General features: G+C 40.5%; 2 protein-coding genes, 1 long non-coding RNA gene, 1 other non-coding gene and 1 pseudogene across 16 annotated transcripts; 2 read left to right on the top strand and 3 right to left on the bottom strand.

Annotated features, from left to right (window-relative positions):
* Positions 1-25,691: 25,691 nt before the first annotated feature.
* Positions 25,692-53,531, bottom strand: LOC122231846. 3 transcript variants are annotated; one of them, XR_006209102.1, is made up of 8 exons: positions 53,415-53,531; positions 42,396-42,518; positions 41,579-41,649; positions 27,341-27,432; positions 27,194-27,250; positions 26,909-27,042; positions 26,542-26,652; positions 25,692-25,886 (listed from the first exon to the last, which is right to left on the bottom strand). It is a non-coding gene; the product is annotated as an uncharacterized LOC122231846 (long non-coding RNA). The 3 variants fall into 3 exon arrangements; XR_006209103.1 differs by lacking the exon at positions 26,909-27,042; XR_006209104.1 differs by lacking the exon at positions 42,396-42,518.
* Positions 53,532-77,750: 24,219 nt separating this feature from the next.
* On the bottom strand, positions 77,751-150,416 carry KIF20B (kinesin family member 20B). 7 transcript variants are annotated; one of them, XM_042960888.1, is made up of 35 exons: positions 150,271-150,416; positions 148,290-148,382; positions 146,686-146,833; positions 141,977-142,063; positions 141,745-141,861; positions 140,973-141,111; positions 140,299-140,483; positions 138,570-138,606; positions 137,359-137,586; positions 136,111-136,222; positions 135,198-135,269; positions 134,955-135,101; positions 134,107-134,269; positions 133,363-133,653; positions 129,861-130,000; positions 128,739-128,877; positions 127,627-127,855; positions 126,630-126,682; positions 125,148-125,267; positions 121,088-121,241; positions 116,347-117,586; positions 115,873-116,011; positions 109,154-109,273; positions 106,898-106,958; positions 98,132-98,257; positions 97,346-97,473; positions 95,540-95,695; positions 91,567-91,743; positions 89,838-89,948; positions 87,112-87,309; positions 86,248-86,316; positions 84,707-84,808; positions 84,152-84,302; positions 79,579-79,721; positions 77,751-77,997 (listed from the first exon to the last, which is right to left on the bottom strand). In XM_042960888.1, exons 3-35 carry the CDS (start codon positions 146,830-146,832, stop codon positions 77,920-77,922), a joined length of 5,559 nt encoding a protein of 1,852 aa, XP_042816822.1. In that variant the 5' UTR covers position 146,833; positions 148,290-148,382; positions 150,271-150,416; the 3' UTR covers positions 77,751-77,919. The 7 variants fall into 7 exon arrangements, with proteins under 7 accessions (XP_042816822.1, XP_042816827.1, XP_042816824.1 ...); XM_042960893.1 differs by having other exon boundaries at positions 127,627-127,735; XM_042960890.1 differs by having other exon boundaries at positions 150,336-150,414.
* Positions 150,417-150,502: 86 nt separating this feature from the next.
* PANK1 (pantothenate kinase 1) lies at positions 150,503-251,877 on the top strand. 5 transcript variants are annotated; one of them, XM_042960896.1, is made up of 9 exons: positions 150,503-150,744; positions 155,807-155,951; positions 190,331-190,474; positions 226,987-227,339; positions 236,784-237,037; positions 241,963-242,139; positions 242,650-242,773; positions 246,803-246,928; positions 250,406-251,877. In XM_042960896.1, the coding sequence occupies exons 4-9, from the start codon at positions 227,004-227,006 to the stop codon at positions 250,463-250,465; spliced, it is 1,077 nt and encodes a 358-aa protein (XP_042816830.1). In that variant the 5' UTR covers positions 150,503-150,744; positions 155,807-155,951; positions 190,331-190,474; positions 226,987-227,003; the 3' UTR covers positions 250,466-251,877. The 5 variants fall into 5 exon arrangements, with proteins under 5 accessions (XP_042816830.1, XP_015392112.1, XP_042816829.1 ...); XM_015536626.2 differs by lacking the exon at positions 190,331-190,474; XM_042960895.1 differs by lacking the exons at positions 150,503-150,744; positions 155,807-155,951; positions 190,331-190,474 and adding an exon at positions 199,138-200,134.
* An 8,158-nt stretch (positions 251,878-260,035) lies between these two features.
* LOC102967773 lies at positions 260,036-260,881 on the bottom strand (annotated as a pseudogene).
* A 10,989-nt stretch (positions 260,882-271,870) lies between these two features.
* LOC122232187 lies at positions 271,871-271,977 on the top strand. Its single transcript, XR_006209533.1, has one exon. It is a non-coding gene; the product is annotated as a U6 spliceosomal RNA (small nuclear RNA).
* Positions 271,978-288,358: the final 16,381 nt, after the last annotated feature.

The following is a 288,358-nucleotide window of genomic DNA, read 5'->3' as shown; positions in this document are numbered from 1 at the left end:
AATCACAACGTTTGCCCAGGATACTGAGCTGAGCTAGCCTGAAGACAGAAGCTGGGCAGACTTTGTGCAAATATGCTTTCCTTCCATTCATGTTCAGAGGTACCGTGGGACTCCTCTTTGAGGGGAGATGCCCTTCTGATAAAGTTTTCTTTCAAGGACTCTTCCAGCAGCATACCTTGCTCAGGGGGATGATGTGACGATTAACTAAAGCAGCATCCACACTAAACAGACAATGAGCGGGCATTCGTTTGAAATTCCCATTGTTCCGGGTCAAGTTTGTTCACCCAGCTACACAGACGGGGCCAAACAGGGCACTCTCTTTGAGCAGACGCACCCACACGAGCAGACAGGAGAGTCATCAGCGCACGCCCGCTGCTGGATTTGAGTTCAGGCCATTTCCGCTGCCCTCTCTGAGAAACTGGGCAAGGAAAGGTCCTCTCATAGAGGTCAGCTTTAACAACCTTCATATTCACAGTGCTGGGTATGTGTCGAATTTTATTTTTATGCGTGCTATAAAGTAGGACCATTGGTTTGCAGGAGCATTCAGCCGCTAGCAAGGTGATAAAGGGATCTGGATCTCAGTCCTGACTGTCACCGAACTAGCGGCATGACTTTAGTGAGTCTGTTAATTTCTCGGAGCGGTTTCTAAAAAGGAAATAAGATGAGGCTCCTTTTAGTGCCCATGGGCTATGGTTTGCTTTTGCCCTTTGAACAGATCTGGGTAAAGGAGAAAAATTATGGGATCCTTTTTTATAATCTCAAAGCTAGTCATTTTCAGCTCAGACAGTGTTGAAATACAAAAGGTCTTTCTTAAGGAAATGTTCTGGGAGTGGTCATTCATTCAGAGAAATGTGCTCCTGGGTCCCGCTGAGGAGCCTAGGAGAAACTGTCACTCAGGTCCAGAGCACTGCTCACCTCCCCAAGCCTGGGAGAAGGGAGAGAAGTCACCCTGGTGTAGCTAGGGCAGTGTGGCTGCCCCTGCCCTCTGACTGGGATCCACACCAGCCCCCCTCAGACTCTCCCTTTGCTGAATAGGAGTGTTGCCACCATCACGCAGCTGTTCCGCAAAGATGGAGCACTAGGCAGTCCTCCCTGTCTCTATGAGAAGGCAGCACCTTCCCGTAGCCCAGGAAGGTCCCCCTGGAGAAATGTCTGTTTGAATCACTCTAGTGCGGTTTTCTTTGTGTATTGTTTTGACCCACTTTTGAGGCCCGGGCTAGAGACTGGTCACCTCCCAGATGAAGTCCATACCCCAAACACCTCTCCCGTGGGGGCTCTCATGCTTCAAGCCACTATACAACCACTCTAAGTGCCCAGGACCAGGTACCATGGGGACGGAGGAGACTGCAGGGACCATCTGGTCCAACCTTACCATGTTCCAGAGGAGAAGAGGGACGCCTCCAGGGGGGACCGGAGTTACCTTACTGCTAGGTGGGAGAGCCCAGCTGCTTTTTGCTTTGGTGAGTTTTCCTTGAAACACCTGTCTGTGGCAGAAGGGATTCAAAGTCCTCCCTGTAATCCCGGAGACAGTGCCTTGGGGAATGACTGTATTTTCAAATGCAAAAGAGCAATTCAGACTTTTGAAGAAAATGGTTGGTTTAAATCAGGTGGAAAACCCATTTATAAAACGAGTTTAATAAAAAAAAACACACACACACAAGAAAACAAAAAATACAACCTTCCAAACCTAATGTAAAGGGATCGATCTTGCCTTCCTGTTTTTTTTTTTTTTACTACATCTGAACATGTTCTTTTCCTCCTAAATGACTTTAGAATGAATGCCTAATAACGAAGGCTATTACAACGAAGGTTTTTTAGGAATTAAAATAGCTGTTTTGTTGTTTCAGATGGCTACCCTGGTTCTCTCAGTATCTTACTCTATTAGGCACTCTGGCTTTTATCTACCACAAAACAAAATAGAGAGAGGGCGTCTTTTCCTGGCTACCATATTTTTCTATCTTTCATATATTACACCACACACAATTTGAAGGAGCAGATGATTTGGGGCAGCTCAGGAAGTTGAATTTTAACAGCAACAGTTCTGAAACTTCAGACTTACCAAAGATGTGTGAACTGGCTTTAACCAAACCTTATTTGCTTAAGTTGAAAAGCTAACAGTTATCACCATTCATCAGCTGCTCTCGGCAGGGTTCCCAAACCTCTTTAAATTGGCCCATTCCGGCCTCTAAGCACAGCAATTTGCCTGGGGAAATTTCTGGAAATTCAGCCGCAGAAGGTCCACCCTCTTCAGAGCCAGGTAACCTCACAGCCTCCTCTCTTTGTATTTTCACTGCAGACTATTTGTGTCGGAAAATTAGGCTCGGAAATATGGTAATCACCATCAATGTCTTATTAGTTGCTGTTTGCCGTGCTGTTTCAACAATAAAAGAGTAACACTCGTTTGGGTTCATTAATTCCACACTTCCAAGGAGGGGTTCCTAGAATTTTAAAAACAGAATAGTAACGTGCATATTTCAACAGACATCATTTCACAGTTGAATAAAAGGGGGAAGAGATTCTGTTTGAAAGGAAAAGACTAGTTTTGTTGGTCTTCCCAGTACAGGTTTCCCCCTACTATCCAGAAGTTCGCTTCCTGCTACTTCACTTTTTTACAAAGCCCTGCATTAGTACGGTTTTCACTAACTGACAGAGATCCCAAGAGGATTTTTGCTTGTGCAAAATAGTAATTGCTTCTGGTCTAAGAGATACATGTGAGAGTGGCCCAGAATAGAAGAGCTCAAGAACAAAGATAGTTGGGGGGGGGGGTGGAGGGGTGGAGATGGGGGGGTGTCTCTGAATTGGTTGGTCTGTGTGTGCTTGCAGGCAAGTCATTTACAGCAGAGAGAGAGAGAGAGAGAGAGAGAGAGAGAGTGAGAGAGAGAGAGAGCTGGGGAGGGGCAGAGAGAGAAGGAGAGAGAGAATCCCAAGCAGGCTCCACACTCTGCGCAGAGCCTGATGTGGGACTCGATCCCACCACCGGGATCGTGACCTGATCAAGAGTCCGTCACTCAACCGACTGAGCCACACAGGCACCCGGGAATATTCTACTTTCAAATAGCAGTGGGAACCTGCACATCTCTTTTGCTCAAGCTGAAAAACCTGTCATTTATGAAATAAGGTTACACATAAGCTCATTGGTTTTCATCAGTTTATTAGCCTCAATCTTTTTAATAATCTCACCGTTCTTTCTCAGACACTGATAGCAAACTAAAGATCACTTAGAGAGATAATTGACTTTCGCACAGTAACATGGTCACATTTTGAGGAATCTCTGAGAGAAAAACCCACTCACCAGCAAACAGCACCAGGATCCTACGATATCCGTCGAGCCAGGTTATAAACACTTCCAAGTCCCTCCCTTCCTCAACGAGCTTCCTCTTCTCCACCAAACCCAAACCAGAAATCTCAGACCACGACATGAGACCTTCTTTCTCAGTGTTCCCAGCCCAAACGATGCTCCTTCAAACAAGCATAGTGGTGCAGAACATGTGGGGACTTGTTTTAATCCAGTATGAAGTGTCGTGAAGGAAGTTTATACCCACAGATCCTTAGAAACAGGAGGCATGGCATGTCACAGGTCATGATCCCACACAGGGAAGCACGGGGGTCCCTTAGGATGCAGAAAGGAGAAAACACGGGAAAGAGCCTTTATTGTGGTTCCTATAAGAAGGAATGAGTGAGGCAGATTTAGTTAGGATTGACTGGTTTAAATAATTTCAACAGGCTTTGGGGTGTGGTGCTGTCTCTAGTTGTCTCATACATGGTCCTTGTGTGATTAGAGTATGTGGACAGTGGCCCAGAGTGGAAGAGCTCAAGAACAAAGATAGTTTGGGGGGGGGGTGGAGATTGGGGTGGAGGGAGCAGTCTCTGAATTGGTTGGTCTGTGTGTGCTTGCAGGCAAGTCATTTACTATCTCTAAGAATTGGCTAGCCCTGGGAAGGACAGTCTCTCCAGTCAGCAAGGTCCCAGATATCAATGCATCAGAATAAAGAGACACACATACCGCGGATCGTCTCAACTCTTCTCAGAAGGTGATTCCCTTCTCTCTCATCAGACAAGTGCTTAGCCAACCTCCCTGCCTTTACTTGTGCAATACCTCTTATATCCAGGATGCTGTTTCCTTTCCTTACCCTTCAATTTCTTAATTCTGCTTAATTCTGCTCACCCTTCAATTTTATTCTTTCCTGAGGTATTCCATGGCCCCTCTTGTCCTCACTGATCTCCCCTACATCTGAATCTCTACAATCCACACTCAAGTATAGACATCCATTGGGGATAGCTATTGGTAGCAACGTTGACCAGACTATTTCTGTGAAAATAAGGAAAGAACAGCAGACTAATAACCAAAACATGCATAAACCTCTGAATTGGAACCAATATCCAGGCCTTTCTTTTTTCTGAACAGCACCCTGATTTTGTTTGGAGGCAGGAATTAATTACCTAGCCCCTGAGGATTAGTCATGGATGGCCATACCAATAATGGCAATCCTGTTCCTCATTTGCCCAGCTCCTTGAAATTAGACATAGACTTGTGACATAATTCTGGTCTAAGAGATAGATGTGAGAGTCGACAGATAAAAGATCATAGATACCCTGATCCTTCCCCCTTTTCCCTGATGGCTGGATCTATTGCAGCTCTTTTGCAACCATGAGGCAACAAACAGAGAAATGGAAAACTGCTTGCTAAGAATGACAGCATAGAAAGATAGGAAGTCTCTGGATCCCTGATGGCATAGTTGAGAGGGTGATCCTACACCAGTAGCTGCCTACACCTGGAATGCCAATGGGGGAGAGGTGGCGAAGGGAATCTCATAAATTCTATTGACTTAAGCTGCTAATGATGTTTCTAACTGCTATAACCTCATTCTCCCAGAAAAACACAAGAAACTTTCTTCAACTTGTTCTTCTGTTCACACGACTATGAATAAAACAAAGAAGGCATCTTGTTGTCCATATATCCTGTATTATTAAAACAAAACACACAGGATGAGGATTTTTATCGGTTTAACACATCTGCTGAAGTGTTTAATTTACTATTTTGCCAGAAAAATCTTGTAGCTGCATCCAAACTGTTTATTTGTAACATGAGCTGTTATTTGGGTGGCTGTGTATTTTATTTCCCAATTGCATTTTCTTTAATAGGTAAGATATCCATTTATAGAACCACTGCTGCTATGAAATGGTTTATTATTAAAGATCTAGATCCCTTATTTTATTCATGCATAATCCATTATGGTATATAACGTGGATGGGCTGGGGCCATAAAAATAAGTCCCTTTTAATGTAAGAGCAAAGCAAAACAGAACCAGAAAAAAAATCAATCGATTACAGAAACAGATTTGTCAGCCTTCATATTAAACTCCGCATAAACTCTGCTTTACTCACCTCAAACAAGTGAATCAAGAATGATTAGAAGATAATGAAATCATTGTGCAGCACAAAGTAGGTGCTAGACAAAGTTAATGGCTCAAAAGAATATAATTCTGACTATTCCAGGTACTAGTTTATAGCGTTTGAAGTTTCAACAAACAAGTTGAGTCCAAGCTGACTCCCAGCCTAACTCCATACCTTATATTCCATGATACATGAGTTCAGTTACCCAAAACAGACTAATGAAAGCCAAAGGAATAATAAGCACTGTATGACTATTTCACAATCTGCCTAGGTTTTTTATAAAATCTCTTACGGAATTAGTCACAAAGTTGTTGATAAACTGGTCAATTCAAGTATCCGGCTTCACCATTTCATATCAAGTGCCTCCCTTGTAGGATGATCTGGTAGGAGCAGTAAAGAAAGGCCACATAATGGCACAGACTTCAGAGACAGATAGGCCAGGTTCCCTGCCATTCTTGGCCGCTACTCACTGTGCATCCTTGGGCACGTCATTTCACATTCCTGAGCTGCAGCTTCCTCCAGTGTTGGATGGAGAGAACACCTACCTTTCAAGGTTGCTGTGAGGATTGTTTTGCAAACAGAGTGGTGGTCCCATGGCCCCATTCAACTTAACAGTAGAGGGGCGCCTGGGTGGCTCAGTCGGTTAAGTGGCTGACTTCAGATCGGGTCATGATCTCGCGGTCTGTGAGTTCCAGCCCCACTTCAGGCTCTGTGCTGACAGCCCAGAGCCTGGAGTCCATTTCAGGTTCTGTGTCTCCTTCTCTCTGACCCTCCCCCGTTCATGCTCTGTCTCTCTCTGTCTCAAAAACAAATAAATGTTAAAAAAAATTAAAAAAAAAAAACAGTAGAGCCTTTTTTTTTTAGAGAGAGAGAGAGAGAGAGCATGAGCAGGAGAAGGACAGAGAAGGAGAGAGAGAGAATCCCGAGCAGGCTCTGCCCTCGCAGCACAAAGCCCAACATGAGGCTCAAACTCACAAACTGAGAGATCGTGACCTGAACTCAAGAGTCCGACACTCAACCGACTAAGCCACCCAGGTGCCCCTAAAGCATGTTTTAAAAAGGCGGGGAGGGGGCACCTGGGTGGCTTAGTTGGCGAAGCATCGGACTCTTGATTTCAGCTCACGTCGTAATCTCAAGGGTTCGTGGGATCCAGCCCTGCATCAAGGCTCTGTGCTGTCAGGGTCCCTCTCTCTCTCTCTCTGCCCCTGCCCCGCTTTCGCTTGCTCTCTCTCAAAATAAACAAGCATTTTGTTAACAGGGTATCCTCTCCAGCAGATGACAGGAGACTATTTGCGGTACGCGCGCAATTGCAGCCGCCGTGCTGGATGAAGTATCCTAACTGGCCTGGCCTAGACCCCGGACTTTAGTATGAAGTGATTGATCTGTCACATGTACTCTTCTCAATCCCCACGGGTACAGAGACCAAAAGCAGTTTGCTTTTTTGGGGGGAGAACAGCCCTGTACATTCTCAGTCTTGCCCCAGAGCAAATCGCCTCCTCCTGTCTACTGTAATGGAGTCCAAAAGGACTTTGATCCTCTTTACTCTCTGCAGAACCTCACGCTGGCCCACAGTATTGGCAGCATATGTTAGTTGGCCCTGCTAACCAGTAGTCAACAGAACTCTCAACATGGAAGTCAGAACTGCCATCAAATGACATCCTCTTCTGCTAGAGGAAGAGCTTGGTGACCTTAGGCAGGTTTTTTGTAGCCTCATTGAGTTTCAAGGTTATTTCTCTAAAACAGAGGGAATAGTGTCTATCTCAAGGAATTAATGAAATGAGCATCTGGATGGCTCAGTTGGTTAAGCGTCCGACTTCGGCTCAGGTCAGGATCTCGAGGTTCCTGAGCTCTCTGCTGTCAGCCCGGAGCCCACTTTGGATGCTTTGTCCCGTTCTCTCTCTGCACCTCCCCGACTTGAGGGCTTTCTCCCTCAAAAATAAACATAAAAAAAAAGAAGAAGAAGAGAATGAAATGAGATAGCATACATGAATAGATTTGGTTTAATGCCTAACATATAGGAGATACAACGAAAAAAAACCTAGTTAAAAGAAATAAAAGTTTTTTATACTGATATTTTAAAAAGCCTTAAAGAGCCTTAATCCATCTCTTCCAGGGTTGTGTATTTGTGTGTGTGTGTGTGTGTGTGTGTGTGTGTGTGTGTGTGTAACCCTTCTAAGGTTTTTGTCTAAGGTTTTTAGTTCACATTTTTCTCATAGGTTTTACTAAATTAAAACCAGAATTATGTTTAAGAAAAAAGCTCAATATGATGTGACAACTGCACAACTGCAGTTGTGACCTTCAGGCATTGTTGAATGTCGATCTCTAATCATTTTTATTTAAGTTGAAACTTCGTTGAAAATCCAGTCAAGTGACTACCATAGAAGACAAACCAATGTTTTTAAATAGCGTTTGAATGTCAAAGAGATTTCTCTGCCTAGGGCACCAGCTATAGAAAATTAACAGACCCTCCTCTGACGTGTCCAAGTAGAGTAATTTTAAACCTGGATAGTTCTGGGGAGCCTGGTGGCTCAGACAGTTAAGTGTCCGGACTTAAGCTCAGGTCATGATCTCACATTCCGTGGGTTCGAGCCCCGCCTCGGGCTCTGTGCTGACGGCTCAGAGCCTGGAGCTTGCTTCAAATTCTGTGTGTGTGTGTGTGTGTGTGTGTGTGTGTGTGTGTCTCTCTCTCAAAAATAAACAAACATTAAAAAAAAAAAAAACACCTAAGTAGTCCGACATACACAGGCAAAGCTTTTAGAATATCACAAATACTAATCTTGTAGTTCAAAAATAAACGTTCACACTTAAAAACAAAAGATCCTGTTCTGTTTTCCAGAGGTGGTATTCCAACAGCACACCAGTTCTGCATAGACCTTAATCACCATTTCAAAGACTAGCGAGAACAGGTTATTTTCCGCTGTAGGAGTTATTTGCTCACTAGGCAGTCCCAGCCTAGTTGGCAACAAGGCATGACAGGAAATATAAATAATTTATATCGAATTAATACATCCATATAAGAACCTATTCAAGGATTTTTTAAATCATTTTTATTTCCAGACAGAGGAGGGAAAAAAAACAGAACAAAGTAAATATTTCAATGAATTTTTAAATGCTTAAACGATATCTACACTGGGATACTTCCAGGGGCAGGAAATAGTATTAAAATGCAAACAAATTATTTTCTTGCAACAGCTGAGGAGGCAGAGAAAAAAACCTATCTCTACTCCAAAAATGTTTTCAGGGTATGGGGATATTTGAAAAGAAGAATGTAAAATTTGAAAAAATAATATTAAGGGTATTTAAGTGGAAACAGATTTAATACTATTAATTCCCTGGATTAAAGTGTAAAATCTTCTTATAGTTTCGATATTTTTAATTATACCTTCTGGCACATGCGTCTCAACAGCATTCCTCAAATATTTTTTTCATCCCCCAAACCTAAGGTTACACTCTCAGAAGCAAGAGTAAGTCTCAAAGTGGTTGAGTCTCAATCTATTCGAGGGGAGCCTGGGTGGCTCAGTAAGTGAAGCAACCAACTCTTGGGAGAAAACTGTGGTGTGAAAAAAAGTGTGTGGTGTGAGAAAAGTGTGGTGTGGGGGCTGGGGGAAGTTGGGGGGAGGGGAGGCTAGTTATGGGGAGTTTACCAGAAAAATCATGGTAAATAAAAGTAAGGTTTGTTATGCAGATTTATGTCACTGCCTTCTTTGTGGATAAGAGTTTCTGGAGATTTAGACTCAACCTTCTCTTCTAGGTACAGAGAAGGAGACAGACACCCTTAGAGATGGAGACTTCCGTATAAGTGTAAATGTCCCTTAAGAGAGGGTTACTTGTACTCCATTTTGAAAGCTTCTCCTGTATCTCAAAATAATCTTTCTGCCAAAGAGGCATATTTGGGGATGCCATATTGCCACTCTTCATTTGTAAAGAATTAAGTGAGATAATATCAGAGAAACATCCAGCCCAAATACCTTTGGCCATTCTTCATCTGCTATAGTTTCCTGATTGCTCATTTCCTTCCCCCATTCCAGTGCTCTGACTGGGCCTCTCTTATCTTACAGTGTATCTGAGTTATGATAGGAATCACTTAACATGTTCAACAGGTAAATATAGGAGTGTCTATGGCTGATGGAGAATTTTGGGCCAGAACACTCTCATCCCGGACACAAGAGTTTGCAAACTTTTTCTATAAAACCAGATAGTAAATACTTCAGGGGTTGAGAGCAACAGTCCCTGTTGCATATATTTTTTGTTTTGTTTTTGCCTTTGCTTTTTAATAACCTGTGGCAAAGACAAACTGCACCAGACAATTAAGGTGATGGTTTTATTCAGGCTATTGGAATGGGGTTTATTAATGTTTATTAATGAGGAATGTCTCAAAGGAAGGGAAGGGGACCTGAGATACACAGGGGAATCATCTATGAGTTTTATGGAAGTCTTGCGGAAGAATGGAGATGGGTCTTGTCTCAGAATATACCAGGATTGGGGTGCCTGGGTGGCTCAGTCGGTTAAGTGTCTCACTCTTGATTTTGGTTCAGGTCATGATCTCACTGTTCGTGAGTTCAAGCCCTGCATCAAGCTCCTGCTTGGATCCTCTCTCTCTCTCTCTCTCTCTCTCTCTCCCCTCTCTCTGCGCGCGCGCTCTCTCTCTCCCTCTCTCTGCCTCTCCCCAGCTCATGTTCTCTTTCCCCCAGATAAATAAGCTTTAAAAAAAAAAAAAAAAAGAATATGCCAGGATAGAGTGGTTGGTTGTCTGCAATTAGCCTTAGGAATATTAAAAAGATGGAGAGATTTTCTAACAGTTGCTTTTTTCTAGGAGCACAGGGCTCAGGTGAACTTCATACAGCATTATCACATTTAAAAATGTAAAAACCGGGGCGCCTGGGTAGCTCAGTCGGTTATGCACTCTACTTCAGCTCAGGTCATGCTCTCGCCATTCATGAGTTCGAGCCTCACCTTGGGCTCCTCTGCTGTCGGCATGGAGCCTGCTTTGGATCCTCTGTACCCCTCTCTCTGCCCCTCCCCTGCTTGTGCGCTCTCTCTCTCTCTCTCTCCTTCTCTCAAGAATAAAATAAACATTACAAAAAAATTTTTTTATGTAAAAACCATGCTTAGATTGCAGACCAGACAAAAACAAGCTGCCAGGCAGATTTGGTTCCCAGGCATATAATTTGCCATACCGTTTCCAGAAGATTGTTACATTCATAGTGGGCCATCCTACAGTGCGTACCCTCTACCCGATCTGCCTCATCCAGGCGCTGAATACAAATCACACTACTTGACATGTGGTGGGTTTTTCCCTGTCCATCACTATGCCAAGTGCTTTATGGGCACCATCTCACTCGGTCTTCATGAAAGCTTCTGAGGTAGGTACTGTTTCAATCCTTTTTTTTTTTACAGAAAAGAAACCTGGGGTGTAAAAAGATAACATGGGGCGCTGGGGTGGTTCATTGGGTGAAGTGTCAGACTTTGGCCCAGGTCATGATCTTACCGTTTGTGAGTTTGAGCCCCGCATTGGGCTGTCTGCTGTCAGCACAGACAGCTCCTGGGTCACACTCTCTCTCTGCCCCTCCCCAGACCACGAGGACTCAGTCTCTCTCTCTCTCTCTCTCTCTCTCTCTCTCTCTCTCTCTCTCTCTCTGAAAAATAAACAAACATTTAAAGATAACAAAAATGTGCTCAAGGCCACCTGGCTGCAAAAGGGCAGAACTAGGCTCCAACCCAGAAGTCTTCAACTCCAATGCCAGGCCCTTAATCACTAAGTAGGATGTCCCCTTCTAAATTCTCACCATGATTTGACCAGCCAATTGTCTCAATTCCCTGACTATTTTTTGCTATGTAGACTCAGCCCAAATATGGCTTGGTTGTTTTCCTTTTTTTTTTTTTTCCCTTTTTCAATTTAACAGCTGCAAAACCTTAAAATGACTTCAATTTGAAAACATAGTTCTTTATTTCTTTAAACAAGCAAGAATTTGGTACATAACGCATTCACTCAGTTACTAAATTCAGAGAGCAGCATGTGATAAAAGTCCCAAAATGCTCTGTACTTCTTGCCAAAAACATCTTGGGTTCAGAGATAGACTTACAGAAAATTTAAGATATTTATGAGCATTATTTGTAGGAAAACATTGCCCTCAGCACGTTATAAAATGTTATCAGTGTTCCTGATTCTAATCATAAGTTTCTTTGAAGGATTGAATCTATCAGAGCTGAACTGCTATGCTTGGCACAATACCAAATCCAAGCGGCTCTGGTTCAGAAGGGAACTGGATGTAATTATTCCTCAGCTTTTTTTCTGATACCTCCCAAGGAAGCAAGCCGCCCTGTGAGTCACGGCCAAAGTATAGCTGTCCGGAGTCACCACTGAGCTAATTGAACATCACCCGTGGAAAGCTTCTATTAAAAATGGCATACCCGAGCTGAGCATGGAAAGAGAACTATATTTGCGGGGGGTACAGGCAAGAAGAGGCTACGTGTAGATGTATGTTTTGACAGAAATCTAGTGTGTTATGTATTTTACTTAGATTCTTCTATTGCAAATAGCAAACACCAACTCAAGCTAGCCAGGAAAAAAAAAAAGAGAGAGAGAGAGAGGTAGGAATTTCTACGAGAGATACAGAGAATCCCATAGAATCCAATAGCAGGAATATAGCTGGGTCTGAAGAACAAACCGGATGAAGGGACAGGAAGGACATTGGGACTTTTTCCATTTTTCACACTCATCTGTGAACAACCTCCATGCCCCTCTCCACTCACTGCCGTTCTTTGCTTCTCAAATGAACGTGGTAGGAAGTATGCTTCCAAGTGTATATGTTAAAGGTCCAGCCACGTGAACAGCCTCAATTTTAAATTCCCAGGAGAAGAAAAGCCAAATTTTCCTCTATGAAGTTTCTGCCCTTTGTCCAGCCAAGCAAGACCAGGAGACCAAGGGTCACATAGGACCAGAGTTGCAGCTTGGAAACCAGTCTCTATGAATCGTGGGAGAGAGGGCTAGTTGTCAGGAAAGATATGGCTATTCGTTCCTCAACTAAACAAGTCCAAAAGTTCTATACACCAGCCACCTCCGACACAGGTTAATTCAGAACGTACCAGGGTCTCAAAATGGTAGAGCATTTGGTGAGCCTTTCCTCAATTATTTTACTGACGTGACTAACTCCTCACCAAGCATTGCACATCTGCCAGTTTCTCCACCAGTGCACCTGTCAGCTCACACGTCGTCGTTGAGCCTACACTGTGAAAATTGTAAAACTTTTATTCCACCTGTTATGGACGAAACATTTTTCTCCCCGTCATCTCACTTGTCGAGTCCTGCTGAGTCTACCTCCTAAACATTTCTTGAGTCCATCACTTCCCTCCAAGCCCACCCTCATAATCCAAACTGCCATTCCTTCTCGCCTAGATGCCACAAAAGCCTTTATGCCTCTCTCCTATCTGTCCCCATCTCTAGTCTTGCTCCCTTCAATCCTCTTTCCACTCTGCAGCCATAAGGAACGTTCTAAAAAACACATCTCTGATTAGATCATTCTCCTGCTTGAAGTTGTGCAGAGGTGCCCGCTGCATTTAAATTAAAAACCAAATTCTTTCCTATGACTTAGTGGTTCTCCAGAATCTGACTTCCTCAGCCTCTCCAAGTTTACTCTCTGCCTCCCTCTCTTACCCTCCAGCCATGCTAAACTTCTTTCAGATGCCTGAACACGCCCTCCTGTCTCTCACCTCCAGACCTTCGTATGTGCTAGTCCCTCTGCCTTAAACACTCTTCAGGATTGCCTGTTTACTTCGTGTTCTCCTCCAAAGGGCCAGAAGCCCCATGACAACAGTAACATTTTCTGTGCCATTCAGAGTTATCTCCGGAGAGTCTGTGACAGACTGGGTCCTGAAGTGGTGATTATGGCATGAACAGCCTGAAATCTACCTGCACATTTCTATTTCTCTTGGGATGCAATCTTACTAGAGTCTTTTACCTCCCTTCCCCACAAAGAAGCACCCTGCTTCTCACTGTCTTCTGGGTATCTCGTCCACACACACTGACCATATGGGTCAACACCAACATCAACATGGTCAGCTGAAATGGCCCCACCACAGCTAGAGGGCAGCTGATGGGAGACACGTTTCATCTGCCGTATGCTTCTGTCCTAATCCTCCTCGGCTGCCCCCATCCCTAAGGCTAGATGTTCCATGAAGCACCCTAGGTATCCCTGAATGAAAACAGTTCTCCTGAGAACACCAAAAATCTCTGACTTTGTAAACATCCCTAATGTCTTTTAAAGGCCCCTCAATATCTTAGAAATGGATTTGGGAAAACAATTTGTACACACACGTAGGCTTAGAGCTAAAAAATGTCTTTGATGGCACCCAATTCAGCTCTTATATTTTCTAGTCGAGGAAACCAAGGCAACACAGGAAAAAGATGTGTCTTGTGTCTTGTCCCAGGTCATAAACTGTCAAAATAAAAAAAACTTGGGGAGGCTCAAGACTAGAATTCATGACTTCTTTCTCTTGTGACTAGTGTAGGACTTTCCTAAGAAGAAAGCATGTTAACGTGAACCTTCCACACAAAGTACTCCCTGAAAATCCCAGCCCCCCCATTTCTACGTGAGGTTCTCTCTCTTCCGTGATATGGGATACAAGTCCCTCCTGTCCTCCTGTTCAAAGAACTCAGTTCTCCTTGGCCGCAGCTTTGCAAGCAGATTATTTTTAAAACATTCTCTGATTGACAGAAACATTTTGCTGAAAAGTAATACAATTAGGGTACACCCTGGAAACCAATTTAAGGCGGATTCTGCCAAATTAACCTTTCTGAACAAATTGGCAGGTCACTTCAGGAAAATCACCAGTTAATCTTTTTTTTTTTTTTTAACTGAATTCTCAAAGATAGAATTGGCTGCGTCTTTCACCAAATCTCTTTTGTTTTAATATCATATTGGTTTACTGTCAGTAAAAATGAAGCATTTTATTTCCCAAATCCTCATCTTATATTCCAGTGGGTAACATTCTCACTTTCTGAGATTTTTGAGGAGTTTATATGGCTTGTATCATTGTGCTAGGGATTTTTGTCTCCTTTAGAGTTGAAGGAGAAGTGAATTGGATTGACCAGTAATAGATTAAGTATTTCTGAAGTTTGATCAAGTTTGCACACAGTACTTGCCATTTAATCTTGAGGATCCAAATAATTCAGCTGTGAACAAAAATATGTAAATACATCTGCCTACACATATAGGCAAGTAAACTTCAACCAAGAATTTAACATGGCATATGGGTATTCGTGTATGCGTTCATTCAAAAAACATTTTATTGAGCATCAAATATGTATCCAGTGGCCCTGTGCTAGTGATACAAATAGATGAATACCATCCAATGCCTGTCCTCAAGTAGCTCACAATCTAGAGGCAAAAAGACGGTCAGACAGCAAACAGTTCCAGTAGGGAGGACACAGAAGAGCAATTTCTCCGTGCTTCACTCTAGTGATCTTTTATTGCACATTTGTCCAGAGTAGGGTGACAGGGGCACCTTTCATTCTAGACTGAAACAGTAGCTCACAGTGTGAAACGACATGCCCAGAGACACTACTCATAGGTCTGACCTGTGACAAAGATGATCGCTTCGAAGATGTTTATATCTAGTTTTATCTCCGTTTCTCCCCCTCTCCACTCCTAGCTTCCATACAAAACTATCCATCTGTTCCCACTTGGCCTCAACTAGAAATAGTAATAATAGCTAACATTTACTACTGTCTGGAAGGCACTGCACTGTGTTCCTGACAGATGGTTGTGCTTTGCATCCTAATGGCAACTACTAGATAGGCCATGATCCTCCTGTCATATATAAGGAAAGAGAAAAAGACAAAAGCTAAGTAACTTGCACAAAGAATGTGGACCCAGAGAGTGTCCTCAGAGCCCAGTGACTCCATCTCATCATTTCCAGGAATCTGAAGTACTAAATCATTTCTCTAGCTCAGCTGCTAGGTTATGGGTATCTTACTCTCCACCACCACCCCCCCACCCCCAAAAAGTAATTTTCGTTCTGAAGGAGTTTCGTTCTGAAGGAGAATCCATTGTGTTGAAATCTCAGGCATTTTGTGGAATGATAGAAAAGTTAGTAGTTGGGGAGAGGGCAACAGATCTTAACACTGCCCCTCAAAAACCACGGAATCGTCATCTGACTTGTACTTTTTTTCAGTTTTATTGAGATATAGTTGGCCTACATCACGGTATAAGTTTAAGGTATAGAGCACGATGGTCTGACTACATGTGTTGTGAAATGATTACTTAGGTGGCATCCATAATCTCATATAGAAACAACAGAAAATTTTTTTTGAAGTTTTTCCTTATGATAACTCAGGATCTACGCTCTTAACAAACTGCATATACAGCTATATCATCCCACAGTGCTAACTACAGTCACCCGTTGCACATCATATCCCTAGTACGTATTTACAACTGGAAGTTTGTACCTTTTGACCACCGTCTTGCAATTCCCCTCCCCCCAACTCCCAGGACTGGTACTTTTTTTTAATTCTATTATAGTTAATGTACACTGTTTTATTAGTTTCAAGTGTAGAATATGGTCATTCAACAAGTCTATATATTACTCAGTGCTCATCATGATAAATGCACTCTTAATCTTCACGTATTTCACTCATTCCTCATCATCTCCCCTCTGGTAACCATCAATTCGCTAGAGGTAAGGGCCTATTTCATGGTTTGTCTCTTTTTTTGTTGTTGTTCATTAGTTTGGTTTCTTAAATCCACATATAGGAGGCTTAGCTGGAAGATGGGAAAGTAGGAGGACCCAAAGCTCACTTTGCCCCATTGATACAACTAGATCACTTGCTCATTGATGTAAATAACCCAGAAATGATCCAAAGGCTGGAAGGACAAACTCCACAGCTAAATGTAGAGAAGGGGCCACGTCAAATTGGGTAGAAAGGGCAGAGAGGTGGTGGGGAGCTAAAAGACCAAGGGACTGTCTGTGGGATGGAGTGACTCACAGGTGAGGAGAGGAGAGAGAAACAGGCTATCATAACAGGGAACCAGCATGCGGAAGACAAATCCCCAGAACATTTGGCTTTGAAAACCAGAGGAGCTGAATTTCATGAGTTCTTACAATCAGTGGGATTTAAAACCTGGGATTAAAAAAAAAAATCAGCAGACTCTGCTCTGATAGAGCCAGGAGGACAAGAGGAAACTGAGGCCTTGCCCTTAAAGAGATAACACAACTAACAGTCCGTGGAGACTCACCATAGAAGCAGCAGTTTGAAAAACACCTTAAGCATACAGGAGGGAGAGTTGCCTACTCATCTCAGAGCATGTCCTGGAGGGACAGAGATCCTTGGGATCCTGTGTTCCTTGGAAAGTGCCATTTCCCTCCCTAGACACAAGGCCACCTGTGGGAACCATTGTGGTGCTCACACTCACTACCTAACTTGCTAACACCACGGGTCCCACCCCTCTTCTGCACTTCAGCAGAACCACCCCCTCCAAGATACTCTTGACCAGAGTCCATCCAGGGCCTTGGAGAGAGGAAAAGATAGCCACATAAACCAGTCACGTGGCCCTAGCAGTTAGCTGGGAAAAGACAACTGGTCTGACTGCGGGCCCCACCCACCAATAAAAGCTTCTGAGGGGACAGTGCAGGGAAGGGCCTTGCACTTTGGTGCTACTGCATCTCCGGTAAATGCCAGGTCTGACTCAACTCAAGCCCAAAGCAGACCCGGACTGGCCCACTAACACCACAGAGACCAAAGACTGCCCACCACAGGCAAAGAGAGCTACTGCAGACGATTGGACTGAAGGGAGGAGTGGCTCAGCCACAACAGCAAGACACACAAAACACACACAGGAGACATCCCTGAAGCACCAGCTTCTGGTGAACAAGGGATACTGCACTGCAGGGCACTACAGGAATTCTTCTTCATAAGGCCACTACTTTCAAGAGCAGAAGATGTAGCTAACTTTCAACACACACACACACACACACACACACACACACACACACACACACACAGAGTTAGACAAAATGAAGACAGAGGAATATGGCCCAAATGAAAGAACAGGACAAAATCACAGCAAAAGACCTCAGTGAAAATTAGATAAGTGATATGCCTGATAGAGAATGTAAAGTAATGATGTAAAGTAATGATCATAAAGATACTCACTGGACTTAAGAAAAGAGTGAAAGACATCACTGAGACCAAATCAGAGATGAAGAACACAATAAATGAAATGAAAAATACACCAGATAAAATAAATAGTAGACAGACTAACAAAAGCAGGAGAGCAAATCAGTGACTTGGAGGACAGAGTAATGGAAAGTAACAAAACTTAGCAGATGAGAAAAAAATTATGCAAAATGAGAATAGACTTAGGGAACTCAGCAACACTATCAAGCACAATAACATTTGCCTTAATGGGATTCCAGAATAAAAAGAGAGAGAAAAAAGGGAGCAGAAAATATATTTGAAGATATAATAGCTGAAAACTTCCCAAACCTGGGGCAGGGAACAGAAATGTAGATCCAGGATGCACAGAGAGCCCCTGACAAAATCAACCTCAGGAGGTCCACCAAGAAGACACATAATATTTAGAATGGCAAAAAAATAGTGATAAGGAAAGAATTTTTAAATCACCAAGAGAAAAAAAAAACAGTTACATTCAAGAGAAACTCCATAAGGTTATCAATGGACTTTTCAGCAGAAACTTTGCAGGCTAGAAGGGTGTGGCATGATATATACAAAGTGCTCAAAGGGAAAAATCTGCAGCCAAGAATACTCCATCCAGTAAGGCTATCATTCAGAATAGAAAGAGAGATAAAGAGTTTCCCAGAAAAACAAAAGTTAAAAGAATTCATGACCACTAAACCAGCCCTACAAGAAATGTTAAAGAAAGTACTCTTTGAGTGGAAAGGAAAGATCATAAGTAAGAGTAAGAAAAGTAGGAAGCACAAAAGCAGTAAAAAAATAAGTCTTTCTGTAAAAATCAATCATCCATTACGTAGAAGGATGACATCATGTCCCTAAAACATGCGGTGGGAGAGAAATAATGATTGGATTCCATCTTAAGTAACCATCAATCTAAATAGACTGCTCATATGTGGAATTTTAAGAAACAAACAAAACAAAAGGGGCACCAGGGTGGCTCAGTTGGTTACACATCCAACTTCAGCTCAGGTCATGATCTCTCTTCTAGGATTTTTATGGTTTCAGGTCTCATATTTAGGTCTTTAATCCATTTCGAGCTTGTTTTTGTGTATGGTGAAAGAAACTGGTCTAGTTTCCTTCCTTTGCATGTAGCTGTTCACTTTTCCCAACACCATTTGTTGAAGATACTATCCTTTTCATATTGTATATTCTTTCCTCCTTTGTCAAAGAGTAATTGACCATATAATCGTGAGTTTATTTCTGGGCTCTGTGTTCTGTTGATCTATGTGTCTATTTTCGTGCCAGTACCATAATGTTTTAATTACTACAGCTTTGTAGTATAACTTGAAATCCAGGAATATGATACTTCCAGTGTTGCTTTTCTTTTTCAAGACTGCTTTGGATTTTTGGAGTCTTTTGTGGTTCCATACAAATTTTAGAATTGTTTGTTCAACTTCCGTTGGCATTTTGATAGGGATTGCATTAAATCTGTAGATTGCTTTAGGTAGTATGGACATTTTCACATTTGTTCTTCCAACGCATGAGCATGGAGTGTCTTTCCATTTATTTGTGCCATGGCTGGTGTTTTTAAGAAGCAAGAAGCTGAGCACATTTAGCCTTAGATCAATATGCAAATGACTCACATCACAATCAAATAGGAGATGCCAAAGTCTGTTCCTGACTCACTCGAAACTCTCTTGAGAGCTGTGTGGTAGGCTCCAGACACTCCAGCACAAACCCAATAATCTCAGCAATTACCAAGCACACATGAGTAGCATGAGTCACCCTGGCTCATGCAAGATGAAGAGGCTGAGGTAACAGCCACATTTTTAAGGCACTTTTAACTCTCTCAAGCAGGATTTTTGTTTTTTATTGGTGGTGTTTTATAGGGTTTTTTTTCTTTTTTTGGTTGGTTTGTTTGTTCATTTTTGCTATCATTGCATTTCTTCCCAAGTCAGGAGGGTGGTTATTGCAAGACCCATCCCAAAGATGAAGAATCTCAGGACGAGCAAAGCCATACCCCATATTATATGATTACCAAATGGCGGAGCCTGGCTCTTGATAAGAACAACTCTCCCCTGTAATGTGCTTTTGTCCTTGTGAACTATGTCTTATCCTTCAAAACTCAACTCAAATGACACATCCTCTGAGAACACATCCCTCCCCTCAGGAAGAATTAGTCACTCTCATCTGTGTGCTCCCAAATCCGGACAAATAGTGCCTCTGATGTAGTGGTTCTAATTGGAGGGACCTCGTTCATATACCCAAAGTGCTTAGTATGGGAGAGGGGTCGGCAAACTACAGAATGCAGGACAAATCCAGCCCACTGGTTTTTGTACAACTCTTGGGCTAAGAATAGTTTTTATATTTTTAAAGGGTTGTAAAATAAAAAAGAGGAGGAGACTATGCAACAGAGTCTATATTTGGCCTGCAAAGTCTAAAATATGTCCTATCTTGTCCTTTACAGAAAATGTTTGTTGAGGCTGGACAGCAGGGGCACTATCATGGATCACTATGTGAAATCATTCATTATCAGGCCCCAAACTGCCTCTCTGTCCATCCTCTCATTAAATTTGATGCTCCAGACGTATAGAACCAACGGGATGTGCCAAATACAACAGACTTTTTCACACTTCCATGTTCTTTGCTTATGACAGGTTCTCCCTTTTGGCTTGTGTGTGTGTGTGTGTGTGTGTGTGTGTGTGTGTGTGTGTATTTTGGCCTCATTTTATTAATTTATTATCGCTATGGCTAGTGCCACTTTGCTTTTCTTTTTTATTCAGGTACAGTTTATATACAAAGAAATACACTGATCTTAAGTGTACAGAGCAATAAAATCTGATAAAAACATACATCCTACCTAGATATAGAACTTTTCCAAGACCCTTAGAAAGTTCCCTCCTGTTCCTTTCCAATCGATTTGGTTCCCTACCCCAAGCCAAGAGACAACTAATATTCTGCATTTTTATCTCCATAGATTAGTTCCATCTGCTATAGAGCTTCGTATGAATCGAATCATATAGTATTTATTCTTTAGTGACTGGCTTCTCCACGCAGCATGTTTTTGAGATTCACCCAGTCGTGTGCTGAAACTGGCTTATATTGGTCCATAAGAGCTGACTGCCAAATTTTGAGAACTGGTTGTTAAAAACAACTATTATTAAAAGCTAAATTATATAAACATACAATTAAGTAGATTATATGTAAAAACAAGATAATACTCAAAACGCATTATTCCCTAATGTTTTACCACATTTCACTATTCTCTATTCTCTTGAGGTTATTGGTATCCATTCTGTCTGTATAACGGTGTGCTTCCCAGTTCTGGGTTCAGTGTCACCGCACTGGTAGCTTGAAATTGGCTATAGTGGGAGTTACCTACACCATGAAAATCAGCAAACACCACAAATAAGAATTTTTTTCACTTGTTGGAGCGCCAGTTCTTAAGCACTTACCGGAAAACCACTAGATACATCTATGTCTGAAGGTATCAATAGCCCATTCTTTTTTGTCGCTGAATAGTACTCTATTGTATATTTATGTTACAGTTTTTGCTGTTGATGGGTATTTGTGTTATTTCGACTTTTGTATGTACAAAGCAGCTATGAACTCCCTCATATAAGAATTTTTATTAGTTTGTGCTCCCATTTATTTTGCGGTTCCCATTTTATTGTATCTTGGGTTTGCATTATTTTGGAGATTTGAAGCATGGGTGGTATTTGACCTTATAAGTAAGCACCACATTTCTGCCAAAGAGGTGGTGCCATTTTACAGTTCCATCAGCAACATGCTAGAGAGAGCCCCGGTTGTCTTACATTCTTAGTTACGTTGGTGTCATCGGATTTGGTTTCTGCCATTCTCCTAGGTGTGTAGTGATATTTCCCTGAGGTTTCTATTTTCCCTGCTGACTAATAGTGTTGAGAACTTTTTCGTGTGTTTATTGGCCATTTGTATATCTTTTATTTTGAGGTTTCTGATCAAGACTTTGGCTTCTTTTTAATTGAGTTTCGTGTCTTGTTAATATTGAGTCAGTGTTCTTTATGCATTCTCAACAGAGCCTTTTGTCAGCTATACGTTTTAGGACTATTTTCTCCCCATCTATGGCATGCCTATCTTACTATTCATGGTGTCTGTTGATAAACAGAAGCTTTTAATTTTGCTGAGTACAATTTATCAATTGTCTCCTTCATGGATTCTGCTTTCCGTGACTTATCCAGGAAATCATTGCTTACCTGAAATTCGTAAAGAGACTTTCCTATGCTTACTTCTAAAAGTCTTATGGATTTTACATGGTGTATGATCCATCTTGAATTAATTTGTGTGTATGATGTGAGTGAGGTAGGGGGCAAGGTTCATTTTTTCCCCTCTATATATTTCTTCTAGCACTACTTTTCCTGTTTAATTCCTTCAGTAACTTTGTCAGAAATTAGTTGACTATATTAACGTTGGTCTATTTCTGGTCTCTATCCATTCATCAAAAAGTGTTTCTGCCAGAGTGCCTTCTTGTGCAGGGTCACCTGGCACATCCCCCCACCCGGGCAGCACCAAGTGACCTGCCTCAGAAAGATGAGAAACAGCCTTTATGAAACTACTCTGTTCAATTCAGAATTGAACAAAATCTAGTGGACTCAGGGAGGATCCATAGGAGAGCAGTTTAAAAAAAGGCTTAAACAGACCTTCTGAGGAAAGGCTAAAAAATAAAGATTATTTCAGCTCAAACAGAAGGTGACTATAAATATTCAAACAATGAAAGAATAGCATACAAACAAGAGTGGTTAGCTGTGAGCCAGGTCCACAGAGGACAGAAAAAGAGGAAGCTGACAGCTTCAAGAGGGAGACATTTGCACTAAATCTAAGGAAGAGGGGCTCCTGGGAGGTTTAGTTGGTTCAGCATCGGACTCTTGATTTTGGTTCAGGTCATGAACTCACCGTTCATGGGATCAAGCTCTGTGTTGGGCTCTGTGCTGACAGTGCCTGCATGGGATTCTCTCTCTCTCTCTCTCTCTCTCTCTCTCTCTCTCTGGCCCTCCCCTCCTCGCACATGCTTTCTCACTGTCTGTCTCAAAATTAATAAACATTTTCTTTTTAAATCTAAGGAAGAAATGGGAGGAACTGTGGTTTGGAACTAATAAGAATAATCTGACACATGGGGCTGAGTCGGTTAAGCATCCTACTCTTGATCTCAGCTCAGATCATGATCTCATGGTTCGAGAGATCAAGCCCAAAGTCAGGCTCTGTGCTGACAGTGCGGAGCCTGCTTCAGATTCTCTCTCTCCACCTCTCTCCTCGTCCCCCGCTCACACACACTCTCTCTCTCTGTCTCTTTCAAAATAGATAAATATTTTTAAAAAGAATAATCTGACACCAACCTAAGTAAGTCTGTGTTTACATGACACACATAACGTAGATTTTTTTTCTTAAGTCAGAAGAACTGTCGATTATTTTTCAGAATGTTTTTCATGTCCCTTCTACACATGTGGAAACTTCTTTGCAACATAAGGCAATATTTGGACATGAGACTTCCAAGGTTAAGGCTGTCATATACTGAAGTTGGATTTTTCTAGTGTACTATGACCTGACCACCCTTAGGAGAGACTCACTTTATTCTAACTTCCATTTTATCATGGATAATAATATTATGGAGATGTCAGGGAGTCGCTACCATGAAATTCGTGATCATCAGGCTGGTGAGCCTGTAGCTGTCTATATATTTGTTATGCTCTGAGAAAGGTATAGTTACCTACCTTTGCACAAAAACATAGTCTACTGAAAAGTGCCTCCAAAATAGTTGCTAAGATACAGCTTTGACTGGGGCAATGAAAACAAGAATGAGTGGTTTCACACTGCAGAGGAAAACAGAAAATTCAAATCAATTCAATCTAGGAAAAGGAAAAAAAAAATTCAGACTGACTTGGCATTGGGTGGGCCAAACATTGGAAAGATTAGCCGAGTCTTTTACATTTCATCCAGATGTTCTGAAACCCAAAAACGTTGGCCAATAATTTAAAAGCAGCTTAAAATAAAAAGTCTTGGAGACAAAACAGCTGCTAGGGTTTAATATAAGGCTCCGAATGCTGTGAGGGTTTCAATGAAGAAGTGATCACATAAAATTCTGTGAGTCGTGAACAGTGAGAGGCTTTGCTGCAGAGGCATTGGAGGCTCACTGAAGGATGCCGGGATGTTGGCAGGGTGGTAGCAGTGCCGGAGGCTTACGGACATTTACCTAGTAATCTAAGAATAACAAAGACTTTATTTGGGGGCCAGATAGCTTTCCATGTGGCTGAATTCATGGTACATACAGTTACTGGAAGCTACAGAGATAAGTTGGAAACAGATGCAGGAAGCCTTGAATGACCTACCCAAGGCCTAATGAGGAACTTCCTTCAGAGAGTGGCTACCATGTCTAAGGCACACTGGGCAAAGAGCTTTCATCTTGAGCACCAATTCCCATGAATTGATAAGAAAGGACCAGAACTGTTTGCAGAGAGTGATTCTGAGGCCACGTCTCCGGACAGTGGGAAGGATCCTGTGATCAATTAATGGTGTCTGCCATGGTCCCTAAAAGCAGTGCTAGTTTAGATTCCACAGGTGTTTAGCTATGTCACCTCCCTGGGCTTTTCTAAGATTGTAGGCCCTCTGAAAAGCATGTGTTTTTGTTTAGAACATCATTTATTTCTTTGTTCTTACGGTTAGTTTCCATTTCTGTTTTGTGGAGAGTATAATGGCCACACCGTTGATTTGGTGTTAAATATCTTAACTCACTGAAATTCCGTTGAAGCCATAAGAAGGTGAAAGAAAGAAAAAAGGTTGGAAAAGGCCGACTTCTGTCGAAGGAAATGTCTGAAAAATACCTACAGTTTCCTTTTTTTTTTTCTTCCTTATATATTTTACATTATTTTTGGCAAGTGGCCTAGAAGAGAAAAAGGAATTATGTAGCCTAGTGGCCACTCCATTTATTCTATTTGCCACAGAAAGAGCCCTGCTTGCCACGGGCACCAGGACTCTGCTTCTCTAAACAGAAGCTGCTGGCAAAAACAAACAAACAAACAAACAAAAAAACAAAACAACAACAACAAAAAAAGGAAACATTCACTTCCCAAAGGATGTGTTCGTCCTGAAAGGTAGTTCTCTTCTCAGCTGCCAATAAAAAGAAAGCTATTTTGATGTGCCTGGGTGGCTCTGTTGGTTAAGTGTGGGGCTTTGGCTCAGGTGGTGATCTCAGGGTTCTTGAGTTCGAGCCCGCATCAGGCTTTGCACTGATAGCGCGAAGCCTGCTTAGGATCCTCCCTCTCTGCCTCTCCCCCACTCTCTCTCTCTCAAAATAAATAAACGTTTTTTTTTAAAGTATATTTTTCAGTTAACAGCTCAACTTTTCAGGTATCAGAAATGCTAGAAACAATACAGTCTACAAGATCACGGACCTAGTGAAATTCTTTGCGTGGGTACCTTTTCAACCCTTCGAATTCAAAATAGCAACACATGGGGTTTTGTCCTCACATTTTTCCCTCAAGAGGTATTAAGTTCTTTCAGAACTGGAATGTGATCTTTAAAGTGTCTGGCTACCTGAAGTCAAAGTAGTAATAGTATATCAAGTCATGCCAGTGAAAGACCCCTAATTGTCCCCTCTTCTCCCTGCCTCCTCCACCCCTCCCCAGACTCACTTTCAGCTCCAGAAGACAGAACAACCAGCAATACAAAATACTCTTGGGAGGGGCACCGGGGTGGGTCAGTTGGTTAAGCGTCCAACTTTAGCTCAGGTCATGATCTCACCGTTCGTGGGTTTGAGCCCCGCGTCAGGCTCTGTGCTGACAGCTCAGAGCCTGGAGCCTGCTCCGGATTCTGTGGCTCCCTCTCTCTCTGCCCCTCCCCAACTCATGCTCTGTCCCTGTCTCTCTCAAAAATAAATAAAACCATTAAAAAAAATTTTTTAAGACTGTTAGGAAACCCTTTGGACGTCACCCATGAAAAAAGCCTATGTATGTGGGAATCCTGACCACTCACCTCCCTCGGGGCTCATCTAAGCTGTTTGGGGAGTAGATTTAACTGTCAGTTTAATCTGCTTCCCAGAATGAGCTTGATGGGGTGGGGTGGGAGAGTCCCAACATTTAATTTCTTTGTGTGGGTCTGCCCATTGACTCAAAAACTCACGTTTATTTGAAACATGTACTGAACCCATACAGTATGCTTGATGCTATGCTGAGAAGCTGAAGCAGGGGGTGTCCTGAGTTCAGCGAGCTCCCAGTGTAGTGGAAGAAATGGAAACACACAACTGAAATATTTGGTCCAGTGCAGCATAAGAGTGGTCCCCCAATCCAATGTGGGCACTCCCGGTGGTCTTTTGGAGCAGGAAAGGCCAGAGCTGTGGAAGATCATTCAGAAATGAATGCTCAGCCCCCTGAATTCAAAATCAGGTGGGGAGGTCTTTGCCATAGAAAAACACCCTCGGGGCACCTGGGTGGCTCAGTTGGTTAAGCATCTGACTCTTGATTTCGGCTCAGGTCATGACCTCACTGTTTGTGAAGTGCATTGGTCTCTGTGCTGATAGCACGCAACCTGCTTGGGATTCTCTGTCTCCCTCCCTCTCCGCCCCTCCCCTGCTCACACATGCATGTGCGCTCGCTCGCTCTCTCTCTCTCTCTCTCTCTCTCTCCCCCCCTTCTCTCCCTCTCAAAAATAACATTAAAAAAAAGAAAGAAAAATACCCTCAACATTCAAAAACAGGGATCCGCAGTTCATCTAAATGATGGAATATTGCAGTTTTTAAACATTTTAAGTTTCATGTATATATATGTTTACACACATATATTTATTACACGTATACACATATGTAGGTGTGTGTGTAAGTGTACGTACACACACACGTTTTTAATGGACAGGGGACTGTTCAAGAATATAAAGTAGGAAAAATTATAACAGGATAAAAACTATATATGTGATATAACAACTATCATTTTGGGTCAGTCTCAGCCTGTAGATAATGATGCTATTGGCTAGAAATGCCTGCGGGCACTCACCGGGGCCGGTACCACTTGTAGGGAGCCCCCCAGAGCCAGTGTGGTGACTGGACCAGCCCTTCCAGTTCTTGTTATGATTCCAAGACAAGTTCAGCAGTAACCATCAGGAAACTGAAAAATCAAGGCGTATTACTCACAAGTTTTGGAGGGCACACGGCATGCCTGGAGCCACCCAGGAGACCTCTGAGAGAAAGAGGAGGGGGGCCTGGGGTTCTTCCTTTACTGCCACGGAGGGTGGGGTGCCTAGCGTTTCTTGATTTCACTATTGGTGAACTTAAAACATAAGATCCAGAATTAAATCCCTCGGAGGGAAAGGCAAGCGGCTGGATGTTTCCCCTTCCCCAATTCCTAGATACAGTTGACTCACCCTGTCATTCTTCCCCAGTCTGTGGAGGTCCAGAAGCCTGCCAAAGACTTCTGCAGCTGCCGGTGGGCATCAGTGCTCTTGGTCCCCTGAGCTGCCGCCTCCCCCACCCTCAGGTTTATGCTGCTTGTTTGGGTCTAGAAGTGAAATTAACACCTCTTCACAGCACCCCCAAAATATCCATTCACACAGTGCAACATAAGCCTCTCCCCCATCCAGCTTCCCCCCACTTCCAAAACCCTTTGGTCAGAGGACACCCAGCCCCCACACCCCCTCTCCTTCCTATACCAAGGGACAAGATGTTCTTCCACGCTGAATCCAGAAAATATATCCGTTTATTTTTCTCTGAAAAAGAAAGAATTTCATGCCAAAGAGGAATTCTGATGCCAGCTGTTACTTTAATTAAAAAAAAAAAAAAATCAACTCATTACATACCAAAATGCTAACAGAGGAATTGCAAAGTCCAGGCACTGTGGGCCATTATTTTCTTGGTGATTTCCTGTATTTCCCAAGTTTTCTGTATATCCCTTTCCAAATAAGAAACACAAAAGGAAAAAAACGGTGTCATTGTTGATAGCACTCACTGATGAAGAGGGTGCAAAGGCCCCCGATGGAGGAGGAAAGGGGACCCACCAGGGCAGGCAGGCTCCCTAGGGCAGGTGAGTCCGCGAGCACGCCCCCTCCTGGGGTGCCCCGTTGGCGCCCTCCACTCTCCATGGTTGGTTAGAGCTGCCTTTGCAAAGGTCACCCCAGGCGCCTCTTGGAAAGCCAGTGAATGATCTTGTCCCAGCCTCACCCTTCCCTGCGCGCCCTGCTGAGGGGAAAGGGGAGAGGCTGTGGCATTCTGGTGTGCCAGCCGCCACTAGGAAGGGGGGTCCTGGCTGCCAGGAGGGTGCAGAGTGGGAGAACTGCCGAGCAAGTCCACTTCCTAACAGCCTGCTTTAACCTCCTGGATTCATTAACCTTAGTTCTAATTAGCGCGGCTCCAGCGTTTTGCTGCCGCTCACCATCGCAGCTGCTTAATTGCCTGAACAGAGCAGTTTGCCTATTTGGGGCTACAAATTAAAAGGTCTTGTTTCAGTTTGTGTGTTTCCTAATTTTAATTTAATTTGCAGCATTAATCCTTCTCAAGATTCACTAGCACGCAGCTCCGCTGTTTGCTAAAGCAAACAGCCCCGCCTCGGGCCTCCCCACCACTCTCGCTCTGCCGCCTAAGGGAGCCCCCAGATTTGTTGGGGAGGGGAAGATACACTCCAGCGGGACTGGGAGAAGTCTCTCTCCTGGAGAGGACTGGTTTGGTGAGATAGCTCCCACCCAACCACCTGCACACCCCAACACCACCGCCTCCCTGGTGCTGCTCTTGGCCTCCAGGGGCCTCATCTCTTCTCTTAGCTCTCCTCCCTTCTTCATGGTCTCATAATACTGCTCTCTGCATTTCCGCTGTTTGCACCAAACCTCCGCTCCAACTGGGAAAGGGCTGGGGGTTACCCTGTTGCCTGAACACCCCCTGAACTTTTCTAGTGGCTGGGACTGGGGGAGGGAGGGACGCTCTCCCCAGGCTCCACCCTCCCCTTGCAACCAGCCACTGAAAAGCCTCCTGCTCTCCAAGGTCTGCAGGACTCAAGTCACACGTCTTTAATAAAGATTGCCTCCCATTGTTCCGAGGCATCCCTTGGTGATGCCTTGATGGCTCATTCAATAGCCATGCTCATCTGCCTGATGGCATCTTCTCTCAGCTTCCCCACTTTCCAAAACCATCACAGTGGGGGGTTAGGATTTCAATACTTGAATTTCCGGGGAGAGGAGTGGGGGGACACAAACATTCAGACCGTAGCAGTATCTGTGACCCAAACCATAGGACTGGCTGAGTACTGGTTTGGTACTCTCCACTGTGTCCAGTGGAGACAAATGTACTAGTGTCCCAATTATTACCACAGATCTGGTGGCTTAAAACAGAAATTTATTCTCTCAAAATTCTGGAGGCCAGAAGTCCAAAATAAAGGTGTCTGCAAGGCCACACCCCCTCTGGAGGCCCTAGGGAAGAATCCTTCCTTGCCTCTTCCAGCTCCTGGTGGCTCCCGGCATTCCTTGTGGCTGCATCTCTGCAATCTCTGCTTCCGTCTTCATATGGCCTTCTTCCCTGTGTGTGTCTGAGTTTTCTCATGTCACTTAAAGGACACTGTCATTGGATTTAGGGCCACCCTAAGTCCAGAATGATCTCACCTTGAGATTCTATAAGTTTAATTACAAGTGCAAAGATTCTATTTCCAAATAAAGTCGCATTCACAGGCACTAGAGGTTAGGACCTGGATCTATCTTTTAGCGGCCACTGTTCAGCCCACTGCAGAATGGCTTCTCACCTGGCCAGTCTTCCACTTGGAAGCAATACAAAGACGAGTATGCAAAAGACACTTAAATCCCAGATAACCAACAAAGTGGGTACTTCAGTCTCTGAAAGTGACCCTACCCTGTAAAATCAACACTGTGGGCAAAGCCTGGTTTGTTTTTAAGCTTCACCAGCACGCTGAGGCTTAGAGCAGGATGCTAGAAACAGATGGCAGCACTTCCCTGAGTTTTCTGGAGTTAACAGAAATAAGACAGAGAGAGATGAAGTGTGAAGAAACAGAATGTAAAGGCTTCTTCCCACACAAACTACCTGCACAGAGAGACCAAGGCAGAGTAACCGGTAGGTATATATTTGACAGATGAATGCGGAAGTGAATCTATAAACAAGTTAATGGTTCTTATAAAGCTGTGAATTTCTCTAACATGTAATCACATGCAAAAGAGGCAACGAAGGTAGATAATTCCATTTAATTTGACCATTATTTATTAAATGTCTACTTTGCCTTCCGAGGTTGGGATTGAAGTGAGATATACGAGAGCTTAGGCCAGTGATGGTGGTTGAGCTGGTGGTAAGACATCAGTTAATATTCATCCATTCATTCATTCATTTATTCATCCATTCATTCATTCTTCACATGGGGCAGGCAATGTGCTTGATGCAGAGTTGTTATCAAAAACATTTTGGCCAATATGTGTGTCCTTATTAATGCATTACAAGGCAGGATCTGATTATTACCATAATTTCAAAGTAGCAGGAAGCATAAATGATATTTTGAGAAACTTGCAACAACTGTGATGTAACATGACTACGTCTATGGAGTCTATTGTGACAAAGTCATGGATTCTGCTTCTACTACTAGGTCTGTTGCTACATCCATAACTGAAGGAAATGCTAAATTTCAGTCAGAAGTTCACAAAAAGAGAGAGGTAGTTTTCCCATCCAGGTCTACAAACCACTTGATTATTGTGAGCTCCTGAGTTTAAAGTTCTAGGTACAACCACAAGAGAGACTAAACTCCGCCTGCTCCAACGTGGGGCAGGTGCCTTCACTGGCCCCCCGGGGGCCGTCCCTATGACATTGTGAAATGTGGATGAGGAAGGAGAGCCATTTCCACAAATGAGCGGGGTGGGGAGTGCAAGGGGCAGGATGAGAGATAGACACCGTGTGTCTATTACACTGGAAAATTGCTTAAACTGAGCAAAGACTCATTTGGTTGATCACGCACGTGTAATTCACTCCATTACTGTTAACAACCGAAATGTGGCTTCAGGCTGGACTATAATAAGAAATCAGTATACATGGCAAAATGGTTCATTTCCTCTTCTCAACTAAGCACCGGGACAAAGGCATCTTAGAAGAAATTAAAATCAGCAGGATGGAAAGTGAGAAAGAATTACTCAAGTGCAATTAATAATCATTAATAATTAATAACCATTCCGCCCACACACTGGGATCCTACCTTTATTGCTAATAAGCTAAGGACTCAAGGGTTACATATCGCTCTGTGTGTATTTGTTAATTTCTTTTCAAGCATTCTATAATTATTCTCAAATTAGCCTTCAGTGTGAGCATGAGTCTACAGGGGAGACTCTTATTCTTTCATAACATTTCACAACGTGATCCCAATCCACCCCCAGATCCCCCTTTACCACTTCCCCACACCCACCATGTTCCAGCCACATAGAAAGTCTTGCCTCTTCCAGGTCAAGGAGATATATTTATGCTAAAAATTATTCACTGAAATTTATCTGAAATTCAAATTTAACTGAATACATGCTATTTTTATTTGCTACATAAATAAATAAACCCTACCCAGATCACACTTTGTACTTTCAAATGTCCTTGTCATTGTCACACTATCCTTTCCCTTAAGATGCACTCCGTTATCCCCTTGGCAAACTCAGTCTTCAAGAACCACCTCAAGCACCCTTCCTCTGGAGAACCTTCCCTATTTCCCTCAGGTAGATCATCCCGAGATAGTTTCTTATACCCATTAAAGACTTGAACTGTGAATTGGCTACCTGTCTCCCCCACTGACCACAAACTCTTCAAGGGTAGCACTGGGTCTGGGTATCTTTGTATCTTCATGCCTGGTGTGCAGCAGAGACTTAATAAGTGTTTGTGGAAGGAATGAATTAACGAATTTGTTTGTAAATGAACTGCTGCTATTCCTATTAACAGCCTTCCTGCTCCTATTTCCCCTCGCCACACCGATTCATCTCCTTAAAACAATATTTTTCAAACCTCGGGTCATTCCTTAGTAAGAATACAAATTAATTTAGAGGATAAAAACCAGCGTGAAGCAGAATAGAATGGGGGAGAGTAGAGAGGGTGATGTGTAGCAGAGTGGAGTGGAGAACAGCACAGCTCACACAACACGGCTAAACCTTGATGAGTCTCAGGCACATGCGTGTATGTGAGTGTGTACACGTACTGGGTTTCACCAGAAAATGTATTTCTTACTGTAACTGATGGTCAAAGTAGTATGAGAGCCCTGTGAGGAACATCGGGATTGGTTGTTGGCTGTGAGTCTCTGTTAACATTTCTTGTGATTTCTTCGCTCTCCCTCCAAACATCTTCGATGGCTCCCCATCTCTGACATTCGAGACCTTCTATGATCTGGCCTCAACCAAATGCTTAGGCTTTTCTTCCCACAACCATCTCCACAAACCGTCCACCCCAGATAAATGCCTGCTGCATGCCCACCGCCCCCGCTTAAATGGACAAGATATACTCTTTGCTCCCCAAAGTCTGTTTGCCTTCTCTGCTCCAGCCCATCCCTTAATGGCCTCTCTCCTGCTTCTTTTTTCCATAGAATTACCCCTGCTTCCTGACATCCAATCCAAAGCAAACTCCTACTTCCCTCAACCCTCTACAAAATCACCTTTTAAAAAGCCCCAAATCCTGGGCCACTTGGGTGTCTCAGTCTGTTAAACACCCAACTCTTGCTTTCAGCCCAGGTCATGATCTCACGGTTCGTGATTTTGAGCCCTGCCTGGGGCTCCACGCTAACAGTTCAGAGCCTGCTTGGGATTTTCTCTCTCCCTCTCTCTCTGCCCCTCCCCGGCTCGCTCTCTCTGTCTCTCTCAAAATAAACTTAAAAAAAATTAAAAACACCAAACCCAAATCCTATAATAGTTTCTTTCTAATGCCTTCTTACTTAGAAGCCCCTCCGTTCCTTACTGGTTCCTCCAGTGGCCTTACGCATGGACAGTTGGCTCAAACTGGTGAGCACACACCTAATGTTTGCTGTAAAATACCATCAGGGTTTTTGTACCACCACGTGATTCCATGCTTTTCACATGGTGAGAATTGTCTGGATTGTGTGGTGGATGTCGTTTGCACAGAATATAAAGTTGTTTGTGTACACAGTCTAGGTTCGATATGTCAGGTTTGCGTGAAGAGTGTCAGGCCAACTGCCACCTAAAAGTTCTTTTAATTGGCTGTGGCGTGTTCTCACAGTCACACAAATGACAAATAACTGAAGATTCTGGCCCCATTACTCCATGATTGATGTCAATAAGCCACACAACACTGAAGCTGCCAAATACGTTTTTTAGACTTTTTGGGAAACGACTTCAAAGCCTTTCGGAGAGAGATGCAGCGTATAAATATATTTCAGAACAAAGAATGCTGTATGGCTGTGTTGCACTTCATAGGTATCGAAGTTCTGTGACATCAGTCACTTTCTGGTGATGTCCACTCCCACCGGTCATGACTAAAAGCGGCTTCCTTAACCATGTGTGCCCGTTCTGAAATGAGTGCGTACAAACCCAGGAAGCAAATGTTTTCTTTTACCCAAAGATCCTGCATGTTCTTCACAAATGCTGAAAATCAACTTAGAAGCATTATGTAATCTATTCAACCTGCTCAAATAAGTTCTGAATTCAGTTCAATAACTCCCCCTCCTTTCAACAGTCTAGTGTGTAGCCGAGATCTAAAAAATAAATTGATACACATTTAAAAATCACGTAGAAGTATCTCCTACATACATCTTATTTGATCTTCAGAGCTGCGTGCCAGCAAGGTACATGTGAGGAAATTAAAATTAAAGAGCATTTCAGTAATGGTCTGAATTGTATACCTCCCAGATTCATGTGTTGAAGTTCTAACGCCTAATGTAAGCATATTTGGAAATAGAGCCTTTAAGGAAGTAGTTAGGGTTGAATGAGGTCATAAGGGTGGGGTCTAATCATCCAGGAATGGTGTCTTTCTAAGAAGAGGAAGAGACACCAGGTCTCTCTCTCTCTCTCTCTCTCTCACTTTCTGTCTCTCTCTCCCTCACTTCACACACAAAGAAGAAAGCCAGTTGAGGACACAGTGAGAAAGCAGCCAGGAAGAGAGGTCTCACCAGAAACCAACCCTAATCTTGGACTTCCAGCCTCCAGAGCTGTGAGAAAATACATTTCTGTTGTTTAAGCCACCCGGTCATTGGTATTCTGTTCAGCAGCCCAAACAGACAAATACAAATTCCAAAGTCAAACAGATAATAAACGCTGAAGATAGGATTTAAAACCAGATCTCTGGACACCAAGTCTAGCATTCTTTCTAATACACCAAGAGCAACGTTTTGGATCGGACTTTAGACTAAGTTCTGAACTTCCTAGGAACTCAGAGAAATAAAATGAAACCTGTCTCCTCTGTACGCAGATCAATTACCGTGGTGGCTGTTCTCACTACTTCAAGCTTGCCCGGCTTTGGGGAGTTACTCCCAACACTTTGTCTTAACTTTCATTTTAACTTGATCGTGTGGCAGAGCTCTGAGGCCAGAGGCCGTAGCATGGACAGGCCGGGATGCAAGGTTTGTTCAGTGTCAGAATCTACCCCAAACTTTCTTCTGCTTTTCTTTTTTACTTTACCCACTGGTAAGGGCCCTGAGGCTGGAGACAGAGGCTCAGAGCAGCCAAAATCTACACCTGGTCTTCAGGGTTCGCCCCTACTCTCTACTACTTTTATCTTAGCTAGTATAAATAACAATAACCAAAGAACAGTATGTTCTGCTTTTCTCTCATGTCCTGTGCATTTTCTTATGCAACCAGTGAGCTAACTCCCTGGAAGCTGCATCCATCATTTCTAATTTCCATTGATAACGTTTAGTTCCAGTAACTGATGAGAGCTGCCAGTCCATACCATGGATGACCCTGCCGTCCAGGAATCAAAAGTGTGTCAAGCCTTGCCCTCTCACCCTTTCTCTCTCCAAACCACGTGTTTCGGTGAGTCAAGGTCATTCTACTGAATCCCACTTCTCTTGGCACCAACTACTTGCTGTTGGCCCAAATGGGAGGCTTGAGGGGATAGACCTTCAGAGTTGCCAAGTCTCCCTCAAACTTCTGACACTACCTGCAAAGATAGAGTCCACCTACGAAGTTAAGAGGCCATGGTTTCCATGACTTTTCTCACTTCTGACACCAACCACAAATTCCGGGGGTTCCCAAAACCACCCTCCATCTCAATCATGCATTCAAAGGATTCACAGAACGGGCTGAAAGCTGCAATAGTCATGGCTAGAGTTTATTACCGAGCAAGGATACCAGTGAAAGTCAGCCAAACAAGGAAACACATAGAGAAGGGTCTAGAAGGTTCCTAAACACAAAGCTTTCCATTGCCCTCAAGACATATTACCTTCCCATCACCAGTGTGTGACCATACACATGGAGCATCGCCAACCAGGGAAATTCACCTAGTCTGCAGTGCCTAGAGTTATTATGGGAGCTTTATGTGCAGGTATTATTGATGAGCCATGGTGTTTAACTCAGCATTCAGCTCTTTCCCCAACCCCAGAGGTAGGGTTGATAACATGTGGCCCAAGGGACCCACCATGCATCACCTCGTTAGCATAAACTATCAAGTGTGACCTAAGAGGCCACTATAAATAAAAAAGACATTCCTGGCACTTGGAAAATTCCAAGAGTTTAGAGGTTACCTCCCAGGAACCAGGGACCAAGGCCAGACTTGTCTTTGAGCAAGGCAAGTTCTTTACTACACCTCTTTCACCTGCTTTTGCCTCCTAAAAATGCCCGACAAAGACGGAAAAATAAAAATAGTAGCTCTATTGAGAGTATATTAGCTGCCACTATACACTTATTTTTGCCTAATTCTTAAAATCCTATACGGTTGGTGCTGTTAATCCCATTTTACAGATAAGAAAATGAGGCTCAGAAAAGTTGCTGCCCCCAAAAAGTAAAGTTGCCCAAAGTTTTAGAGAGGTAAAGTAACAGATTTGACCTTGGTGACACAGCATACCCTTTGGGCTATTACGTCCATGTTGCCAATTACCTTCACTCATTCATTCTACAAACATTTATTTCATGTCTACTAGGTACCAGGAACTGTTCTAGGTGCTGGAGATCTAGCAAAGAACAAAACAGACAAGAATAACTGCTCAAATGGGGTCGATATTCTAATGGGAGGAAAACAGAAAATTAGCAAACAAGCAAAATACATAGTATTTTGAATGGTGATATTACTATGGAAAAAATAAAGCAACATGTACACTTTGTTTAGATCTTCATTAAACACATCAACGGTAACAAGACGTCTTTGAGACAAATGGGAAATTTGAATATGGACTGGTGTTGTGATACTATTGATGTTGTTAGATTGGATGACGGCATGATGTCTATGTTCCAAAAAAACAGGTATTTATCTATTAAAGATTTAGGCTGATTATGGATAGAGTAAGATTGCAAAAAGTGTTGATAATTATTGATGCTAGATGATACATATATGAAGGGCCTTTATACTAATATTTCTAATTTGGGGTAGGCTTAAAATTTTACAGAACACAAAGTTTTTAAAAAAGAAAGAAAGCAAAGGATGGGGGTGGCAGATAGGTCTTGCTACACAGCTTGCAAGATCAAACCGGTATATTGGAGAAGACCTTGCTAAGAAGACGACACCGGAGCAGTGCAGGGGAGGGGGCTATGAGGCTCTCTAGGGGAAGAACATTCCAGGCAGAAGTAGGGTCTAGTGCAGAGCACTGAGGTGGCAGTGTGCCTGGTAGGGCATGTTCAAAGGAAGAAGTCCATTTGCTGGAAAGGCATGAGCAACTGATTAAAGTAGAAGGTGCCACCAAAAAGTTAACAGAGATGGGATGCGTGGACCGGAGAGGAAGTAGAGGCATGGCCACATCCAGCCAAGAATCCATACCCCCCAAAACGAAGAATACCTACAAACCAGTAAGAAAAATGCAGGTAACCCAACAGAAAAATGGGCAGAAGACAGGAACAAGCACTTCACAGAGAAGTAAATGGCCAATAAGCATATGATGCTTATTGAAGTAGGTGCTCAACTTCATTAATCGTCAAGAAAATGCAAATTAAAACCACAATGCTACACCATCACACACCCACAGAAAGATTAAAATTAAAAGGCAGGCAATGCTAGGAATTAGTATTGAGGATGTGTAAGTTGCTACAAATTGCAGGGTCTACTAACACCCAACATATGCATACCCTTGAAGCAATCAATTCCATTTGTAGGTATATATCCAACAGAAAACCCTGTAAATGTTCACCAAAGACTGGAACAAGAATGCTCACAGCAGCACTGTGCTTAAAAAACTGAGAACTGGGGCGCCTGGGTCGCTCAGTCGGTTAAGCGTCCGACTTCAGCTCAGGTCACGATCTCGCGGTCCGTGAGTTCGAGCCCCGCGTCGGACTCTGGGCTGATGGCTCAGAGCCTGAGCCTGCTTCCGATTCTGTGTCTCCCTCTCTCTCTGACCCTCCCCCATTCATGCTCTGTCTCTCTCTGTCTCAAAAATAAATAAACTTAAAAAAAAAAAAAAAGGTTGCTGAGGATTCAACTCAGTTAAAAAAAAAAACAAAAAACTGAGAACTACCCAAATGCCCAGTAACAGCAAAATGGATAAACAATGGGCTACAAAAAAGCATTTAAAATAACAAAATAAACCATATATATGAATCTCACAAAAAAAAAATAGTGAGCAAAGGAAGCAGACCCAAAGAATACTGTGATTCCATGTATGTAAAGATCAACAACAAGCAAAACGAATCTGTGCTGGTAGAGGACAGGTTGTTGCTTACCACTGTGGAGAAAGTGACTGAAAAGGAACATGGGAGATTGGGGAAGAGCTGATAATGTCCTGTTTCCTGATCTGGATGCTAGTTAAGTACCTGCATTCAATTTGTGAACAGCTACCAAGCGGCACCTTGATGAGGTGTGCATTTTTCGGTATATTATGCTTCAATAAAATGTTTTTGAAAAATCACGTAGGGCCATTTTGGTTCCCTCCTCCAAGATAGTAGTGACATGGCCAACGTGCAGATGCCCCTATCCTGCATCCTATGCTGCAGGGCAGGGGGGGTGTTGCCGGAAAAAGAGCAGAAGACGTGCCTTCTCAGCTCAAAGTTGCAACCTCAGTGGTTAAAGACGCGGAAATGCACATGGCAAGTTTTTACTCCCAAGAAATGGGGCAGAACCGTAAACAAGAAAGGAAACTATGATGATAGCCACCTTCCCCTCAGCATTACAGATGTTGGTAAGGTACCTGATTGTATCTTATCTCACAGAGTATTTTTACACAAGGTCATGATGCCAGTTAAGTTGTGGCATCATTTTGAGACCAAACTGCTCAGAGTTCAAAGAAAAAGAGATTGAATGTTGCTAAGTGTAGACGTTATGAACTCTTCAAAAGCCAAAAATTATTACAGCTTTTCAAGCTAGATATGAAAAGGCCAATGGATCATCCTGCAGGTTTTAATTTCTAATACAGTAAATACATCTCTGTAACCTACATAAGCAAAAAGCTCTTTGCATCCTCAATCTTTGCATCCTCTTTTTTGAAGAGCAGAGGATCTTGAGCCCAAAGGGAATAAATCACTGTGGAAGGTCCTCAGCCACACTAGGTTCATTTCTTCCTATGACCTCATACGGAGCTACTGTTCGGGGATTCTAGCAACCAACTAAATTTCTGTCTGGGCCTAGGTTACCATTCCTTCTATTCCTTCTGGCTCAGGAAGCTTTTCAGTGACCTGGAGATATTAACCAACCTTAGCTTTTTCCTCCTCGGCATTGTGAGTTTTCTTTTTTGTTCATTAGTTTTTCCCTTTTATCTCTATTCTTTTTTCCTCATCCTTATTCCTTTTTATTCTTTTATTTCTACTCCGTTTATTTTTCCTTTTACGTCATTTTTTTCTTTCTAAATTCGTTTGTATCTGTTCAGTTTTGGTTTTGGGTTTTGGAGAGGGGAGGGCTCGTCTGACATTGCATTTTGACTCCATTACCAAGATCAGCTCCCCAGGAGAACTTCGAACAGGTTTTCTTTTGAGATGATCTGGACCAACCTTCTCACCAGCTTTTCCCAAATGTGAGCCGACCTTAGGACACCTTGACTCCAAGTGCAGCATTAAGCCCAACATGCTGCGGGGCCTCTCAGTCACCTCTGCCGAGGAGAGACTCAGACAACAGTGTCCTCAAGCCATTGGCCAGGGTAAGGGGGCTGTGGTGAGGCTGGCCCAGCACGTCCTGACCGGGAAAACGATGGCCGTGAAGATCACTGCTGAGACCCCACAGAACTCCGCCAGCCTCCAGAGACTACCCCGCAAAGCAGGACTCATGAAGGGCAGATCACCTCCACACGGCGAAACACTTAAAGTGGCTGCGGAACTGCCGGCCTCGTGAGGAGGGGCACTGGTGGAGGAGAGGTGTTCGAGCACCCGGTGGCCCACGGCAGTCGGAGAGAGAAGAGGCTGAAGGCAGATTCCATCACATAGCATCCTCTGCGCAGACTGTCTCCAGGGGTCCGTGCCTGTCACTAAGTATGACAGGCGCTGTCCATAGAGACTTAAAGGCAGAAAACCTGCCCTTAGATGCAGGTATGAGTATCGCGACTGCCAACTCCGGCTTCAGCAACAAGCTCACCTTTTCCAACAAGCCGGATGCCTTCTGTGGCAGCCCCCGTGTGCCGCCCCCGCTCGTCCAGGGAGTCCTTCAACACACACGGGCCAACACATTCCTGCCTCTTGAGGGACAGAGCTCCAAGGAGCTATGCCAGCCGGTGCTGAGCAGAACAGAGCACCTTCCATTCTAGCCCGTGGAAGGTGGAAATCTGCTGGAGAAGTTGCTCTTTGCCACCCGGTAAGAGGGGCAGGTGGGGGATACTAGGAAGACTCCGTGGGTTACTGTGGGTCATGAATCTGAGGGCCTGAAGGCCCAGGTGGAGCCCCTCTGTGACTACAAGGACCTGGGCCGGCTGAATTCGGGGTGCCCGTGGGTTACACCTGGAAGGAGAGACCCGGGACTCACAGGCCAGAAGTGCAATGAGGTGATGGCCACCTACCTGCTCCGGGGGGGGGGGGGGGGGGGGGGGGGGGTGAGAGACCCGAGGGCGACCTCCCGCCCTGAAGCCTGAGCCTTCAGCTGATCTAACCAACAGTGGCTCCTGTCCCTACCTCCGAGGGACGCACAGGGGTCTCTGCCAACCCGCCTGAGAGGAAGACCACCCTGTCCCCCCTGCCCTGTCACCAACCTCTCCACCAGCAGGAATCAGAGCAGGAATTCCTCACTTTGGGAGAGAGCGGCCTGGGCCAGGCCTCCATGCAGAACGGCCAAGACAACCTAAGCCAGCCGGGGCCCCGGGCGGAGGCTTTCCACTTCCGCCACCGCCACCGTCCCGCAGGTCCCCTGCAGGAACCCAAGGCCCAGGCAGGCCTCTGGGCTGCGCCCTTGCCGAGTCCCCCGCGAGGAGCCACCGTCCAGCACGGCCCCCCAGCAGGTCCCGGTGGCCTCAAACCTCCAGGAGGAACCTTTGTCCGAGTGTGGCCGGTTGGAACCTGAAAGAACCTGAAAGGGGAAGACCCCTCCCTCGCTCCTGGCGCGGCCGCGGAGCTGGTGACACCGCGGGAAGGACCCCTGCGCGGTACAGAACGGAGGTGACACAAGTGACAGCTCCGCCGCCCCCCACCCCCCAGCTGCTTCGGGAGGCGGCCGCCGGGACGGGACGGCCACACCGCAGTCCGGGGACACTGCTCCTCCGCCGCATCGTCTCTTCCGCCTTGCGCGGAGGGCAGGCGGCCCTGCGGGGGGACAGACACGGCGCCAGTGAGAGCGCACGAGGCTGAGGGAGCCCAGCTGGGCGGCCCCGTCGCCTCCTTCCCTGCGTGTGGCGGCGACACCAGCAACCGGGGACAGTGGGGAGCCTCCCGGTGCAAAAGGAAGGCCCCACTGTGCGCGCTGGAGGCCGTAGGCCAGCGGCCACCGAGGCCCCCGGTCTGCTAGCCTCGCTCCTGGTGTCGGAATGGATGGTTATGGCCGCCGGCTGGTGGCTGCTGCATCCCTCAAGTTATTTCTCGGCTGTTTCTGTCCTTGAGAAATAAGGCTCAGATCTAGGGCTCCCCTTCCCCGCCCTGCCTACTCCTGCGCTGTGGAACTTCCCCGATGCTCCAACAGGTCCAGGAGGGCATGGCCTGGCTCCTGGGGCACCCCAGCCAGGGCCCCACCCCACCCAGCGTCCTTCCAGCACTTAGTTTCTCCTGAGGATCGAACAGAAAGTAAAAGAATATTTGGGTGGGGGAAGGGACTCTGTAAGACTTAATCTGAGAGGAATCGGGAGACACTAGAGTTTTCACAGAGAATTGACTTAAGCTGACTGATGTTTCAGTGGGATCCCTGTGTCTGCTGAAGTGTTTAGGGGACCAGGGCAGAAGTGGGGAAGTACCAGGAAATATTGCCATGATCCAGGTGAGTGGAGATGGTGGATTGGACCAGGGTCGTGGAAGCAAAGGTGAAGAGGAACATGGCCCTGTGACTGGCAGCTTGTACCTGCTGAATTAGCCCTCGGGGCTTGATTTCCCAGGGGCCTCCTGCAGGGCTGTCTGCCTCCCAGGCCCAGTATGGCCTTCCATCCTCTCCTATCTCTTCTCCCAGACCCCCTCTTCCAGCTAGTATCAGAAGGGCCAAGTAGCAGAGGCCAAAAGAAGTCATCTAAGATGCAGACTGTGAAGTATGGAGCTAAAGGAGACACATCACAGAGGAGGAGGAGGCCCGTCGGTTCATGGTCTCAGCTGTAAGCAACAGAAACCAACTCAGATTGATTTCGGCAGAAAAGGGGTTTATGACCATGATACTGAGCGGATCACCAAATCGCCCGTGTGCATGGAGAGTCAGGTTCTACGATACACCGGATCAATGCCCACTACCCCATGGCACAACTCATCAGGTGTGGACATCCCTACCACCACCAGCGAGGCAAAGACTCTACAGCTTGCACCATCCACCCCTCCAGCACTGTACCCTGCATCCCACCCTGGGCCCGCGGCCACGACTGCCGTAGGAACCCAGTCCAAGTGGAGGCTCCCGGTCCCTACCTCTTTGAGTCCCTGGCTCCTGCTTCCAAGTCAATGCAAGTCACCTGACCATGCTGTAGCTGCAAGGGAACCTAGGGAAGGAAGCATCTGTCATTTTCCTCTCCCATCGGGGGAGACACCCTCTGCATCCCACTATTGCTAATAAGGTTGGGGAAATAACAAACATACAAGGGCCCGTGGATGCTAAGCAGGCTTAAAACAATATACACACAATTGTCCATAAGAAAAAGTGTATCGGATGGGGCCCAGCAAATGTCCTATGATTAGGAGATTACCAGACTGATTTCCTTCTGTGGCTCTAATGCGCACTACCAGAAGGAAAATCCAAGAGAAAAATTATTAAAATGTCCCATTCTTTTAGTAAGTGACTTAAACCCCTGAGAAATTGACTTTAATTAACAGTCATTTAGATACTTGTTTGACTATTATTGACAACATGATACAATTTTCATTTTAGAAATGTTTGGGGACACCTGAGTGGCTCAGTCGGTTAAGCATCCCACTCTTTTGATGTCGGCTCAGGTCATGATCTCGTGGTTATGAGATCGAGCCTCATATCCAGCTCCGTGTTAGGCATGGAGCCGACTTAAGATTCTCTCTCTCCCTCTTCCACTGCCAATCCCCCACTCACGTGCATGCTGTCCCTCTCTCTCTCTAAAAAAAATCTTTGTGTAATTTAGTTGTATCTGTATATGCATACAAATATATATATATATATATATATATATATATATATATAGAGAGAGAGAGAGAGAGAGAGAGAGAGAGAGAGAGAGAGAGGCGGGGGGACATCAGAACCCTGATCATCAGAACCCACCTGGATCCAGCTATATCTAGAGCTGAATAAACTTTTAGAATTCCCAGGAATTCTAAAACATTAATTACTTTTTGGGTTTCAGTTAGTTTGAGATGAGTTTCTGTCACTTGTACCCAAGAGATTCTAGAATAAAAAATACATGTATTTAAATATTATCGTAAATAAATATTATTGACACTTAACATTAGTTGATTTTATTAGTTGGGACTAAAGACATAAATAGGCTTATATAAGAGAACCTTAAATAAAATGAGTACATGGGGTAATACAAACTTAAAGGATTATAGATTTATTTTTATAACCCTCATATCTAGAGCTGTGACAGATTTTATATTTTTAAATTTCCCATCGTTTTTATAGTCTCAGTTTTCCTAATGTGTGTAGGAGGGCCATAAGCATGTTTAACAAAAAGAAGAAAGAGGTCCTGATGTATTCTGAAAAAGTATTTTTAAGTTCCAAGCAAGACAGATTCTATTATTCCTGGAAAGGAGCTTGCTTTGACATAGATGTAATGTCAGTGTGTGAAAGAAAGAATAGATTTTAAAACTTAAGCTATTTATAACATATGTGGGGAAAATGAGTATCGAAGATTAAATTTGTGATTTAAATATAGGAATAGCATACAGTTAAGGCTCAACTAAGCATCCAAGTCTAGCACTGATGCCCTGTTATCCTCAAGACACACACATGGCAAAATAGTTACTTTGCTCTAAGGGATCTAGGGCACTAGATTACACTTAAATAATGAAGTAAAATGTAAGCATTTTGAGACACTTCCCACCAACCATCAAAAAATGGACATGGACATTTACCTCCACTCCCTCCTGTAACTCCACTGAAATATAGGAAAGGGATTAGATTAAAAGGTCAAACCACAAGGCTAAATAGAAGTGGCAAGGAGACAACAGCAATAACAATTTGGAAGCAAGAAGTAGGAGTAGTGACGTTTTAGCAGACGTGAGGAAACCAAAGCCCAAGCCAGCAGCAGCCGAGCTCCCCTGAGCAAGCTCCTTCCTGCTGCAGGCCCCTCCCAAGCTCTGAACTGGAGGCATCAGGGACCCTGGGGGAGGGGGGGGGGTTTCAACAGGTGGTTGAAAAGTCAGGGGAGTCCCTGGAAGTGTGAATACAGAGTGGTTAGAAGGCCATATCTGCTCCCCACTGACAGAAGACGGGAGGTTTACTCTCTGGAGATGTACATCAAACAAAACTCTGGACTTCAGGGCCCCAGTTCCCCATGTTGGCAGTAAACTGAGCTGAAAACAGGAACAAGTGAGCATCAGACAGTGAGACCCTCCTGGCCCCCTTGTCCACTAGCTCCGTGAATGCTGGTAGTTAATTTAGGATGTTGTTTTCAGGCCACCTTTACTTTCTTCTTTCTAATTATAACTATGTTTTTAAATTCCAACGTAAGTATGTATTTGCATATAGTTAAACATAACTTAGGAGGTGAATTATTTCCAACCTATAATCCTATATCTAGCCACACTATCCTGTCAGCCAATTAGGATAGATTGAAGGATTGATCTGACATGTAAATTTATCTCCCAAACACCGTTTATCAGGAGCCCTCTGAAATGTACTCTATTGAAATGAGGGGGAAGTAAGAGGGGGGTAAGGGGGCCAACATGAAATCTCAGAAAATGGAGGATCCAACATATGAGACAAACGAATAGAATTTTCAGGATGAAGATAAAGGGAGATGTCAGGACCTAGAGAATAAGGAGGTTGGAGAAGGTGAAATCAGGGCTCTTGGAGTGATAGACACCCTCCAGCAGGGCCAACTTACCCATGAGGCGCACTGCACACAGTGCCTCGGGCCCATGATACATTTAGGGACTATCAGAAATGTATTCTTTTTAGTTTCCCTAAAATCAAGAGCCACATTTAATGTAATAACAGTGGATATACAATAATGAATCCAACCTGGATTATATTCATCTTTATCCGAGTGCAGCCACGAAATGCAATTTTTAGTATTTGTTATAGAAGAAGGGGCTCACAATGGCAAAACCGCTAGGACCTACAAAAGTCATAATGTGGCCCTGACCTCCCAGGGGAAAAAAAAGAAATTGGATAGCTTTATTTCAACATATGGAAAGGTGGTTTAGACCAAGGGGGTTAGTCATAGGTACACAGAAAAAACTAAGCAAAGAAAAATCAAGATGATACATCGTAAAGGGAAAACAAGGTCTATACATAAGGAGATGTAATCCTAATATATATAAGAACAGCAGGAAAAACCCATTGTCAAAATAGACACTGAAAACTGATGTAATAAAATACAAAGCTCTAGATCAGGAAAATGAGAGAAGGGGAGAAATGTGCACAGTGGTAAGAGAACTAATTCCTCTTCTCTAGTAGGAAGGACCTAGAAAATACAGAAAGTTAAAAATTAAGAAATGTATTAGAGGGGCGCCTGGGTGGCTCAGTTGGTTAAATGTCCGACTCTTGATTTCGCTCAGGTCATGGTCTCATGGTTCGTGAGTTCAAGACCCGCATCAGTCTCTGCGCTGACAAGTGCGGAGCTTGCTTGGAATTCTCTCTCTCTCCTCCCTCGCTCTCTGCCCTCCCCCAAACACACTGTCTCTGTCTCTCAAAATAAACAAATAAACGGTAAAAAAGAATAAAAAATTAAAAAAACAGTGTTAGAGACATGTTATAGAAAAGTAAAGATACATAATAGAGGAAACAGTTAAAAGAGATGAACATCAGTACCTTCGGGAATGAGGATCAAGGGAGGTGCAGATGGGAACTGGATGCCGATCTGCCTCGGCTGACTTAGAGAACTTTTTGGCTTCGTGAAGGAGAACCTTTGCTACTTTAATAAAATTTAAGATGAAAGGAACTATATGCACTGCTGTGTGTTAATATACTTACTTGAAGAATTTTCTATTTGCCTAAATGTTTATGTATTAAATTTGTAAAAGCTTAAGAAGTGCAAAAATGATGGAATTGCATGATGCAACACTTAGAAACCATGAAAGACATGCTCACGGGACAGTATATATTGAGGAGACCATGAGGCCGGAGTGAAATTCTAACGTGATTGAGGTGAACACACTTCAAATAGACAAGAATTATGAGGAAAGCAAAAAATGCTAAATCTAATCAAACAAATGCCAAAAACAGTCAATATGTTAGAGTCCCTAAGGCAGAATATAAAATAGGTTATAAATATGAGCTCTCCATGACAAGACACTGAGGGAAGAAGTAAACCACAGAATAAGTTCCGGAATATTTTATTAACAGCTATTATGATCTGTTAAAATGCATGTTAGGTAGGATATTCATATATAAAAAGCCTTGAAGACATTTGAATATCTATTCCCAGAAGTTACTCCCCACTCCCTGCTTCAGAATGCGTTTTCCATGGATTCTTGTAAATTCATAGCAACTGGGGCACTTGGGTGGCTCAGTCGGTTAAGCGTCCCACTTTGGCCTCAGTCATGATCTCATGGTTCGTGAGTTCGAGCCCCACACGGGGCGCTCTGCTGTCAGCTCAGAACCTGCTTCAGATCCTCTCTCCCTCTCTTTCTGCCTCTCCCCGCTTGTGCTCTCGCACTCTCTCTCTCAAAAATAAACATTTAAAAATGAATAAATAAATTCATAACAACGGTCCAACAGCATGTCCACTCCACAGTGCTGTGCTATCTACTCCTCCATGAATGTTACAGCTAAGTGATTTTAAAAAGGAAAAAAAGAAAATGAAAATGGCAAAGATACCCTTAGCCAAAACAAAATCAAATAGTTCTCTCAGACATGAGTCAAAAACTTAGATATGCATAAAATAGTGTTTTAAAAAGTTCATGTCACTTTATAGAAGTAGGGGGGAAACGTTCTGCTGACCATAACATATTGAAGACAACAAAAATCCAGGAAAAGCAAAGAGTTAAGGTGAAGGTAGGCTTGAGCAGTGAGGTACAAGCCAAAATGTTTCAGACCACCCTCTCTATAGCACGTGAGCCAATTTGGCACTTTCCAGGGACCAGCACGAGTGTAGAGGCCCAGGACACCCTGAAACGCTGCACAAATATTAAAAAATAGTTTTCCCTAATAAACTCTTTAAGCCAGATACTGAAAGCAAGTTGTTCATGTTCCTTCTCAGGTCACACCCTCTTATTTGAGAATCTGAGTAGTGGATAAATAATAAGTAGAACACGTATCGTGTTCTTATTAGGGGCTAAGTGCATGTTTTAGGTCCTTTGTTAAGTCAGCACAGATTTATTGAATGTCTTATGAGGCTATCGTGGTGACCAAAGCAGACCCTTGCCTACCTTCCCAGAGTTTCTGGTCCATTAACTTATAGACTGAGACCTCAACACATGATGGGAGGAGACCCGGAAGGAAAGTCCAGAGTGAGGGGAAAGAGAAGCAGAGAAAAGTCACTGTCCAGTCCTCCTGAAGTAGTCACGTGGAGGGAAACTGAGAATTTGCAGAGCAATCATGGGAACAGCACGTCCAGCTCTAAGAACAGGACATAGGTGGGAGCTGGTGTAGAAGCCCATGGAAGGCTATTGCCTCTGCATCAGATGGTGGGCCTGGGGTTGCTGCCGGTCGGCAGGACAGGCGGGGAGGAAAAAGGGCTGGTGGCAAAACAGAGGAGTGCAAGGACAAGCTTAGACCCCTAGACCAGCCTGTGTACCTGCCTCTCCCTGCCTCTAGGCACTACCTACAGGGAATAATAGCGGCTGCTTCATTTCCCTGTCCAGAGCTTGCACACGGACAGGGTGCAGCCTGTCCAACCCTGACATGCAACCCTTTTGGCCAACCTTGACATGCAACCATAAAGGAAATGTAGCTCCAGCTTAGGCCAGCCCAGCGCTATACTACCCCTCGTCAAATTGGAATCCTACTCACCTCTTTTAACCATATTGAACTTCGAATAGCAAAGTCTGGCTTATAACTAACCTGATGCAATTATTCCTGGTACAACCAAAAACACCCTAACCCTCACTAGCCAAAAGAGGATAGGAGGTCCAGTATGTCACTTTATCTTTGGGGAATGCCCATTCCTTCTCTTGCTAAATGACACTCCCCTTTTATAGCCTGAGAGAGACGCTGAACTACTACTAACTCTTTTCATGTTCACTAGGAGGAGAATGGGGAGGTGAAAAAAAAAAGTTGATAATACATAATATAATTTGCAAGGTTGGTACCCAAAATAGGAACCAACCCTTCTCTTGGAATTATCGAATGGTTCCTAATGGAGGTTCACAGTGTGATTGGCTTTTTAGATGGCGATTTGGGAACGTACCATTGTCATTAATGGCTGGATGGGCTGGAGCGGGAGACTGCAGATGGGTGGAGTCCCCGAGTCCCCGCGTCCCAGCATCCCCGCCTCATCCCTGCCGCCCTCCAGCCTCTTCTTGATGTTCTCTACAGATTGGAGCCCCAGCTCCAGGGAGTCTCTCCTTGAAGTGCCAGGAGCGACTTCTACACTACAACCTACAAGCTTTCTTTTAAGAACTTCAGCCTAATGAAATTACCATGAATGAGTAGCTTACAGTGGTTTTTACGATTGGAAATAACCTGAACACCCAACAGTAAGGGAGTTGGTTAAATAAATTATTGTACTTCCAAGGGGCAAAATCATAATGCAACCATTAAAATATTTTTTAAAATAGTGAATGACAAAGAAATATTTCCATTATTAAGTGGAAATAAAGAGAGACACCTAAATTATATGCACAGTATGAGCACATTTTTTGTTAAATTATGTATGCAAAGGAAAATAAGGTTGAAAGTACCAACAAGGTACCTATATTGAACTAGCATAATAATAAGTCACTAATAATAATCAATTTACAGAAAGGAATTTACTGTGAGGAAAAAATGAATAAGCAAACTGAAGAATATTTGCAAAACATTACAGGCAATCTCTTTAATAGATAACTGATTTTCTTCAAATCAATAAAGATGAACAATCCATTAGAAAAATGGCATTTAGAAAAGAAAATAAAACTGATTTTTGTTTTTAAAGTAAGCTTCACGCCCAGTGTGGAGCCCAACACAGGCCTTGAACTCCGGACCCTGAGATCAGAACTGAGCTGAGATGAAGAGTCAGAAGTTTACAAGTGACCCCCAGGCACCCCAAAATAAAACTGATCTTTAAAGGTATGAAATGTTTTATCTCAACCATGGTAAGATAAAAGCAAACTGAAACCAAATCCAAGTACCATTTTTCAATATATAGCCTTGGCAGACAGAGAGTTTAACACATTGAATTGTCAAGAGTATAAGAAAACAGACACTTTGATGTGTTGCCCGTGGCAGCACAAATTGCTAAAACATCCACGAAGGGAAATAGTCAACTCAAAATTTTGAATGCATGTGTCTTTGAATACAATAATTTTACTTAAAGGAATTTATTCCCTGGTTGTATTCGATCACGTGGTAGTGGCATATGTGGAAGGACATGCGCTACAGCCTTTTTCATAATAGGCAAAAACCAGAAACATTTAGGGACTGGTTAAATTATGACAGAGCCATACAACGGAATATTCTGTGATAGTTAAAAATAGTAAGGTACCTCTTAATGTGCTTACATGGAAAAATCTCCAAGATATATTACATGAAAAATTCAAGGTATATGATGGTGTGATTGAACACTACTGTTTTGTAAAAATAAAATAAAAGGTGTGTGTATGCATAGGTGTGTATGATCTGTGTAAACTTCCACATGGCCGTGTGGCCACAGACCATCTCTGGAATGGTACAATGAAATAATTAATAAATTGCTTTCCTATAATGTTGAGGGAGGGTAGACAAGCTCCCAACAGCTAATTAATTCTTATTCTTTGCTTCCAACTTGCCCCTCCTTTCATTTCTTCATTTCCAAAAAGGTACTACCACTTATCGCACTGATTATGTCCAAAAAAGTGGGAGTTGGGTTTGTTTCTTCTCTTTTTGTCACCCACTCTCTCCATTAAATTACTCGTCAAATCCCACAATTTTACGTCCAAAACATCTCTCAATTTTTTGTCTACTTCTGTGCCAGAAGATGTTGGTTATCTCCCATGTTTGTTGTTCCCTTTGTCCTTAGTCACAGAATCCTGGCTTTTCAACTGGTCCTGTAGTTGCCCAGAATAATCTTGCCCAGAATAATTGTCTTAATTTCTCAACTCTCCTTGCAACCACATGCGGCCATGTGACTAAGTTCTGTTGAATGAACTATAACTAAAAGTGTCATGTGTAATTTCTAGAAATGCCCTCAAAGAAAAGAGACCCATTTCCTCCCTTCCTCATTCATGTTGGCTGGAATGAAAACGTCACTGGAGTTAGAGCAGCCATAATGGACCAGGAGGCGGAAGTCACATGTTGACAAACAAGATGGAAACATCTGGTACCTGCCATTTGTGAAGACACCAGACTACTTCTAGGCTGACTATGTGCAGCCTTCAATTATGTGAGAGAGAAATAAACACATGTATGCCCAAGCCACCCTAATATGGGACTTTCTGTCACAGCTACTCCTAATCCCAAATGATAAACTGTCTCTCCATTTCAACCATCAATGCTTTGGTCCAAGCCCAACACATCTCACTTGAACTACTGCAACAGCATCCTGACCCTTCCAGCCACATCTGATATTGATCTCTCTCTCCGTTCAATTCTATACACTGCAACCAGAGCCGGCTTAAGACTCTCTTTCTCTCGGGGTGCCTAGGTGGCTCAAAATGTCATAATATCAAATCATGTATATATTACAAAAACATTTTACATGATGAAATCACTCCTTTGTTTGCAATCCTTCAATGAATTCCCATTAGTTTTAGAACAAGTTTGAAATTTTCAAGATGGCCTATTCAGTCTTACATTGGCCAACAAAATTTCAGCTCATCCCTTGCTACTTTTCCATCTCACTCTCTGGGCTCCAATCACATTAAAGCATAATATATCATGTACTCTCTACCGCTGAGCTCAGTTTAAATCTTTTCTCGCCAGTCCCCACTGCCTGACTAATTCCTAGTAATCTTCCAGGTCTTCAGTAAAATATTAACTTCCTCAAAAATCATAGTGAAAAGCCATTACCATACTTCTTCATGATGTCTTGCACTTTTCTTTATGGTCCCTCTCTCATTTCCACCTACATAAGTATTTGTGCAATTATTCATTTAATGTAATTCATTAATGAATGAATGAATGAATTCATTCATTCATCCATCTCAAATGGTATGTATAGGTCTAATGCGTCTATAGTGCATTCCATGGCCTGTGCAGTTGTTAGGGTTGTTTGGTTTGTTTTCATTAAAGAACTTGAGTGAGTATATCCTCTTTTGGGTTTGCCACAGGATCTACCAGTTCATATCATTTGACCAACTTAAGTCCCTTTCTTTCTTTTCTTTTTTTTTTAAGTCCCTTTCTTGTGTCCTCTAGGCCTTTGTATCTTTGGTCTGTCTTACCCACTACGCTGGAGACTCCATTAGGGGAAGGATGCTGCCTGTCTTCCATGATATCCTATGCCCTCCGTCTTAAAGCACTTGGGACCTATTAAGGTGCCGTAGAAATCCCTGTCCGGTAAATGAAAGCAATGAATGAAACTCCCTTGCCACCATTAGTAGGGAGCTTTTTCTTCCCTTGGGCTTTTTTTTTTTTTAATCCCAGACACCCTAGGGAGATCAATGTGGAGAAGCATCCATTTGGTAATTACCGCACCGCAAATTTTGAACAAATTTAGTACAAGATTCTGAACCATAAAGCAAACTTCCACCCTCTTTTCTACTAATGGACTAAATAGAAAGTAAAATCATGTATTTGCATTTTTGAAAGTTTTGAGACAGAGTTTTGATACAAAAACATTCCATCTGGACCATTCTAGTTTTGCTCTCAAGGCATGAGGCCCCTCGCTGTCAGCACCCCCGATTCCCTGTTGGCTTTTTCGACTCAGGATGCCCCAACATGTATGTTTCCATAGTCTGTCCTTACCAATGGCAACACCAAAAATAAATCCAGAACATATTGCTGAAAATTCTTACCATAGCAAGCATAGTATATTAATATAACTCAGGAATGTTTCAATTCTGTCAACAATTAAAAATAAAGATACAAAATAGCCATCCCTGTTCTGGCCAGGTGCTTAATTTTTATGTTTTATATTTCCTTGTCCCTTGAAATGGCAACAGTTTGAGGCTTTATTTTTTTTTTATTCATGAGGTTATGAAAGCCAGAGACTCTTCTAAAGCCCAGGGCCTCCTACAGTTTGACTGAGAACATGGGGGCTGGGTTACTTCTAAAAATTAAATTCCGGGTTCCCTACCCCTACACATCATTATACATTTTCATTGCTTTGAAAGTTGCTTCTTATCCCTTCACACACACACACACACACACACACACACACACACTTTGTTTCACTTGATGAAAACTACAGTCTTCTTAATATCTCTAAGCATTTCAGAGTTGTCTAAAATGTAGATGAAAATACTAGAATCCTTTTTGTGGATTTTTACCTGTACTGAATGAAAGCAAAAAAGACAGAGAGAGTGAAAGAGAGAGGAAAAAATCAGTTAATCTTGAAATATAATGTTCAAAATTGAAATTTAAAATAGAATATAAGGGTGCCTGGGTGGCTCAGTCGGTTGAGCATATGACTCTTGATTTTGGCTCAGGTCATGATCCCAGGATTGAGGGATTGAGCCCCATGTTGGACTCCACGCTGAGCACAGAGCATGCTTAAGATTCTCTTTCTCTTGAGGTGCCTGGGTGGGTCAGTTGGTCCGGCGCCCAACTTCGGCTCAGGTCATGATCTCACAGCTTGTGGGTTTGAGCCCCGGGTCGGACTCTGTGCTGACAGCTAGGAGCCTGGAGCCTACTTTGGATTCTGTGTTTCTGTCACTCTCTGCCCCTACTCTGCTCATGCTCGCTCTCTCTCTCTCTCTCTCTCTCAAAAATAAATAAACATTAAAATTTTTTTAAAAAAGATTCTCTTACTCCCCCTCTGCTCCTCCCCCCTCAAATAAAAATAAATAAATAAAATCTAGTTTCTTTAACAAAGATCTGGATGGATGGGGCGCCTGGGTGACTCCGTCAGTTGGGTGTCTGACTTCAGCTCAGGTCATGATCTCGCGGTTTGTGAGGTCGAGCCCCGTGTCAGGCTCTGTGCTGACAGCCCAGAGCCTGGAGCCTGCTTCAGATTCTGTGTCTCCCTCTCTCTCTGCCCCTCTCCCATTCATGCTCTGTCTCTCTCTCCTTCAAAAATAAGTAAACATTAAAAAAAATTTTAATAAAAAAAAATCCAGATGGAAAATGTTTCCATAAGCAAAATAGTAAGAATAATTATTTTCTGTTATTAAAACAAAGTCAAAACACTGATGTTAATGAAGTCAATCATACACTTGACAAATTGATGTCATGAGCTTTTTTTTAGTCAGTATAAAATCTTACCAAGTATGTAAACCAAAACATCAGACCACTAAATTCGTTCTATGCTTGTTCAAGTAGCTAAATGCTTTGGTGCAACATTACGTATTTTCCTATTTTTCTTCCTCTGCCTTCTACGTTTCATTCTTAGTTGAACTGATTTGAAGACCAAAGGCAATCGCCTCCTCTAACTTCAGCTCTCCATTTTGAAATATCTCTATTCAATTCATTGAAAAGACAAATCACAGTGTCTCAAAGTTATGAATTGTGTGCTGCTGTGCCTGTTTCTTTTTTGCTGGGAGCAATCTGTCCAACAACCCTGTGCCCTTCAAAAAATGAGTTGCCACAAAACTCAGAGTTCTCTAAATTACCCTCACAACAGTTCTCAGATGATAAGTTTTTCCGTGGTTCCATTAGATGTCTCAGAAAATCCAAAATCATTTAACACTGCCATTGATGCAGTCACTTGTAATAAGAATAACCGCTCGCGTGCATTGAGCACTTACTCTCCTCCTCCAGGTACAGCGTTAAGCAGTTTATACACGTAATCTCATTTTATCTTCCCAGTAACTCGCTATTAGTCAAGAACTTTTGGTTTGCAAGTAGCAGAAATCCAACTCAAACATTTTTAAGTAGAAGTAAAAGAACAATCTCCCATACCTGCAAGTCTTGGAGTCTCGTTGGCTAAAGATGTGGCTGGATCCACATCATCAGGACGCCATTTTTTCTCTCAGTTCTATTCCCTCTAAGCAGCTTTATTCCCAAGCTATCCCTATATTATTATCAGATTGCCCTTAGCTCCATGCTTGCATCCTATCACCATAACAACCTGCTATGGAACGCTGGTGTACCTCCCCTCCCCCACCCCCCACCCCCACCCCGCCATTCATATGCTGAAGCCCTAACCAACAATGTGGCTGTGTGTGGAGTTAAGGCCTTTGAAGGTAATTAAGAGTAAATTAGGTCATGAAGGTGGAGCTCTAATCCGATGCGACTGGTGTCCTTAAAAGAAGAGATGTCAGAGAGGTCCTCTCTCTGGGATGTGAGCATGCAGAGAGAAAGGAGACACCTACACGCCAGGAAGAGAGAGGCCTCACCAAAAACTAACCCTACTGGTACCTTGGTCTTGCACTTTCAGCCTCCACAATGGTGAGAAATTTCTGTCGTTTAGGCCAATGGTATTTTTGTCACAGCACCCCACTGGCTAATACAGCCCTAGAAGGGTTTTCCCAACAACCTTAGCAAAGTCCCAGACTCAGGCCTTGTTCAGGTCACATGTCCACCACCGAACCAATCACCGTGGGGAGGCCTGGGCCACCTGCTGACCCTTTGAGCTGGTGTGTGAGATTAGTCTTCCTTGAACTATTTGGAAAAGCGAACGGGCGGTTATTCCTAAAGGAGAATTATTGCCGAAAGAAGCAGAAAGTGATACACAGAAAAACAAAAACAGAACAGGACCAGGTGACTTCCAAACACTGTGGAGAAGGTACTGTTGTATCTCTTATTTCTGTAAGGGGAAACAGGTTGAACAAAGTCAAGTGATTTGCTGAAAAACTCATGTCTGTACATGAATGCGCTTCAGACTCTCAGACTCTAAACTCTGAGCCACTTCTTGATGATAAAGCCCTTATAAAATGGTGTATAATGCTATTTCACCTCTCTTCATGGCCAACCTGCCCCACTTCTGTTTATCACAGGGAAGTTTAACAGAATGCTAAGTAATATGCCTCTTTCTCTATAATTTTTATCAAAATGATTAAAAAAAAAAAACCCTCCAGCCAAAATGAAAACAAGAACTTTTCTGGATTGGATCAATGGTGCCCTCGGCCTAAAAGCATCTTCAACAATACATTTGGGATGTATTTTGCCTCTGATTATAATCCTAATAGGAACCTCGTTTCCCAAGCATTTCAGGGTCCTTTTATTTCTTTATTTTAAATGTTTATTTTTTAATTTTGGGAGACAGAGAGAGCATGAGTGGGGATAGAGAGAGAGAATCCTAAGCAGGCTCTGTGGCAGAGCCCAACACGGGGCTCAGGCCCACGAACCAGGAGATCCTGACCTGAGCCAATATCAGGACCCAGATGCTTACCTGACCAAGCCACCCAGGTGCCCTTCAGTGTCCTTATAATCATGGCTCTTTTGTCCATTTTTCATCTCATACTATTTCTCTTGGCTTACCATTCCACAGGAAGTAGTATTTCCTTTTATGTATCCTAAGCGTGCTTCACTTAAGCTGCGAAGGAGGCTCCTCTCACCTCTGTTCAGGACTTGGTGCAACGGTCTCTAATGATATCCAGACCAGACCGTTGACCTTAAAGGTTTGCTGGAAGGGTACCTCCTCCTGGGTGTCGCCTCTTCCCTAGGCTAGATCTTGGGCCATTGAGCTTATCCTCATGAGGAATCCCTCCCTTGAATCTTTCCTGAAAAACTGCACTTGGGCCCTTGAACGTGGCTGATGATCATTTAAGGGAAAAAAAAATTCTTCAAGACAGGGCTCCAGTAGAGGCGGGGACTCGGCCATCCCAGTGTCTCCAGTCCAGATCAATTAGGAACAGAAAGCACACTGAGGGGTGGAGGAGACGGTGAAGCAGCAGGGAGGGGGGTGGTAAGAGTAGGTAAGAGGAGATCCTCATCCGCTGGATGTGATAAAGCTGGATTCCGCAACAGAGATGCAAGTCTAGAATGGTTATGAGCGCTGCCAAAGTCTATTACATACGACAGCCTTACCACAAAGGCAAAAGCCTCTAGCGAGGCAATCAAAAATGCACTCTTCATAGGAAAATGTTACAGGGAAATACCAAAAGAAAGGAATGCTTGTTACAAGTTCCTAGATTGGTGCGTGTCAGTCAGCAGAGTGGACGGGCGACTGGCTTCCCAGAACAAGAACTTCGTTCCTTTAATGTTTACCAGAAAATTACTTAAGCGTTTTATCAGGGATGTTCATGTCTTCCCAGAATGGAGGTTGCAAATGACTTCATGTAAAAAGTTTTCTTCCCACACCAGGTTTGTGGCAAGTTCTCTTTAACTGTAGTCAAGAGTGTTTAAAGGCCATGGCCGTGGGATTCCAACGTGACGGTGTTAAGAAATGGAAGCAGGGAGCAGACTGGTTCTGAGTGTGGGTTTTGCAGCCAGACAAACCTGGGTGTTCAACCTTCAGCCTTAGTTTATTCATGTGTGAAATGAAGGTGATAATAATGACCTTCTTGGGGAGGGAATAGTAATATTATTTCATTCTTCTTATTTTCGCCGAATTTTTACAATTGATCACTTTTATACTAACATGTTTATAGTTATAATAATAATAAACCATACTTACTATTATTGTAAAAGTCCCTAAGTAGCCAGGACCTATGTTCCACCTGCTATAGCCCCTTTCAAGGCCCTGCGGCAACTCCTGAAAATTTGCAAAATGTTTGGGCACCAGGATCTCAGGAAATACTGAACCCTGAGTTCCACACACTGCACGAAGGAGGTGGTCCTCGACCGAATCCAATTCTCAGCCAAGTTTTCACACACACAGATGGGCAGAGGATTTGAACTGACATTTTCCCAAAGAAGACGTACAGATTAACCAACAGACACATGAAGAGATGCTCCGTGTCACTCACCATCAGAGAAATGCATACCAAAACCACAGTGAGATGTCACCTCACAGCTATTAGAATGGCAGTTCTGCAAAAAGCAAGAGGTGAGTATTGGTGAGGAAGGGGAGAAGAGGGAGCCTGGAGCGTTGTTGCTGGGAATGCAGGCTGGTACAGCCACTATGGAAACAGTACTGCGGCTCCTCAAAGAATTAAAAATAAAGCTACGCTGGGGTGCCTAGGTGACTCTGTCAGTTACGCGGCGGACACTTCATTCCGCCTCAGGTCATGATCTCACGGTTGGTGGGTTCGAGCCCTGCGTGGGGCTCTGCGCTGACCGTGTGGAGCCTGCTTGGGATTCGCCCTCTCTCCCACGCTCTCTGCCCCTCCCCCACTTTTGCGCTCGCCCTCCCGCTCTCTCTCTCTCAAAAATAGACAAATAAACTTTTTAAAAAAATCAAAAAATAAAAATAGAACCACCCTACCATGCAGCAATCCCACTTCGGGGTATGTATTTGAGGGAAACGAAATCACTACCTCACAGAGATACCTGTGCCCCCATGTTTATTGCATCATTATTCATAACCAGCCAAGACACAGAAGCCACCAAAGCCTCCACTGATGGATGGGATGAGCGGATAAAAAATGTGCAATATATGCATAATGGAATATGATCCAGCCATTAAAAAAAAAAAAATCCTGCCATTTTGCAGCAATGTGGATAGACTGGGAGGGCATTATGCTCAGTGAAATAAGGGAAAGATAAATACGGGATGTTTTCACTTATGTGTGGAATCTAAAAAAGCTGAACTCATAGAAACAGATGGTAGACTGATAGTTGGCACGGGCTGGGTTTGGAGGAAATAGGGAGATACTGGCCAGTGGGAACAAAACTTCCAGTGAGAAGATGAATAAATTCCAGGCGATCCAACGTGCAGCATGATGACTAGAGTTAACAACCCTGTATTATATACTTGAAAGTTACTGAGGGAGTAAATCTCAAATTTTCTCACTACCAAAGAAAAATGGTAATTGTGTGAGGTAATGGAGGTGTGAACTCGTGTATTGGGGTTATCATTTCATAATACATGTGTATATCAAATCATCTCATGGAATGCCCTAAATTTACATGAGGTGCAGCACCCCCTGCAGGCAGTACGAGGAATGGCTGTTGGGGATGAGCAGGGCAGCGCCCCTACAGAACACTCACAGCCACCGAGTCTCAGAAAAACCAAGGCATGGGCTCCCTCCACCCCAGAAGCGCTGTGATCCAGACTTTTGCAGCTCCTGAACAACAGACCCGGGGAACCAGGACAGTTCTGGAGCAGCCACTGACTCTGCACTGCCAGGTGCTGAGCATTGTGCCTGTGAATCCAGACATACGTCCAGGAAAGTCACATCTAGGAGAGAGAAGGGGTGCACGGGATATGCATGCAGGTGTGCAAAAATGGAATGCTCTAGACTTCTCTAAGTTGAAGGTAACTTTTCAATGACCTCATACCTCAGAAATGTTTAAAAGCCATCGTCCTTTACCCCTTCAAACATCTCTCCTTCCAACTCCCCTGAGGTGGCCCCTTCGCCGGGGCTCTTTCTCCACTTTCTCTTAGGTCCACTCACCGCTCCGTTTTAAAAGTTAATTGAGGGGCGCCTGGGTGGCTCAGTCGGTTAAGTGTTCAACTTCGGCTCAGGTCATGATCTCGCAGTTCGTGAGTTTGAGCCCCGCGTCGGGTTCTGTGCTGACAGCTTGGAGCCTGGAGCCTGCTTCTGATTCTTCCAATTCCGATACTCTTCTCTCTCTGCCCTTCCCCTGCTTGTGCTCACTCTCTCTCTCTCTCTCAACAATAAATAAACATTAAAAAAAAAAAGTTAATTGAACTGGGAGAGCAAAGCCACACCAGAAGAACGAACCACTTTCCGTGTGACTTCAGGTCTTGGTGGCTTGCCCGCAATGGGAAATGTGCGAACAGGAACTGTTTCCAGTATAACCCAGCTTATCTCAGCTGACACACCTGCATCGACCTGCTTCCAGTCCTCAAACTCCTGGCAGAGAGGACCTTAACCTGCCAGTCAGCTTGACTAACCTTTAGACTTTCTGACTCTAGGCCCCTGAGCCCCTGAGCAGCCTCCCTTTTCTTAGACCACAAACTTTAGAAAATTTGCAATTGTAAATTTGTTCTTCCACTTCTTGGAGGTAAAAATCTTCTACAACCCAGAAATCTTTCTCCAGGACCTGGAGCCAGCCCCTTTGAAATATAATCATCAAGAAAGATAGGACCCTCACGTCCCAGGCTCTGTGGTAGTAGGAGCCCGATTTCAGTAAACATCAATTAGCAAATGCAAATGGCCTCATCACATGACCGACCTCCTCCCTGACATCCTCCAGTACTTTCCCCCTACCTAGTTCACCTCAATGTTTAAGGTCCTTTGGCTTTCGTGTCAGTGGAGACGAGTTCACCCACCTTCCCCTACAGAATGCTACATTCTGTGTATGTGTAGAAATAAATTTCCTTTCCTATGTTCTTGTATCCTGTCGCCGAGATCTGGCAAAGGGACACCATGAAAGAGAGGACAGAGTAGCAGGTTCTGGCCCTGGGTCTGCCGCTCACCAAGTGTTTTAGTCTTCGGAAAACCCTCAACCTTCTCTGGATATTCTTTCCTTTATCAGAGTAGTGAAGTAGAACTGAGACCAAGGATTCTCCAACTTCTATTACTTATGTCCCACTAATGACCAGGTCAAATAACCTGAGCACCTCCACCCCCAGGAGAGGGACCAAACACTCTCTGAGGATAGATAGTCACAGGGCCCCCCTGTCGCTGTATTTATCATCTTCTGTGGGTTTACACATTGCAATGGTAGAGCCGAGAATAAATTTTATTGCTATCATTACTGGTTGCAATTTGTAATAATTTCATTGACGTATATGTTGTCGCTACAGTAAATCTAAAACGTAAACGTATTTTTAAATTGTAGTCGCATCATGGGTAGTAACGAGAGGGGACTGATTAAGAGAAATAAGAGCTAGGAGACGAATAATCCAGCACCAGAGATCTCAAACTCGTCCATGAACCTGTAAGCAAGCTATCTAGCAGGGGCGGGGGCGGAGAATGGATATTCACACTGTCTTCTCCTCCTCCAACAATTCCAACTGGCGCTGCACTGCTCCCCAGCCCCCCGGCCCACCCCCACTTCCGTGCTTCATTACGCAGGTGGTCAGAACGGTGAGAACTCAGCAGGAAAGCCTGGATGTCCACAAAAAAAAAAAAAAAAAGGGAAAATTAATGATGAGAGAAAAGAAGGCTCAGAAGGGGTGGAGAGAAACAAACCTGGGCTTGGAAGAATATCTAGGGTTGGGAGTTGAGAGAAAGCCAGAGCTTCTGAAAGCAACTTCTGTCCGTGAAGAATATCTTAAGAGGGGTGCTGATCGGGACAAATACTTTAGGTTCTGCGACATACTAGGAATATCCTCTGCCCCCTCCTTAGTCGGAGTACAATTTTCGGTAACATTACTCCTTTGTGGTTGTTACAGGTTTCCTTAAAATCATCCCTTTATACAACCTGTGCACTACACAACCAAGAAGCACAAGAATACCTTGTTTTGTTCAGGTTATAGTGATAGACTTTCTAATCCTGAGTACCACTTTCCTGCCATCTATAATCGATGTGAAATCCTGCCTGCCCCTGATCTGGGCTCCTGGAGCGGACCTTCGTCCCAAGGGGAACACCAGTGCAGCAGCTGGTGTCTGAAAGGCTGTGATGGACAGCCACACCTCAGAACTGTCTCAACCATCTTTGTCACCCCCAGATAGTGGTGATGAGCTATGGACTTTCACGAGTATGAATGCTCTTCAAGATGCGCAGCTGCACTGTTAAGTATTACAAAGGCTCTTCCTCCTCTTGTAAGAGCTGTCAGCACAGACCCTGATACGGGGCTCGAACTCACGAACTGCGAGATCGTGACCTGAGCCAAAGTCGGACACTTAACCGACTGAGCCACCCAGGCGCCCCCTATTCAAGGGATTCTTGACGTCAGTGCCCAACTGTAAAGTTAGCCAAATCCAGCTTCCAGAATATTGCCCCATTTTCCCTCAGGGACCTTTCAACCGGGTATGGAGACAAAGATTCTCTCCTTGACCAGACTAGTTGGGCTCCTTTGAGCTCTTTTTCAACTAGAACCTGTTCTTGGGCATGTCCTCAAAAGCCCAGTTTTGGGGCATGTCCTCAAAAGCAAGAATCCTGCTTAGCCAGAACCTCCCATCCCCCACATCCGATCACTCTCAATACCCAACCGGATTCTTCATCCTCCACCATCCCTCAGGTGATGTCTGATCATCCTGGCTTGCCTTCAGTAAGAATCCCACTAGGTTGATTAAGCCAGAATCCCCCTGCCCTTAATGTTTCCCCTTAGCAATTTTCCGTCCACCCCCCGCCCACACACACGTACTGTTCCTTGGCTATAAGTTGCTAGCTTTCCTTATTGTATTAGGAGTTGAACTCAATCTGTCTCTTCTACATTGAACCCCCACTGCATTAGTCCCTATACCTATCTCACTAGTCCTGAATAGAGGCTGCCTTACTGTTTTAACAAGCATCATGAATAATTTGTTTTCCTTAACAATGGCCAGAGGATCTCAAAATGGTCAGATCTGGTCGTTTAGGGGCCTGTTTGCTATTAAATGTGAGTATGTGCCAGGATATCTGGTCTGAAACCTGCTTTCATCATAATCTCGTAGGGAGCTGTAAAGCAGGAGCAAATAATCCTCCCCGGCTTCGAACGCTGAAAACCACGGACGTCTGCCAAAAAGAACCTGATGGCTGTACATGAGCAGATTAGTTTGGGTCACTTCACAACATCCACCTCAATGATGACGCAGATTGAGGGTCAGCATCTCGAGGATCTCTCCAGCGGCAACATTCCTCGATTTTGCAACTTGCCTAAAATGTGTGCAGCATCTACCTCCCAGGCCTGGAAGCAGTTATGTAATCATGGAAGTGTTCCGTATCTTTCAATCTTCATTTCGGTATCGATCTTTCCCATCAATAGCAGATAAAGAAACCGACTAGATTTTTCCAAAGCCAGCCATCCCTCTTTTCAAAGATGCTGCTAAGTAGTGAAGGCATAATTGAATGTCAGCAGTCACTGGAATTCAACAATGAGGCTCCCAGGAGAGTGAAGTAGATTTGTTCTCTTGCCTCCCTATCCAAGGAAGCTTCCCCACTGAGTCCTGCCACCTGAGTGGAGGTATTGTATGAAGAATGAGGCTGGTCCACTACCTTTCTCCTTACTTGTGTGGATTGAAAGCCTCTTGCTGATGTCTCTTCCTGCTCTTTGATGGAGGGTCCTTTCTCTGGCAGCAGGAATTCTGCCCCTGTGGGAGAAAACCAGCTGGAGACCAGGAAATGGGATTTTAAACTCTCTTTGGATACCTGGCACTGACAGGTGGAGGTGCCTACATGAGCCACTGGTTGTGTTTCCATGGAAACGTGAGGCAGCTTGGACAGGCGATGTTAGCATTAACCAGCACTGCTCCACGGACAAGCGCTCCTTCTCTCTCTCTTTCAAGGAGTCCCAAATTCAACTTAAACCAGTGTTTCATTGAACAACTAGTATAGGCCAAGCACCAAGCTCCTGCAAGTGTGAAGGTAAACAAAATAGAGTCCTTTGCCTTCATGAGACTCCAGTCTAGCTGACTGGAACGTCGGTCAGAACAATCAGAACATGAACTGAGCCAATTAAGCCATTCCTTGAGGGGTGAAATATGAAACTCAAAAGATGGGCAGGACTAACAGAACTTTATAAGTAAATGCATCTGCCTACGTTGGAGGTGTATATTTTTCACGTTTTTTTCACTGCTAGGGGTGAGTGGTCAAAAACGTTCGAAGACCATTGCTCCAGAATAAACGATCCCCAAACCTCACCGCAGATTAGAATCCCCCAAGGCACTTATTAAAAGAACAGATTCCAGATTCCCGTCCTTACCCGGGATAATTATCTTTGGGAGATCTGGGGTGAGGTCCAGGAAACTGTTTAGTAAACACTCCAGGTGATTTTGATGAGTCCAGCTCTGCCAGATCTGTTCCCTACAAAGCTAATCTATTGCCTCTGCCCCAAGCCCCAAAGGAGGTCTTTGTCTGTGGCTAGCCCACATTTTAATTTAGGGTAGGGAGTGAATTTGTTTCGTGTCTGTGTGTTTGTGGCGTTTGATCATTTGGCTTATTGGTTATACGAAGTGGCCTCAGTAACTGCTTCAACTTCCGGGCTTCCCCAATGGTTGACTAATTCTACTTTGTGACTCTGGGGACTTACGTCAAGCGGCTGACCCCCTACCCAGACTTCCCTTACCCCTGACCCCAGCCTATAGCGCTAGAGTCCACTGAAGCTGTCTCTTTCTCAATGCTTTGTCTCAGTCCTTTCCAGTTTGGTGACGGATTGTCCCAGTTGGTCCAAGACAGAGAGATTTACAGGAAGGCAGACTTCCATTAATATATTTGGGAAAAGTCCAGGTAGACCAGAATGAGCTGGTCACCGGAGCCAGCAGCTTGGCTCTCAGTAAATGGGCCATTTGAAGAGCTCCAATGGTGAGCCTAGTTCATGCTTCCCAGCAGTGCCAGTTTCTTTAGCCTAACTATTTCTAAGCCTTCTTTGTTTTCATCCATCTAACATCCACCTAGATCCATGGAAACAGGAACAAGAACAAGGCTATTAACTAGAATTTAAAACTCCCTTGTCAATTGTAGCTGCAGGCTGCCTGCGGAGACTTTGGAAATGCCAAGTTTTACATGGCCCTCCTGCTGTTTAGAGGGGAGAATAACCAATAAGCCGGGGTCCACGGTGATAAGTGTTGTCAGTCAACCCCATCAGATCCAGCTCTCTCTGGCTTCGGGTAACCAGGAGTAACGTGTCTCCAGCCCAGTGGCTTGGAGAATTGTAGTGGATCCAAACGGCGGCCTCCTGCAGAGACCAGCTCCCTTCCTTGCAATCTGCGTTAACGCGAGAATTAGAAAGAGGGTTAAGTGTGAAATCCCTTTCCCTCCAAGTTGAGTCTAGCCCCTGCACACCCCCACACTCACTAGATTACCTAGAAGGAAAGTGTCACTCTATGCTGGGGGGGAGGGGGGACAAATGAGCCAATCTACCACCTATATGTTAGGACCTGCCATAGCTATTGTAAGAGCCCAATCTCTCTCTGTCCTCAAATCAACCCCAGGAAGAAGGCATTTACAATTCCCTTTGAGAAAGGAGGAGCTCCATGCACAGAGGATTTAGATATCGTCGACCATGTCCCACGGCTAGAAGATGCAGAGAAGAGATCCAGCCAGCAGAACAGGACTGTGCTCTCAGCGGCAGCTTCTCCTATACCGGGCACGCTCTGCTTCTCCCCGCAGGGTCCCTGCTCCCGTCCCATGTTCAGTTTAATTAACATGGAAAAGGCAAGGAGGGAGCTTTTGAAAACCCAGATCTCAGCAATGGAAGTTCCCAGGATCTCTCGCTTCCTCTGAGCAGCACCTGGATTCTCAGGCAGCTGGAAAGCATGCAGCCACTCTCTCGGCTTTGTCTCCCCAGGAGAAGCCCATTTTGGCCCTGATGTTTCCTGACTCTGGCAGGGATGCCACACTGCCTTTCTCCCAGGTGATCTTCCTTTTGCCGAATCCCAGTCTCCTCCCAGTCCTCCCAACTGCTCTCCTCCTTTTTTCAGCTGCTGGATGTTTCCAGAGCGTTCTAAAAGTTCCTCTGCATCTGAGGTTATTCACATAAAGGATCCCCGGCCATCACGACCCTGCTTTTTATAAAGCTTAAGAAAAAATTGTGCTTCTACCTAGATTGGCTGATATATGGAAAAGCTGGTTGGTCTATCTATAGTTCGCCAGCCATACGTGGTGCATCAGTCCCTAGAGCTTAGTCAGAAATTAATCTGTGCAAGCCCATAAAATGCCCCATTGACAAGCTCTCCCTGGCTTTTCAGTAAGGTAGAGCTTCGGTCTACTGACTCTGAAACTTAGGGTTCGTACCATCTAAGGAGCTCATCCTCTTCCAGCCAGAGGCCAAACTCAGATACCAACTAGGAAACCTGGAAGCAGTCCTCATCCTCTGTACATGCTCTGTATCCCTCTTCCCCCAGAAGCTGAGGCATAACGCAAATGGCATTGGCAGGACGAGCTCCGAGTACCTGGTCATCGCCCCCAGGTAAGGAGGAAAATGTAACCTTCATTATAATTGTGGTTATCATAAAATTAAAATGGATGTACAAGCTCTTTATTTCAACTGTCTCTCTTGCGTCCAGGTTAGGTCTTGGGCTCGATAATCAGACGGATAGCAGAGATTTCCAGATTCTTATATTGCGAGGGCCATGGAGAAGAAGTGCAGGAAAAACCTCTCCCCACAAACTAGAGGAGAAACTTGTACTTTGGCTCTGCTTGTTGATGGACAGTTTACTCTCCGCGGTGACACGTCACACCCGATCCAAGTCTTAATTCACATCGTTCAAGTTTCTAAAAAGCCTTCCCTCCTCCGGTACTGGGTAGAAACACTTGCGTCAAATTCCATGACCACTAGAAATTACCTGCTCTTCTTTTTAACTTGGGCGTGTTTTTACTCAGGCTGATCGTGTCAGCAGAAGATGCCTCGAACGGAGTATTTGGCCTACAGGTGGCCTCCTCCGATACACCAGCTGTCTCTTGAACGACAGCGACACTTCAGACAGCATCCAATTCAGAGCAAAGGCCCGCCCCTTTCCACCTGCCCCCAGATCACCTACCACAGGCCGACGTTTTGTAAGTTCATTCAAAGACCTCTCCTTTCCTGCCCCGGCCATGTTTCTCTGTGTCATTCATTGTCCCTCATTACAAGTCAGAGAGTCCGATTCTGTTTGGCTGGTCGTGCGGGTAGCTTTCCCCTGGAGGGTATTGAGCAAATGGGGTCCCGGACCAACTCTGCTGCTCAATAACTAAATCCTTGAATAAATCACTCCCTTTTTCTGGGCCTCCTTCCTCACCTGAAAAATTGGACAGCAGATGCGACATAGGTAGTCATAAATAATCTCTGTGCAGGCATAAAATTCACTTTATTTTTTATCAGTTTTTCTGTCATGAGTCCTCATTCCCTCTCAGAAATGACAAAACTAGATTTAAGCCAATCTGAAAAACTTGGCCCAATCTAGTAATTTTCTTTTTATCATTTGGGATTGATTTTTTTTTAAATTTTTTTAATGTTTATTTATTTTTGAGAGACAGAGAGAGACAGAGTATGAGTGGGGGGGAAGGGCAGAGAGAGAGGGAGACGGAATCCAAAGCAGGCTCCAGGCTCCGGGCTGGCTGTCAGCACAGAGCCCGATGCGGGGCTCGAACTCATGCACCGTGAGATCATGACCTGAGCCAAAGTTGGACGCTCAACCAGCCGAGCCACCCAGGCACCCCTATCATTTGGGATTTAAAATGTCACTTTTTTTTTTTAATGCTTATTAATTTATTTTGAGAGAGACAGAAGGAGAGAACGTATGCAGGGGAGGGGCAGAGAGAGAGGGAGAGAGAATCCTAAGCAGGCTCTGTATTGTCCACATGAACCGTGAGGTCATTACCTGAGCAGAAATCAAGAGTCGGGCTCTTTACCAACTAAGACACCTAGGTGCCCCCCAAGCTAGATTTAGGCCAATCTGAAAATTTTGGCCCAATCTACTAATTTCCTATCGTTTTGGGTTTAAAATGCCACTTTCTTGAGTAACGTCATCATTATCGTCAGGCATCACGCAGTGCTAACTTCCTGGCCTACCGTGCCCGCCCCCTAACCGTCTGTCGGCTTCCAGGGGGCCTCACACCTGACTGAGTCCCACAGTCTGAGTCTCATGGTGGACCGTCCAATCGCCTAGATGCATAGAGGTGATAAAGATGTCACTCATCACATTTTTGCTTATCCCTCTACTAATTTCCTCACCCCTGGTGAGATGTCATGGGTGGTTCTACAGAGACAGTCCTATTTCCTCCCCCATCAAACCCTGTGAGTGGCTCCAGCCTGACCTCCTGACCACACAGGCCGCTAGCACTGATAAAAGGTGACAAAACTGTCCCTGCTCCCCAGTCACTCCCCAGCTCGCTCAGGACCCACAGCAAGCCTCAAGTGCACCTGCCATGCCATGTAACGAGTCCGGGCCGGCCCCCCTCCCCTGCTCCCTCAGCTGTGCCTCCACATGACCCACCCCCACCCCCAGTTAGCACTCCTGGGGTTCCCAACTTGGAGCCAGCACCAGCCCGTATCAGCTCCCACCCTCTGGGCGATTCTCTTGGGCCCCCTGCCAGGCCCAGCAGCTGCCTCCTCTCAAAAAAGGAAGAAAGAAAAAGAGACTAGGAACCTCGGGTGAAGACACGACCTCTGCTTACTTCACAAAGCCCCTCACTTCCTTCCAGCACCTTCAGATCTTCTTCTCTGGCAGGACAGAAAAACAAACCAGCTCGGGTCCCTGCCATCATCTTTGTCTCCTGCTCCCCACCTGGGATGACCCCCAAGATTCTGAGGTAGAACCCTAGGGTCACAGAACCCAGCTTAAAAGCCAATTTTTCCATCCTCTGCTAAAATTGTAAAATGAGCCCTGAGACTTCCTGACATGACCCTCCTTAGCGCCCACCTTTCTGCTCACGGCCAGAGACAGGAGCCAGCTGCATGGTCCTTGATCTCAACTCTCCCCTCTGTGAGAGCATCGCTGGGGACTCGGAGCTGAGGTGAGTGTCTGCACGGCACAGGGTGAGCATGAGCATGTGTGGTGGGAGTCACGGCGAGCGGACAGGGTTCCCTCACCACAATCTCATGTGAAGCTCAAGTTAGGGGCCTTTGTCATCCTGCCATGCTCTCAAGCAAGAGACGGGAGTAACGATAACATTGGAAGGAGAAGGGAGTGGACGGCCCTGCCTTCCTTCCACCTGCAGAACTGGAAAAAGTGAGTCATGTTCATCGGGCGAGCTCTGCGGGCACAGCTGTGGTTTAAAGACGACAGAAGATACGGGACCGACAAGGGCAGGAGTCAGGTCCTAGATGGCGAGGAGGCAGATAGCCAGGGACTGATTAGCAACATCACGAGCAAGTCTGGCCAAAACACATGGTGAAACCTGGCTGTGATCGTAGGTTCCGTGTAACTATTTTCTCTGCAAAGTGACCTAAGGAAAGCAAGCACTCCTGTATGTTAAGCTAGAGTTCCAACGCTGTTCAGTGCAGCATTGTTTTTAGTAGCAAAAACCTGAGAACCCTAGATGACGGAGAAAACAGGGCAGGCGAAATAAATTATAGCCCCTGCATCCGATGGAACACTGCACAGTCTTTAAAAAGATTGAGGAAAAATAGTTAATAAAATCAGAAGATGCTCACTATATATTGTTAAATGAAAAAACAAGGCACCCCTTGTTCGATGCGGGGCTCGAACTCATGCACCGTGAGATCATGCTTCTATTTTGTTGAAGAAAAAAATACATGGGCAGAGAAATAGTCCAAAAGGATATCTTGGGTGTTCATTTCCCATCCCCACCGCCAGAAATAGATTTCATATTATATAATATAAATCATATATGAGTATACATGATCTTATATATGATTTTCATTTACTTTTTAAAAATTTGCATACATTTAAACTTTCTGTATCAATAGATATTATTTTGCAATCCATGGAAGAAAAACAAAAATGTTTTTTAAAAAGTAAATCCAAATAAAAAATAATAACTGGTCTTTTTTTTTTAATTCTTTTTATGTTTATTTATTTTTGATAGAGAGAGAGACAGAGCATGAGTGGGGGAGGGGCAGAGAGAGAGGGAGACACAGAATCTGAAACAGGCTCCAGGCTTTGAGCTGTCAGCACAGAGCCCGACGCGGGGCTTGAACTCACGGAGTGAGAGATCATGACCTGAGCTGAAGTCAGATGCTGAACCGACTGAGCCACCCAGGCGCCCCATAACTGGTCTTTTAGAGCTATGTCAAAAGGTTGGTGTTTGTTCAAACATGCACCTGAGAGTTTTCAATCTTGGAGAGACAAGGACAGAGCTGTGGGTTCAAAGCCCTTGCTGTGAGCCCTAGGGCGGCTAAGATGAACTCTTGCTGAGCCATACGAAATATTAAAAGAAAGGGACAAAAATAAATAAACATTAAAAAAAATTTTTTTTAAAAAGGGGCGCCTGGGTGGCTCAGTCAGTTAAGCGTCTGACTTCGGCTCAGGTCATGATCTCAGGGTTCGTGGGTTCGAGCCCCGCATCGGACTCTATGCTGACAGCTCAGAGCCTGGAGCCTGTTTCGGATTCTGTGTCTCCCTCTCTCTCTGACCCTCCCCCACTTGCACTCTGTCTCTTTCTGTCTCAAAAATAAATACACATTAAAAAAAAATTTAAAGAAAGGGAGAGAGAGACTTGGAAACAGAAAAGGGCAGTGAGGTAGATGTGGGATGAGCAGAGCTTAGGTGAGCTGTTAGGCACGGCCGGGAAAGAGGGGAGGAGAAAAGTCAGGGAATCCTGCAGAACAGGAAATGGCTAAATGTGATAACAGCCTCAGCATGTGCACGGGTGAAAATGAGAGTAATGTCCAAAACGACCAATTCTACCACGGACCTGGGGACGCATCCCACTGTGGGAGGAGCACCTTTTTGGGAAGAACACGTTATGACTTCATCATCCCACATTGAGCCAAGACAGCGCTTCTTATAAATAGTAATATCCTAAATCAGCTAGACAAATTCACAGATAACGACAAGTAGAGGAGTTGTCCTGTGTTTTAGAAAAACATTCGAAAGGAGATAGGTTGTGACGAGAGCAGATGGAAAGGAACGAGAATTGTGAGCTGGAGTAATGCTCACGGAAGTATGTTTAACATGCCTACCACATAGTGAATCCCCATCGGTACGAGTGTGATTACTTGCACGCAAGGTGTAGCTTTCCCACTCGGTGAGGAGGTCCTTCTGAAGTTTCCCCCTTATTCTCCCTCCAAAGTGTCTGTTGAACACGTCGCCTTGTCGGCAGTAAGTGCTCAACCGTGTCTGTTGAAGAAATGAATGAAGGCAGTTAATAAATCTGTTTGGTCCTTCCTAAATGCCACATTTATTGCCAGTAATATTTGTCTTTCTCTCTGCAGCCTTTGCCACAGTAACTAGGGAGGAGCGGGTACGATCACCCACCAACGGGATCCTCGCTCCCTGTGAAATGGTTCACTTGGACTCGGAGACCGTCACAGGTAGAAGGGATTTTAGAAATCACCAAGTCCCATGGTTTTCAAGCTGTGCCCAGTTCTACCACCTTGGGGTGCGGAGTGAACCGTACTCAGCCTCAGCAGCAGTTACGCTCCTACCTGTTTCACGTGGCGGGCTTTCTCATAAAATTTCCTTTGTGCAGATTTGAGACTAAACAAAATCTGAGAACCGTGGACTCCGAAACCCTCTCATTTCATAAGGAGACAGCAGCTGCAAGATGCAAGAGCTGTGTGGCTAGAAACCAGTCCGTCGGACATTTTTCCGAAATTCTTCCTCACACGTAAACAGCCCCTAATTTGGGGTATGTTTTTTCAAGTGACTTTTGTGTAGAGGTGCCAGATAAAACATCTGATGTCCTTTACATTTGATTATCAGATAAACAAACCGATGTCTTTAGTGTGTCTCAAATACAGCTGCACTTGTCCAGCTGTCCAAACACCAGGGTCCATGAATGCTTCATCCTAGGAGCTGCTGTAGCACCTGGGCTCTCGGCGTGTTGCTATCAGGACCCTATTATTTATAAACTCTGTCTGAATGAGAAAAACCCAGCCCATAAATCATACGCTCCAGCATGCTATTATGGATGGAGTCAGGACCAAACAGCCATTACCACAAGAATCGCAACCATTCATTAGGGTAAAATGAGGGCTCTCTTATTGTAAGTGGAAGGTGTAATTGGTCAGCTCTGCCTTAAAGATCGTGCCCTGCACACGTTCACAATCCAGTAGATCAAGTGCTTGCGCCCGTCTGTCATTGATGAAAGCACGTGTCTGTGTAAGGGAGTCATAACCTCTGTGCTGTTGACTTTCGAGGCCAGTTGGACAATCAAACCGTAAATCATCAGTTGCTTCCTCGTCTGAGGCATCACATCACATTTCTTCCCAGGTAAACTAGTATTTCTCCATTTCTGGTTCCATTTCGTGGTGAGCTCCATTGCAAATTGCATTTGCCAAACATACTGCTGGACAGGGAGATGAGTAAAGTACGCCCCCCGCCCTTGACGTACCCACATTCTAGAAAGGCAGGCAAATGTGAAATGTAGTGTAGTATTGAGTGCTATAATGAGGGTAAATAAGCATGAACCACTATGAGCACGGGAGGGCCGTGGGAGACCAGCAAATTGGAAGTCAGACAAGGATGAGAAGGTGAGGTAGAACCACATAGATGGGACAGCAGGATCAAAGTCTCAAACGTGTGAAATGCCATAATAGTGTGTTCAAGATACACTAGTTGAATAGTTTGGTGTTGCTTGGGTGTAAAATTTAAGACAGAGGAAAAAAATGATGAGAAAAAAAAAAAAGCTAAGCTGGTGGGTGATGGGCATTGAGGAGGGCACTTGCTGGGATGAGCACCGAGTGTTGTATGTAAGCCAATTTGAAATAGATTATATTCATTAAAAAAAAAAAAAAAAAAAAAAAAAAAGCTAAACTACCAGAAAATAGAACAGAAAATAGAAAATAGAAACATAAAATAGAAAACTACCAGAAAAGCTTTAGGCCGGAACGCAGCACGGTCAGATGTAGGTTTTGGATAACGCTGTCTGGAGTAGTCTGGGAAGGGATGGGGGTGGAGTGCAGGGCAAGGGGAAAAGTGTACAAAGTCTGGCCTCAGCGGTGCATGGTCCATACAGAAGACAGAGACAGTCTTGCCGAGAGTAATCAGGAAGGGAAAGAGGATCGGGGTTTGTGAAATATTTACAAGGTGAGATGTGGTTCCCTGTGTGTAAATTGGTAGGAGGGAAAAGAAAAGAACGACGGCCCGTTTTCTAGCTTGGATGATCAGGTGGGTGAAAATTCTGCCAAATGAGACAGGAAGGCCCCCTCCGGTATTCTCAGACCGCATCCTGTGTGCATTCCTTTGTCATCACAGATTGAAATATGTCATTATTGTGTGCTTACTTGTTCAGTGGCAGCCTGCCCCTCTGGACTGAAAACGCAGGGGCGGGCGGAACCGCGTGAGGTCTGCAAGCCCTGGCGTCACCATCATTGGCACTGGGGGGTGGCACAGAGTCAGCACACAGTGACTAGTCGTCAACGAGAAAGACAAATACTAAGTATGTAGAATGTGAAAGAAAAAAAAAAAAGAAAAACAGGGACGGTGGGGAGGGCAAGAGACATAGGGAGACAGGGAGAAATTGGAAAAAGGGTATGGATCTTTTGTAAGATAAACAGGGTCTGAGGATCTAATGCACAACATGGTGACTGTAGTTGATAACACGATAGCATATAATTGAAAGTTGCTAAGAGAGTAGAAATTCAGTGTTCCCACACAGACAAAGAAGGTAAATATGTGAGGTGACAGACGGGATAATTAATGCAGGAATCCTTTCACAAGGCATACATATACCAAGTCATCGTATACCTTAAATACCTTGCAACTTTGTTAATGAGATGTGAACAAAGCTGAATAAGTAAATAAATGCCAACGATTACAGATTGAGAAAGGGAAGTACAAGAAAAAAGATACCAATTTAACAAATTGCTTTCTGGACACGGTCAGTCTGAAATGACTGTGCAAAAACCCAGGTGTGGATAATCAGAGGCAGCAGGCAACAAGTCTGAATCTCGAGGGAAGAATAGGTTTGGAGATAAAGATGTGAGTTTCTAGGAAGTGATAAAAAGCATGAAAATGAGAAGAGCGTCAGGAGCAGACCTGATGAGATTCAACATTTAAAGGGATTTACTTCCTCCTACTTCGTGGGCAATTACCTTTGCCTTCACTGCCCCCTGGGCTGCTCACAGAGCTGGCATATGAGAGGCTCAGGCACACATTTCTAGGTTGTGCCCCAGGGAGGGTTCACCTGTGCCTTTATGACCTTCCCAAGGCAACATTGTATGCCTATAATATCTTTCTGCCCGTTTTGCCAAGCCAGTTCTCCCAGGTTCTTTAAACAGCCCCTGAATTCTGTGAAATTCTCCTCCATGAAATCCTCCTAGGAACAGCAGGATAGCAATTATCCTGAATACCCTAACCATCGAATCACAAATTGCCATTCTGCTTAATCAAGATGAACAAGTCTTATGATCTACCAGTTCTTTTTCCAATTAGATATCTTTGTTTGTCATTTACCTTTAAGATCAAATTGGGCCCGTGTTGATGTTAAACACCTGTTGTCTGTTGTTACTTGGTTTTTTGTTTCTATTCTGTTGTTTGTGCATTTGGCCACAGCAAGGGTCTGTGTGCTTTGACCTGGGGCTGTACCCTGAAGAAACCACAGGCTACGTCAGGTAGGGTAACAGAACATCCTGGATTTTCAAGCACTGTTGTGCTGAAAATACCCTGTAACCAGGTGATATGTCAAACTCTGCATTTTGGCTTGGAAAATGGGGTTAGGGCAGAAATGCTCTGTAGATTGTGTGGTATTTACAATTAGGCATTTAACATACGCTTTTTAGAAATGACCAAAACAAGGGGCATCTGGGTGGCTCAGTTGGTTAAGCGTCCGATTCTTGATTGCGGCTCAGGTCATGATCTCACAGTTTGTGAGACTGAGCCCTGTGTCGGGCTTCCTGCTGACAGTGCACAGCCTGCTTGGGATTCTCTCTCTGCCCCTCCCCTGCTCACATGTGTGCTCCCCACCCTCAAAAAAAAAGAAAAAAAAAACTTAAAAAAAAAAAAGAACCAAAAAAGGAAGTTGAGCTTCCAAATCCCTAGCTTTGTCAAAAGCCGACAGGGTTTCTTTGCCTAGAAAGATTAAAAAGAAAATAACTAGAGAAGATAATGTCTAAGGTCAATATGATAAATATGTTTTTATGTCTATATGGCAATATAACTTTTCGGTGATGGATCAGTCAGGAATAAATTTATCTGCAAATCACAGGAAGCCTCCTTTTCCCTCATAACCAGTTCAGAGATAGGCCATCCTTGTTAGCATAGTCGTGCCCAGAGGGACCCATTGAGACCCGGGTTCCTCCTACCTGTCCTCTCTGCCATCCTTAAAGTATACTGCCTAGTCCTTACTTGTCATCTCATAGAGTGATTGCTGGTTGCTCCAAGTTTTGTGTCCCGAGGACAGGGCGAAGGGGGTAGAGCAAGAGAGAAAAGAAACTTGTTTTAGGAAGGGAAGTCCTCCCCAGTGACTTTGACCTACATCTCACTGGCCATTTCCAGCTACAAGAGGACAGAGATCAAGTTTGTAGCTTTCACAGCTTCCACCACAGAGCCTGGCAAGAGGTGGGAGAAATAAAAATTGGGAACTGTCAAGTATTTCAGACTTAATAAAATCTAAGTCACATTATTATATCTGCGTATTTCCTAAAATCTTGGGAGCATATTTTAATCTAATTTACATGTGCTGACGATTTCTATCTGCATAATTCTTAGAGTGATCTTATGTCGAAACTTCCCCCTCTATATGGACAATATTACCTTCCTTTTCTATATGGTCTACTTTATCAAAGTGGGCTAGGAAAAGGATTAGAAAATATTTCCAGATGCTAGCTCAGGTAATTGGGTGAATAGGTTTTATTTTTAACCACACGGTATTTTTTAAATTGGTTCCTGGAATTTTCCCCAGTGGTGGCAAGAATATCTTTGGTTGGCAAGCAACGGTACCATGGATAATTTTACCTATCTTCCCACATGTTTGCCCTGCTTGGTACGTTACATAAATTGGAGTACAGATGTAAAGTCAGAGAATGGGTTTTGTTTGTGTGGAGCCTTTTGCACAGAGAAGTGCTTTGTCTCCATCTAGCGGACAAACTCAGCAACGTCAGCCGTGGTTCTCAAGCCTGCTGCACTTCAGCATCACCAGTGGGGCTTGTAAACAATCAGGATACCAGGCCCCTCCCCAGACCAATTCAGTCGGGTCTGAGAAAGGACCCAGGCTTCAGTATTTGTGTGTGTGTGTGTGTGTGTGTGTGTGTGTTAGGTATATAGGTAATTCTAATGTGCAATTAGCGCTAAGAACCACTGAGTTAGAAGAAGCTCTAAATTGGTGGATGCTGGACAATCATCCTTCCTCTAAGATTGCCATAAAGGAAAAAGAATAATCTATGCAGGTAAATTCTATACTATTCCAGAGGCCTTTTTCCACCTTCCAGAGAACTCGGCAAGTTGATGCTAAGAATAAAAGAAATCTAAATTTAAATTCCTTCCTGTGTGACTCTCCATATGAGGAGACAGAATGTGCTGAGCAAATACCCAGACCTGTCCCTGGGCAAAATTGGCAAGCAGTCTCAACCTTATTTTAATAACTTATGTGTTTACAAATTTTACATACTTTCTCAATTCTCTCAAGAACCTATGAAAGTAGGTCTTCCTTCTGCGAGTGTCCACACTCATCCAAGACCAGATCCCTAAAACATCTTAAGTGCCCACTCAAACCCTGTTTTCCCTTTAATCTTCTCTCATTAAAGCTTACTTTGCCGAACAGCACTGTATTGTATAATTGAAATTTCCTACTAGAACTTCAACTTGCTCACCAAAAAGGGGGAGAATATGTGAGGTGAGGGATGTGTTAACACGTTGGCAAGGGGGATCCTTTCACAATGTATACCTATATCAAATCATCACTTTGTACACTTTAAATATCTTACAATTTTGTCAATTATATCTCAAAGCTTGAAAACAGAAGGACCTGGGTAAAGATTCTAAAAGTATTTCATGTAATATTCATGCAAGTTTTCTGTAATCTGGAAATTATTTACAAATGAAGTTTTTTGAAAATAGTTTTTAAAACTTACTTTTCCAAGATCTGCTTTCTCGGCTTGCTTTTTTTTCCCCGATTGCCGATTTACTGAATGTGCACTTGTCAAACACACAGTTGATAATCGTGCAAGGAAAATATATCAAAGGCATATATATAGGAGTTTTTAGTATACACATAGCATGGAGGATGCATCTTACTGCTTTTTACATATTCCAGAAGACATTCATATGAAGATAGATTCAAACTGGCCGCTCTAATTCCCACTGATTTCTCACGTCCTCTGATCTCATCTCCTGACCACAGCCTTGAAGAAATCACTATTAGTTTTGCCTCTACTTTTGGCTTTGTCTTCCCATAACTAAAGACTTGAGTTCATCTTCTCATATGCATATTGACCATTGCTTGTATATTCTTTAGTGAAGGATCTGTTCAAGACTTTTACCAGATTTTTATTGGGCTGGTTGTGTTCTCATTACAATTTTATATATAATTCTTATATTTCTCCCAGTGGCTCATATTGCAATGTGTTTTTCCTACGATTTTCAAGATTGTGATTTCTCTTTCAAAATTTTCTCTTTACTGTTGGTTTTCAGTAGTTTCACTATGATCTTCCTAAGTGTAATCTTAGGATTTATCTTAATTGGATTTATCTTAATTGGGGTTTACAGTTATTCGAAGTCCATGTTTCCTCATAAAACTTATACAATGGCCATTTTTCTTCAAATATACTTTTTCTGCCCTATTTTCATTTTTTTTAACCTTACAAATCTCCAATTACGTGTGTGTCAATCCATTTGATACTATTCTATAGGACCCTGAAGCTCTGTTCTTTCTCCAATCTCTTTTTTCCGGCTTGGGCAATTTAAACTGATCATTCGTTTGACATCTCTGCTGCTGTATCTCTCCAGTAATTTTTCATTTCACTTATCTTACTTTTCTGATGTAACAACTCCATTTTATTTTTCTTCCTTCCATTTCTCCGCTAAGATTCCTTATGTCTACAGTCATTAAGATGACATTTCCTTTAAACCCCTGAACATGCACTTACAAGGTGCTTTAAAGTTTTTGATGGGCCGTGTCAAGCTTTGTTTTGACTTTTGTGTCACATGTTATTAAACTTATGTTACAGAGAATCTGGATCGTATCTTTCTCTGAAGTGTGTTGATTTCTGTCCCAGGAGGCATTTTGATTACTACTTTCAACCTTACATAGGCTTGGTTCTATGCTTTGTTAGTATGATTCTTTGGAAAGTACAAGGTGTATCTCAAACCCTTCTAATTTGGTAAACTCTGTCTCCCTTGCAAATCTTGTTGAGGCTTGATTTCAGACTATATTCAGGGATGTGGACACTTGTCTACATTATGAGACCTGAAACAAGAAGGCAGTGTCACCTTGTTCAACCGTAGCTGGGAACATGCATCTTGGGCAACTAAAATTTTTTGCCACTCTGTACATGCCTGAGAAAGACTACAAAAGAGCCTAGAGTACTGACTTTGGAGTTACAAGGAAATTTTAGCAAATAGCAAATTTCCAAACATAATCTGTGAATGAGGATCAACTGAGGATATATTTTTAGCGTAATGAAGCCAGGTAACATAATAAAACATATTATTGCTTTAAAAGGCTGTGTTAACTATTTTGATGGAAATTTTTCCTAAACATGGTGTTGCTCTTAAGACTAAAGGTAACTTTTTTTCCCCAAGTCAAGGTCATCACTATAATAAAATGAACAGTGATAAAATCCAATGAAACCTTTAAAGTTTTAGATATATAAATGTATGCTCTTAGATTTAAAACCCCATTTGGCAACAATTCTTGAGGCCTCTGCTTTGTTTTTTGCTTCTTATTGATTTTTTTTTAAAACCAAAAGCTCAATATACCTTAGCTATATGATCCCGAGAAAAGTAAACTTTATGTCTCAGTTTTCTTATCTATAAAATTAAGAAAATGCATTTCTAAGGTCCTTCCAGGTCTAAAATTTTGTATTTTCTAGCTATCAGTACTTTTTGGCCTCTAGATGCTTCCTTTCTTTCTGCTTCTGATCTTCTGTGTCCTAGAAAAAACAGGATTACTAACAAGACATTACTAACAAGACATTATAATTAAAAGACTTGAGATCTTTTCTAAATGATGTGCCTACAAATTCTGGCAGTGAGGAGACCTGTACACCCTACTCCTGGATCTTAGCTATAATCCACATATGTAAAATCAGTTGTGTTTCCTAACAAATGAAGTAAAAACAATTCATAAAACACTGTTAAATAGAAGTAAACCAAATATCTGACCTGCAATGTATGTAAAAAAAACAAAAACAACAGCATCTTTCCCAGAACCTCACTGATCCTTATGCCTGAGATAAAAGGAAAATGCACACAGTTTGAAAAACTGTTATATAGCACAATGTATAAACTTGTCAAATCAGTAAGTTGTACACCTGAAACTAACGTCACATTGTGGGTCAACTATACTCAAACAAAAAAAAAAAAAAAAAGAGAGAGAGAGAAAGAAAAAAAGCTATTATAAAAAAAGTCTTAGAAAAGTAGACAAATTGAGCTATTGACATACTGTCTTTATTGAATTAAAATTATACTATGTATAAAATAGCAATGTGTACACAGAGGGATTTAATGCATCATCATATATACAATTGTCTGTGAAAAGTTAGCATACAAATTACAATGATTATGAACATAAAATTTATATTAAAACATCCTCCAAAAGTGATTTATTTGGCTGTTTTAGTTCGAAGCCGTCGTTTAAGAATCTGATGATCACTCTCCTTTACTTTATGGTCCATCAAAATCTGAAATTAACAATTCCACAATTTTTTATAAATAAAAGCTTATTTATAATTTAATAAGATATTCATGTGCTTAATAACTGGAATAATAGGTACATTTTAATATTTTTTTGTCCTTTTGGCCTGCAGGTATACTAACCTTCTATAAAAAAGCATCATCTAAAGTAACAGATTTTGTAAAGATTCTTTCAACATTACCTAACATAGAATTAAAATCATCTACACTTTATATTGAATTCAGGACATATATATCTTGAAGTAATAACTGAAATATTTGGAGAGAAGTACCTTAAATAATTTTTAAGAAATTATCTTTCACAGCAACAAGTACAATAATCCCCCCTTATCTGTGGCACATATGTTCCAAGATCCCCAGAGGCTGTACCAAACCCTAGGTATGCTGTTTTTTCCTATACATACACATACCTGTGATATAGTATAATTTGAAAGTTAGGCACATTATTATATTGACAATCACTAATAATGAAACAATTACAACAATATACTGTATAGTAAGTTATGTGAATGTTATCTCTTTCTAAATATGTTATCGTACTGTCCTCTCCCTTCTTCTTGAAATGACTAGAAATGATAAAATGCCTACGTGATGAGTGAGGTGAATGATGTAGGCATTGTGACATATAGGCTACTACTGACCTTCTGATAATACATCAGAAGGAGGATCATCTGCTTTCAGACTCCAGATGACCGTGGGCTACTGAAATCATGGGAAGTAAAACAAAGGATAAGAAAGGGCTACAGCATATAACTCAGAAAAGTAGAACGAGTATTATATTCCAACTAAGAAAAGAAAGAACTTCAGTGAAAGGAAGAAATCATGAACTAATCAGACAGATGGTGAAAAGTGACCAAGAAACTAGGATTTCCAACGGCATGTCCTAATTGACACCAAATCTTCACCACCTGCCTTCAAGTGTCTTATATCTGATCGCTGCTGTTGCAAAAAGTCTCTCTCTCCCCTGATTTCTCTGAGCCACTTCCTGCAGAAGCCTCCTCCTGTAATTGCTTTTCTACTGTCACTTTCATCTACTGGGCAAATGCAAGCATGATGGGAAATTAGAACTCTCCCTGTAATAGCACAGACTGTTCTGAGTGAAGAGAATGAGTCATCGAGTCAGGATGACAAACTACAGTCTTTTCTTAAAAGAACCTGGAAGGCTTAGAGAAAAGGTGGGAGGAAATGACTGAATGTCAATTCTGCATTTTTACCAGGCCCACTTAGGCCAGATTTGTACAACTCCTGTGATAAAGTTAACAAGAAAAACAGGTGTTAGGAGCAAACAAATTACTCAACAGTGATAATTCTATTGATGGAATTAAAATTCCTCTGATGACTTTACAAATGTAAATACATGACACTTGTATACATTAATGCAGCACTTGTTTTAATTATTACAAATTTAACACATCACGTAGCAAAAGTGTAACACTTAAAGCATTTCAGGAGATGTGATCTAAAGAATAAAAATTCAAACCATTGTAAAATTCAAACTGTATGAATACTTCAGAATTAAAAAGAGCATGAACAGTTTTACTTTCAAGAAAACGAAAGGAGTAGCTTACCACTTGGCCAGATATATCAATAGGAGATGAAATTTCATTTGTGTACAATTTCCGCTTGGCCCGTTTTGGTCGAGACACATTTTCTTTACTCACTTCTACATTTGAGAGCTTTGAAGAGCTCATCGTTTCAATTATCTTCTTTGCTATGAAAAAAAAAAGTTTAAATCCTAAAATAAATAACTTTCTAACTGGAAAGGTTTGAAATCCTTAATAAAGAAAAAACATACCAAAGTAAAGAGAAAAGCACTGCAACTTAGAAATGGTGAAAGGACATGACTAAACAATTCACAAAGAAAAAATTAAATGCCTCATAAACACGTGGTATAACGATGAACAGCAAAAACAAAAAGGCAAATAAATAAAACATCATTTGACTAATGTTCAACATGGTGAAAGGTTTGGTAAATTACAGTACAACCAATAAGTGTCTCTAATGACTCAAAGAGGCTTATGCTGTGATAGCAAAAAGCAGGATCCATATATACTGGACCATGCAGCAGTACTCACATGTAGAGATATCCACAATCAATATTAAGTCAAAGTTGTTTATAATCGTGAGCCCTTTGCTTATAGTTAACACACACACACACACACACAACACACACACACACACACACACACACACACACACACAGTAAAAGAAATCAAATTGTTAATGGTTGTTTCTGGGAAGTGGAAAAAATTTTCAATTTCTTACTGTGTACATTTGTTTTTCTTTCTTTTTTTAAAATGTTTTATTTATTTTTGAGAGAGCACAAATGGGGGCAGGGGGGCAGAGAGGGAGGGACAGAGGATCTGAAGCGGGCTCTGACCTGACAGCAGTGAACCTGATATGGGGCTTGACCTCACAAACTCTGAGATCATGACCTGAGCTGAAGCCGGATGCTCAACAACTGAGCCACCTAAGTGCCCCTATTTTTCTTTTTTCTTTTTTTTAAAGTTTATTTTATTTATTTATTTTGAGAGAGAGAGAGCAGGGGAGAGGGGCAAAGAGAGAAGCAAAGACAGAATCCCAAGCTGTCTCTACACTAGACAGCACAGAGCCCGACACATGGCTTGAACTCATGAACTGTGAGATCATGACCTGAGCCAAATCAAAAGTCAGACACTTAACCAACTGAACCACCCAGGCATCCCTACATTTGTTTGTTTTTCAACAGGTACATATTGATTTTAATAGAAAACATACTTCCAGTTAGGAAACCTGCTGGATAGAAAATCCATATACACATGATATTAGCTATGTATTTTTTTTAATAGAAAAAAGTTTGAAAAAACATGCTAAATTGAAAGTCCACTTGCCAAGGGTTAGGCTGGGCTTGAAAGAGCTGAGCTGCCAGATGTCAGAGTAGCCAGTTAAGTCAATAAGCCAAAATGAAAGCAACACTTAGGCCTTTAACCACTTACTGCAATAGAATAAGCAAGAGGCAAAACCTGCGAAAATGCGCCTCGCACACACCTTCCATCTTTCCCCAGGTGTGGTCTAGGTCAGGAGGATCGGCACACAAGTGGGGAGTCCTCTCACTGCCAAGGGAGTACTGAACAAAAAGCTCTTGCCTTTGCTATTTTATGGACCTTAGGGCTGGAGACCAGAAGGAAGGGATAAGAGTAGAAAAGTAAAGTCTGAGTGGAGAAAAGTATCTTCCAGGTTCCCTCCCCTTTCCTGTCATGAGAAGGTCCTAGGAAGAGGTGCCCGAGGAATTTCTCTGCTGAGGGCCCCCAATAAGGAGGCTCTGAATGAAGGCACCTCGGCGAGGACTGCGGGTATGTATAAGGGGATGGCTGGCCAGGGTCCTGAGTCCTTGACCGTAACTCCCTTCAGAGACTGCACTCTGCATGGGGAGGGCAGCCTTTCCCACGAAAAAGCCATGAGGCCTAACAGGTAAAGATTATGTAACTGCCTATGGGTCAGCCTAAAAGGGGGAAAAAAATCACACATAAGATTTTGGCCTGGAGCCCCAAACTCCCCACTACGATGTGCCAGCCACTATACTAAGGGCTGAGGATGTGAACCACACAAACACGTGGCATTTGTGAAGCTTATATTGTAGTGGAAAAGATAACACAAAAATTGTAGTTTAAATAATTCAATTTGCAGTTTGAAAGATCACTCTGGTGGCCATAAACTAGCGGCACAGGAGAGAGACAAAAGGGAAAAGAAGGAAGACCAATGATACCAAGGAATGAAATAACAGTGGCTATCAAGAGCCGCAGAATTCTAAAAATCAATCTCTATTTTTCCCCCTAGATTTCTAAGTGATCGACAACAGACACATAGTGTAGTTATAATCCAAAATTGGGGTATCTTATACTCCTAGAAGTAAGTTTTTAAAAATCCACACTAAGGGCATCTGGCTGACTCAGTCGGAATAGCATGTGACTCTTGATGTCAGGGTCATGAGTTCAAGCCCCATGCTGGGTGCAGAGATTAAATGAATGAAAAAAAAAAAAAAATCCACACCTGCTGTACAGGTAGGGAAGCTGTTAGGAGCTGAGTCAACCAAGCAAGAAAGTCAATTACCATATGTGTGCTCCTTTCCTTGAAAACTTATTTTCCTTTACTATGTAAGTGCTATTCAATATAATTTAAACAAAATACCTAAGAATCTAAAATAACAAGTCCTACCGCTCTACATTTAAACATTTAACAGTTGCTGTTTGTCCCTCCAGATATCTTCTATGCTTATGCTAATTATAACTTTTAAAAAAGTACATGTCTTATAAAAAAATACATATATACAAATGGGGTTTGGTAAGTCTAAAATTCCCACACTGTGCATGAAGCCAGCCAGACTACAGCAAACTCACAGGAGCACCTCGAAATATTTTAAATTTTCAAAGAAAACAGTGACACTAGGGGCACCTGGGTGGCTCAGTCGATTAAGCATCTGACTTCGGCTCAGGTCATGATCTCACCATTTGTGAGTTTGAGCCCTGTGTCGGGCTCTGCGCTGACAGCTCAGAGCCTGGAGCCTGCTTCGGATTCTGTGTCTCCCTCTCTCTCTCTGCCCCTCCCTCCCATGCTCATGCTCTGTTTCTCTTTGTCTCTCCATAATAAATAAACGTTAAAAATTTTTTTCAAAAAGAAAGAAAACAGTGACACTCAATAGCTCAAGGTAGTATTGTTTCAAATGGTAACATGTTACATTCCTTTTGATGATGACGTAACTTTACAAACTGGATTTTCAGAAGCTGAATTTTCAGTGGTTGTTTGGCCTTAGCATTAATGGATAAAATATTAGCTGTTTCTTTTTGGGTGTAGGGGAACAATGAAAAAAATTACCTAGGCATTAAAGGCACTGTGAACCAAGAAAGTTTGAGAACCTCTGTATTAAGTTTTTACAGGAAGTGTTTTTCCACAGCCTATTTGACTCGACTCAACTATCCCCTGCTTTTAATTTAACTCAGTCCCTTTCCCGCATTCTCCTCACCGGTAGTCTCAAATTTATCCCACAACTACCACTGAGGTTAAGTTGACGAAAATCCACTCCTCTGCCTGCCCTTTGTCCCCAGTAACCTCTCCACACTCTCCAAGCCAGATGCATATTACTACCCAGAATTGCCTACACATCTCTACACTTTCCTGGTACTCCACCTGTGTTAAAACTGTTCCCTCTGGTAGATGTGTGTGTGCACATGTCTGAATACATATAAATGTATGTTTTTGTTTATGTGTGTGTGTATTTAGAAAAAGTATGTATCTTAGTATATATTTATACACAAATAATATGGCTATGTTATAAAGAAGAAAGCATTAAGCAATTGAACTCAAGATATATTTATAGAAATACATATATATTTGATATTTTTGATATATTTTGATATTTTTGATATATGTGAATGGGTAATGTTTGTCAATGCATAGAAAAAAATACTAGTAAGAATATATACCATAACAGAGTGATTATCTCTAGAGGGTGTAATCCTGCCAGCATTTCAATCCCAAATTAAATCCCATCTCCTGAAAAAAAATAAAATTTTCCCTTAGCCTCTGAATCAAAAGAGCTCTCTTGCCTCCAATACTACAGAACTTTCTTGGATCCCTGTAACTACATTAAAGCAGCCTGTTCTGGATGAAGTACAGTTGACCCTTGAACAGCACAGACTTTGGGGTACCGACCCCCCCATAATGTTAAAAATCCACATATAACTTTTGACTCTCCAAAAACTTAACTAATAGCCTTACATTTGATCAGAAGCTTTACTGATTAACATGGATTTTGTATGTAGTATATACTGTATTCCAACAATAAGCTAGAGAAAACAAAATATTAAGACAATTATACACTTACAGTAACATAGTTAGCAAAAAACACCCACACATAAGTGGACCCATGTAGTTCAAGCCCATGTTGTTCAGGGGTCAACTGTACGTACATACGGTTCTTTCTCCTCCTCTACAGCCAACACCTAAGCACACATCATCCTTTCACGCACCCTCCCATCGTACTTCACACAGGACAATGCCTATTCAAAATAAGATAATCACTGTTGTTGAGTTTATACACCAACCAGATATTAGAAAACACCTTATACCTAACATAAAAGGTCTTTTAATTAGTTTTCTGCAAACCTTTCGATTGAAGAATTGTTGGAGAATGTTGTAAGAAGTCTCCAAATTTCTGTAGTGTTCCTTCTTTTTTCTTAGTGGCCACATTTGTACTAACTGTGGATGCCTGACTCCGTAAAGAGTATGTTTTTTTAGATGATGGGCGTGTGGAAACCTAAGGAAACAAACATTTTTTGTTACTGTTGATGAAAAATGTTAGAAGGAAACAGTTGTGACGACAGTGGAATTAAAGAGGCCAGACCCAGGTCACATTTGCAGGCAGGAAGCTCAGGATTAAGTGTATGAGGAGACGATGAAAGAGCCCAAGAATGGCAAATGGGTGTAACAGGCAGAATGCGGACTCAGAAGTATCGAGAAGGGCCCGCTACTGGCCAAATGCTAAAGTTTATATTCTAAGCTGAATTAGATGAATAGGAAATGGAAGATAAATGAGTTATAACTGGAGAAAACTGAATTTCTGGGTAATTACTAATTAAATCTGACATTTTTATTTTTATATTTTACTTTATAACTGTAAGTTAAGAAAATGGTCAATTTTGGATGAATGAAAAGACAAACCTTTTGATCCTTTTTGCCAGAGGAATTTCTATGCTCAGAAACAGGAGAGTTGAAATTAGTTCTGGGTGTAGCATTCTTCTTATTTTCATATTTCACCAAGTCCTAAAAATAATGAAATTCAGCACTGGTTAATTCCTTAACAATATTTTCTTTCTCTAGACTCAAAAGAAGAAAGATGATAGTTCTTAACCAAGGGTGATTTTGACCCCAGAGGACACTGATAATGTCTGGAGTTATTTTTGGTTGTTGTTGCTGGGGGGAGGGGGTTTTACTGGCAACTAATGGTAGAGGCCAAGAATGCTACTAAACATTTCTACAATGCACAGGAGAGGCTTCCAAAATGGAGGTATATAAGCCTAAATGTCAATCACGCTGAAGCTGAGAATCCCTGACTGAAGGTGTGACTTTCTCCCACAACTTTATTGAGGTATTACTGACTATAGTATAACATATGTTAAGTTTAAGATGTACAACATGAGGATTTAACACACACATATATGGCAACGTGACTGAACACATGAATTTTTCACACACACACATCACAAATAACGAAATTATATAAGCTAAATAAAAAACAGTAGAAAAGATAACATCTTTTATTTGAACCCCATTTCCAAAATACAGCAGTACACCTACACTTTCCTCAATTCGCAAATCACTCAGAGCATCTATGTTTGGCAGCATCAAAAACAAAACAGAACAAGATCAAGTGAAAATCTTCAGTATAAGCAGAGGCAAAATGCTAAAATCAAGAAATATAGTTTATCTTCCCTATTAAATAGACGTGCCATATTACTTTTCTTTTCCCCACATCACCTCTTAGGAAAACGTCTCTTGTGGTATATTAACCGAATCAAACTGGTAAAAATCCTGGTTGTACCAAAGATCGTACGCATAAAATGAAAAACAAAAAAAGGCAAGAAGAGAAGCAAAGATCATGACCGAACCTCAGAATTCAAGTTACAAAGTAGACCTCATAAGGGTGATAAGAAGCAGACCTCCTGAAAGGGGAAAGACAGATGGTAATCAATGTAAAACAAATGAAGAGTAAGAAGTCCCTCTTACTTGTAGTGTGCAATAAAGAGCTCTCTGGAGTCTTCACTGGATTAGAATATAGCACTGTATAAATGATTTTCATGAGGACCTTATTATAACACTCAGTTTCTTAAAGCATTGAAGAGCTAGTAAACATCAGGAACAAAATTTAAGTTTCTATATAATTCTACATCTACAATAATCTGCATATCTATTCTAAAAAACACATGGGGAGTATATTCCGATAGTAAAATGAAAAAAATAATTGTGTTTTAACCCTGAGTACACAACCAATTTTTCCTTTTCCTTCGAAAACAATGAATCAAGGAAAAGTCAGCTTCACACAGATCATAATGAAACTACTTACTGTTTTAAAGTTATCTAAAATTTATTAAATATAAATTAAATATTGAATACAAAGTTAAGACTCTACAAAACATTCACTAAAGGTGTTCTAGGTGTAGCAGGAAATATGCTAAATAATATTCACTTGGCAAATTTATTACCTGACAGAGAGCCTCAGGAGTATGGTTAATACTATTTCTGCCCTTCCACCAGCTTGAAAATATACTACTCTTTAGAGGGGTAAAAAAAAAAAAAAAAAGTTGAAGAACAAGTTATTGTGCTACAGAGTTTATAATTAGTTTTAAATTTAAAACAAGTTACTGTTAAAATAAATACGACCATTTATTATATATCCACCACATGTGGAACACAAGCTAATAAGCATTTTAAACATATTGTCTCTAATCCCGTATTTCCAAAAGAAGAAAACTGCGGTGCAGAAGTTTATGTGACTGGCCAAACCTGCTTGGCTAAGAGATGGCAGGAGGTTTGGTAACCCTACAATCAGAAATCTTTAGTAAGAAGAAGTAAAAAGTTTTTATCCTACCACTAAATAGAGGCCCAAATTTTAATATACTGGCTAACAGAAAAAGTCTCCCTTCCAAAACCTACTATGACCATAGAGACCTAAAGATTTTAGTTAAATAACAAAGATTATACTCATGCAGTTTAGCCATTCAGTTTCTCTAATTTCTTTGTCAACTCTCTTCTACTGGAGGGGAAGTCACTAAGTTTGAAAAGGACTGGTATACTGAAGTAGCTCTCCAGTGAAATCCACCATCACTTGATCTATCAAATCTTCAATGAAACAAGAGGTAAGCCATATATTTTAATAACCACAAGCTTTTTGTTTGAGGACTATTAAACTACAATAATATTCTTAAAGAATATAAAATGTGCCATAAATTATGATTTTGGTCTCTAACAGCAGTGCTTGTGAACAGGAGGACAGTATAATAGTTTAACTATATAATAACTGAGCTTAAGGTTTGCTTGTTAAATTCACTCATTAGCTAAGTACTTACCTCCTCCATTTCATTACTCTTCCTCTTCCGGGCCTTGGAAATCTTAACCGTCACTGGTAAGGCGCAACCGACGTGTTTTACTGCCATTTTGTTTGGCCGTAAAGGTGTAAACTGAATCTCTAACTCAGGTTTTGGAAATCGAGTCGTTTGATTATTTTCTGTTGACACTTCACAAGAGTCAAGGACTACAGAGCCATCCTACAACAGAATTAAAAAGAACACAGATCTTATTTGCAGAATATGAATTTATGAATCGCAAAGAGTTAACTCTTTCAAATGCCCATCAAAGACAATGAATTGGAAACATTAAAAGTGCTCTGGGTCAAATTTACCACAGCAAGTACAAAAAGATGGAGTTACCATCTGCCCTCTCCAGATTTATACATGGTATATTAAAATCTAGGGAAACAGAGTAACAAATTGTTTGGAACATTCCTTTATAAATTTATATTGCTGCCCTAAAACCTCCTGATTTCAATTCCTATTTGTTGGACTCCAACAAATTGAGTTGGAGTCTCAATCCTTCCTTGAATCTGGGCTGTCCTTATTAATGACTTCCACAACCAATAGGATGTGGTGGAAATAACATCATCATTCTGAGTCTTGACCATAAGAGGAAGATTGTAAGAGGAAGAGGAAGGCTTGTACCTTCCACCCTGTCCTCTTGGAAAAGGAACTTTCAGGACACTCCCCTATCTCAGAACCCAGCCACTGTGCTGTGAGAAGCCCAAGCACAGGGGGAGGCCGCATGTAGGTCCAGCTAAGCTCCCAGAATCAACTATCCTCAGAACCAACCATCAACTACCTGAATGAATCATTTTATCAGACTTTAAGACAAGAGAGCATATTGGGGCGCCTGGGTGACTCAGCCAGTTAAGCATCCGACTTCAGCTCGGGTCATGATCTCATGGTTTGTGGGTTTGAGCCCGGCGTTGGGCTCTGTGCTGACAGTTCCGATCCTGGAGTCCATTTCAGATTCTGTGTCTCCCCCCCTCTCTTTGCCCCTCCCCTGCTTGCACTCTGTCTCTCTCTCTTAAAAGTAAACATTTTTTTAAAAAACCTATATTTAAGACAATAGAGCATATTGATTTCATGAAGGCAAAAAAAATATACAAAATACCATTAACAATACCATTCCCCCCAAACCGTGGAATATACAATAACTGCTGAAACTCTTAATAGGAATTGGAATCAGGAGGTTTTAGGGCAGCAATATAAATTTATAAAGAAATGTTCCATAGATGATTGCCTTTGCAGGAGTGACTAAGTGGCTCAGTCAGTTAAGAGTCGGACTTCAGCTCCGACTCTCACAGTTTGGGAGTGATCTCACAGTTTGGGAGTCTGAGACCCACGTCAGGCTCTGTGGTGACAGCTCAGAGCCTGAAACCTGCTTCAGATTCTGTGTCTCCCTCTCTCTCTCTGCCCCTTCGCCACTAGTACTCTGTCTCCATCTCTCTCAAAAATAAACATTTAAAAATTTTTTAAAAAAATAATTGCCTTTGCAATCAAGATTAATCTTATTTATGAATCAACTCCAAACTTTTCTTCAAATGATATGATCTTAGTCTCTAAGGTCAATGCTAATTATTTGAAACTACCAAAAACTATCAAAGAAAGGCCAAGAGAAAAAAAGCGTCATGCCATTTCTCCATTTTAAAATGCCCTTCTCTTCCTATTCTCAGCTTGGTAAAATTCTATTCACCTTCAAGACTCAGTGTGATGTTACATTCTCTAGTCCACATCCACAGCCACTCAGGCAAAATTCATCATACCCTCCACAGGCAGGGTTCCTTCTTAGCAGTCTCTTCGTGAGTCTTAGCCCATAAGATAAAGTCAAACAAATAGTCATTTATGTATCCGTTTTACTAGATTTTTTACTCCTTGAGGACAGCAATGTCTTGTGTTTGTAACCTCAGTGTTTAGCAAGTTTCCCAATACTGAATGCTCCCAGTAATTGTGTTTAAAAAATAAACGTAAAAAAAGGAATTTCATCTTCAAAACTTTAAGTGTCATAAAAGTTTTATCTATTGCATATATAATCTGAGAATCTCTATATTATCCAAAGTGATTCACAGAACCCTAAACCCACTGCAAATTAAGGAAACTCACCATGAGTTACTGAGATTTGGTAACAAAGTTATTAAATGGGTACCAAAAAAACCCACCCAAACCACTATTTGAATAGAATGCTTATTATAAGGACCTCTTGGGACACCTGGGTGGCTCACTGGATGGGTGTCCAACTCTGATTTCGGCTCAGGTCATAATCTCACAGTTTGTAAGGCTGAGCCCCACATCAGGCTCCACGTTGACAGCACAGAGCCTGCTGTCAGGGATTCTGACAGGGATTCTCTCTCAAAATAAATAAACTTAAAAAAAAAAGAAAAGAAAAAGAAAAAAAGGACCTCTTATGAGGACAAATCATATTTTATCTTTTGTAGGATTTCCTATTTCTGACCACCAAGTCTGTTTATATTAACAGATCTGTTGTTTGCAGTAAGTTTTATTTTGAGAGATTAATATCATTTGGGGATCTAATCTCCCAAAAGAATTTCACTTCTCAAAAGCCTTTAGGTTTTCCTTCCCACAGCCAAGAGCACATATAGCTAACTGCATGGCAAGGCACCTACTAACAATTGATTAAATTACACTTGCAAGTGTTATTTATTAATTAATGCTCACTGGTAAAGAGGGTAAAAAAGTAGACTGTGTTACCAAAAGCCTACCTCTACATCATTCCTAGAAATTTCAAAACTTGCTGACTGAGGTTCAGTTTCAACTCTGCCAGGATCCACTGAACTTGTATGTCTAAGCTTGATATCCACATCTTGTTCTTCCTAAGTAAGGAAATATAAAACAACAAGCCACTGTAACCAAAAATACATTAAAACACTTCACCTAAAGAATAGAAAATCAAGATTTGGGTGGATTATAACATGGAAGTAATTAAAGACTTCATCAATGACCACCTAACTCTCCTTCCTCCTCTCTTTCATCATCAGAGACTCAGGAAAGGTTGGGCAACTTGCCAGCCTCTGAGTCTGGTTGGAAGAGAAATCTGAAAAATCACTTTTAATTTCCAAGGTGTTTTACGTTTATTCTCTCATTTTACTTTCATTGGAACTCTCTCAGCTAGATTTGTCAAGAATCATTATTCCTACTTTCTAAATGAGGAAACAGGGACCTAGAGATGTTAAATGACATGGCCAAGGTCTACACTAAGCTTGAAGTGTTGGAACGCCAACTGCTTTGATAACGCCATTGTGAAACACTAGAGGAGTCTTGAGAATAGAACTGTGGTATCTGGGGAGAAAAGACCATATTGATAGCTAAACCTTCTCTTGCTGCACACTTCATCCCATTTTCTCCGTTACAGGGTATGTTCTACTCCTAAACCCTACTTAAGGGATCTATAAAGAAGAATCAGATTACATTTTTAAACTCGATAAAATTCTAACAGTGGTGGCCTTCTCACCACTGCCATCAAAAGCAGAAGTCAAATATAAATTTATCTCTTATGCCATCTACCCATTATTGCCAAATAAAAAAGAATCCACTGAATCCGTAATGTGGAAAGCAACCAGCATGTATTGACTTCCACTGCGTTAAAAACTGCGCTAATTGTTTTACAAATACTTTCAATTTTCACAACTCTATTAGGAAGACATTACTATCTCTGTTTTAGATAAGTTCGGATATAATAAGTGATTTTCCCAAAGATCCCAAAACCACAATGACAGCAACAGATACCCAATTTTTCTAAGTTTCTAGTCTATGCTATTTATACCACATATTACTACCTCTTTTTTTAGCAGTCTTCCTCTTAGAATCATGAAGTCTTTTGTTGTGACAGACAGGCACACACATTCATTTTCCTATAGTCTGGAGGCTTTAGAGAAGCAGATTTTTGAGGCAGATCATTTATTCTGGAAAGACTAGTTTCAGATGTTTGATTTCACCAGGAAGTAACAATCCTCTGAAATGCAATCCTCTCTCCATGCAGGGTTCCCAACCCAAGGTAACATTACAAAAGTAATTCCTGAGTGACTTACCATTGTGCTTATTTTCAAAACAATTCATACCTTTATATAGCAAACTTAGAGTGGGCCCAAGTACTTAAATATTACCAAGACTAATACTGAATCACATTTCCACATTTTAAAGGTAGATTAGGGACTAAATCACAAATTATTTATTTTTTAATTACTCTACCTGGAAAATATGACCAAAATATTTCAGAAAGTACTATTTCTCAGTGGGTCACTGGCAAGTCAGTCATAATGATAAACTCTGAAAACCTGAAATACATGAAAACTATCCAAATAATTTTTCAAACTCTGATTCCCCTGTGATCTATTGAAACTTACTTTTTTGTCCTCTAAGAGTTAATCAATTATCTTGAAAAATTCCTATGTTCAATAAAAAGAGGCACAGAAAGAATAAGATTCTATTCACCATTTCAGAAGGCTTCAATGTGATCTTTTTTAATTGTTCAATTTCATTGTCTTTCTGTATGTTACTGGAGAGCAGTCCCTTCAGCTGTATTTCTAAAGCTGCGACCAGTTGATCGCGTTCTTCTCGCCATTTCTGAAGGTTATCATCTTTCTCTGCCAGTTGTACTGTAAGTATTTCCTAACCAGAAAATGGAGCAAACGTTATAAAACTAAAAATTTTTTGAAATTTTTATTAGAAATAACACAACCATGAATAAGACATGTTCCAAATTACATGGTTTTGGCTAGATACTTGTAAAACAAAATACATAATGCCTTTAAATATATTTAATGTCCACATGCTGTATTTATCACTATCCCACCTCATTTCAAAAATCAGCTTACTGGTCACTTCTTTCAATTCTTTCAACAATTATGGCTTTTAAACTAATACTAGCATTTCCCCCAATATTTTGGAAGTGAGAGGTAAAATTATAGTAAAACAAATGACAAAACTAATAGCAACAAATAATAGAGAAATGAAAATTTAAAATATCATTTTCAGTGTCTTCAAAAACCATGCAATAGTGGTGAAGTAACAAAAATACATGCAAGACCTAAACATGAGAAGCTGCTGAGAGAAATTAAAAATGCTTCAATAAATGGAGAGATAATCTGTGCTCAGTGATCAAAAGACTCAATAATGTTAAGATATCAGTCCTCCCCAAACAGATCTATAGATTCAGAGCAATTCTGATTGAAATCCAGGCAGGTACACATGTGTGTATGCATGTGTGCATGCGTGTGAGTGTGTGTGGAAACGGAAAAGCTCACTATCAAAGTTATGTGGAAATGCAAATGATCCAGGATAGTCAAAATTATTTTGAAAATGAAGAACAAAGTAGGAGCAAACACATTGTCATTTCAAGCCTACTTTGATAATCAAGACAGTGTGATACTGGAATACACTGCGATCAGTGGAACAGAAAAGAGGGTTCATAAGTGCATGGTCAACGGACATTCTACAATAATGCCAAAGAAAGAACAGTCTTTTCAACAAAGATTGCTTGCGTACAATAGCCAAATGGGAAAAAAAAAAACAAAAAAAAAACACAAAAAACAAAAACCCAGACCTAATCTCATACCATATACAAAAATTAACACTTAGCCAACTGATTTATGACAAAAGTGGCAGAGCAGTGAGAAAGAAACAGTTTTTTTCCAATGAATACCACCAGGAAAATTGGTAATCCACATTAAAAAAAAATCTGGATGCCTCACTCACTCCAACATAACACTCAATACTAGAATCAAAATATGAAAGGTAACACCTTAACAGGAAATGGTATGAGAACATCTTCATGTCTTTGAGGTTAATAAAGGAAAAGATTGGGAAAATGAACTGAAGAATATTTAAGAACTTATATTCATAAAAAGGCATTAAGAGAGTAAAAAGTAAACCAGAGACTGAAGAAAGGCACTTGAAACAGATGACAAAGGGCTTCTATCCAGAAAGTATAAGGAGCTCCTATGTATCAAGTAGAAAAAGCCAAACAGTCAGATAGGAAAAAGGCAAGGGGACCTGTATGTAACCTTCAACTTCATTAGTACTCAGGGAAAAGCACCTTAAAATCATAAGAAATAACCAACACCACCATATGTTGGTAGGAATATACAGCAACTCCAGTACTAGAATATAAATGGGTCCAGCTACTTGGAAAACCTGACATTCTACCAGAGTCCCACACATGTATACCCTATCATCCAACACTTCTGTTCTTGGGTAAATATGCAATAGAAATGCATGCACATGTGCACTGAAAGAAATGTGTAAAAATATGTTTATAAGAGAATTTACTCATAATAGCTCAGAACAGAAAATAATACACATATCTTCAACATTAAAATGATTAGGCTGTGGTATATGCATACACTGCAATGTTCAGCAAAGACAATGGACTAATTCCAGCTCCGTGTGGCATGAATAATTCTCACAAACATAATAGTGACAGAAGCCAAGTACAAATAAATGCATCCCATACATTTCCATTTACATAAAATTCAAAAATGGTCAAAACTAAAGTACAACATTAAAAGACCCAATAGTTGGGGCACCTGTGTGGCTCCGTCAGTTCAGCATCCCATTCCTGACTTCCGCTCAGGTCATGACCCCACAGTTCCTGAGTTCAAGCCCCGCATGTGGCTCTGTGCTAACAATACAGAGCCTGCTTAGGATTCTGTCTCCCTCACTCTCTGCCCCTCCCCTACTTGCATGCACGCGCTCTCTCTCTCTCTCTCTCTCACAATAAATAAAAATAAAAATAAAAAAAAAGAAATAGAAGAGGACCCTTCTGAGGTACCTCTGGAGTAATCTATTTCTTGAACTGGATGGTACTTAAGTAGATACTGATTTTACAAATATTTCCCGAACTACTGTTTGTTTACTTACTGTATTATATGTGACAATTTTAAAAATTAACTATTTATATACCTTAAAATGGCAGAAACATACACCCTAGATATGATGGTAAAGAAATGTATGGGAGAAAGAAGGAAGCTAGCTTTCTCAAGGATTGCAAAGTAGGTTTCCTTGCTAGCATTGCTGCCAATGACTGGGACCACTGACTGAGAAAGAAAATAGCCCTGATTCCTGTTTTTAAATTGGAGTGACTCAAAGCCAGCAGTTTTGATTTCACTTCTTGCCTCTTACTATTGCCCAGGAAGGAATGATGGGCTGTGGAACAGGAGCAGAGAACTAGAAGCAACCTTTCCTTTTAAGACATGTAGCAGCAGAATCCTGCTCAACCCACCACTTCCTGAGGATACCTTCAATCACATGGAATTGGCACATGAAACACATTACCATCTCAGAGCCGCAGTAACGACAAGTGTTAGCCTCACACAATTTAGCATGTGACCAAAAGAGTCAAGACTCTAAGGAAATGACAACTAATGTCATATTGTATTCCAGATGAGATTCTGGACCCAGAAAAAGACATTAGTGGGAAAACTGATGAAATTCTAATAAGGTCCACAATTTAGCTAACAGCACTGCAATAAGGTTAATTTGTTGGTGCTGATCCTTGTACTGTCGTTATGTAAGGTGCTAACATCAGAAGTTAGTGGTTAAGTGTACAGGAACACTCTGTATAAGTTTTGCAACTTTCCTATAAATAAAATGATTTCAAAATAAAAAGGTAAAATTATTTTAAAAATTTAGTGGGAAAATCACCCTTACCTTATGGAAAATTAACATCCTATTTTTATAGGAAAGCTTAGCTATTATCTATAAAACTCTGTCATAAACAAAAAAATACCAGCAATGACAATGTGATACTGCCCAGTTACTATGATAGTAAAGAGAAAACGAGGTTTTCATTTAAAGATAGTGTCAATATGTCGCTCAAGAGTTTTCCTAGGACCAATGATGCCTTTTAACTTCTTTTTTTTCTGTTGGCAACATAAGGTGCCAAACATACTAAGCAGTCAATTAAAATAGGAGGGGAAGAATAAGCCAAGATAGAATGCTGTAAGAGCTACAGCTAGTCAATGTAAAACTGAAGGTCATTTCTACCTGTAGGTCTTCTAGAAACTATTTGGTTGACTTTTTAAAAGTCCTGATAAAATCAGCTTATGAGGTAAAATACACACACCATGTTAGTAGAATCTACAGTTGAAAATGCAAAATCTTATAATATAGTAAGGATCACCACTGTAGCAATCAAAAGGAAGAGACGTTTAAGTTCTGTATCCAGATACTGAGATGTAATTAGGCATTTTCCCAACCTGCTAAATGGACTGAAAAAAGTTAAAATAAGAACATAAGTGAACTTCAAAATTGGGACAGAAAAGTCATCTTACAAATAGACTGCTTTTTAAAAAAAGCCAAGAAAATCAGGCAGCCATGTAAAGACTGATAAGAACCCCAGGGATAAATTTAACAAACCAAAGAAAGCTGGTAAAATACATCAAAGATAAAGTATATTGTTACCCACCAGTTCATTTTGTTGCTTTAAACAACGCTCTCTGTCTTCAGCATATTTTTTCATCTCTTTGTTTCGTAGATTCTCAGCTTCTTTTGCTTGAGTGATAAGCATCATTTTTTCTTCTAGCCATTTCTTTCTATCAGCTTTATATTTACGTTCAGAGTCCTATATATATAAATAGTACAAGCAACTATCACATGCTGAATAAGTAATAGTCGGTAAATGTATTTTTATAACATATTCATATAACCCATCACTTTTTTTTACCTTTTTGAAACTTAAAAATAAGCATTTTTCATTAAACAATGATAAGAACAGAGTTTATTTTGGATTATAGAATGAATGCTGCTGGTTTCCTTTTCTAAATGGACTTCATTTTATAAACTTTATTTTGCTATGAAGTCCATTTAAGGACTCTCCTTCATCAGTGACCTTAAGAAGAAATAAACAACTTCTATTTCTGAAAGAGTTACAAAGACCCAAGTCTTTCTAAACACCAGAAAACAAAACAAACAAACAAAAAAAGAGTTGGTTTGTGATGGTTATTTCTTTTTTTTTTTTAAATTTTTAATATTTATTTATTTTGAGAGAGAGAGAGAGAGTGTAAGCAGGGGAGGGGCAGAGAGAGAAGGAGACACATAATCTGAAGCAGGCTCCAGGCTCTGAGCTATTAGTACAGAGCCTGACACGGGGCTTGAACCCACAAACTGTGAGATCGTGACCTGAGCCAAAGTTGGACGCTTAACTGACTGGGCCACCCAGGGGCCCCCATGATGGACATTTCTGATTGCATGATATCAAAAATAAAATATTCCTGGGTATACAGGATGCCAAATAAAAAACAACTTGTACAACAGGACGTTTATTAATTTGAGGAACACTGGGAATAGCTAGACTGAAGTAATTTCCTTTCCAGAATTAGAAAGTTTACAATCTAAGATATGTGATTACGTCATTTGAGGACAACATAAAATAAACCAATATGAACTTAATATGAACATTCTCAATATAGTTAATATATTTTTTCATAAATAATGCAGTATTAACTTTGTTTTAGCTGCTTTGGGGTTTTCCCCACAGCAAGGGTAAATATTAGAATACAAATTAACAGTTAACAAAAGAAAATATTCTTTATTTATTCAGTATCTGATTATATATGTAGCATGAGTTTAAGAAACCATTTAGGTACAGCCAACTTTTTAAAATCATTATTATGCTTTCTTCAATTTTAAAACCAGTCCTTTCTAATCAATGTAGAAAATTTTAAGTAGTATTTGGTAAACCCCATTAGAAAAATATTTCCCCCATATGTTGTATGCCTTACAGTATTTAGAGTTGAACATGGGAAAAATATAAACACAAAACAGAGTATCTTCTATATGATGCAGTTTCAAATATATTCCAGTGTCCACATACACAACTGTATTCTTTTCCAACTTCATAACTGAAAATTAAAATGATTATTTACAAAATAATCTTCCTAACAGTCCTCTTCCCCACCGCAGAATTTGATGACTCAGAAGCTTAAGGAGTAGAAAAATAGGTACAAACACATAAGAAGTTGTGATTTAAGAATTAGATATATAGAATATAAAAATGAACACCCAACCACTGTATTTTCCTAGGCACTAACGGTGATTTGTATCTTGAGAATTTCCACGCCATGTCATTTCAATGTATACTGAAAAATTATACCTATATGCTAAACATTTCCCAGGAGTATTTCACCCATATCTAAATTAATTATAAACTATTTGCCGAATTCTCTCTCATGAGAAATACAATGGAGAGATACATACACACATAAAATCGTACCTGTAACTCATCCTGAAGCTTACTGAGCTTTTCACTAAGTACATCTGTGTTATCCTCAAGTTCTTTATTTGACCTTTGATTACTTCTGTCTTCCAGATCTTTGCATTTTTCCTTCCATTTTTCCAATTCTAATTTGAAAACATAAATTTATTTTTTAAAGCATATGAAAAAGTTATACCATACAGAGATCCTGTGGCATGAGATACAGACAAGAATCAGCAGAACCCAGAAGAAAAAACACAAACGCAGATGAGAACAGAGCCAATTCCAATGACTTCATTTTTAAGAGTTCTTACCAAATCCAAATTCTTAGAGAAGAGAAAGTACAAGGACCTCTCAAGAACCCACTGAATAGTGTTCAGAGTATACAGTGTTAAATGCATCTTAACCTTAATTATGTAGGAAACTTCTCAAAAATAAAAAATAAAATAAACCGTGATGGTATTCTGAAGGATAGAATCAGGGCATTCACTGACATAAACATATAAGATGATACTAAAAAGCTGGACAGAGGTGAAACTCGATTGAGAAATTTATTCTTACGTCTGGGAAACATTACAAGCTATCATCCAGTTATTATGAAAGTGTCCTTATTCCTTCTTTACTACATATAATTTTACTTAGACAAAACAATTTTCACCACAATGGAAAACAGCAAGTGATAGGACATTCGGAAAACACGCCAATACTTTTATTATACTCAACTCCTTCTAAAAGGGAAAGAAATCTAGGAAAATACAGAGAAGAAAATACAGACCTTGAGATATTTAAGCAACCATGTTTTACCTGTGGCCAGTCTTTCGGCTTCCTCTAACTTCACCTCAAGCACTTGATCTTGTTCTGCCTGAGTTTGTTCCTGTTCTTCCAATGTCATTCGCATGTCTTCAATTATTTTCTCTTTAACATTTAGATCTAAAAATTTGAGGAGAACATTTTAGAAACTACTAACATGTACATCTAACTATCCAATTTTTCTTGAGTTCTTCTAAAATTAAAATACACTTTTATTAACTAAAATAGAATCTGAGTTCCACATAAAAGCTTTGTCTTGTTCACTGCTGTACCTCAATGCCTAGAACAGTACTGGCAGATATGAAGCACTAAATAGGTATCTGACATACAGATAGATACTTGAATGATTGCAAGAATGGATGGATGGAAAAGAAACTCTTTTCAGATAAAATTAACAATTTTTTATAATATCAAACTATTGGTACTAATAAACACAAATCTCGGGGCTTAGAAAAACCATTATTTGCAAAACATTCATTTTCAGTATAATATTATCAAACCAAAAGTAAAACATTTACCTCCTAAAAACAAAAAGGGCTCAATCCCAATTTGACTTTTTTTTTTTTTTAGATCTCAAGTAATTATTTTTTTCTACAAAAATTTCCAAAGCCAAATATTTACTTCTAGTATTTTTAAAATCAGCTCTTCAGGAATGACTGTGCTATTAGCCTTACCAAAATTGTTTCTGGCCCTTAAAAAATGACAATAATGACATAAACAATTCCATTTTAATGCTGCCTGCAAGAAAGAGGGAAAAAGGAAAACGTGGCCTCTGGAGACGGCCACATTTGTAGCAGGGCACTACTACAAAACTTACCAAAACTATTATTACTGACGCCAGAGGTAATAAACCTCCAGATGCATACAGTTCAACCTCAGGTCACTGAACATTAAAAATGACAAAAACCTCAAAAGGCCTTCTCAAAGTGCACATAAAGCAATTAAGAAAATAAAGACAAAACACTAAGAAAACATTATATGAATAATTTTTAGTATTTCTGTCCATTTATGTAAGCTGCCAGGAGTGCTAATAAAACAGAATTCCTCCTAGGATCGAAAGGAGTCTTAGTATTATTATCTAAACTCTTTCTTTTAAAAAGTATGATTTGCAAATATATTCAGATTATACAATTAGTTAATTAAAAGTTTATTCAAAGAACCCCTTCTCTCTTCCACCCTAGATTTTACTCTAAACTAGAAGGCTAGAAAGAAAAAGGTTTTAGTATCTAGTTACCAATTAGGAAAGTCCCAGGACACCAATGACAATTTCACTAATGACTATTATTATTTGAAAGGTAGGTGCAGTTAAAAAAAAGAAAGAATTATTTTATCAGTCACTACCTCCAATAATATACACTTCATTTCAGGAAGCAATCCAGAAATACACAACTAATAAAATGAAATAAAGCAGCATGAGGACAGCTATGAGACAGCTATCTCTTCACTGCTATCTAAAGATAGCCGTGAGCTACCACAGCTAAATAAATGACTGTCAAATAAGCCAGCAACCAAGCATTTAGCATTGAGGGGAGAGCGTCACTAGAGCTATGGTGTCCTAGGAAGGCTTCAAGGAATAAAGGCTTCAACATAACATTTGTGAACAAGTAGGAAGTAGAAAAAAGGGCTATCACGTACACGAGGCCAGGGAGAGAAATAAATATAAACGCCATCCAAGACTCCAGATTAGAAATACTCACTTATTGATAGTTAAAATTTATTTCAGAATATATACCAGATGTACACGGACCAACTACAGAAGCATGAAACCACAGGACAGCAGTTTCACATATCACACTGGCAAAAGTCCGAAGTTTGGTAACACCTGATACTGGCAAAAATGTGGGGAAACGGGCATTCTATGCACTATTTTACTGTGAATATAAACTAGTTTAATCACGTTAGGGAGCAATTTAGCAATATTTATCAAAATTTCAAATACTCATCATTTGGGCCAACAATTACACTGCTAAGACTTTTCCTTACAAATATATTTACATGTATCCACACTTTTGTACAAATTTATTCACGGTAATGTCTATAATAACAAAAAAACAATGTCTGAAATAACCAAAAGTATTTTTTTCATCAAAAGAGTTCATATTACTGGACACTAGATTATAAATGTGTTGTTAATTTTCTTAAGTATGATACTGTATTTATGTAAGATGATTCCTTACCTTATGAATTTCATGATAAAGTATTTAAGCGTAAAGTATCATTGATGCCTGCAAATATCTTTCAAGTTGCTCAGTTTTATACATGCATATTAGAGAAAGAGACAAGAGCCAGAGACAGATGCAAATGTGACAAAATATTTAAAAACAGTGAATCTAATAAAGGGTATTCAGGTCATCTTTACTTTCTGATTCCTTCACAAATGTTTATTTCTTAATTAAAATTTGAGAAAAATAGGAATAAGGATTCCTACTTTATAAGCAATTGAAATTGTACCTTAAATTAGCATATAATATTCTCTACTAGATTTTGACATTATGTTTCATTTATGATCAACACCATGTCTTCAGGCCAATGAAGGACTCCGCTCCTTGCAATAGTGTATATTAAAATCAGTTTTATCTCCTCTATCCTAATAAATTTTATTACATTACTTAAGGCTTTCTTTCAAGGGAATAAAATTTTCTTTTCCCATTAAAAAAAGGGGGGGGGGGTGCCGCCTAGATGGCTCAGTTGGTTGGGCGTCCAACTTCGCCTCAGGTCATGATCTAACCATTCGTGGGTTTGAGCCCCATGTCAGACTCTGTGCTGACAGCTCAGACAGCAGCTTGGAGCCTGCTTCAGATTCTGTGTCTCCCTCTCTCTCTGCCCCTCCCCCACTCTCTCTCTCTCTCAAAAATGAACATTAAAAAAAAGGTCATATTAAATACAGTATGATATATCAATATCAATAAAATGTAATATTATTTAGCCTTTTAAAATAAAGGTTAAGGGGCACCTAGGTGGCTCAGTCAGTTGAATGTCCGACTCTTGGTTTTGGCTCAGCTTGTGATCCCAGGGTCATGGGATGAGCATTGGAGCCTGTTTGGGATTCTCTCTCTTTCTCTCTCTGCCCCTTTCCCCCAATCTTTCTCTCTCTCAAATAAAATAAAATTACAAAGTTAAAAAGGGCGGGGGGGGGGGGAAGGTAAAGTAAGATCTGTGTGTGATTATATGGAAAAATTTCTCAAAACTTCCCAAGTATGTAGAGACTTATTGTTTTAGTTAGTGATTTCTTCTGGGGTATTTTTCTTGAGATCATATATTTCCAAAGGAAATGTGTGGTCTTTTATTTGCCTTCTTTATCACAGGAATAGAGGCAAATAGAGCAGGTCACAATAAGAGAACAAAACAAATTAGTCTGGATAGAGCAGAAAAGTTATATTAGGCTAGAAAAAGGTAGACTAAAATCCCTAGCTAGAGGGTGAAAGTTTGTGTAGGCAATATGAAGGGATTGAAAAATTTTAATAGGAAAATGACAATGAAAGAAGAGTTTTAGAAAAATCTAATCTAGCTGTGTTGCTATACGAGTGAGTTTGACATAAAACCTGGCAATGAGCTAGGACAAATATGAGGAGTAAAAAGAAGTAAAATAACTTAGGTACTACTTCTGAGGGTGTGGGAAGACAATATTATTTAAAGTCTAAAAGCAAAGATAGTCAAACATTTTCTGCAAAGGGTCAGATAACAATTATTTTAAGGACTATAACAACTATTTACCTCTGCCGCTGTAATATGAAAGCAGCCAGACAATACAAAAGAATGTGTTGCTATGTTCCAAAACTACTTAAAAAATTAGGCAGTAAACTGGATTTGGTCAGAAGACTTCCATCTCCTAATCCCTGGTCTAAACAATGGAAATAGTAGACATCAGTAACAGAGATCCAGAAAGTTAAAGCAGTTTGAGCACAGACATTCACATTCAGAATTTAATAAGACTTCAAAAATTTCAGCATAGGAAAAGAAAATTGTAGACCAATATCCCATATGAAAATAGTTGCAAAACCTCAACAGAGTACAGCAAACTAAGCCCAGCAACATATAAAAAGCATTATACACCATGACCAAGTGGGATTTATCCCAGGCATGCAAGTTTAGTTCAACATATAAAAACCAATCAATGCAATACACCTAATTAATTAAGAATAAAACCATACAATTGTCTCGATGGGATGCAGAAAAAGACATTTGACAAAATTCAACACATTTTAATGATAAAAACACTCTATGAACTAGGAACAGAAAGAAGGGAACAAACTTCCACAACCTGATAAAAAGCATCTACAAAAACCCAACACCTAACATTATACATAGTGGTTAAAGAATGAAAACTTTCCCCCTACAATCAGGAATAAGACAAAAATGTCCACGCTCATCACTTTTATTCAACACTGTTCTGGAGGTTTTAGCCAGAGCACTTAAACAAGAACAAGAAATAAAAGTCAAAAAGAATGAAAACAAAGAAGTAACACTGCCTTTATTTGCAGATGACATGATACTGTACATAAGAAGAAAGAGACAGAAAGAAAGAAAACCCTATTAGAGTTTATAAAGTAGTTCAGCAAGTTTACAAGATACAAGATAAATATAATTAAATCTATTGTGTTTCTATATACTAGCAATTAACAATCCAAAAAATGGTATTAAGGAAACAATTCCATTTTCAATAGCATTACAAAGAATAAAACAGAAATGAATTAACAAAAGATGTGCAAAATGTATACACTAAAAAATAAAAAATATCACTGAAAGGAATTATAGAAGGCCTAGCTAAATGAAAAGATGTTCCACATTTGGCTGACAATTTCCCCAAAGAGATCCTCAAGATATAACACAATTTCCATTAAAATTCTAGCTGGCTTGTTTGCAGAAAATGACAAGCTGATTCTAAAATTCATGTGCAAATGCAATGAACCCAAAATAGCCAAAACAACACTTCTTAATTTCAGAACTTACTGTAAAACTATAATAACAATACAGTGTGGTAATGGCATTGAAAGTCCAGAAATAAACCCTTACATTGATGATCAACTGATTTTCAACAAAGGTGCAAAGACAATGCAGTAGTAGGGGGAAGAAGAGTCTTTTCAAAAATTGGTTCTGGGACAACTGAATCTTCATATGTAAAATTAAGTTAGACACCCCTACCTTACACCATATACAAAACTATAACTCAAGTAGATTAACTCAAAATGAATCAAAAATCTAATTATAAGAGCTAAAAGCTTAAAACTCTTAGAAGAAAACACAGATGACTTTGGATTAAGCAACAGTTTCTTAGACATGATACCTAAAATACAATCAGTCAAAACAGATAAATGGGACTTCATCCAAAACTTTTATGCATCAAAGGACACAATCAAGGGAGTGAAAAACAACCCACAGAATGGGAGAAAACATTTGCAAATCTATCTGATAAGTCATGTATCCAGAATATATAAAGAAGTCTTACAACACCATAATAAAAAGACAAATAACCCAAATGAAACATGGGCAAAGGACTTCAATTTCTCCAAAGATATACAAGTGGCCTATAGCACAAGACAAGATGCTCAATACCAATAGTCATTAGGGAAATGCAAATCAAAATCACAATGACATAATACTTTATACCTACCTGCATGTTAGGTTAAATAGTGTCCCCCCCACAAAATTCATGGCCACCTACGATGAATATGACCTTATTTGCAAATAGAGTATTTGCAGATATAAGCAAGTTAAGAATAAGGTAAACTAGATTAGAGTGGGCCCTAAATCCAATATGACTGGTCTTCTTTTAAGAAGAGGGTAATTTGGACAGAGACACATAGGGAGAAGACACCAATACAGACACACCCATAAGAAAGATGGCCATGTTCCCTATCTCCACTCATCACGCTCTCTCTCTGTCTTAAAAATAAATTAAACATTAAAAAATTAAAAAAAAAAAAAAAAAAAAGGGTGCACCCGGATGGGTCAGTCAGTTGAGTGTCCGACTTGGGCTCAGGTCATGATCTCACAGTTTGTGAGTTCGAGCTCCGCGTCGGGCTCTGTGCTGACAGCTCAGAGCCTGGAACCTGCTTCAGATTCTGTGTCTCCCTTTCTCTCTGCCCCATCCCCACTCACACTCTGTCTTAAAAATAAGTAAAACATTAAAAAAACTAAAAAAAAAAACAAAACAAAAAACCAGAAAGATGGCCATGTTAAAACAGAGACAGATTGAAGTTATGCTGCCATAAGCCAATGAACACAAAAGACTGCCATCAAGCATTAGAAATCAGAAGAGACAAGGAAAGATTCTTCCCCAGAACCTTCAAAAGAAGCATATCCCTATCAATACCTTCAGATTTCTTGCTTTCAGGGCCGTGAGAAAAGAAACTTCCATTGTCTTAAGCACCAAGTTTGTGATACTTTGTTAGAACAGCCCTAGGAAACTAATACTATAAATTTTTAAATGAAAAATAACAAATTCTGGTAACTATTTGGAGAGCTTTCATTCACTGTTGGTAAGAATGTAAAATGGTATAGCCATTGAGGGAAAATTTCATAGTTCCTCAAAAACTTAATCACAGAGCTATCATCATATGACCCAGTAGTTCCACTCATGGATATATATCTCCAAGAGAACTGAAAACATATGCCCACCCCAAAATTTATACACAAATAGTCATAAAAGCCAAAAAGTAAAAATAACCCATGTCCATCAACGGATATATAAATAAAATGTGGTATATTTGTTATGATGGAATATTATTCAGCCATAAAAAGGAATATAGTACTGATACATGCTACAGTATGGATGAAACTTGAAAACATGCTAAGGGAAAGAAGTGAGACACAAAAGGCCATATATTGTATGCATCCATTTCATGAAATGTCTGCAACAGGCAAAGCCAGAGACAGAAAGTATGTTAGTAGATGACAGGGACTGAGGAGTGACAGCTAATGGGTATAGGGTTTCTTTTTTGGGTGATGAAAATGTTCTGGAATTAGATAATGATAGTGATTGTACAACCGTGTAAATTTACTAAAATGCACTCAGCATTACACTTTTAAAAGGTAATTATTAGGTATTATAGCTCAATTTTTAAAACAAGAATTTTATACTAAGATATCGAAGTAAATGGTACTCAGTGTTTAAATGGACATATAGAAGCCAAAGTGAAAATGCCCTTTGTGTTTGCTGGGGAATGAAATCACAGGAGTGAATGAACTCTCAAGTGAGAAAACAAAAGGAACAAAGAGGATGAGGCCTTCATTAGGAAAGTTGCCACAGTGGCTGAGGCTCATTCTGAGAGACAGGCAGCAACTGGTACAGAACATATCACAACAGCTGAGACAAGTCTCAAAAGGGGGGAAGCTACATATTTACCATTTTATTTAGAAAAAAATATACTCACACACAATAAATGCTACATAAAAAATGAAAAGGAGGAAAAGGAGGAGAGTGAATAATTATGCCAAAATAAAAGAAAGGACAAAGGAAAGGAGGAATTGCAAAAAGCTAATAGATTTGAAAATACATAGGTTAAAAGCGACTTGGGAGCAAGTTTCAAGAGCATGGAAGTCAGATTAAAGTTGTCAAAATGGGCCTATGCCACAGTTCTCAATACTCTGCAATGAGAGGAAAAATTAAAATATGATAGAAACTATATCCTGGTCCAAGGGCATGCTTTTTCAGAATAGCTAAGATCTATTCACATTTATCAACAATGACAAAAGAGTCAAAGTAAAGAAAATCCCTAAAAGCATTATAGAAATAAGAAATGTTAAGGGACAAAAGCCTAAAAAGGCAGGCAGGAGAAAATAGGACAGTGTGCAGATATATACACAGCATATTTATGCATACACACACTCAAATATTTGATCCTAGTTAATCCCACAAATGTCCAAATCATCTAAACAAATAATCTGGTTGACCTACCCCTTCTTTTTAGTTGGCCAAATACAAATAGCATGAAATTAGTGAAGAGAATCTGAAACTTAAGAATGAAACAGACCTACGTTCAAATCCCAGCTCTACTAACCACACAACTAAGAGATTGAGGGATGAGTGACGGGCAGTAGAGGAATGCACATAATATCACAAATAGAAAGATGTATCATCTACAAAGGTAATTTTACATTTCAAATTTAAAAGTAAAATTTGAGTAAAAAAAGCAAAATTCAGCACATAAGATGTGAAGCTGAAGTACTTAATGGTTTTTAAAAACTTTTTTAAAATATTTTAATTTTAAAGATGTTTTACTTGACGTATATTCTTACATGATTTTGCTAGAAATCTATTCCATTCATTGTGACCTATGTAACCGACTTTGTTTTTCAGAAAATAGTGGCCATTATCTAGAAATCAATATTCCTTTAACTGAGCATTGTTTAATGTTTTATTTTTCTAAGAATAAACTTTATGTTGACAAGTTACTTATTAGGATCAATGCTTTTCTGTGGCGCCTGGGTGGCTCAGCTGGTTAAGTGTCTGGGACTCTTGATTTTGGCGCAGGTCATGATCTCATGGTATCGTGAATTCGAGCCCTGCATCAGGCTCTGTGCTAACTGCACAGAGACTGCTTGGGATTCTCTCTCCCTTTCTCTCTCTGCCCCTCTCCTGCTTGTGCTCTCTCTGTCTCTCTCAAAACAAATAAATAAACTTAAAAAAAAAAATCAATGCTTTTCTCTTTTGATACAGTTACATCTTATGTTGACCTTACTTTATAATTTTCAGAGGAAAATGCTAAATCAATTGTTATGCAGTTATTTTAGTACCGGAAATAGAGACTTGCTCCTGACCTTTGCATACTCTCTCATACTGTTGTATAGCTTCTTTCACATTCTGATTATTTAACTGCTCCTGCAAAATGAAACAACAGGAATTAAATGCAAATGTAACTAAAATGCACACCAATATTTAATACTGGGATTTAAAAATAGGGTTCAATGTTAGGTTTGAAATCTCTCTCCTACAAGGCTGATTACTAGTCTCAAACTTCCAAGTTTTTTCACCTTGGAGAAAAGGGCAGGGTGAGAGTAGTAATAAGAAAAACAAAAACAAAAACAACTTGATACCTTTAATCTACCTCAAAGTTACTACCCAGTCATTTTATTTACTCAATATTTTAAGCTACCAGGTTTCTCTTATACATCAAAAAAGTAGAAATGAGGATATGGAGGCTCACTATACATTTAACAATAGAAGGAACAAGGAAAACCATAAAAAAAAGTTCCCTATCAATAAACTTAAAAAGCTGAAAAAATAGGGTCCTCCAAACCCTCTACATAGAAAGTAGCTGGGAAGTTTGAAAAAAATAACAGACACCACAAAGGCAAGACTAAATTATGGACACTGGAAATCTTCCAATTCTAGTTTTAACCTACCTGGTAATCCTTTATTCCCTGTCTCATTCAGTGTCAACACTATCTCCTCACTTTATAAATTTTACAATGAATCGTTACAGAACCTGGAAATCTCTGAATCCTATTATGAAAGTACAGGCTGCTTTATTAGGATTACATTCAGTTAAAAATTAAATCATGTGTTGGGGCACCTGGGTGGCTCAGTGAGTTGAGCATCTGACTTCGGCTCAGGTCATGACACCGTTTGTGAGTTCCAGCCTCGCGTCGGGCTCTGTGCTGACAGCTCAGAGCCTAGAGCCTGCGTCAGATTCTGTGTCTCCCTCTCTCTCTCTGCCCCTCCCCCTGCTCATGCTCTGTTTCTCTCTCTCTCTCTCTCTTTCAAGAAATAAACATTTAAAAAAATTTAAATCATGTGTTTATATCTGAATATTCATTGGTTTGCTTCATTTAAAAGCAAACATGCAAAGAATACAACAAATCCATTCTTTTTATTGTTGCCCAATCCACTTAATTGATGTCAAGCAAAATATAATCACTTATAAAGGGATTTTGCTTTTTTTTTTTTTAGTTCTTTTTTTTTAACGTTTATTTATTTTTGAGACAGAGAGAGACAGAGCATGAATGGGGGAGGGTCAGAGAGAGAGGGAGACACAGAATCTGAAACAGGCTCCAGGCTCTGAGTGGTCAGCACAGAGCCCGACACAGGGCTCGAACTCACGGACCGTGAGATCATGACCTGAGCCAAAGTCAGATGCTTAACCGACTGAGCCACCCAGGCGCCCTGGGATTTTGCTTTTTAAGTGTCCTTTTGAAAAATAGTTTTTTTAGAACATGAGCTTCACTTTCTTTTTACTTTTTATTTTGAAATGATTTTAGATTCACAAAAAAGTTGCAAAGATAGAAGAGATCTCCTGTATAACCTCCACGTAGCTTCCCCTAATGTTAACTCTTACATTATCAAAGTACATTTATTTAAAAATTGCAAAACACTGGACAGAAGAATGAGTAGTTGAGTCTCCATTGTCTATTTAAAATATGGAAAAAATCATCTTTGTGTGAAAAAAAAAGAAATTAGCACTGATGCAATAATGCTAATGAACACTACAGACTTTATTTGGATTTCACCAGTTTCTCCAGTGACATCCTTTTTCTCTTCCAGGATCCCATACAGGATCGAAGATTGCATTTAGCAACCATTTCCCCTTAGTCTCCTCTATTCTGTGAGAATTCCTTGGTAATCTTTTTCTTTAATAACCTTGACACTTTTTACTGGTTGGGTACTTTGTAGAACATCCTCAGTTTGGGTTTGTCTGATGTTTTCTCCTAATTAAACTGAGATTATGGATTTGGGGGTAAAATACCACATGAGATGGCCCTGCCCTTCTGGACACATCCTATCAGGAAGCACATGGTCTCAACATGACTTACTACTGGTGACGCTATTCCTGGACACCTGGTTAAGGTGGTACCTGCCAGGTTTCTCTGCTGTAAAGATACTACCTTTTCCTTTCCGTACTCTATTCATTAGAAGCAAATCACTATGGCCATACTTAATTTTAAGAAATTAAAAAAAAATTTTAGATTCCAGAAACAGCCAAAAGAGAATCTGCTGTAAAGAATGGATACATTTAAGTAGATACTAAAATACACCAACAAAATCTACTTAAACTATTTTAAAAACAAAACTGTTACCTTGAGTTGCTGAATGGTTCGCTGTTTCATATCTATTTCCTGAGAACACTGGTTTTTCTTTTTCTCCAGTTCATTGATTTTCATTCTCAGCAATTTCTCCTCATCACGCATTACAGATACCTACAAAGTAATGTTTATAAAACAAATTAAATGTTTTTTATAATACTAACTGCTTTTTGTTGTTTAAAATTCATGGCCACTGGTTCAAAGATTCGTATCCTTTAAAACCCATTAGAAAAATTAGAGAGTCTAACATACTATGATATGGCTTCAAATTATAGGAAATGTCTTAATACACTAAAGGAGAGTGCATATGAAAAGATCACTTTCTTCTTACAATATTTTAAGAATTTCAAATTCTCTAAGTGCTCTAAAAAAGAATCAACATAGCACCTTGCAACAGCAAAATCATTGTCACAGAAAAATCAATAGAGATACTCTATGAGGAAAATACTGGCTCAGGTTTCCAAGGTTTACTGAGTAATGGGATCAGTAATACAAGAAATACTTTAAAAGCTAACAATGGCCCACAGAGGATGAAAATGGAACAATCATAAGATCAAAAGTTATCCACGCAAGTGAAGGTCAACTGATTTTTGATTACTGGTAACATAATTCTACAATTCTCTACCAATCCTAGAGATCTCATAAAATGAAGGCTATAAACTGAAAAAAAGCTCCCCTTCATGAAAAGCATGGAAATACCATAATAGTAGCTCTGAGTGGTTTGGTTTCAGGGAATTTTTACATTTCTTTTTAGGCTTTCTGAATGTTCCAAATTTACTACACAATAGATACATATTACCTTTATAATCCTACATTAATAATATTTATTATTTTTATTTTGTTTAAAAAATATGGAACTTAGAGTAATAAAACCATCCTTATCAATTTTACAGCCATAAACTATCAGCCAACGAGAAATAAAGACTGTGTGTTGCACCAATATGCACATAAGGACCACCTTAGTTTCCATCCTGGCTCTACCATTTTTAGCTAAGTGAACTTGGACAAGTTAGATCTCTCAGTACATGTTTCCTTATCCATTAAATGGAAGTTAAAAACAATGCCTACCCCTAATATGTCTGAGAATTAAATGAGATGTTATATGTAAACTCAGAATAACTGACCCAGAGTAAGCTATTATTGTTGTTGTCATTATTATTATTTACATTGACACTACATATTATTTTGAAAAAGAAAAAATACCCTTAATAACCATCATTAGGGTAACAGTGGTCATCTATACAATAAAACATAAAAAGAGATACCCTTGTAAATAGTGGTGTGAAAAAAAATCTCAAAACTAGAGTTAAAAAGCAATATTTATATATAGATGATTCCATTTATAAAAATAGACACATACAAGTATACACAGCAATTACATACATATATTAAGTCAAATGCATACACAAAGATCTAAAAAAACATAGATGGACTGTCAAGAGTGGTCATGTTTAAACGGGAGAGAGAAATGAGAAATGTCAAGAAATATTTCCAAATAATATATACAATTAAGTTTTTAATTAGAAAAAGGAGCTATTACTAAATTGGAAAAATGAGCTATTATTTAAGTAGCTGGTTCCATGTGAATAGAAGTTAATTATACCATCCTTGAGAATGCTTACTGATAATCATGGTGCTCAGAAATAGTACCTTAAACCAGGAAGTTACGTGTCTAGAAAACGAAGGATCCAAATCTTCTGAGTAACGAACAAATGCTTTTCCAAATTATACCACATTGCTTTTAGCTTACTGATCTAAGAATTTTCCTATTATAGTTTAGGTCATCTTTACTGTCTAACATTCCTCATCTAATCTACCATTAAAATATTTGTCACGTAACTTCGAAACTTTCTGTATATACTTATATGAAACTCCATAGGTTTTTACATCTTACCTATGGTGGTATGATTTATATTTTCCTTCCACTGATTAAAAACGTTGTTATATTTCCCTTATTATAACGAATACATACTATAAGACATTAATAAATGCAACAATAGAGCTTTAAAAGAGTTGCCTATGCCACTGCCTAAGTTAATCAAAATATGTAATATTTTTATATATTTCCCTGCAGTCTATATTTTAATGCAGATTGTTCACAAACTTTTAATCTTACCATATACACTTGACCCTTGAACAATGCAGAGGTTAGGGATACATATCTTCTATGCAATCAAAAACTGACATATTATTTTTTAATTTTTTTTATGTTTACTTATTTAATTTTTGAGAGAGAGAGAAAGAGAGAGAGAGCAAAGAGAGAACAAGCCAGGGAGAATCAGAGAGAGAGGGAGATTGAAATCCCAATCAGGCTTCACACTTTCAGCACAGAGCCTGACACAGGGCTCGAACTCATGAACTGTGAGATCATGACCTGAGCCAAAACCAGGAGTTGAACACTTAACGACTGAGCCACCTAGGTGCCCCGACATATTACTTTTGACTCTCCAAAACCCTGACCACGTGCCTTACCAATATCATAAAGTCAATGAACACATGTGTATGTTATATGTATTATATACTGTTTTCTTACAATAAAGTAAAGCTAGAGAAAAAAAAGTGGACCTGCACAGCTCAAATTTATCTGTTCAGGTTTGACTATATATAAAATTGGGTTCACTTTCTATTATTTAATATTATAACACAAGCATTTTCCATATTATCATGAAAGCTTAGCTCTTAACTTTGTACTTAAATCAGAATCCTGCTATTTATACTGATGATTCTGAAAACTTTATAAATTATCAATTGTGCTGATGAAACAATGAGAAATACAATTTACACATCTCTACAAATCACTATAAATGAAGAAACAGAACTTAGGCCAAAGCTTCCAGGCATCACAGTGCTTAAGGAACTGGCAGAGAAAGAAAAGAACCTCTATCCATAAAAAGTGCAGAGGGGAACTGGGTCCATAGCAAGAGCTTCACTCCCCCTTCCTTTTCTTTACTAGACAGACCTAATGGTCATGAAAATTGTTGCTTATTTAATCAGAAAGTTCATATCCATTCTAACTTTTTTATTCATTTTTAATTTACATTAATGCTATCTTATTATGGGCATTTTTTTACATTAAATAATAAACTATTCCAGAACTTCAATTTCAAATGGTTTAGAATAAACCAATCTTCTGTTGAAAAAATATATATATACTGGATGAAAAAAATAAATTTAATCTTTTTAAATGCATCCAAGAATTACCAAAAAAAAAAAGTTAAGAAATACAGAGATAAAAACTGAGTGAAAATAAGAATCATAGAAATAAGTGGAGCACTGACAGATGCTGGCTTTTAAGTACATTTGAAAAATGAAGTGGTCTGGTTTTCCAAAGAATGGTAAAAAATAAAACTATTAAAATAAAGAACTTCAGGCTCAGACAGTTAAGTGTGTGACTTTGGCTCAGGTTATGATCTCACCGTTTGTGGGTTTGAGCCCCACGTCGGGCTCTGTGCTGACAGCTTGGAGCCTGCAGCCTATTTTGGATTCTGTGTCTCCCTTTCTCTCTGCCCTTCCCCCACTTGTGCCCTGTCTCTCTCTCTCTCTCTCAAAAATAAACATTAAAAAAAAGATTTTAAATAAAGAACTTCAATCATCAAAAGACGACAAAACAGAAGATATTTGTGACATATTTAACTGACAAAGAATCAAGAATAAAGAAATACTACACACTAATTAAAAATTTAAAAAAAGCACAATTAAGAGAAAATATTAACAAATGATTTCACAGAGTAGTTAGTAACCAGAACAGACAAATAGCCAATAAACACATGAATAGATGCTGGACTTCATTAATAATCATAGGAATACAATTCCAAATGGCAATAATACCCCTTCACATCGCCTGATGCAACAATTCCACCCCTTGGAATAGAAACTCTCTCTGGGGCACCTGGGTGGCTCAGTCGGTTAAGCATCTGACTTCAGCTGAGGTCACGATCTCGCGGTCCATGAGTTTGAGCCCCGCGTCCGGCTCTGGGCTGACAGCTCAGAGCCTGGAGCCTGCTTCCGATTCTGTGTCTCCCTCTCTCTCTGCCCCTCCCCCGTTCATGCTCTGTCTCTCTCCGTCTCAAAAATAAAAAACGTTAAAAAATAAATAAATTAAAAAAAAAAGAAACTCTCACACAAGTATATGCACAGGCATGTATAAAAGAGGAATGCTGCTTCTACAGTAAAAAACAGAAAAAAAAAAAAACAAACCTAAATGGCAATAGGCGAATGGATAATAAATAGCAGAAGGTCACAGAAGGGTGTATTATACAGCAGTAAAAGTGATTATTACAACTATACATAAATGAATCTCAGAAATATGATGTGAAAAATAAAGTCTCAGAAAAATACAATATACTGTTTAGAGATAAAGAATAAATATGGTTTTAAATTATATTTTTAGAAGGTAAGAAAGATTAAACACAAAACGTACAATGGAGGTAGGAAGCATAAGTAGGGATGGGGCCCACAAGCATTTGCTATATCAATTTCTTCAGACCAGACACATTTAAGTATTCTTTTTAACTAACTCAAAGTAATAACAAAAAAGAATTCTTTAAAACCGTTTCAGCTTTGGGGCACCTGGGTGGCTCAGTCAGTTGAGCACCTAACTTTGGCTCAGGTCATGATCTCACAATTCATGAGTTCGAGCCCCATGTCGGGCTCTGTCAGCGACAGCTCAAAGCCTGGAGCCTGCTTCAGATTCTCTGTCTCCCTCTCTCTCTGCCCCTCCCCTGCTTGCACTGTGTCTCGGTCTCTCTCAAAAATAAATACACATTAAAAAAAAATAATAAGAAAAATTAAAAATTGTTTCAGCTTTTAGGGGTGCCTGGCTGGCTCAGTTGAGAGAACATGCAACTCTCGATCTTGGGGTTATGGGTTCAAGCCCTACATTGGGTGTAGAGATTACTTAAAAATAAAAAGCTTAAAATTAAAAAAAAAAAAACAAAGAAAACCACATTTATTAAAAAAAAAAACACTTTCAGCTTTAGAAAAACTCTAAGTACAAGACAAAATCAAGAAGTCATGAAAGAAAAATAAATAAATCTAAATACATGAAAATCAAAATTTGCTCTAAGGCAAAAAAAGAGCCCTATTAAGAAAAACAGCAATGAGGGGAAGGGGTCTTCAATTCATATCTTTAAAAACGCTAATTTCCTAAATATGTAATAAGCTCCTATAAAGCAAAAATAATTGAAAAAAACAGAAAAATCAATAATCCAAATTAAAAGGCCAAAGATATGAATACACAGTTCATAGAAAAAAATATAAATGGCTTTTAAACAAAAAGATGCTCACTCATAATTAGAAAAATGCAAATTAAATTACTGTGAGATACATACTTTATCTGTCAAATTAGCAAATATCAAAAAGTATGATAAAATACTACTTTGTGGATTAGGGTGGAAAAAATATTCTCTTATTCTCATAATTACCTCTGGCTTACAAATTGGCATTGAGAGTATCAAAATTACAAATGCATCAAAATTACAAATGTACAAACCAGTGAATCATAAATTCTACTTCTGGGAATTTATGTATCACAGAATTTCTTGTAAATGTTCAAATGACTGCTGCATAAGCTCAATCAGAAGACAAAATTATCTGAATTGTCTAATAATACAGGACCAATTAACTAATGGCAAATACAGTTTGTAGTCATAAAATAGTTCATTTGGAGATTCTTTTTTTCTTTTTTTAATGTTTATTTACTATTGAGAGAGAGAAACAGAGTGTGAGGGTGGCGGGACAGAAAGAGAGACAGACACAGAATCCGAAGCAGGCTCTAGGCTCTGAGCTGTCAGCACAGAGTCCAACGTGGGGCTCAAACCCTTGAACCATGAAATCATAACCTGAGTGGAAGTCGGACACTCAACTGACTGAGCCACCCAGGCGCCCCTGGAGATTCTTGACATTATCCTGATATGAGAAGACAGCCAAGATGCACTATTAAGTGAAAAAACTAAGATTCACAACAGTGTCTATAGGATATTTTCATTTTTTTTTTTTTTTTACAGAAAGAGAAGAAAGAAGGCTAGAGAGAGGAAGAAGTAAAGAGAAAGTAACTGGTATCGTTTGATGCCTTGGAGAGAAACTTGATGGCTAGGAAGGAGGGAGTTTTTTTTCTCACTGTATATACTTTTGTGTATTTTGTACTTGCAATCAGTGATTACATTTCCTATTTTAATATTAAACTAATAAAAACTTGTTACAACTATACTGCATACACTTATGAATATTATCTGCAAACAAGTTTCATTTTTACTTCTGGGGGAACTTGAACTTGGCAGTGCTTAAAAGAAAAAAAGATTCTAATCCTATATGAGGCACATTTTTTTCTTTTTTTGAAATTTATTAAGTTTTTTATTTTAATTCCAGGATAATTAACATACAGTTATATTAGTTTCAGGTGTACAACGTAGTGATTCAGCAATTCTACACATTACCCTGCGCTTATGATGATTAGTGGACTCTTAATCCCCCTCACCTATTTCACCTATTCCCCCATCAACCTCCCCCACATATTTTTCTTAACGTTGAACATTCCTGTTTGTTGAAGCTGGCTAAATTTTCTTCTGTGAAATAAGTTTTCTCGGCATTTTAAGAAAAATTATGGAGTTGGTAAATGTTCTGTTTCATTCTAAAATCTGTGTCTAAAAAATGTGCTAAGGAAGGGAAACAATCTTTGTTATTTAAGTTGGCCATACAACTTTCAAATAACCTACCTCTTTCTGTACTTGCTCAATCTGTTTTTTCGCATCAGCCAGTTTCTCTTTCAGCTCAGCATAGTCTTCCTCCTTCCTCTGAAGATCTGCTTTCAGATTCTGGGTAAGAGCAGAGCTTGCAGAGAGCTCCTCTTTCAACCTAAAGAACACAAATCATGTTCTATAGTGACCACCACTAGACACATAAGATCATATGTGTAACTGCTAACGATCTACAAAATTCTCTATTTTCACAAACCTGGAATGTCCAATGAGTCCTTCAGAGAGGATTTCATGTGATTTTATAAACAGATTTTTGCACATAACTTTGGGTTCCAAAGGTTTATTTGAACAAAGTTCAAGTTCTTTACTCATCATACATGCTATATTGTATTAGATTAAGTTATGCCCATCTATTATTTAAAAGCTACATAGGAAAACCAATAAAATAAATGCTTTGCACATTTTTAAATATTTTAATAACATTTATCTTACTTTTCTGCTTTTTGCCGGTTGGTTTCATTTTCTTCTTCCTTTAACTGAAGTGAATGCTTTGCCTCTTGCAAATTATTTGTTAATTGTGCGATTTCTTCTTTCAACTTGATTTCCTTTTCACTTAAATCTTTGGTGTTTTTAATAGAATCCTGAAGATTTGCTTGAAATTCCTTCAGACTTCTCTCTAGCTTTGAGATGATAGATTCCTTTTCCAATATTTCTTGTTCTAACTTGGCTGAACGACTACATTCATCTTTTTGAGTTTCTAAGATTGCTTTAAGTTCCTTTATTTTCATCTCATAGCAAGTAACATCTTGTGTAAGTTCTGAAAGTGCTCTCTTCCCTTCAACTACATGCTGTACTTGAACATCAAGAGAAATGTTTTTTTCTTGCAATTCTTGTTTCAGCTGTTGTATAAGATTTTCTTTTTCTTTCAGTAGGTCACCTTGATTTTTATTCTCCCTCTCCTCTGTTTTTAGCCTATTGTTTTCATCCATACAGCCTCTTAATTCTGCCTGTAATTTTTCTATTTGTTGTTCCAATTCCTGGATCTGATGACTTTTTTTGGAAGAGGCTTTTACAATCTCCTTACACTCTTCCCAAATGGCCTCAATACTAGAGTGGAAAGAACTTTCCCTACCGAGTTCTTGAATATGATATTCGTTAACCTGCTTACTTACCAAATCATCATTATCTAAAAGGTGTAACTGTGTATTCTGTAAATTATCTTCTTGAAAGCCACTTGACAGATCCCGGAGATTGAGTAAATCTATGTTTGCGATCTGAGAAACTGAATCAAGCATTCGTAGTTCATCTATTTTTGCTTGCATTGCTTTTATTTGTGAAACATTAGTTGTGATATTTTTTCTAGCGGTTTCTATTTCCTTTGACAATTTCTCAATCTTTTCCGCCTGTTCTTGATTTATACCTCTCTGCACATGTAATTCAGAAATTGCATTATCATAATTTGACTGAATTTGTTGGACCTCAATATTTAAAGTCAAACTCTTCTTTTCAGAAGAAGAAAGTTCCTGCTGCAAACTAATGATCTTTTTGTTTAATTCTGCTTTTTCTTCCTTTTCATTTTTAAGTTCATTCTCAGCCATGAGTAGACATGTTTTCAGTTCTTCATTATTTTCTTGTAAAATTCTAATGCCTTCCTCATCTTCTGAAATGCTCTTCTGCACTTCTTCTCTTTTCTTTTCATCTTCAGTAATAGTTGGAGTTATGTGGATAGGTCCTTTAAAAATAAGAAAACTGTTATTAATCTGGCAAACCTTAATAAAACCAGAAAATTACCCTATAGGCCAATATTAAAACATACAAAAAATATGAAAGCAAACTTTTAATGAGAAACAGAAACAGGGCATTGAGTGAAAAAGAAAAAACAGGTTGCAAAGCATACACCCACATAAGCCCATTGATGTAAAAATTATAGTTCCTTAAATTAATGCAGAAAGAGTTAGCAAAGGAAGCATGCCGAAATAGATGGTAGCTACCTGAGTAGGATTACCAGTTATTTCTCTTCTTTTTATAACTTTCAATATTATCTAAATTTTCTACTACAAGTCTTTGTTATCATTATAACATGGGACAGAGGGAAGGAAATCACATAATGAGACACTTAAGGTGGACATCCCAAACCTTAAAGAACAATTTTAAAGTACAATTGTATTACAGATCTACTGAATTAATGACTTGAAAACTGAGTACCTTATTTTAATAGCTAAAATTAGGGGGGAAATCGTTGAAATTCTGAGAACTCTGATATTGCCTTACCCTTCTTCACTAGCTGTATAACTGTCAATAAACTCCCCAACCCTAAGACCACTTCCTCAAATGTAAAGCAGAAATAATAACATCACCTATCTCAGTTTCCACAGTATGGATACAAAAACAAGCCTTATCAGTAGATTTCTATTTTTCAAATACAATCCGTATTCATTTCCTTCACCTAATTGTCTAAATGCTCTTGGGTAACTGTGCAATCTCATTTTGGAATCCCAAGATCTTTCTTTAATACAGACTAATTTTAAAAGCACACTGAATAAGGTTTTATTATCTGTAACTCATTGTGTCCTCTGCCTCATAGAGAGGGTGGGGAAAACATGGCATTACCCTTGCTGTATAGCCTCACTATCTTAAAAGCTGCTTAGTTTATTTTTGAAGCTTTTCTTATGTTTGTAGTTACATTTTCCCAATTTACTGCCTCAAGATTCTTAATTTATTCTAAGGATTCCAGCTACTCTGGAATCTTAAAGATTTACCCTATTTTTACAACAAACTAGCCCACTTCCTCTTACGGATTTTTTTTTTTTAAATAATCTTCAACCAATATATTATTCTTCCATCTGAGTGTCTCCTAACCTTTTACAAAGTTGGGGCAAGTCGTCCCAAAGTGGAATGATCCAGTCTCCACTGGTTCAGATTTCTGTTTTACTTCCCATTTCATGTAATTCTCTACTTGTCATGCTATATTTATACCTATGACTTCATCAGTGGAAATGACTAATGAAAAAAACTAAATGAGGATGATAAGAGTCCTGGACTTTTTTTTTTCATAACTTAGAAATGTTTTTTTAAAAAAAGAATCCTCTTGCCCTTTAAAATGACAAGTTATAAAATTGTCTGAACCCTTCATGAGGAGAGATGGGATCTAAGCAAGTTTAAAATGAGAATAATCAGAAATTCAGAACTCACAAATAGATCCTATCTATCCTAAGTTGAGAAATTTGAGTCACGCATACCATATGGATATAGTCCCTAAACCCTCAAGTGAATACAGAAAGCTCAATAAAACTTTTGTGATCAAATAATGTTGTTCTTTTAATTTTACTATATTTCAAGACTGGGATAATTACATAACATAAGGTAAATCAAACGAATTTGTTTTGTACCTGATTTTTTTTTCAGATACTCATACTGTTCTTCCAGAAAATTTTAAATGTTTTCTATCAAAAGATTTATACAACATATTCAGAACAGCCTTGTCAGGTAGAAATTAAAGTATTAGTCAAGCAACAGAGATGGGAAAAACTCTTCAGTATCTATTGTTAACTTATAAAAACTACACATAAACAATAAGAATGCAGTTAACACTTTAATTCAGTATTTACACTATACTCAACTTATACGTATGCTGCTTACTGTATTTTGTTATAACAGGTACAGTTTTGATTGAACAATCGCAAGTAAGCAGACTGTATCATGTCTCTAGTTTGCCTCCTTTATTGCTACCTGAAGGCTTGTTTCTTAGACTGTTTACATGGTTACCAGCTTTCCCAAAGTACAGATACAGTGACCTCAGACAAGCAAATTCACTTTCACAGGAAAATTGCTTTGCATTCCTTTTTAAGAAGAGAAAACATGCATCTATGAAACACTATCAACCCCCTGATCCTATCCTAGTGGTTACAGGACTCACATATTTTATTCCAGAGATTTTAGTAGAAGTTAAAGGGGAAAGATGGTGGTTATAACTATGATTTTCATAGGGTACCTTACTTATATATTCCTTGTAGTCTCTAATAACATAAAAAAATTGAGAAATGGCCAAGTGGTTGTGAATTTAAGGAGAAAAAAATATTTTGTCGTATTACATAAACTTACTTAAATCTACCCATATCAAATTATTTATGCCTAACAACTACAGTTCTTAAATACTCTTCATGAAAAGGTTACCTTTAGGATTAGTCCCACTGTGTGTATTACTTGCTCCTGGCCACTTCCACTTCCTAGTGACCTACTGATCCTACGTTCTCAGCTACTCTATGGCACAGACCAAAGCAAAAAGAGGGAGAGGAACAGTGTGCTATGGAAAATCATAGCAAAGGCACCCCTCCTTCAATGCATAACAGAAGGCATATGTTTATTATGTCTTGATCTATTAGCTCACATGAGCACCACACATCCTATAAACCATATATCTAATGCTATATTATCCTCTAAGGCATTTACTTTTGTAAACATTCATTTCACTGAGGTTCTATAAGGTTTATCATGTTGGTATACTACCCACTGCCTTCATCTCTGAAAACCTCAGGAGGCAGGTAGTACTTATTTTATTTTGCTAATGACAAAAGTAAGACTTAACTTACCCCTTTTCTCAAGGTGAAGCAGCTAGGCAGGTTGCTAAAGCTAAACTTTATAAACCTTTTGTAGAAAGCCCTTACGCCCTGTATCATACTACAAAAGTTTTCTAAAAAAATAATGATTTTCTTAGAGAGAACATAAAAGTTGATATATTCTTCCACATAAACAGAGACATACGTTATACAGTAAGCATGCACCCACTTTTTAGTAATTCTACAGTAAATGCAATAACTCAAGCACATTTGTCTTTGGTACTGTTCAGCTCGAAGTCTTACTGTCAAATGTCCTTTTATAGAAGTAATAAAGAATGCAAAGGGAGAAAACAGTGTGGAGAGATTTGGGCATGAAAAGATACTGTAATTATTTATTAAAGAAAACTACCATTAAGCACAGAAGTAAAAAGAATCATAGGCATGCAAAAGAGTGATAAAAATACAGTATCTAAAATTATTTTATTAAAATACAAGACAGCTGTAAATACACACACCCATCCTCCAGGCAGTTTATAATGTTAGCATTAAAATCAGTGACATTTACATTTCCTCAGGTTTTTTCCTTAGATAAGTAAATTTCCTATTTGCAACTCTGTCCATTACTGGTTTAGGAATTAACTTTCTGAAAGTCCTCCTGCTGACAAATAAAGTAGTACCTTTCTTTGCTGGCGGTTCTTCTGGTTGAAGTTCATTTTCATTTTGTCTTTTTCTTCCCAAATGGGTTTTGGTTTTGTCATCCTCAAGCACCTGAACTGTTTCATTATAAGCCAATGTATTGCTTGTTATTAAAGAAGAGGTACCAGCCTGGTCCTAAAATAAAATAATTAAGATTAGTTCACATACAGAAAGCTACAATACATGTAAAAGCTATATAAATGTTTCAGTGGTGTATCATAAAAATTTTATTTTCAAATCAGTAGAAACATTTTCTAATTTATTTCTTAAATCTCACCCTAAAATAACTGACGGCTCTGGCAAATGAGTAATATTAACTAACTTGTACACTCTCTAAGGAAAACAAAAATATTTATCTTAAAGTCAGTTAAGCATGTAGTTTCACCCTGATACCGAAAATCACATTCATCATTAGTGGGTTTAGACCTGCATGGGGATAACTGGAGAACCCTAAAACACTTACCTTTAAGTCACATTCCAAATGTGCTTTGAAAAGAAAAATACCAAAATACTACCACAAAACTGTTTCTTACAGATGGCTAAACTTAAAATCTTGAGGTCCCCCTCTAGAAACTCTGCAAGTTTTGTTTTGTAATCAAAGCCTCTCAGAGATAAGCAGCACCTATCTTTAACAACTCCCAGAAAAATAGTTTAGGCCTTAGCTTCTAAGCCTATGTATATTTAAAGATATACAGTCCACATACAGCTTTAAAACTGAACCCCCAGTTTATCTAAACAATAAAAATCACTTAGATTTTTATTTTTTAACACAAATACTATGCCTCCCTAAAAGGTTAGCAGAAAACAAAGATAGAATATACTGTTCTCCAGAAAGAGGAAGGATGAAACTCAGTAGTTAGGTCTATAAAGTAATCAAAAGTATGGTAAAGGCAGGGACTTTTTTTTTTTTTTTTTAATGCAAAGATTACTTAAATCCCTACATGCTGGTAGCAATCCATGTTGGGGGAAAAAAAAGTGTATGAAAAAAACAAAATGCCATTTTATACCATAAAATAAAACATTTTATTCAGAAGATATAAATGAGATGCCTTTTTTAAATTACAAAGTAATGAGGTTTTTTTTTAGGAAGTTTTTTTTAGCTATCCCTAAACAGAGGAGGATGTCATGACGAAAAACCTCCACGCGTTTTCACAATTAGTCCCCTGGTGTCACTGAGAAATAACAAAATCCTGGAATAGACAGATCACACGGCTGACAGAGCCTGAGAGTTTTCATTCAAACACTCCATAACAGGATCAAGTTGGCTCCTTCCTCACTCTTAGACCTATCAAAATGATATGATCATTTTTTTCCTCCTTCAAAGGATACAACTTCACCAAAAAAAAAAAAAAAAAAAAAAAAAAAAAAAAAAAAATCTATCCTCCACAACTCATTTACTGAAAAGAGTCTTTTCTGCCCCTAGAGTATGCTTTTGGATGGAAGGATGATTAAGAACCGACATTCAAGACAAACTTTTTTATCTTTCAGAAGAGTCTGCTTTCAAGACAAGCTTTGGAAGTGACCCTAGATTAACAGTTTAACAGCACATCCAGGCTAAGTCCCAAATTACTCTGCATTTGTTTATGTGAACAATACTGCACACGGTTTTAACTTGGTTGATAACACAATCTAGAACCCATCTAAAAAGTTTATTTACAGGCAAGGACTATTAAATTAGGAATATGGCTTATTTTATAGTGCTTTCTCACTATTACTTAAACATTACTGACACACTGTGGTATACAAACAAACATACTACAGAAATAAATATGATTCTACCTTAAATTTCTAATAATTCTCTTCGAAGTGGTAGTCGCCAGTGTGATCTGTCTCTGGCTTTTTTTTTCTTTTTTGTATTTTCCTTCACCAAACCAAATAAGACTTAAAATCCAAATGAAGTGATTAGAGCAAAAGCATGTGGTGACTAACCAAACAAAGGTGCTGAGAGAGTCTGGAGGCCCAGCAATTCAGTTACTGTAAAAAGTCAAGCCCCAAGTCCCAAAATGTCTTACCTCCCCTTATTTCACAAGTCAATTTTCTCTTCTTAATCTCTATCACCACTATCCAATTACCCTTAATCAAAATTCTCATCAACCATCACCTGACTCTTCCAAGATGCTTCTCTGGTCTCTCTGTCTCCAGTCTAACTCCATCCCAATCCCAACCTACAAGTTTCCAAATACATCACTCAAAATAAAAAATCAACTTTGCTACTCCTCTCCTTAAAATTAACAACTCCTCACTGCCCATAAAATAAAATCCAAACTCTTTAGTGCAGTATTTAAGGACTTCCATCATTTTACCCCAACCCACCACTCCCAGATTCATTTCTCACCTCTCCTTGCTTTTAAACTTTCTTCTTGAATAAATGCTTGTGCTTTCCTACAGTGACTGAAAGACTTCTCACTTCAGTGACTTTGTACAGTGATTCCTAAACCTGAAAGCCAGCCTATTTTCTTGTCTATCACAGCTACAAACTGTCCCCTCCCCCTACTTTCAACTGGCTGAATTTTAGTCACCCTTTATGGCTCAACTAAATCATTTTAACCTCCAGAAAGTATTCCCTAAACCTCTACCTAGTCTCAGCTTCTTGCATACAGACTACACTGCACATTTCATTGTAATTATGTTTATATGGTTTCTCTCTTACTGAGGAGTCATTAAGGGGACTAGTTTTTATTAACCTATATAAGTCTCAAAATCTAACAAGGTACCTGGCATCCAGTAGACACTCACAAGTGTTTCTTGACTAAAATAAGCCATTTTATGCTTCTTATCCTTTCTGTCCTCCTTATTACAAGGGTGTCTTTCCCAGTTCAGGTACAAAAAAAGTCAGATAGCCTGAATAATGCATCTAATAAATAACAAAAGACAGGCCTGCTACCAGAGATTAGACAGAAGGTAAGCTACTCTTCTTATATACCCATGCAGTATCAAAAGCCCAGCTAATGTTGAGATGATTCAGAGAATCTTGGTGGGTAATGGACCTTGACTGTAAACATACAAAGGACAGTCAACAGTCACTTTTTACAAGACACCAACCCTGACTCATCTGGTCAGAGAAAAAGACCTACAAAAGCACCTCCAAACAAAGCAGAGAGGTTTGGCTATTAGTTTACTCAGCCTATTATGTTATGTCTATATGTTCTGACTTTTTTAATTCAAAAAATAATCTAAAGGAGTTTACAATAAAAAACATAAAACGAAAAATCATTTTTTTAAACAAAGGATTAAAAGGCACGCTGATTATCCTAAACTAACTAAATATGAAATTACCTAAATTTGTATGTATCAAACGCTTAAAGGCTTTGTATGGCACAGAATACATGATGTAGTTTTTTAAAGAAAATATCCTTGCTATTATTAAGCATACGAACATTAGCAAAAATGCATATAATTAAAAAAAAAGCCTCTAACAAAAAAACCCTAATTTCAATGATTTTCATTTTTTTAAAATGTTCATTTATTCATTTTGAAGAGTATGAATGCATGTGTGGGTTCAGGGGAGAGACAGAATCCCAAGGAGGCTCCACACTGTCAGCATAGAGGTAGGCATGGGGCTCCAACTCATGAACCATGAGATTGTGACCTGAATGGAAATCAAGAGTGAGTTGCTTAACCGACTGAGCCACCCAGGCAGCCTCCACCATTGAATTTCATTTAAAGTTCTATATAGAGATACAGAAATATAGATACAGTGATGGAAATCTTTATGATCTGAAGATATCTAAGCACATGAAGTTCCTTTTGCCCCAGAGCTCCCCTTCCAAGGGGGCTATGTGTTCTTCTCTCTCATACATATAAAGTACTGCCAGCATAGTCTGTGGGATATTATGTTCAAAGAGGTCAAATGTTCTCCTGCAAGTTACTCAAAAATTCAGATTTGCACAAGAGTAAACTGAATTTCAACACCCAAATAAACAATTCAACATTCTTAGTAAATTATTTTTAGCTATATGAGCTATTTTAAATTATTTTATTTTGAACCAAAACATAGACTTTTTAATGTAATTTGTAAGGCAGACAAAGTTAAATTCTTACACTGCGTATAAACGTGTTATCCGTATGAAATTTTAGGTTTTGAAATTTATTGATTGTATCCTCTTTTTGAGCAATCATATCTCCCAACTCTTGAATTTTTTGATTCTGCATAAGTATTGTCTTTAAAAAGAAGAAAAACAGCAATGTTTAGTAAATATATTTTAGGATAGATAAAATGCAAATAGGATATAATTTTAGAATTCCTTCAAATTTAAAACGAAGTAAAAATACCAGTAGCAACACACCATGCATAGTATGACCTTATTTTTGTTTAAAAATAATATAAATTTAAATTAAAAAAAAAAAAAGAAAAGCAATTTAATGAATTGAGTAAGAGGAATCTGGAATCAGACCATCTGAGTCTGAACCCTAGCTTCTCCACCTTCTAGTTGTATGATCCTGGGCAAGCTATTTTATGTCTCTGTACAAATAAAAAATAACAGTATCTACATCACAAAGTTGTTCTGAGATGTAAAGCACTTAAAAGAGTACACAGTAATGTTCTATACAAATAAATACATATAAAGTTAAAGTCTAAAAAAAGATACCAACCAACTTCGTTTTCCCATTTTTATTTAGGACAAAGATTATGGGGGATTTATTTTCTATTTTACATATAACTGAATTTTTACAACTAGGATCTACTATTTTTATAACTAGAAAAAATAAAGGAAAAGATGAGGAATCATCCAAACACTAGCTGTGGTGTCTTCTGCTAAGTACATTATTTTGGTTATTTCTTCAAATACTGGATATTAGATACCAAAGATCTTATTTATGTCTAATCATATCTTAAAATATTTAGCTCTTTAGAAGGATAAATACAAATTGATATAAGACCCATGCCAGAGAAGGTCAGGAAAAATAGCAAGTTTAGAGCTCTAAGTTCACTACACGTGCATGTATGCTTGCAATTTCATATTTAGACCTATCAATGTCAAATCCATCTACAACCACTTGGAATGATTATCTGATCTAAAGATACAAGATGCCGAAGATCTTCAGAATTCAATGCTGCACACTGATCAGGCCATATCTCATATTTTACAACAGTAATTTTAGGTGAAATAAACACCATTTAAATGCATCCAACTAACACTATGCACCCACCGAAAGAATAACACATATCTTTATGTGCTGATGTACAATTACATCAGCATGATCTCCAAGACACCTTTTGATGGAAGAAAACAAGACACAAAACTAATTAATCCCATTTGTGTAAACTTTTCAAAAGATGTATGTATGTGTTTTCTATATATAAATAAATATCTTCTGGAAAGACTGAAGAAACTTTCTAGTTGCTATCACTAAGAAAAGGCCTGAGAGTGAAAGCACTTATAATTTTCAATTTTTTTAATCACATTCATTTATTATTTTTTAACTATCTTTAAAATAAATGTACCTTGTCATAATTCACGCTCCTTCAATTGCTTAATTATTAAGTTCCTTATCAAGACAAAATAAAACTTGAAGTATTACCTTATTAGATTTCTCAAGCTCTTGAACCAATGAATTTATGTTAATTTCTGATTCTGAAAAAATAAGAATATTGAAAACAAATATATAAGCATCTAAAAAATATATTACTGTATAATCATTGACACATAAGCTTCTATAGTTGACCTAACACTAGTGTTACAGTCAGGAAAAATGATTTTCATAGCCACTAGAAGCACCCAGGACTCAGTTACTAATTCTACCACCAGAGGGCAAGGTTTCTGTAAAAGCCACTTTCAAAATCCAATCCAAGGAAAAAATGAATGACCTATGTTAAATAGTGAAAAATTTCTGGTGTAATTTCAGAGATGAAAGGAAAATAGAAGCTTTTCTATTTTCATAATGTAATGTATGAAATACATTCATAATGTAAAGGCACCACTTACATGATATTTTCTACCCATCTTGTTTCACACAGAAAAGGGCAGAACATGTCCTCCAACACTTTTAAAAACCAGATATGACAAGACATTGAGAGAGTGTGTGTGTGTGTGTGTGTGTGTGTGTGTGTGTGTGCGTGCGCGCGTGTGTCTGAGCTGGAATGGAGCACCAATGAAACAAACTTAAAATCACTCCATAGGAGTTACTCTATCCCAAACGTACAAGCCCAGAGCAGAATCTACCACACTATGACAGAACATAAAAAATACAGAACAAAATTCACAGCTTTACAATTTCCTAAGATTTCTTAATTTGCTGATAAACTAATGCTTCATTTGGTGTTTGTTGTTCTTGTTGGTTTTGAGGGGTCCACTTTCTACTTTCTATTAATATTAGCCTAAAAGTAAATGAAGGCAAAAAAAATTTTTAATAGTAAATTAGTACAAAGCCATTAAAATGTTAAAATATTAAATGTTGCCTAGATCAAAGAATTTTCTAGTCAGTACAGTAAATATGTAAATAAGCATCTGTTTTACTCACCGACTATGTTTTTTATGCATTTGTAACATCTAAATATGGATAAAATACATCTACTTACCATTTTTTTTCTTTTTTAACTCTTCCTGGATTTTGATTAATTCTTCTTTGGTTTTAGCTAATTCAGCTTTAACTTGATTAAACTTTATTTCTAAACAAGCAATAGCTTCCTGGGGGTCAGCAAGAGATGCAATATATAAGTGAGCAATTTCAGCCTGTTTCTTAATATCAGTGACATCATCTTGAAGGGAATCAATAATATCTTCAATTCCTACATAATTATGTGCTTCCTAAAAACAGCAAAAACCACATGCCTAATGTTAACAGTGGCTTTCACTCTTGCAATGTGGCACTATCTAATTTCGACAGTTTTAAGAACACATAGCAAAAAAATTCACAATTTAGACTTTTTTTCAATAAATTGTATCAAAGTATCTCTAATTATTAAAAAGCTGTGTTCCATTACTCATGACTATTTTATGGAACATGAGACACAGTTTCCCATAAAAAAAATGTCATAAGTTGTGAGAAATCCTTCTAGAACAATTATGACTGTTAGTTCAGGTATACTTTGTTATATAATGTCTCATAAGGGCTCTGGTGGGACAGCTAAGGAAACAAACCTCCATCATCACAACTCAGACCAAGAGCCAAACCATGTCTAGGATACATAAACATGATTTGACAGCAAGAGCCAGGACATCACCATCCCAGGCCCCTAAACTGAGTTATTAAAAAAAAAACAAAACAAAATCAAACAACCCCCAAAAGACATCAATTTCAGTGGAAGCAGAAGAAGGGTATGTTTCCTCAAGGGCAGGGAATGGTCAATCAGCCAACAAGAGCAATCCTGTTTACATATAAATGATTTTGCTTTAATCAGAGCAAACTTGTTTAAAATGGACACAAATGAGGCTAAAAGGAATCTACCTACAATCAATACATCTAAAAAGCAACACAAAAGGAGATATAAACATGACACATAATTTCTCTCTAGTCTAATAGCTATATTTAACTAATTGTGCTTACATTACTAACAAAGCATGCTTAATTATAATAAAGCTACATAGAAAGTATTTTAATTCTAAAGTATATTAGTGTTTCTCATCACTGATGTGGTACTCTACACACAGATCAAACACCTCACTGGACTTCATATTTCAGTTAACATACTTTGTTTTCAACTTTCATGACACAATCTTCATTCTCTGGTTCTTCTTGAGTGTCACATTTACCAACCAAATCCTTGAAGATAGCCAAACGACATTCAGCATTTTCCTCAAGTATCTCTCGTTCCTGAAGGAGAGTTTCCCTTCATAACACAAATTAATCCCATTAGGAAACATAAAAGCACAACTTTGTGTTTTTGTTTTGAATTTGTAAGATTAAGGATACATGCACCCCTATGTTTACTGCAGCATTATTTCTAATAGCCAAACTATGGAAGTAGCCCAAGTGTCCACTGATAGATAAATGGATAAAGATGTGGTGTACACACACACACACACACACACACACACACACACACACACACACACACATAAACAATGGAATATTATTCAGCCATAAAAAGAATGAAATCTTGCCATATACAACAACACAAATGGAGCTAAAGGGTATAATGCTAAGCTAAATAAGTCAGAGAAACACAAATACCGTATGATCTTACTCACATGTGGAATTTAAGAAATAAACAAACGAGCAAAGGAAAAAGAAAAAAGAGAGACAAACCAAGAAACAAATTCTTAACTATACAGAACTGATGGTTACCAGAGGGGAGGTGGAAGGGGGCATGGGTCAAATAGATGATGGGGATTAATAAGTACATTTATCAGGGCACCTGGGTGGCTCAGTCGGTTAAGCATCCGACTTCAGCTCAGGTCATGATCTCGCAGTCTGTGAGTTCAAGCCCTGCATCGGGTTCTGTGCTGACAGCTCAGAGCCTGGAGCCTGCTTTAGATTCTGTGTCTCCCTCTCTCTCTCTGCCCCTCCCTCGCTCTCTCTCTCTCTCTCAAAAATAAACAATAAAAAAAAGTTAAAAAAAATAAGTACACTTATCATGATAAAAAAGTAAATAAGAACTAAATTTCTAAGATTAAATTTATTATAAATTAAAAGCAGAATTTAAATCATTCACGTACAATTCAGAACCACTGTCAAGATTAGCAACAGCTACGCTCAAGGCTGAAAGAAGAGGTCAGAATTCAGAAGCCACTTAATATAAAAAAAGTAAATAAAAAACTCTGTACAAATAAAATTCTCAATTTTTACTAGGACATGAAAGAAGTAACTTACTTAAAATCAGCTTCCCGCTGAGCTAAATACTGAGTAAACTCCTGTGTAACTTCATCACGAATTTTAAATTCCAATGTTAACTTTTCCTTTCTTTCAGTTATCAGTTTTTTTTTCAAGTCTTCTATTAAATCCAACAGTTTCTAAAACATAAACATTAAAATCCTAAGAACAAATATATCCCAAGGGAAATATTACTGTCCGAGTATTCAAAAATAACTCTTTAGTTGACTATAATTATGCATCCTTTTAATAATGATAATATTCTCACTGAAAATTACATATGTGCAGAGACTCAATAATCTGAAAAGCCTCTCTACATTTTAAAAATACACTTACAGTAACTCAGATGTCTCACTGTATGGCTACACTAAGAAAAAAAAGGACAAAAAAATCTGAAGATCCATTATCCACCAGGAACTACTCTGGGGAGTTCATATTCGATGGCTTTCAACCCACATAACCTTCTGCGAGCGTGGTAGCAGCAGCCACACTTTGTAGGTGGGGAAAGTAAGGACCAGGTTTGTGGAAAGTGGTAAAGGCTGGATTTTAACTTAGTCAAGATCTAAAGCCTAAGTGTTACACAGAGTAGTTACTGAGAATCCCAAACACATTCCAAAATGGAAAAAAGAGATGTTACATAAACTTATTTGGTGAGCAACAACTCCAAAACCCTGGAAAAAGCATAAATATGTAATATGGACAATGAATAAATAAGGCAATTAACACTTGACATGGCCAGTATAGATCTGTAATAAAATATTACAGCGTAACAGCCTGATAGTCTTTTAAGATTTCTACTTAAACTTTCTCAACAACAAATTACCCAATAAACTCTCTCAAAACTACAGATCTTTCAATGTCTCAATTTGATATTGAAAACATTTCCATAAATATCCTAACTTTGAAATCCTGGTTCTAAGAACCTACACCGAAGAAATATTTCTATACCAGGACCCAGTGTTCTGGCTGTGAAAATGGTTATCAGTGTTGTTGTTTTATGATAGTGATTGTACTTAAAGGAAAAGTGAAACCCAACTCAACAGTCAAACAAAAGAGATTGGTTCAATTATGGTACAACCATACAGCAACCAACTGTAATGAACAATGACATATTAATGCATACTTTGTACCATTTTTTTTTTTTAAGTGAAAAAAGTCAGGATACAAAAGAATAATGGATAGGGGCGTCTGGGTGGCTCAGTCAGTTAAGTGTCCGATTTTGGCTCAGGTCACAATCTCACTGTTCATGAGTTCAAGCCTGACATCGGGTTCTCTGCTGTCAGCACAGAGCCCACTTTAGATTCCCTGTCCCCCTCTCTCTGCCCCTCTCCTGCTCACACTTTCCCTCTCTCTCTCTCTCTCAAAATAATAAACAATTAAAAAACAAAAGGGTAATGTATAGTAAAAATCCATTAACATGAGTGGTATATAGAGAGATCTTTATATTTAGTTTCCTTTTCTTTTTCCAGATTCCATCATGATTAAATAATACTTTTACAATTTCAAATGACTACATTTTCCCACTGTTAATTTTTTTTTTAATGTTCATTTATTTATTTTGAGAGAGAGAGATCTCATGAACCAGTAGATCATGACCTGAGCCAAAATCAAGAGTCAGACGTGGGGCACCTGGGTGGCTCAGTGGGGTCAGTGTCCGACTTCGGCCTAGGTCATGATCTCACCATTCCGGAGTTCAAGCCCCGCATTGGGCTCTGTACTGACAGCTCAGAGCCTGAAGCCTGTATCAGATTCTGTGTCTCCCTCTCTCTGCCCCACCCCTACTCCCTGTCTGTCTCTGTCTCTCTCAAAAATAAATAAACATTAAAAAATAAAGGAGCATCCTCGGTTAAGTGTCTGACTTCAGCTCAGGTCATAATCTCACGCCTTGTGAGTCTGAGCCCCGCGTGGGACACTATGGTGACAGCTCAAAGCCTGGAGCCTGCTTCTCTCTGCATCTCCTCCACTCGTCTCTCTCTCTCTCTCTCAGAAATAAACATTTAAAAAATATTATTAAAAAATACCACTGTTCAATTTTATGCATTTGCCATACATGTAAGACAACCAACCATCCTGTTTTTGAAGAAATAGAATAACTGGTACTAGATAGACACTTTGGGTGCTTTTACCTGACTGCAAAGTAAGTTTGGTGGATTATGCTAAAATCACTGAGTGAAAGGATACTAAGGAAGAAGATACTCACATGGTCTCAAACTATCATCCCGCAGATGATACTTCTAAAATATAAAGAGATCTGAAACACAATACCTTAACCAAATGAGCAAAACTTAGCATCACCAAGAATGGGGGATTCAGACATCATGTGTCTCCTGATAGGATGCAATGGAAAATTTACAACTTGACCTAAATAATAGGATGTGTATAGCGTAAAACCTGAATCATGAGGAAACAATCAAAGAAACTGAGATTGAAGGTGCTGTACAAGACAACTAGCCTCAACTTCTAAAGAATATCACTGTTAGATTACAAATAACTAAAAGAAACATACCAATCAAAAACAATGGTTAACTTTAGTTGAAGCTCAAAAACATAATGGCTGGGCACCTGGGTGGTTCAGTCAGTTAAGTGTCAACACTTAATTTTAGCTCAGGTGATGATCTCACAGTTCATGAGGTCGAGCCCCACGTCATGCTCTGCACTGACAGCCCAGAGCCTGCTTGGGATTCTCTCTCTTCCTCTCTCTCTGGCCCCTCCACTGCTCATGCACACAAGTATGGGTGCCTACGTGCACTCTCGCTCTCTCAAAATAAAATAATTAAAAAAAAATGACTATACAGGACATACTGGGACCACTGAATAAATCTCAATATGGACAATATAATAGATTATATTATTATATCAATGTTAAATTGCCTAGGTATGAAAATGGTGTTGTGATCATAAGGAATATGTCTACATTGTTAGGAAACACATGCTGAAGTAGTTAGTTGTAAGGTGCCATTATGTCTACATCTTGTTTTCAAATGGTACTGGCAAAAAAAATGTGCATTCACATACACACAGAGAATTAAACATGGTAAAGTGTTAACAACTAGCAAATTCAGGTGAAGTATAAATGGGTTTTAATTGTACTAGTCCTACTGTAGGTTAAATTTTTTCAAGACATAAAGTTGAGGGGCGCCTGGGTGGCTCAGTCGGTTAAGCATCCAACTTCGGCTCAGGTCATGATTTCATGGTTCAGGAGTTCAAGCCCCGCATCGGGCTCTGTGCTGACAGCTCAGAGCCTGGAGCCTGCTTCAGATTCTGAGTCTCCCTCTCCCTCTGTCCCTCCCCTGCCCCCGCTCTGTCTCTCAAAAATAAATAAATGTTTAAAAAATGGAAATATTAAATATATACACATATATATACATATAAAGCTGAGATACATAACAAACTTAGCATGTTGCTGAAAAAAACTGGAAGAGAGGGAGTTGTAGGTATTGTTAACCCTAACTTTCATAATAATAATAAGCCAAGCTTAGAAATACGAGTTCTTAATACATACCCTCTTCTCCTCATGGCTACTGAAAGCCTTATCTTCCTCCAAAGTCTTATCTAGATCTTCATCAGTACGTTCACTTTCCACACTTTGGTTTTCTTCACCTTTTTCTGGATCCTCAATTAAATCTTCATCTTCCACCAGGTCTTCTAGACTACTTTCCCATGAAATCGTGGATCTTTTTACATTTAGTATTTTATTAACTGAATTATTAATGTCTAGGGATACATCTTGAGAAGATTTGACAGGTCCAAATGGTTTCTCTTGAGAAGAATTTAAAGCGTCTGGAACACAAACCTGTAAAAATATCCAATGTGACTTTTAAAACAGAAAAGGAAAAACTGTCAACTAAAAAAGAAATCCATAAATTTGAGTCAAATAATAATTCTAGTGTTTAAAAAAGACCTATCTATGCAAACAAACATACAAGGACTCCTAGCAGAAGGGCTTCCTGATTAGCCATGAAGTGAACCAGATGGATGGCAGAGCAGATGGACAATTCACAATACTCGTAATTTATAATGAGTGTGTATTATGAACTCTTATTACTAAGGTTATCCTAATACTAGCAAGGGAAACTTTCAATCTTTTTAATGCCCTTTTACTTGATCAAATATTCACATTTCTAATTTTCAATTATTTCCCAGGTTTTCAGTTATAAGCACAAAATGGGTTAGTTACACCAAGAAAAAATGGTTCATATTCTGGTAAGAAACTTAATAAATCCTGCAGAAATTTGAATATATTTACTTTTTGTGCAATGGCTGAGAATTTCAACACATTGAGGGTTTCATCATAGGCAAAATAACACTGGCTGATGTTGACAATCATGCATATTTTCCCTTTACCATTAAAAAAACTTTGAAAATAGTGAGTCAGTTTACTTTCCCGGAAAGGCACATGCTGTTGAAACCTATGGAAAAAATTTTCAAAAAACCGTAAGTTAAAACAAATCTCATAAAGTCAGAATGCTGATAAAATTTACAAAGAAATAATTAATCTAGCTATCACGGACTTAAACTCTAGGTTAGTGATTAGTTCTTCCCATAAAAGTCATTTTCTGTTTATTTATGTTCTTTTCTTTAAATACTACTACTAATACGAAAACTAACAATAACTCAGTATGCAAAATGTTAAGAAAATCACATTGAACTGGGTTGTATTTTCTAGGGTAAAACAATTATACAAGATATGCCATGAAACACATTAACTAAAAATGAAGGCTAATTACAATTTACTAAGCCTAAAGTGTAATTAATGCAGAAATCTATCACATCTAGAACACAAGGCATTAGTAAGAATAAAGTGGTTTTAGATGCTAAACCAGGATCTTAAGAAGATTATCTAAAGTGCCTGTCGACATATATTTGCTATAGAAAATACTGTTTACTTGATGAGTCACTGGCATCAACTAACAATATTTTTTACTTCAATTTTTTAAATCCAAGAACTCTAAGTATTTCAATTGTAATCCATATATAGTCATCACATAGGAAGCAGGTTAAAAACAAAAAAGAACTTTCTAAAACTGGAGTTGAAAGTTTAAATACTGGGATTCTCTCACTTAATATGCTAATAGCACTTTCAGCAACACTTACTTTGACTTTTCACTGTTTTTCAAAACATTGATACACTTTCCCAGAGTCAATAAAGAAGTATTGATGTTCCCAGTCTCTCTTAACCTTTCCCCTTCATTCTGTGTCTTCACGCTTCTTTCTGAACCAGCAAGATCACATAAACACAATCTGAATTAACCAAAAAAAAAAAAAAAAAAAACTATGAAAAGTTCTTCAAAATGAAACAACTCAAAATAATTAAGAGTTAAAGAATGCTCAACTTACTCACTGACTCGCATTACACGAGGCATTTCAGAATCTTCAATCTGTAATATTCTAATAGTGAATATGCTGTGACTAAAAGAAATACACAAAAATCAAATGTTATCTTTCATTTTTAATTTCTGCATTCCATCTGGTGAAACCAGCATCCAAATCGACATCTATTTACACCCTAATACCAGCCATACCTCCAGCACTGCATTTTCCAACTAGTTGCCAGGTATTCCAATCCAATGTTCCATTGTCACCTAAATACCTAACTGCCTAAAATCATTTATCTTATCTTTCGTTTAGCCCCAAATTCCCTGAACCCTCTCCTTCTCTTAACATTCCACTTCTATTAGTGGAATCATTTACAATAAATTTTCAATTTACTTGCAAAGATCATATTATTAGTTAAAATGGTATACAGATTGCTAATCTTCTACCTAAAGCAAAGCATACATTTGGCCCAAATACAGGCTTACCTGGATCATATACTATCTTCATGCCATACTAAGTATGGGAGACAGGGCTCTTTCCCCCTTAAGAGACAACCTGTTTTAAATATCTCACTGTTTAAACTTATTTCCTTTTGTCTCTCAAGTCCCAATTCCTTCCCTCAAAAACATCATTCCTTAACCTTGAGATGTATATTGTAGGCAACTCTTAAAAGAGAGCTTAGATATTCACATAAAGAGTAAAAATACCTAAGCGACTTTATGTAAATTAGCAAATTTTATGTTAGAACAAGAAATAGTCCAGATAATCTTCTGTGCTTTAGTGCTCCTCAGTTAACAGAATACTTTTTATGCCTATGAATTCATCTAACATATCAGAGAGACTACTGCCCAGTTCAATCTTAAATTAGTTGTATTTACAGTAGCACAGAATACCCTGGGTACTTCAAGCTCACACCACAGTGTTTCTTCTTTACCTTCTACTAGAAGCATTGTTCAGCTTTGTGAAGGCAACACTCTGGTGCTTTATTCCTAGTTTCAAAAGTCTATATGCTTCTTTGGAATCAGATACTTGAATCCATTGTAGATCTTTAAAAAATAAAGAGGACACATCAATTTATAAAAACATAGCATTTGTTGTACAATGTAATCTCTTTAGAGATTTGTAACCTCTAATGAAGTTTTTTTTTAAGTTTTTTAAAAGTTTATTTATTTTGAGAGAGAGACAGAGAGTATGAGTGGAGGAGGGGCAGAGAGAGGAAGAGAGAGAATCCCAAGCAGGCTGCACATCATTAGCACAGGGCCCGACACGGGGCTTGATCTCATGAAGCGTGAGACCATGACCTGAGGTGAAATCAAGAGTCGGATGCTTAACTGACTGAGCCACCCAGGTGCCCCATGATGAAATCTTTTAATAACACCCCTTATGTGGAATCCCCTCAGCTATTCCATATTCCACTAGAAAAGTGAAATATAAGAGGAGGCGTTACAATTACTTTCTAATATTTAAGTTACACAAACACAGACAAAAGTTTTTCAAAAGTAGGTCAAAGGGAAAATTAAAAATAGAGGAGATTCCTTAGAATTAAACATCCAGAAAAAAAAAAAAAAAAAGACAAAAGACAAAGCACACTACGGATTAACCCTACAAAATTACCTAGATGTGAAACACTGCAGGTTGCAATTCATTAGTGAATCATCAAGTCAAATTTAGTCATAACCAGCATTTTATTAAAATGAAGTAGAATACAGTAAACACCAAACTGCGTTCCTTGTACTAAGGATAAGTATAATTCACGAAACTTCTGAGTTGTAAATATACGTGTACGTATATACACATGCAACTACTAGATCATAATGTTAATATATGTAAGTACTTCCTACTTTGAGTAGCGACTGTAAAAAGTTGGAAAAACACACTGTGGAAAGCTCCAAAGTTTGCACACTGCTACAAAGCAGCATAATAATGTGAATATAAACACACACAACTTTTCCCACCGCCCCACCCCTCAAACCCCTGCAATGATACTCAAGGAAAACAATATTAACACTGACCCCTTACATTCAGGTTTACTTAACATACCAAAACATACCTGCAAAGCACAAACTTCTCTTATTATGTTGATGTTAACAATTAATATAAAAATTTTCAATCTCCAGTTTGCTGTAACAAAGTCTAGGAAGAAACTTTGGAGCAATAAAATAAAAAGCATTCATTACTATACCTTTTATAAAAGAATAGCCCTTTACATCTTGCGAAAGGCGTAGCATCTTTCTCTTTTGGAATTTAGATGATACGGGAACAAACAAGTCATAAATACATTCATTGTAAATCTCAAAGAAAGAAACCCACACAGAAAATTTTATACTATTATCCATATTCAAGCTGGCTTGTTCACAATCTTTCATGGATTCTTCACACTCTGGGATATTCAAAGAGTTTATTAAACTTCCTACAAAAAAAAAAAAAAGGATAATCAGAAAATTAAGAAATAGACTAAAAGATAAGACAGATCAAGACTTGTGGACTTGAAAAACTAAGTATCCTTAATCTTTACTTTTTTTGAGAGCGAGCAAGTGAGCAGGGAAAGGGAGGGAAAGGGAGAGGGAGAGAGGGAGAGAGGAAGAGAGGGAGGGAGAGAGAGTGAGTGAGAGAGAGAGAGAGAGAGAGAGAGAGAGAAGAGAGAATCCCAAGCAGGCACGGGGCAGAAGGAAGGAGGGAGGGAGAGGGAGAGAGGGAAAGAGGGAGGGAGGGAGGAGGAGAGAGAGCAAGAGAAAGAGAGAGAGAGAGAGAGAGAAAGAGAGAAAGAGAGAGAGAATCCCAAGCAGGCACAGGGCAGAGGGAAGGAGGGAAGGAGGGAGGGAGAGGGAGAGGGAATCCCAAGCAAGCTCCATGCTGTCAGCGCAGACATGGGGCTCAAACTCATAAACTCACAAACCGTGAAATTATGAACTGAGCCAAAATCCAGAGTCCGACGCTTACTCAACTAAGCCACCCAGGAACCCAAGTATCCTTAATCTTTTACTCAGCAATGTTAAACACTTTTTGGACCAAAGCAGATATAAACAAAATTTATATTTTATATAAATACAGCTTATATAAATAATATAATTTATATTAGCCAAAGTTTAGCTTCTTTTTATCTTTCTTTTCTTTTTGAAAAAATGCCAATGAGCCAAACTGAAGGTAAAGGACAAAGAAAAAATAGTAGCTCTCTTGAATTCTACATAAAAGTTATAAGTGAGAGGGATTCTCTGTGACGCTAAATCCAAAAAAAACTTTACAGTGACTGATATTTCATATAGTTATGTACCATTTTCCAAGAATTGCTATCTCATTAAAAAAATTAAATCGCTAGGACTGATTCAAAAATTAAAAGCTATTCAAAAGTATGTCACGTAATCAACATTCGAAAAGTGAGAAAGGAAACCTTACCGTGAAGAGTATCATAACTGTCATTTTGCATCGCAACCTAAAAAGGAACAATTTTTTTTAAGTTAAAAACCATTTTTAGTTAAGGTTAAATAACCAGTGTATTAATTATCTATCTATCCAAATAAGTCACCAACCAAACCATAACCTTTCATCTACTCAATTCAATGACCTCTATTAATTCTTTGTCCTAGTTAAATAATACATTCTCATAATAAGAAATCTGGGATACTACAGAAGACTATTAAAAAGAATATCATCATATATGATCCCTGTCACTCAGAGGCAATTACTATTAATATTTTAATACATGTCTTTCTATTCTTTTCCCCACACTCGTTACCTTACCTTGAAAGCTTTTACTTTTACTTGCTACGATTAAAAATTATTTGTATTTGATGGCTATATAACGGAATAGATGTGAAATGTCTTAATTACTGCCCTGTTATTGAACATTTATTTACAAATTTTTGCCAGTAAAAATAATACTAAAATAAATATCTCAATTTGTTATTTTTTTCTTCTGCATTCTAATTATTTCCTTAGGATATATCCCTAAATCTGAATAGTGGATGAAAAGATATGAAAATATTTGTCTTTATAGAAGAAATGTGCTTTCTAAAAACACAGTTTACAATCAATGTATGAAAGCATGATTTCATTTTTTAAATATTTTAACAATTTCATAGCAAAATAATGTTTTAACTGAATAACTCATTAGGGAAATTTTTTCATTATTGACCTTAATATCCTCTACGAATTACCTGTGCAATCATCTACTAATCTCTAATTCTTATTTATACTATACACTAGTTTACTTTCAGAGACCAGAACCATGGACTCTGAACTTTAAACTCCACTGAGCAAAAATCAAAAGGTATGAAGATATATGCAACTGTATATATGACTGTGCTTGTGTATATACAGACGTTATAGAAAGCTCTAAATACAGATTTTGTTTTAGAAAAGAATCAAAAACTATACTTTCCAATATGTTAATGTGATTTTCTCTTCAGAAATAAAGCCACGAGAAATTTTCCCTTTATATTTCTCCCATTCCCTTGTTTAGATCTTGTGTGCACAAATTATTTTTATAACTAAAAAAATTTTTTTAATTTGAGAGAGAGCATGTGAGCAGGGGAGAGCGGCAGAGGGAGAAAAAAAGATTTTTTTTTTAGTTTATTTATGTATTTATTTTGAAAGAGAAAGAGAAAGAGAGGCGGGGGGGGGGGGGGGGGGGAGGGAGGGAGAGAGAGAGGGAGAGAGAGAGAGAGAGAGAGAGAGAGAGAGAGAGAGAGAAAGAGATCCAAGCAGGCTCTGTGCTGTTGGCACAGAGCCCAATGTGGACCTCTATCTCATGACCCTGGGATCAGACCTGAGCCGAAACCAAGAGTTGGACACTCAACTGACTGAGTCACTCAAGCACCCTAAAAAGAAATTTTTTAATCATTACATCAAGGACAGTAGTGTTTCAACAACAACCGAAAGAAATCTCGGAACTATTTACATTTGAGTTGTTTAAACATTTCTGCTATTTGTACAATATAAAGCAAGGACAAGAAAAACTTCAAACAAGGTTATAATACTTTCCTAAAAAAAGAAAACACAACCATCACCATTACCATCACCATCACCACCACCACAAAATATTCCAATATAGGCTAAAACAAACTAAAGAGCTTATAAAAGGTCATGACATTTATATATTTCACATACTAGACTCCCTCCATACCTCTTTAATCTGCCGGAGCAATGTAACTTTGCTAGCAACCTCTTCTTTCTCTTGGTCTGGTGATAACCGTAAGAATTCTCTAGATCTATGTGGTTTAAGGTTCATCTTTGCATACAGTCTTTCCTGAAGACTATCAAATAATACATTCAAAGTTCGCGGCAGAATACCAATATTTTCTTCTGTGCCTGCGAAAAGAATTTTTGTTTTATATCCTTTCAGAGTATTAGCAAAGTGGAAATGTTCCTGGATTACCAAGACTCCTTTTATATCACCAGCAGGCAAAAATAAACATCTAAGACAAAAGTGAAAGAAGTTGCAGCGTTACTTAGTTTTCCATCACTTTGGTCTTCATTGTAGAATGGACATTTTATCAGCTATTATTGAAATTTTACATTCAGATCAGGCCCTAAGATTTGCAATCACCCATAATCACATAATGGAAAAGTAAAATGAAATTTAAGATGCTAATTCTCTATCATATGGGTAAAGTAATTTCCCAAATGAATTAAGTCAATCTGAATCAAAAGCCATCGGCGATACACATTCACGATGCTATCAGTATTAAAAATGGAGCAAATGTACTAGGTAATGGAAACATAACTACATGCAAATATTATGAAAATGAGTGAATATTACTGCTTTTTTCCTTGAAATGTAAAAACAATACAATTTACCTTGAAATGTATATGTTTTTCCTGAGTTGGTTAGCCCATACGTAAAAATCAGCCGACTCTGTCCTTTCAAGAGGTCTTTTACTGGCTGCATAATGCAACCCTGGAAAAACTCCTTCTGTGTAGTTTCTGGGCCAAAAACCTAAACAAGCATTTTTTAAAACAAGTCTTTTTAGAAAATTCAAGTAAATTTTTACAATGAGTTCTACCCTATAACTCATGTTTTTAAAAACTTTTTTTTTTAACTTTATTTATTTATTTAAGTAATCTCTACACCCAGCATGGGGCTCAAACTCATGAACCCGAGATCAAGAGGTGCGTGCTCCCCCAACTGAGCCAGCCAGTTGCCCCTCGTGTTTTATAATTTTAAAAGATTTCTTTTACAAGATTCATACTTAAGGGAGGTGCCATATCCCCAACTCCCACAAATATACATGATAGTTTAACTACTGTCAGAAAGTTTTCAAGATAGAAATCTGACCTAGTCAATCAAGTTTTCATCTAAATTTTGGAAAGAACATCTCCTTAAAAAGATTAAAAAATTTATCAATTTAATAATAAATTTAGCAATAAATTTAGCAATTTATTCATTTCCAATTAGATGTTTACAAACCTAAAGTTTAAGTTCCACTCTAAGAAAAAATACCAGTGCCTAACACCTAAGTTCCATAAGTACAAGACATATATAGTTCATTATATACAATAACGTAGCAATTTAGCCTAAGCCAAATCTCTTTTACTTAAAAGAAAATCTTTAGTTTCTCATAGGACTTACCTTGGAAAAACCGAATTTCTGTGCCATCTGCCCAGAGCTTTTCTCACTTAACCGACCAAGAATGCTTTGAGGATCTTTTAGCAGAATAGTCTGTGAGTCTAGAACATACACACAGCCCTAGAAGACATCAATCAATCAATCAATCAATCAATAAAAATAAGCCCACAATAAATAAATAAAAACAATGGCATTTTGCCCATGAAAGTAAGACCCAATTAAAGTCAATACAAACCTCAGACTCATGCTCTTTTTCTGACTGTGTGAACGGTCTTATTCGAAGACAAACCTGGAGATAATCTTTGGATTCCAAACTATTTGCCTTAAAAAGAAGAACAAAATAACTGTATTTAAAAAATACAAAATATGGCTTTTCAGAAATTACCTTTTTTTAAAGCGGCTATTACATAACCATTTAAGGTCATACAGAACCTCTAAGCAATCAGTGATTCTTCTGTTTGTAACCATTTATATGTCTAAAGAAAAGCAAATCTGCTTTAAAAAAAATAATACCACAAAAGACTCGATTTCCTCTACCTTCTATATTTATATTTGAAGTTTATAATACACTTCTTTTCCCTAAAATCCTAACCTTTGTAACTAAAAACAAAAAATAGGGCTCTACGTCACTAAAACATAGAATTCCAAAGTAAATTACAAGCAACCAGAATAGCTCATTAACCCAAATGTTCAATTCTATTTAAAAATTATTTGCTATACAGCATTCTCTTTACTGCTTCCTTTGGGGGAGAAATTAATTCCTTTTTTAAAATAATTCTAAAGAAGTGTGGTTTTTTAAGTAAAAAGGAAACAATTACTTAGATACAATTTACTAAAAACAAACCAAAAAAACTAGAAAATCTGAACAGACATATTTATTAAAGAAATTCAGCTAAAAAAAAAAAACTTAACTTATATTCAAACAAACAAAATAATCCCACAAAAAACTCCAGGCCCTGGTAATTCATTACTAAATTCTCTCAAACACTTAAGGATGTAATCATACAAATCATAGATAAGCCCTTTAAGAAAATAAAGAGAGAGAACACTTTTCAACTAATTTTGAGTATGACATAACCTTGACACCATGATCTGACAAAGATATCCTCAGAAGAAATTACAGAACAACCTCTCTAATTTAGATGCAAAAATTCCCTAACAAAGTATTAGCCAATATGTAAAACAGAATAATACATCCTGACCAAAAATGTTTTATCTCAGGACTGCAAGGTCAATTTAGCATTCAAAAATCAATTTGGGTAATTAACCACATTAAAAGAATAAAGAAACATTTATCTCTAATAGATGTAAAAAAAGCATTTGATGACAGGATATTGACATATGTATTCAACATCCATTCATAAAAATTCTCAGCAAGTGGAATAGACAGGAACTTCCTTCTGATAAAGAACATTTACAAAAACCTACAGCTAACATCATACTTAATGATCAAAGACTGAATCTAAGATAAGTAGCAAGTAACAAGACAAGGATTTCAGCTCTCACCACTTCTATTCAACTCTGTACTAGAGGTTCTAGCCAATGGTAATCAGGGGGAAGGAGGGGAGGGGAGAGAGAAAGAGAAAGGAAGAAGGAAGGAAGCGAGGGAGGGAAGGAAGGAAGGAAAGTAGGAAGGAAAGAAAGAAAGGAAGGAAGGATGGAGGGAAGGAGGGAGGGAGGGAGGGAAAGAAAAAGAAGTAAGCAAGGGAAGAAGAAAGAAAAGGCATCCAGATTAGGAAGAAATAAAACTGTCTCCATTCAGACATTAGCATCTACATACAAAAATCAAACAGAATCTACAAAAACATCTCTAGAACTATTAAACGAGTTTAGCAATGTTAACGTGATACAGGATCAACATGCAAAATCAATTATTCTTTTATACACTGGGAAGAAACACCAGAAATTGATTTTAAAAGCAATATCATTTGGAAGAAATCAAAAATCATGAAATACAGGATAAATTTGACAAAAGATGTGAGAGACCTACACTCTGAAAACTACACAACATTGCTCAGAGAAATTAAAGGAGACCAAAAGAAATTGAGATACACCTTGTTCATCATTTGGTAAACTCAATATTGTTAAGATGTCAATTCTTCTAAAACTGATCTACATATTCAATGCAACTGCAATCAAAATCCCAAGAGGCTTTTGTTGTGGCAATTGACAAACTCATCTAAAAATTCTCACAGAAATGCAAAGTATCTAGAATAGTCAAAACTATGAAAAAGAAATTGGGTGGGCTAACACTACCTGATTTCAACACTTATTTCAAAGCTACAGTGATCATAACAGTGGGGTACTGGCAGAAAGACAAATCAATGAAACAATATTCAGAAATAAACTCCCATAGAGAAGGACATTTGATTTATAATAAAGATGCAAAGGAAATGCAGTACAAAGAGCATAGCTTTTTCAGCAAATCATGCTAGAACAATTAGATATCTATACATAAAAAAAAAAAAATAAGGATTTGGATTCATGCTTCACATTGTTTATAAAAATTCAAAATGGATCATATCCTAAATGTAAAACTAAAACTGTAAAACTTCTAAAAGAACACATAGAAGAAAATCTTTGTGGACTTGAGTTAGGCAAAGATTTCTTAGGTATCACACCAAAAGGACAATCCACAATAGAAAACATTGATGAAATTAAAAACTTCTGTTTTCCCCTCTTGCATTGTTGGTGAGACTATAAACTGGTGCAGCCACTCTGGAAAACAATGTGGAGGTTCCTCAAAAAATTAAAAATATAATTACCCTATAACCCAACAATAGCACTACTAGGAATTTATCCAAAGGACACAGGAGTACTGATTCATAGGGGCACATGTACCCCAATGTTTATAGCAGTGCTATCAACAACAGCCAAATCATGGAAAGAGCCCAAATATCCATCAACTGATGAATGAAGACAGAAGATGAAGATGTGGTGTGTGTGTGTGTGTGTGTGTGTGTGTGTGTGTGTGTATAGACAGAGAGAGAGAGAGAGACACACACACAAACACAATAGAATACTACTTGGCAATGAAAAAGAATGAAATCTTGCCATCTGCAACAACATGGATGGAACTGGAGGGTACGTAAGTGAAATAGGTCAGTCAGAGAAAGACAATTTCACTCATATGTGGAAGTTAAGAAACTTAACAGAACATTAGGGGGGAAAGGAAAGAAAAAATATATAACTACAAACAGAGAGGGAGGCAAACCATAGGCGACTCTTTAAATACAGGGAGCAAACTGAGGGTTGACGGGGGTGGGGAAAATGGGTGATGGGCATTGAGGAGGGCACTTGCTGGGTGGGATGAGCACTGGGTGTTGCATGTATGTGACGAATCACGGGAATCTATTCCCAAAGCCAAGAGTTAGCTAACTCTTTTTTTAAAAAACAAAAAACAGGGACGCCTGGGTGGCTCAGTCAGTTGAGCGTCCGACTTCAGCTCAGGTCATGATCTCACAGTCCGTGAGTTCGAGCCTGGCGTCAGGCTCTGTGCTGACAACTCAGAGCCTGGAGCCTGCTTCGGATTCTGTGTCTCCCTTTCTGTCTGCCCCTCCCCTGCTCATGCTCTGTCTCTCTCTGTCTCAAAAATAAATTAAAAAAACAAACAAACATTAAAATAAAAACAAAAAACTTCTGTTGTTCAAAAAATACTGTCAACAGAGGATAGGCAACCCACAGACTAGGAAAAAATATTTATAAAGCATATATCTGATAGACAAATGCATCTGAAAAATATAAAGAACACTTAAAATTAAATAATAATATAAAAACAAACAATCCAATTTTTTTAAATGTGGAAAGATTTAAACTGACACTTTACCAAAAATACACTAATGACAAATAAGCACATGAAATCATATTCAACACATTTAGTTATTAAATGCAAATACCAACTTGATACCAATATATATCTATTAGAATGGCTAAAACTAAATTTAGACTACCCAGAAAAGCCAATATAAATTAAAGACAAGAACAAAGTTGGTAGACTGCCACCATCCGACTTCAAGACATTCCATAAAGCTACGGTACTCAAGGCAGTGTGGGGTGCCTGAGTGGCTCAGTAGGTTAAGCATCGGACACTTGATTTCAGTTCAGGTCATGATCTCATGATTCATGAAATCAAGCCCAGCAGCTCTGTGCTGACAGCGTGCAGCCTGCTTATGATTATCTCTTTCCCTCTCTCTCTGCCCCTCCCCCAGTCATGCTCACTTGCTCGCTCGCTCGCTCTCTCTCAAATAAATAAAACTTTAAAAAATAAATAAAGTTTACAAAGACACAAAACAAACAGTGGTAGTAGGTACGGTGGTAGAAGGAAGGATTTTTACTTTTTAAACACTACTGAGTTAGTTTACTTTAAGTAAGGCATGCAATTCCTAGGGGCATAGTGGAATGTCTTACATTTTTGAGGAAATCATGGCAGTACTTAACATGTTGAACACCGTGAACTATTAGTTCAAAATAGTTCACAGTTGCCACCTTAGATCATACCATTTCTTTTGATGTCATATCTTGGTGAAGCTGGATTCTTCAGTGGTTGCTATGATAAAAAACAAGTACTACCCCAAAACACTGAAGAACAGGAAATAAGGTTGGCAATATCTAATCTGATTCCAAAGCCTGAGAAGCTATGATGTGCACAAAAGATATACATATCCTTACAGCAAATAACTGTGGTAATTAAAGAAAAACAATTTTGTTTTCATTTACGTTAATATTTTTCAAATGGCTCTAGGTTAAGGTATAGTTATATATTAAGTTGCTCGGAGCACTACTTGGAAGAACTGGTATGTATTTAGGGCACCATGAAAAAATCACCGAGATAGAAGGTTGCCTTAAACCCACAAAGTCTGGAAAGCTCTGGTCATACCTGTCTGCAAGTGTGTGCACACCACACACATTTCCACTCAATCAGCATAATGCTTTCCTTGTACTTACCTCAGTATTTGAAGCAACTAAGGAAAATTCATGAGAGAGATTAAGCTTAACGCCATCAAAATTTATTTCCGAAGGTCTTGCAATTGGGTCAGCACTAAAAACATAGGATGGTCTAGGCACTCCATCTTGATTTAAATTAGATTCCATTCTGCAAGAATAACAGTAATTTTAGATAATTTTAATAAATTAGCATATAAGCCACTCATAGTTTAAAATGTCTGAGTCCAGCCCACTAATAACCCCCATAACTAGATTTCTAGAGAGGGGAACATTACATCTATAACACGATGATGACCCACGGAAAAGACAAATGATCAAAATTATAAAGATTCCGAATCAAGTAATATTGAACAGAGCCTGCCACTACTATTCATATGATCCAACTTATAGGTCGATTCAGCCAGAGATTTCATGAGTAAAGGTAGTCCATTAAGTAAGACAATATAAAACATTCAATCTCTGCCTGAAATCCTCTCCGAAATCAAATAATTATAGAGTAAATAATAATCTTGTGTTACTTTAGTTATTTAATGTCTTCTGAAAATGTTAGTTATAAGCCTTCGTAATGTTTTAGCATTTATGAGTTAAATTCAGTTATCTGGACAATTCTTTCAACTGAATTCTTCCAAATAATGCAAGTGAAAAGTGAAATAATGTATGTGACCGCATTCAAAAACAGTACCTGACACATTGTAGGTGCTAAAAATTAAGGTGAATATGGAATAATGTATCAAAGTATTACAACTAAACATCAAGGCACTAAACTTAAACGTAAACTTACGTTTACGTAAGTTACGTAACTTTAACCAAAAAAAATTTAACATTCAAATAATTATTGACAATCTACTAGGTGCATAATAGCAGGGAGAAAGACAGCTCCTTGATGTTCTTTGACAGTATTATGAAATAAAAGAACAGTGATTCCCAAACTAGGGTTCCTGGCTCAAGAAAAGAGTAATGGGCATCCATACATATTATATAAGCCAAAGATGGCCCCTGTATATTGGCCCTGTGTTGTTTACTTCTTCACAGAACGCCAGGAATGTTAGTTCAAAAACCTATTAGGTGCCAAGTTAAAATTTTTACACATCAATTTGCTTTTAATATAGCCCAAATAATCTTTTTTCTTTTTTTCAAGTCAACCAGAGCATAACTAGTTTGCACATCCCACGAAACTGCGCCCAACTTCTGCTCGCAGAGACAAATTCAGGACTATAAAAACCCAAGCCACTGATGCCCCTAGGAGCTGGCTGACTCAGGTACTCCCCACTGTGCTTCTGAGTAACAACACCACTTAAGACCAAAAACCCCCAAGTCTAATTCTCCTCTCAGTCCCCTCCCAACCCCCTAAGTTCCTTTACCTTTTCCCCCTTCTATGTGGTGGTCCTTCACTCTAGCTTCTGAAAGATTTCATGCTGGGGTGGACCTCTCTCCCATGTAATCCTGCCAAAGTGCTATCTCAATAAAGTTCCTGTGTGATACTGATATACTGTGGTCATATCTTTTTCCTAGATCGGCCCTGAAACCCACAAACTCAATACAACAGAGTTGTTTTTGTTTTTCTGTTTTTCCTAAATCTCAAAAAGACAAAGGAAATTATTTACCTTCAACAAAGCCCAGGAAACTGCAGGATCAACCAACCATACACTTTAGTATCTTGGTTGCTTTTGTCTTTATTGTATTGTCAGTGATAAATACTGTGATAAATAAAGATGAAATAATTACTTAAAATGCAGTTTGATAGAATATTTCAAACACCCAATGTATGGGTGAAAATTAAGAAAAAGGGTATCTGATAGAGTGGAAATAACCACTAATCTAGAACGTAGAGAAGTTTGCAAAAACATTAAAGCACTGGCTTGACATTGCATAAGTCAGATTTTACAGAAATACCCAGGAAATTGGAAGATAAATTTCATTCTTTGCCTTCAATTATTAAAAAAAAATGATAAGCCTTCTATTAAATTACTGAATCAAAAAGAATATTTATACCTCTTTTAAAAAGCAAGGTTATAGTAGTTTGTACTTCTTCATAGTTCAGTTTCAATGAACTACCTCTTAACATTTATAAAATTGTTGACATATACTGTCACAACCTGAACTGGTTAACTTGTATTTAAGTGTGAGAAGTTAACTTCTTCCTAACTAGACTAGAAATCTCTTGAGGGCAAGAAGAACTACTCTGTATCCCCTACAACATATTCAGAGATGTATGAGGATAAAAATTCCCTAATGACTTAAATTATAATAATAAAATCCTCTATATCAAAAAAAATTGGTACTACTTTTTTAGTGATATTATGTTTAGCAACAGCAGGGTTCAAGACCTGTTTCAAAGGCTGTTCCCACGACTGAGAATGTGAATCTTTTTATCTTCTCTCCAGTGAGATTCCATGGCTGAACACTTGTGAAAAATAACAAATACACTACTGAATGAGGTTTCTGAATGCCATCCACAAAATACAGTTTCAAAAGAACCCTCCTCCTAATAGAGGAATCCTTTATAGGATTTTGCAACTTGAAGTCCTGGGTCGTGGAGATCTAATAAAATACATAGACTGTTACCGCAGCTTCTGGGTAAACATGCTACCTCGTTTTAAAAGCAAAAGTAAACCTTGGGTGCCTGGCTGTCTCAGTCTGAGCATCGGACTCTTGGTTTCAGCTTGGGTCATATCTCAGGGTTAGTGGGATCCAGCCCCACCTGTAGGGCTCCACGCTGACAATAGGGAGCCTGCTTGGGAATCTCTCTCTCCCTCTCTCTGACTCTCCCCTGCTAGCTCTCTCTCTCTCTCAAATAAACAAACATTAAAACATCTTAATTTAAAAAAAAAAGTGAATCTGAATCTGATCACTTTAAGCAAAGATTGCTTAAGGCATGAATTTAGGATTGTCAACTAATCCTTCAGCAAGGAACATTAGAGTTGTGTCAGGAAGGAATCACTGAAGCAGGAAGTAGAACGAGTTGGAGGAAACATTCTAAACTGGGGGATGACAGTAGTCTTCACATTTGCCATACACACCCTCTTCCGCTTGGTACTAAAAAGCCCCAAAGGGCAAACCCCTGGTAGTGGAAGCAGCGTGGAAATAAAAGCACCTACAGCCAGACAGGGCTTCCCCCCACCCCCCCGCCCCCAAAAAAGAGGTCATATCATCTGCCAAGCAAACTGCTCACCTCCGGGATCCAGAAAACTAGGCCTGGCAATGGAGGCCAGCGCCCCAACAACAGCAGCAGCAATAACAAAAAACACTAATTGCAAACACTTGGTGCCTACTATATACTGGCACCGTTTCTAACAACTTTACATATTATTTTATCTTCACAAGAGCCGGAAGAGGTTAAATATTATTCTTATTACCTCTTTTAACACATGAGGAAACTGAGACCCAGAGAGAGAAAATACGTTGCCTTGCCTCACTCAGCTAATATGCGGTGGAGACGACATTTAAGCCCCAACCCAAGTAGTATGGCTCAACCCTGCGATTGGCAGGCGGTGCCCACGGTGCCCTAGGAGCACCCATCGCTCTGCAACCCAGTTTCCCGAAAGTAACCTCAGGGGCGTCGCGATCCCCTAGGAAGGTACTCACACTGCCAGCACCGTTTTCCAGCCTCAAGTCTGGTATTTGCGCAGTCAGCCACCTCGCACCCTCACCTGGGCCCACCTCTTCACCTGCACAAGTTGCCAGACCTTCCAGATCCGCGAGCAGCACCACGATGTTTTCTTTTTCAAATTCAAACAATGGCGGCCAAGCCACCGCACTGCACGCTGGGAGTGGGCGGGGCTTCCGGAACGGCGCCTAGGATCGCAGAGGCTCCAGCCGTGGGCTTCCCACTAGGTCCCGGAAGGAGCTTTCAAATCTGGGGCGGATTTCTGATCGCCCGCAAGTGATGGGCTATGGGGCCGGTGGGTGGTCTGCGTGCGGGGGATCGGAGCTTCCCGCAAAGCCCGCCGTGCCGCGAGGGATGGGACGCTGCCTGGTGGTTGCGGCGGGTACCACCTCCGTTGGCACGGACGCCAATCTCGGATACCGTCGTGGAGACGAGACAGCGAAGGCCTGGAGGTGAGGCCGCTGCCACCACACTTAGCCCCGCGACTCCCCCAGAGACGGGCCGAGGAATGGGGGCTAGCCTCTGCCCGGTCCGGTCCCTGCGGGCGGGAGCAGACCTACTTGTCCCGAGAGTCGCTTAGAACTAGCGCTGCCCGCACCCGAAGGGCCACTTCCCTCGCTGCGTGACCCCATATGTCATCCCCAGCCGCCCTCGTGGGCGAAATGAGTTTTTCCCAGAATAGACTCGTATAAGCATTTTCTTTCTTTCTCTCTCTCTCTTTCTTTTTCTTTCTTCCTCTTTCTTTCTTCCTTCCTTTCTTTTTTTCTTTCTTTCTCATTCTGAGAGTATAAAGCACCTACCGCTGCGAGGCGCTGTGCTTTGACAGTCTAAATTCCATGCATAGGCAAGGTCTTTGCCCAAAACGTTCAGAGCCAGTACAGCCTCCTCTGCCTCTTTTAAAGTGATCCTCTTCTTCCGAGTGTGGTGCTGTAATAGTCATGTCAAGCATGTATTACTGAGGCCGTCTCTCCCTGGTGTACTTGATTTTAAAGAAAAATATAACTGCTAAGGTTAATTGAGCGTTTACCTTGTGCTGGTGCTAAGCATATAAAATGGATCGTCTTACCGATCCTGAGAACAACCTTTTGAGGTAAATAACATTATCATACCCATTTTATAGATTCTGAGGAAGCTGACTTCATATAGTTAAGTAATTTGCCAAAAAGCATATGGTTATTAAGGGGGGGAGCTGGGATTTAAACGCAGCTGAATGAGGGGCGCCTGGGTGGCTCAGTCGGTTGAAACTTCGACTTCAGCTCAGGTCATGATCTCACTGCTCCTGAGCTCAAGCCTGGCGTGGGGCTCTGTGCTGACCGCTCAGATCCTGGAGCCTGCTTCAGATTCTGTGTGTGTCTCTCTCTCTGACCCTCCCCTGCTCACGGTCTCTCTTTCTCCCTCTCAAAAATAAATAAACATTTTTAAAAAATGTTTAAGAAAATCATATTTATATTTTTTAGTAAACAGATGCAAAAGAATATACAAAATACACTAACTTTTGTGTAAGAAAGGAAAAATGAAACTCTACATAGATATATACCACACACACACACACATTTTTTTCTTGTTTTTTAAGAGATAAACTCAAAAACTAAATAAGAAAATTAGCTGAAAATGGTCACCTATAGTGGGAATGTTATGCAAGGATTAGTGATGGCAGTTTGATTTCTCTGAATAACCTTTTGTTTTTTTAAATATAGTTTTGCCCTTTCAAAACATTAAGTCTAAAACAGTGGAAATAAAAGCAAGCCGTAAAACTTAATACAAAAAAGACCTGAACATACCTGTGTATCAAAATGCCAGCACAACCATACAGAGTTCATTCAATCACTTGAGTACAGTACTCCATGAACTGGGGTTAGGAGTTCTGGAATACAGCGTAAGAGCAAAAAGTGCAAAGAAATCAATAACTTCACTTAGTAAGTTTGATGTTGAAAAGGGTATTGGTATAGTAGTTTTGAAACTACTATGCATGCATTATTGGAAAAAGCAAACGAGTGAATATACTCATGTTGTTTGGAACCAAGTTTCTCACTGTGCGAGAAGGGAGATAACAAATATGGAATGATAGAAGTTAAGGAAGAATCCCAGAGTGTTGGATTTGAATCGGCATTAGTAGAATAAAGTTGTGATTTCTTTTTTTTTTTTTTTTTTTTTTAATCTCAGTTGGTCTGTTGGCAGGGCTTAGAGGCATAGAAACTCTGACACCCCAGTAACAATGAGCACACTAGCACCAAGCTGCCCAAGTGGTTTCTAAATACCATTCTCATCCCTAAAACGAATCAGTGCTCCTTGGAGAGAAGGCTGATTCTCATCCGGAGCAAGGAATTACAAAGCAAACCTGGAACACTCTTGTCAGAAAGCAAAGAAGTCCTTAGAGATTCACAGAGTCATTTCAAAGGATACTGGACCTAGCTTAAAGGAGCCTCTGTTGATCATACTTGAAACAATTTGAACATCAAAAAGAATAATGATGGCGAGAGATTGAAACAGATTTCATTTTTTAACATTCTTTCCATGAGAGACAGAAGGAGAGATGGAATAAAAATGAAAAGTTCTTTACACAAGAATGTCAATTAATGAATACAAATGAAGCAGTAAATGGGAAATCTCCATTTTGCAACTCCCAGTGTAAAAATTGATAGGAGTAAGCCTTATGAATACATGCTAAAACAATGGATAAAAGATGCTAAAATCATTGGCTGAAAGGTTGTTGGGGAACAGGACATTAACACTATCTCAAAGAATGTCCTAGAGAGTAATTCATAATTAGAAGGGAAAGGGGAATTTTACAATGTACAGGTTTATTTATTGGGCATACCTTAACCAAATGAGGAAACTTTAGCATCACCAATGATGGAGTGATCTATCACCTAATGATACCTGTGCCAGAAATGTTTAAGTCTAATTATGAGGAAACAAAACAAAATGAAAAGAATATAGAACACTTTACAAGACAGCAGGCCTCGGTTCTTCAAAAAGCATCAGGGAAAAAATGTCAGTGTCAGGGAAAAAGAAAAAAACAAGGTAAAGGAGTGCTTTAGTCAGGAGACAAAACTTACAAATGAAATTCATAAATCTTGATTGGTTCACAGATTTTTTTATCTTTATTTAATTTATTTTTTTAATTTACATCCAAGTTAGTTAGCATATAGTACAACAATGATTTCAGGAGTAGATTCCTTAATGCCCCTTACCCATTTAGCCCGTCCCCCCCCCCCACAACCCCTCCAGTAACCCTCAGTTTGTTCTCCATATTTAAGAGTCTCTTATGTTTTGTCCCCCTCCCTGTTTTTATATGATTTTTGCTTCCCTTCCCTTATGTTCATCTGTTTTGTCTCTTAAAGTCCTCATATGAGTGAAGTCATATGATTTTTGTCTTTCTCTGACCAGTTTCGCTTAACATGATACCCTCCAGTTCCATCCACATAGCTGCAAATGGCAAGATTTCATTCTTTTTGATTGCCGAGTAATACTCCATTGTGCGTGTGTGTGTGTGTGTGTGTGTGTGTGTGTGTGTGTGTGTATACCACATCTTCTTTATCCATTCATCCATTGATAGATGTTTGGGCTCTTTCCATACTTTAGCTATTGTCGATAGCACTGATATAAACATGGGGGTGCATGTGTCCCTTCGAAACAGCACACCTGTATCCCTTGGATAAATGCCGAGTAGCGCAATTGCTGGGTCGTAGGGTAGTTCTATTTTTATTTTTTGTGGAACCTCCATACTGTTTTCCAGAGTGGCTGCACCAGTTTGCATTCCCACCAGCAGTGCAAAAGAGATCCTCTTTCTCTGAATCTTCGCCAACATCTGTTGTTGCCTGAGTTGTTAATGTTAGCCCTTCTGACAGGTCACAGATTTTTTTTTTAAAGAAGTAACTACATGGGAATGCAAGCTGGTGCAGCCACTCTGGAAAACAGTATGGAGGTTCCTCAAAAAACTAAAAATAGAACTACCCTACGACCCAGCAATTACACTACTAGGCATTTATTCAAGGGATATAGGTGTGCTGTTTCGAAGGGACACGTGCACTCCCATGTTTATAGCAGCACTATCGACAATAGCCAAAGTATGGAAAGAGCCCAAATTTCCATCGATGGATGAATGGATAAAGAAGATGTGGTATATACATATAATGGAGTATTACTTGGCAATCAAAAAGAATGAAATCTTGCCATTTGCAGCTATGTGGATGGAACTGGAGGGTATTATGCTAGGTGAAATTAGAGAAAGGCAAAAATCATATGACTTCACTCATATGAGGACTTTAAGAGACAAAACAGATGAACATAAGGGAAGGGAAACAAAAATAATATGAAAATAGGGAGGGGGACAAAACAGAAGAGATTCATAAATATGGAGAACAAACTGAGGGTTACTGGAGGGGTTGTGGGAGCGGGGATGGGCTAAGTGGGTAAGGGGCATTAAGGAATCTACTCCTGAAATCATTGTTTCACTATATGCTAACTAATTTGGATGTAAATTTTAAAAAATAAAATTTAAAAAAAGAGAGGAAGAAGTAACTACAAAGAAACATTTTGTGGATAATGGAGAAATTTAAATATGGACTATATATTAGATGATACTGAATCAGTATGAGATTTTTTTGCATGTGATAATTCATGACTTTGTAGAAGACTGGAGAAGATACTTGCTTTGGTATTCAGCAATTTACCTTCAAAAGATTTGGCAAAAAATGAAACAAAACCAAAGTAGAACGTGAGAGGGAACAAAAGAATAGAGAGAATGGGGAAAATAGGACCAAAAAAGCAAATGTGGTAAAAAGTTAGTAATTGGTGGATCGAGGTGAAAGGTATCATCATGTACATTGTGCCATGATTTCTATTTTTAAAAATAACTCTGAGACTTTCTAAAAGAAAAAGGAAAAAATTTCTAATTCTTTACCAGGCCTTATAAGTATCACCGTCCAGCCAACCTCACTCTCTTCTTCTCTTTGTGCAGTAAGGGAATCTGCTCTGGGCACCTTAAACACACCAGGTTCTCTCTAGTATATATGAACCTTTGCATAGTTTGATCCCTCTATCCGATTTCTCTCCTCCCCATCGTTGTGTGGCTCAGGGCTCTTCCTCTAGATTTCTCTGTAATGGTGTGTTCTTAGAGAAGACTTCCTGTCCACCTTATCTCAGTGGGCCCTCTTTTTTATTTGCATATTTGTCTGGGTTTTGTTGTTCCCCCGCTTCCTCAAATATAAACTCTATGAGTACAAAGAACTGTTTCTACTGGTCTCAGATATATCCTCAATGACAATGTAAATCCATGGTGATCAAATAAATATTTGTTGAACAGTGAATGAAGGCTGATGTGGCTGAGTTGAAGACCCTGGGGAGGGATAGCCAGAAGCAAGTTTGGTGGGAACGGGCCAAGGCTTGATCCTACAAGACGCAGTCAACAAAGTACTGATTTGGGTCCTTATTCTAAAAGCGATGAGAAGCAAGCAGACCGTTCTTGGCATGAGCACAATCCAATCTGATTTGCCTCTGTGTTTTGAAAAGGTTAATCTCCTGGAGCGGCAAATAGAGACAGCTAAAGAAGAGTCACTGAACCAGTTAGGAGACTATTGCAGCCATCCCAGCAAGAGATGATAACGTGGACTTGGGACATGGCAGAGCTGATACAGAAAACTGGAAGATTTCAGAGGTATTTTTTCCTGTATTTGCCATTTCGGCACCAGCCACTGCGTTTTCCTGTAAAAACAGAGCCAACTTAACTGGGAAATGCTTCAGATTTAGTCCCAAGTCCAAATAATTCCATCCGTCCCCTTGAAGTGATCATTAGCATAAGAGGGAATTGTTAAGTTACATCAAGCTGATCTCCTTCCCTCGTCACAGCCTCTGCTGGTAAGAGCTACCAATCATAGCTAACTTTCCATGTGCCAGATAGTATTCTGAGCACTTTTATACTCAATCTTAACAATAACTGGGTGAGGTATTTTGTTGTTGTTACTATCCCCATTTAACAGGAGAGAAAACTGGGGCATGGAGCTATTAAAGAATAGTAAAGTTATCGTAGAAGTTAACTTAAAGGTGTTAAGTTTAATTCAGGTACTATTTGTAAAGTACTTATAAAAGCACCTGGCGTGTGTGAAATAGTCGCTTTTTAAATATACATCAACAGGGGCGCCTGGGTGGCGCAGTCGGTTAAGCGTCCGACTTCAGCCAGGTCACGATCTCGCGGTCCGTGAGTTCGAGCCCCGCGTCAGGCTCTGGGCTGATGGCTCGGAGCCTGGAGCCTGTTTCCGATTCTGTGTCTCCCTCTCTCTCTGCCCCTCCCCCGTTCATGCTATGTCTCTCTCTGTCCCAAAAATAAATAAAAAGTTGAAAAAAAATTTTTTTTAAATAAATATACATCAACAGTCAACAGTAGGGTGGGAATTGGAATCTGGGTAGTCTGGCAGTTAACCACTGTATTCTACTGCCTCTCAAAGCTTAGATCAACACCCCTGTAATTCTATTAAAAGAAGACCGAGTGCCTAGCTTCTGTGCAAAGCCACCTCCAAAAATAGGACTAACATAGTTTTTCAATCCAGAAACTGAGTATGTATTGATTACAGAGGTTTGAATGACAGGTTTAACCAAAATTTGTCAAGCACATGCTATGCAGCAAATGTTGCTACCCTCAAGGAGCCTTCCGTCTAAAGCAAGGCCTTATCAGTCTGAGATTTCAAGAAAGATTTAATCTTTAGTTTCTTAAGTCACCCAGTGTGTGAATGCATTAATTTCTCTCCTGTGCATCTAGTATGGTACTACTTTTGTACCATCTGATAAAATAGTCACACAAATAACTTTTTATGCCCTGTGGTTTATGTGGGGAACCTCGTGCACAATTTCAAAACAATATGACAAACGATATGATAGAAGTGTACAAAAAGTAGTAAGAGCAGAGCGAATACAGCTTTGGAGCAACAGTTCTGAAGTCAGACAGATTTGAGTTTCAATAGAAGCTCTGTTATTTACAGGAAGTGACCTCAGGAAGACTATTTCACTTCTTCAAGTCTCAAAGTTGTGAGGATTAAAATAGTGTCTGTGAGTTATTTAGTACAATAGGTCTCATAATGGTAGTTATTTTTATTAAGCCTGCTTCTTCTTAAGTCACTAGAATATGAGCTCATGGGTATATGTCTTGGTCCACTATAGCCCTGACATCTATGACCGTGCCTTGCATGAAACAGCCACTCAAATATTTTTTGATTTAATAAATGTCATCTACCAGGGAAGATTTCTTTTTTTTTTAACAGATTTTTTTTTTAAGTTTATTTAGTTCAGACAGAGACAGTGCATACAAGCAGGGGAGGAGGAGAGAGAGGATTCCAAGCAGACTCAGTGCTATCATCACAGAGCACAGCACGGGGCTTGAACCCATGAATCGTGAGATCATGACCTGAGCCAAAATCAAGGGTAGGATGCTTAGCCAACTGAACCACTCAGGTGTCCCAACAGGGGAAGATTTCTTCAAGTGCCATGTAGGCTAAAATGAATGAATGGGATTTGCAGTGAACCGCAGAGGGAAGCCATTTTAGGCAATGAAAACATGAGGCAATGAGAACAAAGACACGAGCACACAAAAGTTTCCAAAAACTGTGAACACATAGTTCAGTAGGACTGTGAGCGTCACTAACATGAATAACGATAGGAGGTGAAAAAACTCGTCTGGGCCTCGATCCTAAAGGGCCCTGTGTGATATGTTAAAGAGACGCAGAATTATATTCTATGAGCCAGAGGAGGTTGTAGAGACATGGAGGGAAAAATGGAGGAAGAGAAGCAACAGGAAGGGCCAGGTCTATAACATCTCAGTCTTTCTTACAGTGTGGGAGTCCAGAGATGAAGGATCGGGACATAGAAGTTTACTATGTACAGGTGCAGAGGTAACCAGTAGAGAAAGAAAGAATAACCATAAGACTCTTGAGCCAAATGTTTGTCATTGTAGGAAGTGAATAGTTAATATCTATAATTATTACAAGAAGAAATAACATTGGGAGCATACATATCTTTGATGTATATCAAAGATATGTATGGTAATTACCAAAAGAAGTAAAAACAAATTTTAAGAGTGGCTGCCTCTGGGAAGCAGGACTGGAGTCGTGGAGCGAGGGAGGGCATTATAAATTCTTTAAATTTATAATAAACATTTTTTAAGGTCATATGTCAGAGGAAAGATGCATTCCTTTCTTAAGCACTTATTGTGTGTCAAGCTATATGGCCCCATCACCTCCTTAGTGAACGAGGCTCCCCACTTCTGAGCCTGCAGAGACTGTGCAGTTGGCCGTCTTTCCAGAACACACTGGGCTAGTACTCATCTGAGAGTTTCTGCACTTTCTGTTCCCTCTATCTGTTCTTTCCAAAGGTCTTGGCATGACTAACTCCTTCTCATTATTCAGCGCTCATCTCAAACATACCTTCCCCAATGAGGCTATCTTGCCCACCCTACCTGAAGCTGCTCCCTTCACCCCACCCCCAACCAGTTACTTTCTACCACAGTGGCCTATTTTACTTTCTTTGTAGCACTTACAATAACTGAAATTACCTTATCTGTTGATGCTATGTCTTCCCCACCACAGTGTAAGCTTACGAGACAGGGATCTCATCCATCTTATTCACCACTATATCCCTAGTACCTCCAACAGTGCCTGGTAAATAGTAGCTGCTCAATAAATACTTGTTCAGTGAATGAATTCTAGCAGGTGTTCTATGCACCTCTAATGTCCTATAATGTCCCTGAAGACAATGATGGTGTAGCTTTTACTTTCTCTTTTTCTTTTTTCAGTATCCCTAGTACTCAGGCAGAGGGCCTGGTTCAAAATATGAGCTATTATAAGTTTTCATTAGGTATTCAATAAAAGTTTATTATTTGAATGTATACATGAATTAATGCTGTGTACATTCTTATATGCCATCTCATTAGTCTTAAGACCTTACTATTTGCTAGTAAAAATATATACACATTTAACCAGGAATGGGTTTCCCACTGTCTAGACCCTTCCAAGTGCCAAAGCTGGGGCTTCTGCTTCTATTTCATCTTCAGTATCCTCTGGCGGTAAAGCAACTCACAGTGTTTTGAAAAGCATGTCCTATTGGCAAGGGTGAAATCCACAGAGAGAAACAGTTCAAGTGGGATCCTAGCAAAATCTTAGGGCACAGGTGGGCATCCTTCACTTGGGTGATCCAAGAAGCCAAGTGCAAAGGCCTGCCGGTGATCACAACAGGACTTAAGGCTCCTCTACACAGAGTGGCATACTCACTCAAATGTTGGGGGTGGTCTGTAGTCACCAGCCAGCAACCATCTCTTCGCATGAGCTCTCTCTTTTTAACTCTGTCCTTTTTTGGAAGTCAGTCAATTGGATATTAACTGTTTCCTTCTCTTTGTATCCCTAATCTAACAATCTCAGTTGTCTACAAGTCGATGCAGATAGATCTAACTACATGGAAGTGTGTGGCAAGAAAGAAAAGCTCAGCACTAACATTTCAAGACCTTTTGTTTCTGCTTATAACATAGCAAATAAGAAAAACCACAGCATTCCATTGCCAAAATGGAATTACTTAAAACCAAAATGGCACTATTTATAGATCATATCTTGCATTGTTTTGAAAATAGCACAGGGCAGTGCTAGTGGACCTCACATACATATTCAACAATAATTATAGGCTTTCTGGTGCATTTATCTATGCCAAAAAGTTTTGTTTTGATGAGCTATTTCAAGATTCTAGTTTCCTCAGAAGGAGAAAGTAGGATCATGCCAATATGATCTTTTTATTATAGAAAATATTGTACTTTTCAGATTTCAATTGCTAGGGAAAATAATGATGGTATGAATAGTGTGACTATTTTTGGTTAAGGGAAGCCATTACATTACCGTAATTAATTGATAAATAATGAGACCAATGTCAATAAATCCCTTAGAAAATACAATCTTTGATATACATCGACAAGGCCTTAGTGATATTGGGAGGAAGGAGAGGGAGGCAAGAAGGAAAATGAGAAGGAAGAAGAAAAATGCATACTTATGTAATTTTTGTTTTCAGTTATCTAAAGGAATATTTCTGAGCCTTTGGTCACAGAGGTATAGAATATTAGGGACATAAGGGGCCCAATGATCTGGTTCAAATTTTTCATTTTATATGGGGGGAAAAAACAACGTTCTGAAAAATTAAGTGACACACCCAAGCATTCATCATTAGTAAATGGCAGAGCCAGAATATGAATACACAGCACAAATAGCCAATCTTTTAAAATAGATACGCAAGAAAAAATACCAAGTTATAAATAATTAGTATAGTATGATCTCATATTAGCAATTTCAAGACTAGCACACATTTTCTTAAAATACATGAATAAGCTCATCTTTCACAATCAGAAAATTAGCATTGTTTCCTTTTTATTTCCAGAACTCCTGTTACTCCATTTCTCCCAGAATTTTACCCGAATATAAATTTACCCTAATGAAGGGTTTGTGTTCAAAAGGCTTTTATTAATACCTTATCGTGTCTCTCAAACAAAAATTCTTATACAGATTTTATTTTTTTTATTCCCTCTAAGTTAAAAACACACTTCTATAGTTTTTTGTTTTTTTGTTTTTTAACGTTTATTTATTTTTGAGACAGAGAGAGACAGAGCATGAACGGGGGAGGGTCAGAGAGAGAGGGAGACACAGAATCTGAAACAGGCCTCAGGCTCTGAGCGGTCAGCACAGAGCCCGACGCGGGGCTCGAACCCACGGACCGTGAGATCATGACCTGAGCCGAAGTCGGCCGCTTAACCGACTGAGCCACCCAGGCGCCCCACATACTTCTATAGTTAACATGATTATTATTATTATCATCATCATTATTATTCAAGTAGTTAAAACAATATAAGTACATTAAATATTTTTGGTAGTTACTAAACAACTAAGTAGAATTTTTCAGAAATATACCTCTTATAAGGATTAATGGGGATTTATTTTTCCATTAGTTCATGTGCTCATGGAAGAATATTATATCTAGAATGGAGAAGAGTACCACTTTATTGCTGTTTTTCATTTTTATATATGTAAGCATATAATTGCCTTGTACACAAAAATAATGTAGGAGTAGAAAGACTTTATGACAACATCACCAAATTCTTTAAACTTCTTTCAAATTACATGCCAAATACAAGAGTGACTCATTATCTGAGATTATTTTTAAAGACTTATCACCTAACAGTTCAATTAGGTCCTCTTTTAATTTTGTTGAAAGCTGTAAATTAGCTCTCTCTCTCTCTTTCTCAAAACTAAATAAACATCAAAAATTTTTTAATTATGTAAACCTTAAAAAAAAGAGTTTTATTATACAGACGTTAGAGTCTCAAACTTTTTTTTTTTTTTTTTAATGTTTATTTTTTAGAGAGAGCGTGAGTGGGGAAGGGGCAGACAGAGAGGGAGACACAGAATCCAAAGCAGGCTCCAGGCTCTGGGCTGTCAGTACAGAGCCTGATGCAGAGTTCAAACTCACAAACCGGGAGATCATGACCTGAGTTGAAGTCAGACGCTTAACCGAGTGAGCCCCTAGAATCTCAAACTCTTAAACTACACCAAAAAGGCTTTATCAAAAATGAACAAGTGACTATTAATTGCATCTTTTACTCTTTTACTCGGCACCACTCATTTAAACCAATACACTCAGTAAAAAATGGAAATATTTCAATGTCTGTGCAAATGCAAAATTTTTTATAAAATTTCTTTCATCATATGTTTGAAATATATTTATGTCAAAATCTTTAAGGTTTCATTTACTGAATGTATGGAAAAATGTCATATAACATAATTGACAAAGCCAGTGCTCACTGTCAGACTTATCAGTTTATACGAACATTGTAAGATTTATTTTGTCAGAAAAAGTCTGATTTTATTTTTCAATTTAAATAACTGTCTTAACGTCTGTTTTAAGGAATAGTATCAAAAACACTGAGAAGTGGGGCGCCTGGGTGGCGCAGTCGGTTAAGCGTCCGACTTCAGCCAGGTCACGATCTCGCGGTCCGTGAGTTCGAGCCCCGCGTCAGGCTCTGGGCTGATGGCTCGGAGCCTGGAGCCTGTTTCCGATTCTGTGTCTCCCTCTCTCTCTGCCCCTCCCCCGTTCATGCTCTGTCTCTCTCTGTCCCAAAAATAAATAAAAAACGTTGAAAAAAAAAATTTAAAAAAAAAAAAAAAAAAAAAACACTGAGAAGTAAGTTATAGAATCTGTGTTGTATATTTGCAAAAGCAATCAATATTAAAATGATACAGATCTAATATAATTAATTTTACGTTAGTTAATTGAAACCAAGTAGTACATTTTTTATTCATCTGCAGTTTTGGCAATGTAGTATCCGGCTAAAACTAGAAGTTACTGATGAAGCAAGAGTAGGGGAATAGGTGTGATATTCTTTAGGAAACGTACAGATGTATAATTTGAACTCTGATATTAAATTTTTTAATATAATACAAAGCATGCTTAAAACTCAGAGATAGTCATTAATTGCATTAGACATCACAACCAAACTTTTTTGTGTTTAATAGAAGATAAAGGTATATGCTAATTAGGGTAATTAAAGCTAGCTGCTGTAAAACAACAGCTCCAACTGGTTTATTCCTCATTCATTTCATACATAGCCCCGTTGCGAGTAGGGTGACTGTGCTGGGCAACTGCCTTGAAAATACTGGCTTGGTTCCTCTCAGTTGGTAATCTGCAGTATTGACCTCTGCAGACCTATCTGAAGGCAAAGAGACCGCTTGAATAAGGGTGCCAGAAGGATTTATAACTAGGCCTGCAAGTCGTGTACATTCCTGCTGCTCATATTCCTTTGGAAGGAACCCAGTCTAACTGCAGGGGAGAATGAGAAATGCGGTTTTCCTACACACTGAGATTCCTACACACTCAGGAAGAGGAAACCCAGTTGATGAGCAGATAGCCAATGTCTGTCACATAGCTAATAACTAATTGGTCCAGCAGCTGGCAAATTCAGGTGTTGTTATGGGGAGATGGTAAAAAATAATTCAGAGGATGAAATAAAATAGGAATTGAGTATAATCAGAATAAATATCTCATGATCCGGTTTGATAAAATAGGTTTCACTACTTCATTGGCTGATATATAACTAATCTGAGAGAAACCTTGTAAGAATTTTATCTGTGAGTGCTACCCAATGTCTCTTTTAAAAATTGGTATTTCTAAAAAACATTTGTTACACTAACAAATAATCAGCATTGCTACCACTACTGTTCAGGCTTTTGGTGATGCTTTTCTTTCCAGCTAATGACAAGTGCTAAGGTGGGCTTTTTTTTTAAGCTCTTTGATTTGCTGTCATAGAACTCTCTCCCAAGAGCATTCTTTGATAGAGTCCAAAAAGAGCCAGAGGCACAGTCATTTCACTGTCCATTCTAATTTAAGTCAGAATATCCCAACACTACTGGCCAAAATACTCTGGTTCCAAAGCAGCGCTTAACTCTTAATAGAAATCCGTAGAAGAAAGACAAGCATCAGGTAGGTTTCTATGTGTTTTGATTAATTGTTCAAGGAGGCTTCCCCAAAACCAGTCATTTGAATTGTTCTTTTGTTGGGCAACCAGGAGATGTTTACTCCTTGGAACAATGCACCATAAAGTAGGAGATTAAACTACAGTGAAGGGAGAAGTGCGAATGCAGAATGTTTGGTCAAGAAAAAGGAAAGAGTATGTTGAAGTAAGAAAAATAGGTAGGGCGTTATAGTCAAATAGATGGGTGGATTCCAAGCTCTGTCAGTTTGAAGTTTGTGACATTAGGCAAGGTCAACACACCTTTCTGAATCTGATGCTTCTTAAATGCCAGCTTCTCTCTGTGCCAGCCTGGCAGACAAAAACACCCATTAAATAGTAGTTATTATTACAATCTAACAGGAGAGACCAGTGTTGGAAAATAATAGGAGAGTGACATAACCCCACCTAACGAATATGATCTCTTCCACTCCTAAGGGAGAGAATCCTCATTGGATTTTATACACTCTCGTATTTATTTAGTAGGTTGTATAAACTCTTCTGGGATGACAGGACCTGTGCTTTAACTCATTCCATAAACCCCTCCGCCCTAAGAACCATGCTGGGAAAAGAGAGAAGGACTTGGAACCAAATCAAAAGTCTTCAGCCCTCTATAATACAGGCACCCCCCCCCCTTTTCAAAAGTTCATGTTTTGCACTTCACTTTTACAAAAGATCTATATTAGCACTGTTTTCACCAACCAAAAGAAATCCAGAAGTGGCTGAGTGGCTCAGTCAGATAAGTGACCAACCCTTGATTTCTGCTCAGGTCATGATCTCAGGGTTCAGGAGTTCGAGCCCTCAGTCTGACTCTGTGCCCCTTCCCTCTCCCCCACGTCCTCGTGCTCTCTCTCACTCTCTCTCAAAATAAATAAATAAACTTAAAAAGAAAAGAAAAGAAATCCAAAGAGGATTTTTGCTGTCATGAGAAAAAGCGAAAACAGTGTTCAGCTGTTTCGCAGTTAAGCTCTTACAGAAGCAGCACGAGCCCCGGCAACTAGAGTGGCGCCACCAAGCGCCTTCTTCAGGAACTACACTCAGCATCTCATCGGCCGTAGCTTTGAACTGTTTGGGAGCATCGGTGCTTCATCTAGATTTATTCTGTACATTTGACAGCTATATCCTAAGGTATCAGAAAAGCCTAAGAGAGGTTATTTCTGGGGTCTGGGCACACTCAAAAAATTTTCCATATAAATTAATGGTAATTGTTTCTATGCTTTATGCCATTTGGCTTTCAAAAGATTTCATAGGAACGCTACTTTCAGATAGCAGGGGAAACCTGTATGTAGTTCGTATTAAATGTTTGATGAGGATATAAACAAATATGGGAATGATGGGAATGAGTAAGAAAAGCTGGCTATCCAAAAAGAACTTATAAAATAACACGTGACATAGGGCCCAACCCACAGAAGTCCTTCAAAATTCTCATGAATTCTGAGTTGAAAGAAATATATTAGTAGAGTGCCTAAAATATGTTTTAATTCTGAACTTGATTAACAATAATTCTGAGTCACAGTTGGGGTATATAATTTGTAGAACAGTTAAAAAACAAACCAAAAACCTTTCAAATGCGTGGATATTTAAAGGAAATTTGTGGGAGTGTTTGGGATGTAATCGGAAATGAGTGGTTTTCTTTCATCTTTCCTGATTGCTCATTGTGGGGCAATAAGTAACTAGGCACATAAGTACCAAACAGATAATTTGGTACAAAAAGAAACATCTATATTCAATGACTATAAATTTAGCATTTGTAACCATTTCTTGCCAAGACATCCTCACATTATTCAGCATGGGGCTCAGTTATTGACTGTGCCAGTCAAACAGCCAAGAGTATCAAGTTCCTTTGCTAAAAATATTTCAACCCAAATCATCCTGGCAGACAATAATACCAGAACAAAAGTCCTTTGTCTAACAAAGTGACCAGATTTTAGAAGACTGAATAGAGGCAGAAAAGACAAAGCGTGGTTGCATTGCCTTGGGCAAGTTACTAATCGAGCCTCAGTCTTTTCATCATTAAAATGATATTTTTAATACAAGTTCATAATCTGCACTCTGCAATTCCTAAGTAGGGTTAAAAAAAAAAAAAAGGCAAAAACTCTCTGGAACCCGCAAGTATTTTTGTCAGCTTGGCACCGGGACTGTTTGGCATCAGAGGTGGCCATGGACAGACTTGAAGCCTCAGTTATGTCTCAGCACTCATATTCATCACACACACCCTCTGCTGTTTGCTGACGCTCTGTGACTTAGGGATTCATTTTACCATGAACGTTCCCCAAAGCATTAAAGATACGGGTAACAGTGAAAAGAAAAGGAAGCCATCAGGCTTTATCAATAGCTCAGAAAATGGAAGATCGATGATGGTGTGTCTGTGAGAGACATGTTACTGAAGACTGTGCTGCAGAAACCACCACCTCTGACTTAAAGAAACAGAAAGGCGAGTTGTTGAAATTGTGTGATGACAGTCAACACCAGGAACTAGTGAAAAATAGAAACACACGGCCCAGGGCCAAAAATGAAGATCTCGCATGTGTGTTGATTGAATGGATCCAACAACAAAGAAGTACACGCCACTGGCTGGCTTGTTGGTTGTGAAACAAGCTAGAATGTGCCATGGAGAACTAAACCTTGAAAAGTGAGGATGAATATTCAGAAGGCTGGCTGCAGAAATTTAAAAAGTGTCACGGTATCAAGCATCCTAAAATATATGAAAAAGCTCCTACTGATTATGAAACCCTTGAAAATTGCATTGGTGGGTTCGCTAAGGTGACATCTGATGAAAACCTTAGCCCTGAACAAATGCACAATGCTGATGAAACAGCTCTGTACTGGCACTATGTTTCTAGAAAAACCTGAACAATGGCTCACAAAAGGGCACCAGCAGATTTCAAAGATGCCAAGCAAAAGTTGACTGTTGGGTGTGCTAATGCTGCAGGCACACACGAGACAAAATTGGCAGGGACTGGAAAAAGCCTGTATCCAAAATATTTACAGGCTGTGTGCAGTCTACCTGTGCATTATTATGCAAACAGGAAAGCATCGGTAACAAGAGAAATCTTTTCTGATTGGTTCAGTAAGTACAAGCTCCCAGCAAGCAAGCTGGACTGCAAGACAATTGCAAAATTTTATTGTTCTTAGACAACCATTCTGCACTTCCCCTTCCTGAAATTCTTGTGAAAAGTAATGTTTTTGGCATTTACTATCCTCCCCCCCCCAACATGACATCCAAAATACAGCCTTGTGACCAAGGAACCCTATGCTCTAGGAAGAGCTATCACTTTTTTTTTCACCAGCACATTTGCTTCAGTTAACAAATGCCCGAAAATTCAATACTTTTAAAAAAAAATTTAGTCTTAAAGATGCCATCGACGCGTTGCTAATGCTTGGAATGATGTTGATAAGTCAACATTAACTAATGCTTGGCACAGGCTTTGGGCTCCAATGGTGTTTGAAAATGACCTGGCCAGTGAAGATTTTCAAGGATTCAGAGATTATGATGAGAAGATGTTATCAAAACTCATTGCTTATGCCAAAAGTTTATCAGCCAGAAGTGTAAATAAGTTGGAAGAAGCCGACATGGAAGAAATGATGTACATTGAAAATGATGTATCTGTTGTGTGTTCTTTCAGTAATGGGAAATTGCTGAGATGGTAAGTACAGGTCAGTGTGAAGACCGTAGTAATAATGATGATGACGTGAGTGTGGGCGAAAAAAGCCTGAAAATGTGTGATTGATTCATTGCTAGCCTTGAACAACGTGCATTTATCAGTGAGCAAGAGATCATGGCCGTTTATTCAATTAAAGAGAAACTGCTTAGACGGAAACCTATGTTAAGGAGACCAGTGAGAGTGGGGAAAGTCTTTAGAAAGGCCCTATGTGGTTAATGCCTCTTCATCACTTGAGAATCCCATTCCTGGCTCCTCATCAAACGTCCAGCTCCAGCCTGGTTTCGTAGGTAAGGATACCACCAGTGTAACCTCTTCTCCAAGATTCTCAAACAACTAGAAGTGATAAATATTTATTGTATGTGTTATCGGTTAGTTTTCATAAATATAAATTTAAAATATTATTTAAAAATATTTTTAAAATTTTTTAGTGTTTATTTATTTTTGAGAGAGAGAGAGCGAGAGAGAGAGAGAGAATGAGCAGGGGAGGGGCAGAGAAAGAGGAAGAAGCAGGCTCCAGGTTCTGAGCTGTCAGCACGGAGCCCGATGCGGGGCTCGAACCCACAAATCGTGAGGTCATGACCTGAGCTGAAGTTGGACGCTTAACCAACTGATCCACCCAGGCACCCCTAAAAAATATTTATCATAAGCAACAAAAGAAATAAGAAGCTTACGTACTTATGGCCTATATTTATCCCGCCATTCCATTTACCAATAAATTTATTCACCAACAAATTTCATTTGCCAATGGATTTATTTATCTAAATAAATTGTAACATTATTTATGGTCTTTATTCCATTTAGTGTGAATTTTCATACATCTCTCTGCAGAAATAATGAGTTTTGTAACCATTTGGAATATTACAAAATTAATAGTATATGTACCATATTCCCAATTTCTTTATAAGTTCCAAAAGTTTCATTTCCAAAATACATCTGGTCCCCAGGGTTATGGATAAGAGATTGTGGACCTGTAATATTTACCTTCAAGTTTGTTGTGAAGACCCAATAAGATAATTAATGTAAAATGCCTGGCACAGAGTAAATGCTCATTAAATATAATTGCTATCATTACTATTCCATTCCCCTACTCTTAAAAGGAAAATGTAGGACAAGGTCTTTTTGAAGTTAATAAATTGACCTTGCACAGTAATAATAAGCATTCTTCAGATTTTATCAGCTTAAGAGATCCTTTGGCAACATGCTGCTGATAGGTACTAGAGTATCTCTTAAATCTTCATCCAAAAGATTGAAGCATTCCCAAATTGGAGGATAGAAAATGTTATGTTACAACAAGTTACACTGGTTTTATAAAATACATACACCTCTAATTAGCCTTTGCATTATTCGACAAAGAGACATAATTGGTTATCTGTCTGCTAACCATTTCCTCAGTTCCCTCTGCCATTAGCACCCCATAAACAATATTTTAATCTTCCTTGTGAGTAAGGATTTATTCCTAATCCTCTGTGTATATCCTCAGCTGCTATCATAAAATTTGAAGATAGCTGAGTGAATAAAATTGGCATTTTGTTTTACAAATAAAACTATTATTAGCCTGATGAATGTCAGTTGACCCCCTATAGGTTGGTCTCCTTTTTTTTGGTTTCTTTGTAGTGTCTATAAGATTTATTGCTTTTCTTTCATTATAAAAGGCATATGACAACTATGCAGAATATATGGAAAGTATTACTTATAAAGAAGAAAATAAACTCACCTTTATCTTACAACCTGTGATAATCACTCTTAACATTTGTTTACTCTCTGCTATCTATTGTCCTAAACTGTAAACCCTATGAGGGTGGAAACTATGTGCATTCATTCCTGTTCTCTACTCTGCTCAGCATCCCACAGTAGCAGGCATATAACAGATACAAAGAAAATACTCACATACTCAAGGATCAAACTAAATTCACAGGGGACTTTTGACCGTATTATTTCTAATTAACACTGTATTGGGAGCAATTTCCCATATCTGTCCTATTTGATCTAACCAAATCTGATTTCCTATACTGCACTCAGCTTATCCTCTTTATTTCTAGAACTTGCTACTTCCAGGCCCTGGGTAACATTATCCTGCAGCCTCTCTGCCACACCAGCCTTCCTTTCCCTGTTGTCTTCACTGCTTCCCCATCAGAACTGCCCCTCTTTTCCCATTGGCTCATGACCCAGCTCTCTACTGGCTGCTCTTATAAGGAATAGTTGATCCTCACCATCGTGTGAACCCATATATACCCTGACTGACCATTGGTTCCCATTCTCCACGGAGCGCTGCTTTGGGATTGGGGTGAGCGAAATCGGGAAAGGCATGCAATGCAAGGGACAGAGAGTCTCAGTGGGGAGGCAAACAGTAGCAGCTCCATCTTGTAGGGATGAGAACGGTGGGCTCTCTGTTGTCCGTATTATCCAGGCTCCTGTGATCAGTCCCTGAAACAGGTGTGAACTGAGAAATGCCTGGAGTCACTGTTCTGCGCTGGAAATCTCAGCCAGGCACATGATTAAAGGTCTGCCCCACTGATATATGTCACCAGAAGACACCTTACTTTGTACTGTGAACCAGACCCCAGGAACTAGATGCATGTAATTGAATTTATGGACCCTATTCCTATGTTATTTCAGGATTTTTCTGTAACTTTTACAAAATTCTAATGAAAGATAATATTCTTCCTCTCCCAAATAATACGCCTCACAGTGACTGTTAATTTCCTTATCTAGAGATAATTTTTTTAAACGTTTATTTATTTTTGAGAGAGAGACAGAGCATGAGTGGGGGAGGGCCAGAGAGAGAGAGAGATACAGAATCCAAAGCAGGCTCCAGGCTCTGAGCTGTCAGCACAGAACCTAACACGGGGCTCGAACCCACGAGCCCTGAGATCATGACCTAAGCCAAAATCGGATGCTTAACCAACTGAACCACCCCGGCACCCCCATATAAGGATAATTTTTTAAAATATCATCTATCCTTAGTTTTCTAAAATGTTACCATCAAATGTCTAGGTGTGATCTGAGGTTTTTTTGTTTTTCTGTTCATTCTAAGTGGCATTTATGGACCCTTTCATTGGGAGTTTCCTGTCTTTCATTGACAATGAGATATTTTATTCTTTTTTTTTTCTTTACTATTTTCTCTCCTCCATTCCCTTTAGTCTGTCCTTCTGGAACTCCTCTTTGATTTTCTTCAAATGTTTGATGATTCTTCATTGTGTCATGTTTGCATTTTCAATTACCTATTAGCCTGCCCATATGTCTGAGCACCTTTTTTTGCTTCTTATGGTTCTAGGGGACAGGTAGGACATACTACCTGACTGAGTAGATCATTAGCAACTTCTGTAGGCATTGGAACTCCCATTTTCTTTTGGGGGTACAATGCCCCTTGGGTACTTCCCTGCTGGTAAGGCCCAAGTAGTCCTTTTCATTGGAATTGTCTTTGCTATTTGCTGCATAGCACAGCTGGAAGAAGGAACCTGACTGTACCTACTGCCGTAATGTTAACCCAAATCATACTAAACGTTGGATTGGGACTGCCTCCTGTTCCCCATATCCACTTTCCCCAAGCTGAAGCCTCTCTCACAGTTTACAGGTGCCGTCTTCACTAATACTGGACAGTGGTTCCCTCCCTCCATGTCATCCCAGTTCTGCTTTCTGTCTTTCACCAGTTCCTGCAGAATTTTTGGTCCATTGAGAGTAATTAAGTCATCTTGTAAGTCAGCATGATCTTCAAATATCTGTATATATATTTATATATGCACTTTAGATTCGTTTTAGGGTTAAGCCCGGAGAGGAAGTCTAGATGAACATGTGTTTGTTTTTACCGCCATCTGGATCCAACCCCGTTGTAGTTTTCAAATGTGTTTAACAGACATACTACATTTCAAACAAAATCATATATACAGGATCAATATATTAAACAGGTAAAAGCAAAACTGATGTAGTTGAAGAAGAGAAGATGACCCTGAATATGAACTTATTGGTCTCCCTTTTGCTCTCCACTGCAGCTCCTGACCCCCTCCACCGAATCTCACAACTCCGCAGAACAGTTTAAAAACCACTGACATGATTTATAGTCCAGGAGTGTCTGACCCATAATAGGTTCTTAGTAAATGGTAGCTATCATAACTATTAAAAACATTGCCTCTTGACCTTCCCTAGCCCAAGGCCTTCCATAAGTTCTGGTACCAACTTCTGCCATTTGTACAAGCAATCTCATCTTGGAAACAAGTAAAAATACATAGATATATTTCAGAGAATCAGCGGCAACTGAGGACCTAATAAATACACTTAAGCATTCTCTGGGCCTCACCTGTTAACCTCGCTTAGTCCCCTCAACCTGTGAGACAAGTGTTTTGATCTCCAGGACATGATGAAGAAATAGAGGCTCAGACACACATAGCAGGAATATGCACAATACCAAATGTGTAAGAAATACCCATTTATTTTATTTTTTTAATTTAATTAAAACTAGCATGATTCCACTACAGTGGTAGGAAATGACATCCAAACCATTCAGGGGGCTTTCCTCGCAAGATTCTGGATCTTGCCCAGCATGCTGAAGCATGGAGAAGGCCTGTCCTGTCATACCTCTTCGATTTGCACAAGAATCTCTCTGCTAGATGCCCACTTTCTGTACCAGAAAAATTTCCGCTGGATTGGGACACACCGCAGCTCTGTGCGATGTAGGATGTCAAAGATCTTTGAGAGGTTGGAGTCCCAATCCCTAGGGTTCAGACTCTCCAGCCGCACAGCTATCCTCTCTGAGCACTGGCTGCCTCCCCGAGCATCCCTTTTTTTTAGTGACAGGGAGGTGTTTGTCTCTTCCTTCCTGTTACCCTCAAAGAGTCTCCCTTTCTCCTCTCCTCCTAGGGACACCTAGCAGAATCTAGCAGAGTTTAAACTTTTCTAAAATAAAAGCTGCTCCCTGGAAATGGGTGCTTTCCTTGTGCAAAAAAACTCCGAGGCAAGAAAATACCAAGACCCTTCTTGGCAAGGGAGTGGTGAGGATATGGAGAATATGAGAAATTGATTCTCAGTAAATTTTCCTGCCACAAAAACGAGGTCACTGAATGATCCAAAGCCCACAGTAGTAAGAGGCAGAGCTAGGATCCACAGCATTCTTGCAGTTATGCGACCACCTGAAGAGAACCCCTGGGCGCCCCAGTTGCTGCGGGGCAGGTGCCCCTGGGCAGGGGAGAGCAGCAGCTGCAGATCCCAGATGAGAGTGGCCCCCTGGCTTCTCTGATGGAGATCACCAGTGGATGAGATCCTGGGACTTGAGTCTTCACAGAGATGAGCTTGCAATCCAAACCCGGACCTCTCTCACCCACAGAGGGACGATCCGTCATGTTATACTGATAAACACAGTGTGTCCCAAGGATAGAATCCAAGTTATTCTAATCTCGGCATTTCCATATGGTTTATGCTTATGTAAAGCGGTGCTTGCCAGAAACACAGTGACAACACTGTCAAAGAGCATTTAAATGGAACAAACCCAAGCACCTTCTCGAATTTGTAATACATACATTATGTAAGGGAGAAGTAAAACAAAATGACTTTTTACACATGGATGTGCTTTCAGGGGATTTTTGAATTATATTCCTTTGAACAATAATTTCATATTTCTAGATGCAACACTTGTTTTAATCCTGTTCCAACCAAGAATTTTATTTTGTTCTAAATTAATTTACTTGCGGGGCGCCTGGGTGGCACAGTCAGTTGAGCATCTGACTTCGGCTCAGGTCATGATCTCACCACTTGTGGGTTCGAGCCCCATGTCAGGCTTTGTGCCGACCGTGCAGATTCTCTGTCTCCCTCCCTCTCTGCCTCTCCCCTGCTTGCACTCTCTCTCTCATAATAAACATTAAAAATTTTTTAAAGTAATACTAATAAATTAATTAATTTACTTGCAACTTTTGTTATTACTCAAATCAATTTTCTAAAGGCTAAGGAGTTAAGTCACTGAGAACACAGCCACTTAATTTTGGGTCTTTATTTTTCTGTGTGCAGTAGTATTTTTATACTGACCTTGACTGTCAAAAACACACTCAAAATAAAAAAGCAGGAACGGGGGAGGTGGAGTGAGTCCTCTGAACAGCCAAAGTAGGGGTTGTAATGTTCAGGTTTACATTAAGGGAGACCCTGGGACCCACAATCTTTGTGTTTACCCCAGTTCACTTTCCCTTACAAAACATTTTAAACATATCACATAAATGGTGGGGAAAAAAAAATCAAGAAAATTGAAAGTACAAAGAAAAACTCTTCCTGCAGATATACCACCCAAAGAATACCACTGTTCATATTTTTATCTCTTTCTTTTGGGATATTGTATACATGTGTTTCACATTTCCACCATCATTACCGTTGCCCATTTCTTTTGTAGTAATGGTCAACTATTGAATTCTCTTTTTTCTTTTTTGCTTATTGTTATAAAATAAGCATTTCCCCTATTTAAAAAAAGTAGAAATTCAGAGGTACCTGTGTGGCTCAATCGGTTGAGTGTCCAACTTCGGCCCAGGTCATGATCTCCTGGTTTGTGAGTTCAAGCCCTTCATCAGGCTCTCTGCTATCAGCACAAAGCCTGGTTGGGATTCTGTGCACATCCCCCTTCTCCCTGCCCCTACCCCGCTCACATGGGCTCTCTCAAAAAGAAATAAAAACATTTTAAAAATTAATTAATTTTTTAAAAAGTCACTTAATTAGTTCCCTAGAGAGACTATCTTCCAGAAAATCCATCCGTCTAGATTCCATATCTTGCCTCAAACTGAAACAGTGGCATATGTGGCTAAGTGCCAGGGGTTTGAGGATGTCATAAGATAAATATCTTCTTATAGGAATTTTCCACAAAATTGAAAGAGAAGATTCACTCTAAAATAAACCCAGCCCAGACATAGGAAGTAGAACCAGAAATACATATGAATTTTTAAGATAAAACAGGAAAAGGATTTCAAAAATGAAATGTAGTTCAAGAGAAAATGATTTCGTTGACATTTTTATGAATTGTAGATGCAACCCGCATTGGTAGCACTTGTGGTGGTCTTTTGTGGTACTTAAGTTTACATCTTCCAGATGTATACATAAGAAAACAGTGTCTTGGGGTGCCTGGGTGGCTCAGTTAGTTAAGCATCTGACTCTTGATTTCAGCTCAGCTCATGATCTCACGGTTGTGAGATCAAGCCCCATGTTGGCTCTGAGCTGCACATAGAGCCTGCTTGAGATTCTCTCCCTCTGCCCCTCCCCCACTAGTGCTCGCTCTCAAAAAAAAAAAAAAAAGGCAGTGTCTGTATGAATATATAAGAATATATAAGCAAACCTTGCTTTGCTTTTAGCGAAGAATTTCTAGGACATGTATCTGCTTCCACGCTCCATTTTAAGTATGCGTATCATGTGCTTGTATTTTGTATAATACAAAAAGAAAACAGTCCTTTATCACTGAGCATGTTGGCATTATTTTCCTTCTTTTTCTTTTTCTTTGCAATATTTGAAATGAGTTTTATTCCTTTTCTATCTTTTCTTTCTTTATTGGAAACATATTTTATGTTTAAAAATGGATTTTTTTGAGGAGCTACTATAACCTGCTTTTTTCCAAAATTAAAGATTGTATTGTGATGGAAAAAGTGCGTAACATAAAATTTGCCATCTCAACTCTTTTTAAGCGTACAGTTCAGTAGTGGTAAGTATATTTACGTTGTTATGAAACAAATCTCCAGAACAGTTTTATCTTACAGACCTGAAACTTTATACCCATTGAACAACGCTTCCTTCCCCCTGTCCCACCCCCTGGTAACCACCATTCTACTTTGTTTTTCTATAAATTTGACTATTTAGATACCTCATATAAATAGAATTCTACGATGTTTGTCTTTTTGTGACTGGTTTATTTCATTTAGCATAATGTTCTTAAGGTCCATCCATGTTATAGCTTGTGATGGGTTCTCCTTCCTTTTTAAGGCTGAATAATATTCATATATTGTATATCATATAATATACATATGTGTACATATATATACACACACTATATTTATATACACACACACACAATTTTTTTTGTTTATACACACACACACACACAATTTTTTTTATTCACTCATCTATTGGTGGACATTTGGGTTACTTCTACCTCTTGGTTAATGTGAATAGTGCTGCTCGGAACACAGGTATGCAAATATCTCTTTGAGATCCTACTTTCAGTTCCTTTGGATATATACCCAGCAGTGGGATTGTGGGATCATCTGATGATTCTATTTTTAACTTTTTGAAAAACCTCCATACTATTTTCCACAATGGTAGAACTCATATTTTAAAAAAGAAGAAATGGCGGGGAGCCTGGGTGGCTCAGTCGGCTAAGCTTCCGACTTGGGCTCAGGTCGTGATCTCACGGCTGGTGGGTTCAAGCCCCCAAATGGGGCCCTGTGCTGACAGCTCAGAGCCTGGAGCCTGCTTCAGATTCTGTGTCTCCCTCTCTCTCTGCCCCTCCCCCCCTTGTGCTCTATCTTTCTCTGTCTCTCAAAAATAAATAAACATTAAAAAAAAAAAAAGTAGAAATGGCAAGAAAGCATCCTGTTTGTGGAGGGTCATGTTAGACCAACACCCTAGATTCACAATGGGCAGGAATTCACTTCCCAGCTTCCATTGTCACCATTTCTTTTCCTGACAAAGCCCTGGTTTTGGTCAGGTGTTTACTCTTCCATCAGAAGATTCAACAGAATTTGACCTTATCCTCAGTTTTGGAAGTGTATCTCACTCTAAACCACTCTTGGTAATCCCACTACCTTGCCATTGAATAGTTTAGGAACTCAGACTTCAGTCATACACAGTACAGTTTTCCCTTGAGGAGTGTTGTTGCTAGAGGAGTGAGCAGGTGACCTAAGTTGCATCAGATTGAAGGGAAAGGTTTCTGTAGGACAACTGGGTGAAAGGTTTTCTTTTTCTCCTGTGGAATATGAACAAAGTAATGTAGGTCCCCATTGTTTCCTGTAAGTCACTTATTAGCCATGAGAGTCCTAGTCTGGAGACAAAATTGTTGCACAAAGAAAGACTAAATCAAGAGAATACCAAATAAATGGAATGGAGCCCTCATGGCATTGGGCCTGGAACCCTTCTGAACTCTGGATTTGCCTATTAATAAACATCATTGTTTAAGTTAGTTTGAACTTGATTTTTCTGTAACTGGCAGCCCATAGCATCCTACCTGATATAACTCTCACTGCTGTTCACCAACCCTTGGGGAAAACTTTGAGAATCACCTATCCATCTCACAACTCTGAGGTCTAACAATTGCTCCTGTTACAATTCCTCTTTACATATTGGCTGGTCCCACAGCCAACCTGGGGACATCATGCCTCAGGACATTTCAAAATCTGACCGAAGGTTTCCATTCTGTTGCTGAGGGTTGGATGAGGAAAAGGGTTATCCCTCCTGCCAGGAGATAGCCTGTGATGAGAGCTAATGTAGAGGAAGAGAGGTTGTACCCTTGGTGGTAGCTTTGGAAGGAATGGAGTGCCTGCAGGGCTACCACTGGCTTATAATGTTCTTTTATGTGAATTAGGGGGAAAAATGCCCTTCCCAAGACACTTTACTTCCATATGACGGTAAACTGTCGTAATACATTGATTTTGTTAGCACAAAACATTTTTCTTTCATTTGCCAGAAAATTGTCATAATGAATATACAAATGTATGCTATCTAGGGTGTAAATAGCTCTCTCTTAGATCTGGCACCATTGAGCATGACACCATCTGGACAAAGGAACGTGACAGCCTATTAGAGACAGAACACAGAATGCGGAACAGACGAGAAAGCTGGTGGAGACGTACTTATAATCCATTCACTTTTAGCTCAGACCTGATTTTGATAGGTAAACAACTTTTAACAAGTAAACTGGGGAGATAAGGCTTTTCTTTTAACTTTGTATTTTAAAATAATTTCAGATTCACAAAAAAGGTGCCCCCCCCCAAAAAAAAACAAACCCAACCAACAACGCCTCACCAAAAATAAAAATCAGTCCTCATATATCCTTCACCCAACTTCACAACTTATATAAAGAGAGTACAATTATGAAAATCAGGAAATTAACTTTGATATCATACCACTAATATACAGAGCTTATTCAGATTTTACTAATTGTCACACTAATGGTTTTTTATGGTCCTGGATCCAATCCAGAATCACACATTGCATTTAGTTCTCATATTTTCTCAGTCTCCTTCAAGCTAAGGTGGTTCCTCAGTGTTTGTCTTTTATTACATTGACACTTTTGGAGAGTACTGGCAGTTATTTTGTAGAATGTGCTTCATTTGGGTTTACCTGAAGCCCTTCCTAATGATTCAAAATTCAGGTTGCACATTCTTGGCAAGAATACCACAGAAGTGATGCTGTGCCCTTCTCGGTGCATCATTTCAGGAGTCACATGATGTTAATATGTTAACTTTAATTATGTGATTTAGGTGCTCTGTGCCTTGTTTCTCCACTATAAAGTTACTCTTACTCTCTTTATAATTAATAAATATCTTGTGTTGAGATACTTTAAAAACATACTTATATCCTGTTTCTTATCAAACTTTGTCCCACCAATTTTACCACCCATTGGTGATTCTTACCTACAGAAATTATCAGTGTGGTATTGGCCAAATAGTGAGGTCAAGATTTCAACTTTACTTTTTAATGTTTATTTATTTATTTTTGACAGTGGGAGAGGGGCCAAGAATCCAAAGCAGGCTCCACACTGTCATTACAGAGCCTGACGTGGGGCTCAAGCTCTCAAACTGTGAGATCGTGACCTGAACAGAAGTTGGACGCTTAACCAATTGAGCCACAGGCACCCCAAGATTTCAGCTTTAGAATTAAATTTGGAAAGACTCCCCAGAAGTAGGTGAGAAACATCTTGCAATCTGAGTGTATAATCTACTGACCAAGAGCAGGAGTTTTGCAGTCAGACAGACCTAAATTCAAATATTAGCTCCACTGGGTATTAGCTGTGTGACTCTAAGCAAATTAACTTCTCTGATCATTAATTCCCTTATTGGTAAAGTAGAAATTATGGAGTCTACCATATAGAGTTTTTATAATGAATATAATAAATATAAAGCACTTTGCATAGTGTCTGGCACATGATAAATGCTCAGTGAATTTTAGTTATTGTTATAATTGTTATTGTAATGAAGCAGTTCAGGACAAGTCTTCCCCAAAATGTACCACTTTAGCATGTGGACTGTTTTGAGCTGAAGGTAATTAAGACCTTGTGGGCTCAAGAGAAACTTTTTTTTTAATTAATTTATTTATTTAGAGAGAGAGAGAGAGAGCATGCGCGCATGGGCGCAGGTGCACAAGCAGGCGAGGGGCAGAGAGAGAGGGAGAGAGAGAGAATTCCAAGCAGGCTCCATACTGTCAGCACAGACCCTGACATAGGGCCCAAACTCGCTAACCATGAGATCATGACCTGAGCCAAAATCAACAGATGCTTAACTGACTGAGCCACGCAGGCACCATTCAAGAGAAACTTTTGCCCCTCTTTTAACTATGTAGAAAAATCTTCCCTGGGCGCCTGGGTGGCCCAGTTGGTTAAGCATCCGACTTCGGCTCAGATCGTGGGTTCATGGGTTCGTGGGTTCGAGTCCTGCATCGGGCTGTATGCTGACAGCTCAGAGCCTGGAGCCTGCTTCAGATTCTGTGTGTGTCTCTCTCTCTTCCCCTCCTTCGCCATGTCTCTCTCTCCCTCTCAAAAATAAATAGATGTTAAAAAAACAATTTAAAATAAAATGGCTCAAATGGTAACCTTATAAAAGGGGGGAGGGCGCCTGGGTGGCTCAGTTGGTTAAGCATTCGACTTTAGCTCTGATCATGATCTCCTGGTTCGTGAGTTCACGCCCCAGGTTGGGCTCCATGCTGACAGCTCAGAGCCTGGAGCCTGCTTCAGATTTTGTGTCTCCCTCTCTCTCTGCCCCACCCCATTCATGCTCTGTCTCTCTCGAAAATAAACAAACATTTTTAAAAAATGTTTTAAAAAAAAGGGATCTTTCCCAAAATAAAAATATTGGCAGAGACAAATTTTATTTGAAGGCCCCATCTGTATGGCAGGGCAAACATCTAGTATGGATGAAATAATTCCTATCATAGAAACAGAGTACAATCAAAGACATTTCAGAACAGTTCCTGGTCAGAGAAAGGAATGCCTGCTCTATAGCTTTGGACCAGTGTTGACTTTATGTCTTTCATTTCTTCCCTTTCCAAATAGGACACTGAGGTTATTTGTCTCTGCTTGCTACTGTATATTTGGGAATAAGAAAGGAGAAGGGGACAGATAGCTCTTTTTTTTTTTTTTTTTTTTTTTTTTTTTTAGCTTTTACACAACCAAAAAGAACCACATGTGTACCAGATGGAGATGCCTGAGCATCTCCCAAGGCTTTTAGCAGGATTCAGTGACTTTGGATAACATTCTCAGGGGTAGGGTGGAAAGGGATCTACTCTATATATGGGAGGAAGAGTAAAAGGGAAATTCATTGGCCAGAGGGCGAATTGTAGCAGACTGACCATGTGTTTTCCAAGCTCATTTTTTTTTTTTCTCCTAGGTACTAAGTTAAATTACATTTCTCAGCTTTTCCTGCCATTAGAGGGGGGCCACTTGGCTTGAGTTCTGACCAATGAGATGGGGAAAAAGCTATCTGATACTCCTAGGCCTAGTCCATAGCCCACAATCCTCTGTGCTCTCTTTTGTCTCCCCTCAGTGAGACTGATGTCAACATCTAGGGCAATACTAGGTTCTGAAAGACTGCACAGAGCAGAAACCCCCAGCTGACTACATTGAACTCTTTGTGAACAACAAATAAATATTTATTGTATTAGGCCACTGAGATTTGGAATTATTTATTACACAGAAACTAGTGTTAATTATGCTAAGAAAATCTCCACCGTACTAATTTAACATGCTAAATGTTATACAACAATGGGCAGCTATAAATGTTTATTCAGAGATTCAGGATCCATTAAATACATTATTTCCGTTGGATGATTTCTGACAAGCCAATTTGGTAAATAAATTTTAATTTTCTAAAGGTTGCCTTCAGAATACAAATATACCTGCCCATAATGGAATAATGGATGTCATAACTGAATGTGCCCAAGGGGTGGGCTAGAAAAGGATACCAAATGAAGTAGGTAAAGCCTTAAAGTGGGTAAAGCCTAGGTCCAATCCTGAGTCAAGATCAGAGACAGTCTCTCATCCAAGGTTCAACCAAGCAAAGAGAAACCACCATGGGTGTTTAGAAGAGAGACTCTACGGTGAGAGAAAGAGGAAGAGGCAGAGAAGCTAATCTGAGGACAGTGAAGCAACACAGACAGCACAAAGCCGCCACCACCACCCTTAGACTGAAAAACAGGGAAAAGGTGGTTTAATTGGAGCCCAGGAGTTATGATCACCCAGCAGAAGAGGCAGATAAGGCAAGCACATCCCCCAAAGGTGCTGGAGCCTTTGGAAGAAGGGCAGCAGTTTTGGAGATGCCACCCAAGGGAAGGAGAGTAAGATTCTACCATTCCGTCACTAGTGCCGCCCAATGGCTAATGCCAGCTGGAATCCAAGTGACTCAGGGGCCTGAGAAAGACAGCCTTACAGGAGCCAGTCCACCTGCCTTACTGAGCAGGGTAGGCAGGCCACAGGCAAAGGATCTGAGCACACGAAAGTGTAGGACATGCAGAAACTCTAAGGAAGAGATGTAGAACACTCTATTCTCAGTAAAATCAAAGCTCAAGGGTTAGAGCAACTTAAAAGAGCATTGCAGTCAAAGGTGGGACATTTTTAAATGTTCTTGCTTCTCAGAGATGCTGTTCTCCTTGTTGTGATTAAAGTCACCACTTTTTTATTTTTATTCTAGGTCATGGAAGAGCCAGCATGTGGGGGAACTTTATTCTTATGTCCAAATATGAAATCTGTTCAGATGTAGCTTCCTTCTCCTTCAATTTTTGTAAGCAAATTTGATTAAGTGTTTGAAAACTGCAGAAATGAAAGGTGGAACACAGTCTGCCACTGCTAATTCGCAGCTCTGTGATATTGGGCAAACCATTAACTGACTTCTGCGGTTCTATTTTTCTCGTCTCTCAGATGGACACATACCTTCTTCCTTATCTCATTGGCCTATTGGAATGATCATAGTTTTTGTTTGGTTGGTTGATTGGTTTTAATGAGACAATATGAAATACTGGTATACAGAAAAGCATCATATGATGTAAAACATTATACATATTAATATGCTCCAAATCTATCTTCCCACCATTCTATCCTTTATTTTGCGGGTCAGCTTTACTGAGATATAAATTAAATACAATTAATTTCATTAAGGTAAGTAAGTGTACAATTCAATGAGTTTTGGCCAATATATATAAATAAGTAACCACTGCCACAATCATGATACAGAATATATCCACTGACCCCCAAATTATCCCTGGTGCCCATTTACATTTTTATGTTTTGAGTCAGTACATACTCAAGAGAAATGAAAACATACACCCACACAAAAACTTGTACATAAATATTCATAGTAGCATTATTCATAATAGCCCCAAAGTGGAAACAACCCAAATGTCTATCAACTATCAAATGGGTAAGTAAAACATGGTATATCCTTGCAGTGGAATATTATTCAGCCATGAAAAGAAACGTACGGATAAAAAGAAACCAGTCACAAAAGACCACATATTATATGATTTCATTTATATGAAATGTCCAGCATAGGCAAATCTATAGAGATGGAAAGTAGGTCAGTGTTTCTCTAGGGCTGGGGGTTAAGGGGAAATGGGGAGTGACTGCAAATAGGCATGAGGTTTCCTTTTGGGGTGGTAAAAATGTTCTAAAATTGATTTTGGTGATGACTGCACAATTCTGTGAATATACTAAAAAACCATTGAATTGTACCCTTCGAATGGATAAATTGTATGGTATATGAATTATGTCTCCACTAAGCTCTTACCAAAAAACTAATTCAGGAATTAAAGGAAATCTAAAACAAAGGCAAAATTCCAAGCACAATATTTCATTATAGTTTTTGTATACTATTTTTTCTTCAAAATTACAAGAGCGTTTCTATAAATTAATAACAAAGGAAGATCGCATCCACAATCCTAATAGCCTAAGAAAGCAAACTATTTGATTATTTCATATCCCTTCTTCACCTCATCTTTGAGTATGTTTGCTTGATTTACAGTCGTAAATGGTACAGACACGATTAGTAGGTTGCTTTCATCAGTTAACATTTTTCCATATTGCTACATAGTTTTCACTGTGATCATTTTGAGAAATACATGACATTCCACGTAACCGACCACATTCCTCCATCCGCTCAGACACCCACGCCAGAAAGCTGAGCTATACCTATGTTGCTCTTGTCACTACCCTAGTTCAGAACAACGTACTCTCTTGCCTAAATTACTGCAAATGTTTTCTAACTGGTGCCCTTGCTTTTTGTGGTCTAGCAATCCATCCTCCACATAGCAGACAGGCCTGAAACTGGTGTCTTCAGTGATTCCCAACCAACTATGCATGAGAGGCCAAACCACTCCAATGGCTCACAGACCGCTTCAGGCTGGGCTCTTGCCTGCATTTTCAGCCTCATTAATCCCCTGTCCCCTACCCCACTCCATATCCCCTGTGTTCACTGAAATGCACACAGCATAGCGTGTGGGGTTTACTCTGCCCAGAATAACTCACCCACACTGCCCCCTCCTGTCCACTCGGCAAACTCCTACCTCTCCTCTAAGATTTGGCGTAAACATTGCCTCCATTGGAGGAGCATCTCCTATCCTCCCCAGGAGGGAGGTACTCCCACCTCCATACTCCTAGATACCTTCGTACATATCTCCATTTTGTATTGTACTTCCCATGCATGCTCTACGCCTACCTCTCTCCCCAGAGTAGGAATTATGCTGTCTTCAGCTTCCAGCACTTCAGCATCTGGCACATAGTACGTCCCAGGAAATGTCATTTCAGCAACTTAAGATTTATAACTACTGGGGCGCCTGGGTGGCTCAGTCGGTTAAGCATCTGACTTCAGCTCAGGTCATGATCTCCTGGTTTGTGAGTTCGAGCCCCGTGTCGGGCTGTGTGCTAACAGCTGGGAGCCTGGAGCCTGCTTTGGGTTCTGTGTCTCCCTTTCTTCTCTCTCTGCCCCTCCCCTGCTCCTCCTCTCTCTCCCCCCCCCCCCCCCCCTCTCTCTCTCTCTCTCTGTCTCAAAAATACATAAACGTTACAAAAATAATAAAAATAAAAAATAAAAATTATACCTACTGTGCTAATTCACTATTTCCAGGCACTATTCAAATCGCTTTCCACATATTATTTAATCCTCTAAACAACCTTATAAGGTAGATATTATTATTATTACTACCATTTTAAAGATAAGAAGACTGAAGAAGTTAAATAAGTTGCCCCAAATCATTACAAAGCTAGTAAGTGACAGGGTCAAGATTTGAACTTAGGCAGTGTGATTCCATGCTCCTGATCACTACACTGAACGACCTCTTGAAGAAATAAGCCATTCTTTATTGCCATATGCATAGGTTACTTGTAATCTGTCTATCCTTCCCTCCCTCTCTCCATCACTCTCTCTGATATAGATGGCACTGTAATACACAATTGTATGTATAGCTTATTTTCCTTATTTTGAATTTGGCTTCAGATAAATCCCTATGAGTAGAATGTAAAGATACATTACAAGATGACGTTTTTTGGATCTTCATATGTCCAATAACAACTTTACTTACCATGACATAGCTTGTGCTGAAGAGGTGAAAGTGTCGAGGCCTCGGGCCATCCCAGCTGATACAGGATCAGGCAGATGGGGTCAAGTACTCTGAAGGCTGAAGATGGCTGCAGGAGAAGTGCAAGAAGGGGCAAACTGGTATGAATCTGCCTCGGCTGGCAGCTGGCCTAACTTCACAATATAGCCCTTGATCTAATTTTAGGATGAAAGAACGGAAAACCCTTCGATGTTGCTTCTCAAAATGTCCAAGTATTAATGACTTAGTGGCCAAATTACAGCACCAGTCCTCTCAATGACACTCCTTTATGCCATGAAGTAGGTTAACACTGAGCCGTACGAATATACATTTTTGAAGCCAGCCACCATGTAAGTCTGACTGCTCTGTGACTCTTGTGAGGAAGCCCAAGCTAGCCCAGAAGAGGTATCCTGTGGAGAGTGACGATCAGCCCAAGCTGCTCCAGCCGTCCCAACCTAGGTGCCAGACATGGAAATGAAGGAGCTACCTTGGACATTTTAGCTCCAGGAGACATGTGTGGAGGAATAACGGAAGAAACAAACTGTAACCCGAAGTCAGGCCTCAGATGTATGGCCGCAGTTAAACCAGCCCGGCCATCTATGGTCATTTGAGCCATCCCAGCCACTTAGGCGTCATCATGAATAGACGAGCTGTTTCCCCTGAGTGCTGTCCAAACTCCAGATCCACAAAATTAAGAGCATAACACATGCTGTTTACTGCTGCTAAACAAACAAAACCTTTTTTTTTATCCACCCTGAAATTTGAAAAAGATCGTTTGAATGAGAATCACTGGCTGAAAATCAGTGCTCTTCCTCCTCTACCTAGCCGCTGACTTGGCTCCCATGTAAAAGCAGCTGCTCACCATTGGCAAGGATTTGATCCAGAGTCACACGTGTGACCTCTCAGAGCAGCAGCAGCAGTGGCTGCTGAAGGCTTATCCTGGCAGTTTTCTTCCTCTGCTTTACCCCCAGAGGACCAGGGGTGATCCGTGAAAGCTGGCGCTCCTCGGACTGCTGGAGGGCGTTCCAGCCACTCGGCTGCCTATGCTACAGGGCTACCTCCGCCTGATAGAGGAGGGAAAACGCTGGCTTTCACCGTAACCCAACCTGGGGTCAAACCCCAGCCCCATCACCTAAACTGGTCGTATAATTCTGAGCAGCTTAATGAATGTGGAGGCCCTGGATTTTCTCCTCTTTGAAATGAGGACAGTAACACCTAACTTAGTAAGTGTGCTTTCAGGGTTAAATGAGCCTTACCTCCCTGGCATTCCGTAATAATGACAGCTACTGTTTACTGAGCATCAAAAATGACTTCAAATTCCTTATCACCATCCTCAGGTGGTTGCTCAACACTGCCTGGCAGTTTCAGATGTAAATTGGATGTTGCGCTATTTTACATTCACATCCTTCCTCAAACTTCCCTCAGACCCTTGTTCTCTTCACTCCACGCTGATGACCTCACCGCAGGTTTCACGGATAAAAGAGAAGGAAGCTACCTCCTCTTTCGGTCATCAAACCTAAACTGCTCCCTGCATCTGCATTTACTTCTCCTTTCCTCTTTCAACAGTGGAGGAAGGGCCCCTCCTCCCATTGCAGGCCTGTCCATCCATTTGTGTTCTAGATCCCTTCATCTTTCCCCTCTCCACTGATCATTCTGTCAGCACTCAAATAGGTTCCACTATCTCCCATCTTTGGAAACCTTCCTTTGAGCCCTGCACTCCCTCCAGGCACTGCCCTGTTTCTCTGCTCCCTTTCTGGCAGACTCTCGAAGTTTCCACAGACCCCATCTCTACTCCATCACCTCTGCACTCACTAGCTCACTCGGATTTGGATTCCAGCTTCACCACTCCTCTGAGATTGTTTTTGTCAGAGTCGCCAATGGTTTTTTATTGTTAACAGCAATGTCTACTTCATTGTTCTCCTTTCCACTTCTCGGCAGCATCAGGCTAGCTTGGACTTTCTGAAATATTCTCCTCTCCTACTTCCAGTGAAACCATAATCTCCTGGCTTTCCCCTTCTTTTGTGGGGGTCTCCATCCTCAGTCTTCTTTCCTTTCTCAACACCATGTGTCAATGTTGATACTTCTCAAGATTCGATCCTGGCTCCTCTTTTCTTCTATTCCTACATGTTTCCCTAGATGACCTCATCCACCACGAACTTGAAATACAATATTATGCTGATGCTTTCAAATGTGTATCTATAGTTCAGGCCTCTCTCATCCACCTCCAGACTCACGTATCTGCCTGCCTAGTTCGTGTAACTACTTTGAAGCTTACCTCTTCCAATTCCACTCTCTTGCTTAAATCAAGAAACCAGAAGTATCCTAGACCTGTTCCTTTTCCTAACTCCCTACATTAGTCTAATAATTTCTGTTAATTTTACTTCCAAAATAGGTCTCAGAACGGTCCCCTTCTGTCCATCTCTGAAGCCATACTCCCATCACTCTCATCTGAACGGCTCCCTCCTGTTGGATCTCTCCCTGCTTTTCCTCTTGCCCCTGCTCCTCCCCATTCCCTACGTAACATCCAGAGTTCTCTTTCTCAACATAAATAAATCAGTTACTGTCACTTGTCCACTTCAAAACTGTCAGTAGTTTGCCATTATGCTTAGAACAATCCAGACTGTTTGCTATGGACTGCCAGGCCTCTGGCCCCCAAACCCTGCCTACACCTTCAACCTCATCTGAACCCACTCTTCTCCCTTGTGATGCTCCAGGCACACTGGCCTTCTGGAAGTTCCAAACATTCCTATCCCGTGGCCTTTTGACCGTGGTGCCCTCTGTCTTACTCGTCACCTAGATCGCACCTTCTCGTATTTTGGACCTTTATTGGTTATGAATGGTCTTTCTTGCCAGCAAATAAAAAGAACCTCATCTAAGAAAGGCTAATACACATGGAAGTTTTTCTCTTATAACAGAATTTCCAGAAGTCCGTACTCTAGGGCTGGCACAGCAGCTCCATGAGATCAGAGGAACTTGGCCTCTCCCTAGATTTCATCTCTACCGTCCTTCATATGCTGACCTCCCGTGTCTGGCCTCATCCTTGCTGCCTCGTGGTCAGAAGATGGCTGCTACACTTTAAGGCCTTCACTCCATATCCCAGGCAGAAGAAGGGGAGCTAGGGGGCAAAGCCTACTTCTTCTCTACTTTTCATTACACAGAATCTCAAACATAAAAAATAGAATAATATAACAGCCCCCCTCATGGATCCATCATGCAGCCACAATAATTATGAACTCGTAGCCAGTCTTGTTTCGCCTCCCCACACACTTCTCCCTTTCCACTTACTATTTTGAAGCAAGTCGCAGACGTTGTATTATTTTTTCCCAAATGTTTCGCTATATATCTCTGGAAGACAAAGCTCTTCCTTTTTTAAATATAACCACGATACCATTACCACACAAAAAATGAACAATTCCTGGATATCATCAAATATCTGGATTTCAAATTTCCAATTGTCCCAGAAGAGTCGTATTTTTTATAGTTAAAAGTATCCAAATAAGACCAGTACTTGCCATGATGTGTTCTTGATGTTTTAATCTATAGGACCCCCTTTTATCTTTTTTTTTCCTCTCAATTTATTTTTGAGAAATCAAGTCATTTGTCCCCAGAGTTTCCCACAATCTAGATTTTCCTGATTTCATCCTGATGGTATCCTCTGTCTTCCGTGTCTTATAAACTCACAGTTGGATCTACAGGTTTCATTAGACTCAGGCTTGGTTTTTTGTTACTGTAGCTTTTGTTCATTTGTTTGTGTGTTGGCTTGCTTGTTTGTTTGGCAAGACTGCTTTGTAGGAGGTGATGTGTTCTGCTGTCTGGAGTCACCTAATATCTGATTGTCTCTCTTTTTGTAATATTAGCAGGTTTTGATGATTAATGTCTAGATCCATGAATTCATTAGGTTATAAAATGTTGGTACATTAATTCAATCATTCTGTCTTCATTTATTAGTTGGAATACTTTTATAAAGAGAAACTTGCTCCCCCTATTATTAGGTTACCCAATGGATACAGACAATAAAGGAAAGGTAAAATACTTGATTCTTTTCTTTAGTTTGCTAGTTTTCAAAATAATGAGTTGACTCACTAGCACCCTCCAATGATGACCACTCAGGGATCCTTTTTTAAAAAATTGTCTTTATGGAGGCGCTTGGGTGGCTCAGTCAGTTGAGTGTCTGACTTTGGTTCAAGCCATGATCTCGTGGTTCATGGGTTCCAGCCCCGCATCAGGCTCTGTGCTGACAGCTCAGAGCCTGGAGTCTGCTTCAGATTCGGTGTCTCCCTCTCTCCCTGCCCCTCCCCTGCTTGCTCTCTCTCTACATATATCTCAAAAATAAATAAACATTAAAAAAAAACTTTTTAAGGAGTCTCTCAAAAAAATAAAATAAAAAATAAAAAAGTTGTCTTTATGAACTTATAGATTTAAACATATTTGACATATTTTGACATACATTGCAATTCTCCATATTGATTGTCAAATGGTCCCATCTCTGACCTTTGGGAGTGTCCTTACATTGGTTCACCATTTCCTTTTCTATGAGAAAAACTAAAGCTTTCTTGAAACATCACTTGGCCAGTTTCCACGTCTGTCTCACTGGCCAGAGTTATGTCACAAGGCCACCCTGAGCTTGATGATGATGGCAGACAAAGTTTGAGTCATTCATCATCTCTTCCAAGAGGCTTCCCCTGGTGCCCTATCTAAAGAATATAGCCCCCTATTATTCTGCGGAACTCTATCCTGTTTACTTCCTTTACACTACCAACCAGAAACTGTGGTTATTTTATTTGCCCATTTGTTAAGAGTCTGAACTGCATCACTGGGCTGCGAGCTTCATGACATTTTCCCTAGCACAATACCTGCAGATGTACACAAAAGATACTCAATAGGTATTTGTTGAATAAATAAAGGTGGGCACGTCTATTATCTCCATTGTATACATTATATACAGTGCTGTCCAATACCGTAGCCAGTAGCCACATGTTGCTATTTCAATTAATGTAGTATAACTACTATGGAAAACAATGTGGAGGTTCTTCAAAAAGTTAAAAACAGAACTACCATATAATCCAGCAATCCCACTTCTGGGTACGTATCCAGAGGAATCAAAATCAGGATCGTAAAGAGCTCTCTGCACCCCTGTGTTCACCACAGTGCTCTTCACAGCTGCCAAGACATTGAAACAAACTAAATGTCCATCAACAGACAAATGGATTAAAAAATGTTGCACACAGATACAATGGGATATTATTCAGCTTTATATAAGAGGAAACCCTGCCATTTGCAACAGCAAATGAACCTAGAAGACATTATGCGAAGTGAAATAAACCAGACACAGGACAAATACTACATGATGCCACTTCTATGAGGAATCTAAAATCGAAGCTCACATAAACAGAGAATTGAATGGCAATTGCCAGGGCCAGGAGGAGAGGGAAATAGGAAAGTGTTAGTCAAAGGGTACGAAGTTACAGTTAAGCAAGATAAGTCTTAGAGATGTATGGCATAGATGTTGCAGCATAAATACCGTATCCATACTTATACATTTGCCAAGAAGGTGGTTCTTATGTTAAGTGTTCTTACCACATGATAAATGATAATCATCATCATCATCATAATAAAGAGGGCAGAAGGAAGCTTTTGCAGGTGATGGATAAGTTTATAGCATAGATTGTAGTAATGGTTTCATGGGTCTACACTTATCTCCAAACTCATCAAGATGTGGACATTAAATATGGGTAGCTTTTTTATATGTCAATCATACCTCAATAAAGTGGTTTCAAAAATAATTACATAAAAATGCAAATTAACTTAAATTTAAAATCCAGTTTCTTAGTCACACTAGCCATATACTGACTACTCAAAAACCACATCTGAATAGTGACTACCACCATGTAGATCCAGTGCATTTTACCTCATCACAGAATTCTACTGGAAAGTGCTGGATAGAAGAAGAAATTGGCTGAGAGGTAAATTGGCCAAGGCCATACAGCTACTAAGAGGAGGAGTTGGGATTCAAACTCATGTCTGAGTGACTTTAGAGCTAGAACTCAACACTGTAACACAGTCATCATTCTGTTATCACTTGCTTACTCCTGCTTTCCATTTCAGACCCTCTAAAGGAATTTACAGGGAGCTTCAAGCCTGGCTACCTCACAGAGTGACCAACTGTCCTAATTTGCCTGGGCCTGAGGGCGTTCCCGGGATGCAGAAAAATTCTGGGCAAACCGTTGTTAGAAAACAAAATTCAACCAGGTAAATTTGAAGATCCAGTTGGCTTTATTAAGCAATTCATGATTTGGGCAGTATGCCATCTAGCAAGTAGAAACGGAGCTCTGCGGAGTATACAAAATGGAGGGTTTTTACAGGAAAAAGGGTGGGGCAAGAAGCTGTTCACAAAAAGAAAAGGTCACCTTCCCTTAGCGGGAGGGATGGTGGGTCTTATCAGGTGAATTACCTCAGCTTTCTGTGGGGAATGGAGAAGGTCCCTGTGACAAATTACTTTATTGGTGCTTACCAGAAAATTCCTGACTGACTGGTTAAGACTACATTTCTGAGAGAGGTTGAAACTGTAGTTAGGTTAGGTGTCAAGCCTATAGCATAAGTGACTTTATTTTGGATCTGTGGTTTTCTTTTCTTTTTTTTTTTAAGTAGGTTCTATGCCCAGCATGGGGCTTGAACTCATGGCCCTGAGGTCAAGAGTCACACTGGCTTTCTTCGAACACTGTGCTACCTAATTATCAAAATTCTCTATTGAGGTTTGTGACAGGTAAATAGATGGTCTCACTCAACTCCATTTCAACCCCTTGTAATATGCCCTATTACATGCTAGAAGTGAGAAAATTGAAGACTTCATTTCCCAGAGTCCCTTAGAGCTTGGATCCCGTACATAGTCTAGCTCTGGCCAAGCAGATGCACTTGGGCAACATCCAGAAGGCCAGCTTGAAAAGGAAGCTGCATTTCTGCTGTTTTATCAGCTAGGCAGTTCTGGGGCAGCAGAGATCTGAGCGTATTATCTTGGATGTCATGGCTTTGGAGAGACAGAATACGGGCATGCATTTTGCGGTGTAGATTTAGCCTGAGCCAGCCAGTCCTGGAACTGGCAATAGTAGCAATGACTCCCTGATTTCTTGGTTTACTGTTGTATCAGAAGCGGCAGCTCCCGAATCACTGTTCCCTGAGTAAGCGTATTCTGTGGTGGAATCCTGAGCGTCATTACTGGGAGCCCAGCCTGGATCCTGCTCTTTCAGCCTTTCAAGGGATTTTTATCCTCTTAGTTCTCTGTGTGAATTCACTTTATGTTGAAGGGAGTTGAAGTGACTTTTATTATTTGCGGCTGAAGAACCTTCACTATTCAGCAGGGACTTCCTCTGGAAAAAAAGGGAACCTATATAACAAATCTGAGTGTCCTGAACACTGGGACCCTAATATAAAACTCTCCCTGACACTGCTATCCTTCTCTAAGGAAGGTGCATACATCCTAGTCACCGGTATCCTCCAAATACTGGAACTTGGTTATGGAGAAATGTACACACACACACACACACACACACACACACACTTTTCCTCTTCCATATGCTGGAATGTTCTTCCAAATCTCTTTACATGACAGTTCGCATCTTAATCTCTCTACCTTCAGGTACCAGCATCAGTTGTGGCTTCCTCAACTTCCCCAATCTAAACTGGCCCCCCTCTTCCAGTTATTCTCTTTCACATCATTTTGTTCAATTTTTATGTTACTTAACACAGCCTGTATTTATTTACTTGTTTATTTTCTGTCTTCCCCTGTCCCCACCTTTCTCCCTGCCCAGAAGAATGTATACCCCGTGAAAGGAGGGACTTTTTTTTTTTTTTGCATCGTTCATCACTGTAACCTCACTGCCTTGGAACAGTGGCTTGCCCATGGTAGCATCATTTAAACATATTTGTTGAATAAATTACAAAATAGAGATTGTTGTAGCTAGGACGTTTTTTAACAGGGGGAAATGTTCTTGTGTGAACAAGACTTAATTGAGACTGCAAAGAAACAATGAGAAATAAGGAGACCCAACAATTGTGATGAAAGGCACTGTTGTGCAGGTAGCGGAGTATTAGCGCGGACGTTTGCAACCACGGTGTAAACTCTGAGTAATGAGAGTAATACACTGACTTTTGGGAGGCACTACGGTTGAGTTATGAAGTGTGCAGTTTCTAGAGCCACCTAAACATGAGTTCAAATGCCAGTTCCACGTTTCTGCTGTGTGAATTTGGGCAAGTTCATGAGCTTCTCTCAGTTTCCTTCCCTCATCTGGAATATGAGGAGAATAATAGTACCCAACACACATGCCTACTGTGCTGATTAACAAGATGACACTTATAATGTGCTTAGTACATGGCCTGTGTATGTAGCATATGGCCTGTGAGGACTCAATAAGTGTTAGATAATAAGAGTATTATAATTTTGCTAAACCCAGCTCCATTCCTGAAATTATGCCCAATACTTGGGGTTACTCTGATTATAGCCTGTTACATTTCTAGCAGCCCAACCCTGTCCCCCTTCACCAAATCATAATTAGTAGGTGCTCAAAAAATATTAGTGACTGACAGGAAGTTTGCTCATGCGGGGTATATTCCATTCATGTATAAACAGTTATTATTGGTGGTGCTGATGCTATATTTTTCCATCTCTGTTGACCAAGAACAAAACCAAACCAAAGAGAAACTTAAATAGGCAACAAGAATATTGGGTAGAAAATACTCCATCATCAGAGAGAAGAGCAACCAATATAAAAGAACATTAAAGAGGAAAGAAGTGGCCTAAACCTTTCCAATGATTCATTCCAGTGATTAATTTTCCTTACATTTGATTTGTCCTATTGAGAGGGACAGGGCCAATTCATTCTTTCATTCAGCAAGTATTTATGGAATGCCTACTAAATTTATGATGTAGAAAGAACGGGCTAGGGATGCCTTCTCTAAATTCACCCCAACCTTGGTTAGCTTCTACTCAATATTTAGAATTCAGCTCGAATACCATTTCCTCTGCTAAAGCTTAAAACTAGGCCAGGTCACCCTGGTGTGTGTCCTCATGGCACTGGAAGTCTTACCTTTTCCCCACTTGCTTTTTGGGTGATTATGTGCTTAATGCATGCCTCTTCTGTAGTCTACACAAGGGTAGGGACTTTGGTTTTGTTCAAGAGTATATCCCCGGTACTTAGCTTGGGGCCTGCTACGTAGTAGTTGCTGAGTTTTCTGAAGAGAGGAAAAGATTGAGGCTTTGAAGAAGGGGTCATCAGAACCTCACTCTAACACCGTTCATTCACCAGAGCAGCTTTTGCTTGTTCGTGGTGGCCTCTGACTCCCCCAGGCAGCTCTGCTCTTAGGACCGTGCAGAAGGCAGTATGGAAAATCACTGTAATCGAAAATAACACCACACTCAAAAATAGTCTCCTATACCTCTTGTATGAGGTGGCCTTGTGGCAAATCTCTAAGCAAGGCACCAACACCTATAACAAAAGCAACAATGAAATAAGGAAGTTCATATTGGGGCAATATTATCCTGGCAGCTAAAGTTCTAGGAATTCTTTTTAAAGATTTTATTTTTTTTAAGTAATCTCTATACCCAACATGAGGCTTGAACTCACAACTCACAGAAACACAGGGAGTAAACGTGAGTGGCAGGAGATTAAGGCTGAAGCAGGCAGTGTATGAAGGACCTGGATGTACCCTGCTAAAGAGTTTAGAATGTTATGAATTGTGGAGCACCCACATAGGAATTTAGGTACAAAAATGTCAGGATCAGATCTACATTTTTAAAAGATCATCATTTTTTAATTTTTAAAAAAAATTTTTTTTAATGTTTAGTTTTGAGAGAGAAAGAGAGAGAGAGAGAGACTGAGTGTGAGCAGGGGAGGGGCATAGAGAGAGAGAGACACAGAATCCGAAGCAGGCCCCAGGCTCTAAGCTGTCAGCACAGAGCCCAACGCGGGCTCAAACTCACAGACTGCAAGATCATGACCTGAGCCGAAGTCGGATGCTTAACCGACTGAGCCACCCAGGTGCCCCGAAGATCATCGGGTTTTTAAAAAAAAAAAAAGCAAAAAACTATTTATTTGTCTTTTTATTTGTTTTGAGAAAGAGGGAGATAGCAGGGAAGGGGAAGAGAGAGAGTGAGAGGGAGAGAATCCCAAGCAGGTTCTCGATGTCAACGCAGAGCCCCATGTGGGGCTCCATCTCATGAACTGTGAGATCATGACCTGAGCTGAAATCAAGAGTTGGAAGCTTAACTGACTGAGCCACCCAGGCGTCCCAAAGGTCGTCCTTTTTAAAGTGTAAGACCCAAAGAGAATATAGGCAGAAGGTCTTTGTCCTTTTCTGCCGATTTCATCTTGCATGTTGAAACCACTACATCGGGGCGCCTGGGTGGCGCAGTCGGGTAGGCGTCCGACTTCATCCAGGTCACGATCTCACGGTCCGTGAGTTCGAGCCCCGCGTCAGGCTCTGGGCTGATGGCTCGGAGCCTGGAGCCTGTTTCCGATTCTGTGTCTCCCTCTCTCTCTGCCCCTCCCTCGTTCATGCTCTGTCTCTCTCTGTCCCAAAAATAAATAAACGTTGAAAAAAAAAAAAAAAAAAAAAAAGAAACCACTACATCACCAGTTGGCCAAACTGGAAACAGAAATCATCCTAGCCTTACCTCTCCCTCGCCCTCCAAATGCGCACCAAGTCCTATGGATTCTACCCTTAAAAGTTTCTTGAATCTACAGAATGCTATCATTCCCACTGCTATGTCCTTTCCTCAGACCCTTATCACCGCTGATCTGAACTTTTCCAATAGCCTTCTATCTGGTCTCCCTCCATACGGACCTCCTCCCCCAATTATTTGCTAGGCTGCTACAGGAGATTCTTCCAGAATGCAAGTCTGGTAGTGTTTCTATAACCTAAAACTTTTTAGTGTTTTCCCGTGACCCTTAGGAACTCTTTCCTACTGGCAGAAAGCCATCTAAGATTTGGACCCATCTAACATTTTCAGCTGCAAATGCTCACCTCCTCCCTTGCAAAGCTGTCCTTCAGCCTTGTTGAACTCCTGGCAGATTCCCAAACAGGCCAGAAGGCTTCAAACCTCCCACAGAGTCTCCATTCCCTCCTTCTGAATGGATTTCCTTCAACCTTCCCTAAAGAAATCCCATTATTATTCAAAATTCAGTTTAAGGGTTATTTCCTCCCTGAAGCCAGGTTTTATGTTTTTTGTTTTTTAATGTTTATTTATTTTTTGAGAGAGAGAGACAGAGTGCGAGCAGGGGAGGGACAGAGGGAGAGGGAGACACAGAATCCAAACCGGGCTCCAGGCTCTGGGCTGTCAGCACAGGGCCCCGATGCAGGGCTTGAACTCACAAGCTGTGAGATCATGACCTGAGCAGAAGCCAGACGCCCAACTGACTGAGCCACCCAGGCACCCCAAATTTTAAACTCCGTTTTAGTACCACTTCCCTTCTTTCTCCTTCCTGTAGCTCGCTGTCTGGAGTCCTCTGGAGTTACTTCCATGGCAGATGTCATTGTTCGATGTTTGTCCAAGCAAGGACCATCTACATCATAATCTCTTTGTTGTTGGACTTTTTAAAATATTTATTTGTTTGTTTGTTTATTGAGAGAGGGTGCAAGTGAGTGAGGGACAGAGAGAGAGGGAGAAGGAGAGAGAGAGAGAGAATCCCACGAGGGGCAGAGAGAGAGGGAGGGAGAGAGAAGCAGGGCTCACCCAAAGCAGGGCTTGAGGTCACTCGGTGAGGGCTTGAACTCATGAACCATGAGATCATAACCAGAGCCTAAATCAGATGCTCAACTGACTGGGCCACCAGGCACCCATAATCTCGTTTTTGAAAAGTTTTTTTCTACTGTTTTACTTCTTTAAAAAATATTTATCATCACCATCATCACCATTGCAGATTCCTGTGCTCCAAACCTACTAAATCAGTCCATGGACCTGGGTGAAGAATTTGCTCTTAAAAAAATCTGCTAGATTACTGGTCATGTTCTGTTTCTTGATCAGGTGCTAATTGCACACAGTGTTTATTTGTGTGGAATTCACTGAGCTCTGCCCTTAGATTATGTATACATTTCTGTATGTATGTTACATTCAGTGAAGAGTTAAAAAGTAAACACTCCCCAGGCTATTTTTATAGCACTGATGGAGAAGCACTGACTTCTCTCTTGCTATTGAGTTGTAAGCTTTTAGAGGGTAGTGAGGGTATCTATGCTGTCTCTGTATTCCCACCATCTGTTTTAGTGCCTACAGTATAGTACACACTTAATGAGTGATTAGTAAATAAATGAATGAATGAACAAAGGGAGAGAAGTGGCTTGAGGGTTCCTTCCTCCCTCACTCTTTTCTAAACATTGTTCCATGCCCCTGCTGGAGCACGTGAGAGCTCCTACCTCAGAGTTAAACTTCCCAGATATATCTCCCCTGAATAATCCTGTGAGATGCCACCTGACTTCCTCTCTACCCCACATGCTTGGTGTGACTGATCCAGGGCAGCAACCTGACAAGGGCGGGAGAAAGGAAGCAGGTGGAGGACGTTCTGTCCCCAGTACCAGTACTTCTGCCCTGCCTGGGTCTGAGCCACCTGGCTCAGGCGTTCCTCAACATGCCTGGGAATCAAGCTGGAGAGAGCATGTCCTTGGAGATACTGCATTGCTAAAGCTCCTACTTGCACCTCTGATGTAAACTGCTTCCTAAATTACTCAGCTTAAGTTATGTGGGAATTTGAAAATCTTTGAATATTTAGGAGTAGCAGTAGAGATTTTTTAGCAGACTTACAGCAGAAAGTGAGAGACACCCTGGGTGAAATATCATGTAAGTCATTTATTCAGTCACAGGTAATTACCAAAAGTTTCCTAGGGATACAACGATGAACAGAGTCATCTGCCTTAATGGAGATCGCAGTGTGTGTTTGGGGGGCGGGGTGCCGGGGGAGGGGGTGAGACAGTCAAATACTAATATTGAAAGAGGACTTCAACTACCTCTTTCAATATTACTATTTTGACCTCAAACTTATTTATCGATTAATTTCTTCTTTCCAGCTTATCTCTTAACTCAGGCAAAATACCCTGTGGGCAAAGCATCCCCTAATGAGAACCAAAACTACCCACTCAAGCAATAAGGACCACCCTGAGCCAGCAAGACCCTGCTTGACTGACCCCAAGACAATGATCAACCTCACCTTGACTGCCCAGCTGCATGTACCCAGTGAACTTTGCCCCCTGTTTTCCTTATATAAACCTGGAAGTATTGTCAGCACTTTTGAGACAGTCTTTGACATGTTAGTCTGCTTTCTGGTATTGGCCTCACCGAAATCAATTCCTTTCTTGTTTCCCCACTACTCGTCTCTTTGCCTTTTGGATTTTGTCAGTGGCAAGTAGCTGAACCTGGGACCCTCACAGCCAGGTGCTCCTGCACCCCTGTGCCCTGGCTACAATATCTAGATTTTTCAGAGCAGTTATGATGTGCTGGGTGCTTCACATATATTAGTTAATTTCATCATTGTAACGACTTAGTTGATGTCCTATTAATATCCCCACTGACAAATAAGGGAACAGATGCATGGTAGAGTTACAAACTGATAGAGTAAGGAAGATACGGTGTAGGGAGTAGGAAAACCTGATCTAGTCCCAAGGGTCAGGGAAAGTTTCTCCAAATATAAGAGGCTGAAGCAGAGATCTGAGGATTGAGTCCGAATCTAGTGGACAAAGAGGTCTGGGGGAAGAAAATTTCAGCCAATGGAAATAACAGATGCAAAGGGAAAAGAAATTGTTTGAGGAACTGGCAGGCTGCCCTATAGCAGGAGCACAGGGAGCTGGAGATGAGGCAGGAGAGGTAGGGGCCACAGCCCCCAAGTTTTGTTTTGTTTTTTTCCTCTGTGTCTCAAATAGTATGATAAAGTCAGGGATAGAAGATTTAGGATTTCGCCCTGATTTTGCTCTTAACAACCTCAGCCATCTCTCTGTGGCTGCTTCCTTATCTGGAAAAATGAGTGGGCAGACCAGAGTTCTCAAGGGCCCCTATGGTTCCCAAGCTGTGGTTCTGGGTAGGGCACTCCTGGAAGAAATTGCCAATTCAAGGCACAGGCCCTGGCTGCTGCTGAACGCACTGAGGCCCAGGGGCTTGGCAACCCAGTGGCCCAGGCAGCACTTGCTGGCCTCTGAGTCCTCTGTAGATTAGGTAAACACAAATGATGGAGAACATCACATACAATAAATCACACAGTAAATATGGCTGTGAACATGATTTGTTCCTCTCACTCGACATGGGTGAACTGCTAATAATGTAATAAAGATTACCACCTGTTTGAAACATTTCCTGTGTGCCAGGATTGTACCACTTACTTTAGATAGATTTCTCACAACAGCTCCTTGTTAGATTCAAAAGCTGAAGCCTCAAGGGATTACATAACTTTGGTAAAGTCCTCAGCACCCAAATTTGTCCTGCCTATGGAGCATGTCCAGTCCTGTTTCCTATTGCCAGGTGTGCTCACTTGAGCAATGACTCTCTCTGGGTTTGCTCAGTGGCCGAGTTGGAATCTGAACCCAGCTCAGACTCCAAAGGTTATGGTGTTGACCACTGGGCCATACTGCTTTCCCTTCTTAAAACACAGGCAACTCCTTATTCTATAAATAGGATCACTTTGTCTCTTGAAGTTCTTTCTGGGTGAGGAAAGTGCTTTTTATAGCTTGGGACTGCTTCTGCTTTCTTGGTCTCTTCCAGCACCTGTTAATCCTGCGTGCAGCTGTGTCCTTCACTGTCCTTACACTGTATTCCTAGGTTTCCTCCCTGCAGAAGACAACTCCGGGAAACCACATGGTGTCTGTATGTGTGCCAGTAAAGAAATTTCACTCCCCTCCCTCCGCAAATCGGCCTACCTTTCTATAAATATTCCCTCTCCTCCCTCCACTCAGGCCTGTGAGTAGTTTGGTCACTTAACCAAACACACACACACTCACAAAGCAACGAGAGGAGGGGTGTTGGAGGGGACAGCCGTGAATGACCTTGCAAAGGTGTCTAGCTCTCTGGGGACAGGATTAGCAAACTTGAAACCTCAACAAATATTTGTGTGCCTCCGTATTCCTCCCGAAGCTACCTGCTTCTCTTGCGCCAGCCTCGCTCAGTCCCCTCTCCGCCTCTCCGAGATACAAAGCTCAACCCGCCCATCTTTTTGCAAACCCAGAGAACTTCAGTCCCCTAGTTGAAACTCGTCTGTGGCGGTGGCGGGCAGCACTGGGCATGCTCAGTAGTGGGGACAGGTCTGGAAGGCAAGGAAGCCGCGTTTGAAGTCGCGCGGCCGGGGGAACAGGGGGAGGCTAGCCGTGGGGGCCCCGGCTGGGGGTCCGCGGGGATCCCCGATTCCGCGCCCGGAGCTGGCATGCTCCAGGCTGGCGCGGCGGGGCGGGCGCGCAGGGGGCAGAGCGCGGAGGAGAGGGGGGAGCCGGTGGGAGAAGGGGAGGAGCGCCGGGCTCGCCAGCCCCCGGCGCCGGCTCTGCGGCTGCTGAATCGGAAACCGCAGGGAGGATCCGGGGAAATAAAGACGCCCGAGAATGACCTCCAGCGAGGCTGCGTGAGCCGGGGCCCGGGCGCCGCCGCACCAGCCTCCGGCATGGGCGACCGGGGCGGGCGGCCCGAGCACTCGGCCACGCACGCTCCGGGGCCCCCCGCCGACACCGGAGCTGCCGCCGTAAACGGGCTGCTGCACAACGGCTTCCACCCGCCGCCAGTCCAGCCGCTGCTCCTCTGCAGCCGGGGCCCCGCGGGCGGTGGCGACGCGGCACCCCCGCGCCTCCAGCTCTTGCCCGAGCTTCAGCCGCAGCCACCGCCCCCTCAGCACGACTCCCCCGCCAAGAAATGCCGGCTGCGGAGGAGGATGGACTCCGGGAGGAAGAACAGGCCGCGTAAGTCCCATCGCGAGCGGAACGCTGGCGCGAGGCAGGCGCATCCCGCGCGCCTACCACCCCGGGAGCCGCGGGCAGGCACCGCAGCGCGACTGGTGCGCCCCAGCGCCCGCTGTCGGGGGAGTGTACGGAGGGGACTCCGGGGACTGATTCTTTCCCCAGGGGCGCCAAGCACTAAAGATCGCTGCCTGAGCCTCACGCTTGCTTGCTTCCGTCTGTAGAATGGGCCGATTCAATGCGGATCCTGCGCTGCTCCTTCGGTCTTGGCTCTAGGCAAGGCCAGCGTACTGCCCGCCTTCCTAATTTGTCGGTGGGAAAATGCACGTGTGCGAACATTTCACGGGTTCCGGGAGTAGGCGTAGAGCGGGAGGGCCCTCTCCCTTCTCCTCGCCCCTTTTCCTTGTCAGAGTTCGTCTTTCTGGGTTGGCGCTCAGGCAGCCACCTTGTCCTTTGAATCGCAGAGTAGCCGCCAGTACCTCGGGTCTATTGGCAAACGCGAGGCCTGGAGGCGTGGAGTTTGACAACCCCCCAAATCACATCCTATTAAATGCTCTTTCCTCGCAGCCAATGAGAGGACCCGTTGGCGGGGGCACACCCACTGATACCATGTGGGCCGGAACTATGTGGACCAATGAGAATTAGAGGTGGATTTTTTTTTTTCTGGGAACTGGGGAGGTAGAGTTGAGGGTTTCTAATGGTAGCTTGCGGCGTAAAAAGCTGAAAGGCGTTATTTCACAATCTAAAGCGTGTATATATGATGTTACTTTATAAAGAGTACCTTCCCTGCATGACGTTGTGGGATGTAAATTCGTAGATCGAGTTTACAACTGTTTTTTCCTATCTGAGCCGAACCTCCTTCTACTGGTTACCTCTTTCTGGGTGTCTTTAATGAAGCTTATAAATGGCAAAAAGCAAAGTAAGTAGAATGCATACTAATTAATGATTGCATTCAAACACCATTTGCGTATGGGTTATTCTGTCTGATACGGAGAAATTGCTAGTATAGGTTTTGGATTTATCTGTAAAAGCTTGATATTTGGCAAACTTTTTTGTTTCTCTCTTTAGACTCTTAGGTTTTCTGCGCTCAGTTAAAATCTCTGAGACTTTGGAAAGTACTGATGTGGGACGGGATGACTCTGATGCTTGTATTTTGTAGATGTGAAATGTTTAGGCTGAAAGTTAACTTTGAAGCCACACAGCAGATTGGGTGATTGTTGTAAGGAAGGCATCTATTTAGCACTTGAATTTGTACTTATTTTTGTTTTTCAGAATTGTTAGAAAATTACCTTCTTTATGGACTTGATATTGATTACTTATGATTTATTAACCTGTTTTACTTCTTTTGAAACCACATTTTAGTTATTTCTCTGATCTATGTTTACAAATCGTAGGACAGTTTGCAATGTAAATAGCTAAAGTGTATCAAAAGAGAACTGTTTTGAGTTTTTGTGTAGTATAGCTAGCCTAAATGGTCTGTGAGGGTATATAACACCTTTAGAAATAATTTTTGAGGAATTAAAAGTACTCTTTCTTAATAATAGGTTGGAGGCAGAGAAAAAATAATTTTGAGGCTTCACTTGAGCTTGCAAACCCACAAGGATTTTTTTTAAGTTTTTAATTATTTTTTAAACGCTTATTTATTTTTGAGAGACAGAGAGAGCACGGGCGGGGGAGGAACAGACACACACACACACACACACACACACACACACACACACACAGAATCCCAAGCAGGCTCCAGGTTTGAACTGTGAACACAGAGCTCCATAAGGGGCTCGAACCCACGGACCTGAGCTGAAGTCAGATGCTTAACTGACTGAACCACCCAGGCGCCCCAACAATTATTATTTTAGAATACAAGAAAATATAACTTTATGCCTCTGTATTTGGTGTCAGAAATTAAAGTGGTTTGTATTTTTTACAAAAATTAAAACCTTAGCTATTTTACGTCCAGTGACCATGATACTTAACTTTTAAACTTTTAAAAGGGATTCATCAAAATTTACTTTTCATTATCCTACCACGTTTTCATTTCTCAAATTTGAACAAGCATTTCTGAAATAAATTTTACATGTTCTGAGTGGCATCTGCTGTGTTCACTACCAAAAGTTCTCAGTGAAAACTAGGGCAACATCTTTAAGCCTTGCCTATTAATGTTTAGGTATTTTTTTATAAAAAAAAGATAGTGCTCGGTCAATTCATATTTAGATTCTCTAATCTAATCTAATCTAATCTATATCTTAGATATACTAAGAGTTAACTATATCCCCATTTTCTAACGATTGATAGACTTTATGTGAGCAACTATTACAAAGAGTATTTGGGTGCTTTAAATAAAATGCAGGGGTATTGTTGTCGGTGGAAGCATTGAAGCTGAACAAATAATTCCTATTTATCAGTTTACAACGTCAAACAACCTGCTTCCGTCTAAACCAGAGGTGTGTTGAAGACAGCCAGATCTCAGTGCTCTCAGATAGGCACTTGGAATGCTTATGTGAGTGGGTGTGTTTCTATTTGGTAATATGGTGGATAGAGTGCAATACACATAGAAATACTTAACGTTTGAAAACGATGAATGCAATGAAACAAACAATTCAGTAGTTTCTGATTGTTTTAAAATTTTAAATCTCAACGCAGGAACTCTTTACAAGCTTGTAAGCTAAACATCAGACCAGTGGTAGGTTAATTTTGCTGAACCAGGAGAGGGGAGTGTTGTCCACTTTTTATCGAAAGTACTGTCACCTCACCACTTGTCCTTGGAAAGCTTTTGTAAGACTGCTTCATCGGTCTTCCTTGGTTACTTCACCTACCTCTGCTATTTAGCTGTGTAGCCTCAACCAAGTTACTAGCTCTCATGTTGAGACACTGGAGTTGGCTAGGTGGTCTTAAAGTGTTGTTCCTTGTGTCTTCCAAATTCTGATACTTCAGAGCTATGACTTCTATGCTAGTTATCCACTTTGCCACACGACTTAGCGTTTAATTGGGTTTCTTCCTCCTCCTCCTCTTCTTCTTCTTCTTCTTCTTCTTCTTCTTCTTCTTCTTCTTCTTCTTCTTCTTTTTCTCCTCCTCCTCCTCCTCCTCCTCCTCTTCCTCCTCCTCTATTCTCCTCCTCCTCCTTCTCCTCCTCCTCCATTCTCCTCCTCCTCCTTCTCCTTTTCTTCTTCTTCTTCTTCTTCTTCTTCTTCTTCTTCTTCTTCTTCTTCTTCTTTGTGCCAATTGTTCCCTGTGTGTTGTCTTATTTCCTCAATTAGGTTAGAAGTCTGATTGCAGATGATATAGTTTTTTCTCTTATGCCTTGCACCTCAGGTCCATGAACATTTGACTGATGTCACAGGAGAAAAGGTACAAGTGACATTATCACCACCTCATTGAGATAGTCATTTCCATCCATAAGGTAGACTTTGGCAAAATCTCTTGACTGGAATTTCCATAGAGTATCAACTGGGAGATTCTTTTGATCTGCTCCTTGATGATTTGATTCTTTGAAGCATGCATAAGTAGCACCTTACTGAGTCAGCTCACTTCCCAAATATTTTGAAACTAATGATAGTCCTAATAAAATGCTGTGAGGGTCTAATGTGTTGTAAATGGAGGGCTTTAGTTTGGATAGCCGCTGGATGGCCTAGGGCCAATTATTCACCTATGTGTCAGTTCCAGGATGGAGATAATCATACTACTCATTGGGTTGATATGAGAATTAAATTAGATAATGTATATAGAAAGAAGCTAGATCCCTGCTTGGCATATAGCATTTATTCAGTAAATGCCAGCTCTCATCACCCCCATACAGAATACTGTCCACTGTTAATCCAAAGGACAGGACAATTGAGCTGCCAGAGATTGACTTCCTTAAAAACAAACAAAACAAAACAAAAAACAGGCTTAGAATAAGAAAGACCAAAATGTTTTATTTAATTAGCTATAACACTCTTAGTCCTTCAATTATTTTTTTCCCCTTCCCCAATACAAATAGTGGATAATAGAAAACTGTAGAGAAAAAGCAGGAAAAAGTACTTACAGTCCCATCACTTAGAGAAAACAACTGTTTACAATGTGCCATATTTTACAGGTAATTTGAGATCATACTAAGATGAGATTTTGCTAGCTTTTGTTTTTAAAAGTTTTAGCATAAGCATTTTCTTATGGCATTAAAACTTTTTTTTTTTTTTTTAATTTTAGAGAGATAGGGAATCTCAAGCAGGCTCTATGCTCAGTATGAAGCCCCATGCAGGCCTCGATCCCACGACCCTGGGATCATGACCTGAGCCGAAATCGAGAGTCAGACACTCAACTGACTGAGCCACCCAGGCACCCCAAAACATCATTTAAAAAAAATTTTTTTTTACGTTTATTTATTTTTGAGAGACAAAGAGAGACAGAGCACAAGTGGGGGAGGGGCAGAGAGAGAAGGAGACACAGAATCCAAAGCAGGCTCCAGGCTCCGAGCTGACAGCACAGAGCCCGACATGGGACTTGAACTCACAACCGTGAGGTTGTGAGATCACAACCTGAGCCGAAGTCGGTTGCTCAACAGACTGAGCCACCCAGGTGCCCCAAAACATCATTTTTTTTTTGTTTTATTTTGTTTTATTTTTTTTTTTTTTTTCAAAACATCATTTTTTAAATGGTTGTATTATATCCCCAAGAATTTATTTAACCTTTCTCTGGAAGCTTTAGGCTGCAGCGAGGGGTCTCTACATCATAAACATTGCTGTAGCAACAACTTCATGTGTAACTTTTTTCTTTTTTTTTAATAAAGATTTTTCTTAAGTTTATTTATTTTGAGAGAGAGAGAAGGATCTGGGGAGGGGCAGAGAGAGAAAGAGAGGGAGAGAGAATCCCAATCAGGCTCCTCCCTGTCAGTGCAGAGCCCGACTGGGGACTCAAATGGGCTCAAACTCACCAACAGTGAGATCATCACCTGAGTCAAAATCAAGAGCCGAACACTGAACCAACTGAGCCACCCGCGTGCCCTTGTCCGTGACTCTTTCTTAAGTTATTGTTGATGAGATGGGTCGACACATACTTTTTGGAAGAGGAACCAAAACAGCACAAAGTAGTATTTAGATGTTTCCTTGAAATGCTGGATATTTTAGACCACAAGGACACTGTTAGATGAGCCACCCTGGTGGAGTGAGGAGAGAAATGCAAAGGAGATTGTTGGAGTCACCAAACACTATGCTGCAGAAAGGCAAGTATTTGGGCATCCTCAGAAGACTGGAGGATCAGTGCTGCCCTCTCCCTTCCCTCCTCTGTTGCTTGGCAACAAGCAGAAATAAAGACTGGATCAGGGAGGGCAGCCTCCTGTGGGGTGGGCATTCTGGCTTCTCAAATCATTTAGATAGGATGCTACGAGCAGAAAATGGGTGAAAATCCATTGCACCCATAACATACTCGTAGGTACAAACCAAAGAAACCTAAATCTGTCACCCGTTTCAGCTAGCCAGCATGGTGAAAGTATGAGGCCTCAATTTTCCAAACATTGGGGTATTTAGCTTTGGCATTTGGGCTTTCCACTTCCTATGAGAAAAACCAGGATAAAAAAGATCATAGAATTTTCTGGTTGTATCTACACAGAGGGTAGATATATATGCTTTTTTTTTTTTTTTTTTTTTTTTTGTAAAAAAGACTGTACTCAGTACTTCTACATGGATGGGAAGCATTGCAAATTCAAGAACACAAGACCGAAATGGAAAGCAAGGGCACACTGTAGTATTCCTACCATGTGGGACGTGGTCAGAGTCCCAAGTTTGCCCATGAAGTTATGAATTGTGCAATGCACATTTAAACCGAAGATTAAGACTTTAAGACCCAAGTGGCCTGCATCTAAGTGGTTAAGTCAGGTATCAGAATGTGTTAGGCATGTGAACACTTTTCCTCAAAAGACCAGTAAGTGAATTTCAACCTTAATACAAAGGATATTTTGCTTGGCACAGTAACCAAAGATGGAAAGGGTGCTGTTAATGTTTAGCATGTGGGGCATTTAACAAGTGAATAAAACAAAACCCATCATGGTTTTGGAAATAGAATTAGTAGAGAAACAAAGGAGTACTGGTTTTAATTGACAGGTTTTGGGGTTTTGTTTTTGTGATAGCTTGACTTGTGTGTAGGTGTGTGTGAGTGGCTTTAATACAAACCAATTGCCTTGAAAGTAAAAATAAATCAAGGTTTGACTTCTATGATATTTAATTACATGTGCTTTAGCTTTAATAAGTAAGCCAGTATTCACCTTGGGATGGCAGTATTCTGAATCAGATACAGAAACTGTTCAGTGTACCCAATGTGGCGCACAGAATTTCTCAGAAGACCTTTTCTGTAGGTGATGGAGCTATCCAGTGTGGTATCTCATTACTTAATTCATGACATCTCTTAGATGCTTAGACTTGGCTAATCATATGTGTGTGTGTGGGTGGGTGTGTGTGTGTGTGTTCGTATTCTCCTTGGGAATACATTTGAAAACAACCGATGATTCGAAGGGGTGAGGTAATGTTATTTTTAGAGGCAGTTACATCAAAATAATGATCTGGACCTCCAGCAGGTTTCTCTACAGTTTGGAAAGAGGACGGAAAAACTTATGACCATAGTGAGTACTTAACAGTAGTCACTTCCAGTAGAGTAGCTGTTATTGAGCAACAGCTGTGTACATATTGTTCTGTACGTGTTTTGATGAAAGCATGCACATTACCAACCCCACTGTCCATTTGACAGATGGAGAGAGAGAGGCTCAGAGAAGTGAGGTATCCTGCCCCAAAGCCTGTATGTAGTCCGTGAATGACCGGGCCAAAATTCAGACCCAAGTCTAAGTCCATTGCCAGCTAGCTGGCTCTCTTTTCTGCCCTGATAAACTTATTATTTATGTTGGGAAAAGGAAGTGTGTTCTGTAAAACTTTAAGAAGAGATAAGTGTATGCAATCTGTGCACCTTGGGCAAAAAGCTCATCCATGTGCCTGTGGAAGTAACAGCGGCCAACATTAAAGGGCACTTACTATGTGCAGACACTAAGCTAAACACTTTATATGGATTATCTCAGCAAACGCTCGCAGTACCCTGTGAGTTGGGTACTGCTATAGATTGAACATTGTGTCCCCCACCAAACTCATATATTGACATTCTAACCCCCAAGGTGGTGTTATTAGGAGGTGGGGCCCTTGGGAGGTGATTAGGTCATGAGGGTAGAGCACTTATGATTGGGATTAGTGTCCTTATAAAAGACCCCAGAGAGCTAGAACCCCCATCCCCACTTCTGCCGTGTGAGGGGACAGCAAAAAGATAGCCATCTAGGAGGCAGGCTCTTGCCAGGCGCTGAATCCACCAGTACCTTGATCTTGGATTCCAGAATTGTGAGAAATAAATTTCTGTTGTTTATAAGATACTGAGACTATGGTAAGACAAATCATATGATCTTCCCTCGGCAGGTGAAGAAACTGAAGGATAGCACAAAGGCTTGGGGCAAAACTGTCTGAGTTCAGATTTTGACTCTGCTGGGCTAGACTTGGGTAGTGTTCTGTAGTGGAAAGAGCTTTGAAGCCACCAGACCTGAATTCAGAGCCTCACTGTGCCATTACTAACAGTGTCACCTTCAGGCGAGATCCTTAACTTCTCCAATAGAGATAATGGCGTCCATCTTACTGGTTGTGAGGACCAAAGGCAGAAAATGGAGATAAGTTGTAAAACAGAGTGACTGGACCCTGCTACGTGCACAGTAAAAGATATTTTACTTGGCAACACAAGCAGGACATTTAATATTAATATTACTGCTGTTACTTAGTCACAGAGGCTTTCAAAACTTTGTGAAATCTCAGGATTTCCATGAACTCATCTTGCCCCAACTGAGACTGGGCTTCATTCAAGGTATCTTCCAACCTGACCCAACATCACATCCTGAGTGGAAGCGCCCTAATTCTGACGTTTCTAGAGGCAAGACACATGGCCTGTGTCGCAATTCTTGACCTCATTGTCAACTTTCATAAGTTGCCCCACTGCAACTCCTGAGATGTACAGCATGACCTGTCTGAGGGTGATTTTGGCAACTTGGTGACTAAGAAGACTGTCATTTGTTTTACTGTTAATCTAGTGTCAGGACAAAGTTGGGTTTTTTTTTTTTTTAATGTTTATTTACTTTTGAAAGAGAGAGAGAGAGAGATACAGAGTGCGAGTAAGGGAGGGGCAGAGAGAGAGAGGGAGACACAGAATCCAAAGCAGGCTCCAGGCTCTGAGCTATCGGCACAGAGCCCGAAGAGGGGCTTGAATTCATGAACTGTGAGATCGTGACCTGAGACACTTAACCGACTGAGCCACCCAGGCACCCTACGACAAAGTTATTTCTAAAAAAGGAAGTTTCTTCCTTTGATCTTACGGTTTGCTATGTCAGCCCCTGAGTGAAGCAGATAATGCACACAAGAGAAAAGGATTAGGAAAGTGAGCACTTTTCCTTTATGAAAGCTGCAGGAATCAAACAAGGCTGCAGAATTCAGAACGGATGCTACTTCTTAGGCCTTCTTTTTACCCACAGCCTAGCAAACCTTGTTCTGACAGATGAGGAGATGGATATTTCTGGGCACTTGTTGCCTTCGAGACCAGCACGTGAACCTTCTGGAATGCCTGGCCCTGACTCAATGCTGAATCTGGGCCACTGGGTCTTTAGCTAGCGCCTCTGGACAGACTGAACTTACGTGAATCTCTGTGAGCTGTGGCCAGCCTGGGCAGTGCCAGTTGCTAGGAATCCTCTGGGCCTTCTGGACAAACAATTCCTTTACAGCCTGAGGTAGGCAGTCCAGGAGGGAACGAGGCAGGGGTGGATTTGTGTGACTTCAAGCTTGATATGGGTCCACAGTGTAATGAGGCTTCCGGCAAAACATAAGCACCCAATAAATGTTAGCTGTCATGGGTGGTGGTGTTAGATGCCCTTCCTTACTTACACTTACTCCTATAACTTCTGCCTTGACCCTACAGTGTATCCAATCTCTCTTCTGCACGACAGCTCCTTAGACATTTAAAGACAGCTATTTAACTGGACTTTTCCATGGCGTCCTGCCCTCTGGAAAACGAAGACCCACACACTCACCTGCCAGACTTCATCATCCTTGTGAGCCAGTACTGGTTGTGTTGAGTTGCCAAGGTATTAAAGCTTAGATGGGAGAATGGCCTCTTGGGGTTGTCATAACAGGGATCAGGTAAATACTGACCTGGGTGACCTTGAACGCCAAGATTTAATAAGCCTGTATGTCCCACAGGGGCTAATCATTTTTTTTTTTAATCTTTTAAAAATGTTTATTTTTTTCATTTTGAGAGAGAGGGAGGGCAAGGGAGGGGCAGAGAGAGAGAGAGAGAGACTGGGAGTGAGAGAGGATCCCAAGCAGTCTCCATGCTCTCAGAGTAGAACTCGACTCAGGGCTCAATCTCACAAACCGTGAGATGGTGACCTGGGCCGAAATCAAGAGTCAGATGCTTAACTGACTGAGCCACCCAGGTGCCCTGGAGCTAACCAGTTTTTATTCCTGTGGGCCACGCACTGTGCTAGACTCTGCATGGGATACTTGGCTTCATGTGATTCCAAGCTGGAGTGTAGCCTGAAGCCAGTTGCCTGGCTTGATTTTACTCAAATCTATGGCATTTCCAAGTCCCTAAACTCTGTGCGTGTAAGTCAGTGGACTTGAACAAGTTGAGGCTGTCTGTTTGCCATCCATACTTTCCCAACTACCAGTGTTTGATGAAAAACATCTAAAAACATGCTACATATTTGGGAGAAGGAAGGTAATATCAGTTTGGTCAAGGAGATACCACATCCTACCTTTTATGGAAGATTTTTACTATGAGGAAGTGGCCCAAATGTGATTTATTCTTTGGAGTGACTGCATGATATATCGTCAACACTTTTAAAGAGTGGTAAGGGGTATCGTGAATAATTATGCCAGGACCACAGGCATAAACTGGGATCATCCTAGGAAAACCACAAGTTCCCTTAATTTGATGGGGCCAGCTCCTCTGTGCTCAGGGGAGCTGGTCGTACACATTTCTTCCTAACTCTGCATCCTATGTCCTGGTGTTGGCAGCTTGAAATTGGCTACAGTGAGTGTATTTGCCCTATGGAAATTGGCAAACGCTAAAAATCAAGGTTTTCTTCTTAGGCAGCCAGTTGCTAAACATTTACCAGTACGTCACTGACTAGAATACAGGTCATGGGTCACGCAGAGGAAAGTCCCAGACAGCATCAGTAATACGAGCTGAATAATTAAAGCCTTTGATTCAGAGAATGGGAGAAAAAGACTGACATGTCCTTTGCTAAATAGGAAAATGCCAGAAGGTGAGGAGTTAGACAAAAGAACTTCATTCTCAGGAAAGAAAGTATTCCACACATATTTGAGGGCCCGCTATGTTTTAAGGGTGGAATTTAGAATCACATTGTTGTCTGCCTCTCTTTCTCCCTCCTAAATTCCTACCCCAAATACCGTTGGGTTCAGTGCCAGATCACCCAGTAGGGAGAATAAGCAGGTGTTAGTGTACCAACAACGCAGCAGGAGAGAAGAAAGAAAGAAAGAAGAAAATAATATACATGACTTTATGTATATATACATGCATGCACCAGAGTACTAATTACAGGAGAACCATAACTTTAGGCTTCTTCTTTACACTCATTTTATGATTCACTCCTGTTTTTATGTTGAATGACTTGAGTTGTTTTGAGCTACATGTTCGTTACATGTGGACTGAGCAACACCAATGGTTTTCCTGTAAATAGGTGTAAATCTAGCCCCAGTGAACCTTGCACCTTTCTAGGGTGATTTATAATTAATTTACTGTTGGTGAAATGGCAGGGTGGAGTTGCCAGAGGATCTCCATTTCATGTTTTTGGTTAGGGCGGGCAGGCTGAAATTTGTCCCAGCCAAAAGGGAAGGGAGGTTGTTTGTTTGTTTCCAGAGGCAGGATCTGTGGGGCAAAAAAAGGGACTTCCCCAGTTCATTCCCATTAGATTTTTACTCCAAAGGCGACCCGTGATGCCCCACTGTCCTCTCACTGTCTTGCATGAGTATTTGGAGAGTGTTGGGATTGTAAAGAAATCTTTTTACTTGGGAAAACTTCAAATGTTATATAAAGCCAGAGTGTGCATCAAATAACTGCCCATCACTCATCACTCAGCCTATCTTTCCACTCATGTCCAATCTTATTTTTTCTGTTACATCCAAACCTCCCCTTTCAAACTGGATGATTTGCAGCAAGTCTCAGCTATCTCAGTTTAATGGTAAGTGTTTTTATATGTGTTTCTAAAAGATAAAAACTCTTTTTGAAAGCATAACCATAATCTGTTAATTGCTGGAAAAAGTTAACAATGTATTATTTTCAGTTGAAGCTATATAGTATTTTATGATGCACAGTTAGAGGAATAAATTCAGTTATCTAACTACGGTTAAAATCATTGCATCCTGTTTGTTGATTGATAGATAGATGAAAATCTGATATTGTGTTTCCTGGGAGGATTTAGTTTGGGGTTTTTTTTGGTATGTTTTTGTTTGTTTGTTTGTTTGTTTGTTTGTTTTGCCAGTACCTGCCACTGCCTGTTTATGATTAATTTTTAACCATATCTTCGTGGTCTGAGATTTGAAACTTCATTCTCGTAATGAAATAACCATGTGCCAAAAAAGGCGCTTTGGAATCATCCCAGAATCACTGGACTAGAAGTGATTTGTATCTCCCATGTAGTTTCTGTCTTGAGAGGGAGAGACTGGGAACAGGATTAAAAGAATTCCGCCTCTGCAGTCACTAGGGTGGGAACAGGCAAGCTAGCACTCATTCTGAAGACACCTGGGAAGGAGGACTGGGCTCAGACTGGAAGTCTGGGGGTACTGGATTCAAGGTTGAACGTGGAGTTTACAGGAGGTTACCAGGAGGGGTATTGCTGAAATTTGTGAGATTTGCCGTTCCTTCATTTCAAATGAACCACAAGAACAAAGAAAAAGATCCTGAATCTCTCTAATATCACTCTTGTCTGTCAAGCGTTTTTGAGGATCAAACCACTTCAACATCAGTGAGTTCTTATCCGTATAACTGCCAGGATTGCCTTACTCTTGGCAGTTTTATGAGTCTTTCAGTTTTATGCAAAATGTGCTCCAGATGCATTTTATACTTCCTTGCCTTCTTGGACAGAATACTGAGTATCGTGATATTTTCTAATAATTTAGGGATATGACTAATATCTGGTTTTATACTGGGCTGTAGAAGTCACGGCGTGCGAATGGTCGCTCTTTTGTTTTTTAGTCAACGGATACTTGTTAGGCACCAGCTGCATACAGATGAAACTTTTTTAAAAGGGTCCACGTATTTAATTCAAAATTCTTTAAAAATATTTTTCTCTATTGAAAAGCCGTAACTGAAACGCATGTTGAAAACCCCGTAACTAATGTTTGGGTGAGTGCCTTAACTTCTCGGCCTCAGTTCTGTCATCTGTAAAGTGGGCATAAATAAGAATGCCTACCTCGTTGGGTTCTGAGAACTAAATTAAACATTGCATGTAAAGCTTCTAGCACACACCCTGGCACATGGTAAGCCCTTAATGTTAGTCGGTACAGTGCTGCTGCTGGATTAACCCATTTTTTGTAGACGTTAGAAGAAGCTTCTTCTGGATTCTTTTTTTTTTTTCAATTTTTTAACGTTTATTGATTTTTGAGAGATAGAGGGAGACAGAGCATGAGTGGGGGAGGGGCAGAGAGAGAGGGAGACACAGAATCCGAAGCGGGCTCCAGGCTCCAAGCTGTCAGCACAGAGCCCGATGCGGGGCCGGAACTCACAGAGGGCTAGATCATGACCGGATGCTCAACCAGCTGAGCCACCCAGGTGCCCCATTTTTTCTGAATTCTTATAAGCAGAGCATTGATTGGCAAGTTTATAGCTCTGAAGTCTTTTAAAAAGTTTGGCCTGGGCACATATATCCACATAAAATTGCACAAGCTAATATACCACCTCCGTACACGTGTACCACACTCAGTTACATTCTAGGCAAGGCTTAGTTAGGCATATTTGCTTTGCAAATGCTCTCACTCTGGCATAGGTCAGTTATATAATAACAAGTAAATGAATAACCCCATCAAGTTTAGAGTTTTAGCACTTATTATAAGGTTTAGAGGCTTTTGTTTGATTTTTATATTTATTACAAGCAAACTGAGGAGCCGTTAGTTATTTTTAGCGTTCAGCTTTTTGGTGAAACATTTTCAGTAAATCTGTCCAAGCTACTGAATCAGTTTTGATTCCAGAAATCCCCGGATTGCAAGGAAAGCTGTTCAGAAAACAGTTAGGATTTGCACCTACTCCCTGTGAGTCAAACTTGTCTCCATATTGTGCAATCCAGACAAAGTACAAAAATAAATTGGGTGCTGAAGTTTATGAGACTGCGGCTGTCATCCCTAAGTGACAACTGTCCAGCCTTTACACATCAAAACAGTGTTGGTCTCATAGATGGACTTTGCATTAAATGTGTACTATTTTTTCTAAAATGAGCCAATGTTAAGTAAGGTGTTGCTTTTATCTCTTCCTTCTGTGAGTTCCATAGTTAAGATGCAATAAAAAATTCCAGGGCTAAGTTGTTTGAAAATCTTACCTGAATGATAGAGAAGGGCACTCTGTCCCCAAACTAATTGGCACCAGATAAACAGAATACTTTGAATGCTCATGTTTATATTTTTAAAGTTTTCACCTCTTTTTCCAGTTAGATATTACATCTAGCTGTGCCTTGGATAAAAATTGTTACAGTAAAAGAAAACATTTAATACTAATTACAGTGACTGTCACCTCTGGAAACTTGCCAGCAATAAGCCAGAAGGCAGCTGAGAACCTGGTAAGGAAGCAAACACATCTGAGCAACCAAAATCAGTGTTGGGAAATAAATAAAATTGGAGACGCTTTTGCATTCTACATTTAGTGTACTTCCTGTGCTCTCTCTGAGTCTGTTTACTCTTACTAAAGGCGCAGTGTTAACAGACATGAATTTTCTGGTTTCTCTGCATTCATATATAGCAGGTTTGGGGTAGATGTACTGCAGTAACATTGATAGCAGCAGGAAGTTAACAGGATTAGCCTAAAAGCAAGACATAGAAAGCCATAATAGAGACAAAAGAATACTTAAACCCTAGTAGCCTTGGAAGCAGAGAGAGGTTCATGTGGTTCTGAGGGCATCACTATATAGTGGGCACAAAAATTGACCCTCATATGCCCATCAGTCATCAGGAAGATCTAAAATTTTCTTGTGCTTATTTTCTTTAAAAATATGGGAAAATCTGTAGAAAGACTTTTTTCAAAAGCAATTATAATTTGGCATTTCTATTTTAAAAGTTATCTATGAAATGAAGGGTTTAGGTCAGAGCTTTATATATGCATGAAATCTGCTTTATTAAGATAGAATGCACATGCAATTCACCCACTTAACGTGTACAGTTAGGTGGGTTTGAGTGTATTCGCAGAGTGCAACCATTACCACAATCAATTTTAGAAAACTCTGTCACCCCCTTACAAAACCTTACTTAGCAGTCACTCCTTTTTGCCCCCACAACTCCTGAAACCGGGCAACCACTGATATTTCGGTCTTTACAGATTTACCTATTGTGGACAGTTCATATAATGGAATCATACTATCTGTGCTTTTCTGTGATTGGCTCCTTTCATGGAGCATAGTGTTTTCAAGGTTCATTTATGTCTTAACGTATATGAGCATTTAATTCTTTTTTATTGCCAAATAATACTTCATAGCCTGGAGACAGCATGGGTTATTAATCCATTCATCAGTTGATGGACATTTGGGGTGTTTCCACTGCTATGAACATTTGTGTACAACTTTTTATGGGGACAGGTTTTCACTTCTCTTGGGTATGTACCCGAGAGTGAACTTGCTAGATCACATACAAACTCACGTTTAACCTCCTGCAGAACTGCCAGACTGTTTTCCAAAGTGACTGCACTATTTTATTTTATTTTTTTAATATTAAGCTCTTTTTATTTTTTAATCTTTTAATGCGTATTTATTTTTGAGAGAGAGAGAGAGAGAGAAAGCGTGAGTGGGGGAGGGACAGAGAGTGGGAGACACGGAATTCGAAGCAGGCTCCAGGCTCTGAGCTGTCAGCACAGAGCCCGATGCAGGGATCGAATCCATGAACTAGGAGATCATAACCTGAGTGGAAGTCAGACGCTTAACCAGCTGAGCCGCCCAGGTGCCCCTGCACTATTTTATATCCCCACCAGTGGTGTATGAGGGCCACAGTTTCTTCACGTCCTCACCAACACTTGTTATTTTCTGTTTTTTAAATTATAGTCACTCTAGTGGGTTCAAAGTGGTATCTCATCGTGGTTTTGATATGCATTTCCCTAAAAGATCTCTTATGTCCCTCCAACGCTAACATCAAGTGATTTTATTGTTTTTTTTTTAATTAAAAAAATTTTTTTTAATGTTTATTTATTTTTGAGAGAGAGAGAGACAGAGTGTGAGCCGGGGAGGGGCAGAGAGAGACTGAGACACAGAATCTGAAGCAGGCTCCAGGCCCTGAGCTGTCAGCACAGAGCCCGATGCTGGGCTCGAACCCACGAACTGGGAGATCATGACCTGAGCTGAAGTCAGACGCTTAACCGACTGAGCCATCGAGGCACCCCTAACATCCAGTGATTTTAAACTTTTTGTAGGTTTGAGTGTCATCTCCAATTTAATTACAAGGTTCTCGAATGGCCAGGAAGTGTCAGGCTTTACTTTGTGATGGTTATTGAACCTAAGAGGGAACCCTGCTTAGAGCTGCCACTCATAAATACTAAAAGACTGTTTTAAAGATTTAATTTTTTAAAAGTAATCTCTCTACACCCAAGCTGGGGCTCGAAGTTACAACCCCAAGATCGAGTCACATGCTCTACCGACTTAGCCAGCCAGGCGCCCCCTAAAGGATTGTTTTAATTAAGTGAGGTCTGGTCCTCGAATAATGTGGATTTCACTCCTAGCAGTTTTCACTCGTTCCAAGATTGTTCTTGATTAACAATCGGTCCTTGCAGACTGGAAAGCAAGTGCCAAGAGGGCAGGTACATTGCCGTATCCCGGCTCTGTGCCACGGTGACTTTCACGGGCATAAACATGTGTTCATGAATCACTGGGTCCATAAGCATGTGGTTGTTCTCAGATTATTTGAAGAGGGACTTGTGACCCCCTCTTTCTTCCAGCTTGCAGCGCCATGTGAGCAGTTGGCACGCCTTTTCTCAGTCCCCCCCCCCAACATCCCCCAGCTCGACTTTAAAGATCTGCCAGGCTCTTGCCATCGAGCTAAAATACATGAACAAAGCCCATTTCTGGTAAACCTGTTGTTCCACCCGGTGGTGCCACTTGGCAATGCTGTTCTCCCCAAAGCCTTAATTAACCACTCCCTGGTATTAAATCGTCAGTAGATCCCTGGAGTAAGTAAGCACGCTCTGGTGGCTTGTCAAGACAGAAAGCTAAACCTCTTGGTGGTTTAAACCGGGATTTGTTTAAGCAGGTAATGAGATTGCCATCTTGAGCTTCAGTGCAGGACGTTAGGTAGCTGGAGGAGCCATTCCTGGGTGGACGCTCGGGTCTATTCTGGGTGCTGAAATGATCACACTGGAGCCAATCTTGAGTGGCCCCCAAGAGCCACTGTATGCTTGTCCCTTGGCATGTGTCTGCAGAGTCCAAACTACGGAATCTTCTTCCAGGGACCGTACTTCTGATGATGAAGGTGGCATAATCAAAGCCGAGGACTACGTGGAAGGTTGATACTCACCTTCTGTTCCCTCTAGATTGGGCAGGACAGACAGGTTCTTGGTGAGAAATAGGGACAATGACCTTAACTGTCTGTAATTGTATTTCTGCCACCCCCCCCCCCCCCACTTCCTCAGCCTCACAAGATGACTGCAGGATGGGAAACAGTTCTCATCTGTCCATTATTTCCCCTCCTTATGACCTGGGACAGAAATCCAGGGCTTGACTGTGAGGGTGACAGGAACAAAATGAGCTCGGTGGTCGCTAGAGTGACATCCCTTTGTCTACTCTGATTTTCTCTCGTAAGAGTGGCAGGGAAAGCTCTCGGACCTTGGGAACGAAACTGCACCTCCCTGAGCTGCTCAGGGCCTTAAGGAAGAGACCCAAGGAAAAGGCTTTTTAACCTCACGGGTTTGACCTTTTGGGTCCCTTCACCTCTAGCTTCATCTTGCCCCTGCTTCCTGCTGGCCGAGGTCCAAGCTAAGACAAGCTAAGAATACATTTATGGGTGACACCAGAATGGCCCCCTGCAAGAGCTTTTTTTTTTACCGCCTCTCAAATCTTAACCTAAAAAAAAAGTAACATAGCTTTCATGTTGGTGTTTCTGTTTGTTGTTCTGATTTCACGTGGTTGTCTGTGTCAAGGTCAACCACATGGGTTGCAAATCAAAGAACATCTGCCTGCCTGACCTAAATACACCGGTACTGTTGCCTGAGCTGACTTCCTTATGGAGAAATGCATGGTTACCTTAAAAATGGGAGTCGCTGGGAGAGAGGAGCACATTGCCAAAACTTAATCATATGTGGAACGTTTCTAAACCCACGGCCAGGGGCTTTCGTTGTGGATGGATGATACGTGGAAATCCAAAAGCTGTATTTAAAATTAAATACTGCGGCACTCATGTTATAAATTGCCTGTAAATAATTCCATTAACAAGCAGTTAGATGCGTTCAGGTCCTTCTGTTTCCGGAATGGGAACCTCTTCCAGGTCATTACCAGGCACCACCCCGGGGTTCCTCCTTAGAGCTCCCTCACAGTTACAAGCAAGAGTAGCCCATTCAAACTCTGATCTCTCACTTTTAAACTGTGGTCCAGCTACTTACAGCACTCATTTTGATTCAATGAGAACAGTGGTTTTGAACTTGGCCAGTGAGAATTACAGGTCCCCCTCGTTGAAAATATTTTCTCCAGTCCCGCTGCATCCCAATCTCCAGGCCACGGCCTGGGAGTTCATATTTTTAACAAGTGCCTTAGGCAGTTTTTATAATGAGGCAAATTTGAGAACGAATGTGGTTGAATATAGCCTGTCATTTTTAAATAAATGTAATTTAAACAGTTAACTTTAAAATTTAGTGCACTCTGGGGCACCTGGCTGGCTCAGTCAGTAGAGCACGTGATTTGTAATCTCAGGGTTGTGACTTCAAGCCCCATGTTGGGCAGGGAGCCTACTTTAAAAACAAAAATAAAAATAAAATTTGGTTGCATGAAGTACTAAAATGAAGTTGCTTTAAGGAAATAAAATTGTAAACAATCCATAGGAATCCAGTTCAAATTGCAAATGCAAAGCAGACTTTGGTCTGATGTCTTGTCAGTTCTGACCTGGGACTGGGTGTGGAGCAAAATGTAAATAAACACAGACTAACTCTCGTGGACTCCTGACACTTTATGGGTTCCTTCCTGAATAAAAAAAAAATTTTAAGTTATAATTTTCAACTCTGTTGGTAGAAAGATGAATGTGTTGAGATGCCATGTGACCACATTTTCTTCGACCTGAAAGTTTGTATGTTTTCTTCTAATTTTAAAAGAAATTACAGTATTTTCATTCGTGAGTGCCCAAAAAGATCGCAGGCCCTAGACCCGGAGCCTGTTGTGTGTCACAGACCATGGGCCTGCATGGCGGAGTTGGTGAAATCGGGCCTTAGTTCTGGTGGCTGATGTGATAATACTTATGCCTGCCTCAAAAGTGCAGGAAGGAATTCCTGCTCTTCTTTCTCCCTCTCGCAGATGAGAATATGATCGGCATTTTTTTTTTCTTTAAATCAGCCTTCTTGTTCCCAGCCCACGTGCCAAGGAGAAAGTTGACAGGAATCGGAGGCCATGTGCCAGTGGAAGGAAGGTTTTTGTCACACGTGGATGTGTGACCTTTCCCACCACGATCCTTTCCCCCAAACATTCCTCTGCCCCCGAAGTGTGTTTTGAATTGCCGACTTTAACTTACAGGTGTTGCGCTGACAGTAAATCAGGTGCGTAAATCAGGACTCTTCCTACCCTAAACTCCCACCTGAGGGATGTCCAGTATCTAACTGGTTAAGCAACTTTGCTCAGGCTTTCCTTGTCATTGATCGCCTGTGTCGAATGGATTTCAGTAGCAGGCATGATATGGGCAGGGTACTGCCTGAGCAGGGGAGGGGCTGTTGAGATGGGGAATGTAGGCACACTCTTTCCCATGGGCGGGACCACATCTGCCATCGGTGCATTGAAGCAAATAAAACATTTTTTTTTCTTTTGCATTTTTATAGTGCAGTTTTTGAGAATTCTAAAGTAACTCTGATTATTAAGATTAAATGTATTATTGTAAATAATTGAAAAGCATCTTCAGAAAAAACAGAAGAAGAAAAAAATCCACCCTCCTCCATGACCCAGAGATAACAGCTGTTAATATTTCAGCCTGAAGTTTCTAGTCTTGTTTTCTGTGCACAAAGAGCTGTTGAATTTTTATCCAAAATAGTAATCATACACGCGTCCCAGTTAATCACCTGCCCTTTCACCGAACGACATATAATGAACATGCTCCTCACATCATTAAATGCCGTCCTACAAAATGGTGGCCTTTTTTCCCTTTGTGTGAATGGACAATCATTTATTTAATTTACCTACCTACTCTGTAATTTTGGACAGTAATTAATTTTCTAGTTATTAGTGGTAAAAGTTCAGTGATTTTTTTAAGATAAATTTTTGAATGCGTGCATAACTATGTCTTTAGGGTAAAGCAGAACTGATGTATTAAAGAATGCAAGAATCTGGAGCTTTTTAATAGGTATTTCCAAAACCCCCCGTGGAAAGATTGCACTAGTTTACATTCCCGTTGGTACTCTATAAGTTCTTGTGTCCTTGTACACTTGCCAACCCTGGGGATTGCCATGTGACTAGAATTCAAACTAAAGGAATCTGGTGTGCATTAATTTGCAAGAAACCGTGACTCAAGTTTCTTTGCACAGAATATTTAATGTTTAGCAGATTGCTCTATGTGCAATAATTACAGGTTCCTTTACAGTGTTATGGAAACCCTTTTATTAAATTTTATATGTATCACTTTCTTCAAGGTCCTTAAATAGTTCTTAGGTTTTCAACTCTTCCATTATATGCAGTTAAAAGTGTGGTTTTGGAGGGGCTTTGTGTGTGTGTTTAGGATGGTGGGATGTGAGAAGTGGACAGAACTTCAGTAATCAGTGAGCCCATCTCTGCCTTACAGCTTAGTCAATGGCTCAAGGAAGAAACTTGCCCACGATCATCCTATCTGTGGGGGTGCTGTCATTTCAAGTGACAAGCCACTTAACTTGGACAAGCCTTGCAAAATGGGGAGCTTGCTAGCTCATGAAACTGAAAACGGGTTCTGAAGCTACTGTGATTGACCTTGGACAATTCCTTGATCTTTTCTGAGCCATAATTTTCTTATCTGTAAACAGGATGTTGGACTCGACCTAAGGTCCCTTTCACCTCTTCAAGTTAAATGTTTCTATGAATATATCAGCAAAGATTACATTATAGTACCAACTACATTTAGACATGGTGAAGGGAAAGCTAGCCCTCAAAGAACAAATACTTTAAGAAATACAATTCTATTACACACTCGGATCTAGATTAACAGTTTTTGTTTGTTAACATGTAGAGGTCCTTAAGCAACTTCAACGTAATTAGTATTCACGTAGCGTCCATATCAGTGCCTTAAAAGTCTTTTCTTTTTTCTGATTACACAATACTCAGATATCTTTTCTACCCATTAATTTGTTCAACAAATCTATTCACAAACAGTGGGAAAAGAAATTCAGTCCTTCTATTCACAATTATTTCATCCAATTCCAGCTTGGTGGAACCTCAAGAAATGTGTTCAACTGTGCAGGACAGCAACTGGTTGCTAAGTCAAACCTGTGCCCAAAGGAGTTACTCTTACATACAGGAAGAAATATTGGTATTAGTGAACTTTGCCTCACCAAGAACACCTTAAAGCTCTGGCTGTTGTTCAAGAGGAGGTAGATTTTCTAGTATCAGGCTCCCTTAGCCCTTTAACATAGTTTCTCTGACCTTTTCTGCATTGTGGTTGTTGGGGTTTTTGTTTTTTGTTTGCGGGGATGGCGGTGGGGGGTGGGGGGAGTCTTTGCTCCTTGATGCTATTTGGTCACTGTATAAGGTCATTGTGTAACCCTTGACATTTACTACAGGAAGCATAGGTGTCTCTCAGAGACTATTCTAGTGCTCCAAAAACGTCTCTAAGAAACAGGTTTTGTTTCAAAGCCATTGATGACCAATAAAACTTGTAAATATTTTCACTACAGTATTTGGAATACAGATTCATTTCACAGTTTTAAATTACTACCAGAGTGCCAATCTTGGTTTGTGTTTTTAGAAATTTTTAGACAGAGATAAATACAACAGGACCTACATACCTTTTTATTAACACCCAGCTACCACATGTTTATCGGCGATACTGGCAGTCCCTGGATCTGGTTCTGCAGGAGAAGGAGGGTTGGGGGGGGGGGGGCGGGGGCGGGAGCGGATTTTGACTTAGAGTATATCAGTGAGGATATGCAAATCATTCTGCATAACAGCCCTTAAATCCCAGTGCCTTAAAACAACAAAGGTTTATTTCTCATTCACACTATAAGCCCATCAAGGAGGTGGTTCGGGCTCCATTCTGGCTCCTGCTCCCCCTGACCCATCATTATCTTGGATCTTGCTGGACATGGTAACAGAGAAAGAGCTCTGAAGGGTCTCACCCCGGCCGTAAGTGCTCTTGCCTGGAAGTGATGTACCCATGTCCATGCACAACTCGCTGACTAGATGAGGCACATTGCCCAGCTCAGTTATAAAATGTCCGGGGGCTGCAGTCTCACCCCATGAGGCTAAAAGGGAGAGAACTGGAAATATTTGGCCAGCAGCACTAGTGACTATCACAATTTACTTTTCTGATTACCAAATAGCTGGCTTGCTCTCCGAAACCGCAGGTGAAATACAGCCATTCACACTCCAGAGCAGACAACCCTGTAGCCTCACCCAGTCGTGGCATCTGGATGATGTTCGGTAGGATCTAAGTGAGGGGGTGATACAAAGTTGTTTTGACATCAACTCCAGAGGTGGGTCCTCTTGAGCTAGAGACTTCTGAACTCAAAGAGTCCAGTTACCTGCTGTGCCCCCTCCCCCACATTGTATGTGAATATGTAACGGTGAAAAAAAGATTGGAAACCTCAATATACACTCTTGTTCAGAAAGGAGGTGAATGGGAGACATCCATTCATTGGTCCTCAATCATTCTAAACTGCTGAAGCAATTCTGAAATCCATCTGGTGACCAGTATGTAGAGGGTGTTCTCTGGGGTCCTGATTGTTGTCTCGGGAAGGGGCTCCCCAATCCATTGCTTCAGGTCTTGGTTTTTCCCAATAACCTCCTTGATCACAACTAAAGTAAGACGGAAGAATATGCCCTCCATAGGAGCTGAGCAGCTCTCCCAGCAGACTTTAGAGGGTTGGGGGACTCAAGTGTTCAGCTTTTGGTTTCTCTGGCAGTACGACTCTTTTCAAAAGGAAATCAGTTTCCTATCTATTTAGCTCTAGTTTATTTCCATATGCCAAGCCCTCAGCCCTTGGCATGCTTCTGTTCACTGTATGCCTTTGTGGTTTTGCTCCCAACCTTTCTTTATTAACTTAATTGGTGATACTTTGAGCCTGTCAGCCTTTGGTTGGGAAGCCACACCTCTGGTCTCTTTTTCCCTGAGGTATTCTAATTGAAAGAATGAACTAAGGAGCCATGACGTCAACTGCTGCCGACACTCTGTAACCCTTTCAGAGTGTTAAGATTGAGCGTGATAGCCCTTCTCTTTCACCCCAAAGCTAAGTGCTAATTGACCTCTTCCATGCAAAGACTTTTTCTCATTTCATTGTTTATCTCTTGGGAAAGAGAAACGGCTGCTTTTTCCAACCCTGTGAGTCTGACTTAATAGACTTGATTCCCTTTTCTTTTGGTTTGTAAACCAGTCAATTACTTTCTAAGCACATCTCTCTCTCTCTCTCTCTCTCTCTCTCTCTCTCTCTCTCTTTCTCTCTCTCTCTCAAAAATGAGTAAAGGGGCGCCTGGGTGGCTCGGTCGGTTAAGCGTCCGACTTCGGCTCAGGTCATGATCTCACTGCCCGTGAGTTCGAGCCCCGTGTCGGGCTCTGTGCTGACCGCTCAGAGCCTGAGGCCTGTTTCGGATTCTGTGTCTCCCTCTCTCTCTGCCCCTCCCCTGTTCATGCTCTGTCTCTCTCTGTCTCAAAAATAAATAAACGTTGAAAAAAAATTTTTTTTTTAAATAAAAAAAAAAATGAGTAAACAACACACATAAACAGAAAAGACATGAACATAGGTAAATGAAAGCAATTTCTCTTGCCATGTAAACTAGTACAGTATTCTGATCTCTATTCCCTTACCTCAAGCAAAACTGCTGATACAACATTTAACGGAATTTTCAGAGCTCTACACTTTTTTCCACCATTCTGTTGAGTGGCCAGCAAAAGCTTTGAAATGAGCAGGAGGTGAGGCAGGAGGAAAGTAGCAGGATTCTAAATAACATATGAAATGTTTAGGTCCCCGTCACGTTTTTTAAAAGTAAGACCTCTTTGCGGATGCTTGTACTTACCAGCATCCACAAAGGACCACGGAGGGACCCCTCATCGCAGAGGGCTGGGGGCAGCTGTGGCTTCGTGAATCCTGGATTTCTACTACAGAACTAGGTTATTTTCTGGGTTTCACACAGCGTGTTCTGTCCATCCTGTGCTGGGAAGTCTCCTATTTTTCACTGTCACTGAATTATTCTTATGTTCTTTTTTACTTCTGCATGTACCGAAATGTCTGAGTGTAGAATTTTCTCCATCCCCTCCCCCAGTCTCTAGCTTCCACCCATACAACCTGCTTACCTCTGCCACCTCCTAAAGGTATTAACAACCTGGAGGGATTGATAGCCTTCTATATCTTTCAGCAGATATATAATCATATAATCATAAACCTACGGGTCTCCTTTTCACCTGCCTTCTTTCCTGCCTTCCTTCCCTCCCCCTTTTTTTTCAAACCAAATTATTTACACTTCTGGCTATCTCTTACCTTTCTCATTAACAGAAGCTTAGGACTATCTCTCCAGGCAGCTGGTATAGATCTCATTCATTCTTTTCGGTGGCTGTCCAGTATTCCATGATTTGGAAAGAATACACTGTGTTTTCCTGTTACTGGGTAGGCAATTTGTTTTCTGTTCTGTTTTTGTTTTTGTTTTAATTTGGCCACTGCAAAGGTTGCTGCAAGAATATTCTTATATCTATCCTCAAATGCTGGTGCTTTTTGAATACGGTCCAGGAGAGGGATTAGCTGGATTAAAAATGTACTAGTACTTTTCATTTTACTAGATGTTGCCACAGTGTTTCCAAATGAGTAGCCTAGCAAAGTTCCAGAATACCCTTCCCCCATCCTGTCCAGTGGTAGGTGTCTTTCCTACTATGAGAAGAAAGGATTATACCTGCAACACTGATTGCATAGTCCTGACACCTGTTGACACGGCACAAGTATTTCAGTGGAGGTTGAAATTAGGGCTCTGGTCAGCCTACGTGGTTGGGGTGGTTACGATTTTATTATGCTTCTGAAAGAATCTGTAGGAAGTTTGTAGTAGGAAGAGAACTGGAGACCATTATACTGCAATCCACTCCCTCCACAGATGCTGGAAATGAGATCTTAGAGAGGTGGAGGGAGTGACAGTGAGCTGGTTACTGGCTCCTGCGTATGGGAAGCAGTTGTGAATCCTGATTTGAGGCTTTCCCTATTACCTATACTGACAGCGAGTTTTAGAGACCAGACCAAGAAACGTCACCTGTGAGTTGAACTGACCAGTGGTGATGAACTGTTTCCGGTTTTCTGTGATCTGCCGGGACAAGCGTTTGCTTTGCAAACTTCCGTAGTTATCACAGGACTTGGTCTTGTCACCTCGGTCTTGTCAGTGGAATCTGCTGCTCTTAGTCTTTGGGCGAGTTTGGGGTATCATTTTTCATACTGTTAAGGGTTAGTGCTTCCAAGTGTGGAACAGCCGGCTTGGATTACAGCTAAAATGACAGCAGCGAAGCACTGGAGAGAAAATCGCACGTGCAGGGATGGCTTCCTGCTGTGTTCCTCTCCTTCCACCCTCCCCAGCCTACTGATGTCGAGGGCAAAGTAGTAGGGCAGCCCAGAAAAAACAACTTCTGTGGGTCTCACTTATGCTCCTGGCAATGTGACCTCTGGGTGTGGCATGCACAACCTGACCAGGGCTCATATGGATGTTCTCTAGGGCGGAATAAAATCAACTTATTGAAAGAAGTCATTGTATCTCCCTGTATCTTTTTTTAAATTTTAATTTAATTTAATTTATTTTAAGAGATGAAGACAGTGCAAGTGGGGGAGGGGCAGAGAGAGAAGGAGAGAGAATCCCAAGCAGGCTCCGCACTGTCAGTACAGGGCCTGATGTGGGGCTCGAACTCAAAAACTGTGAGTTCATGACCTGAGCCAAACCCAAGCATCAGACGCTCAACCGACCGAGCCATTCCAGGCACCCCTGCTCCCTATATCTTTAAACTCAGTTTTAATATTACAGTTTCAGATTTAGTCCATGGAGTCTACTGATGGAAATGAAAAGGGAGACCCCAGATTTTGGAATCTCATTTGGGTTTGCTCTGTGTTCATTGCAGAGCATCTGACTGCACAGCGTTAACTTTCTACGCTGCCTCTGAATGAAGTTAGTCAGTTCAGGGAGCTCAGCCTGTTCTTTTCATAACAAAAATAATTATGATGGAGATTTGTTTTGTTATAGATAAACATCTCCAGGAGGCTTTATAGATATATACGTATACACACACACACACACACACACACACACACACACACACACACCATCTCCTAAAGGCTTGCCTTAGGTTGCAGACCTGGTCAGGAGCTGTGCTCATTTGTGGGCTTGCCTGTCAGAGGCCATGGTTCTTCCAGTTTAGTGATTCCCAAGCCTGCAGATTGGAACCACTGGGGAACTTTCAAAAAATACTCATGCCCAGGTTGCAACCTTGAATTAAAGTCAGAACCTGTGAGAGAGGAGACCAGAATTGGGATGCTAAAGGTGAGTCTGACACACCGCTGGGTTGAGGACTCCTTAGCAGGCCATTTGAGATGAAGAGAGTGACTCTGCTTAATGAAGAAATGAGCTATAAGAGGAGTTATAACTTTTTAGAGTCCTGTCACCATAGGATCATCATCTCTCATCACCCACTTTCTCTCACTTTCTCCTTCCTGCCTATTCTGTAGATTAAAGCAGTGGAGTCGGCTCATGGAGGCAAAAATTGAATACTCTATCAGTTGTTACTGCAAAGTGCCCTAGGGGTGTGCCAAGTGGGTTAGAGACCATCACGCCTCGGGTACACCTGGCATAGCCAGTTTTTCCCCTGGCATTGGAACAGATCACTGTTTCTTTGACTGAGATTCTGATAAGAGAGCATTTGAGAGCCATGGTGCCTGCAAAAAGAAATCTTTAAATATTGGAATTGCGCTCGGCTTGGGGAGACACTCGAGCTCCGAGAAGCCCTGGGAATTGAGACGAGCCTAGGGGACTGCAACGTCTTAGTTCTCTTCTCAACCTCAGTTCTGAGGCACAGTCTGAGTGGACTATGGGCAGACACATGGGCACCACTCGAATGGTGGATTTCCCCTTGCCCGTCTCTTCTTTTAGGCACGTCTGGTTGAATTCAGGTGGCTTGGATATTAAATGTACATTCAGATGTGACACCATCGCATTTCGTTATTGAATATTCAGAAATTGAACGTCTCTCCCAATGCATGGGATTCACCAGTACTATCTTTCTGTCCTCTAGCCTTCCCGTGGTTTGGGATGGACATCGGTGGAACGCTGGTTAAATTGGTCTACTTTGAGCCAAAGGATATTACAGCCGAAGAGGAGCAAGAGGAGGTAGAGAACCTGAAGAGCATCAGAAAGTATTTGACTTCCAATACGGCTTATGGGAAAACCGGGATCCGAGACGTCCATCTAGAACTGAAAAATCTGACCATGTGTGGGCGCAAAGGGAACCTGCACTTCATCCGCTTCCCCAGCTGTGCTATGCACAGGTTCATTCAGATGGGCAGCGAGAAGAACTTCTCCAGCCTCCACACCACGCTCTGTGCCACGGGAGGTGGGGCTTTCAAGTTCGAAAAGGACTTCAGAATGGTATGTCAGGTTTGTACTTGCTAAACCACAAAACCACCTGGCTTCTCATATGGGAGAGCTAGACTACTAGTCTTGGGCTCTGGACAGGTTTACCTCACCTTGTCTGTGCCTCCGTTCCCTCCTGTAGATGAGTAGTTCCTACCTCCTAGGGTTGTTAAGGTTTTGATGAGACAGTAGTATGTCCCTGGCATTTAGTAAATGCTCGTAAATATTAGCTATTGTCATCATCTTTGCTACAGCTACTGTTGCACAATATGCCAAAGATGAGATTGTATCGATCCCTGTCCGAAGTATCTTTGACTTGTCCACAGACGCTTTTCACGGCGTCGCGAAAAGCATAAACACCATGCCGGTTTTCTAGCTAGAGAGACTGAGGCCTGCCAGAGAGGCTTTCTATACATCCTGCGAACATTTTTTACTGCCGTCTACCTATTATTTGCTCTGAGTGTCTTTTTTTTGTTTTGTGACTGTCACTCAGAAGTTTTGTCCGAGACAGAAATGAAACACCTGATACTATTTATAGGTGACTTCCTTTATTGGCGAGTAAGATTTGGGGAGCGTGATTTCACGTACTAAGAATAATGCTGTCTCCCAATGGGCAGTCCATACCAGCTCTGCGTTGCTCATTTACATTTGAGAAAACTGGCTAAATGGAGGACACGGATGAGTAAGATATCTCATGTTTCTCTTTCTTTAGCGATCTTTCAACAGCTGTGTGTTCCAATTTCCCCATCTCTGCAGTCAGGATAATCTCTATACCACCCAGCCTCAACCCGCACGGAACAAAAGGAGGATAAAGTGAAATAATGGATGTAGAAAGTAAAGAGAAAATCAGGGAAGCTAGGCTCGGCAGAAGTGACTGGACATTAGAGACGAAAGGGTTGGAAGACTTGGGGGCTAGTCTTGCCAGAAAGTTGAAAATGTAGTGAGATGAGTTACAAAATACACGTTTTCAAAGCCTGGGGTACATGGCATCTCTTTCCCACCAAAGGGACCCAATGATCAAAGAATTTGGAAACTGAAAAGGCTGAGATCCAGGGGCATGAAAATTAAATTTGAATTCATCATTGGAAAAGCACTGAACCTGAATTTTAGTGTTGTCTCTGCATTTAACCAGCTGGGTGACTTCGAGCAAGACATATCCCTTTTTAGTTTCATCATCTGTAGAAAAGTGGCAGGAAAATGAAGAGAAGAGGGAGGAGTTCTAGGACATCAGAGCCTGAAGTCACCTTCGGAGACCAGAAAGTATAGCATTCGTGGCCTACATGGATAAGGAAACTAAAGCTAAAGAGAGATTAAGAGGCTTCAGTAATGGGCACCTGGGTGGCTCAGTCAGTTAAGCGTCCCACTCTTGGGTTTGGCTCAGGTTGTGATCTCACATTGATGAGTTCGAGCCCCATGTCAGGCTCCATGCTGATAGAGCAGAGTCTTCTTGGGATTCTCTCTCTCCCTCTCTCTGTCCCTCTCCTGCTCACTCTCTCTGTCTCTCTCTCTAAATAAATAACCAAACTTAAAAACGCTTTTTAAAACGAAGAGACTGTGGTAGTGCCCCCTTGTAAGCACTAGGATGTCAGCTCAATTCTGATTCAGGAGAAAATGCTGAGCCAGCCCTAGTGCTAGGAGCTTCCTTGTGTCAGCCTATCTGAACACCTCCACTAGGGAGCTTAAAGGGAAGCAAGGTGACCTAGAGCATTTATGCAACATCCCTCAATGCCTCCGTTCCTCCTTCTGGGTAATGTACATTCTGAGAGAAAGTCACTCAATATATGTTAGCCGTGGGCAAGTGTGTTTCTCAAGGTTCTGAACTAAGCGAGGTCATACCTTATTACCACCAAAGTAAAGAAGGCGCTGCTCCTTCAGGCAGGCTGTTGGAGCCTAATGAATAGATTGGAGCAGGGAGCAAGTCTGGAGTATTTGCCAAACAGCCTGGCCAGCTGGGGGCGTACATCCATAAAAAAGTAAATGGGTTGCCTTCTGTTTCCATGCTCAGTCTCAGCCAAAGCGAAGACAGAATTCATCGCTTCCCATAGCCTGTTTGCCAGGGTGCTGAGTTATGTGCCCCTGTCCTTCCAAAGTTTGTGAGGATGAATAGGTCTTACCATCCTCTGTCCACAGTACACAAGTATGTATTGTGCTCCTTCTGGGCGTCAAGTACTGTTGGGAACAAAACAAAGCCCCTGCCCTTGAGGAGCTACCTTATAGTGTGGGGAGATGGTCAGTAATTAAATAAGCAAGTGAATATAGAAGGTACCGCCACTACACACACACGCGCGCGCGCACGCACACACACACACGTATATGTATGTATATTATGGAGGGAGGAAAAAAGCAGAGTAAAGGAGATAGGGAGTGTTGGGAGATTTTAGTGTGATGAGGTAACATTGGTGCGGGAACCAAAAGAAGTAATGAAGCACATCAGACCAGTATCTGGGGAAGGGTATTTTAGGCAGAGGAAACAGTAAGTACTAAGACCCTTAGGTGTGCTAAATGCAAGCTTTTGTTTCTTCCGTTTTCCAGAGTAGAAAATTGAAGGTGCTTACGTGGTTGGTTGTAAATGACCAATATATATACTAAGGAATCTGACAACATAAAGCAGTATATAGCATATATATATATATATATATATATATATATATATATCCACACACATACGTATATATATATATATGGATATATATATATCCACACACATACGTATATATATATATGGATATATATATATCCATATATATATCCATATATATATATATATATATATCCATATATATATATACTATAAAGTCCTGTCATTGTTATTGTATAAAATTACTGATTGGGGTATAATACAGCTTTGCAGAAATGTGTTTTTAAAGCCTGAGTAGTTAGAGCTAACTGAAAGATGTTCAGCAGACCCTGAATAGTCAGCAATTGTTATATCTAATGACTATATCTTTTTCATTTATAGTAAATATACTTAAATCCTTAAATAATATCAACTAGTCTTCATCCAATTTAGAATGTACAAGAAAGAGCTATACACCATGAGACAAGCATTAAGTTAGACCCCCATGTAGAATACTTTCAACTGAACAAAGCTGCAATTCTTTCTTCCTTATTTTTCCCTTCTTTTTTTTCCTCTCTTCTTTCCTTTTTTCCTTTCTTCTCCTTTTAACATTTTAGGGTCACTGTCACAAATAAACTTCTGACACTCAGAAGTTAGCCTTCTGAGTTAATGATACACCAAAATGGAACACAGAAGAAAAACTTAATCTAACTACAAATGGTCTAAAAATTGATAAGCCAATGAGCAATCCCACCATTGAAGAAAGTGATCTTCAAGGAGAAGACTTGTCTACCCCCTGTCTCTATTCTGTGAGTTTTCTTTTGAAGAACTCACTAGAGGGGCACCAGGGTGGCTCAGTTGGTTAAGTGTCCGACTTCAACTCAGAGCCCATGGTTCACGAGTTCGAGCCCTGTGTTGGGCTCTGTGCTGACAGCTCAGGACCTGGAGCCTGCTTCAGATTCTGTGTCTCCCTCTCTCTCTGCCCCTTCTCCACTCATGCTCTGTCTCTCTCTCTCAAAAATAAGTAAACAGTAAAAAAAAAAAAAAAAAATTAGTGGAAAAATTATCAGGAAGAGGGAGGACAATTGTGGAAATGTGAAAATCTAAATCTAAGTGGATCATTCAAGAACATTTATTAGCTTGGTTCCTATTATTAATCCAGGGACTAATTCGTGATATTGCAGCAGCATAAGGTTTGGTAGACAATGTCATTCTCCACTTGTGACTGGCTTGACACTATGGCCTCTTTATTATTGGGTGCAGGGAGGAAGAAGCCATCTTGCAGGTTTTGTTATATTTCTTACTCACAGAACGTGTTTGAAAAATTCATCTGTCTCGGGTCTCCTAGGTCTTCTTTGAGAAGAAAAAAGAGCCCAGAGTGAAATTTGTAATTCAGAATCAACTCTTTTATATACAAATTATTCTTGGTTTCTGCCATTGGTGGTTTCTCCATCTTCCAATATGTTTTATGGAACCAGTGTCCTCAAAAGCGCCCTTTGGAAGTGTAGGGTATCATCCAGATGTGTATTTTATTCATGTCTAAAATACAATTTGGTGACTTATTTCTCAACTACAGGGGAGTAATATAGCTGGTTTGGGGCAGGTCCATCAAATAACCCCATAAGAGTGGATATGGAACCTCTTGGGATGTTTTTGGGGTTTTTTTGGTTTTTGTTTTTTGTTTTTTACCAGATTTATCTATTTAACTCCTTATTTAGTTATTTTTGACAGACTGGGCTGAAGCACATAAGGAGAACCTTTCACCTAATTGTATCCTGAGCATGCCTTGTGTTTAGGACCCACATTTTTTCTAATATTAGCATAGAGGTATCATAGAACTCCCTCTACAAATTAGGGTCTTCATTGTGGAAATAGTGTTTCCAATAGTGGAACAGTGCATTTCAACTCAAGAGAAGAAGTCCCAAATTATTTTATTTCTCACATAATTAGAACCCATGTGTATAGTTCTTTATAGTAGCCAAAACATTTTCACACAGGTGTCTCATTTGATTCTTCTTTTTTTTTTTTTTTTTTTTTTGAGAGAGAGAGAGAGAGAGAGAGAGAGAGAGAGAGAGAGAGAGAGAGAGAATCTCAAGCAGGCTCCATGCTTAGTGCAGAGCCCCACACAGGGCTCACGCCCACAACCCTGGGATCATGACCTGAGCTGAAATCAAGAGGTGGATGCTCAACCAACTGAGCCACCCAGGCGCCCCTCATTTGATTCTTGAAGATAATAGCTCTATGAGTTAGATAGGGCAGGTGCTATTAGGGAGAGTATGTGACATTATTGAACACCTGTACTCACTGTTCTGGGGTCATGGACTCATCCCAGCTCTTCAGCTCCTAATACTGTGTGGTCCAAGGCCCAGCAGCATCAACATCACCTGGGATATTGTTAGAAATACAGTCAGAATCCCTGGGAGTGGAGCCCAATGGTCTGTGTTTCAACAAACCCTCCTAGTGATTCTGATGGGTCCTATAGTTTGAGAATCCCACCGCACCCATACGCTTGCTCGGGTGACTTTAGTACTGGGCAAACAATGTGAGTTCATCATAGTTGTAAGTTTGAAAGTTTTTTCTACTCTACCTCTTCCCCTACTTGCTAGCCTTGGGATCCGGGATAGGTCACTTAACAGCTGACCCCTGGTGATGCGTTTCATCTGCAAAATGAGTAATAATAATAATAATAATAATAATAATAGCTTCCCTGCCTCAAGTCCTACGGATGAGATCATACAATTTTTTTACTAGCTTCCATTATTTACACAGAGTTTGAGTCTTAGGACAAGCTTAGGTTTGTTGCTTTTATATTTGGGGAGTAGTTTAAGCTTAATTATTTAGGAATTGGCAGAAGCCATACTTTCTGAAAGTGGTGAGGAGACTTACAAGCAGTGGGGTGCTGGGGCCAGTTCCTACCGGCTTAAGAGAGCTCATTGTGTGCATGTCTTCTCAACTCTGTGTTAGTGACATCATGTTGGGAGCTTGAAATTAGCCATTGTGGGGGCGATTATGCCACAGAAATTGGTAAATGCTATAAAACAGGGCTTTTGCTCCCAGAGAGCTGGTTATTAAACATTTACCAGCACACCTTGGTTACAAGATGATGTTCACATTAGTTATAGCTTCATCTGTGTGTTTGCTGGATCTGATGTTTCAGATCTATCATCATTTAAGACCCATTATAGAGATGAGCATTAGAATATATATAAAGTTAGTAGGATAGAAGTCAGAATCAGCTCACAGAAATGTTTGGTTAGCCTGCAATATTTTTAAAAAGTTAATTCGCTGTCAGATAATTTATTACACTGAGCCCCCTTTACCATAGGGCAACAATGGACTACAGGCGAATTGTAAATATGTGTATATTGTTCTGTGTGCAACAATCCCCATCATCCTGTTACTTTACATCCACTCTAGGGCTTCACTCTTCATGTTTTCTTACTGTCTCCTGTAGGTATTTGCATTTGTTACCCCCGATATAAAAAAAAAAACTAAATGTGTTTTTTGGAGAATGAGTGTTTTTCCATAGCTAGGATCTGAACGTGCTGTTTTAGGCTTTCCACAAAGTTATATAGTTGTATTTACAAAGTAGAAAGTCTGGGGAGTAATTCCCATCTTGTTCTGAATTTCAGTTGGTCTGTTTGAATACCCAAGTAAGGACTTGGCCCATTGCTTAACACTTGGGAGCCTGGACTTTTTCCTGGATGGTGAAGACTTTTGAGGGAGGTCTCTACAGGTCTCCGAAAGTGACTAATTTCTGTTTCCCAGTTTGGGGATGCATGACCTGGGCTTTGGAAATATCCACCCCTCAGTAAAATGTATAGCAGAGATGTTTATTCGCTGCTAGCACTTTATTTGAAAATTTTTTTAATGTTTATTTATTTATTTTGAGAGAGAGAGAGAGAGAGAGAAGGAGTGATGGGAGGTGGGGGGCAGAGGGAGAGGGAGAGAAAGAACCCCAAGCAGGCTCAGCACCGTCAGCGAGGAGCCTGACACTAGGGCTCAAACCCACAAACCATGAAATCTTGACCTGAGCCGAAATCAAGAGTTGGACACTTAACCGACTGAGCCACCCAGGCGCCCCGAAAATGATTTTGATGGGAAAAATGAGATAACGATGTTTTCTTTCAGATCAAAGTTTGTATGTGCTTAGTTTATTTGCCTTGAGGTTTTTCTTTTTCCACAGCATAAAAGCTGTGCCACACCATGTCTCTACGTTTGTGATGTTGGCTCTGGGCATGGCTGTCAATATGGTTGATGGACCTCTGATTAATTTTTAAGCAGGTTAACCTATGGTCCCAAGACTGGCTGATGAAATTGATACTTTTCAGTTTGGTTTGACCCAAGAAGCACTAACTTTCCCTGTCCCATTGAAAAAAATGTTTATTAAACAATTACGATGGGACAGGCCTTTGAGCGCTGAGCTCAGGGGCACCTGATGAACCATAAACAAAGCCCGGATGTGGTTAATGCTCTAAGCGGAAGAGCATGGGGTTTCATATGTGTCATACAATCTTTTCAGGTCTCCAGGTAGTTTTCTACCTAAAGTATTACCCCCTTAAAACGTATATGATTACTTGCATCACACCCCAAATTTTCACTTGGTAAAAAAAGGAAATGTTTGGAATCATGTATGAGATAGGTTTACTTTATCAGCAAGTGTCATTTAGGATGATTGTTTCTGGGGACCTCCTTTCTACTTGTTGGATGATATGCTGCCCAATTCATGAATCATCGAACAAAGCCAATTAGATCTTTAAATTAAAAAAAAAAAACAACAGAATAATTCTTTGTATAAGAAAACTTGTACCACCTTGCTGGTAACCTGTTCAAACTAATTCTGCTCTATAGGTATAGATTTAGTGGGTTTTGTTGAATGGGAAAATTCAGATGGGTGATATGAAGTCAAAAGTTTTCTTCCAGCTGCTAACTTTTATAATGAAAACGATGCCTTTCTGGCAAAATATCTAAGTACAGCACTTGTATAGGTTGCTTCCAGATCCCAGAAGTACTTTGCATTGTGGAGACAAGAGAAGAACAGGGAGTCACTGGGAGCTGTTTGCTAGCTGTATCACCGAAGGAAAGTTATTTAAGCTCTGGGAGCCTTAATCATAAAGGATAAAATACCTACTTTTGGGTTCCCTGAGAATTAAATGATCTACTACAAGTTCTTAGCATGTAATACACAATAAACACTAGCTATTATTTTCTTAAAGATTTTTTTAATCTTTATTTCTTGTTCTTTTTGAGAGAGAGAGAAAGACAGTGAAGTCCGTGAACCTGTGACCTGAGCTGAAGTTGGACGCTCAACCGACTGAGCCATCCACGCAGCCCCCCAAAGATATATATATTTTTTAATTTAAGTTAGACCTGACAAATTATCTTCTTTCATTAGTTCAGTGTCATATTGATGATTTTTAGATTTTCTTTTTTCTTTTTTTTTTTAGTCCATAGGAAATGATCCTCAACTCATGTTGATGATTATTAGATTTTTTCTTTCTTTCTTTCTTTCTTTCTTTCTTTCTTTCTTTCTTTCTTTCTTTCCTTCTTTCCTTCTTTCCTTCTTTCCTTCTTTCTTTCTTTCTTTTTTTGTCCATGCGAAATTATCCTCAACTGAGACATATGGACCAGCAATAATACGACTCTTGGGGGCTATGAATTAAACTTTTGAGGATGCAAAGGAGCCATTCTCCCCTAAGCCTGCCCCACAGCCAACTCATTCCCATTTTCTTTTTTCCCCCTGTACCTGGGAGAATGGGAGTTTTTGTCTCAGAGGAGCATGAAAAGGCACTTTAGGACCACCACCACTATTAATAAAATAGCCAACATCTTTTGAGCCTTTTGTGCATATATTATTATCATGAAATCTCTACAACAACACTGTACAGTGGATATCATCCCCATTTTACAGAGAAGCAGCCTGAGGCTTGACAAGTTAAATAACTTGCCCCACATCCCTCAGTTAAGTGTTAGAGCTAGAATTCAAAGCCAGGTCTATCTAAACTCCAAAGCCCAGGCCTGGGAAAAGGAGAGCTGGATTTCAAAGGCTCAGAGGTGTTTGTCTCCAGCTCCTAGGCTCGCTGTGCCTCCCTAAGGACCTCATCATGTCAAAGAAGTGTGGGATCCTCTCTGCTCTCAGAACATTCTCACTCTCTGCCCTGCAGGGGAGCCCCGGTCTTAGCGATGCGCTCTGTTCGTTTCCTGTGGCTGCTGTAACAAATTATCCCAAACGTAGTGGCTTAAGACAACAGAAATGGATTCAGTCATAGTTCTGGAGGCCACATGACCCAAATCAAGGTGATGGCAGGACCACACTTCCCTTAGAGGCTCTCGGGCAGATTCTGTTCCTTGCCTCTTCCAGCTTCTGGTGGCCGTTGGCATTTGTTGGCCTGTAGTGCAGTACTCCAATCTCTGCCTCTGTCTTCACCTGGCCTTCTCCTCTGGCCATCAGCTCTTTACTGTGTGTCTCATAAGGAAACTCGGCAGTGGACTTAGAGTCCACTCAGATAATACAGGATGTTCTCTTCATCTCAGGATCCTTAACTGAATAACATCTGCAAGGACCCTTTTTCAAAATCAGGTAACAGTCACAGGCTCTAAAAATTAGGACATGAACATACCTTTCAGGGCCCACCAGTTCAACCCATGACACATGCTACTGGATGCTTTCCCGGAAAGCAGGCAATTTCCTGTCCCTCATTTCCCACTCTGGGCAGACACGATGTCCGGCAAAGGTGCTTCTCTGGCAGAATGACTAATTACAACCAGATTGCACAACTCAGTGTTTCAAAAATATTGTCATGCTTTTACTGTTAATAACACATTTTAAGTCCAGCTAAAAGCCTACGGGGCTTCCCCGGAAGTGGTCATAGCCTCTCTCATGAGGTTTTGTTCTCTTTCAGATTGCTGACCTGCAGCTCCATAAACTGGATGAACTGGACTGTCTGATTCAGGGCCTGCTTTACGTCGACTCCATTGGCTTCAATGGCAAGCCAGAATGTTACTATTTTGAAAATCCCACAAATCCTGAATTGTGTCAAAAAAAGCCGTACTGCCTTGATAACCCATACCCTATGTTGCTGGTGAACATGGGCTCGGGTGTCAGCATCCTAGCAGTGTACTCCAAGGACAACTATAAAAGAGTTACAGGGACCAGGTAAACATGGTTTCTACTAGAAGAACCTTTCTGTACTTAAATCCAGGCGTCTCTCTTGAAGATCAGTTTGTAAAAAGATTCTTTGTACTGAGTACATTTTTAAAAGAAGGATCTTATGCTCCTCAGCCAACCAGAAAGGATTTATTGCATGATATGTTAAAATAGTAGAAGGATGCTTTATATAAAGGTGAATAAAACACAGTCCTTACCCTGCTGGAAACTGGTCAGGTTGAGGGAAGGATTAGCACACACCAAACTGAAGGCAGTCCATGTTAAGTGCCAAATGAATGGCAGGGACAATAAGAGAGTAGAATCCAGAAGAAAGGATGCTTGGGATGGTCAGGGAGGGCTTCGAAAGAAACCTTCTCTTGGAATTTCCTTGGTGCCTGGCACAGGATGCGTGGCTTGAAATAAATCACCACTGCAACCAGTGAAGCAAACTGGGTTTACAAAAAATGGTTTTTTTTTACCCTGAGTTAAATGTTCCAGCTGAAAGCCAGAATGGTTGGCACAGGGCACAGGGACTCTGCAAGTGCAACTGACGGGAAGACAGTGCCACAGCTGCACTTGGGCGGGGTGCCTTGCTTTTAGTGCGCGCACACGCCCAAGGGCAGTTGTGCCCAGCTTCCTGTTCGTAGTGATTCAACAGGGGCAAAAGAATCCAGTGTCAGAAATCTCTGAGAAATGCTAGCGTAAACAAAATCTAGGAAGTTTTTCTTACTTCTAAGTGAAGGATTCGGTGTGAAGTGTTTCTCCCACCAATGGGAGCACAGAACCCGTTTTTGGAGGAATAACTTAAGGAACCCGTGCCAGGTGGAATGCATGGTTTTGTACATGGTATCAAACCCGTCGTTGTTAATAGATGAAGATACCGTGGAACTTCTCTGGGCCTCAGTGCCCTTGTTTGTGCCACAAAGGGGGTTGTTTCTTAGGTCGTTTCTATGGGCATTTCTAGTGCTGAAATCCTCCACTATTCCTTCCCCATTAGGAGAAGAGCACAGTTTTTCGGGCGTATTTCTCTGCCCTGTGATGGGTCCGCATTAGTCAGTGTGATTCACCACTGGGGAAGGGAAGATTTAGTCCTCCAGGAGACTTGGGCAATGTCTGGAGACATTTTTTTTTTTTGGTTGTCATAATCGGATGTGGGGTGTGACTGGCATCTAGTGGCTAGAGGCCAGGGACACCGCTAAATATCCTACAAAGCACAGGGAAGCCCCCAACAACAAAAAAGTACTGAACCCCAAAAGTCAATAGTACTGCTGTTGAGGAACCTTGGCATGTGTGTGCACACACACACACATACACACACACACACACACACACACACACACACACACTCCGACTGAATCCTGCTTGTGTTCAGAATATCGAATGTTAATCGCTACTCGGCACACATTTTCTCAGTGAGCGTACAGAACTAAGCTTCCTTGCTCACAGAAGAATCACAGCTGTCCCACAACTGTATTAGGACTGTCACGAGTGTCAAAGACAAGTGAATATTTCGGCCAAGCTGGTTTTACCTTAGAGAGTGATCTCCTAATACAAGTACAGTTTTGAAGAAACTACAGACTTCTTCCCAGAAGGAGTCCTTGATTGGTAGGAGCTAGTCCCAAGGTAACAAGCTAAATAAACACTTTTCCTCAGTTAGAGATATTTATAATTTCGTTGATTAACACTTAGCAAATTCATGCATCACAATCACAACTAATTCTATTTTCTCAAACTTGGAAGTTCCAGGAATCTAGATCATCTTCTTGAACAGCTGCTAATGAGCTAATTGTGGTGTTTGGCTTCTATTACATGTGTAATCATGCTCATGAATTCCCATTCTTGGTAAATGCCCATGAATGACCGGTGTGTTGCAACCATCAACAGACCCTGTCTGGATATCCAAGTTACTCTGCAAATGCTTTTCAACCAGTAGTTTTGGAAACATGCTATAGCCGACTGAAGGTTCATAGAGAGCCCTTTCGAGGGCTGCCACAGGTAGGGGAAGGAAAGGAAACATCAGTTCTGTGGGCTGCAGCTCCTCCTTGGCCAACCAGAGTTGTTCTGCCAAAGGCTTCCAAGTTACAAAAGCACCGATATAAACTATTATGGTCGGCAACGAACGTCAGTTTGTAAAACACACTTTGGGAATCACTGATCTAAGCAAATGGCTTCAGCTTTAAGTTTACTACTGCTATCGTGAACTGGTGGCTATAACTCCAGGTTTTTGTGATTATGTTATACTCTATTTTCTCAAACATTTTTATTTTTAGGAAGCCACATCATTACAGGAGATCAGTTTCTTTTAAGCATATGACTTTATTATTTTTTTTAATTTTATTTTTTATTTTTTTAAATTTACATCCAAATTAGTTAGCATATAGTACTTTATTATTTTTTTAATGTTTATTTTTGAGAGAGAGACAGAGAGACAGAGAGAGGGGAGGGGCAGAGAGAGGGAAACACAGAATCCGAAGCGGGCTCCAGGCTCTGAGCGGTCAGCACAGAGCCGGACATGGGGCTCAAACTCACAAACTGCGAGATCATGACCTGAGCCGAAGTCGGACGCTAACCTGACTGAGCCACCCAGGCGCCCCTTAAGCATACGATTTTAAATGGTTCGTTTCATGTTATGTATAATTTTATCGCATCCTAGATGAGGTAGTGACCCCTTTTTTGTTCTATTGACGCTACTCCAATTTTATTGTAGAAGCTAAAGAAAAAAGAGGACTTTACAGCTGACATTGTTGGAATGTGCAGATTATTAAAAGGGGAACGTAAAGAATTTTGGAACTTAGGTGGAAGCAATAGCGCAGCTCATCTCATTGTTCTGGAATCTATTTTAAGGGCACAAGCCCTCAGTAATTGAAGGTTTCTTCTCCTTTTCCCTAAAATCCCTCACTACAAGGTTGTTGGTTTTTGGAAAAAAAAAAAAAAATGATGATGATGCTATTCGACAGCTGCTCCCTGGCAGTGTGTTTTTGTCTCCAGTTTGCTGAGGGTCTTACCGTGTCTATGGAAACAAACTGATGTACCTGATCATGAGCGAGAGAACCACTTTGATTAAATCCTGGTTAGCAGGTTGAGGATATTAATAAAGTGCTCTTCTGCGACTGTGCGTCCTTTCCTCCCATCTGCAGCGTGCCAGCGACGCACATGCATGCTCGCTTTCCCCACGCAGCCCCGATGCTTTGTCTGGAGCCACGGGTCATCTTCCAGCCACACAAAGCACTCGTCCGTGTCCACTCATACCAACACATCAGTTGACGAATTGCCTTCTTTCTAAGTCCGCCAATGTCTCCGGTTGCCTAGATTGAGAGTAGGTTGTTGACTGCCTTGATTGACAGGAATACCTGATGTTCAAAGAAAGGTTATTAGCATGGATGAAAGCAGCTAGAAGCATGAGAAATGACTTAAAAACATACAGAGACAAATCCAGATGGCACGCAAACCAAAAATTGTCCCCACCAAAATATACTAGCTTTGGAGGGCACACTGAAACCGACAACGTGTGTGCCACACCATGTTAAATGTAAATAAGTTTTCTTAGAGGAAATCCAGATGTCTACTGTGACGGACTTGCCAAGGCAGGGATGTCCATGAGATCTTTATTTCCTCCTGCTACTGCACCTTCAGTGTGGGTAGCTGCCTCTGGTGATGCCTAGCTACATAATTTTCCACAAGGAGCTATCGTTTCAATCAAGTATGTATTTTTGTAAGAATCACTATTTAAGAAATATCACATACAGTTTCCTTTTAGATACAACTTAAAGAACCGTGTGCCTGTGTATAATCTGGCACCTTCTTGTCGGCAGTTACTGACAGAAAATATAGTTTCCCCTAAAGTTTCTTGCTTCAAATTTAAATTTAAAATGACCTTCACCTCCACTTGAATTTTCTCTTAGAACTAAAAAGCCAGTACCCAAACACACATGGGCTTCCCAGGGCTAGCAGCTCGGGGAGCTCGAGGACAAAACTGACCTAAGCAATTGGCTCTTCTGCATTTGCTCGTCTACGCGGTAGAGTGAAACCCAGGCCTGGGTCAGTGCCTCTTTCCCTGCCCGGAGGTCACTGGTGATAGCTCCACTCCAAGCCTGCTTCTCTGTCACGTAACGTTGACATTAAGACGCAACTAAATTCATTCTCAACTACCATAATTAGTTTCTAATTTTGTCTAAAGAGACTATTTTAGAAGACTTTTCCCCAAAACGACTGAAAGCTTCTAAAACATAGCTGAGCGTTGAAACTGTTTTATGACCTTTGTTACCATTTTTGACTACTGGGTCGTAAGTAAAATATTAATAACCTTTTCCAGAGTCTACCAGAAAAAAATCCAGTATGTGAGCCATCAGTGGTTTCCGTTTAGAAATTTCTAAGAAGGTTCAATGAGATTATGTCTGCTAGAGGTCAAGGTAAAAGATAACAGCTTCTGGGCAGGCTGTTCCTCACAGCCCTAGGTCAGTCTGGCTCTGCACTTGTGAACTTCGTGTACACAAGGTTTCTTTTTCCAAGTATTTGTATGAAGCTACATTTTTTTTTTCATAGCAGTCATTTCTCCGGTTATTTGCTGCTTTCAGACCACTTTACATAAGAGAGATCCTGATTCGGCCCCATTTTATAGGTGAGAAGACTCAGTGAGATTCTTAGGTTAGTGGCTAGCTGAAGGTCTCACAACGGAAATCAGTGAAAGTCTTTCTCTGGTTTTATTCTTCAATTCAGGGGCAAGTTTTCCTTGGTGTTTCTTTTTAGCCTCTGCCCTTTTTTTTTTTTTTAATCCAATATACCCTCAAGCTATTTTGCACCCTCCACAAAATTCAAGTGCCCCTTTGTTTTTCTTCTGTTTTTATTAACCCGTATTAGTGACCTTGTTGTAGTTGGGGACTCGGATGGGCATATCTTAAAGTAAAATTTAAAAATAAACCTTATTGTTCCTTCAGTCTTGGAGGTGGAACATTCCTAGGCCTATGTTGCTTGCTGACTGGTTGTGAGACCTTTGAAGAAGCTCTGGAAATGGCAGCTAAAGGCGACAGCACCAATGTTGATAAGCTGGTGAAGGACATTTACGGAGGAGACTATGAACGATTTGGCCTTCAAGGATCCGCTGTAGCATCAAGGTAGAGACAAAGTAGCTAGGAGCCATAGTGTTTAAACAAGGCAACCTCTCCACCCTGGCCATTCACTTAGTTATTTTTAAAAATGTCAACCCACCAGCCTGGTGCAAGTATCTATGGTTATTGGAGCTCAGACTTGATCTCCCACCCTTTAGAAAGCACTGAGACGTTTAGCCTTTGATGCTTGTGCTTAAAATAGGGCAGCTTTGAAAGAAGGTTCTGGAAAACTGCAACAGTTTCCCCTGTTCCATTCTTGTCTAATATATCTAGAGAGCATTAAAAAAAATTTTTTTTCCCATTAATAGCCATGCTACTTTGCCCCTATTTAAAAAAAAAAAAAAAAGGGCAGCCAACCATTCATATCGTAATCCTGTCTGCTTGTAAACCATGGTAGCCAAATCAGGTCATTTGAACTTGAACAGTTATTCATAAGGCTTTCCACAGTACTTTGGTGAAAGCGTGGGACCTGCCTGAGGATGATTTTGAACACTCTCGCTAATATTTCCAACATAGCTTTGGCAACATGATGAGTAAGGAAAAGCGAGATTCCATCAGCAAGGAAGACCTCGCCCGAGCCACACTGGTCACCATCACCAACAACATTGGCTCCATTGCTCGGATGTGTGCGTTGAATGAGGTAAGGCCTTAACCCAGAGAAAGACTTGTGTCATTCCTACACATCATCTTTAGCGGTGCAAAACTGTTGACCCTTACAAAATTGTAGATCCTTGGGAAGCCTGCCCTTTGTCCTAATCACATCTTGTAGAACGTGAGGGGTGTGTTCTGGGAAATGGAAAGGAGCATGTGTCTTATTTTTAAGAGGCACTGGATAATAAATGGTAAGCCATCTAATCATGGAAACCAGGTAAAATTTACCACACCTAGCATAGCCTCTCTGACCATCATTATCACCACGTACCTACTGAAATGTGAGGGAAAGACTGTGCATCCTTGCAAATAACTGCAGGTAAAGTGTTCCCCTTGCAAGAGTCGATATTCTCTCTGCTTTCAGCTTCTTTACAGTGTTGCCTTGTGGCATGGAGTTCAAGCAGCATTGTACAGGGCTATCAAAGCATAGAGAGCTTGCTACAGCCGAGACCAGCCAGAGCCCCAGGCAGAAAAAGGGGTGGAGCCGGTGACAGGCAAAGTTTTGGTAACATGATTTGAAACACTGCAGGATTCCTGCAGGAAAACAGAACTCTTTTCCTGAAAGACGAGACCTGTAAAGTAGCAAGGCTCTCACTGAGTTGTGTTAGGAAGACAAGAAAGGGGTTAGGAACACGTAACATGCAACGGGTAATAGAAGTTATATTAAAGAATCACAGTCGCATCAGTGATAGAGTTCTTAAAAATATAATTTTAATAGAAATACATACAGAAGACGGTCAAATGCTAAGTGTACAGCTTGAATTTTCACACGCCTGTATAACCACCACTCAGATCAAGAAATAGAACATTACAGGTACTGCAGAAACCAGCCCTGCCCCCTCCTAGTCGAACAGTGGGGTTTTAAACACGGTAAGAGGCGATCTTTATGACGGGTGGTGCCAGCCCGGCCTTTGAGCTCTGGGGTTACAACTTTGAACAGAATATGCCACTGGTCTGTGGCTCAGGGTCACAACTTTTTTAAGTCCCTGTCTGAAATGGAGTTTAAATGAAAGGCCAGGAGTTTAAATGCAAGGCTGAAATGGAAAGAATGTATTCCAGCCATGTGCCTTTCAAAGTCCACTGCAGTCATGGGACTCATTTTAACAGAGGATTTATTTTTTGACCTTAACCTTTAAAGGGAGTTTTTTCCAGGTAGCCAAACAATATGTGTGTAGTGGGCTGTCCTCACATACTCACAAAGGTCAGTTGGATGGCAATGTCCCTGCCCCACAGGGTCATAGATGCCCTTTCCCCTGCTTTCCACGCACTTTGAGTGAGCCAGCAGGTCTTTTTACAGAAATCATAATCACTTTAGGGGGAGGTCGACTGGTTTTATTTTTCACTCTTGATCTCAATTTCCTACTATTTATTGTTGGAGTGTAGCAAAAATGGTGGGGTTTTTTTTTTAAGTATGGCCGATGAGAGGAATCACCTACCCGGTGACCTTGGGCAAGGGCTTTATTAGCCGGTGACCTGCCAGCGCAGGCTCCCTGTGGGCACACCACAAAGTGGCAGCAGGGTTTCCTGTCAGAGCCATAGTGTGAGCTCTTCAGTCATTGCTTAGCGTGCTGGAGTCACAGAGTGGAGAGCCCTTGAACTCGGCTACTTCATAGAGGGGCACCACGTTTACAGATTCTAAAATATTTTTGCTATGATTATTGGAATCCTGTAAAATGCTTCTCCATCAACATCAAACTCTTTATTCATATTATTGGATAGAAAATACAAACACATGGGGCGCCTGGGTGCCTCGGACCCAGCGTCGGACTTGGGCTCAGGTCATGATCCCATAGTTCGTGAGTTCAAGCCCCCCATCAGGCTTTCTGCTGTCAGCACGGAGGCCGCTTTGGATCCTCTGTCCCCTCTCTCTCTGCCCCTCCCTTGCTCATGCACCCGTGCGCACACATGCTCTCTCTCTCTCTCAAAAATAAACATTAAAAAAAAAAAAAAAAAGCACATGACACAGAGTTCTAAAGACACCGAAAGAGTATATGAGGAAGTAAGTATTTCCACCTGGAAATTTCCATTTCCATCTGGAAATGTTAGCCTCACTAGAGGTAGCCATTGTTCTCCACTTTTGGGGTTTTATTCTATCTTGTATGCAATAAAGGAGAAACATTTCCTTCCAAAGGCAGCAAACTCTACAACATTCTTTTTTTTTAACAACACTTTTATTGAGATATAATCTCACTCATACAATTCACCCTTTACATATTATTGTATGTCTTGCTTTGATTGTTTATCAACTTTTTATTATGAAAATTGATAACCCTACGTAAAGGAGTCGAATGGTATAAAGAACCTCCGTATATCTATTAACCAGACTCAACAGTTATCAAGACTTTGCCACACACACCTTATCTGTTTTCTTCTTCCTCCTCCCTCTGCTCCTCTCTCCTCCTTTTGTTCCTCCTCTCTGTTTTGCTAAAATATTTAAAAGCAAATACCAGACGTCATATCAGCCTACCTCATATACTTCAATATGCACTTCCGGGAATATTGCCTCTTGCTTTTTTACATGAGAATACATGTGAATGTTATATCTTTCCTACTGCAATGTTATTTTTATTTTTTATAAATGTTTACTTACTTATTTTGAGGGAGGGAGGGAGAGAGAGCAAGAGAGCCAGCATGCACCTGAGTGGGGGAGGGGCAGAGGGAGAGGGAGAGTCCCAAGCAGGCTCTGTGCTGTCAGCGCAGGCCCAACTCAGGCCCAACTCGGGGCTCAGTCTCACCAACCTTGAGATCATGACCTGAGTAGAAATCAAGAGTCAGATGCTTAACCAACTGAGCCACCCAGGTGCCCTGTCAACATTATTTTTTTAAACTAATTTCCTGAGATTTTCTCTAGTCTTTCTTTCTTTTTTTTTTTTTTTTTATTCATAGTCATATCTTTGACTTGCTTGGAATTTATTTGAAATGAGGACTGTCCATCAGCTTTTATTGTCATTCTGTTCCTTCTGGCTCATTACCAGCGTAATGCAGGACTGGGGCTTTGGTCAAGTCCCAGTTGGACTTCCTTGTTTTAGGTGAAAAGGCAGAACTCCTAAATTTCACTAAATTTTTCTTTAATCTGAGTTTCCTACTTTGAGTGTTTCTTGTCGCATCTCAGTCTGAGCAGTTTGTAGCTACCATTGTTATTTGTGGAAGCTTATTAAAACCACCTCCCACCCGTCCACCCATGGAAAATTTTCACCATAATTAATGGGCTCATCAACTTACACTGTCAAAACTGGAGACGGTTAAGAGGCCATGTTCCTAGATCCTGATTATTCCTGATAGACTGAACAGAAAATAATGTCAGCTTCCAAGTCTCTCTTCCATTTGACATAAGTGACCATAGCAACTGACTCTGTGAATGAGTGGTAGTGACCAGCTTTTGCATGGTAGACAGGCTGAGCCCAGTGTTAAGTGTGTGTACAGAATGCAAATCCACATCCATGTCACCAAAGCTATAAGCATATTTTTCTTTTCCATATTTTAACCCACATGCTGACCAAACAGGATAGTCCACCATACATCCTAAGGGTAGAGACTGGGAGTTGTTTCTTTTTGTATTCCTGGTGTTTGGTACAGAGCAAATGGGGCAAACCTGTTGGATGAATAATAATACCATTGCCGTTTTATTTATGAATTGGTTATAATAATAATTTATAGCTGGAATTTGAGGGATTGGAGGAACGCATAAGCAAATTTAGCTGAATTAGACTCCAATTACAATTTTATATGTGTGTGTTGGTAGCTGAATTTCATATCAGACCTAAGTCAATCTAACATAATACCTGCAAACAAGCCCAGTAGAGGTCTCTGCCTCGCCCAACCGGAATCTCACCCTCTCATTCTTGTGGAATGCACCATGACGTTTGTTCAACTTCATCTCGGAAATGCTGAAATAATTTCACTTAAAAAAATTCACTGTTGAAGGTCCTGGGAGCACATGGAGTATGGAACACTGGGTCTTTGCTACATGCTACTTTTATACTATCATTTCATTGTTTTCCTTTAATTTTTTTTCCAGAATATTGACAGAGTTGTGTTTGTTGGGAATTTTCTCAGAATCAATATGATCTCCATGAAACTGCTAGCATATGCAATGGATTTTTGGTCCAAAGGACAGCTAAAAGCTCTGTTTTTGGAACACGAGGTAGGTCAAGTCTACATGGACTTAGTCATCCTGCGTGGAGTGTATTGGGTGTTGTCTAACTTTCGAGTGAGTCCCTCCGTTTTAAAATTGGTCAAATAGAAAGAGTTGCCATTTAAACTTTGCACTTAGACAAAGGATAAAGAAGAACTATATGTAAAATGGAAGCTTTCTTCTCCAACAATCAGGACTTGTAGTTGGTTAATAATAATTTTAAAAATCAGGTAAAATGGGTAATCATTAAAAAATATCTCTCTACTTTAACCATTTTAATATAAAAAGTATAAATGTTCATGCACTCACAAATTTTTCAGTGTAGGACCAAGGTTTATTTTGAGCATGGATTGGAACTGGAGCATGGATTTCTGCTGATTGGAACTCTGCTGTTATGCTTTCTGTTTTTTTTAAAGTTTATTTATTTATTTTGAGAAAGAAAGAGAGAGAGAGAATCCCAAGCAGGCTCTGCACTGGCAGCGCAGAGCCCAACTGGAGGCTCGAACCCATGAACCATGAGATCATGATCTGGGCTGAAGTCGGAGGCTTAACCGACTGAGCCACCCAGGCGCCCCTGCTGTTATCCTTTTTTTCATAATCCGCAAGTATTATATAGCTTCTTTCATGTCTGATCTGTGTCTTTAAAATGGATTAAGAAATTAAAGATACTTATGAAGCAATTTGTTTGCATAATCCTAGATTTTCTCCTCAACCTTTCATATTTGGTATCCACCTACGTAGAGAGGTTTGTGACTGCTTTTTTCAGTCTTTTTCAAGAATTTAACTGGGGGTTCCTGGGTGGCTCAGTTGGTTAAGCATCCAACTTCAGCTCAGGTCACGATCTCACGGTTCATGGGTTCAAGCCCCATGTTGGACTCTGTGCTGACAGCTGGGAGCCCGGAGCCTGCCTTACCTTCTGTGTCTCCCTCTCTCTCTCTGCCCCTCCCCTGCTCACACTCTGTCTCTCTCTCTCTCTCTGTCTCTCTCTCAAAAATAAACATTAAAAAAATTTTTTTTGAGAATTTAACTGGATTTTCATAGAAGTGTCCATTTATTTTGTACTCTTTTTATTGGTTTAGATGACACATAATTAAATTAGATTACGACATTAACAATAAAAGTGTCCTAAACAAATCTGAGGATAAACACAGCTGACTCTTGGCAAGCAGACAACTCTGCTGGCAGGAACGGAAGTGCCAGGGCTGCTCAGAGCAGCCTGGTGGCCCAGAGAGGCTGGTGTCCCTAGGCGTTAGCAACCTGTTTGCACAGGAAGCGGAGATCAGTTAATTCAGAGTCCCTTATATGGAGTTTCTATAATTCTATACATCAGAGGTTTCTAACAGTAAGCGAGGGACCTCCCTCTCTTTTGCCCACTTCCTCCACCACCACCTTTAAAATCAGTACTTTAAGGGGCGCCTGGGTGGCGCAGTCGGTTAAGTGTCCAACTCTTGATCTTGATCTCTGCTCAGGTCGTGATCTCGCAGTTCACGAGTCTGAGACCCGCATCAGGCTCTGCGCTGATGGCAGATGGCATGGAGCCTGCTTGGGATTCTGTCTCTCCTTCTTTCTGCCCCTCCCCTGTTTGTGCTCGCTCTGTCTCTAAATAAATCAACTTAAAAATAAAATAAAATCAGTATTATAGAGAGCGACAGTTTATCACAGGAGGTACCTAATCCCTGGGGTATATTGTAGCAGAAAAAACTTTGAGAGAACCAATATTGCAAACTTGTAATGAATAAGTACTGTGGCATTTTTCTCATCTCCAAACTGAATTATTTATTTGAAAAGTCTCTGATGCATTTATAAGTTACTTACAGTTTTCTAAGCCCATATTTTGTTTTCTTAAAGTAGCTAAAGCAATAAGAATTTAAATAGGAAAGACTTAAGGCTTAGTGATAGAACTTAATACTAAAGAAAGCCGGTTTTTTTGTTTTTTGTTTTTTCGGCCGACCTATAGCATGGAGTGATAGAACTTTGGGGGAATAGAGTCCGAGAACTTTTACCCCCCTCCCCCTCCAACCAGAGCAGCTCCCTTTTTATCTGCTTGTCTATCGTTTCCACCTAAGGTTTTGTTTGAAAAAGAAGAAAGCACCTCAGCTTTAAAAAGGCAATTAAAATGAAAAAAGAAAACCACTGTTCTAGTTCAGCTAGAGTTGCCATATTTAGTGATTAAAAACACAGGACACAGTTATTTTATCTGGCATTTATCTGTATTTTATCTGGCAACCCTAAGTCCAGATTCTCTTCAACTAAGGCAGAAAACAAACCCTGCAAGCCATCAGGAATTAAAAGCCATCTACAAGGCACATGGGTGTTAGTTGGTGGTAAAATAGGGAGTGAGATCCAACATTTTGGGGAAAGTCATTTCTGTAGGTGAAAATGTAGTCACCTGTATTGGTTTGTACAATCCTAGGCCTCTGTGGACTACGGCTTTGCTTTGTTATGCACATACCGTAACTTAGTCTTTATGGCCAATGAAAGTGGGGCGTTTTTATAGTCCCTTGTAAATATCTCTCAGAAAATTCTCTGCGTTCTTAAATTCACTCTGGCTTAGGCAGGCCTTCCTGGAGGACACTGTGGAGAGAGAACTTTTGGGAGGTGCTGGTGAGGTGATTTTCCTGCCCCGCCTCAGGGGTCCTCATTCACTCCTTCTCATTCATTCCACTAGTAGGATTGAGAAGTAGTCAGCTGAGCAGTTAAGAGCACAGCATCTTAACTGACTAGGAGAACTTAGACAATAACTGTACGTCTCCATCTTTGTGTGAGTCTTCGTAAAGTGGGATGATAATAATATTTATCTCATAAAGTTATTGTGAAGATTGAATGAGTAAATTCGTGTAAAGTGCTTAGAACAATTTTTAGCATAGGAGTGCCTGGGTGGCTTAGTCAGTCGAACATCCAATTTTAGCTCAGGTCATGATCTCACTATTGGTTGGTTCGAGCCCCATGTTGCAATTTGCGCTGACAGTGTGGAGCCTGCTTGGGATTCTTTGTTTCCCTCTCTCTCTGTCCCTCCCCCACTCATACTCTCTCTCTCTGTCTCTCTCAAAAATAAATAAACATTTTTTAAAACTTTTTCTAGAAGAACAATTTTGGGGACGCCTGGGTGGTTCAGTTAAGTGTCTGACTTCGACTCAGGTCATGATCTCACCGTTTGTGAGTTCGAGCCCCGCATCGGCCCTGTGCTGACAGGACAGCTCAGAGCCTGGAGCCTGCTTGGATTCTGTGTCTCCCTCTCTCTCTGCCCCTCCCCCACTCGCACTCTGTCTCTCTCTCTCAAAAATAAATAAACATTAAAAAAAAGAAAGAAAAACAGGTATATCTTCTAAATATTATTATTATTGTTCTACTGTGCATGGCAGGGTTCAGGTTTGAAGTTTTTCTCATCTACAACATTAGGGGGCAGCATTCCCAGAATTATGAAAAACAGGAGGTATCTGGCTGTTTAGAGATAACCGTGCACAAGTTTCCCCATTGCTTTTGTAGGGTTATTTCGGAGCTGTTGGGGCACTGCTGGAACTGTTCAAGATGACTGATGACCAGTAGTGATGACAGTGGATAGAAGAGCCTTCTGTGAGAACAGAGACCTGAGACCTGTCGCTGGAGGAGGTAGATGTCGCTATGGGACGGAAGCCAAGCCATTATGGCAGATGAACCTGCTGGATTTGTAAATAATTTAAAATCCTTCTAGCTGATCTTTTACTCTTGGGTTTTGAGCTTATGATTCAAAATGGGGAATACAAGAGTTTTTTCTGTATACTGTATTTTTAAAACACACACACACACACACACACACACACACACACATTTGTGCAGAGAGGCCAAACCTATGAATTTTATGCATTAACCTTGAAAAGTTGTATGAGGTTTAAGAAGGACCCGAAGTGTAAGTGCTGTTTATTTTTCTTCTGGGGTTTACTGATCAGTGTGGTAATTTTAACTTCATTTAGTAATTACTCTAGGAGATCTTACCTTTACTTATATTCATCATGACGTTTCATGATTTGCTGTTGGTTTCAAATGAAACTACAAATCTGGCATGCTTTACTGTGAACACTATTTTGTTTGTTTGTTTCTTTACCTTTTTTTGTCTTGTTTTTTTTCTGTTTGAATGTCTTATGGAGAAAGAGAGTCCTTCCCCCTGTTTCTGTCGTCAGATGACTCCCTCTCCTCTCCAATACCTTTCTTTAATGTAATTGTTTGTACCAATGAAGGGGCGGATCAGCTCACTAAGAGTGAAGCACGAGATCGAAAGCGTTCATGAATTTTATGAGTCAGGCAAAAGTTGAAAATGATATACAATGAATATACAGTGTTTTGTTGGATTTACTTTACGTTAGGTTATATTAAATTGTGTTCTCTGATGAACTGTCCTCATTCATACCCACCATATGAGTGGCAGCAAATCCTTATGCAGGACATTGGAACTTCCCGGGTGAAGTCTCCCAGTAGATTAACCGTTCACATTGGGAGATGGGGGAGAAGTCATGGGTTGACGTGTCAGGTAATAACACCTATTTGTTTTGTACACGTATGTACATAGGAGCTTTGTAACAAGCCATCTTAAATAATAATTTTTTGATTTGAAGTATTTCAAACTGAAAACTGCATTTCAATCTCAGTTTCTAATATTAAAAAAATCATGGTACTGATCTATCTATACATATTTTTTTTCTTTTTTGAAAGATGTCATTGGCACCGATGGGTAACTTTTAAATGAGAGTCTTGTACAAATATTGAAACGCATGAGGTCTAATGACTTAGAACTGATTAATCTTTTGAACTGAGCATATTGTTGAAAGGGATCTTTGCAGGCACTATGATTACTCCGTGGTGAATCTTTCCTTCTCTGCCTCCTGAGCACCATCTTTAATTGCCATATCTTCACGTCTTGGAGAACTCGATGTTAACTGAAGTATTCACTTGTCTGGTTGAAATAAAGCCTGTTTCTGTTGTGATGTGTTTAGTGTATATGTTATTTTCATTTCTTAATCTTCATGTTCATATTATCTGCTTTTGTGCCATAAAATGAGTGTGTGTTGTATTTTAGCTACTCTTCATCTCATAATTTGAGGCTTTCACATAAGGGTGTCTTCAGTTGAAGCTTATAGCTCTAAGCAGGGAACTTTTTAAAATAGCTTTATTGTTCTTATACAACTGATTCATTGCCAGAATATCATTACTATCTTTGGCAGTTCCCCCTCCCCCCAAATTTCAACATTTGGTCATCACAAATACATCTTATCAACTTCCACCTGGCTTTAAAAAATTCAAGCAACTAAGATGTTCTTGAAAAAGATAAATGTAAAAATGTACATATTAGCTACATTAGTGCCTTTTTTTTGATTATTCTCCTCAATCAATCCTACACTCCTCTGTCAGGGAATAGCAGACCTTGGATTATGGTTCTGCAGAAGAAATCAGGGCAAGTTAGTATAATTATATAATTTTTTAATTATCTGGAATCACTTGATCTTTCACTGCAAATGTGTAAAGCATTAGTTTAGCTGAGGAAATCAATTATTCCATTATACAAATATCGATAAATGTAGGCTACATATAGCCAGCCAGCCTTTTTTTATAATGAGAAACTTGTAGCTCAAGGATTTTTATATTCACTTGAATCATACACACTTTCCTTTGGCTCAACATTGAAAAGAAACTTGACAAGACTAAGGAATTTTTATCTTGAACTGTATGAATTCAGGACGGCCAGGTGTTCCGGAGCACGGCTTTTGACTGTGAGATAGCTTCAGTGTGGATCTAGCTTGGCCATTGGTTAGCTGTGTGGGTAAGCCACTAAACCCTCTCTCTAAACCCTGGTTTCCTTGTTCATAAAATGGGGCATACAGTTTTTACCTCCATATCTAAAGAGCTTAGCACAAAGCCTGGCACATAGGACATGTTAGCTGTACTGGGAAGAGAAAAACAGATGTCTTAAACGAACATGTGCTATCTGTGGTATCTAATCTTCTAGAATGTGGGGAGCCCATTGTAGCACAGAGATACAGATCTTCCTATGCTAGTACATGTCCATAGCCCTGTGTCCGCAATTCCAAAATTCCAAACTCTTAAAATGTATCTTGATAACTCACTTGACAGACAAAGCTGACTTCAGGATTATTCATCACACTCTGTAGGACTCCTCATGTTTTGTTGCAAAGCTACTGATATGTTTGATTACAGGGTACCACCCCAGACCCTACTAGGGATGTTAAGTAGCGAACAATTCTGAATTTTGAAAAACATCTGGTGCCAGGAGTTTTAGATAAAGGAATTGTGGAAATGTAGTTGTATTCTTCAGCTTAGGTAGCATACACAGATTCAGAGTCCCTTTGTTGGGAACTGTTATTACAGGTAATTTATGCTTGACCTCATCCAGTCATACAGAGAATAAGAAGCTACTTTGCGCCAGGAAGGAGCTGAGGAAACCAACAGGAATTGGCTATAACCCCTGCTGTTCTGCAAGGGAGATAAGTCTCAGACCAATTTGTGTCAAAAAGTGTCACGGGTGTCATTCACAAATATTTACAACAGAGAACAAAACAAAAACCTACCCTCCCAGAGCTTACATTCCAGAAGGAAGACAGACAGATAGATAATCACTAAATAAATAATGGTAGATCAGTACTACAAAGAGAAAATGAGGTGAGGTAAAGGGCGAGAGAGGGGGTAGTTCCATTTAGAAAGCGGAAGGGGAAAAACATCGTTGGTAGAGTGGTCAAAGACAACCTCTCCTCCAAGGTGATGTTTGAGTGGGGTCAGATGAAGTCGGGAACACACCGTGTGAATCCCTGGGAGGACATTTTTTACTCCTGGCAAATGAGAATGGAGGTTTTGAGGAGCTGCAAGGATTCCAGTGTGTGTAAACAATGGCAAGAGCGACAGGAAATGCAATTTGAGGAGTAGGTGTGGGCCAGGCCCAATGTGAGGTCTGTACGTGAGGGGAGAGGGCTGCATCTGAAGGAGGAACTGGTCACTTCTCCTAGAGGAGGGGGCTCAAGAAGTTCTCATAGAGTCCCAACCAGTGAGTACAGACCACTTGAGTGGGCCAGGGCGGGGAGGGGGGAGAGCAGGGCTTCCCAAGCAGAGAGAGCAGCGTGAGAGAAGCATTGAGAGAAGAAACAGTTGGGTTTTTCAGGGAACTAGAAGCTGTTTGCTTCAGCTAGAGCCTGGTTAGTGCCAGAGAAACCAGATACCAGGAGAGAGGAAATCAGCCAGATTATGGAAAGGGTTGTATTGCATGCTAAAGATTCTAGTGTTTTCTGTAGTCAGGGCCGAGCCATCAAAGGGTTTCAAGTCAAGTGAAACTACAATTAATCTGACTTCAAAGTGGTAACAGAGCAAAATATCCTGCTGAGGTAAAGGAGTAAACCAGTTATGCTTTCGAATATAGAGCACCATTTTATTCTCATGTTTACTTCAGTTCCTCTGTTGTGTCGGACCTCATGCAATAGCTGCTTAGTGGACCACGTTTCTCTGTAACTAAGAGGGTTATATAAGCTCTTGAGAAATTTCCCACAGGGCAAAGGCTGCTAATAGCTACAACCCTGCTATGATTCCCTTTAGTGATTAAGAAGATTTCAACACCAGTGATCACCATTAACTCCATAACTTGTGAGAACTGTTTGGAGAGAAGGCTCTTTTGCTCCCAATGATCAGAAGACGACCCCAAATTTGTGAGGAAAATTGAACTAATGCCCATATTCTACTGGGTTTACCAGGTGCTCGTTATTCACTCCATCTATTTAGTTTTGACAAATTTCATTAATTTGAATTAGTTTTGACATAATTAATTTAATAATGCCTATGATCTGGGAGGCATTGGGTAAGTTCCGGGATGCATTCAGCGGGAGTAAGACAGCAAGGCCCCTCCTTTCATCGGGCTTACATTCTCACGAGGGAGGTGGACTTTCAGCACATGAACCGACAAATCAACAGGAAAATAGCATTTAGTGATCAGGCTGTGAAGACAAGAAACAGGGTGATATGGCGGAGAGGGAGGCAAGGGACTTCCTTAGTAAGATGGGCATAGGACACAAATATGAAATGATGGCCTCAGCTCTTGAGGAACGACCATTAGGTTTATCTTGCTGTCATTCACTACCACCTCCACAACAAAAATGGGAGATGTGTTTGGGAAACAGTTTGGAAGTTAATTCATTTTCCTTTTATTTTACTTAGAATAATCAATTTAGTTCCCATACGAGTTCAAAATCGTTATGTTACACGAGATAATATTCATTTAGTAATGCACCGTTTTCACTCCTCCCTCATTTCATGAAACAGTATTATTTGAGCTGTTCACTTGAATCTTTATTGTCAATGCCTTTGTCATTATCAGGGTCATTTAGTGGTTCCCAGAGCGCACCAAGTCTGACACACGGCACTTTTTTGCATCTACTTATGATATTGAGACTGGATTATTTTTTAACCAATCCACAAGCACTTACTCCCGCAATGACCTCACTTGTTTGTTTCATTTTTCAAAAGTGTTATATTGGCGATGCCATAGTGTAACCATTTATGTAGTGCCTTTTATGGTACGCTTACAAAGGTTAGTTTATGAGTATTCATCACTTGCAATACAAAAATAAAAGATAATGATAAAAGATAATTAAAAGTCTTTGCCTCTTTTTTGTGCTCACTCAATCAGGTAAACACCAAACATTCCAAACTAGAATGAATTGAGGTTATTTCACTTAATGTTGTCACCAATTCTCAACGAGTTTGCAGTGAGAATTCATCTTCCTAAGCATTCTTGGGGTGCCTGGGTGGCTCAGTCGGTTAGGTGTCTGACTCTTGGTTTCAGCTCAGGTCATGATCTCAAGGTTTATGAGTTCAAGCTCTGCATCAGTCTTGACATCCGCATCCACTGACAGTGTGGATCTTGCTTGGGATTCTCTGTCTCCCTCTCCCTCTCTCTCTGCACCTCCCTCACTCTCTCTCTATCCCTCTCTCTCAAAAAAAAATAAATACATAAATTAACTTAAAAAATTAAACTTAAGTAACTTTTATAATTTTAACAAGTTTGACATGCATATAATCTAAATTAAAGTTAAGTAAGCTCCAGAAGACTGAAAAAAATAGCAGTACCCATGTTTTCTGTTCTTTCTTGTTTTTTGTCCCTCTTTCTCTTTATACTTTATCAATGACACATGGTACTTCCTCAGTGTGTACAGGCAAAGCCAAGGGCTGGGAAAGGGCACTTGGATATGTCAGACCACCAAAGTTGTAGCTAATGTGCAGAGCTACCGGAACGATCCTGACTGGAGGATTATGGGGAGGGGTATGTTCAGCATTCCAACCAATGCCTGGGTATATTTTTATCGGGAACTCTTTTTTCAACATTGGCTGTTGTTCTTTCTTGTTTTATCTCACTATTCTGAGCAAAGCGGCTTCCCAGATAAGCGTAGGGTGACAAGTGGAAATTTTTTGGGTAGTTGTATGTTTAAACATTTCTAAAAATATTTTTATTCTGTGCTCATACTCAATTGATAGTTTGACAAAGTATAAAATATTAGGTTAGATTTTTTTTTCCCCAGAATTCTGAAGGCGTAGCCCTCTTATTGTCAAGCTTCCAGTGTTACTGTGAGAAAGCCTGATGTCATTCTGACTCCTGATCTTCACATGTGACTTCTTCCCCCCTCTTTTTCTGGAAGCTTTTAGAAACTTACCAACTTCTGGCTTCAGCCCCAACCTGTAAAGAGCTTGGAATTCATCACTCCCATCCTTATAAGAAAAAAGCTAAAAACTGAAAATCAATAACTTTTCTTGGGCTCATCAGAGAACTGAGGTCATAGGGCAAACTGTCAGCCTGAAATCTGAAGAGACAGAAAATCACAGCTGAAATCAGTTTTCCTACCTCCCATTAACTGGTGGGTACACTTACATGACAATTTTGACAAACTGGTGGAGGATGAGTGTAAACTAGCAGAAGAGAGAGAAATTCCTGGGGGCCTGCAGTCTTAGGCGGGGGTCTCCACACTTTCATGTGCCTCCAGGAACTCCATCAGGCTCATGGTGAAGAGGTGAGAAAAATTCTCTTGTGTCTCTGGCAGAGGGACAGTAAAAGTAACCATTTTGAAATTGGTCTAGAGTATTCTCCATGAAAAAAGGCTGGTTTCCGATGGTCAATATTTTTTTTAATTTTGTAATGTTTATTTAGTTTTGAGAGAGAGAGAGACAGAGTGTGAGTGGGGGAGGGACAGAGACAGCTGGAGGCACAGAATCCAAAAGAGGCTCCAGGCCACCCAGGTGCCCCTCCAGGGGTCAGGATTTTATCAGAGATTTATCTCACCTGGGCAGGGTGGGGGGGCGGGGGGGGGAGAAATTCCCTAACTTCAGCTTCCTTTTGTATCCTTATCTCAACTAAGGCTGGGGAAGGAAGAGGGAGTACAAGGAGGAGGTGGGAAAAGGGGAATGCTGGGAAACATGAGCCCACAGCCCAGGGACACAGGCCCACTGCAAGACTGACATTTCCTCTTAAGATTATGAATGTTTCCCCTCCTTACCTCCTACCACCACATCAACACGGCTTCAGTATAACAGTGGATTACAGCTCAAAGAAAGCTGTAAGGTGCAGATTCTACTTAAGAACTTATTAGGGAAACTCAAAGACAACAGAGGAGTTACAAACAAGGACACAGGGGCATCTGGGTGGCTCAGTTAAGTGTCCAATTCTTGATTTCAGCTCAGGTCATGATCACTCGGTTTATGGGTTCGAGCCCCACATCTGGCTCCACGCTGAGAGTGCAGAGACTGCTTGGGGTTCTCTCTCTCTCTCCCTCTCTCTCTCTGCCCCTCCCCCACTGATGCGCTCCCTCTCCCTCTCAAAATAAATAAATAAACTTAAAAAAAATACACAAGGAGTTCAAAGCCTCTGCACCTACAGCTACAGCAATGTTAAACACAGCCCAACTCCTAGCCAGATTCACATAAATCTCACACTAAAAGCCATTGTACCTCAGTTTCTATTACCTAATACATCCTTTGTAGCTTTCAGCAAAAGATTATATGACATGCAAAGAGACAAGAAAAAACAGTCTGGAGAGATCAAGCAAGCATCAGACTCCAATATGACATAGATTTTGGAATTACCAATCAGGGAATTTAACATAAATATGTGAAGGATTTTAATGGAAAAGGTAGAACAAGAACTGATTGGCAATGTAAACAGAGAGATGGAAAATCTAACGAGGAATCAAAAGGAAACGCTAGAAATTAAAATGCTGCAACAAGAAGTGAAGAATGCTTTTGATAGGCTCATCAGTAGACCAAATACGGCTAAGGAAAGAATCAGTGAGCTTGAAGATATGTCAATAACATCTTCTAAACGAAATCCATAGAGAGAACAGAATACCCAAGAGCTGTGGCATAATTTCAAACAATATAACCTACGCATACTTAGAACACCAGAAGAGGAGAGAGAATGGAGCTGAAGAAATGTTTGAAGAAATAATGGCTGAGAATTTTCCAAAATTAATGACAAATACCAAACCACAGATCCAAGAAGCTCGAGGATCTAGACGAGAAAAATACCAAAAAATCTACACCTAGGCATATCCTATTCAAACCGCAGAAAATCAAAGACAAAGAGAAAACTCTGAAAGAAGCAAGGAGTTGGAGAAGGGGGGTCTTACATACGGAGGGAACAATGCTAGGACTTAACCACTTACCACTTACAGTGGACTTCTCCTCATAGACCACACAAGTGATAAGAGAATGGGCTAAAAATATTTAAACTATTGAGGCACCTGGGTGGCTCAGTCAGTTGAGGGTCCGACTTTGGATCAGGTCATGATCTCACCTTTCATGAGTTCGAGTCCCACATCGGGCTCTGCAGTGCAGAGCCTGCTTGGGATTCTGTCTTTCCCTCTCTCTGCCCCTTTCCCACTTGCTCTCTCTCTCTCTCTCACTCTTAAAATAAATAAACTTAAAAAAAAATATTTAAACTATTGAAGAAACTTCTCTGCTTCACCAGTATTCTGAACATGTATAATGATAAGCCTTAGTGTGAATGTATTTTTATTGGCTAAGCTGGTTACATAATGGATTCCTTCAAACTGAAAATTTGTATCCTTCATCTCTGAGAAATTTTCTAATATTATTTCTTTGATAATTCCATCCCCTCTCTGATCTCTTGCTCGGGAGCTACCCTTGTTTGGATGTTGGACTTCCTGTATTGGTTGTCTAATTTCCATATTCCTTTTTCTTCTAGTTTTCATCTTAATCTTTTTGCTCCATTTCACCTTTATCTTCCAGCTCTTCTATGAAGTTATTATTGCTACTATTTCTACCATTATGCTGGATTTCCCAACAACTATTTTTATTGTCTGATTTTTTCATAACCTATGTTTTATTTTTCAAAAAAATATTTTGTCTTTTATGTTTTTACATGTCTGAATAGTCTCTCTTCCAAATTGCTTTTTTTTCTATGTGCTTTGGTCTCTGTCTTTCCTTTTAGAGGCTTTCCCTAGATGTCTTGTGATCCTTGTGTGACAAAAAGTTGATTGAAGGTTTAAGTAAGCGGTGGAACTTGATGATTGGACTTCACTGTAAGGTGATCTGGCTCAGCCATTTCTTTGGAGACACCCACTGTCAATATCTTTGGATCTTTTCTCCAGGATTCGTGATATCCTCCAGAGAAGGTGTGTCCCATCTCCTTTCTGGAAATATAAGCTTGACTGCAGCATTCTGGGAGTGGAGTGAAGAGAGGAATCTGAACTTCTAGAATAAGAGGCAATGAGGTATAGGTGGTACTCTGGAGCCACCTGCTGTATGAGCTTAGACAAGTTAACATCTCTGTGATTCACTTTCCTCAGCTGTCAAATGCAAACAAAATTTGTTAGGAGAATTAAACTGGTTAGTATATGTAAAATGTTTTAAAGACTACCCAAGCACCAGGTAAATGTTGGCTATCATCATAAATAGACTAACTTAATTCCCCTATTTCAATACCATACCCTATCCACAATAATGCCAAATGTTGATCCATCCAGGTGTCTCTCTCTCAATCTCTCACTCTCTCCTGTATGTGTGTGTGTGTGTGTGTGTGTGTGTGTGTATGGTTATTTATTATTTTGTTTTCACAAAATTATTAATCAAAACAACAAAAGCAGATTTACAGAGCTATGTGTCAATAACAAAACAAGAACGAAACGAAATGTTTGAGAGACATCTTCGAAAGTTTCAAAGGAATACACGTCAGGCTAAAAGTCTACAATTAAACCATGGTTGCACAACAGGTTATATTCATTCTTGCATTTTCTCATTAAGTTCTTATATTTGCCTTTCTCTTTTCAAACTTGTCAGGATTTGGCTTTGCATTCAAGAATTTTTTTTCTGATCTTGGTCCAGTTTTAGCCTAGTGAGAACCACCTCTTAGGGGTGAGAAAATAGATCTTGCTTGTGTGAATGCCACATGGAGAGTTGTACCATTAGCCTTCTCATGCTGTACCCACTCCATGTAGATGACATATATCTTTCTGTACACTTGGACTAACTTGCCAGTTTGGTGACCTTTGCAGTGTCCTTGAACCACCTGGCCCTCATCATCCTTGTTACATGGGCCTGGCACATTGTACTTTTGCTGCAGCTTCTTGGACATTGGGAAAGACAGGATCTTCCTGTGCATGTGCAAGGGGGCATTGAGGGGGCGTTTGAGATTTTTGCTGTGGTCCAAGGTCACAAAGGAGTTGAACTTCATGGTGACCATCTACCTGGCACTGGGCAGTCTCCTTTAAATTTTATTTTTTGAGAGTTACTGACAATTTGCCCTTCCAAACAGTAGGAGCATACACATTGTACATGATTTTTGGTAGTGCTTACTTTCCTACACACTCATCCGCACTAGGTATTATCAATCCTTTCATACTTTCCAATCGTATAGATGAAAAATGATATCTCCTTTTAATACGCATAGAAAGTCTTTGAGATCTTCCTGATCCAGAGCTTTTGATTCTAATATTGGGAATTACAATGAACTTGTCAGGTCAAAAGAGAAGCTATCTTACAATCTTTGAGAAGGCAATGCAGTTGAGTGAATCAGCAAAAAAAAAAAAAAAAAATCTGCAGTGAGCCTGCTTTGGTTGAAGCCTGTCTTTAAGCTAGAGTGTGACCATGGGTGAGTCCCCTAACCTCTGAAAGCCTCAGTTAGTTCATCTGTAAAATGGGGATAAAACTAGTTATTCCCTTAGATGATTGTAAGGATTAAGTGATGATGAAAAAGAGCTGAGAACTGTGCCTGGCTCAGGTGCTCATGCTCAGTAAAAATCAGTCCTGGGCAATCCCCAAAGGGAGCAGCCACTCACACTACCTCTGCCTCTGCCTCCAAGAATTATGCGTGTGACCTGGCACATTATCTTTCTTTTTTGGTCTTTTGCAAATGCTGTTGTTGTTTTTTTTTTTGTCATATGTGAGCAATCATTTTCTCTAAGTTCTGTAGGTTATAAAAGTGCACTTGTTAAGAACATTTAATGCTCTAAATGTCTCATTGGCTAGTTTATCCTCATGATATCCTCATGAACTAGGCAAACAGGCAATGCTATCCCTACTTTACATCAAGAAAGTCAAGGCAGAGAAAGCAAAAGAAGCTTCTCTAGGTTAAAAGAATAAGTTGGATGGGGCGCCTGAGGGGCTCAGTGGGTTGAATGTCTGACTCTTGATTTCGGCTCATCAGGTCACGATCCCAGGGTTGTTGGATCGAGTTTCATCCTGAATGTGGAGCCTGCTTAAGATTCTCTCTCTCTCTCTCTCTCTCTCTCTCTCTCTCTCTCCCTCTGCCCCCCTCTCCCCAGCTCACTCTCTCTCTCTCTAAAATAAAAATGAAAAAATGAAAACTAAAAGAATACATTGGTAGCAGATTTTGGATGAAAATCTCAATTTTAGTAGCTAGGAAATGCCAAAGTGTGGCTTTATTCCAGGGGAGCTAACTTGGTGTAATATATGAATGCCTACTCTAGTTAAGTCAGTAAGGATGAATTATAATTAACATAAAAGTTATTCATAGACAAACACACTTCATTTCTAAAACATCTAATGGTTTTTGGAAACTGCGCAAATAGTTAAAATATTACAAATGCATCAGAATTAATATTAGCAGCACACCCATCTTGTAAAGTAATGAACAAAGTTGCTGTTATATTTGTATTATAAAATAAGGCAAATTAACCTAATTTTGCCTATTGTTTAATAGCAGGGACAGATCTTTAAAAATAGTTGTCAGTTCCGAGTCTCATAAAGCTTCCTGAAAATTACCTCAAAAGAATTGAGGCACAGATATATTATCAAATGAGAAAAAAAAATTTATAATTAAAAACAAAATAATAACCTAGTCCCAAATTACATGAAGCAAAAATGGGTATAACTGAAGGGAGAAATAGAAAATTCAACAGTAGTTGGAGATTTCAAAATCTACCTTCCCATAGCGGATGGAAGAATTCGTCAGAAGATCAATAAGGAAGTAAAAGACTTGACCAGCACTGTAAACATCACAGACCTAACAAGACATCTATAAAATACTCCAGAGGAACACAGCAGAACACCGTTAAAGACAGCAGCAGAATGCACCCTCTCCTTAAGGGCCCGTGGAGCAGTCTCCATGATCAACCACATGCAAGGTCATGCAACTGGCCCCACGAAGTTTAAAAAGACTGAAATCATTCAAGTTATGCTGTCTGAGGACAGCGGAATTAAATTAGATATCAATAATAAAAGAAATCTGGGGAAATCACAAATACATGAAAATTAACACACTCCTAAACAATCAATGGGTCAAAGAAGAAATTACAAAGGAACTCAAAAACTGCTTTGAGATCCATGAAAAGGACAACACAAATGTCAAAACTTCACTGGACGCAGTTAAAAGTGCTTTGGTTATGGTTGTAAATATTATTTGGCTGTAAAAAGGGATGAAGTGCGGGACGCCTGGGTGGCTCAGTCGGTTAAGCGACCGACTTCAGCTCAGGTCATGATCTCCCAGTTCATGAGTTCAAGCCCCACCTCAGGCTCTGTGCCGACAGCTCAGAGCTGGGATCCTGCTTCAGATTCTGTGTCTCCCTCTCTTTCTCTCTCTGCCCCTTGCCCGCTTGCGCTCTTTCTCTCTCAAAACAAACCTTAACAAAAAAGGGGGGGGGGGGATGAAGTGAGGAGGCTCATGACATGGAAAAACCTTGAAAATAATCTGAGGGGAAGAAGCCAGTCACAAAAGACCACACATTGTATGATTCCATTTGGAAAAAATGTTCAAAATAGTCAAAGCTATAGAGAAGAAGGTAGATTAATGGCTTCCTAGGGCCGCGGATTTGGGAGCAATAAAGAGTCGCTGTTAATAGATATCGGGCTCCTTTTCTGGGTGATGAAAATGTTCTAAAATTGATTGAGGCGGTGGTGGTAGAACACAACTAGAAATCATGGAGTTATGCGCCTTAAATGGGTTAATTAAATGGTATTTGAATTATATTTCGGTAAAGCTGTTTTTCAAAAGCAAGTTAGATGTGAAGATTGAAAAAAAAATCCCGTGAATGTTGCACAAAAGCTAAATTTTATATGTTAATAATTGGATGCTCTTTTTCTTTTTTCTCTTTTTCTTTTTTTACCTGACAGGCATGATTTTGAATTTTGTAAAATAGTCTCATCTTGAGACTAACAACTTTTTTAGTTGTTTTACTTTTCCACCTTCTTTTCCCTGGACATTTCTTGACTTATCACATGTTTAGACACAACCACCAAGGGCATGTAGTCAAATTTGTGTAGCCCAAAGTTGATGTGGTGACAGTAGGAGCATTGTGACATAAAGGCAAATAGTCTCGGCCCCAGTTGTGTAAATTTCTGGGTGTTTTAAAACAAATTCCCTTTTAATTTTTGCAGTTCCAGGGGCGCCTGGGTGGCTCAGTCAGTTAAGCGTCCAACTTCAGCTCAGGTAACGATCTCATGGCTCGTGAGCTCGAGCCTCGTGTCAGGCTCTGTGCTGACAGCTCAGAGCCTGGAGCCTGCTTCAGATTCTGTGTCTCCCTCTCTCTCTCTGCCCTTCACCTGCCCATGCTCTGTCTCTCTGTCTCTGTCTCTCTCTCAAAAATAAACATTAAAAAAATTAATTTTTGCAGTTCTAGCTTAAGGAGAGCTTTAAATTTTCCCTTAGGTCCTAAAGCAACAAGAAAGAATTGGACCTTTTTTTAATATTCGATCTCTTCCCTTCCCTTCCCTTCCCTTCCCTTCCCTTCCCTTCCCTTCCCTTCTCTTCTCTTCTCTTCTCTTCTCTTCCTCCCTTTACACAGCTCAAGGAGATTTACTGTTGCTATTTTAACCAGGTTCAGCACCTGAAGAATTTATGCCATTTGGCTTCCATGACGTGGCTAAGGAATTATGTCTGGTTTAGCACATTCCATGAGTGAGACAGGTGGATTTTGTGCATCCTTAAGAGATCTTCCTGTGTATTTTTAAGAAATACTTAAATTTTAATTTTAAAGAAAACTTAAATTTTGCAATAATTGTTTTCCATTAGCTACTCAAGTTTCTTTACCCTGACATAGTAAATATCTTCTCATGGCATGTTCTCAGACTGTTTTTTTCTAGACTGTTCTTTAGCTTTTATGTTGTGTGTGTGTTTGTATATACATGGTGTATGGGGAAAGAGACCCCATGTTAATCCTGCAAGTAATGTATTTAGAGTTGATGTCAAAACTGTAATTTTAGCAGAGGGTATTTTTAAATTTGATATTTGAATAGTTTGTCAAATGTCACATTATTTTAAATATAGACCGAAAGTGTTTTTGTATTAAGCTCCATAAGTGTGTGGGTTGAAATCAGGCAAGTTAAATGCAATTGTGAATTTTAAACAGGAACATTTTTAAGCATTCTCCTTTGGGGTTTGATTACTATTTATACTGGATTTATAAATTTTGAAATGAGCAGTCACTCTTGTCTATCTGTTCGTGTGCCAACATCAACATTGAATATATCAAGTAGTTATTTATGCAATATTTAGACAAGCAAAGGAGAGGGAGGCAATTATTATCTGTAGATCCTACCCACACAACTTAGAGTAACTTCAGAGAAAATGGTTTAGTTGTCCACACAATTGAGTTTTGTTGGCTCTGCCCTGACCATTTATTTATTTATTTACTGTTTATTTACTTACTACATTTATTTATTTTTGAGCTAGTGAGGGGGGTGGCAGAGAGAGAGGGACAGAGGATCCAAAGAAGACCCCATCCTCTCGCAGAGCACAGCCCAATGTGGGGCTCGAACCCACGGACCCTGAGATCATCACCTGAGCTGAAGTCAAGACGTTTAACTGACTGAGCCACCCAGGCGCCTTTCCCGTGAACATTTAGTTGATGACACAATTCTTCCTGTTCATCAGCCTATGTCTACTGTCTACACCCGACCTCTGCTGTCCGCGGCAGTCACAGCGATGGTGGGGAATTAGGCAGGAGGTCTGTCTCAGCAAAATCAAGCTGTAGGGATCTCTGTTCATTACAAAACTTGGTGTCATAGAACCCTAAGACCCATTTCGGTTTTGGTGGCCATCGAGAAATTGCCAGATGTAACCTCACTTGGATAGAAGAAATTAACCTTTTTAAAAGGGTATAGAGAATTAAGATTGGTTTTAAAAAGAGAATACCACACTGCCAAGCAAATTCAAAATACGCTGGCATGCAAACTCTAAGATGTAGAGACTTAGAAACTCATTATATAATGCTAACTACTCATTAATTACCACTCATGTTTGAATGTCAGCTCTTATTCACTGATTCAGTGCTGCAAAACAGCTTGAGTGGAAGCAATGAGTCTTGCCTTTCAACTCAGGAGAAGTTAACTTTGATCAGTCAAGTGGTAAATTGCAAAACTATGATAAAGGCCTTGCCCAAAGCAAAGTTACCAAGTATAAGAAGTGGAAATTAGGCACTCCACTGTCATTCTGACTTAAAAATTCCCAAATAAATGTTAAACATCTGCTTAGAAAATATTCATTAGGAAGGTGCCAGATTATTAGGCTGCTTTGAACTCTCTTGAACTCTCAGAACAAGGTTCTGAGCGGGCACCGAATGAAGAGGGAGGGCTTGGAATGGAGATGATCTTTAACACCCTCCAAGCCTGAGCTTTTGTGATTCTGAGTATCAGGCACTGGGCCTGCCCTTTACAAAGCTAACACATGGAAATAAAACATGTTTACTCCGAAAAGAGTTCCTAACAATGACAGCACTGACAAATTAAGCCTGTCACGTGCTCTGCGCTCCTGCAACATCCTTGCACGGTCTGCAACATCCAGACAATGAAGGAGGTGGGGGTTCCTGTCTTCACTGAACAGGAGAAAAGACTGAGGCTCCAAGAAGGTAAGGAACACACCCATGATCACGTGCCAATAATCGAGAATCCTGAACCGGCCTTCTGGAGAAAATCTAGGTTTCTTTGGGTCCAAATGATCCTGATGTTTGCTTCCATTCTCCAAAGGGGACTGTGTATGGAGGCAATGCCTGTGTAACTATCGAGATTTCTTCACAATTTCACATTGGCTGATCTGAGGTCCTAACTCAGGGGCCTTCCTTCTCGGTTATTCAGTTAATATTCACATTCTTCCCTTCGGCCTTCCCTCATTTTCCACATTCCACACCAGCACTGATGGTCAGGCTAGAGCGCTTCTAAAACAAACAACAACTGAAAAACTTATTCACTAAACTTTTATGTGGTTAAAATAATATGTATTTTGCCTTGTCCAGGAAAAAATCCTTGACTTTACAAAATACTGACTTGACATTGCAAAGATCCATGCCGAAATTATATTTGAAAAATGGAACGATTATTGATTTCTGTATCAATTTTCTGTCTCATGTATTGAAATAGATGCTTTCTATTTTACTCAATAACTTGCATTCTTAGCTCTGATGTTACTTTTGAATATTTATATTTTTCACAAAAACCAGTTCATCTTGATGTGATTTCTTTTTTTTTTTTTTTAACTAACATTTCAATTATAAATTTGGGGAGAGAGGTACATAAAAATTATGGTATTTGACTTTCAGCATTTCTCATTATATTTAAATTTTTTAGGGGTAATGCAATCTTTAGTTTCAGTGAGTAAACCTCTTTTTGATAGCTAATTGATTTTTTAAGATTATTTATTTTTATTATTAAAAAAATTTTTTTTAATGTTTATTTATTTTTGAGACAGAGAGAGACAGAGCATGAACGGGGGAGGGTCAGAGAGAGAGGCAGACACAAAATCTGAAACAGGCTCCAGGCTCTGAGCTGTCAGCACAGAGCCTGACGCAGGGCTTGAACTCACAAACCGCGAGATCATGACCTGAGCCGAAGTCAGACGCTTAACTGACTGAGCCACCCAGGCGCCCCTTTATTTTGAGAGAAAGAGAGAGAGCAGGAACACAAGTGGGGGAGGGACAGAGAGAAAGGAAGAGAGAGAATCCCAAGCAGGCTCCGTGCTGTCAGCATGAGCCCCACGGGGGGCTTGATCTCACAAACCCTGAGACCATGACCTGAGCCAAAATCAAAAGCCCAATGTCCAACCAACTGAGCCACTCAAGTGCCCCAATATCTAATTTTTTAAATGACCTATCATTTTGTCGTGATTATAATTTATATTATAAAAACCTTGTCTTCTAAGTCCATTCCTGCCCTTAAAGATGGCTTTAAAAAAGAATGTTTATTGAATTATATTTATTCCTGTTCAATTTTTTTTTTTCCCAGAAATGATGTAGGCCGGTTTTCTTTTTGTAAATCAAATTCTTTGGTCTCAGTAACTTAGCCCGGTGTAATTGCTTAAGTAACAGTAGCATCTCAGATGTCAGATGGCTTTTATTGAAGAAGATGCTTATAATATGGAGTATCTTAGTGTGGCGAAGGCCAACATGTCTCAGAATAACCTGGAGGGTTTGCTTAAAGGCCTGTTTGGGGACCTCTCCCAAGACCTTCTGAATTCAAATCTCTGGGGTTGAGGTCCCAGAATGCATTTTTAAAAATCTCCCCAGATGATCCTTAACTACTTAAAATTTGAGAATCACTGTACTAAAGGGTATGTTACTACAAGCATTAAAAATCATATCCACACTTCAAATAAACCGTCCTGATTCTCTGGTAGGTTACACCCAATGGTGAAGACGGTGTCCATCTTGTCCGTTCACGTGGGAACACACAGACTCCAGGCCATATCACCCACAGGCACTGCAGGACAGGCTCAAGGGATAGGAATGTCAGCTTACCACTCAAAGGAGTCTGTAATACAAGCAGTTAATCAGCACTACCCTAAAGATATAATCAGCAGATGTAAAATAAAGATATTTTCCAGATTCCAAGCATTTCGAGGTGGAACAAACCTCCAGGAGAGCAGACAAAGTGGCATCAGAAGTTATTAAGTAACATCAGCTCACATGACCTCATGGGCCTGCAGTCAACACGGCTACCTTTTATCCTGAAAAACTCTCACTGGCAAAGCCAGCAGGGAGTTCGGCACCTTTGAGCATTAGCCCCTCGGTCTCCTGGGTGGCACCACACCAGTAAAGAGACTGTCTCTCTTCACTGCAAAAGCCCAGTGTCCGTCTTCCTGGTCTTGCGGCATGTTGGGCGGATGAACTCTCGTCGGGTTCAGCTGCAAGTGCTGGAAAGCTGCATTGTTTGATGAGCATCGATTGATGAGACGCACCCGATCAAGGATGATGGCACCACATCAGTCAACCATGGCTACTACGGGATGGCTGGCTGCCCCTAGAACAATACACGAGCGAGTCCCCCACATTATGTTGAAACAGACTTTGCCAGCACAGTTTGGTAGTCTAGTTTTCAGCCCCTGTTCCGCTCTCACGCTTTTTAAGCACCTCCTCTGGCCTCAGAAGGGAATGTTCTCAGTTCAGTTTGCAGGGGTGAAGGGATCTCTTAGTGGGGCAGTTACTCTGCTTCAGATGGTCCGAGGTTGGCCTTGGGTGAGCCGCTAGCCTCTCTCCAAAAGACATCTCCGTAAGTTCAGCGTGCGCTCACTGTTGCTGTCATCTCTGAGTGCTCAACAGTTTGTGTTTTCTAAGCATGCTGAGCACACACTGGAAATTTTAAGGACGAGCTGCATCATGGAAACTTAAAAGAATCCACTTTTTCCGAAAAGATCATTGTGCTGAATGGCAGAGGCAGTGTTGTGGTATAATTATTTTAGGCTATGGGAAAACAGCAATCGCACCTTGCGGTCACGTAGTCTTTTTTCACCTAGGGATCCTCCAAACTTTCCTCAACAAAACGGCAACAAAAACAATGACAGAAACCTCACTTTTCTAACAGGGAGTATGTTTACAAAGGTTGCCATGACAGAAGGTAAGCGAAATCCTATTTGTTAATCTCCATTGCACAAAAGGCTTGTTAATTTCAACAAGGATTTATTAATCACTTCTTGTGAGCTGGGTGTTGAGTTTAATCCCAAAGGTCATCTTTGGGTTGGCACAATCTAGAGCCCTCTCGTTAACTTGAGAGATATCTATCCGTTTCCTCCAAATTTCAACATAAAAGTAATTGAAATTAATTATTTCTTCTTCTTCTTCTTCTTCTTCTTCTTCTTCTTCTTCTTTTTCTTCTTGTTCTTGTTCTTCTTCTTCTTCTTCTTCTTCTTCTTCTTCTTTTTAAATAAGTAAGCCACTGTGGCAAACAGTATGGAGGTTCCTCAAAAAATTAAAAATGGAATTACCATAAGAACCAGCAATTTCATTACTGGGTATTTACCCAGAGAATATGAAAACACTAATTCGAAGGGACACGGGCACCCCTGTGTTTATTGCAGCATTATTTATAATAAGCACATTGTGGAAGCAGCCCAAACATCCATCGATACATGAACAGATAAAAAAGATGTATGTTGGGGGCGCCTGGGTGGCTCAGTCGGTTAAGCAGCCGACTTCGGCTCAGGTCATGATCTCGCGGTCCGTGAGTTCGAGCCCCACATCGGGATCTGTGCTGACAGCTCAGAGCCTGGACCCCGCTTCGGATTCTGTGTCTCCCTCTTTCTGTGCCCCTCTCCTGCTTGCGTTGGGTCTCTCTCTCTCTCTCAAAAATAAATAAAAACATTTAAAAAGTTTTTTTTTTTAAAAAGAAACAAAGCAAATGAACAAAAGGGAGAGAAAGAGACAAATGAGCCAACCAACCAACCAACCAAACAAACAAAAAATACCCAGACTCTTAACTATAGAGAACAAACTGATGGTTACCAGAGGGGAGGGGAGCTGGAGGGATGGGTGAAATAAGAGAAGGTGATAAGGAGGACACTTAGGCTGATAAACACTGAGTGATGTATGGAATTGTGAAGCTACTATGACACTGTATGTTAACTACCCTGGAATTAAAATAAAATTAAAATTAAAAAGGGATGCCTGTGTGGCTCAGTCAATTAAGTGTCTGACTTCAGCTTAGCTCATGATCTGACAGTTCATGGGTTCAAGCCCTAGCATCAGGCTCTATGCTGACAGAGCCTGGAGCCTGCTCTGGATTCTGTGTCCCCTCTCTCTGCCTCTCCCCCGCTTGTGTGCGTGCTTGCGTGCTCTCTCTCTCTTTCTCTCTCTCTTCCTCAAATAAATAAACACTTAAAATAAAATAAATAAAATAAAATGAAAATAAGTAGTGCTCCCCATGAACTGAGGAAAGGAGGGGGGTTATTTTAAATTCTTCAGACTCTGGAAAGCCAAATTTCCCAAATGACTGCAAATCACGTTCTCATCTGGGTATTTAGGTATCTTCACAAAACTCTCAATTTCTAGGACACTCTGAAACCGTGTTACTTTGAAAACCCTGTACCATATTGAGAGTGGGGATGGGCTAAATGGGTGATGGGCGTTAAGGAGGGCACTTGTTGGGATGAGCACTGGGTGTTACATGTAACTGGATGAATCACTAAATTCTAGACCTGAAACCAATACTACACTCTATGTTAACTAACTTGGATTTAAATAAAAATCTTGGAAGAAAAGAAAAAGAAAGAAAAAGAAAAACCTGTGCCATATTAAATTAAAGATTATTAAAGTAAACATATTGTCTTCAACTCTTACCATGTAATTACTAAAATTTTTCTCCTCAGGCTCTCTTAATTTATCTAGAACTAGAGACATGTTTTTTCCTCACTTAATGAGGTGATAATGAAGTGCAAATACAAAGAAGAAAAGCCTACTTTTTTTTCACTCTGCAAATATATGCTATATTATTCTGAATAAGGTCCATCAATCTGAAAGCTTAAACTATATGAAATCATTTCATTGCAAAGATATATGCATATATCTACATTTAGGTCAATGTAGCTGTTTCATGAGCTTACAATGTGCTTTTATGGACGGATAGTGTATCTTATCATTAATAAACATTGATATCATATTAAAAACTCTATTCAAAGTGCGCTTTTATTATTTGTTGCGTTTCATGCGATTAAAACCTCCTAGAGCTCCCTTGGTGTATTTCAATAAAGAGTTAACAGGGGTTTACAAAATCCCAAGTGATTTTGACATTTGAACCAATTACATCCCTGGAGCCAAGGCTGATTGTTCTTTAAAAGGGCATCTCACTGTGAATGGCTGAAATGGCTGGCAATCACCCCACCCCCACCCTTCTCTACTAATACAGATATTTGTTAAGACTTTTACATTTAATTTTTTTTTTGAAAGAGAGAGAGAATCCTAAGCAGGATCCAGGCTCAGTGGGGAGCCCCATGCATGACCTGAGCCCAAATCAAGAGTCTGATGCTTAACCTAGGGGGCCACCCAGGAACCCCTATTTGTTAAGACTTTAGAGGCATATATCCTGCTTCCAGAATCAACACTACGTAGTGATTATTTCTCCATTTCCCTCCCTCCCTCTGTCTCTCTCTCTGTCTCACTACCTTGTTTGTTTCTTTATTTTCAATAATACTTCCCCGAAGTTATTGATAGGGAGAATGGGGTACAAGACAGATATCACTTCTTTAAAAAAAAAAGTTAAGTGCTCGCTTCGGCAGCACATATACTAAAATTGGAACGATACAGAGAAGATTAGCATGGCCCCTGCGCAAGGATGACACGCAAATTCGTGAAGCGTTCCATATTTTTCAGATACCATATGGTTTCACTCTTATGTGGATCCTGAGAAACATAACGGAAACCCATGGGGGAGGGGAAGGGAAAAAAAAAAAAAAAAAAGGGAGGTTAGAGTGGGAGAGAGCCAAAGCATAGGAGACTGTTAAAAACTGAGAACAAGGGGCGCCTGGGTGGCGCAGTCGGTTAAGCGTCCGACTTCAGCCAGGTCACGATCTCACGGTCCGTGAGTTCGAGCCCCGCGTCAGGCTCTGGGCTGATGGCTCAGAGCCTGGAGCCTGTTTCCGATTCTGTGTCTCCCTCTCTCTCTGTCCCTCCCCCGTTCATGCTCTGTCTCTCTCTGTCCCAAAAATAAATAAACGTTGAAAAAAAAAAATTAAAAAAAAAAAAACTGAGAACAAACTGAGGGTTGATGGGGGGTGGGAGGGAGAGCAGGGTGGGTGATGGGTATTGAGGAGGGAACCTTTTGGGATGAGCACTGGGTGTTGTATGGAAACCAATTTGACAGTAAATTTCATATATTAAAAAATAAAAAAAAATAAAAATAAAAAAAACAATAAATAAATAAAAAAAAATAAAATGTTTTTATACAAAAATATTGCCAACATGGAAAAAAATAACATGGTAATAATTAATAATAAAACCCTTTCACGTTGGGAAAAAAAAAAAAAGTTAAAGTTGGGTGTTTTGTGGGTTTTTTTTTTGTTTTTGTGGGGTTTTTTTGGGTTTTTTGTTTTGTTTTGTTTTGTTTTGAGAGAGAGAGAGAGACAGAGAGAGCACGAGCAGGGAAGGGGCAGAAGGAGAGGGAGAAAGAGAATCCCAAGTAGGCTCCATGCCCAGTGTGGAGCCTGATGCCGGGCTCGATCTCACAACCATGAGATCATGACCTGAGCTGGAATCAAGAGTTGGTCGCTTAACCAACTGAGCCACCCAGGCACCCCTAAAGTTGGTATTTTACTCAATCAAAGGCAGACACTATAAAGAACATTCTAATCACATGACTACACCACATTTTCCTGTTTAAGTCAAATCGGGGTTATGACCGTGATTAATGACACACATTGACTAAAAAAGTCCACTGGTGTGATTATGAAAGGCAAACCTTTCTGGTTTTAGGGAAGAAGCAGAATAGGCATCGATTTGACCTTTACACTCCATTCTCCTGGAAAGGCTTTCTAGCCTTTTAAAAAATCTTTATACTTCGGTTCTACATCAAACTTGGAATCATATGCTTTGAAAATATGCTATTAACAAAAGTTCATCTTGGCAGCTGGTTCAAATATTTACTGAAGAATATGTAACAGCTGTGGCACTCATGATTTCAAACAGATGGCAGGACTATACTGGCACTGTGCATTCATAACAAAAGTAGTCTGTTTGAATTTCCTCACAATTTTGCTGCTTTGAAGTTTGAGGGGACGTAATTTACCCACTTCTCCTCGGTCCTTGGGAGCACAAGGAAGGTTTGGGCTTCCAACTCGGAAGTTAGGACTCTGAAGATTTGCACAGCTATTCAGGAGCGCGAAATGGAGGTGGGCGGTACCCTCCGGATTCTTGCCCCACCCCCTCCCCTTCCAGCTCACTCACTCACTCTGTCCTTGGGTTAGGACATTGTCTTCATTTTCTGGGTCTTTGGAGACTTAGTGCTAAGTCAATTGTTTTAAGTCAGAACACGGAGATAATTCATTTTCTGCATCAGAAAAGCTTAAGAGGGGTGCCTGGGTGGCTCATTCGGTCAAGCGTCCAACTCTTGATTTTGGCTCAGGTCATGATTTCACTGTCCATGAGTTTGAGCCCCACATTGGACTGTGCTGACAGTGAGGGTCCTGCTTGGGATTCTCTCTCTCTCTCCCTCTCTCTTTGGTCCTCCCCTGCTTGTGCTCTCTTTCTCTTTCTCTCTCAAAATAAATACATAACTTTTTTTTTTTTAAGGAGAAAAGGTTAAGAAAAAGATAGAGGCATGTATAAAGGCAAAACACATGTTGCCACCATTTCTCTCCTCACCTCAGCTATTGCAAACCAAAAGTCCTTATCTTGGTAGAATCTTAATGACTGGGCCTGGCCCAGAACTCGGTAAACCCTGCACAAATGAATGTTTCTGCCAGTTAGACTTTCTTCAGCTTATTTGGGCTCACTGGTAATATTTTTTTATTTGTTCAGCTATTTCACCATTAACCAGAAGATATTTCCTGAGAACCTTCTAAGTGCCCTTGACAATGCAAGGAATTTGACAGATATTTTGCCTGGACATTTTATTTCTACCCACAAGATTTTATTTTAAAAATAAATATCACTTAGAGGTGCCTGGGTGGCTCAGTCGGTTGAGCGTCCGACTTCAGCTCAGACCATGATTTCACGGTTTGTACGTTCAAGCCCCGCGTCGGGCCCTGTGCTGACAGCTCAGAGCCTGGAGCCTGCTTCAGATTCTGTGTCTCCTTCTCTCTCTGCCCCTCCCGTGCTCCCACTCTGTCTCTGTCTCTCAAAAATAAGTAAGTATTAAAAATTTTTTTTAATAAACATCACTTAATTTTTCAAACATTTCTTCTATTTAGTAATCAGTTTTCTCACAATGCAAGATACTTGTTTTGCTAACGAGGCCAAGAACCATCTAGATGTCTCAATCAGGTGTTAAAGTTCTGCTTAAATGTTTGGTCTGTGATAAAGCCATTAATGAGCTCAGGAATCACTTGTGAGACTTGGTGGGATGCAGGTTCCTTGGCCCAGCTGCAGAGATTTCAATTACTTCATCAGGAAATGGATCAGGTGGTCAGTATTTTTTTTAACTCTCCCCACGTGACTCTAAATGTGAAATCAGGGTTGAGAGCCATTGGATTCAAGGCAGCAAAGACTACTGAAGGTAAGTCCTCACGATATCTCAACACCAGTAAACATTAGTGAGAGCTTCTGGCTGAAGGACGCTGTGTGAGGTGAAGGAAAGTAGTGAACGTTTTTCTGAGCGGAAGGATGATGTGATCTAAACCACGTTTCGTTTTCGTGGTTGTTGTTTGCCAATTTAAACATTATAAGGGTAGGGATACATGGCCAGCTCAGTCAGTAGAGCATGCGACTCGATCTCGGGGTTGTGAGTTTGAGCCCCGCCTTGGGTGTAGAGATTACTTAAAAAAATAATTAAAAAAAATAATTTAGGGGCGCCTGGGTGGCTCAGTCGGTTAAGCGTCCAACTTTGGCTCAGGTCATGATCTCACGGTTTGTGGGTTCGAGCCCCACTTCGGGCTCTGTGCAGACAGCTTGGAGCCTGGAGCCTGTTTCGGATTCTGTATCTCCCTCGCTCTCTGCCCCACCCCCTCAAAAATAAATAAACGTTAAAAAAAATTTTAAAAATAAGAAAATATTTAAAAAATAAAAATGATAAAATGTAACCTCTTTGTGATAATTCAGTAGCACATCTAATGAGAGTCCCACTTACTCCTGTCTATCCTCTATCTTCCCAGAAGTAAGCACTGATATCAGTTTGGTCTATACATTTCCATTTTTTTCAATTCATTTGTATGTATAGGTATTCATGGAAATATGTATTCTTAATACTATAGATTGGTTACGGATGTATACTTGTATATTAGAAATAAAAACATAGGAGTAATAAACATGAAGTTCAAGATAAGGTTATGAGAAGGAAGAACGGCATAGATGAACATGAGGTGGCTTCATATGTTGAGAAATAGGATGGGTTTGGGGTAGATGAGTGCCTTTCATGTTATTCTATATTTCTCTAGATGCATGAAATATAATATAAATCCATACTTTTATTGTGTGTTGAAATACACACTTAAATATATTTTTATTTTAGAATATTTTATTTTTTTAACAATTTTTTTTAATTTTTTTTTTAACGCTTATTTATTTTTGAGACAGAGAAAGACAGAGCATGAACAGGGGAGGGGCAGACAGAGAGGGAGACACAGAATTGGAAGCACCCTCCAGGCTCTGAGCCATCAGCCCAAAGCCCGACGCGGGGCTTGAACTCACAGACCACGAGATCGTGACCCAAGCCGAAGTCGGACACTTAACCGACTGAGCCACCCAGGCGCCCCTTTTTAACAATTTTTAAAAAGTTGTATTTATTTTGAGAGAGAGATAGAGAGAGAGGGAGAGAGCAGGGGAGGGACAGAAAGAGAGGGAGAGAGAGAACTCAAGCAGGCTCCATGCTGTCAGCACAGAACTCACGAACTGGGAGATAAGACCTAGGCTGAAATCAAGAATCAGACGGTTAACCGACTGAGCCACCCAGGTGCCCCTATTTTAGAATAGTTTTAAATTTAGAGAAATAAAAATGGGAAGATAGTGTAGGACTCCCATATACAGTGCACCATTTTTTCTCTCTGTTAACATCTTATATTAGCATAATACATTTGTTACAATTAATGGACCAATATTATTAACTAATACTTTATTCAGAGTTTTACCTAATGTTCTCTTTCTGCTCCAGGATCCCATCCAGGATACCACATTACATTTCATCATCATGTCTTCTTAGGCTCTTCTTGGCTGGGGCAGATTCCTTTTCCTTTTGATGACCTTGACAGTTGCAAGTACTGGGCAAGCATTTTGTAGAATGTCCTTCAGCTGGGATTTGTCTCACGTTTTCTCATGATCAGACTGGGGTTATGGGTTTAGGGGAGGAAGACTGCAGAGGTAGGGTGCCATTCTTACCACATTATATCAGCGGTACACACCATCAACGCGACATGGCCGATGAGGCTGGCCTCAGTCACCTGACTGAGTCAGTGTCAAGTTTCTCACTCCTGAAGTGTCTCTTTTCCTTTCCTTTGGAGAGTGAACTATTTGAAAGACAAACCAGGCCCCTTTTCCCTTTGGAGGAAAGAGACACCTTCGAGTGGCTATTGCACTCTTTGGAAGGAAGTTTCTGTGTGAAGCCCACACATAAGAAGTGGGGTGCTGTGCTCCACCCCTAAGTAATTTATTTAGAATGCTTCGGCTCAGGAGACTTGTCTTTTCTCACCCATTTATTTTTTCATTCCTCTATTGGTATCACTATAGATTTAGAGATATTTATTTTACTCTTTTTGTTATTATCCATACTGCTTTATTGCATTTTGTTGGTCCAAATTGTTCTAGCTTTGGCCATTGGGAACTCTTTCAGATGATATATTTGGTAAATTGCTTTTTAAAAACAGCTTTAGGGGCACCTGCGTGGCTCAGTTGGCTAAGCATCTGACTCTTGATTTCGGCTCAGGTCATGATCGCACAGTTTGTGAGTTCGAGCCCTATGTTGGGCTCTGTGCTGGAAGCACAAAGCCTGCTTGGGATTCTCTCTCCCTCTTTCTGCCCCTCCCCTGCTCATGTGCACACGTGCTCTCTCTCTCTCTCTCTCTCTCTCTTAAAATAAATAAATAAACAAAAAACCTGCTTTATAAATTCTACTTCTGAAACCAATATTGCCCTATATGTTAACTAACCAGAATTTAAATAAAAACTCGAAACAAAAAATTTTTTAAATAAAAAAATAAAAGCAGCTTCATTGAGACATAGTTTACCAACCACACAATTCACCCATTTAAAGAATGCAATTCAATGGCCTCTAGTACAATCACAGGGTTGGTTACCACAGTCAACTTTAGAACATTTTCATCACTCCCCCTCAAAAACCTGTACGTATTAGCAGTCACTCCCCATTTGCCTCCAACCCTTCTCATAACTACTAATTTACTTTCTGTCTCTGCAGATTTGCCTGTTCTGGACATTTTCTATAAATGGCATCATGTAGGGCGCCTGGGTGGCTCCATCAGTTACGCATCCGACTACGGCTCAGGTCATGACCTCTAGGTTCGAGGGTTAGAGCCCCGCATCGGGCTCTGTGCTGACAGCTCAGAGCCTGGAGCCTGCTTCAGATTCTGTGTCTCCCTCTTTCTCTGCCCTCCCCTGCTCATGCTCTGTCTCTCTGTTTCTCTCTCTCTCACACAAATAAATATTAAAAATAAATAAATAAATGGAATCACGTAACATATGGTCCTTGTGACTGACTTTCTCTTAACATAATGTTTTCAGGATTCGTTCATGTTGTGCCATAAATCAGTACTTCATTTCTTTTTATTGCTGAATACTATTCCCTTGTATGGACATACCACATTTTGCTTATCCATTCATTCATTATTTGATGAGCATTTAGGTTGCTTCCCCTTTTTGATAATGGTGAATAATGCTGCCACGGACATTCCTGTACAAGTTTTTGCGTGTGCCTGTGCATGTAAGTTACCAATAGTATATACCAGTATTATTCTGTATTCTAGCTGTCACATCCGTGGCAATTCTACCACAGGCTTAAGCTATTTTATTTATCTTTTAATGTGATTATGATTATTTACTTGTTGAGGCGTTTTATGTTATAAATGACTGTCTTTATTTTTGAGAGTGCAAACGGGGGAGGGGGAGAGAGAGAGAGAGAGAGAGAGAGAGAGAGAGAGACAGAGGCTCTGAAGTGGGCTCTGTGCTGACAGCTCTGAGCCTGATGTGGGGCTTGAACTCCTAAAACCACGAGATCATGACCTGAGCCAAAATCCGACACTCAACTGACTGAGCCACCCAGGCGCACCTACAATGATTTGTTATTAAAAGGAGGGGGTGTTGGATTTAATAAGATTGGGGAACACTGGTTCTTTCTCTCAATCATACTTAGGGATTCCTTTTCCTGAGCAGCGCTGTGTATATTACCACGAAAGCAAGTATGTGACCGTATGATCATTGTTAACAGATCAGTTCTTCAAAGACTCTGAGCCCTTTGTGAGCAAGAATCCTGTCTTTTACTTTTATATTTCCAAGATCTGGACAGTTTCTGGCACTCAGCAAATACTTACTGCATGATGAATAATGGGGAGTAATTGAGATGATCACCCAAAGACAGCAAGGCGGAGAAAAGTACTAGGTGGGAAGAAGGAATGAACATTGTGTGCGGACATCGGGGGGCCAGACTCTGCTTCCTCACTTCTGGTTGAATTCTCCAAGTTGTCCTGCCCAGACGTGGGCTCTGAATCCATCGGGAGGAACTCCCCCAAGCCACCACCTTTCACCATCACCTGCCCCAGCTCTGGGGGGCGGCGACGACAGACACCGCCCCTCCCCCTCAGCAGTGCAGGGCAGTGGGAGTTCACCTCCAGCTATTGGCTTTGTGCCCTCTCGGTGAGTGCTGCCTTTCAGAATCTTACTGCGCTAGAACAGGCATCAGCCAGAAGCACACCGCTGCATTCGATGGGCTTTGGTGGCAGCGCATTTAAATTAAAGCCGAGGTTCTCTGCACCTGCGTGTGGGTTTCCGTTAAGCTCCAGCTCTGAAAACTTTCCCAGTGATCTTTGCTGCACGGCCACCTTGCCTTGGTCCCCCACCCCCGAAGCGTTGTGCCCTTCTCCAGTTCACCAGAGTAGTGCCACTTACCGCATGCCACTTTCTCCGATTGCTATTTGAGCATACGACTCTTTACCGCTAAATTATAACTTTTATGGAGAGAAACTGGGTTCCACATCTTCATATCCTCATAGTACCTAGAGCATTGCCTCAGTCAACAAACGACAGGACAAATATAGTTTATTATATATTTTGTGTAAACGCAGCTATTACAGGTTAATATGTTTCATATGTTTATTTTATTAAAAATATGTCTTGGGGCGCCTGCGTGGCTCAGTTGGTTAAGCGGCCAACTTCCACTCAGCTCTGGTCTCACTGTTTCTGGGTTCGAGCCCCATGTCAGGCTCTGTGCTGACAGTTCAGAGCCTGGAGCCTGCTTCAGATTCTGTGTCTCCCTCTCCCTCTGCCCCTTCACTCACTTGTACTCTCTCTCTCTCAAAATAAATAAATATTAAAACAATTTTAATGTCTTAATGAGATATTCACATAACAAAATTAACCATTTTAAAGCAAGCAATTCAGTGATATTTAGTACATTCACAACCTTATGCATCCACTATCTAGTTCCAAAACATTTTAAGCACCGCACAAGAAATCCCCCCGCCTACTGAACAGTGACTCCCGATTCTCGCTTTTACCAGCCCTTGGCAAGCATAATTGTGCTTTCTGTTTCTATGGATTTACCTATTCTGGATATTTTATATAAATGCAATCACACAATATGTGACCTTTTGCGTCTGGATTCTTTCACTTACCACAATGTTTTCAAGATTCATCCATGATGTAGCATGTATTGGTATGTCCTTCCTTTTTATGGCTGAATAAATGTTGTGTATTTTATTTGCAATTTATCGCAGGTACCTGATGTTACCACTAGATGGCACTGCTTCCCTAGGAATTTCCTCGTGGTTGCTCCTGCAAGTTGGTGAAATTAACTAAACTGAAATTATACCAGTTCAAGGACTGCTTTCATTGGAAAGCCTAACGAATTAACCATTATGGGTGTTTTGACAGCACACCATACAAACCGTCATGGATCTAGCCATTATATGCTCCTGTAAGCTACAGTGGCTTCTGCTAACGCAGATATTATTTCCAGATCTTTTAAAAAGTATCTATTTCATATTGCATTATAGTAACATAAATCTTTCTATTAAGTTGCCAATGAATAACAATATCCCTGTCAAGACTGAAATAACAAAATGCAATAGAGAAGTTTGTAATGTAGTTATAAAATCTGCATGATTCTCGGCTTGGTTTAGACTCCAGCTCTACCTATTAGCTAAAGGATCATGAGCAGAGAAAGGTATCATGGGGAAACCTCATGGGTTTCCTTAACCACCCAGAAAAAAAATGAAAGTAAATGAACACCCTCCTTCAAGGGCTTTATGAGTATCAAATGAAATATGTCTGTGAAAATGCCCCGCTATCTGGGAAGCGCTATGCTAATTGTTACTAATTTTGAAGATTTAAAAATTCACACTCATTAGTATTTACATCGTGCATAAAAATGTTATTCTCTTTCAGGTAGTGTAATTAGGCTCAGAGTTTATCAAGAATTTTAATAATTTTGGGGGCACTGGCCGACTGAGTTGGTAGAGCAAGAGACTCTAGGTCTCAGTGTCGTGAGTTTGAGCCCCACGTCGGCTGTACAGGTTACTTAGAAAGAAATAATTTTTTAAAATGTTTATTTATTTATTTTTAGAGAGAGAGAGAGACAGACAGACAGAGAACCCCAAGCAGGCTCCTCACTGTCAGTGCAGAGTGGGACAGGGCGCTTGATCCCATGAACCATGAGATCATGACCTGAGCTGAGATCAAGAGTCGGATGTTTGACTGAGCCACCCAGGCGCTCCCAACCCCCCAAAAAGAATTTTAACAATTTAAAAAGCAATTCTATTTTGAGCATTTCTCTGAGACTGTCATCAGAAAGAATGGTTTGAATACATTCTATGAGGAAATGACAATTTTGAGTAAGTGACCTCTAGTACTGGATTCCTAGTTTATTTAGTTTAGTTAGATGAGGTAACTTTGAATTGACTAACAATATTTCTTAGTGCCAGAAGCATATGTCCTATCTGGTGATAACTGTTCAAAGCTTCTTTGTACTTTTAGTGACCAACAGAGTTTGATGTATAATAAGCCTTAAGTATATAATGATAAACAAATAAATGAGTTCTAGTCCCTATATTTCCCCCTATATTTCCTCCCCTATAGGAGGTGTGTGTGTGTGTGTGTGTGTGTGTGTGTGTGTGTGTGTGTGTGTTTAAGGTTTTATTTTTAAGTAATCTCCATACTCGACGCAGGGCTCGAATTTACAACCCAAGATGAAGAGATCGAGCCAGCCAGATGCCCCTGACTAGGAGTTTCTTCAAGGTAACAATCATTTTATTTATTGAATTTTCATTACCAAATAGTGCCTGGCCTTCAAATAAAAAATAAATAAATAAATAAAAATAAACAAAGATGAAGTGTTTATTGGATGCATAAGTGAATAGATGAATACATTAGTACTAAAATGCAGAGAATACAAGTTTAAAACCGTTTGCTATGTTTTAAAACTATTAGAGGTCCATTTCAAAGTCACAGATTCTCCCCTAGTTGATCTAGCTACTTAGCTAAAAGGTACACAAACAGTTAACATCTATAATCATCTTTTGACAGATAAAACCAAAGCAAGCAGGTGGTGTTCATAGGCAGGCTTGCAAATGACTCATGTGACCTCAGCTTCTTAAAATGTAAGCAGTACAGAGTTCTTTGCATGTGTAGGAAGCACTGGGATTTTGCAAGGAGAATGGGCGGACATGTGGGACAAATGGATTAAAGGAGATTAAATCCACACAAAGCATTCATTCAACTCAGTACCTGGCTCCTAGCACCTTTGTGCTAATTGGGCAAACACCTCTCCCGGCAGATGCAGCTTGGGCCCACAGCTTGGCAAGCTCGGTGGGGTTTAGAGTTCTGTTCCCAAGCTTCCTTGTGGGGCAGCCTTGTATAACGAACAAGCTGCAGAGCTATTTTTGGAGGTCCTGGGGCTTGCTGTTGTCATTAAGAGATGGCATGACATCAGGTCATGATCTCGCGGTTAGTGGACTTGAGCCCCGCGTCGGGCTCTGTGCTGACAGCTCAGAGCCTGGAGCCTGCTTCGGGTTCTGTCTCCCTCTCTCTCTCCCCCTCCCCCCACCTCGAAAAATAAATAAACACTAAAAACTTTTTTTAAACATAAGCGGCGGTGCTCTCCATCCCTTCCTCTCAGATGATTACTTATGAGTACCTCCCCCAATACTGCAGCATGCTGAAGCATATTCTCCCGTATGTCGTAGGTTCGCACACCTCTGCTTTCTTCTCAGGAATATTTCCGTTCTGCAATGGCGAGGAACACCAACAAACACAAGAGGTCTTGGAGTGCATTCTCCTGGATTTTGAATAATAGTAACATTGCTCATCGTAGACTTTAAAAAAAAACCAAGTAGACACTATTTCTAGAGCAGTTTTGGGTTCGCAGCAAAATCGAGAGGAAAATGCAGACGGTTCCCTTGTACTCTTCCCCTGCCAGGGCACAACACCCTCCACATCAGCCTCCTGCCCCAGGGTGTTACGGTTGGTGGACCAACACCCACACATGGTTTTAAAAAATGTTTATGTACTTCTTTTGAGGGGGGAGGGGCAGAGGAAGAGGGAGAGAGAGAATCTGAAGCAGGCTTCATGCCCAGGGTGGAGCCCAACGCGGGGTTCGATCTCACAACTGTGAGATCATGACCTGAGCCCGAAATGAAGAACCGGAGGCTTAATGGACTGAACCCCCCAGGGGCCCCTTGTCTCATCATTATTGACCAAAGTCCACAGTTCCCAGTAGTGTTCACTCTTGACGTTGTACATTCTGTGGGCTTGGACACATGTATAATGACACCTGCCTACCGTTATAGTTTCATACAGAACAACAACAACAAAAAACCCTTTGCTTTGGCTATTCATCTCTCCCTCCCCGGGGACCCCTGGCAACCACTGACCTTTTACCCATCTCTACAGTTTTGTCTTTTCCAGAATGTCAGAGAGTTGGGATCATACAGCATGTAGCCACTCCAGACTGGCTTTTTTTCACTTAGTCGTGTGCGTTTCAAGTTCTTCCACGTCTTATCAGGGCTTGATAGCTCATTCGTTTTTAGTGCAGAATAATATTCCATTGTATGGATGTACCACGGTGTACGTACCCATTCACCTACTGACAGGCATCTCGTTTGTGTCTAAGTTTTGGCAGCTAGGAATAAAGTTAATGTGAGCATTCACGTGCAGGTTTCGTGTGGATGTCAGTTTTCAGTTCCTCTGGGTAAGAACCAAGGAATGGGATTGCTGGATTGTATGGTACTAATATGTTGAGTGTTGTAAGACACCTCCAAACCGCCTTTCAAAGGGGTTACACCATTTTGCATCCCCACCAGCCGTGAATGAGGATTCCTTTTGCCCCACCTCCTCACCAGCATTTGGTGTTAGTGTTTGGGATTTTAACCACTCTAATGGGCGTGTAATGGTAGCTCGCTGTTGTTTCAATCTGTAGTCCCTTTAATGGTGTATGATTTTGGCCATCTTTTCATCTGCTCAATTGCCACGTATATATCTTCTTTGGTGAAGTGTCTGTCCAGGTCTTTTGTCCGATAGTAACTGGATTCATTTTCTTATTGAGTTTCATTATGATTTTTTTTTTTTTTTAACAGTGGTGGAGACTTGAGTAAATGTAGAAAAGCACAGGGTAAAAAAAAAAAAAAAAAAATAGAAACTCCCATAACTTAGAAATAACCAGAGCACTGTTTTATACTCATTGGACCTGTTTCCTCTGTACATAAATAAATGTTATTATACACGGTACGTGAAAAATTAGGATAACGCTCAACAACTGTACAAATGCCAGATTCGTAAATGCTCCCCGGCAGAGTTAACACTCCTGCAGGGTCTGTAGTCTTCATTTGCTCAACACATCACTTCAGTTCCAGATGCTTCTCCTACTTTCCTTGTTGCAAACAAGGTCAACATCTTCACAATGGCTCAGTGATTGGCAGGTGGCCTTCCATCTTTCTTCCTTAAAAACCACAGCGATGTCAAGCAATGTAAATACAGTATGGAAAGGGTTTCTGTAAATCTCTTACGGATGATAGTTATTTCTCAAGGGACTTGGGAAATGATACCAAATCCAGTTCCTAATTCACACATGTCCAATTTACAGCTCGGTGTCGTTCGGGATAAATAAATCTGGGTTCAAATCCTGGCTCTGGGTGGTAGAATGTAAGTTTTTTAGCCTCTTACCCATTTAGCCCATCCCCCCCTCCCACAACCTCTCCAGTAACCCTCTGTTTGTTCTCCATATTTAAGAGTCTCTTAGGTTTCCTCTCTCCCCCCCGTTTTTATATTATTTTGCCTCCCTTCCCTTGTGTTCATCTGTTCTATGTCTTAAAGTCCTCATATGAATGAAGTCATATGATATTTGTCTTTCTCTGACTAATTTCGCTTAGCATAATACCTTCCAGTTCCATCCACGTAGTTGCAAATGGCAAGATTGTGTTCTTTCTGATTGCCGAGTAATACTCCATTATGTGTATATATATATATATATATATATATATATATATATACCACATCTTCTTTATCCATTTAGCCATCGATGGACATTTGGGCTCTCTCCATACTTTGGCTATTATTCATAGTGCTGCTCTAAACATTGGGGTGCACGTGCCCCTTCGAAACAGCATACCTGTATCCCTTGGATAAATACCTGGTAGTGCAACAAACATTATCTATCTTAATGATCTATTATGGCCCTATAGGTATTTATGCGTTGAAGATATTGAAAAAAGAAAAGAAGGAAGGAAGGAAGGAAGGAAGGAAGGAAGGAAAGAAGGAAAGAAAGAAAAAGCTTCTTGCCCTTGAGAAGCTTGTTTTCTAGTGCATAAGGCAGATAAATAAGCCACCAGCCAGAATGCAGTGATGGAACTAAGTCAGAGTTGTACACAGGATGTGAAGGTATTCTGAAGGGATGCTTGTCTAATCAGGGAGGCTTTCCCGGAAAGACCATGATTAGGCTTCCTTTCAGAGAAGGCATGGAAGGGTGAAGGACTACAATGTACTTGCAGAACCATAAATGGCTTGTACGAGGCAGTAGTGTTGCCTTGAGCAGCCGTAGGAGATGAATCCAAGAGGTAATTTCAGCAGACATCGCTATCTGGCATCGTTTTCTGACCCCACCTCATTTCCTACAACTCCCTCCCTGTTCCGATCCCACTGGCCTCCTTGCTCTTCCTCCCATACCCCAAGCACACTCCAAATTCAAGGTCTTTTCCTTTGTCCCAGGCTCCTTTGGAATGTTCTCCCTGCAGATAGCCGCAGGCCTGCTTTCTCAGCTCCTTTGGGCTTCTGCATAAGTGCCACTTCCCTGACCACCCCGCTGACCATTTTCCCTGTGCTGTCTCTCTCCCCGGCACTCATCACCACCCGACACGCCGTGTACTTTACCCATTATTTGTCTGTTGTTTATCTCTGCTGCTCTACCCCAGTGATACGAACAGTGCCTGACCTGTGCCAGGCAACTCACATATTTTTATTTTTAATTGAGTGCCACATGATTGCTGTTAAATTGAAGTTGACAATACATCTCTTTGAATGATACTTTTGCTCGTGTTTGTGCATTTGTTTTTGTTTTATAGTCAGGTAAGGGCTAAAGATATACAGAGTTCTTACCTAACTTTTTCTATGTACTAAAGCAGCCAGCATTATGATCAAAATAATTTTAAGTTGATCCTAAAAGATGCTCAACGTCACTCATCACTGGGGAAATACAAATCAAAAGTACAACGAGATCTCACCTCAACAACTAAAATCAAACAACACAGGAAACAACAGGTGTTGGCGAGGATGTGGAGAAAGTGGAACCCTCTTGCACTGTTGGTGGGAATGCAAACTGGTGCAGCCACTTTGGAAAACAGTGGGAAGATGCCTCAAAAATTTAAAAATAGAACTGCTCTGGGGCGCCTGGGTGGCTCAGTCGGTTAAGCGTCCGACTTCAGCTCAGGTCACGATCTCGCGGTCCGTGAGTTCGAGCCCCGCGTCGGGCTCTGGGCTGATGGCTCAGAGCCTGGAGCCTACTTCCAATTCTGTGTCTCCCTCTCTCTCTGCCCCTTCCCCGTTCATGCTCTGTCTCTCTCTGTCTCAAAAATAAATAAACGTTAAAAAAATTAAAAAAAAAAAAAAAAAAAAAAATAGAACTGCTCTATGGTCCAGCAATTGTACTACTAGGTATTTACGCAATGAATACAGAAATACTAATTCAAAGGGATACATGTACTCCAATGTTTATAGCAACATTATCTACAATAGCCAAATGGACACAGCCCCAATGAACATCGGCAGTAAATGGATAAAGAAGATGTGGTATATATATGCAATGGAATATCACTCAGCCATAAAAAAAGAACAAAATCTTGCCATTTTCAATGACGTGGATGGAACTAGAGAGTATTATGCTGAGCAAAATAAGTCAGAGAAAGACAAATACCACATGTTTTCATCCATATATGGAATTTAAGAAACAAAACTAGTGAGCAAAGGAGAAAAAAGAGAGGGGCAAACCAAGAAAGAGATTATTTAATTTTTTTCATGTTTGTTTGTTTGTTTGTTTGTTTAGAGAGAGAACAGGGGAGGGGCAGAGAGAGAAAGGGGGAGAGAGGGAATCCCAAGCAGGCTCCTCACTGTTAAGCACGGAGTCTGAGTCCGACAGTTTGTTAACAAACTGTGAGATCATGACTTGAGCTGAACAACGGACTGAGCCACCAGGGTGCCCGTAACCCGTCACCAGGGTGCTTAACTATAGAGAACACACTGATGGTTACCAGAGGGGAGGAGGAAGGGGGTATGGGTGAAACAGGTGATGGGGATTAAGGAGTGCACTTGCTGTGATGAGCACTGGGTATTATACAGAGGTGTTGAATCCCTATATTGTACACCTGAAACTAATATTACACTGTATGTTAACTAACTGGAATTTAAATAAAAACTGAAAAAAATAATTTAAGTTGATCCTGAGAACTGCTGATGGAGACATCTGTGAGAAATTTTCTATTCCTTTAAAAGGGGCTCATGCATTACTCATATTTAAGAAACACTATTATAATATCTTAGATTGTGTATGTGGTTTTTTTTTCAGTTAGTAAGGAATATAGGAGTTAAACATTAAATTTCTTAGTGCCACCGCTTACTCGCTCTGTGTTCTTGTGCAAATTATTTATTTATGAACTACCTGTCTATAGTTTTTGAGAGGATTAGATGAGCTAATGCTTACTACAGTGCCTAGGCATAGAAGGCTCTCAATAAATTGAGTTATGTTGTGCTAATTATCTCAGGAGGCGGGGACTAAAGCTGAATCATTTTCAAAGAACCATATCCTTTCCTCCAGAAGAGTCACCGCGGTTTGAAATCCCATACGGACTTGAATCCTGAGCATATGTCTCACAAGATCTCAGGAATCGTGTGGGTTTTGCTCATGACTGCACCTCTAGCCAAGTGCCTGGTGTGCCAAAGTGTTGACTCCGGAAGTCCTTGTATAAAGGCGGTGTAAATCCCAATAGTGAACACATGGGGGTAGTGTTGTGCCATTTATCCCCAGCCTGGCTCCATTCAGAAAACTTGATTGAGGAAAGGGCATTTTTTTAAGCCTAGTTTTAGTCGAGAAAGCAAGTTCTTTATTTCTTTAAGGCTCAGGCTCTCTGATTTTGCTTCATTACTGCCTGAAATATATACCTATCCCCTCCATGGAAATATAAATAAAATCTAAAAGCTTGGCTGTATCTGTACCCAAGACTTAATAAGGAGTTTTAAATGTCCAAATGTTTAAATCAAAGAAATGTAAGCTGGTTATCCCTCTCTGTTGGGTAACATAAAATATAATGATATTGCAACTAAGGTGATTAGAGGTGCCCTCTTAAAACATTAATTTGCTCGGTTAATCACTGTGGACACTTTCCAAAGGTAATCGCTA

This window comes from Panthera tigris, chromosome D2 (assembly GCF_018350195.1).
Source record: "Panthera tigris isolate Pti1 chromosome D2, P.tigris_Pti1_mat1.1, whole genome shotgun sequence".
NCBI lineage: Eukaryota > Metazoa > Chordata > Mammalia > Carnivora > Felidae > Panthera > Panthera tigris.
The sequence above is the reverse complement of the archived record's forward strand: the minus strand, read 5'-3'. Positions and strand labels throughout refer to the sequence as shown.

What these genes read in the sequence shown, in the direction of transcription:
- KIF20B (XM_042960888.1), bottom strand. Translation starts at nt 146,832, where the DNA reads ATGGAATCTAATTTAAATCAAGATGGAGTGCCTAGACCATCCTATGTT. An exon ending in CTGGCAAAAAGGATCAAAAG is followed by an intron (nt 84,303 to 84,706) that starts GTTTGTCTTTTC and finishes TTGTTTCCTTAG; the next exon opens with GTTTCCACACGCCCATCATC. An exon ending in AACAATTCTTCAATCGAAAG is followed by an intron (nt 79,722 to 84,151) that starts GTTTGCAGAAAA and finishes TTTTTTTCATAG; the next exon opens with CAAAGAAGATAATTGAAACG.
- PANK1 (XM_042960895.1), top strand. Translation starts at nt 199,612, where the DNA reads ATGCTCCAGGCTGGCGCGGCGGGGCGGGCGCGCAGGGGGCAGAGCGCG. An exon ending in CGGGAGGAAGAACAGGCCGC is followed by an intron (nt 200,135 to 226,986) that starts GTAAGTCCCATC and finishes TCTGTCCTCTAG; the next exon opens with CCTTCCCGTGGTTTGGGATG. An exon ending in GGATCCGCTGTAGCATCAAG is followed by an intron (nt 242,140 to 242,649) that starts GTAGAGACAAAG and finishes TTTCCAACATAG; the next exon opens with CTTTGGCAACATGATGAGTA.